Source organism: Euleptes europaea, chromosome 8 (assembly GCF_029931775.1).
Source record: "Euleptes europaea isolate rEulEur1 chromosome 8, rEulEur1.hap1, whole genome shotgun sequence".
NCBI lineage: Eukaryota > Metazoa > Chordata > Lepidosauria > Squamata > Sphaerodactylidae > Euleptes > Euleptes europaea.
The window spans coordinates 24,786,094-25,029,886 of NC_079319.1; the positions used below are offsets into that span (position 1 = coordinate 24,786,094).

The 243,793-nt window shown below is 42.8% G+C and overlaps 6 protein-coding genes and 2 non-coding genes across 8 annotated transcripts; 5 read left to right on the forward strand and 3 right to left on the reverse strand.

Moving 5' to 3' along the window:
- Positions 1-26,537: 26,537 nt before the first annotated feature.
- Positions 26,538-57,168, forward strand: RNF19A (ring finger protein 19A, RBR E3 ubiquitin protein ligase). The gene is made up of 9 exons (XM_056854546.1): positions 26,538-27,178; positions 34,751-34,959; positions 41,961-42,105; positions 43,633-43,795; positions 48,614-48,728; positions 49,674-49,835; positions 50,640-50,853; positions 53,918-54,061; positions 56,403-57,168. The coding sequence occupies exons 1-9, from the start codon at positions 26,583-26,585 to the stop codon at positions 57,079-57,081; spliced, it is 2,427 nt and encodes an 808-aa protein (XP_056710524.1). The 5' UTR covers positions 26,538-26,582; the 3' UTR covers positions 57,082-57,168.
- Positions 57,169-64,453: 7,285 nt separating this feature from the next.
- SPAG1 (sperm associated antigen 1) lies at positions 64,454-97,159 on the reverse strand. The gene is made up of 18 exons (XM_056854113.1): positions 97,020-97,159; positions 96,250-96,409; positions 94,958-95,083; positions 94,162-94,226; positions 93,233-93,345; positions 92,074-92,179; positions 89,722-89,852; positions 87,435-87,541; positions 86,160-86,316; positions 83,118-83,537; positions 82,667-82,766; positions 79,782-79,934; positions 71,196-71,371; positions 70,162-70,303; positions 69,667-69,793; positions 67,034-67,198; positions 64,828-65,202; positions 64,454-64,682 (listed from the first exon to the last, which is right to left on the reverse strand). The coding sequence occupies exons 1-18, from the start codon at positions 97,157-97,159 to the stop codon at positions 64,551-64,553; spliced, it is 2,895 nt and encodes a 964-aa protein (XP_056710091.1). The 3' UTR covers positions 64,454-64,550.
- A 6,956-nt stretch (positions 97,160-104,115) lies between these two features.
- Positions 104,116-106,340, reverse strand: POLR2K (RNA polymerase II, I and III subunit K). Its single transcript, XM_056854749.1, has 3 exons — positions 106,245-106,340; positions 105,048-105,140; positions 104,116-104,179 (listed from the first exon to the last, which is right to left on the reverse strand). The coding sequence occupies exons 1-3, from the start codon at positions 106,303-106,305 to the stop codon at positions 104,157-104,159; spliced, it is 177 nt and encodes a 58-aa protein (XP_056710727.1). The 5' UTR covers positions 106,306-106,340; the 3' UTR covers positions 104,116-104,156.
- An 8,623-nt stretch (positions 106,341-114,963) lies between these two features.
- Positions 114,964-119,252, forward strand: FBXO43 (F-box protein 43). The gene is made up of 4 exons (XM_056854765.1): positions 114,964-116,486; positions 117,002-117,104; positions 117,989-118,174; positions 118,982-119,252. The coding sequence occupies exons 1-4, from the start codon at positions 114,976-114,978 to the stop codon at positions 119,228-119,230; spliced, it is 2,049 nt and encodes a 682-aa protein (XP_056710743.1). The 5' UTR covers positions 114,964-114,975; the 3' UTR covers positions 119,231-119,252.
- An 8,913-nt stretch (positions 119,253-128,165) lies between these two features.
- Positions 128,166-217,564, forward strand: RGS22 (regulator of G protein signaling 22). Its single transcript, XM_056854883.1, has 27 exons — positions 128,166-128,190; positions 132,705-132,733; positions 137,203-137,265; positions 143,767-143,988; positions 146,629-146,714; positions 148,259-148,424; positions 149,891-150,032; positions 151,540-151,623; positions 152,646-153,285; positions 155,661-155,822; positions 158,083-158,257; positions 164,434-164,588; positions 164,920-165,028; positions 167,569-167,694; positions 170,214-170,315; positions 185,151-185,345; positions 187,447-187,539; positions 188,693-188,859; positions 190,608-190,770; positions 193,897-194,055; positions 195,365-195,433; positions 202,628-202,789; positions 205,037-205,216; positions 209,118-209,270; positions 210,410-210,520; positions 213,241-213,352; positions 217,455-217,564. The coding sequence occupies exons 1-27, from the start codon at positions 128,166-128,168 to the stop codon at positions 217,562-217,564; spliced, it is 3,960 nt and encodes a 1,319-aa protein (XP_056710861.1).
- Positions 146,141-146,212, forward strand: TRNAS-UGA (transfer RNA serine (anticodon UGA)). The gene has a single exon. It is a non-coding gene; the product is annotated as a tRNA-Ser (tRNA).
- Positions 217,565-225,318: 7,754 nt separating the features above from the next.
- TRNAS-GGA (transfer RNA serine (anticodon GGA)) lies at positions 225,319-225,390 on the reverse strand. Its single transcript has one exon. It is a non-coding gene; the product is annotated as a tRNA-Ser (tRNA).
- A 10,752-nt stretch (positions 225,391-236,142) lies between these two features.
- Positions 236,143-238,913, forward strand: LOC130481981 (cytochrome c oxidase subunit 6C-2). The gene is made up of 3 exons (XM_056854773.1): positions 236,143-236,173; positions 238,363-238,491; positions 238,780-238,913. Exons 2-3 carry the CDS (start codon positions 238,378-238,380, stop codon positions 238,903-238,905), a joined length of 240 nt encoding a protein of 79 aa, XP_056710751.1. The 5' UTR covers positions 236,143-236,173; positions 238,363-238,377; the 3' UTR covers positions 238,906-238,913.
- The last annotated feature ends 4,880 nt before the right edge of the window (positions 238,914-243,793 follow it).

Consider the following 243,793-nt stretch of genomic DNA (forward strand, 5'->3'; position numbering starts at 1 on the left):
GACAATGGCAAACCACCTCTAAATGTCTTTTGACTTGAAAACCGTACAGGGTCGCCATAAGTTGGCTGTGACAGCACTTTTCCACCACCACACCAGGTCTGTCTAATGTTCCCCCTTCTCTCTTCCAAGGAAGACTAGAAAATATAAAGCAATCATGTTCAATTTATTCAGCATACTGAACTGGTAAGTAGAATAACCACTGATTGTACTGCGTGAACCCTCTCTTAGTATACAAAGGAACCAAAATGTCTGAGTTGTAGACACCTGGAAAGTATATTGATCTGTGAATACCAGGTAGTGGTTTGTATCCTACCACTGAGTTCCAAAGATGGAAGGGCACTTCTGTCTTTGGAAGGGAGAGTGACAATTTTCATCAGTTATGCTGTCCCATTGAAGACCCCATCATGCCCCTCTGTTTTTCCTGAAGGGTCTGCTGACCCCAGGATGAAAATGGGGGCTGGGGCTTGATTGGCTGCAATGAGGAGGTAAGTCCCACTCTGTAAGCAGATCTCAGTTACTGTGTGTTGTCTTGGGCAGTATCTGCTTTCTGGAGATTTTCCATTCTAAGTATTCAAATAACTGGTACTCTAGGTGTTAATTCAGACTTGAAACAACTCTTTCTGTTAAGACTTATATTGTTACATAGCTAGGGTGACTAACAGGTTGGCTATAATGGCTTCTGTTGAATGTATACAGATAAGGCACTTGGTGGTATTAGTGTAGCCAGCATTTTTAATGTTGTGGTAGTATTTGTACTGTGAGATATTCGGTGCGTGATGTAGTTTTGAGTTTGCATTTTTAAATATAATGCTTTCCTTTAATCATTATTTGTCTCCGTGTTTTCACATCTCGGACATGAGGTGTTATTGTGTTTGAAGGTATGCTGGAGGTTTGCTTGAGCTCACAGGTAAATAAAATTGAAATGATATAATGAGAATGCTCAGGAAGCATCCGTGAGTATCTTATGCATCATGGGAAAGGAAGGGGATAATAGGTGTTGAAGGAGGGATAAGACATTGGTTGACAAGTCAGGCAGCAATTGCAATGGCACAATTCCAGGGTTAGTCTTAGGTGTTGAGATAGAACTTCTATATGGCAGTGCTCAGATGAGAATAAGCTGAGAAGTTCCTGGCCTCGTGTATTCCCACCCCACCTCCCCATTAAGACCAACACCTTTCTGGTTTGAAACAAAGCGCAGTTTGTTATGGCATCAGAATTAAGGGACACAACAGACTAGTTTGTTCTGCCCGTTTCATAGGGAAGAGAACAAGCCATAGTTTGGTGCTTCATTCAGTTTGAGTGTCCTCGCAGTTTGCTTCAAACCAGGGAGTCTTCCAGGCATGAGGGGGATGGAGCATGTTAGCCCAAAGACTTCCTGGTTTGTTTTCCTCATGAGAAAACTGATGTTTGTTCATAGTGTCTCAATGGAGCTAAAATGCTGTAGACTAAATCAGTGGAATTTAATTGCATTTCAGATCTGGACAATTTTTTCAGAGGGTGGTTTTGAGTCCCAGGTGTGATTCGTGGAGATGCCAAAGGCAAAATGCATATTATGTTAACACTGCTGTGTAGCAAAGCAACTGTGTAGATACATTTGAATGGTACTGAAGTAAGCATTGGCTGCCCTAGTTCTTGTAGAGGCTTTCCTGCCCCTGCAAAAGTATTATGAATGTTGCCAAATTGCCAAGGACACTGAAAAACGGTTCTCTTGAGAGAAGGTTCTGCTTTCCTCTACTGGAACCCCCTTTTTTTGTTCACATTGCTGTGAGATTTGGTTTCTGAACGTACATGTGCAGCTATAATAATGGCATATTCCACAAGATGAGGCCTTGATTGATACATAACACTGAAGAAACATTTTGTGTACAGAGAAAGATATTGACTTTTAAATTTTATCTTGATAGTTTTACAGGGACAGTATAAGTGGGGAACCTGCAAGGACTTGTTGGAGCCATTTCATTTCCAACTCTCCCTCTCTTTCCCTTTCCTGAAAGCCCCATTGCCTCTCCCCTTTTCTTGCTTCCTTCTTTCCACCCACTAGCCCACCTACTGTTATCTCGTCCCTCCCACATTTTCAGCTTTCTCTCTTTCCCTCTCCTTGGCAGTCTTTTGATCCCCACACTATTTCTTTCCTCCTTCAGGCAACCCCCATATCTTCACCTTTCCCTGCCTCTTTCTCACCTGTCAGCCTACCTTTTATCTGCCCCCCATCTTTAGCTATATTTGTTATTTATTTCATTTATACCCCCTTTCTCTACAAAGGGAACCCAAAGCAATTTACATAATTCTCCTCCATTTTATCCTCCAACAACCCTGTGAGGTAGGTTATGCTGTGTGTGTGATTGACCAAGTGAGCTTCCATGGCAGGCAGGATTTGAATCTAGGTCTCCCAGATCCTAGTTTGAAACAATAACCGTGCCACATGCTGGCTTTTTTTTTTGCGGGGGAGGGGGGGAGGCTGTTCAATAGTAGTAAGAGGCAAGGTCTGGGAGAGTCAAGCAAGTCATGTGTAGCAAGTCACCTGCTTTTATTAACTTGGGGTGTTTTAAAAAAAACCAGTTAATACATTTCAGGTTTTTCTGCAAACCTGGGGCTTTTCTCAGGCTTGTGGAAAGATCTGCCTTGTCTATTCATGGCTCCAATCTCCAGATTTTAAATATCCACAGATTTGGCCAGGTTGAGAAATGGATTCACTGTTACTCATTGCTCTTTTACATAATAGGATAGTAGCACATCTGAGCTTCCTATTACAATCTGTATCTTTTTTTGTATGTAATTATATTCAGCTACCCATCCAGATACAGAACAGTATATTCCATTTTGAGGTAATTATTGGTGCCCGTAGGATTCTAGGTGAACTATATTGCTTAAAGAGAGCATGTTTGTCAACTGCCCTCCAACAGATGGCTATGTAACCTCTTTGTGAATGTTCCAAAGGTAGAAAATTGCACCATCTGTCAGAACTGCATTTTCATCACTGTAGGGCTGCTTGCTTATTTAGAAAATTTGTATTTACTTGACTCTGTAAAGTGTTTGCAGTCTTTACCTAGATCTGCATCATTAGCAAATTTTATATTTGTCCTTTCTGTTCCTTCATTCATTGGTGAAGTTGGTAAATAGTACCAGACCCAGTGTCATTTCCTGCAATATTACTCTATATTAACTATACAGTGGCTTGTCAAGAGGTGTGTTCATGGATTTCTTGAGATTATTTCTATACTGCTTGAGATAGATCAGTAGACTTGCTTTCTGCATTATTTTGGAGATGAGGCCTTTTCTTCATGTGTTCTTAGGGTCAGTTGTGATAGGATCAGGGACATCAGGGTTTAAATCTTTGCTATTTGAGTAACTTGCCTAGCGGGATGATTTGTGACCTAAAACAGGATAACTTTGTGTATGTGCCTCTGAACTCTTTGAATGAAGGGCAAGTTACAAATGTGATCATAAGCTGTGCTTCTGAGATTTAATTCCTTCAGCGCCCTTGAAAGACTATCATTGTACTAATTTGAATCAATTCATATTATACACGTATGTCATTATCTTTGGAGATTTCAATATATACATGCTGAGGCTACATTGTCAGGTCAAACTTAGGACTTCACGGCCCCCGTGACAACCATGGAACTGTCTCTAGTTCTAGGCCAAGCACAGGAAAAAAGGCATACTCTGGATAGCTGCTTGTCAATGATCTAATTAGGGCAAGAGATTCAGCCCTTGCTGAGAATGGATCATTATCTTCTGAAGACATGGTTGAGCTTACTGCCTCTTCCCTATGGGGATGGTGGGCCCCATTGGGATGACCCATCCTTGAAGACTAATGGATTAATTTCCAGGTGGCTCAGGTGGGAGTTTGAGCAGCATTACCAGTGATTCTGTGGAAGCCCTTGTAGCCACATAGAACAATAAACTGTCTGGGGGCATAGACATAGTTACTCCTTGATTTTCCCTCCCACTCTTTGGTAGACCACCCAGTCCATGGTTTGTGTGGGAATTGGGCAGTAGATTGAACTAGACTGGCACACAAAGCACTAGTGGCAGAAAACGTGGGATGAACTACACAGAACACACCAAAGAGCTCATTTGCAGGCCTATGAGGTAATGGTGAACAACAATGTTTTTTATCTGCTGAATCTTGTCCAGCTCAATTGTTTAAGAGGGTTTGTGACTTGGTAACACCTGAGTCCAACCAGGCTAATGGTTTTAATTTGGCTCCCGGGTGTGCTATTTTTGTGTGGTTCTTTGTTGTTAAAATCTTTCTGATTATTCCGACTTGTAGGCCACGCTAACTGTAAAAGTGAGTGTCACAAACACCTGCTTATCTTTTCTGTGTATATGTTCAGATTGATCTTGAGGTAGATGATGACAGGGTGCTTGGGGGTTTTAGAGCTACCACTTATGCTCATGATCCGTATTAATCCATGGAAGAGCCTCTGATTTCCATGCAGAAGCTCCCAGTTTCAATCCCCAGCATTTCCCTTAAAAGGATCAAATGGTAGGTGAAAGACCTCAGCCTGAGACCCCGGAGAGTGGCCCCCTGTCTGAGTAGACAATACTGACCTTTAAGGACTAATGGTATGATTCAGTATAAGGCAGCTTCATGTGTCATTATGATTTGTAACCAAGCACATTTGATTGTGCAGGGGAATGATCTTCATTTAAAGTTGGGCACAGGACAGTCATCTCTGATGATATTGTTTCATCTGTCAGTGGGCTTTGACACAGATGATCACTCCATTTTTATCTATTGGCAGGAAATCTGGAGTTGGTATTGGAGGAGTAGCCCTCTTTGGTTTCTTTGTGTAATCAGACAGAGTTTCTACTGTAGGAGCAGAATCAGTGGGCTGGGACCCATCTTATGGAGTACCCTAAGGTTCCATTTTGTCATCTGTGATCCTCACTATTTATATGAGGCTGCTGAATTAGATTGTCTGGAGCTTTGAGGTTGGATGCCATCATTATGCTTGTGATATCCAATTCTATAGTTTGTTATTTGAACTTCCAGATGTGCCTGCCCTGATTATGAACCATAGTTGAGGCTGTGGTCAATGCGGTAAGGTAGAACAAGCAGAATCTGAATCCAGACAAGACAGAGGTGATGTTGTTTGGGAAGTCTCCTATACCCATTTATTTGAAAAGTGCATACTGTTCATTTCTCTGAAATTTATTAGGATGAGAGTCTGGAGTAAAATAGATATTCTCTTTATCTTCTTGTCAGTGTCTCTCTTTTGGAATTAAATGATGGAGCCAGTATATCAGCAGTATTTTTGCTTCCCCCCCTAACTTCTCCCATTAAATTGTGAGTTATTTTTGCTTGCATATCAATAAACTACAGAGCATCAAAAATAACAAAGCATACCAAACATCTCTCAAAAGTTTAATCTGCACAAAGTGAAAAGATCTATTCTTTCCCTTTGTTTCTTCCAATGTCAGTAGTTTATTAATGCATGTTCCTGCCTGCTTCACGATGCTGGCATTAATGCTGGAATTAATGTGAAAATGTCTTATGATTGTGCATCTTGTTTAAAAGTACAGTGAGGTGCATGTCTAACAAGGCACAGAAACTTGGTAAGAGAAAAAGGAAGCATTTTTTTCTGATCATATAATTGGATGGTTTCTGATATAACAGTTGCACAGTCTAGGGAAGGCAAAGCAGAAAGTATGGCAGACTTAAATGAGACAAATGACAACAAAAGTCTAGTGGAACCTTTAATGGATAACAAAATGTCTTGCAGTGTGAGCTTTCGTGAATTACAGCTTACTTCAGAGTTCCTGTGTTAGTAATTAAAGGTAATACCTACATGGCATAATAGACTAACTTTCAGCTAGTTAAAATGGACAAAAAACAGGATGTACTTCAGAATCTTTTTTTACCTACAGATGGTAAAACTGCCTTCAGCAGTCTTTAAGTGGGGACATAAATAAAGGATAATAACTAAAAATGAATTCCATACCTTTTCCCCATGGCAATGACAACAGAACCAGTTTGGTGAAGAATCTATGATAAGGACAGCCTTTCTGATATCTACTGAAGTTAATAGGTTTCATTTTTAATCATGCAGATTGTGTGTCTGTCACTTGCAGAGCTTGTCTGTTTGGCTGCCGGGAAGCAATTCTTAATTTGACCATTTGAACGTTATTTGCTTTTTCTATGTTAAACGTATGACACAACATATTAAAGAGTGTTATTGTGTAGCATTGCTCCATATTCTTGAAGTATTCTTGTCTTTTAACAAAACCAGGAAGGCAGTAAATCCCAGTCTTCTAACTGGAAAATATTTCCTTGCAAAATGTTTGGCAATGCTACGCATGCAAGTAGCAAATTATGATAAGGACAATGTTTGTATGATTAAGGAATCAACTGAATTAGGCTGAAATGTCTTCTGTTGGCATAACATTAATGAATGTATTGGTGGTAAACCAGTAGAACATTTGGTCATTGAGTCATGCTTTTGTTTTAATGTCTTCGACCACCGGAGAAGTGCAATAGCAGGCATGAAATATGTGCTTTTGTGTTTTGTCTTTTGTGCTAAAGTACTCAACAGAATACAGAAAGAGCATCTACTTAGTACTTTATTTGTGAAGACATTAATACAGGAATAGTTAACCTGGGCTACTTTTACACCAAAGTAGGAATATTAAATACTTAAGTTAACTTTGATAGCTAATCAGAAACATTATGCTATAGACATCCCGAGCAACAAATTGCTGTCATATTGTGAAATGGTGGTTTCTGACTTGGCACTATTTAAACATGTTCAGCTTCTCTATTTCGCATATGCTTGCTCCTTATTCTTATTGTCTCGTCACTGTTCTTACATGAGATGCTTGAGTATGGATTTGTCATCTTTTTATACGGCATTCCTTCTCAGAATGCACCTTTTCTGTCAAGCCTGTCGTTTGCTTGTTTGTTAATCTTCATCCCACAATGAAGCCCAAGTACATTTGTTAAAATGTATTCCTTGATCACTGTTTTCCTCCCTGCTCTCTAAATTTAGAGTGTGAGGTCTTCAGGGCAGGGACCTGCCTATTTTGTTTATAACTAGGCCATTTTGTTATTTTTAAAAACAGTATTGTTAAAGGAAGGCAAAGGAGGGGGAGAGGCTTGGTTGGTCCCCACATTCTGTGGATGCAAGGATCACAGGTTTTTCATCCATTCCCCTCCCCTCTGGTAGTTCTTCCTGACCTTGTAGAAGTTTATTCCAGGGGTTGCTAGACTAGTACAGCCATGCAAGTTTGGAAGCTGCAGTGGGGAGGAGTAAAGGGGGAAATTGTGGTTTCCTCCTCCCTCTTCCATCAGCGCAGCTGCCATGACAGAAGAGGCAATTTCCTCCCCTCCCCTTTGCAGCCTCCCAACCTGAATGGCTATTAGTCCATGTGGGTCATGCAGTCTTGGGAATAAACTTTCCTGGGGTTGGAAAGGACTGCTGAGGAGAGGGAAACATGGGAAAGATCCCTGACTATCATTGCTTTCAGATGACAGATTACTGGCTGGAGCCCAGGGGCCTGGACCTGAAGAACCACAAGCTGAGCTCTGCCCACAGCATGTATTTTTCCTGCCTCCCCTGTCTTCTGCAGGTCTTCCCTTTCCTGAACGGAATAGCTGCCCCTGAGGAGTCCATGGGACCAGCATGGGATGTAGTGTATCTTGCATAAATGCAAGGGCTCCTTTAGATCCAGGGTAGGGGATTCAGCTCAACTGGGAAATGTATAAAAATTGTGAAATTTCCTCTGCTGTGTGAGAACAGAAGTAACTTGCGTAAATGCAAGGGCTCCTTTAGATCCAGCCCACAGCTGGTGCCTATTAATGCTTAAATTAAGTTCTGTGTTTGTGCAGACAGGTACTGGGGAAGTGCTGCTATGTTTCCTCTTATAAAGGGATGAATATTGGAAGCAGGGAGTGAGGCCTCTTAGCTTTCATAGCAAAGATGTCAGATTGGTGCTGAGAAGTGGGGGGTGGGTGCCCTGTGGTGTTTCAAGTCTCCTGCCCCTTACTGTCTTGTAAGTCACAGTGTATTCTATGAAAATGTTGGGGTCATATTTTATTCCACATTGAAATTAGCAGATAGGATGAAATGGCCCAAACTATGTGTGTGTTAAGTGCCGTCAAGTCACTTCCGACTCATGGCGACCCTATGAATCAGTATCCTCCAAAATGTCCTATCTTTGACAGCCTTGCTCAGATCTTGCAAATTGAGGGTTGTGGCTTCCCTTATTGAGTCAATCCATCTCTTGTTGGGTCTTCATCTTTTCCTGCTGCCCTCTAAACTATATCTTCTTAATTTTCTTAATTATATCTTCTTAATTTTCTCCCTTGTGTTCTGGAGAGATAATTGTGTTCTTCATTGCTAAATGGAAAGCACTGATTATGTTTTGGGGGAGGGAGGTGGCGACATGTTCAATGCAATCCCAGGGTGGTTTTTTTATTTATGTGACTGTCTTTTTTACCCCATAGTAGATCAGTAAAGTGCTTTTAAAAAAAAATATCAAGCAAAGAAAAAAAAATCACCAAAAGGGCTCTTCAGAGATGGGGATTGAAGGCATGCTTATGAGAGGGATGGGTTTTAGGTGTGTGAGAACTTTTTATTTATGTAGGTGTTTTACAAACAAATCACAATTAAATAGTTATAGATCTGTCTGATGCTTCAATAGAAAATTTACTTATGTTAAATGAATTTCCATTTGTCTCAGTCACTCAGGTAAGCTGATAAGTAGCGTAATCATTAAAGTTAGAATCTTAGTTACTGAGATAAGTGTTCACTGTTTGCGATATTTTGGCTGGACACAATAAATGTTATTATACAACTCTTTGTTTTTGGATATTTCTAAAGACTAGTACCTGTGTGTGTATTATATATGGTATATTATTAAAATATCTGCCATAGTATATGAATTATTACAAACATACATGTTTCTGCTGTGAGCAAAGTAAGCAGTTTCTTGGTTTTCCTGCAGGTTATTTAAGGTTTACAGGCCTTAGTCTAAGATGTTCTGGGCTTCAGCCTTCCACACAGCTTCCACACAGCCTCAGGGTTTCACTCTGAACTGTTTTCTCTTTATTTTGGGCCGCTTTGCACACCGCTGCTCCCTTCTGAAGCACTCTGACACCGTCCTCTTCCTGAATCTGTTGTGCATGTGGGACTAGCAGGAATGCAGCCTATATAGCTTCATTGGGAGCTTTTTGCTGGTGAAATAGAAGTCTCAGAAACAAATGTATGCTGGATATTGCATAATTTCAGTAAGATTGTGTGAAGCCATCCTTGGTCCTACTTACAGATCTGTAACCATCATTTCTGGATTCATGGAATTTCCACTGCCATCGACTGCCTCAGAAGCAATGACTCCTTCATAATGTTAATAACTCTCCTTTATCTTAATTATTATACATGAAAGGATTTAATTAGGTACTATAATAATAGTGTTCCAAGATCTGTCATCAAGCCTTCCCCAGTCATCTTCCCTTTACCCCCAGCAAGCTGGGTACTCATTTTACCGACCTCGGAAGGATGGAAGGCTGAGTCAACCTTGAGCTGGTTACCTGAAACCTTGATCCTGGCTACCTGAGTTTGTCGGGATCGAACTCAAGTCGTGAGCAGAGCTTGGACTGCAGTACTGCAGCTTACCACTCTGCGCCACGGGGGTCCTCATCAACCCATGACCCAATGTAAAAAAGGATTCCATATGAAGTCATGGTGAAGGATAGCTATCCCCTTCCTACTTCATAGGGTTTCATAGCATGACACCACTTTTATGCAGGTGAGGGAGGCAGTTTTAAATAAATTTCCTTTGCTAGTTGAAGAACATGTATCCCAATAACAGAATGCCAACAAAACCTTCCTTATTCTAGACAAATCCACAGGGACCTATCTCTTTGCCTTGTTAACGTTTTAGTGTTAATGGGGAGATATTTGTGTTTGCTTGTGCAGCATTTGCCTGTATAACTAACTGATTTTGATCCACTTCTGTTCACTTCCCATGGAGCACTTGCTTATATTTTTGTGTATAACAATCAGAGATGACCATTTATAGTGCTGCCATAATAAAATTACTCCTTTTTCATGGCTAAATCAGATGCTTTCCAATGCATGTGTTTTAACTTTAAAAGTTATTACTGTAGTCTGAGCCATTTCCTGTTTTTCAGCTATTGCACTGCCAAAAGCAGGAACCGGCTATTTTCCAGCCATTTTTAAGAACTTTGAAAGTTGTTATAAAGGACTACTAATTTCCAATATTTAAATACAGTATAAAAGGAGATGTGGGAAATTTGAGGCACCATGAAAATAGAATAAAAGAGATAACTGAAAGTCCTGCCTTTTGTTTTCAAGTATTTTTGTAATACCTGTGTGCTTTGTTTTGTCTTTTGAATTACTGTTCCTTGAATGTTATGGTATTTTAAAAACTAATGCTACCCACCCACCCTTCGCCCCAGTAATCTATTCCATAATGTGCAGAAATGGTGGCATGCAGGCCTTCACCTACTTGTGACAATGTATGGATTGGGATGATAATTGTTTACTAGCATTGGGAAAGAATATGAGATCCCTGACCTCCTCCTGAAGCCACCCATAGGAAAACGCAAGAACAGAACAGCATTTTAAAATACTGTGGGGAAATTATTAACTTGTCATATTGTGACCTTATTTCATATCTGTTCCAGTCCTACATTGCATAGGCATAGTATGATTTTTGGTGTTGCTGACCTTTGTTTGGCAAACAAAGCATTTGATTGTGGTGTTAATTTATGGGAGATTATTACTGTGTTCATTTTTTTGAAAAAACTTAGGTGGTATTGCCTGTAAATTGGTAGCTGTTGAGCAGTAGTGGCTAAAAGTTTGGTTTGATTGTAAAAAAAATCAAAACACAGGAGGTTAAGGCAGAAAAGCGCTGACTAAATGTCTTCCGCAAGAGCACTGCCGCATCTCCTAGAACTCACAGGTAAATGAAAGTAAGAATATACCTACATTAACCAAAAAATGCCTGTGATTTCCTCAGTTGGTTTAATCAGGTACCCTTTCATAGTGGTGTATATTAATTATTCAGTTGAATTGCTAAAAAGATTTTCCATTTATGCATTAAACAGACCTCAATGAATGATTTGCGAATGTTTTAAGGAAATCAACATGCATAAAGTCTTTTTTACTAGTCACACTTACTTGAGATTCTCATTGTTGAAAACAAGCAGTTTCAAAAGGCAGACTTTACGTGTTTTCACATAATTAAAGCAAGAAAGCATTAAAATCATGCCTAATTTTACATAGTTTCATGTCTTCCATAAGTTTTGGGTAATGGAGCACTGGCACTGTTTGTAACTCTGACATCACAGCACTCTCTAAAATTAGGATTACCAACCTCCAGGTACTAGCTGGAGATCTCCTGCTATTACAACTGATCTCCAGCTGATAGAGATCAGTTCACCTGGAGAATGTGGCTGCTTTGGCAATTGGACTCTGTGACATTGAAGCCCCTCCCCAAAAACCTCCTGGTTGCGAAGAGGGACCCGGGCAACCCTATCTTAAAATTGGGAAGCCAGGTCTTAGCAGCTTCACCTGGATGCTTTTCTTGTTTCTGTTCCTTTTTACTCTTTTCTAATAAGTCTCAGCTGAAGCTTTCTTAACACAAATAAAATGCAGCCTTCCAAAAAGGATACATTTTTCAATTTTTCTTTAAGAGCTTGCTTGTTAGCTGTTTTTCCACCTCTATTTAAAGCAGTTTTTATTTAATGCCAGTAGTTTTGAAGGCTGCTACTGTGGCATGCTTTTACCCCCTTACTGGAAGTGACTGCTAAATAACAAATGACTCTCTTCTTGTTGTAAGACAGGCTTGCAGTAACTTTTAAACACAAATAATTCAGGTCCTGCCAAGACCTTAAAAGCTATTAGGCCCTTGGAATCTTTTTGGAAATGTGAGGAGAGTTCAGATTAATAGAAAATGAAAGGATTGGCTTCTCCCTTGCTGACTCGATGCTTTTTTAAAAAAACTTTGAAATAAATACGAAGGTCTTAGCTGTAAATTCTGCAACAGGCATGAGCTTCAAGGACTCTTTGGGCACAGATGCATTCAGGAAAGCTCTGTTTAAGGGCAGGAAAGTAAAAGTGTGCTTGTCACACAGCAAGATTTCTCTTTATTAAAAGGAGCTGTAGTAATACCAGCATGGAAGATTTGTAAGTGTTAACAGTTACTTCAGTGGTATATGTGTTAAATACTCTTCGTCTAGGAAGAACTGTCAGTAAGGAGATTCCTGCATTTTATAGGCATAATAATGTAGCTGTTTTGACTCCAAAAGTGTGGTTATTATTTAAAGTTCCTTTCTAAGTACTCTGCACTGGTTTCCAACAAGCATTTTGCCTAAGGCCTTATGTTACCAAAATAAACTGGTTAATTATGAGTGCCTGAATATTAGGCAGTTCCACAGTATATATAAAGGTCATTAGCCAGAGAATCCAAAGCCTTGCTTGGTGTCTTCTGGAGGTAGTCTTCCAGCGGGTGTTTGTTTTTATTAAGGCAGAGCCTGATCCTCTGGCATTAAAAGGGACTTTTCAGGAATGCCAGAATGTTCTGCCTCTTCGCAGCTCTGATTCTCTGCAGGGTTGGTGTCAAAGCTGATTGGCTTTGTGGTGGTGTCTATATTAACTAAGTACCGTTGTTTTTCAAAGGAAAAAAATGGGACTGAAGCAGCAGCTGATTGAGGTTGTAAAACGCTAACTCGGAAATGCAGCTGCCTGAATGCCAGGTATTTGGGGGACATGTTATGGGTGAAAGTTATCACAATGTGTGATGGGATGTGCTCCAGCTTTACGGATTACTTCTCACCTTTTGGCACTATCTTGGAAAAGGCCCCCAAAAGAAGAATACTTCATGTGGAGAATGTTTGCAAAATTCTTCTTTCTAGTTCCCCCTCCATGTATGCATAGCTTTATTTTATTTCAAGTCGTTCTATGTGTGGGGAGGGAAGTACTTATAGTTTAAAGAACTAAGAGGTCTGCAGCTTGTCTAGGCGCCACTTCATAAACTGGATTATAGGAGGCATCATGTAGGAGCTCCACACTCCTTCAGCAGACTTGGGCATCTTCTGTCTTAGCATGTGGAGGGTGGGCTGTTTGTTTCAGCATGCCTCAGACTCACTTGGAGGAAGAAACAGAAGTCATCCAAATCACTGCAGAATAGGACTACCTGGAAATTCTGGGGTGGAGACTGAAAAGGGCAGGGTGACCTGGATGGCCCAGGCTAGCCTGATCTCGTCAGATCTCAGAAGCTAAGCAGGGTCAGCCCTGGTTAGTATTTGGATGGGAGACCACCAAGGAATACCAGGGTTGCTGTGCAGAGGAAGGTACTGGCAAACCACCTCTGTTAGTCTCTTGCCATGAAAACCCCCCAAAGGAGTCGCCCTAAGTTGGCTGCGACTTGACGGCACTTTACACACACATACCTATACTAATACCTTAATGGCCTTGTAGATCCTGATTTCTTAAACAGCAAAAAATGAAATTGCCTCTTAAACTGGAGGTATCCCTACGGTTTCTGCCACAGGCAGTCCTAATTTTTTGTTGTTGAATGATTGCATAGTTTGGTTAAAGATCTGTCTTTTTTTTAAAAAGCAAGATGGCCTTTTGAGATCTTAAACATAGAATTCTTGAATGACAAGTGCCTTAGTGAGGGTAGCCATTTTTGGTAGATACCATCCATAATAATTTGGTGCTGTTAATAATCTATGCAGACTGCAAACAAATCCATCTCTCCAAAGTTACTGGGCTGCAAAATTGTAAATAAAATTCAATGCAAGTAAGTAGAGGTGCATGAATACTGTGAAAGGGTCTAAACCTGGAAGGGACTAACTAGGACAGTGATGGCGAACCTTTTAGAGACCGAGTGCCCAAACTGCAACCAAAAACCCACTTATTTATTGCTGAGTGCCAATGCGGCAATTTAACCTGAATACCACCCCCAGAGGGGGCCCAGAGGGAGAGGCTAGGGTTGCCAAGTTCCTCTTCGCCATGAGTGGGAGGTTTTTGGGGTGGCGCCTGAGGAGGGCAGGGTTTGGGGAAGGACTTCAGTGCCATAGAGTCCAATTGCCTGATCTCTATTGGTTGGAGATCACCTGTAATAGCAGATCTCCAGCTAGTACCTGGAGATTGGCAACTAGTTCCTTAGTGTTTTCTCTCTACATATCAAGACAAATGGAAAGGTGTTTGGAGGATAGCTTGTGGGCACTTCAAAGGTGGAATAGGACTGCACGCCCCTCCGCCCGCACAGACCCAGAGGGTGCTGGAGAAGCCGCTGGAGGGAAAGAAGGAAGGAAGGAAAGAAGGGAAGGGAGGGGGAAAGGGAAGGAAGGGAGGGAGAGAAAGAAAGAAAGAAAAAGAGAGAGAAAGGGAGAAAGAAATGGAGCAAGGGAAAGAAAAGGACAGAGGGAGACAGAAAAAGAAAGAGGCATTTATGCATGGGAGGTTTTGCCTTGGATTTGCCACTCGGTGGGGCGCGGCGGCAGGCTTGTGAGAGGCGAGCAGGGTGGGGCAGAGGGTGCCTCCTTCGCACCCACCGACCAGCCATGCCCCTCCGCCCGCACAGGCCCAGAGGGCGCCGGAGAAGCCGCCAGCCATGCCGAGTGTGGGCGCTCGGCTTCTGTTCCCTGCTCTCCCACCCGCCTGGCTGGCCGCGCACGCTCCAGCGGCAGCAATGGCGGCAGCTTCTGTGGGAGAGTCCGGGGGCCACCGCCAATGATGTCGGAGGTTCCCCACCCCTGGGCTACAGCCTCCCCCATCCGGGGTGGGGCAGAGCCGGAAAGGCCAGCGGCTTGGAGGAACCGTGAGTGCCGGCAGAAAGGGCTACGCGTGCCGGAAGTGGCACCCGTGCCATAGGTTCGCCAACACGGAACTAGGAAATAGAATTTGCCATACGGTGGACAGCATGGATTACCAAGCAAGTAGTATCTCCCACTCCTCCAGGAGATAGCCAATCCTGATTCATAGATACAGGAAAAGAGCTGTACGCAACATTACACATTCCATGTATGCATCCACAACCTCATTGATCTAAAAGCATGCATATTTTTTACAGTATTGTACTTGACTTGAGAGTGTACACACACAGCTCATTCTTGAGCCTTGCGGCAGCTGGGGACAACATAGCTGAGGCGCCACTGCGGCGCCTCCAAAGAAGTTCACCAGCAGCCATAAGGCTTCAAAAAGCCTTTAAAGAAGTTTTAAAAAGAAAATGGGGCTTTCCCCCCCCATAGCAAACAGCGATGCTGCACCAGGTTTTACCTGGCGCAGCAATGCTGTTGCTGGAGGTGGCATTCCTGGGCTGGAGGGGTTTTGGAAGCTGACTACCATCAGCTCTGCCCCCGGGAATGCCCCCCTCAAGCCAGCGCTGCATATATATTCCAGGATTTAGGTCCTAGTGAGACTGCGGCATCGGAGGGGCAGCGTGCAGCTCTGTGGCACCCAGGCGCCGACGGAACTGCCCCCGCCACCAGCATAAGTGCCTTTTATTCCGTGATAAGAGGCCACTTACACTGGCGGCGGGGTCACGTTGCCTACAGAGAACTCCCCCCCCACCTCAGGAATGCACTGACAGTGTACTTGACTTCAGACTGAGGATTGGTGTTACTATTGAATATTTAAAACACTTCCATTCCACCTTTCCAGATTTGTTCAAGGCAAAAAAGGGGGGGCTACACCCACAAAGACTTTGTGAACCACAAATGGAACAGAGTTTGCAGAATGAATCTTTGCAATGCCTACTGCAGCCTTGTGTGTCCCTGGAAAAGTTCATCCTGAGGGTTTGGGGACCCACAGGTTAGTTACTCTTTGAGTGAGGAAGCAGTATTTTTTTCTGTTTATCCTGAATCTCCTGCCTATCACTGGGTACCAAGAGGGAGAAAAAGCTGTTTGTGTACTTTTACTACTCCATGCACAATTTTTATAAACCTGCTGCATATCTTCTTTTTAGGGCGCAAACCTGGGCAGGTCTGCTCAGAAGTAAAACAATATTATTCTGTTGGGCTTACCCCTAGGAAAGCAAAAAGCTCCACATGTCTTTAGTCTTTACTCATAGGGAAGGCACTCTAACCACACGATCATTTGTGGTAGCCTTTTCCTGAACTTTTTCCAGTGCCACAGTCTCCTTTTTTAGAATATGGCAAGCAGACCAGTACACAATATTTCACATGTAGCTGTTTACAGTATTTAAAGAACAGTTAAAACAACATAGAGTTGAAATATCTAGCATTATAAATATACTAAAATAGAAGCAGCAATTAAAATACTATAAAAGCAATAGCAGAAAAGAGTTGAAAAACACCAATAATAAAATAATTATTTAAACAATCCTACCTTGATCGTGCCGTGACCAGGATAGCCCAGGCTAGCCTGATCTCGGAAGGTAAGTAAAGTCAACCCTGGTATTTGGATGGGAGACCTCCACGGAATACCAGGGGTGTGACACAGAGGTAGGCAATGGCAAACCACCTCTGAACATCTCTTGCCTTAAAAACTCCACCAAGGGTTGCCATAAGTCAGATGTGACTTGATGGTTCCCCCCCCCCCAAATCCTACCACCCCAGGGCGCAAAGTTTATTTATTCAAATACTTATACACCAGCTTGCATTTTGGCAAGTTTGAAGCCTTCCTCCAAATTAAGTGGCTTTTCCTCCGTTAAGTTAGAGGAATACTCTTTAGCCTGGATGCTGTCTGGGTCCACCCCAATCACAGTACTATAATGATGGCCACATACACTAAATTGATAAAGAAAGGTCTAGTAGGGAAACAAACTGAATAAATTGCCTGAGCAAACAAAAAGGTTTAGCTGATACCAAAAAATATAATTGTCTCTGTATTAGAATAACTGTGGGAAGGGTATTCAACTGTCAAGGCAGGTGCCTCAGCAGAAAACCCCAACTAGAGTAGCTACTCACCTTCTTTTTTTCTTCTTTTTTAAAGGAAGGCACCTGTTTAACCAAAGCATTTTGCTCTTCAGTTCTTTAAAATGCTTACAACATTCTCAGTCCTACTTGGTCTTTGAAAGCTAGTCCTACAGCTTTATATTAGTCATTAGAAGCCTTGGCTCTCTTTAATGAGCCCACACACACACACACACATTCACTCACCCTCTCCTCCCTGGCCTTAAGCATGGTTCATTATTTTGGACAAAGAAAGGGGGGTTGGCTGTGTGGTTGGAACTGCAAGCATGCTACCAGTCAGACTTTTTTTTTGGTAGCTAATTTATTGCAAATTTAAACTGTAGTTCTTGAAGTTTAGAAGGAGAGCATGGAGGGAACAAAGTTAATTCATTTTAAGTTGTCGTTTTGAATGAAAATTGAGTGCATTCTCTACTCTGTTGCTAGTGTCAAGCATCACATCTGGTCTGATGGGTTCCTAAATTAATTTGTCCTCTCTATACAGTTTAATATGTGTACCACTACTTCTTGTTACCTTGGGCTTTAGACCTATTCTGTAAAAATCTTTTTATTCTGTCTATAGCCTAGAACATATACAGACTTGGAAGACCGCTTCATATGTCTGATGTGTACCCTGCCTTGTGAAAGCTGGTCAATTTATTAGTCTTTAAGGAGTCATATTGAAGGCTAATTTTCAATTTTTAAGAGTTTTTTTGATTTGGAGCTGCAACATATAATCCACCTTGAGTCTCAACAAGAAAGCCAGTTATAAATTCAGTAAGTAAATAAATATCTGGCAGTGCAGGGGGACGATGACATGTGACTACCTACAAATTAAACATCAGAGAAACATCTGGTGGGTCCGTACATAGAACAAAGAATTCTGCAGGGGACCCTATGAGTGTTTTGCAAGATAGTTAATAACAGTTCATGTGATCCCATGTTTTAAAATTTATGTAGGCGGTAAAACATTTATGCTGCATTTTGCTGAAGCATCAGCAGTTGAAAGAAGTGTTGTATCCGTAGTAGCACTGATGCCAACAGTAATTTGTGTGCATACATCTTTGCGCTCAATTGCTGTGTCATATGTGCTAGCCACATTTATTTCAGCCCTATTACTAAATACAGGAAGAAATGCCAGATGGTATAGACAGGAAAAAGGCTTTGAGATGGAAACATTTCACTTCTTCAGAAACACTGTTACTGATAGAAAATTAGCGGAAGAAGCGACTAATTTAAAAGCTTATATGATTTTGCTAACAATGTTTAATTTGACTGTAGCTGAAACATCACTGTTTTATTGGGACTCTTTTGAATTGGCTTAAATTTTTCACAAGTTTCTCCTGAGGAATACTTCCGGTAGTGAATGTATCCTTAATAATAAAAGGCATCTTAACTGTTTTTCAGTAAATGTATAGCTTGAGGTTAGATCTGTTTATATAAGGGGAGGGGAGAGAATATAAATCATGGCATATGTTTGTACATGTTTCTGAATATCAGAAGATTTTTGTAATGGCTATGGCTAAAATGAATAAGATTATTTAATTTGGTTATTTCATAATGGTTTCTTCTTAAAATTCATATATGCAAATGCCAGTGGTTGAAAGCTTTAGAGTGGATATGTGTGTGTGCATAAAGTGCCGTCAAGTCGCAGTTGACTTATGGCGATCCCTTTTGGGGGTTTTCATGGCAAGAGACTAACAGAGGTGGTTTGCCAGTGCCTTCCTCTGCACAGCAACCCTGGTATTCCTTGGTGGTCTCCCATCCAAATACTAACCAGGGCTGACCCTGCTCTGCTTCTGAGATCTGATGAGATCAGGCTAGCCTGGGCCATCCAGGTGGATATATCCTAGTAAAATGTTGGCCCGTACCAGTCAGTTAACCCTTGCCTTTGCAGGGGTTTATTTCCTATAACTTTTTGTGAATGTGAAGCACACTTAAAACTTTATAGGCTTTACTGTAATACAGAAATTAAATGATTGAGTTTGTACAGCATATTAACAAGCTGTCTGGAAGCTTTTGGTCTGCTTTATGTAATTTTTGTTCCTGCATGAGTTGTTATTAGAAAGCTACTGTATTCTTCATGATGGCTAATGAATGAGCTTGTCTACTTATTTATTTACATCATTTGTACCAGCATGGTATAGTGGTTAAGAGCTGCAGACTCTAACCTGGAAAACCGGGTTCTATTTCCCCACCCCTCCACATGAAGCTTACTGGGTGACCTTGGGCCAGTCACAGTTCTCTCAGAACTCTTTCAGCCCCACCTACCTCACAAGGTGCATGTTGTGAGGAGAAGAAGGGATTGTGATTGTAAGCTTCTTTGAGATTCCTTAAGGTAGAGAAAAGCAGGGTATAAAAACCAACCCTTCTTCTTCCCTGCCTTCCTCCCCTGTGTGGACCCAAAGCAGCTCACATCATTTTCCTCTCCTCCATTTTATCCTCACAACGACCCTGTGAGATAGGTTAGGCTCAGTGTGTGAGGTAAGGTAACCCAGCAAAGTTCCATTTGGAGATTTGAACTTGGGTCTCCCGAGATCCTAGTCCAACACTCTAACCACTGCACCACTCAGGGACAGACTGCTCCTCTTTCATTTCTTAGTGGTGTTTGCCCACAGAGAGGAACCTTGTCCTTTCTTGGTTGAAAGTTGAAATATACCATATGTTCAAGAAGCATGACACATCAGAAGGATTACATCCTAGTTTCGAGGTTTCAGAAAAGAGAGGTAATGGGGAATTCCTTTGTTTCTGACTCATTCTGCTCGTCAGGTCTTCCCTAAAGGAGCTCCAAGACTCTTTTTTCATCTGTGTTTGGAGAAGTCTTAACTCCAATCCAGGTTTTCCATTTTATGTCTTCATCCCATACAGTAAACGTTCCTCTTGATGCTTTATAGAAAGTTATTTGCACAGGCTTTTATTTATAGTTTGCCTTTCTCTCTGAGACTCAAGGCTTACAGGGGTACAGAAAGGGAGAAAAAAAAGTAATCATACAATATAAGACATGGAAGTTACCGGTTGAATCCCTACATTTTCCTGCCTGTCTTCAGGATCATGGTATTTGAATATTCAATGTTACACACTAGCACCTGGCCAATTAAGCATTTTATGTCCTGTGTGACAAGATCACCAGAGGTTGTATGGCATCCTGACATCTGCGAGCATATATTTTTTTGTCACATGTATCTGTTTAAAACATTTATAAAACTGCCTTTCTCACAGAAAGTGAGGACTCAGGGTAATAACAATAAAAACAATAGTTCATAAAAAATTATATTCAGCAATAAAGTTTTTAATAAGTCTAAGCAGTTAACCTTCAAAGCTAGAGTATTATGAGCACTCCTTCAGATCAGCCACAAAAAGCTTTATATCGCCTTGGGAACTGCAGAAGAATTTGGATAATCTAGTGTGTAGCTACTGAAAAAGCATAAGAATGGAATCACTATTTGTTTGTTTATGATATTTTTACCCCACCCTTTCTCAGCACAGGCTGGGCTCAGGGCAACTTACAACAAATACAATAAATTAATCACTGATTTAAAACAGACCATTATCTATGTCTATATCTCTCTATATATACAGATCTTTTAAAACTAAAATGGTGCCCTAATCGTGATTCCCTCATTGTACCAGATTAAGAATGGGAAGGGGAAATCATCCTGTAATAGGGTGAAATAAAAAGGAAGGGGAGGACCAGGACAGGAAGTGAAGCCAGCTGCTGTTACTGTTGTATGGGTGACCAAGGCCAAATCAGCAGTCTCCAAGAAGGGGGAAAGTTTACCAAATGTAGTTGGTAAAAAGCACACAGCTACAATAGGTACCAGTTTCTCTAATAATAGAGTGGAGTCCAGGAGGACCCCAGAGCTCTTCAGTGTCTGTCAGAGAAAGTTGAATCCAACATGGGGAGTAAAATGCAGATGCCTTATCAACCAGCCTCACCTCCGTCTTGTCAGGATTCAGCAAAGCTTTTGACTGTGTGGGTCACGAAAAGCTATGGTTGGTTTTTAAGAAAATGGGTGTGCCACTACATCTGATCGTTTTGATGCGCAACCTGTACTCTGGACAAGAGGCCACAATTAGAACAGAATATGGAGAAACAGAATGGTTTCCAATTGGCAAAGGTGTTAGACAAGAATGTATTTTATCTCCTTATCGCTTCAATCTATATGCAGAACATATAGTTAGGAAAACTGGATTAGATTTAGATGGTGAAAATTGGAGGGAGGAACATTAACAGTTTGAGATATGCCGGTGATACTACATTAATGGCAGAAAATAGCGAAGACTTGAAACAACTACTGCTGAAAGTTAAAAGAGAAAGTGCCAAAGCAGGACTACAGTTGAACATCAAGAAGACAAAAGTAATGACTACAGGAAAATTACGCAACTTTAAGGCTGACAATGAGGAATTTGAAATTGTTGAAGACTTTCTATTCCTTGGCTCCACCATCAACCAAAAGGGAGACTGCAGCCAAGAAATCAGAAGGAGATTGAGATTGGGAAGGGCAGCCATGAAGGAGCTAGAAAAGATTCTGAAGTGTAAGGATGTGTCACTGGCCACCAAGATTAAGTTAATTCATGCCATCGTATTCCTTATTATTATGTATGGGTGTGAAAGCTGGACAGTGAAGAAAGCTGATAGGAAGAAAGTAGATTCCTTTGAAATGTGGTGTTGGAGGAGAGTGTTACGGATACTGTGGACTGCCAAAAAAACAAATATAGGGTTATAGATCAAATCAAGCCTGAACTGACCCTAGAAGCTAAAATGACTAAACTGAGGCTATTGTATTTTAGTCACATTATGAAAAGACAAGAGTCACTGGAAAAGACAGTCATGCTAGGAAAAGTTGAGGGCAGCAGGAAAAGAGGAAGGCCCAACAAGACATTGATTGACTCAAGAAAGGAAGGCACAGCCCTCAGTTTGCAAGATCTGAGCAGGGCTGTCGAAGAAAGGACATTGATTCATAGGGTCGCTGTGAGTAGGAAGTGACTTGACGGCACTTTATACACACACACACACACACACACACACACACACATCTTAGCCACTCGACCAAGCATGTTCTGTTTTTCTGGAAGTGCTTTAATCTACTTTCTGATCTCCATTTATATGACTAAGCGGTACATTTTATTCTTGGAGGCCAGAAATAGTAGGTGGAAAATGACACGTTTTGGAAAATGTCCATATTTTTAGAACTTTCTTTACTGGAAAAGGGTATTTTAGTTCAGTGGTTCCCAGCCTGTTTGGTAGGGTGCCCCACAAGTCCAAACTTACTTGGTATGATAACCTACTTAAAACAGCATGTGCAAATCAGTAAAACTGCAAAAGCCTGAGACCCACTCTCCCAGGCTTTGCAAGCCACCTTTGGGGTTGGGACCAGGACCTGGACCCACAGGCTGGGCAATACTGTGCTAGTTGTACCTATTAGTTTAACTTTCCCAGTAGCCTATGTCTTGTTTCTGTATACATGGTGGTTTCTTGTATGACCCTATTAGGACTACAAATATTGATCAATAGATTCATCACCTTTAAGCTTACACATCCTTCAGAATCTCAAAGACACTGACATTATAGTAGGCAAGTTATTTTAAATTTTACTGTGACAGACCAATAAGCTAGTTCTGGATATATGTTTTAGTTGTACAGCTGTAGTCTTTTTCTTGTCTTTCACCTTCTTCTTGGTGATTCAGTGTTTCTGAAATAAGAGAACATCTTTCACCGTACAGCAGATCGTGCTTTCCCCGCTCTTTTTTGCTTTGATGGGAATGCAGAGATCTTTTGATTGCATCCTACTTAACGGAGCTGCACATATCTACCAGTCACCCTGGCTGTGATCCCAGAGGCCCCAGAAGCAGCATTGCAATGAAGTGCAGAGAGGTCTGGCTTTGCTGAAAAAAGGGAAAATAGCCCAGCGCTTCCTTTGTATGCATATAAATGGGTTCCCTGGATCACAGCCACTGTGTTGTGTTTTTGTGCTGACCTCACTCATATTATTGCTTCAATATGGCGATCTTTTTGTTCCTTTGTTTAAGATAAGCTTTCTATAGTGTTGTTCTAGGAGTGGGCTCTGAATACTGAGCCAGACCAGAGCAGGGTAGTTGTTTTCAGCGGTTGCCTTGAAAATATGATGGTTTTTGTTCCAAAACCAATGGCAGGGTTGCAGTTAGGAGTAGGGTCTTGGTCAGCAAATTTCATTTCTCAGCCCCTGTAGCCACACTAGGTGCTCTGAGCACCTTCTGAAGGATTGACTCCTCTGACTTTTCTTTTAAGAACCCCCAAAAAACATTTGAATCAATCTTTTGCAATACATGCATTTCATTTAAATCTCAGTGCCTAAAAGCCAGGTGATAAGCTGATTTAAAAGTATTTTGGCAATATGTTTTACTTTCTGGTGAAGGGTTGTGTTCCAACTTAGTAAGTAAGCTTAATCATAAATGAGAGAGTCATGGAAAAGGTATTCGAAAACAATATACTGAAATTTCATAAAAACCAGTAAAAGAACAAATTACATTATTTTCCTGTTCTTTTGTTTAAAGACAGGCCAAGAATAATCCTATTAGGGTAACATTCACTGTGGTATTTACAACGCACTGATTTTACTTCTCGCCATTCCCAAATTATAATTGCCTGGTGGTGGTTAAATTAAATTAAAACATTGCATATGGCTTGATTATGACAGCCTTTGGGGTGTTGTAAAACACAGTTTTATTTTTAAAACAATTGCATAAACAGAAATTGTCTCATATTGCTTGTAACTTGTGGACATGCGCTTTCTCACACTCTTGTATATCTAGGGATAGATAGAACATATGTATAAGAAACAAACCAGACTTTATATTATTTCTATTGCAAGGAGCAGCCAAATCACCCCAGGCTACAGTTCACTTGACAGAAGATGCCGGCTAAAATGTAGGTCAGTAGGTTTTTAAAAATTCTATTAGATGACATTTCTCTGTTTGGATTGGTAGAATGTGAAAACTCAGCGGAGTTCTAGGTAAAACTGTAGATTTTTTAAAATTGGAAGACAGTTTTCAGAAATTGATATCTTAATTACTAAATTTAGATGTCACATTGTCCGACAATCATCTGTAGTTCAGAGAATGGAACTGTGCTGTGAGCTGTCTCTTCCCTCACCACCATTCATCCCTTACTCATGGATTCCCACCTCCATTTTCTTGTTTTGCTCTCATTATTGCTTGCTGTGGTTTTCAAGGATGGCGAGCTATTATGACTAGCCGTGGCTTGCAAACCAACTTCATGCTGTTGTGATAGGTGAGCTCCAACAGGTCCAGTTTGAATAGGGCTCCAGTGCTTCATCTACAGCCTGAGGTCTCTGCTGGTTCTTGTATTCCCTGCTGCCACCATTCCCCCATCTGAACCCTCTGGAGGAGCAGTGGCAGGGAAGACTGGTGCCAATGGGATCATCACCCTTAGTACTCCCCAGGAGAGTCCATTGCTGCTGGAAAGCATGGGAAACATTGTAATGTCAGTGTTTTCTGATTCAGTGGAACGACTGGGGACTCCATTTTCTGTGCTTCCCACCAGCAGTAGACATCCCTTGTTCTAATTTCTTTTTTAAAAATTCCTGGAACACCAGGGTCAGTCTGCACAGAGAAAAATACTCAGTGAATTATCCATGTTTAAGGAAACTGTATATAATGCAAATTAAAACAAATTAATTCAACATCAAACCTGTCTGATTAAATTAGATACTTTAATTGTAATAAAACTAATGGTTCAAAATACCTGATTACTATTGGACAATATTTGGCCAGTTGACTGACCAATATTTTGTGGGGACAGGTAAAATATCCAGCTTATCCAAAATATTCAAAGAAATTCCCTGTGCATAGAAAACTACCTTACAGGGGACAAGGCTCATCTAGAACCGTTTTGTTGACTAACAGCTCATCCCTGAGCCTTTCAGCAGCCAGGGATGGCATGGCCGAGGCGTAACGGCGGCACCTCCAAAGAGGTTTCCTGGCCACTGCAAGGCTGAAAAACCTCTTTAAAAAACCAAAAAGTAAAAAAAAAATTTTGGGGGGAAGCCCCATTGAAAACAGGGAAAACAGCAACACTGTTGCTGGAGGGGGCACTCCCAGGCTGGAGAGGCTTTGGAAGCTGACTCAGCTCCACCCAGGGAACACCCCCCCAACTTAAAGCATTGTAGAAGGCTTTCTATTTTCATTTTTTATCATAGCCATAGCCTCTAGCTCTTGTATCATAGCCTCTAGCTCTTGTATCTTTTTTAAAAGTCTCAGCTTTGTTAAAGCACTGCATAATTTTCTTCTGTGAGTGATGGGGTGGGGTTGCATACATTTTTAGTTATTGATTTCTTTCCAGTGATGGGCATATTCAAAGGGGGATAGAAGTGTGTTGCTTTTAAGGTCTGGGTTTTTTTTAAAATCATACCTCGAATAAAAGTTTCCTTATCTAGGATTTCTGCTATTGGGGTAGTGATTATTCCTGGGGATCTGTGCTTTGTCATGTTCCATGTGATAGAACCTTCAGGAAAAGAGCCTGTCATGGGTTTAATAACAAGTCTTGGCATTTATTTCTGGAATATTTAACATGCATTATCTTTAGCAGTCTTTACAACAGCCCTATAATGTAGGTTGCTGTTAACTTCATGTTGCACACAGGAATGCTGAGGCTGAAAGACTTGATAAATACCATCTAAAGTTTTGGTGCCGGAAAGATTTGAACTGTGGGATTCCTGGTACGTAGTTTGTACTTTGGCTCCTACAACGCACCAGTTAAATATGACTGGAATTGCACATAATGACTTGCTTGTTGACCATAGATGGAAGATGTTAGTCTGTTTGTGCCTCATTTTCAGTATGAATGCTGAACAGACTATTCACCTCTCTCTATTCTCTAAAAGTACCAGTTTCAAAAACAGGCCCATTCATATTGGCTGATGGATTTTGGAAATAGATTGTTTTGCTTACTTGGAGTACTCTTGACAACTTTTGTGGGATTTCTCAAATAACTTAAAACCGTGCTTTCACTTGTTTCCCCCCCCCAAAAAAAATCTATTTGCAACATGTGTATTTTGATGGGGATCTTGCTCCCATTATGTAGCAAAATACAGTCTTGTGCTCTGATGATACTAGCTTGCTAATTGTGTGGTGAAAACTGCTGTCAAGTCACAGCCAACTTATAGTTACCCTGTAGAGGTTTCAAGGCAAGAGAGGAACAGAAGTGGTTTGTCATTGCCTGCCTCTGTGTAGCAACCCTGGACTTCCTCGGTGGTCTCCCATCCAAGTACTAACCAAGGCTGACCCTGCTCAGCTTCCAAGATAGGATGAGATTGGGCTAGCCTGAGCCCTTCAGGTCAGGGCTGATTGACAGCTATGCAAAATGAGTTTGAGGCAAAGAAGATAGGGTTGAGGTGATGAGGAAGTGGTAATGTAAATAAAAGTAATACAAGTCCTTTGAAAATTGCAAGCAATTCTGGACCCTTGTCATGCTAACCTGTTGCTTATTCTCCTCCCACCCCCTTTTCCTAATTTAGAGTCTCTGTGAAGAATTTCCAGGAGTTACATGTTGGGAAGAATATTCTACATGAACAAGACCGACCTTGCACAACACGACTTAAGCCTTCCAGAATGACTTAAGAGTGCTGCTACTTAATACTTACTCCATCCTTAAAATGGTTAGAGTTCTGTGTATTCTTTGATCCCTTTTCTGATGAATTTTTTAGCCATGAGTTTACATCGGCAAATGGGATCCGATAGAGACCTGCAATCTTCTGCCTCCTCTGTCAGCTTGCCTTCAATCAAAAAGGCACCAAAGAAGAGAAGAATTTCACTGGGATCTCTCTTTCGAAGAAAAAGGGATACAAAACGCAAATCCAGGGATATAAATGGAGGTGTTGACGGGATTGCAAGTATTGAAAGTATACACTCGGAAATGTGTACAGATAAAAACTCTGTGTTCTCCACGTATGCGTCTTCTGACAATGGAACAACTGTTAGCAGCAAACAAAGTGGAGACTTCATGGAGTGTCCCCTGTGCCTTCTGCGGCACTCGAAGGAGAGGTTCCCAGAAATAATGACTTGTCATCATAGGTCTTGTGTGGATTGTTTACGTCAATACCTTCGGATAGAAATCTCTGAGAGCAGAGTTAATATCAGCTGTCCGGAGTGCTCTGAACGATTTAATCCCCATGACATTCGATTAATATTAAATGATGACATCTTGATGGAAAAATATGAAGAATTTATGCTTAGACGTTGGCTTGTTGCAGACCCTGATTGTAGGTGGTGTCCTGCTCCTGATTGTGGGTAAGTGTGTGTGTGTGTGGGTTTCCTCCCCCTCTCCTGAATGGAGTGGCACCTGGTTGGCCACTGTGTGAACAGACTGCTGGACTTGATGGGCCTTGGTCTGATCCAGCAGGGCTTTTCTTATGTTCTCCTCAGTTTGAATAATTCTGCAAAGCATACAACACTTTTACTTCCCCTAAACTTGCTAGCTAGAATTTACCCTGATTCTGTGTCTCTTAAGTAGTAAATATTGTTGTACTTTATTTCCAGTCACTGTAATTATTTTAATTAATCATTTTAACATTGGCATTTGAAGAGTTTTTTTTTCATGATATCCCTTAGAAAGTAGCAACTAGGTTTTCTGGTTGATGAATAACAGGTACAACAAATAGAGAGAACAAAGGAAGCACATTAAAAGGTTTGCAGCACTATGTAATGCTGTTACTTCATGTACCACAGTGTTTCAAGGAAAGGCTTTACTTTCTCTAAAATCAAATACAGGTTGAGTATTCCTTATCCGGATATCCGATATCTGGACTGATCTGAAAACTGAACCTTTTGAGCCGGCATTCAGGCATTACTCACAGGCCCTCAGCAGTGCCATTGATGGTTCAATCTACACAAAATTATTAAAAATATTGTTTAAAATTACATTTAGGGTATGTGTATAAAGTATATATAAAACATAAATGAATTTCGTGTTTAGACTTGGGTCCCATCTCCAAGATATTATGTATATGCAAAAATTCCAAAATAAAGAAAGATCCGAAAAACGGACCACTTCTGGTCCCAAGCAGTCCAGATAAGTGATACTCAAGCTGTATACACTTTTGCAGTGTTTTTGAAGGTAGTAAAAATAAAACTTATGAAAGTTGGTATTTTAAAAATATCTTTAATTACACTTCCTGCCATCAGTAGTTCTAATGCTGAAAACACCAGCTGTTGGGTGCCATCAGGAGCTCTGTGTGTGAGATCTGAAAACAACTTGCTATTACTTAATGCTGGGATAATTTTGCCTCAAGTTTAAATGCTTTTGTTTAAATATTGAACATCTTCTGAATGTTGTTATTAAACCAAAACAGATTTATGGTTTCCAACCTTGACTGTGCAGTTTACTTTAATCTTCAGCAAGAGTAGCTTCATGTTACAAGATTACCACTTGTGTGTGTTACCCTGTGACAGTGTCTGTAGATCACACCTATATCACAGGACCCACTAAACTAAATACTTCCAGTTTTTAAGCACATAGTGAGGTGGTGGCTCAAAGAACCACATTTCACATTGACAAATTGTGTGTGGATAGAGATGGTGCTTGGTGAGGGAAAACACGTGGTTGCTTTGGGAACAGTATGTGAATGAGGTGGATGCAAGTGAAATGATTAAATAAAGACCAGTTTGGCACAGAAGAAAAGGAGAAGAAGCTTAATGTAGATACATTTGTGACTGGCCAAAGTATTTGTCTTGTACATAAACAAGAAGCTTTATTCCCATTTTCTTGCTTTTTTCAAATAAAATGCTTGTGCTTTGCATTCATCCCTATGCCTGCTGAATTTCATGCAGTATTTTAGTTTCTGCAGTAGTTATATGTCAGAAGTCATGAGAGTTCTGTTTCCTTATGTTACAGAGCAGGTGTTTTTTTTAAATAACTTTTTTATGGCTTCCTAACACATGATTCCAGAACATCCTGTAGCTGTTTGACTTGCTGATTCAGTGAATTGAATCCAAGCCATTCTTGGCAGTCCTCAAACAAAGAAACTTCAAGGGGAAATTACAATGTAAGATCGCTGAACCTTGAGTTCATTCACAAGTTCAAAACAATGGACCCCCAGGGCTGATTTGGGACATAGAATTCTTATTTCACTATAGATGCTAATTTTCTGCCCCCAAACATTTCCCCTCTGCTGTAAACAACCTGATTACAATATGCATAGTACCTTTACAATATGCATAGTACCTTTGCATCCTTTACAAGTCTCAAATTCCTACTCTTGTCTGACAAAGGGAGATTTGATTCTTGAAAGCTTATACCCTGAAAATCTTGTTGGTCTCTAAAGTGCTACTGGACTCGAATCTCATGGTTCTACTGCAGACCAACATGGCTACCCTCTCAAACACCCGGAAGAGTGTTTTAAAGGCTAGCACATTTATTACATCATTCGCTTTTCTAGGCAGGATCCTACTTCATCTGATAAAATTAAAAAAAAATTGTGTGTGGTTTATTAGTTTGATGGTGCAGCAGTTAACCTCAAACAATAAGAATATGTAATGAAGAATATGTAATGAAGAAGCATGTGTGTGAGTTGATATTACATAGGTAGTTTCTACCAATAACAACTGGTAAAAACAGTAGTTTCAGGGTGCTTAAGAGCTTTGGAAAGCTGAGTGTGGTAGGGATGAAGGTCATGTGGGATTATGAGAGCAGGGTAGGCAAAGTTTGAGCAGAATTGTAAGAGGGTACAAGAGACAGGTGTTAAGAATTTAAGGGAGGGTCAGAATAACAAAACAAGTGAATGATTTTGACCCTGGGTGCTAATTAAAGGTGAGGCGACTGAGTTGCATCCTTCAGAGAAGAAGGTTGCAGTGATCAAGGGTGAGAGATGACAAGAGCACTAACCTTGGGTGGGGATGTCAAGGAGGGATGCAGTGTTTGCCCTTCTGTAAAGTGAAAAGTGACATATACCTTAGCAGCAAAGATATAAAGAAACTTGTAGGTCAGAATGCATACTACTTAGGGGGCACGTTATCAGTGAAGCATATGTAATAGAATTATTTCCTGTAAAGTCTGATTGTCTCACTCCAGTGGAAGTCCCTCAAGACGGTCCTTCTCTAGGTCAGGCATATCTCAATTGAGAGACATAAACAATTGCAGTAAGATCAGAAAACTCCCTTCTATCCATTCCCAATCTGTGCAGCACTAGATATGTATTTTTCCTTGTCCTATTAATGTACCATGCTATGATTCTTTTGTTTATAGGTTTTCTCCCTATCTGTGGATTTGATGTGGCTCTGATCTCTTTATGATCTTGTTATGTACACCCACTCTTAACTTTGTTTCCAATCCATCTCACATTTTTTGTGAAACATATTTATACTTTTTAACATCTTTCAGATTCTAAATATACTATGGGGGCAGTCCTCCGTATTCTTGTTTTTGTTGGAATAGCAGAATTTGATTGTTTAAATTTATTTTATTTACACCCCACCTTTCTCGAACTGGACTGAAAGCCACATACATCATTCTCCTCACCCCCATTTTATCCTCACAGCAACTCTGTGGAGTAGGTTAGGCTGAGAATGTATGACTGGCCCAAGGTCACCCAGCAAGCTTCCATGGCAGAGTGGGGATTTGAACCTGTTCAGTTCCGTACCTACTTCACCACACTGGCTTGAAGAAAATGTTCCAGTCTAACTTCATGGGCTGGGCAATATTTGCTTTAGATTATGAGACCAAGGACTGCTTGTTAACCCCACGTTTCTGTATGCATGAGCTTGGTTAAGTGATCTTTCACATCCCATTCAAATTGCAGGAACATCAAGACTACAAGAACAAACATGGGAAGTGGGCCAGGCAGCCTTTAAGGAACTGGGTGCTAATTGGTACTGAGTACTACTGCAGAATACCAACAGCCTAGAGGGAAGGCCTGTCTTCTGAAGCTGGCTGCTTAGGATGGGTGTCCAGTGCACAAGGAAAGTACTGGCAATAGTTTCTGTTGTATGCAGATTAGCTGTAAATCCTTTTAAATGTAATCAAGTCTAAACGGATTCCAGCAATCAGTAAAGCTCTCACCACTACCTCCCATCATGCACATCTTTAAAACAGGTGTTTTTAAGTACTTTCATGTGTGCTTGAAATATTTTTGGAACAACTGCATCATAGACGATGGACATCAACAGCAAAATATTTTAAATAAAAATGTTTGTGGGAAATTGTTGGAAGATCACAGCACTCTTTAACTCTCTTCTTATATGCTCTGTTTTGTTCTTGATGGTTGGAAAAGTATAACAACCTTCTTGACTCTTTTTAGAAGCTTGTGGTTATGACTTTCTCAGTTTGTTTTTGACAATGGAGTCCACTGCAAAGTTCCGCACATACATTAACTGTGCACAGAATCTTAGTCTAATTAATGGTCCATCACAAATCAGACTCTGATAACCACAATATGTGCAAGCTGTGTACTGTTGTGCCACACTGGTGCCTACCCTTTCAGCTGGCCCATGGGGTCCTGTCACATTCTCCAGTTGTAGTCTTGCTGTGCATAATCCTAATAGTTGAAAGGCTGTTAAAACAGAAAGAAAACTGTTGGTGTAATCCTGCAAGGAGAATTTGGATTTTGTGCCATTTTATTAACCCCAGTAAAAAGTATTACATGGATAGGGTTGCTAGCTCTGAGTTGGGAAATACATGGAGATTTTGGGGGTGGAGTCTTAAGAGGGCGGAGTTTGGAGAGGGGAGGGACTTCAGTGCCATAAAGTCCAATTGCCAAAGCAGCCATTTTCTCCGGGGAAACTGATTTCTGTCGCTTGGAGATCATTTGTAATAGCAGGAGATCTCCAGCCACCACCTGGAGGTTGGCAGCCCTATACATGGATTTTATTTCTTAAGGGTCAACTGCTGCCTGTCTAGTTTTTGGTAGAGCCAGTCAACTTATGCTGCTAAAGCTAGAGATGTAACATTTCTGGAATTTTGAAGCTAGTAAAAAACATGCTTTGTGGGGGAGGGTGTTGGGGAAAATGGAAATGTGAAGTACTTTTCCTATCAAACCTAAACTTATTTTACTGTTTCAACATAAAATGCATAATTTATAGCTTAGCATATAAAGTTATATTGTTGGCATTTTTAAGAATACAAATGTGTTAGTTTTCTATAAGTAAACTTGAAATGCTTGAAACCCAATGCTTGAGAGTTGCTAACTGTCACACACACACACACACACACACACACACACCCACACACACACACACAAAGAAAGGGGGAAAAACAGTTCTTTTTAAAGTCCTTCTCCCATGAGTGTAAAAAGGTCTTGGCCAATCCAGGTCTTGGGTTTTGACAGCCTGGGCCCTCCAGAACTCATGCAGCTAATAGTCAAGTACAAGCACTGGGCAATCTCCAATGTCAACCCTTTCCTATGATGAAATGGTTCCCCTTCTGCTCTCATCCATGACAAGCGTAACTCAAGATTAGTCTGCCTGATAGTTTCAGCTCCGAAGCTCACCCATAAGCATGTAAGTGGTCTGAAATTCAGGTTCCACACATTGATGATGTTATGGAAGGAATCCCTGTGTTTTAGAAAGAAACGCCTGTTTTGAGTTTTCAGTTGAGTCAAAAGACCCATTTCACACAGATGAGCACAACATTATTAGAACATTATTAGAACAAATAAGCCTCCCAGATTGGATGGGTGGACAGGACACAAGCAACGTACAAATGGCGGGGTATAAATGGAATTTATAAAAATGTCATACTTGTCACAATATCCTTGTCAGCTCTTCAACTAAGAAGAGTTAATGGAGAATTTCCTGTCTCTGACATGTATTTTTTCTTCTCTGCACCCCATACTCTTGCACACTGCATCGCTTTAGAGCTATGTGCAAAACTTCCTAGGATCCTCAAGTAATAGTTTAGTGGTCACAGCCTCCTTTGGCTGAATGGATACGTCGTTTTCTGATTGGTCCAGCAAAGGAACTCCCAACTCCTGAGATACAACTTAAATTATGGATCGAAAAAAACCCCAGCTGTTTATTTTGCAAAGCCCAAATGCCTACTGAGGGAGGAGGGTAAAGAGGATCCATTTCTGAGATGAGATGTCAAAAAACCATGAGAGTTTTAGGTAGCAAGGAACTGTATTTTCCTTTCGTTTTCTGTATTCTGTAGTTCACCTTGTAGAATTCCCTGGCAGCTGTTTGTATGTCCATACAATAAACCTTTTATAGCTTTATGCTTCGGCTTTGAGGGTCAATGTCTCCATGAGCCTGTTGCTCTAAGCTCACACTATCAACCAGAGTTGAGAAAGGGATGGTGTGTGGAACCTGACCTTTTCTCACACGTGTATGCAGTCCTATACCTAAAGGGTAAAGAGTGACTGGCCTGGAACAGTATCTGATAAACCTAGGTCTCCAGGTGATGGCAGGGACTATTGATCTGGGATCCACAAATCTGGGGTATGTAAAGATGCATATGTGTGTGCGCAGGGAAACATTTGGCAGTTTATATGCACTTGTTCCCTCATTCTGTAAGAAGAGGGAAATTCTTGTTTGTGGCTTAACAATGCCTTCTTTTTTAAAAATGGCACTGTTTTACAGAACATTTGAGGAGAAAACCCGGGGTCAACAGCTTAAATTCTCAGTCAAACTTCTGTCTTTTATAAGAGAACAAATGTTGTGTATCCATTCTCCTGGCTGATTTCCAGTCATATCTGTACTATGTCAGTTGGATATGGTATTTCCTCTCGATGTCAAGCTGGGGTGTGCAATTAAGACTGTCATCACACTCCACTTTTGTGTTCTTTACAGTGACACACTGTATCTGAGCCTGGGTCTTAATTGCTGCCTAGCCTAAGAATGGGCCACTGGCTTGTGCTCCTGGGCCATGGGAGGAAGTAATGAATGCACCAAGAGATCCTAAATTTGTATGAATGCATAATTTCCTGGGGGAGGGGCGTGTGTGTGCCTACAGGCAGGTATAGTGAAATTTCCTGGTTTCGTTATCAGCGTCTGCCCACAACATGGGGATAGCTTCAGGAAGCTCTGATTAGTTAAGTCATTGGCTGTTACCGCACTAGGTATTCCCACCGTTGCATTAAGAGTTTGAAACTGTTACAAAAAATACTGTTCGCACTTTGTTTAGCCCCTTTAGCTTTGAAGACGTCTTCCAACCATTTTTTAGCCGTGGTATCCAAAACCCCTTTTAAAGTGATGTTTTTTATAACATTTCCAAACTCTTGATACATCTCTGGGAATACCTAGTGCGGTAACAGCCATTGTTAGAACACTATTAGAGACTTGTGCGTGTTTTTGTTTTTGATATGTGTTCTCTCCTCTCCTTTTGAGCAACTAAGTTTAAGCTTAACTCCTTAAGGTTTGCATGATAGACATTTTAGCCTTGCATGCCTTTCCAGAAAGCATCCATGTATGGGCAGCTCCTCTCTGAGCTTTCTCACTTTGGGTATGCTCAGTCATTTCTGTATCATCTGAGATATGGGTTTTCTGGGTCAGTTTTTGTGGCTTGTTACAGCTATTGGCCTTGTGTATACAATATACAATTTATATGATTGGAAACAGTCACTGCAAAGGTGAGGTTAGGGTGTGGTACCCATGCTGTTTGAAACTGAATGTACTTCAGTGTTGTAGTTGTTAAATGGTACGTGAGACTCAAAGGAGAATTAATAAAAATAAAATCTTATGCATTTATGCCACTATGTAGCATCACTAGTAACTTGCTAGTTACTGCTTTTTCCTTCAGATCTCAATAAATACAGCTGAGTTTCCAGATACATAATGGGCAGTGTTTGAAATTTCCCCACAAAATGAACCATTGGCATTGTGTGGTACTAACGAGTTTTCTTCTTATTCCTTGCCTATTCTTAAACTTTCAAGGTATGCTGTGATTGCTTTTGGCTGTGCAAGCTGTCCTAAAATTACATGTGGGCGTGAAGGCTGTGGTACGGAGTTCTGCTACCACTGTAAACAGATTTGGCATCCAAACCAGACCTGTGATGCTGCTCGCCAGGAGAGAGCTCAGAGCCTACGTCTGCGAACAATTCGTTCTTCGTCCATTAGCTACAGTCAAGAGTCTGGAGCAGCAGGTACTTATAATCTAAATACTTTTCTCCGCTTTGGTTTGCTATCAAGTCATAACCAACGTATGGAGACTCTGTAAGGTTTTCAAGGCAAGAGACAAACAGTGGTGGTTTGCCATTCTCTGCTTCTGTATAGCAACCCTAGTATTCCTTGGTGGTCTCCCATCCAAATACTAACAGGGCTGACCCTGTTTAGCTTCCAAGATCTGATAAGATCGGACTATCCTGGGCTATCCTTGTCAGGGCAATCTAAATACTAAATAATGTAAATACTAGGCATCTTCAAAATGTGGTTACGTGGTCTCTTGGGTATCTGTCCCACTCAGATTACTGGTGCTATAAGCAAAGGAAAAAAATATGTTAATCAGTGTTTGTATAATGTTGATAAGAGTTTTTTGTTTTATTTTTAAGAATAAAGAGATGTTCTGATTCAGAATGATAATCACTGACACTAAGGGGAATATAGAAGGCAACACAGTGTGAAAACTATACAACTTAGTGTTCTGTCTGTTGCTAGAACTCTAAGTTTAAAGCTTCCAGAATAGACCATAATGTTTCTGATAGAGCTTCAGGTGCTAAGTACCTTTTTATGTAGAGGGCAGAGACTCTGTATACTTTTACCCCTTAAAAATGCACCTTTGTGGTGGTAACATTTCTGCAGCTGGTAGCAATGACTGACCACCTCTGTTCATTCATGATAATAAAGCATTGTTACCTGTGCAAGCGATGTACACGCATGAAATTTCTTTTTTTGGCCAGTGAACCACTTTCTCACTGGACAGCAGAAAATCTCTTTGGAGCATTACTGGGGTAATACTTGGCTATCACTATAGTGTAGAATGAACTGTTTGATATGTGGGAAAGAATTGCTGTATTCTTCTTTCCTGCGAATGTTTACTTAGATGTGGGTAGTTTAAACTTTTGGACTGCATTACAGCTGTTGGATTATGGCAATATGGGACAAACCCAACCCCTATTGGTTTTCTGAGTAGAAAACACTTCTGCGTGGGGGGAGGGGGTAGTAATTTTTAGTTCTGTCTGCTTCATACACACACACACCAGCTATTTAACTCACACCCTTGCTTTCTGAGACTGCTTTTGCTGGGAAAAAGCTTGGGCCCTCAGTTGTAATTGGGGAGAGGACAGAGTTTTCACTGCAAGACACTTCTTTCCTAAATATAAACAGTCTGATTTTTAAATATGTATACCTCTGTTTCATTCACCAAACGATAAATGAGTATCTCAAGTTTTAGATCACACATGGTTCGTTTTCTTTTGTGGCCTGTAAGTCAAAATCCACGTGGTTGTAAGCTGCTAATAGGGATGTTTAAACCAGACAATATCTAGGCCTTGGTTCTACAGAACCTGCTTTGAGGTTAGTAGGAACTTCATGTGGGGACATATTAAGGGCTTTTATACCATATTGTGATCATTTGGAAACAGCTCTGCAGTTAATGCTCAGAAATGTTCTCGCTCAGAGGGCCAGAAGGGCATCTTCAGAGTGGGTGTTTCCTTTTCCTCTTAACTCGGGAGGCAGGAATCAATTATTCAAATTTTTTCCCTTCCCAGCCTACTGTGGTAAACGCTTCCTATAGCCGTTCTATTTCCTGCCTTTTATCGGGAGAGCAGCTTTCTCGCAGCTCTTAGCTCTATAGGGATAGATAACCAGCCTTACTGTTCTTATTCCTTTTTCTCCTGGATCTACTTCTGTTTTCTTCAATCACTGTCCTTCTCTATTTTTCTATTTTCTAGTTTTCTTCTTTCTGGGAAAGTGAAAGGAGGGAGAAGTTAGCCTTTTGCGCTGCTCCACAAGATGGCGGCCAGGCATGACGACGCGTTTATTGCGCAGAGTGATTTAGACCCCAGCCTCCTCACGGCAGCTCCAAGGAGCTCGCCTCAGGATCCTAACCTTCCCTCATGCAGCTATGCAGGGGTAACAAAAGCGAAAGCAAAAAATAAAGGAGGTGCGAGCGGCACCAGCAAGAGAAAGAGAGCCGGCTCGGCCAACAGTAACAAGCGCACCAAGCGCATTCTCGCCGCCGCGTTCTCTGCAGCCGTGCCGACCAAGAGCGGGGTCCACTCCGCGCCGGCTTGCAGCAGGGAGTCCACAGCAGCAGCAGCTGCTTCTCCTGCACAGCCTGAAATGGCACAGGGCACTGAGGCCAGCGGCTCGCCATTGCCTCCTGATCTTCCATCCGCAGGCGGCTCGCCTCCAGGTCAGGGACGGGACGGGACTCTGGATCCTCCATCAGCTGGTAGGATTGTTCTTCCCCCTCCGCAAGACACTGGGTTTGCCTTTTTAAAGGCAGAGCTTTCCAACCTGATTAAGAAAGCCTTCTCCGAAGGACTAAGGGCGGCCCTACCCCCCTACCCCCTCCTCCCAGTCCAGCTCCTCCCAAGTTGAGCATATCACGGGCCCCAGAGTTGCCCACGGGGCTGGGGCAGATACCTACTCTGAAGGTAGATGGTTCACTAAGGCGGCCTTGAAAGATCTTTCTGGGACACAAGCATTTCAGTTTCAGGGAGGTAACTCCCCAGCCTCCTCAGGAGACGAAGCTGAGGAAAAAGAGGAGGGCGAATTCAGTTCTGATGGAGAGGATCTCATTGAGCAACCTAAGCAATCTAGGGTTTTCAGCGCAGAGGAATTCCCTCTATTGTTATCTAAGACCCTCGCAGCTCTTGACTTAGCTGAGGATTCAGAGCCCACTCATTCTCAAAGAATAAAAGGCTCTAGAGAATTTTTTCATAGCATGACACACCGGAAAGAGTTATCCCAGTGCCCGACTACTTTTTGTCACTTATGAGGTCAGAATGGGAGAAACCCATGGCCTCCAAACAATTCCCAATTGCTGCCAAGAAGTTTTATAACTTAGACCAAAATACCTCAGAACTTCTTAAGGTTCCCCCGGTGGAAGCCCCGGTAACTGCACTGCACACCTCTGATATTGTCACTGAAGAGGGCCAGACTATGATTAAGGATCCGGCTGATAGAAAAGCAGAGCTAGCATGTAAAAAGGCGCACGAGGCTTCTGCCTTAGCAGTCAGCGCTTCAATCACCTCTGCTCTAGTTTCCTGAGCGGCTATTATTTGGGCCAGAAAACTTGCTCAAATTATCCCACAGGAAGAGAAACAGGCTTGTGAAGGGGTATCAAGGATATTGAGAGCTGTATCATTCCTAGCGGATTCTACTCTAGATACTATGTCCTTTGCATCCAGAGCTCTAGCTACTGCTTCTGTGGCCAGAAGAGCTCTCTGGCTGCGCCCATGGCAGATAGAACACCGCTCAAAATCGGTACTCATGGGATTCCCTTACCAAGGGAAGAGGTTATTTGGGGGTAAATTGGACCCAATACTCATTGAAACTAAGGATAAGAAAAAAGCCTTACCCAAGAGCCTCCCTAAGGAGTCTAGGGTTTTTTCACAATCTACTACCTTTAGATCACATCACACCCTCCAAAGGTTCAGACCAGAGCAGCACAGAGCTCAGTGGAGCCAAAACCATAGCTCCTTTCATAGAGGAGGCAGATTCAACAGGTCTCCCAAGTTTCCTTCCTTTCAAGGCAGCAAAGGGGATAAACCCAATCGCCAATCTAAACAATGACACCAGGTCTCAGCCTGTGGGGGAAGACTCAAGTCTTTTCATACCTCAGTGGTTAGCCTCCCATCCAGACCAGTGGGTAGAAAACGTCATCACACAGGGATACAGTCTAGAATTCTCTCACATTCCGCCCGACAGGTTGGTTGTCTCCCCAGGTTCAAAAAACAAATTCAAAGGTCCAAGAACATCTCAGGCCATCCAACACTTACTAGACATCAAAGCCATAGAGTCCGTCTCTCTATTGGAACGCTCATCCGGAATTTATTCACATTTCTTTACAGTTCCCAAAAGGGATGGAGGTTGCCGACTAATACTAGACCTCAACTTTCTCAACAAATGTATACCACTAAAACGCTTCCGCATGGAAACTCTGAGGTCAGTCTCAGAGGCTCTAAGGCCTATGGACTTCATGACGTCCATAGACCTCACAGAAGCCTATCTTCACATACTAATTTCTCCTGCTCACAGATGCTTCCTGAGATTCCTCTACCTAGGAAGGCATCAGTTCAGGGCCCTCAAGTTCGGGCTTACCTCAGCTCTGAGAGTATTTTCCAAAGTTTTAATCACTCTAGTGGCGCACCTACGCAGGGAGGGAATCAGAATTCTGCCATATCTAGACGACATTCTCATATGCGCAGACTCAGAACTTCAAAGCGCAGAACACACTCAGAAGGTTATAGAGGTCCTATCAAACCACAGCTTCTTAATCAACCACAAAAAGAGCCAGCTCTTGCCCTCCAGGGGCTAAAACCCCTCGGAGTAGACATAGACACACAAAGAAACTCCCTCTTTCTTCCACAGGACAAGGTAGATCTGATAGCTTCCTTAGTCAGAAAGACTCACACCGCCCAGGGGGCAAAACTCATGTCATTAGCCAAACTTCAAGGGCACATGGTGTCTTGCATTCTGACCATACAATGGGCGCGTCTCCATGCGAGACCCTTGCAGTGGCTCCTCAGACCCTTCCAAGGAGACATACAAAGGAAAAGAGACAAGGACATTTTCATTCCCGCCAAAATCAGAATAAGCTTAAAATGGTGGTCCTCCAGAAACAACCTTGCCAAAGGGCGTCGGTACATCCTTCCCATCCCCACTCAGGTTTTCACAGATGCATGCAACACCGGGTGGGGAGCCACAGTTCAGGGACAACTAGCTCAGGGTCACTGGTCCTCCCGGGAACAACACCTACATATAAACATTCTAGAACTGAGGGCTATATTCAGAGCCCTTCAGAGCTTCCAACATCTTCTGCAGGGCAAGGATGTGTTAGTCAGAACCGATGAAGTCGCCACAAAGGCGCATTTGAACAAACAGGGGGGATCGAGATTGTCAGCCCTGCACAAAGAAGCTCTAACAATTCTGATGTGAGCCGAGTGCAACTTGTCATCGATTGCAGCAGAGCATATTCAGGGGTCTGTAAATGTTCAGGTGGATTGGCTCAGCAGGGAGACAATCAGAGAGGCGGAATGGCCCCTTCACCCAGAGGTGTTCCGCTCGATAACTCAGAAATTCGGCACCCCTCTGGTGGACCTGTTTGCCTCCAGCAGCAACCACCAAATAAAGAGGTTCTTCTCCAGGTATTCCCAGACCGGAGCAGAACAGGTAGATGCTCTAGTCGCCCAGTGGCCCAGGGGCCTTCTCTATGTATTCCCTCCGCTCCCTCTCATCCCGCGAAAACTGAGAAGGATTCGACAACTGAAAGCACATGTTCTATTCATAGCCCCATTTTGGCCCAGGCGCCCTTGGTTTGCCACCCTAGTTCAGATGGCAAACAACCATCTCTGGAGACTCCCCGTCAGGAAAGACCTTATGGTACAGGGGCCAGTCTGCAATGCCAATCCAGGATGGTTCAAAATGACCATATGGGAATTGAACGGAGCAGACTCTCAGCCTTAGGTTATACGGCTGACATAATTCACACCATTCAGGCAGCTCGTAGGCCTTCTATTCAGAGGATATATAATTCATCCTGGAAAGCGTTTACTAGATGGTGCAGGCATAAAGCAATCAACCCACTTAAACCTAGAACAGCAGGAGTGTTATCCTTGCTTCACAAATGGCAAAAACTAGGCCTGTCTCCTTCCACACTTTGCAGGCAACTGGCTTCAATAGCCACAATAGTTCCTAGAGTAGCGGGATATAGAATAACTAAACATCCCCACATTAAGGCCTTCCTTAAAGGCTTAAGCATTATCTCCCCTCCGGTCAGACACCGATTTCCCACATGGAGTCTTCACACAGTTCTCACTGCTCTCACTAGGCCACCCTTCGAGCCTATTTCGCAAATAAGTCTCAATGGCTCAGAATGAAAACCCTGTTTTTAACGGCAGTCACTTCGGCTTGCAGGGTTTCTGAATTAGGTGCTCTTTCAATTAGACCAGGACTTCTTACCTTTCACAAGGACAAAGTTGTTCTAAGACACGACCATTCCTTTATTCCAAAATGCAACACAAGATTCCACAAGCAGCAGAACATAGTGTTACCTTCCTTCTGCCCCAATCCAAAAACTCCCAAAGAAAGGTTATGGCACACGCTTGACCTATGTAGAGCTCTGCATATTTTCATCACTCGCACGCAATCTATCAGAAGATCAGATTCTCTATTCATTAACATTCGGCCCCCAGACAAAGGACCTCTATCAGTCGCAATATCGCCTCCTGCATAAAATCGGCATATCAGGAAAGCAAGCTTCCTGTCCCAGGTGGCGTCACTGCGCACTCAGTCCGAAGCGCAGCCACGTCCACAGCATTTGACAGGCAGGCTCCTATAGAGGAAATCTGTAAGGCGGCAACCTGGTCCTCAGTTTCCACCTTCGTTAGACACTATAAGCTAGATCTTTATTCCTCGGCAGATGCAGCCTTCGGCCGAAGGGTACTGCAGAGTGTAGTCCAAGATGTCTAACCTCCCTGTCACGGGACTGCTCTTATATGTCCCACTCTGAAGATGCCCTTCTGGCCCTCTTGAGCAAGAATGAGCCTTGGTTACTCACCGTGAAGGCTTCTTCTGCTCAGAGGGACAAAGGGCATCTTGCCCTCCCAGATGTCTGTTAGTTCAGGTAGATCTAGTTTGGGTACCAATTGCAGGTTTGGGTACCAATTGCAAGTACAGTTGACTTCTTTTTTCAATGTCCTTTCTAACGATATAAGGCTTGGAAAGTTTTGAAATGGCTATAGGGGGCGTTTACCACAGTAGGCTGGGAAGGGAAATTTTTTTAATAATTGATTCCTGCCTCCTGAGTTAAGAGGAAACGGAAACACCCACTCTGAAGATGCCCTTCATCCCTCTGAGCAGAAGAAGCCTTCACGGTGAGTAACCAAGGCTCATTCCCTGACCATATTTAACTTCATGTTTGAACTCAGAAGCAATATGGCTATTACGATTCTCTCTTGTTTCATTTTTTTAAACACAGCTGATGACATAAAGCCCTGCCCACGCTGTGCAGCTTATATAATAAAGATGAATGATGGAAGTTGCAATCACATGACATGTGCTGTCTGTGGCTGTGAATTCTGTTGGCTCTGCATGAAGGAGATTTCAGACTTGCATTATTTAAGGTATGTGTGAGAAATGTTAAAAATTATAGAAAGTGTATTTGATATGTTCTTTATCCTAGTCTGACATGGAATTCTCACTGTACCCAGTTAAACCTGTTTAAAAATGACTTGATAAAAGAAAGAACTTTCTGAGATTAGGCAAGGAAGGGATCTTTCTTTCAAGGAAAACGTGTACTTAAAGGAGCACCCTGCTCTTAAGCCTGCTTTTTGTACAGGCATTTACTATAGGAAGTTTCTTTTGGGTGAAGGGTTGTGCACGTGTCCATGCTAGTTTATCACACTCCGGGGAAAACATTAAAGTAATTCAGGAAGCCATTTTTTTTTTATTGTAGAACATAGACAAATGCACTTCCTATAGTAAGCTGCAAGGAAATCCATCCCAGCAGTCCCCTTCTTTAGTGTGGATCATGGCCACTGGGAGGGATCTCTTACTGTCATTGAATAGAATTGAGTTGTTTGGAAACGGCTCACTTGGCTTCTTGTGGTGCCCGGCAGTGTTAAGAAACAGTGGAACATCTTCCCTTCTCTCTCCCGGCTTCACTTTATTATGGATCATGGAACTTTCGATGAAGCATTATTAAAGCATGTGGTGGATATATGTAGTTGCTTTCCTAATTTTTTTATTTTGTTCTGTATGTTTTCATCCTCTAGAGCACTGGTTCCCAACCATGGGTCCATGGACCCCCAGGGGTCCGCGAGAACTAAATTAAGGTCCGCGAAACAAAGTTATAAACCCATAATAAATTAATATTTTCAATTAAAAGTTCTCTATTATAAAATATATATATTTAAATATAATTCTAAGTTTAATGTTTAACTAACAGTTATGATTAAAGTTTATTTTCAAATTCCTGGAATTTTTATTTTGAACCTTGGGGTCCCTGCACCGAACAAAAAAGTCCTAGTGGTCCCTGGTCAAAAAAAGGTTGGGAACCACTGCTCTAGAGGAACACAAAACATTTCTTTTACAATGCTTATCTTGATTATGTTTCAGAAGAGTCCATCTTTCCTCACCATAGAGGTTCATTTACCTGTATAGGTTGGAACCCTCATTATATACCTGAGTGGTTAAGAAAAAAACAACTCCTATTCATTTTAGTTTTTACCATTGAAAAGCAGGACACAGTCTGATACAACCAAAATGAACTATGCATCTTGACCACTCATTCAGATATTTGTGTGAAATAAGCAAAGGGTTTTTTCCCCCTTGCCATTGCCCCCCATTCTATTTTAAAACGAATAGTTATTTATTTATTAGATTTTTATGCCACCCTTTCCTGACCAGGTCAGGCTGAGAGCAGCTGGCACACAAATATAATACAATTAAAACCAACCACGATTTACAATTAAAACTTTAGTATAACTAAAAAAATCCAATTTAGATGTAAGTTAAAGCTTCCGGTGTCTTAGGAAAGGATTTATTTACGATCACGTATTTTATCTGTTGGAGTGTTTAATTAACACTGCTAATTACTTGGGATTGTGACTCATCGGTTTGTCTTACTTACGGAAAGTTTCTTCTCCTAGCCCATCAGGCTGTACGTTCTGGGGGAAAAAGCCATGGAGTCGGAAGAAGAAAATACTGTGGCAGCTGGGGACGCTTGTGGGTGCACCTGTAGGAATTGCCTTAATAGCTGGCATTGCTATTCCAGCGATGATAATTGGGATCCCTGTGTATGTGGGACGCAAGGTAAGGTGGCCATTGGTTGCAGAACCAAGATTAATTTGTGTGCACATTAAAGGTATATTTGCGCAATTATTTTGCATTTTAATAGTTGGTAAGCCTCTCCCCACCCCAGTTCCACTTTCAGTTTGGCCTGTTTTTCCTAACTTCATGCAGCCGTGGTAAATTACTAGTGTTCTGTCACTGCTACATTTTAGAATGCAACAATCAGGTTGTTGAGAAGAACTACCAGAGGAAGCTCACTGCATCAGCTCTGAAGGAGCTGCTCAGTTTATCAGTTTCCAAGTATAATTCAAAGGGCAGGATTTGACTTTTCAAGCTACAAGTGACATGTTTTGATTATCTAAAGCAGGGGTCCGCAAACTCATTATTCAGAAGAGCCAAATATCAACAGTACAACGATTGAGATTTCTTTTGAGAGGCAAATTTCTTAAACTTAAACTATATAGGTAGGTACACTGTTTATTAACTTAATAAACTTTAATTAAAGTTTTAAGTCTTAATTAAACTATAGGTACACTGAATAAAACTTGATATCATACTTAATAGTGATCCTATTTATTGATAAAAATTAAATTCTAAGTCCCTGCCATTTCCCCCTCCCCGTCCAGAGTCCTCATCTGGAGGCCTGGCCTACCGCCATAAAAGCCTATTGGTTGACCTGGCCTATGGCGGAGTCCCATTGGGAGGCCAGGTCTACCCATTGGCTTTCTTGGCAGTAGACCTGGCCTCCGGAGGCCCATAGAAGCCAATTGGTAGACCTGGCTTCTGAAGGGGGGCTTTTTCCCCTCCTCGGAGTCCGAGTCTACCGCCAAGAAAGCCAGTGGGTAGACATGGCCTCCCAATGGGACTCAGCCAGAGGCAAGGTCTACCAAAGGAAGCCCACCCCGCCCAACAGCTGATAGGCGGGCGGGGCGGGCCAGGAACTGCCGAGCCACCCGCCCAGCAATCGCGCAGCTAGAGGGGAGGGGAGGCTTTAGCCTCCCAACCATTGAGGGCAAGGGAAAGGGGGACCCAGCCATTCTCCACGGTGGGGGGGGGTGGAGAGACAGCGCGCCCGCTCTCCTGCTCTCTCTCTCTCTCTCTCTCTCTCTCTCTCTCTCTCTCTCTCTCTCTCTCTCTCTCTCTCTCTCTCTCTCTCTCTCAGGCGCGCCGGCCCCCTAGCCCGGCTGCCGGCCCAAGCGGGCGCAAGAGCAGGGGCTCCGAACCAAGTTTGGAGAGCCGCGCTCAACGGGCCAAAGAGCTGCATGCGGCTCGGGAGCCGCGGTTTGCCGAGCCCTGATCTAAAGGAATGCCGTTACACATCTCTTGCCCTTTTCCTTCCTCCTGTAATCTAAGATCATATGAGGAAGCTCTCTTGGGGTACCAGCATTTATGAGAGATTGTGGAAGCATCCAGGATCCTTCTTGGGAGAGGTTCCAGAGTTTTAGATTTCCCTAGACCAAGGAGACTCATCTCACCAGTTCATTGCTGTTGTTTTGAATCCTGTTCAGAGGGGCCTTCTGATCTGAGATTATCCAAAAATGAGTTTTAAAAAATAATTATGGATAGTTGGTTTTATAATTCTCACTGTATTTGTTGTTTGATATTACTGTCTTTTTAGATTAGTTTTCTTGCGTCGTGGTGGTTTTATTTCGTGTAAGCCCTTTTGGCAGCATTGCTGTGAAATGGGGGGGGGGCAAAAAACCAAGCCTCAAAATGTTCAACAATTCATGCCATGCTATAATCTGTTTCTCTTGCTGAACCATCATTTGTTTTCTGTCACGTTCTGTCTTCTGTTTGTGGGCTACTCTGTTTATGTAATGCAACCTCTAAAGCAGAGGAGATGGCTTGGTACTCTTGGCAGTGCTGGTGTAATCATCAAGAGCAGTTTCAAGTGTTTCACGCTCCAAAATGATTGCTATATTTTCAGGTCTTTGTCTGGTGCAGGAAGTTAAGTCACCCATGGTCCTTTTGCTGAAGCTTTTTTGTTAATGTAGTGGCTACAGCTTTACTACTTGCCTACAATGTGACCTGTGCCTGGTAGGCCTATGGTCTAAGCAGAACAATGATAGTTTGGAAAACAGTAATGACACTGGGAGGGTGGCGTAGGGTTAACATGCAACTGACTGCACCAGAAACGAGTTATGTGGTATGCAAAAGAATATTGGAGTTTTTAGGTCAGCAGTTGTACAGTATAAATCCTTTACTTTAATGATATCGTTCACATGGCCAATTTGTCCCTGAACAATGTCACACTGAAAATAAGTAAAAAGAAAAAGTAACTATCTAACTAGCCCATACATAAATTAATATTTTTAATCTTAATTGTCTGGGAAAGAAATTTGGCAACTGCCAATGTAATATTAAAATCCACCCCTGCTAAAATAACCCTCAAATTATCCAATTTGGAGACAGATTTCTGGATAAAAGGCTTTATCCATCTGCCTCAGCCTCGCTGAGCACGTCACAGCTAAACAAAGCGTGCTGAACAGTGTCTATTTGGCCAGAACCACATTGACATACTCTCTCACAATACAGTACCCTATTTAAACGACTTATTAATTCCCTTGATGGATGGCATTCAGTCTAGCCAACATAAATAGTTGTCTGTATCGCAGGATTATCAGAAAATCAAAATACATTGGGAGCGATTGCGGCAAGTTTAGACCTAGGTATAGAGGTGAGCACACTCTACGTGCTCTAATTTTAGTACTTCCAGAGTCCAGTTTTTGCAAGCAGCTCAAGATGGAGGAAAGATTGTCGAAGGCTTTCACGGTCAGAGTTCATTGGTTCTTGTAGGTTATCCGGGCTGTGTAACCGTGGTCTTGGAATTTTCTTTCCTGACGTTTCGCCAGCAACTGTGGCAGGCATCTTCAGAGTAGTAACACTGAAGGACAGTGTCTCTCAGTGTCAAGGGTGTAGGAAGAGTAATATATAGTCAGAAAGGGGTTGGGTTTGAGCTGAGTATTGTCCTGCAAAAGTAATGTGCTAATCATTGTCCTGTAAGTATCAGGATAATGTGCTAATGCGGATATGGTATGTTAATATGGAACCATTGTATCCTGAAGTGATCTGTTAATGGGTGTAATCCAAAGCTAATCTGCATGGCTATTGTTGAATGTTGTCTTTGTTAGTCTGGAGGTTTTCAGAACAGGAAGCCAAGCCTTATTCATTCTTAAACTCTCCTCTTTTCTGTTAAAGTTGTGCTGATGTTTATGAAAATTCAGATCACTTCAGGATACAATGGTTCCATATTAACATACCATATCCGCATTAGCACATTATCCTGATACTTACAGGACAATGATTAGCACATTACTTTTGCAGGACAATACTCAGCTCAAACCCAACCCCTTTCTGACTATATATTACTCTTCCTACACCCTTGACACTGAGAGACACTGTCCTTCAGTGTTACTACTCTGAAGATGCCTGCCACAGTTGCTGGCGAAACGTCAGGAAAGAAAATTCCAAGACCACGGTTACACAGCCCGGATAACCTACAAGAACCAATGGAGGAAAGAGTTTCCGATGACCTGTGCTCTTTTAGGTCAGAAAGAGAGATTCCTATAGACTGGATACGACGTTCGACCAGTTTACTCCATGGGGTTTGATAAGAGGGTTTGGAGTAGATGTAAATATCCATTCAACTCCGTGGAGAAATAAATCTTAACCCAGAATCTAAAGGTTGCAGCCCAAATCTGAGTTTCAAGGGAGCTAAGGCCCAGTTCAGCACGCAATGATACCCCAGTAACACAGTTAGGAACACCAGTAATTTTACAAGGAAATGATTCAGAAGGGAATTGATTGATTCTCCACAGGCTTCAACCCAGATAGGCGCACCGTTTAGAAACTGTGATCCTACTTTACTGTTAAAAACAGTAATGGCAGCAGGAATGTACTGACCAGTAAAAAGGTAAAGGTCCCCTGTGCAAGCACCGGGTCATTCCTGACCCATGGGGTGACGTCACATCCCGACGTTTCCAAGGCAGACTTTGTTTGCGGGGTGGTTTGCCAGTGCCTTCCCCAGTCATCTTTCCTTTACCCCCAGCAAGCTGGGTACTCATTTCACCGACCTCGGAAGGATGGAAGGCTGAGTCAACCTTGAGCCGACTACCTGAAACCGACTTCCATTAGGATCGAACTCAGGTTGTGAGCAGAGCTTTTGACTGCAGTACTGCAGCTTAACACTCTGCGCCACGGGGCAAGTACAGGATAAGTAATAAGCAACTGGGGAGAGCGACATGACAGTTGCAGGTAGTTATTAAAAATTTTCATGTTAAAATAGAGGGGATCCCCAACCTTCCTGAGCCAGTGGGCACTTCTGGAATTTTGACAGACAAAATGGCTGCCGTGGGGGGGAGGGCACTCACAATACGACTGCTGTTAGGGAGGCTGTCACAAAATGCAGGGAAGGTTCTGGCCAGGCATCCTCCTGTGATACAGAGAGCTGTTTCTGAATGGGTGCTCTCTGCAGATCCAAAGGTGATGCCTTTTGCTTCCAGTGAGTTTGAGGAAGGCCTGTTTGCTTTAGGGAGGAAGTGCTTTTGGAAAGAAGCAAGTGGGTGCCTGGAAAGGGGCAGGCGCCATTGTGTCTATGGGTGCCATGTTTTTTCCTAGATCATGGAAAAATCCATGCACAGAATTGATGAAGTAACTGGACCCTTTATATGAGACCTTTTCTAAAGCCTAGGGTGTAACCAAAGATATTTTAAGCACATTGGTTTGAAAATGTTACAGCTGCATAAGATAAACACGTTACTTTTCACTTCCTAGTTTTGCAGCATGCTAAGTGTGATGGGTTACATGTCCTGAAAAAGCTTCCTTTTTGTTATCCTTCAGATTCACAATCGCTATGAAGGCAAGGACATTTCAAAGCATAAGAGGAACTTGGCCATTGCAGGTGGTGTAACCTTGTCTGTAATAGTTTCGCCAGTTGTAGCTGCAGTAACTGTAGGTAAGTAAGCTTATAAGGAAAGTACTGGAAAAACTCTTGTAATGAATTAAAACCATTTGCAGCACTTCTACTGTAAAACTGGGGCACCAAGAATGGCTATTACTGATGTTGTTAGTAGACGAGGTCCTGGAAATAAAAGGTAAAGGTAGTCCCCTGTGCAAGCACTGGGTCATTACTAACCCATGGGGTGACCTCACATTCCAACGTTTACTAGGCAGACTATGCATAAAGGGGTGGTTTGCCATTGCCTTCCCCAGTCATCTATACTTTACCTACAGCAAGCTGGGTACTCATTTGACCGACCTTGGAAGGATGGAAGGCTGAGTCAACCTTGAGCTGGCTACCTGAAACCAACTTCCGTTGGGATCGAACTCAGGTCATGAGCAGAGCTTTTGACTGCAGTGCTGCACCTTACCACTCTGCTCCACGGGGCAATAAACCCAGTATAAAGATGTATGAAATGTTTTAACAAAAGAACTGCAGCATAATTCCTTCTCCAGTGTTCCTCAGTTTTTTTTGTCTAAAAGCTCTTGTAGATTCCTCTTGGAAAACCAGAACCTTATTTTAAGGGATTCACATATATGGTTAGAGATATACACCAGCCTTTTGTGTTCCACTGGCCCAATAATCCCAGTGGAAGAATCAGATCATAGATGGAAGGAGTTATATGCAAACCTGCTTCTTCCATTGAAATGAATGGTGAAACCATTAGAAGTGGAGGATCTTCCTGAGCATAGAGATACTATTGTGCCTAGAAGGTACTGGCAGGTTTGGGGCAAATACCATTTGTATTTGTGGTATGAATTCTGTATTTCTTTTTCGGTGTCTTCCACCATACCCCCCTTACACAGTGATTACAAGAAATATGCAGTGGTTTACTTGAAAGAAATATGGAATGCGTGCTGTAGCCTTATTGACTATAGTATCCTATATTTTCCCTTTCAGGTATTGGTGTCCCTATTATGTTGGCCTATGTGTATGGAGTAGTTCCTATCTCCCTCTGTCGAAGTGGAGGCTGTGGCGTATCTGCCGGCAATGGAAAGGGTGTCAGAATAGAATTTGACGATGAAAATGATATAACTGTTGGTGGAACACATGCAGCAGTAGGTAAGTAAGATTTATTTTGGCTGGGGTGGTGGTCGGTAGCATTCAGTGGATTACTCAGTTCTAGACTAATCCATGCAGGTAGCTGAACTGCAGGACACTTTGCACACATGCGTGCTTGCATATCTATGAACTGTGGCTGTTCGGAATACAGGTAACATCTTCACCTCTTGCACTGTGTGAGCCAGCATGGTGTAGTGGTTAAGAGCGGTGGGTTGGCGTGGTGGAGTCTGATCTGGAGAACCGGCCTTGATTCCCCACTCCTCCCCATGAGTGGCGGAGGCTAATCTGGGGAACTGGATTAGTTTCCCCACTCCTACACATACGAAGTCAACTGAGTGACCTTGGGCTAGTCACAGCTCTTAGAGCTCTCTCAGCCTCACCTACCTCACAGGGTGTCTGTTGTGGGGAGGGGAAGAGAAGGTGATTGTAAGCCAGTTTGATTCTTCCTTAAGTGGTAGAGAAAGTCGGCATATAAAAACCAACTCTTCTTCTGTGCCTGGGAGTGATTCCCTTCTGTCCCAAGATGGTGGCTGCACCTATTTGAGTTTTTGAAAGTTATCAGCAGTTTTGACTGAAGGGCATATTTTTCAAAGGTACCTAAAATCTGTCAGTACTGAATTTTTTGGTACCTTGAGTGTAAAGTAGGACGGATGGAAAATCTTAGCTAGCACAGCCATGACTGCTATGGTTTTTTCCAAGAGCAAAGTTTTCCTCTATGCTAAACGAAATTGAATGGAATATTTTTCCCCCTGTGAGCTTGAAACACCACCCTTTTAATTTTTTCCGTTGTTGTTGAAAATGCAGATACTACGTCAGTAGCAGAGGCACGTCACAACCCTAGCATAGGGGAAGAAAGCGTGGCCGGGTTGACCGGAAGTCTGAGTGCAAGCGGCAGCCACATGGACAGGATAGGAGCCATCCGAGACAACCTCAGTGAGACAGCCAGCACGATGGCTCTTGCTGGAGCTAGCATAACAGGGAGTCTATCGGGAAGTGCAATGGTCAACTGCTTTAACAGGTAAGAAAACCCACTCCCGGCCTTGAAACAAAAGCTTCTAGCTTTATATGTGGCTGCAGTTAGCATTTGGTATTTGCAGCTGCTGGTACATTCTGAGTATGGTCAAAATGCCTCCTGGGAAAGGGAGTGGCGGCCTCTGTTTTGAAATGGGCTGTGATGTGTCCATGACTTAAGAAACCTACCCTGGACCCCAGGAGATTTGAGTAAATTATCGACAAGTCTCAGATGTTCCATTCTCGAGCAAGGGGGTTGAATGGGTGGTGGCTGGATTACTGCATGGGGTGGGTAGTTTGCATCCTTTCCAGTCTGGTTTCAGGCCTGGTTTGGGGTCTTGGTTTCCCTTGTGGGTGACCTGTGCTGGAAGGTGGATGGAGGGAGCACCATGAACCTCTCAGCAGATTTCAGTACCATCAATCATAGAGTCATAGGGCTGGAAGGGACCACCAGGGTCATCTAGTCCAGCCTCCTGCACAATGCAGGAAATTCACTACTACCACCTCCCACAGCCCCACTGACCCCTACTCCACAACTACCTCCCCCCACACCCCCAGTGACCCCCACTCCACACCCAGAAGATGGCCCCAAAAATCCTCCAGAATCTGCCCTAGAGGAAAATTGCTTCCTGATCCCAAAGAGGCGATCGGCATTTCTTTGGGCATGTAAGAAAGGGCCATGAGAGCCAAACTCTGACACAACTCTTCCTGCCCTCCCTCTCACGATCTGCCTAAGGTCATAGAATCAGCATTGCTGACAGATGGCCATCTATCCTCTGCTTAAAAACCTCCAAAGAAGGAGAGCCCACCACTTCCCAAGGAAGCCTATTGCACTGAGGAACCGCTCTGTCAGGAAATTCTTCCTAATATTTAGTCAGAAACTCTTTTGATTTAATTTCAACCCATTGGTTCTGGTCCGACCTTCTGGGCCAACAGAAAACAATTGTGGGATCGACTGCCTATCAGGGTTGGGACTGAGAGGTACCATTTTGTGATGGTTCCATGCTACGTGGAAGGGTGCTTCTGGGGAACTGATATTTGTTCCCTTGAGCTCTGCTCTGTGGGGTCCCATAAAGATTCATCTTGTCCCCCATGCTCTCTAAATCTCTAGATGAGGTCATCTGAAGATTTGGGCTGGGTTGTCATTAATGTGCGGATGACACTCAGCTCTATCATGCGCTTTGGGTGGATCCAAGGGAGGCTGTAGAAACCCTGAAGCGGTTCCTGGAAGCAATTTTGGGGTGGGTGCAAACTAAGAAATTGAAGCTTAATCCTGACAAGACAGAAGCACTATTGTTGGGTGGAAAGTCTGACCCAGGATTTAAGGTGGCACTGGCTCTGGATGGGGTTGTTCTCCCATTCAAGAAACAGGTCCATAGCTTGTGGGTGCACCTGAACCCAGGCCTACTGCTGGATAAGTGGCTGGCAGCTGTGGCCAGCAGTGCTTTTCACTAGCTTCAACTGGTTAGCCATCTGTAGTCTTTCTTGGGCAGAAAAGATCTGGCCACTGTGGTGTAAGCCCTGGTAACACCTAGATCAGATTATTGCAATGTGCTTTATATGGGGCTGCCTTTAGAAGGTGTTCAGAAACTGCAGTTGGTGCAGAATGCTTCAGCCAGGATGTTGACGGGAGTGGTTCATAGGGACCATACCACTCCAGTCCTGGCCCATTTATACCGGCTCCCAATTTGTTTCCGGGGCTAGTTCAAGGCCCTGTATGGCTTGGGACCAGCATACCTGAAGGACCACCTACTCCCATACCTGATGGCCAAGATAATCTTCCGAGACCCTGCTTCTGAGATTAAGTGGGTGGAAACCCAAGAGAAGGCCTTCTTGACCAAGCCACCAAAACTCCAGAACTCTTCTCAGGGATATTCATCTGCCCTTTTTGTCACTGTCTTCTGCCAGCAGGTGAAGGCTTTTCCGTTTCATCTGGCATTCCCTCAGTGGTCCTTCCTTCCTGCCCTATCGCTCAGTTATTGTCATATGTGTTTTAGTTTTGGTTTTAATTGTTATTAAGATGGATTTTTATTATGCCTTGTTTTTTTTAGCAATTTTAGTGGCCCTAATTGGGCAGAAAGGCAGCATACAGATTTTGTAAATCAATAAATAAAATATTATGGGTCTCATGAAAATAAGTGGTATGTATGTTTTTTAAAAAGAATAGTCTATACTTTAAATAAGAGCTCTGATCACTTATTTCTGCACTTCTCCCTACATTGAATAATGTGCAGGGTAGCATAAAGAGCCATTGTGGTATAGTAATTAGAGTGTCAGATCAAGGTTCAGGAGACCCAGGTTCAAATCCCCATGTTTCCATTGAAGCTTGTAGGGTGACCTAGGATCGGTCACACACACTCAGCCAGACCTACCTCATGGGGTTGCTGTGAGGAGAAAATGGAGGAGAGAAGAACAATGTAAACTGGAGAAAAGCAGAATATAAATAAAGGAAATAAATCCCAGCCTGCTTTTGATGGGCTTCATTCTTGATTAACTTAGGGAGAAACACAGGAAACATTTGTCTCATGGATCATTTTAAAATTCATGGATCTTAACGGGTTGGAAAGCTTTTTGATTGCTTCCTCAGTGCAGATTCATCTTCCCTACATAACTGAGCCTGGGGAAGAATCTGTAACTGTGGCAACTTCTTACCATATTCCAGTTTGTGTGCTCTGGACATTTGACACTTTATTGTAGAGTACCTTTGAATGCCAGTTGCTTAGGGGCACCAGCAAGGCGCCATACTTGTGGGCCTTGCAGGGCATCTTGTTGACCACTGCGGGAGGCAGGATAGTAGACTAGATGGAGCACTAGTCTAATCCAGCAGGGTTCATACATTCTGAACTAATAGAGAAGCATTTGCTTTAATTTACTACGTATTAGGATTAATTTTTGTGGCTAACAAAACAGGAGTAACAAGAGAGAGTGTTTCACCTCAGAAAGAAACCATGTGTTGTTAGAAATTCACAAAAATCTGTCAGTTGTAGGAAATTTGATTGTCAGTGAAGTAATCCAAGAGTGGTATCCAAATCGGCAGATAATTACTGAAATTATTAAATTTTCTCCCCAAGGTTGGAAGTCCAAGCAGATGTTCAGAAGGAGAGATGTAGTCTGAGTGGAGAATCGGGCACGGTTAGTTTAGGAACAGTTAGTGACAATGCGAGCACCAAAGCAATGGCTGGATCCATTCTTAATTCCTACATCCCACTGGACAGGTAAGACTGCAGCAGGGAAAGGGTGTGGAGGGTAATCTATTGTAACTCTAGTAATTTGGGGGCCAATGGTAATCACTGGGGGGTGATGGAGAAATGCTGATCTCCCCCCCCCCAATAAAAAAACAAAACCCTCTAGATTAGGCTCTTGAGGGCCACCTCAACAAAACTTGCAACTGCTTCATAAGCAACAAGTATATTCAGCTGTTGGGGGAAGTGGCTCTTTTTAATTTACAAACCGTATTCCCCTCTTTTGCTGCCTTTGCCAACTTGACTGCACTATCATTCTCTCTGGTAGCCAGCTTTACTCTTGTTACTTTCACTTCTACTGTGTTGATAGATCTCTTGTATGATTATGGTCACGTTTGTAAATAGCCACTTGCTAGGTTGCTTATGGCAAGTAACAGTGGTTCACAGCTGAGCAAGATTGGGAAGTCCATGCCCAAGGTCAGCACCTGCAAGAGTGGTCATTTTCTAGGACACAGAGACTAGGCACCACCCACTAGTATACACAAGTTTCTGTTTATGGACTGACCAGAAACTCCCTTCCATTCCTCGGCCATTCCTACAGTGCATCCAGGGAGTGGTGGGGAGCAGGGAAGGGGGTCCTAGCAAGACAGCCGCATCTGTGGAGGTGGCAGAAAAAGAGGGGTTCTGAGGTCAGGCCGAGCACGGCGGTGCTCCGTCGCTCTGCCTTGTCTCACCTTCCACTCACTGCCTGCCAAGACGTAAAGCCAGCTAGCACTCATTGCCTGCAGCAATGGCCAAGCAGCAGCAGAACTTGGCCATTGCATCCCTGTGTGAAGAGGCCCTTGCCTTCCCATGCTGATGGTGTGAAGTGGGTGGGGGGTGGGGAAATGTGTATACTGTCTAGTGGGCTTGGCCCAGCAGTCCCTTCCAGTTTAAAAGGTAAAGGTAGTCCCCTGTGCAAGCACCGCGTCATTACTGACCCATGGGGTGACATCACATCCCGATGTTTACTAGGCAGACTATGTTTCAGGGGTGGTTTGCCATTGCCTTCCCCAGTCATTTGCACTTTTACCCCCAGCAAGCCAAGTACTCATTTTACCGACCTCGGAAGGATGGAAAGCTGAGTCAACTTTGAGCTGGCTACCTGAAACCGACTTCTGTTGGGATTGAACTCAGGTTGTGAGCAGAGCTTTTGACTGCAATACTGCAGCTTACCACTCTGCACTACGGGGCTCCCCTTCCAGTTTACACATACACAAACAGGAACCTACAAAACTCGGGGCGGGGCGGGGGCAGGGAATTCCACTGGCCGGCCAGCCTGCCTTGCTCACACAGTGGTGGGGGCAGTGGCAGCAGCTCCCGCTCCTCCTCACCTGCCTGTAGCGGTGGCAGCTCTTTCTTCTCCTCACCCACCTGGCATGGTAGTGGCAGCCATTCCCACTCCTGCCCACAACATCCTCTCCTCTGCCTGACAACTACCTGGTGGCAGTGGATGGGGTCAGACCAGTAATGGTCAGTGGAAGATGTGTTCCAGGCAAGAGTGAAATAGACAAGAACCATACACAAAATACTACAATGTAGAGCAACCTTTATAGTGTCTAAGCATACATGTAGACAAATATTACAGTCCAACCTCACATGGGGGTAAATAAGACAGAGAAATCCAATAAGACGTGAAGAATACTGATGGTCAAGTAAGTGTGGATGCTGAACAATGATCCAACATGGATCAAAAGGGTCCAAAAGAGATCAAAGAAGGAGATGGCCATTCCGGATACAAAGAAGGAGACGGCCATTCCGTTTCTGCCATAGGCTTCATCAGTCATTCGATCTCAGAGGAGTCTGTGCATAGTATTCAATTCTTTCATAGGGCATTTAAGCCTCTTGCCATATTAGATTCAGATCATTGCATTTGATCTAAGGGAGGCGCCTTTTGATCCATTTTGGATCATTGTTCAGCATCCACACTTACCTGTCGGTCAGTATTCTTCACGTCTTGTTGGATTTCTCTGTCTAATTTACCCCCATGTGAGGTTGGACTGTAATGTTTGTCTACATGTATGCTTAGACACTATATAGATTGCTATACATTGTAGTATTTTGTGTATGGTTCTTGTCTATTTCATTATATATATTGTTCCAATCTTTAGCTTGTTGTTGTTGTTTTCGTTCATAAGTTGTTTTTTACAACACTGTTTTTCATTTTTGACTTGTTTGTTCCAGGCAAGAGTGGCATGAAAAGTTTGCTTATGCTAAACCTTCTACTAGTTTTGTTCTAAACTGCTTTGATCGTCTTTGCGTTTAGCCGAGACACGTTCATAACTTGCATTCTGCTACATTCTTAAAGATGGCATTTCCCCCCTTTCTTTTATAGAGAGGGCAGCAGTATGGAGGTGCAAGTAGACATTGAATCGAAGCCCACGAAATTCAGACACCACAGCGGAAGCAGCAGTGTTGAGGATGGCAGTGCGGCGTGCCAGAGTCATGCTGGTTGTTCGTCGGAAAACAAATCTGGCACCACCAAGTGGTGCAAAGATGCAACAGCAGGGAAAAAATGTAAAGGTAAACTAAGGAAAAAAGGTAGCATGAAGATAAACGAGACCCGAGAGGACATGGATGCTCAGTTATTGGAACAGCAAAGCACAAACTCCAGTGAATTTGACTCTCCTTCTCTCAGTGACAGTATCCCATCTGTAGCCGATTCCCACTCCAGTCACTTTTCGGAGTTTAGTTGCTCTGACATGGAGAGTATGAAAACCTCATGTAGCCACGGCTCCAGTGATTACCATACTCGCTTTACTACCGTTAGCATTCTCCCAGAGGTAGAAAACGACCGCTTAGAAAACTCTCCACACCAAAGTGGCAATTCTTTGCTCCTTCCAGTTACTCCAAACTCAGAAGTTCCTCAACTGAGTTACATTGCTAAAGAATGTGTTTATAATGGGACCTCCGGCAGTGCAGACGTGGGTACTAGTGAAACACTGAAAGAAACAAACAACAACCATTCACAGAATGCTGTGGAGTTAAACACTGCAATTCAGACTGAGATTTAAGCCTGTTAAATGCTGCAGAAGTTTATGTACCACTAACGAACCCTTGTCTGACAGCTGGCCGGGTAATTTTTTTCGAGTGGCCAGCCGAAGCAAGGCTTCAATGCAATTTACATTTTGTACGTCTCTATAAAGATAGAATGTTTTGTGTGGGACTATGTGAAGTAACATGAAGGTTTTAACAAGTGCATTACAATGAAACAATGTGGATCTTTTGTATTCTTGCCATAATTTTGCTTGAAGATCTGTGCTAAGGTACTTGGAGGGGAATGAAGGCTAACTAGCATTTATCAAAGAAGTGAGAATGTTCATGTGAAACTTCTACTAGTGGACTTTCAGGTGCACAGTTGTGATTTAACATCATGAATAGTACACACCAAATAGTACATACCTGGAGTTGCAGTAACCATGCCAAATAAGTTTTAGTAATACTAATTTTCTACCTGGGGAAAGATGTAATTATTATTATTTGCATTGGAATGAACCGGCTGTCTCTGGAGTGGAATGTAATCTGTGAATGCTGAGACACACAGTCTTTGAGCGAGGTTATGGCATTTATCATAACTTTAAATACAAAAAAACGGTACTTGATATATGGTAGGTAGCAAGGTGACGTCTCCTTATCAAGAGAGCAGGGGGGAATGAATTATATTTGCAACTGACAGCAGCAGATAAGGTAATGATATGCTGTATAAAGTTTTGTATTTAAATCATTTAATTTGTAATCATTGTAGAAAAGCTGATACAGTCACCTTTTACCAGGGGACGTCAGTTATGCTGTTTAATTCTTGGTGCCTTTGGAGAAGACTGGGGTCTAAGTGCCTGGTCTGTTGATGATTTCTCTGCGTAGTTTTCCAGAATGTCCTCCTCTTTGTCACTTCTTTGGAATCCGAAGGAAAACTACAGGAAATCAACCGACTATGGTAGATTAATGGGTATCATAATACTGAAATATTAGCCTACCAAAGACTCTCTCAGGCTTTTAGCGGATAACCTTTCTCACATCCCTTTGCCAGTCACATGCACAGAAATAAAGCACAGTGCAGAGCTTGCACAAACACAGCAGATGGGCTTCAAAAAAATCACTGGTTTTGGGGTGAGGGGGCGTCTTCCTCTTGCTTATGGAGGATGTTCAGCTGAATGAAGCTAGCTCAGGCGCCTGCACTGTTAGATGCCTGCTATACAATTCATGATGAAGCGTGCCACCTCCCTCTTTCCGAGAGAAAAAGAGAGGTGGGATCTTCACATAACAGTCTCCAATATTGTTTGTGTTACTTGTATGTATAGCCATTATGGTGCTGCTGAACAGTTTTTTGGTTTTGTGAGAAGAATGCCGCTGTGAGCTGCAGTCCTCTTTTTCCTTCACCAGTTTCTTTAATCTGCTTATAACACTAGTGCCAGAGATGTTATTCAGTAACACTTGTTATGATATTTGTATATTTGCTGTTTCATTTTGCTCAATGATGTGTGTAAACTGCATACCTGAAATAAATGTCTGAGTACTGTTTTGAGCTGTCCTTCGTCTACTGAAGAGGAGAGCCCTTTACTGATTGTACAAGTCATTCTCAGAGGCTTTAAATTATCCTGTAGTGAGCTGTCCATTTTCCCAAAGGATGAACCTGAAAGCAGCATGTGTTAACTATTATTAAGCTCTTTCCTATTGTTCCTTCCTTCTTTTTCGGCTAGACTAGTCTTCCATGAGGTTGGTTTCATTAAGTAAAAATATCCTAATTTCAGTGCGGAGTATGATGTTAAAACACATGCAAACATTATCAAGGTAATTTAGGTGGACTACTGCTCCTGTGTACGATCCAGAATAAATTATCCCTCTCCTTTTCCTCTAATGGGACAATTTAGTCTGATCCCAGCTGCCTAAGTCAAGCTTGTTCTTCCTGCTGGTGTTTTGTGTAAGTGGTTGGTTGTTTCATGGTGAATACAGACACATTTTGTAACCAGTCTCTAAGAAGCAGATGCATCAAGCCTGCATTTTAGTCTTTTCAGTAAGTAGTATGACACTAAATAGATTTATGGCAAATTGTGAGCAATGTCTGCAGGGTCTGTTATCTGGTACTAAATTATAGCTGCCTTTATTGACAATTTGATTAACAAAATCTGGGTCATAGCGTTCCCTGGATTCTCCAATTTCAAATCAAATAACATCTACATATATCTGCTCTGAGGCTTCCATGACACGTCTGTTGTTTATGGAATGTATGGAATGATGTATGGAATGATGATATCCTTAAGCGTTTATCAGTAGAATTGCTCTTATGGAGTGTGAGGATGAAGTGGGAGTGTGAAATACTGAGTATACAAGGTGTGACCCAGTCTATACAGACGCTTCCTGTTCTTTGAAGGGAAGAAAACAGCAAAATGCACATGTGCATCACAGCACCTGGATTATAGTCCAAGAGTAGTATGGAAAAATAAATTTTGAAAATGGAAATCTATTAAGGAATGGAAATTTTGGCCTTTTGGGAAAGTTGCTAACTGTAGTAAGAAGATTACTGCACTGTTTGCAGAGGGCTGTTTTGTTTATTCATGAAAACATACCCTGCCTTTACTCATGGTTCAAGGCAGCTTGTGAATCTACAACATATGTAGGCTAACTCTGAAATGAAAATGTTGTACCGTATTTTTCATGTTTTTAATTTACTTTTTTTTTATGTTTTCTACAAAACTTGCATTTTGGAATTGGTACAAATACCACCCACAAATGCTTTAGGTTCTGCCAGATATATTGATAATAAAATTATCAGAAAAAGTATCAGTAAGAAATATTACACTTGCTGGCAGCCGAAAGCAAATAGGCCTGCTTCTGATATAATTCAGAAGTTCCTACGTTTTTCTTTTCTGTGTATTGCTAATATATTATTTCTCTGTCAATTACTTCAGAAAGTATTCAGAATAGCTAGGATATCCTCAAATTTGAATCAAGTGAATATTTTTAGGTGGTTTTGCTTGTGCAAGTATAAATTCTAGAGTGGGGATGATCTTGACTAATGGGATGGGAAGGTATCTAGTAGATTCAGGGCAGACTTCACACAGTGAACAATAAATTTGCTGCTAGTGAGGACTACTGGCCTGCACCCCTTTTGAAAGGACATTATACAAGTTCACTAAGGTTATGCCTATCAATGGCTATTAGCCATGCTATCTAACTTCCAGAGAGAAACTGCCACTTACTGAGGTGCAGCTGGTGAGGGCTGTTCCCTTTCTGCCATTATAGACACCCAGGGACAGCTGTTGGCCCCTGTTGCCAATAAGATGCTTGACCAGATGATCTGGTCTGATTAAGCAGGGCTTTTCCTGTAAATCGCCTATTATAAACTTGGTTCCATGAATCATGATAGTGGATGAAAGGGCCTCTCCACAAGTTTCATAAAGTATAAATGTCAACTTTATTTTGAAAAGTTCATGATATTGTTTGCTCACTCATACCTTTATGTGACTACAGGTCTACAGCTTGGAAAGAAGCCGCTGTCACAGCAGAAAACTGATAAGCAGTCTTCGTACTCCACATCCAACTAAATGGAAGTAGTTGTGGATTTGCCTTCGAAGCACCCCCATGCTTGAGTCTCTTTCTGGCAATAATGAAAGCTCAGCATTTCCCTCGCTTGGTTTCCAGAATTACACCATTAAAATTGCAATTACAGAAATATCCTTCAGAAATGGTAGAAAAGTGTAATCTGGGGCTTATTTGCACTACCCTTTATAACCTCACAGCTTCCTTTGAATCCCTGAGTGGCTCATTTCAACACTCTCTGTCTCTAGAATCATTGACTGAATTAAAAAAAAAAGCTTGTATTACACCTTCATGGAAAGCACAGCTGCATCTCTGGGGTATTCAGACAAGGGGGTCTGGGTGTCCTCTTGAGAAAGCAGCATTATTGCAAAAGTCAAACCTACAGTCAGAACCAAATGGGATGCTGTGTACCCTCTGGAAATTCAAGTTGGTTGGCAGAGCTGAAATGTTGTACAAGTTATATCTTTTTGCTTTATTTTTATCTGGGCAAATCTTGCAGGGAAGGGTATAGCAATAGGTACGAAACAAACCAATGAGCGGGGGGTGGGGTAGAAAACTGTCTGAAGTGTATATAAAGCAAGGTGCAGTCTAGGACATTTGAATTCTCTTGTACCTCACATGTAACTAATATTTAGACATTTGTACTTTGCTGTTCTCCCCACTGGCAACATTGTTCTGCCCCCCATGCTATCCTCTCAACAAAACTGTGAGGAAAGTTAGGCTGTGAAAGAATGACTAACACCAACGTCACTCAATGAGATTTCATGGAAGAGCTAAGTATCAAGCAGCTGTTACCAAGTTTTTCTTTAGTGTTACAAGGCCAAGATGCTTAATTTTTGATGAAACAAGCAACTACTTACTCATAAAATTATTTTTTTATCTTTGAAGATCTCAGGCTGGGCAAGTGGAATTCACGCTACCGTCACTATTCCCTAGCACATGTGCTAAGCAACTCAAGTTGAGTCTCTGATGCGGCAGCCTCATGCATAGAGTCTCCTGGTGGCTCTGTTAAAACATTTCATATTCGATCTCTCTATTACGTTATCTCAACTCTGTGTTCCATACATTTGGTACATGTGTCTGTATAGCATTAATTCTTGCACATAATGCAGCCATTTTGCAACATAAAACACTCCTCTGTCTCTTCAGCAGATTACAAAAATATCTCAGGGCCCCAGCCTCTAGATGTTACTTGCAGGTAGCTTTTCTCACAGTAGGTGTTGCACCTTATTATCTGACCTGCTGCTGATCATTGTAACAAGCTGTAGCAGAACTGACGCTTTATTGAGCAACAGGGTATCTGCTGGTGGTCTCCTGGTGATTAATATTTCCTGCTTATTTTTACATCAGCCATTTTGACAAACCATATTAATAAAGTGGCTTTTTCACAGTTGTGTACACTTACATTCTCCATCATACTAACTTTGTGGGTAGGTTTTATAGCCTGTTACTAAATTTTGTTCTATACTATAAATAGGAAAACACAAATTCATGCAAAAACTGCTCAACTATTGTGGAAAGTTTGTCTAAATGAGAAATATACTATACCTTATCCTTTGTGTACATGGAAATATAGCCCTATAAGTGATCCCCTTGATGTTTTTATTTAAAGTTTTAAATGAACACCATGTCACAGATGCCGCTTCTGCATGAGCTGCTTCATATGCTACAGAGCCACAGGGAAAAAGTCAAGAGTGTCTCATCATGACTCATAACGAGAGTCACACAGTTGCAGGGGAACAGTATGTCTTCTTTCTCAAAACTACTCTTCCCATGAAGCAGTGCGATAATGCAGTTTGTAAATATTTCCTGATCTGAACAGTTTGCTTACTTTCCATATTAACAAAGCTCATGTAGGCTTAATAGTAAAGGTCCCCTGTGCAAGCACCGGGTCATTCCTGACCCATGGGGTGACGTCACATCCCGACGTTTACTAGGCACTTTGTTTACGAGGTGGTTTGCCAGTGCCTTCCCCAGTCATCTTCCCTTTACCTCCAGCAAGCTGGGTACTCATTTTACCGAACTTGGAAGGCTGAGTCAACCTTGAGCCGGCTACCTGAAACCAACTTCTGTTGGGATTGAAAGCACCACAGCTCAGAAACATCTCTTTTGTTAGCCAAATAAGGTTTAACAAGTCTTTAGCTAATATATAGGGGTAAAAAAACTACAATTCCTATGAGGCTGTGGGAGAATGCACATATACAATCAGATCCCAATCCAGACAGTTCACTTGCCTTTTACCGTTAACTATCACTGACTCCGGAAAGTAATGAGAGAGACAGGCTGACCCCTCACAACTGTAAGTCATTAACTGCAGTGTATAAATATTTTGTGTACAGGGCAACAAATAGCAGACAGGGAAGTAATGGTAGTGTTGGATCAGAAGAAGTTATAGGAAAGCAGTGTGTTCTGCAAAAAGACAATTCCACATGATCAATTGTGAACAGCTGAAGCACAGGCAAACATCGGTGATCACAACTGGGGAAGACTGAGCTGAACTGGCATGTGTCAGAGCATTGCAAAGTGAGTTAATTTAATACAGTGAGAAATAAATATGTTATGACTAAACAAATGAAACCAAAAGGACTTTCCCCGAACTACTGAATAACACACATAATATGCCAAATATCTTTATTTTTAAATAGGAAAAGAACTACAAGTAGGTAAGCTCGTAACCTAAACAGAACATAACATTTTTTATTCTTTGTTAAAGGAAAAATAGCCACTGATAAATTATACCACCTTCAAAATTGTGCAAATACCTGAGCAACCCCTGCCATAATAAAATGTGATATGCACACTAATAATAAATTATTATTTTCCAGTTTGTTTTAAAATGTTCTATTACTTCAAAACATTTAATGACTTAGTGTGTTCTGCTTCTCAACTCTGCCGTTCGCCAGAATTGCACAGGCAGCAAGGAAAGGGTCTTCGTACATCCGGACAAGTAAAACAGTCCTTGCACGTAGCTTGGCTGTAACATGGGTCAAACTATCCCGTGCTACAACTCCTCCCCCAAAAGGCTGATGTAGCTGTACATGTCCAGACCTCTCAAACACATTACTGCATTTATATCAGATAGCAGCACTGATACAGGACGAGAATAAACAAGTCAGTTTTGTCCTCTAAAGATGACGTAGCAGCACACTCAACAGGAGCTGGGTGGGAGTGCCCGCGCAAACGCACTAGTGGCGGGCAGAAGAAAAGGGTGGTTCCATCTGCACTGCAGCTAGATGCACACAGACAGGTTAGCTTCAAGAAACAAAAAAAGCGAAGCCTATGCGCACAGCGCTTTGGGAATGGGGTTTCCACAGAAGTACCAGTAAAATGGAAGCAACACAGAATGCCCATTCATGCCAATGGGGCTTGTCCAGGATACTTTTTTCTCACTGAACTGCATATTAAAAGTGGTTTCTGAGAAGCAAGTTCTTTCGAAGGTTCTTCTGTATCACGAGAACAAAGCAATATGACCAAAAACGTATTAACAAATGGGCGGCCATATACAGCCTTCCTCAATACATTTTAATGTAGTTGAGAATATTCCGATTATTAGATCAATGTATGCATAGGAGCTACATTGTTAGGGGCTGTTCACTTCACTGAATGGTATCATCTCCTGCCCCATCCTGGTTCACATGCTTCTTCCCCTCAAATATACTCAGGGTCTTATCTATTGAACCATTAATTTTTCCTGACTGAATGAACAGCCCATAAGTATAAAAACATGCACATGTAAGATATTTATTTTATCAGTAAGATAAAAATAAATACTATCATAAGATGGAAGAACAGATTTTCAATGTGCATGAACTGTAAAAAAAAATATTCCAGCATACTCGTTTTAAGTGAAATTTATTTTACCCCATGCAGATCTGCATAGTTTATATGCCCATCCTACAGGCATCAAAGGAATGCATGCAAGAGGCAGTTCCAAAATGAAGTTGCTTTAAAGTTCAAAGTTTCTTTTAAGGCTTTCCAGATCGTGTAAAGAAAATTGTTCATTTTGCTCTTTGGAAAGAGATTCAAACAGCTGCTGAACCTGCTCCACTGCATTCTTACTAAGAAGTTTCAGCACCAGCTGAAAAGGAAAAAAAAAACATTTTTGAGACATCAGCACTTATAAATAGCATTTTCTAGTGACTGCTAGCATTCGCAGGCATTTCATTAACTTTTTACTGGTACATTTTCAGAAAAAACATTAAACTGAAGAAATAGTTGCTCACCTTAAACCTTTCAGCTTTGCTCAGGTAAAGGAGGTGCTGATAAATCAGCCCAGGGTCTTGGCAAAATGCATCAGATTGCAGAGCTTGGATAAATAATAGGAAATTGTCTCCTTCGAGTTTGTTGCTCAGCAGCATTGGCAAATCTTTTGGTTCAATAGCTGTCAAGAGCTCTGCACAGGCAGTGATGTCCTTATTAGCATTCGCAGCATTTATCATCTGGCCAAACTCATAGGCATTTGACGGCGTAGAAATTATCAGCTTTTCTGGGGTTTTCGGTGGCATTGTCATTTCAAGCTCTCCCTTTGACCTGTGGTTGTTAACTGCAGTGTTCTCTGAAGCACAGGTCTGGGTTTCCTCTTCTTCACACTCATTCACCTTTACAAGGAACAACCACAAACTCATTGTTAGCCATATGTAAGTAACACGTAACATTTCATAACTGTGAACACCGTCCATGAGAATTGCTCCACCATAAGCCCTAATGAAATGGATGCCAGCTGAGCAAGAAGACACAATAGGAAATTGTGCCCTGGTTTAATACCTCATCACAACCAAGCCAATATTTAGGGGATTTCCACACTAATTATTTGTAACATTTAATGAAATGTCTTATCTTTTTGTGTCCACACCATTTCCTCCGTTTGGTCTCAGAAATGTTTTCCAAGTGTTTAATCATCGTGTTTTTGACAAACATATATTTCTTTACTCCATTTCAAAAAACGTGTTTCTTTACTCCAATCATTTTTGGGTGCAGACAAGCTGAAGGCGCTTCCTTTGTCCACCACTCCATTGGCAACCCCCACTGCGTTGCCTGTCTCCTCCCGTCCTCCCTCCCCTCTCCTTCCGCCAATCATTTTATTTGCTTTGTGTGTTTTTTCTAAGCTGAATTTGAAGTACCAAATGTACATTCGAACTTTGAAGTGACCCCGTTGATTTGCGCAGGGTCCCGATTTAACTTTTTCCTAACATCTCATTTCCCTTAAATGCGCTGTGTAACTAGACTGACTATCCACAAGGGGGATCGCAGGGGAAAGAGAGGTCCCTGCTTGTGTAAACTGAAAGCAAACACGCGCACTTGGCTTCCCGCTCTGCTCCCCCACCCCAAATGTCTCTGCTTCTCTACCCTTTAGAAATCAGAGAAGTTATGGCAAAAACGAAGTCAACTTCAAGATTACTTCTGTTGGCATGTGCAAACAGGCTGGAGCAGAAGCACAAAAAGATGTTACAGGGGACAGGAAAAAATCCTCACATTAAGCAACATCTTAAGAACCTGGAACAGGGATGCAGTATTTGTAGTGTCAACAGTAGCTTAGCATAGTGAGGGAATTCCCTCAGAAGCTGACCATTGCACTAATGTGCTATGAGGGGAGCCACAGAGGGTGAAACACTACTCATCCCATAGGGCCTTGTTCCCAGCTCCCATCCTGCTCAACAGCTGATCAGGGACTCTGCTCTCGACTTCCATCACATACCAATAACCTGCTGCCCAATAACAGGCACAAAAGCCTTCTGCTGAACTCTTTTATCTGGACCAAGTCCAGGCTCTCTATTTTCACATTCCATCAATAGTTTCTATACTTAGATGTACGTGGACCTAGCCTATACAATTGTGTGTGTGTGTGTAAATATCCAACCACAGAAATGTCTCAAGTTACGTCATAGTTTTCTTTCCTTTGGGCTGACTCACATTGCTTCTCAGTCATGATATAATGAGACATTTCCATGGTTTGGGGTACATATGTGGAGATTTTGGCAAATTTCCTCTTCTTATACAGCATACTGTTGCAGAGTGTATCCAACAGATCTAGAGAAGACTGACTTCTATAAGTTTATTTGCTCCATATACAGGAGCTTGGATACAATATATATATAGCATGGGATAATAAATAGGCTGATACTACAGTATTGTAGCAATACAAAAAAAATTTCTCTTAATGGAACACTAAAATCAGAAGTTCTAAAATATGATCCACCAAAATGCAGACTGTTGAGAATCACAGCTCCACACTGATTTGTCCAAAAGGGATCCCCAAAGTATCAGATCAACAACTCCCAGATCTAGCAACTTAAAAGCTGAGTAAGTCATCAAATAGCATTTGGGACCTATTATCCCAGTTCAGAGTACTTTTTAAAACTTTCATGTAGTGCTCTGAATCTCAAACTGTTCACACCCATGTAGGTTTAAAACAACAAAAACAAGGAATACCTCTTGGATTTCGATTTTTTTCCTTTGCTTTTGCTGATTGTTGTCTGTACCTTCACCTTTCAATTTAAGCAACTGGGTTGTTTCCTGTAGCTCCTTCTTTGCTTCATCAATATTTTGATCTTTTAGAAGAACTTTATTCAGATCATCAATACTAGCTTTGTAGTTCTGAAAGTAGGAAAATTATTGGTCATCAAAACTGAATGAGTTTGAAATCTCACTATCTCCACAAATACACAGAGAACTGTGTGACAGCAGGACTTTGGTAGTAAGAACTGGGATTGTATCTTTCCTGATAATAAGTTGTGATGTGATCCTGCAGGGAAATTCTTACATTCTTAGAAATCCACTAGGGTGGTGAGAGATGGAACTCCTATCCAGGCTTCCGGCAGTCAGGAACGAGTGAGCAAAACAATGCCTATTGGTCTCCTCTGCAAGGCCCCTGAAATCCTATAAATACACAGTTCTCAGCTCAGGTCACTGGGAAACATGGAGGGTGGTTTACCGAGCATCCTGCCAGTACCTCCTCAGGAATGCAGCAGTATGGAAACTGAAGCACAATAAAGGCTGGAGCAACTGTTTACACAGAGACAAGAAGATTCAGCAGGGATACAGTGTGGAACACAGAGCAACCATATGATTTTTATTCCTCCAGTTCTTCTCATGACTGACATTAAGAACATGGTACAAACAGCATCATTCGACGTGTTATTTTATGTTTGACTAAAGGGGGAAGCATATCCTATATCTAATGCTGAACTTGACCTCATGCAGACTGACAGAGAATGGGGCCAGGTTCAGATAGGGGCATTCTTCTGCAAACCTGGGGGACCCCCTCACTGCCCAAATCTGCAGGAAAATTCAACCCTCTCCCAAAGAGAAGAACGTTATCTTTGCTTACACACAACATAACAGAGCATTCCCTTACAGGGTGGTCTGGGGAGGATTGTGAAGCAGGAACTGCTGCTGCGACATAAGCCAGAGGGAGAGGGGGGGGGGGGAGGAGAGGGAGAGGGAGAGAGAGAGAGCCAGAGCCACAGCCACTGTTGCATGTGTCAGCATTGGAGCTGCTGCTGCTTATACCAGACAGGAGGGCAGACAGGAGGAGGGGAGAGCAGGCAAAGCACATGGCGGAAGGTGGATGGGGAAGGGGGGAGCTGGAATTGCCCCCCTCATCGCCACCACTGCCAAGTGAGACTGGCAAGCATTGATGGTCGCTCTACAGGTGAGTGGGATGTCTGGTGAGCAGGTGGCCCAGTGAGGGAAGAGAGATTAAAAAAATGGGATCCACCCCCCGCCCTGCTTGTTCTTATATATACTTCACGGTATTTATCCCAAGGTCAGCTACAGATGCCTTACATTGCCCAGGTAATGTGAGGATGCATTCTTTAACTTCCATTGCACTATTGAGGGAAGGCATGGAATCTGGCACAGCTCAGCAAGACAAAAATTGCCTGATCTACCCAGGTCGCAGGAAGGCCCAATTTCTCCCTCCCTCCCACAAGGCTGTGGCTTTATTCACCTTCTTCGCCAACACAACAGGCAAATCTGACTGGCTAAACTGCACTGTCATATCTCACTCGTTACAAGACCTTTAACTCGCTACAATCATGTAATCAGTAAAAAGTTAAAACAGCACCATAGAAGCAGAAGGAAGGGGGAATACCATTACTGTGAACGGGTACAAAATAAATGGGGCAAATGTATGTGTTGTTGTTTTGTAGGGGGTACTCATTTTTCAGGCAATAACTCAGATCGGCTCTAAGTGAAATCTCAGAAATCATGTTCACACAAAAATGCTGAAGACGTTGTCCAAAGTAGCCTACTTCCAGTCTTCTGCTGCCAGACAAACTCTTCAAAGGCAGCCAGTCCAGTTTAACCTCCCCGCTAAGGTCTCCTCCTGCCATTGCCCTGCCCCCCTTTTCTCCCAGCCTCTGAGGGAGCATTTGCAGGTGTCACAGGGCCTGTTAACCACTTCTGAACTTGCTAGTTAGTGACACCTTTTTTTATCTACCAAGTTTGGAGTGATCATCTGCTGTCAGACCTCCTTGCCATATGGAGAAAAAGAAGAGTAGGTTTTTATACCCCGATTTTCTCTACCTTCAAGGAGTCTCAAACTGGCTCACAATTGCCTGCCCTTTCTCTCCCCACAACAGGCACCTTGTGAGAGAGGTGGGGCTGAGAGTTCTGAGAGAACTGTGACTAGCCCTAGGTCACCTAGCTGGCTTCATATGGAGGAGCGGGGAAACTAATCTGGTTCACCAGATTAGAGTCTGCCACTCATGTGAAGGAGTGGGAAATCAAACCCGTTCTCCAGATTAGAGTTCACCGCCTGTAACCACTACACTATGCTGGAGTATGAGGTGTGGTAGTAACATACTGCTGTCAACCTTGATACTCCCGAACTGACCCATTTGGTTGGTATCCAAGTCCCATGTTGGGTGCTCCCAAACCAGCATTAACTTTCATGCCCCATCTATTTCTTCAAGCAACAGGAACATACACTTATCACTAAATTGTAGTTAATGCTTGTGATTAAGGTTTTTCATATTGCTCTTACCCCCCACACCCTGTATTATTGCTATTAAATTGAATACCTGCAAATTAATGATAGCCAGGCTGCGGTCTTTCCTTACCTGTAGTCCTTTGTATGCCAGAGCTCTCCTATACAAAGCTTTTATGTTGGAGTCATCCATGCGGAGAACATAATCACAGTCCTTTCTGGCCTCTTCATATCGAGACAGCTTCAAGTAACAGAGGGCTCTAAGACAGAATAGTCAAAAACAGAGCTGCATAAGAACACAATGAAACACTCGCAGAATCCCTGAGCGGATTCTAACATTGTGCTTTTGTGCGTATGAGGGCCATGCTAGTTGGAGCCCCACATTAGATCCTAAATAGGATCAATCAGCTCCAACTTTCACCAGAATGGAAAAACAACACTAGCATAGACCTTTGCTGCAGAAGAAATTGTTCATCTTTTCATGCCCCATTAAGAAGCAGCTCTCGCTCACAACCATCAATAGTCTTAAATATAATCTAGTTTCTACTAAAAATCAAAGGCATGCTCTTATTTTTTTCATGAAATTGGATAGCTTGCAAAGCAGGCATAGTTGTAGATCCCCTCTTACCTGTTAGTGTAGACGGTACATTCCTTAGAATTTAATTCCATACACTCATTGTACTTTGTCAATGCTTCTTCGTATCTACCCTTCTTCACAAATTCATTCCCTTTATTCTTAAGAGTTTTGAACATCTCTTCTACCTTTTCACCTGTTTCCCAAAAAAAGGATAGAAAGGATTCACTATCAGCAACCTGGCGCAGAGAATAAATTCTTGCACTATTTCTGTAGCATTAAGAAAGCAAGAACGGATTTCATGGAGTAGATGTATCTTAATTCCTTGGGAATCTCTCTTCCAACGGTCACATTTTTCAATAGGACAATCCATACAATGAATTGCATTAACATGGCCATGCAAATAGTTTTCTACTGTCAGCCAAGATGAAAACTGGAGCTCTTACTGAATGGAATATGGAAAATATTTTATCACTTGACTATTTCATTCCAAATAATAGATATGATCCATGAATACTGTATGCATATTCAAGGACTTCTGTGTACATAATGATGTTTTCCCAATTACTGCTTCTGAATGAAGCTCCTTGGATTCTGCTAGAGGCCTCCAGGTCTCCTGACTTTTGGAATGGCTTTTAGGGGAGGGGGGGGGGTTACAAGCAGCTGCAGAGGATGGAAAACTTAAACATCTGGTACATGCACACATACTCCAGAGGTCACATGGAAACAGCTCTTCGGATAATGTCCAATATTCTAAAATGTATTTGTTTTACTTAATTTATATCCCACCTTTCTCCACAACGGGGACCCAAAGTGGTATACATTGCTTTCCTCTCCATTTTATCCTCACAACAACCCTGTGAGATAGATTAGGTTGAGAGTGTGCAACTGGCCCACGGTCACCCAATGAGTTTCCATGGAAGAGTGGGGATTCAAACCTGGGTCTCCTGGATCCTGATTTAGGACTCTAACCACTATGCCACATGGCTCTCTTAATATTATTTATAATGATAATAAGCCTAATTCTTTTTTAAAAAAATAGTGCGTCTGCTATACTACTGATATACACTAAGATTCATTACACATACTAGAAATCTGTGGTTTTTGATCTTCATGCCTGGGTGCCATTTTGTTTTGTTTTGTCTGTGAAACAAAGTTTCCTCCATCCCACTGGTGTAACTGAGCAGAAACAGGAACAACTGGTATCGGGGATAGCTTCTCTCTCCAACTTGGACCATCTTGGTCTATTAACGTTCTTGTTATCCTAGAGAGAAAAACAAGTATTTCCAAAGATATGAATCACATCTTTTAAAAAGTCCTCAGTAAATTAAGTACATAATTATTCCCAAGGAAAGCAAATTAAAATAACAAGATTTAATTTAAAATAGCAGTTCCAAGTTTTCAAAGGGCCTGTTATGGTCTTTATTAAATGTATATCCCATTCTTCAAAAAAATCCCTCACATTTCCACTCTTTGGGCTGATGACACACAAGGTGGGTTTTCTGTGGTGGTCAATTTGCGGGTGTGATTGTTACTCAATTCGTGTTTGCAACAGAGATTCCACATGGCACAAGGTAATTGGTTTTTTCAACTTTGTTAGCTGTGTTTTCCCTTTCATATCAGATGTGGATTGCATCACGCATGCACACCCTTATGTTGTTGTCATGATACCGTGATGGTACTCTGCCCACCTTTTTATTTTGGGGGGCACAAGAGTATCGCTTAAGAATCGTGTGATATTACACTTAATAAAACAGTACTGCTTCAAAATAACGTAATGCTTCGATCCTTTGGTACTGCCAATTTCTAGAAGGGACTGGGTGTCCCCATGGAGGTCATCTACGCTGAAATGGACTAATTGCCCTCCTATTGTTTGGGAGAAGCAGGGCAGAGAGAGCATGCCAGGAAATTTCCAAATGCTAATTAAGAAAGGAAAGAAAAACATGTGCTGCTCGTATTCTTGTAATGTAATAACAGCACTACAATGTTGATCTGACCCCTCCAAAATAGAAATATTTCAATTTTCTTGGCATCAAGAATGACATCAATGCAGTGAAATGGGATGAAAGGGACATTTCTTTTAATTAAAACACAAGGCATCCTTCATTTCCAGGCATGTGAAAAAGATCATTTCAATAATACCATGACAGAAAATATCTTGCCTCTGTGAGATAGTTTCAGGAGGGTGGCCATGTTGGTCTGAAGCAGAAGAGCTAGATTTGAGTCTTATATCTGACGAAGGGAGCTTTGACTCTCAAAAGCTTATACCCTGAAAATCTCTAAAGTGCTACTGGACTCAAATGTAGCTCTTGACCATCCAAACCCCTTAAAGGTCTCCTGCCTCAGGCAAACCATTACCACTTGGGCTACTTCTCCCTTCTCAGGTCAACATTTTCCTCTCCCTTCCAAGTCTGGAAGAAAGTGGTAACTAAAGTTTGTGCTACATCTGCATTGACTTTTTAAAAATGAAATATAAGTCAGCACTAAAACAGAGTTTGAAGTTCTGGTCAGAAGGAAGTTTGCAAGTGTGGCCTGGGCTATAATTGCAAAAGGCAAAGGTAGTCCCCAGTGCAAGCATCGGGCCATTACTGACCCATGGGGTGACGTCACATCCCGACGTTTACTAGGCAGACTTTGTTTACGGGATGGTTTGCCATTGCCTTCCACAGTCATCTACACTTTACCCCCAGCAAGCTGGGTACTCATTTTACCAACCTCGGAAGGATGGAAAGCTGAGTCAACCTTGAGCTGGCTACCTGAAACCGACTTTTGTCGTGATCGAACTCAGGTCGCGAGCAGAGCTTTTGACTGCAGTACTGCAGCTTAACACTCTGCACCATGGGGCTCCTATAATTAGCCAAAATTAAATTGTGCTTTGTCAGACTGAAGCACATTTCTGCTTGGTGAGCCACCACTGGAAAAAGGAAAGAACATAGAAGGCAGAAGTAAGGAGGGAGTACCCTGAGAAAGCTGGAGCTGTTGGTTTGTTCTTTTCCCTTTGCATGAAGGAGACTAAGTGGGGTGCAGCTGCTGAACAAACTGGGATTTCTGCACTCAGGTTTCATAACAAACCACAGTTAGTACAAACTGCACGTAATGAGCCAGGCATGTGGTTGAGAATCCCAGTTCAGCACCAAGCAGCAAACCGGTTTATTTTATAGCTTGCATTCATACATCATGTTAAACTGGAACTTAATCAAAGCATGATAATATTATTGCTACCCCAACTTTCTCCCCAGTGGTGACCCTAAAGCAGCTTACAGTACTCTGCTTCTCCATTTTATCTTAACAACCAACTTGTGTGGTAGGCTATGCCAAGAACACATACATATTGAACTAGGGAGGAACTAGAGTCTCACAATATCTGTGGTTCATCATGATATTGGAATGTAGCCATGTCACAACAACATGTCTATTTACTGGTTACCCAGTAGAGGGAAAAACAACTATTATATTCTGAAGAATCTCTTACACAGCATTCCACCTTAATGTCATGCTTCCAATGTACAGTCATGCTTGTGCTTTGGCAAACCACTTAGGGAAGAAGCAGCCATGCTTGCTATCTGTTACAAGTCAGCTCAGAGTTCATCTTAATACTCATAAGGCATGGGGTTCTTGTTTTAGTACATAGGATCCAAGTTTAGGATTTAACTAGTCACATTTAATTGTACCCGGCAGACTATGGAAAACATTTGAAGCACTGAGTTGACACATTCCCGGAGACGGGCCACAGTTCTTTTGTTCCAGATTCAGCTTTCCAGTCACCTAAGATGAAACCCCTTAGCCAGGTATTATTATTCCCTTCATGTTACAGGGCCCAAAGAACATTATTACTTCAGTTTAGTCTACTTCAGATTTCAGTAGCACAACTGCATTCACCCCCTAACCCTTATGAGTACATTTCTTTATAGCCATGAAGGATCATAGAGATTCCAGATTCAAGTAAATGTGAGATATCCCAGTTTAAAACTGATTTATCCACACAGTGAAGGGAATGTGCAATTCCAAGTCCAATCTCACCTGAGGTACAGGCATAATGTGGATTCTCAGTTGGTCACAAAGGGTTGTATACAACCAGCTCTTCCACTGGTGGAAACAAATGGAGGGGGTCCCCTTTGACCACTTTGGAAGGTGGACTCCATGGCATTATACTCCACTGAAGTCCCTCCCTTCCCAAACCCCACCCTCCTCAGCCTCCACCCCCCAAAATCTCCAGGAAACTCCCAACCTGGAGCTGGTAACCCTAATCACCAACCAAGGCCACAAACTCAGTACTACAACTCTGCTAAATCTCAAACACGCAATTGTCCTGGAGGGGACAATTTTGAACACCAATTCAGTAATCTTTCTAAGAAGACAAGAGCTGGACAGAGAGATGTCACAGGCTAGATAATCAACCTAAAAGCTTTCTTTTTGGGTAGTGCACATTACTACAACAACAGCCAAGACATCCTTTACCCCACCCTTCAAGTATTAACCAAGCAATGTCATCCCTTCCGGGGCTAGTGTTAGTAAGGAAGGAACCACAACAGTCACCCCAACTCACATGATTCCTTTAAACATACATCACTGGAGTAACACTCAGGTGTTGCATGAATCAACACAAAGATATTCAAACTCCCTTTTCATTTTGCATTGCTGGGATGATTTCACCGGAGTCATTTAAAGGAACTCAGTGGTATTAAAGGAAACCAATTCAGCCCCTAAAAGGAGATTTTCTCCAAGCCCCAGGATTCATATATTTCAGTTCTATTCCACATACTCCAGAAACAAATACTTTGCAAGTGGAAAATGAATTACCAGCAGGTGGAGGAGGAAGAAGCTGCTGAAATAAGGAGATGGATTGTCAGGAAGGAAGCAGGAATAAGCAGTGAAGCAAAAAGCATAAATAAGGCCTAGAGAGGGGGAAAAGGTCATAGTGTTTAGAATTTAACACAACAGAAGCAGCCTTAAAGAACTGAGCAAGCAAGCAGAAGACAAATTTGAAAGTGTCTATATGCAAGGGAAAAAGCACAGGAAGTTTGCGTGCCGTGCTAGTTTCAGGCTATTTCATGTGACAAAATTCACCTGGTTCCATACGATGTGGCATAACACAGATAAAAGGTATCCCTTCTCATAATGAATGTTACATTAAAATGTTCACCATTTACCTTGATATCTTAAGGCAAGAGTAAAAAAAAACACTATGCACTTTCCAAAAATCAATGGGCATCAATATTGCATGTCTCTCTAATTATCAAACCAACCAGACCAACACTTCATAATGCTTTTAAAACACAAAAGATACTCTTACAGTGCATTCCTGACCTGCGCTGGCGTCCAGGACAAAAGTCCTTTAGGAGGCTGGGAAGGGCCTGCGCCCGTGTCCGGGGCTCCACGCCGGCATATGGGCAGCTTACGCCAGCATTTGTGGCCCCAACGCTGGTGGGAAGGCCCGGATGCCGGTTGCTGTCCCCTGCCATGGCACTGCCACCCCAGGACGCCAACGGGGCCTTCTGGCAGCGTCCGAATCTGGCAAAAGCCGTGTTGGCGTTCTGGGAGGAATTCCCGGGGTGTAACGGCATCCCAGGAGGCATTCCCGGGCCGATCCAGTGCCGGCCTGGGGGCGGGGCCGCCTTTAGGCAGCCTCCAAAGCTTTTTTGAGCAGGGAACACCCCTTTTTATTTTTGTAGAGATACGCCACCTATGAGGGTTGCATGGATTTTTTGTGCCGGGAGGAGGCTTTGGCGGGGCCAAAATCTCCTTTGGAGGCAGCGCAGCCACGTTGCCTCCTCAGCCCGGCACAGGTATTCCGTTCAGGAATGCACTGTTAATCTTTGATGCTAAAGGAGGAACAAATTGCTTAAACCAGAAGTTTGGTAGGAAGTTTCCCATCAGTGAACCTACAGTAGGTCAGTTTCTTGGGGAGCATCTGTTGTCTCACACTCCTGATAGGAATTGTTGGTCTAGATAAACCTTGATAGGGCCCACAGAATCATAGAATTGGAAAGGGCCATACAGGCCATCTAATCCAACACCCTGCTCAATGCAGGATTAGCCTAGAGTATCCCTGACAAGCCGCTGCTTGCCAGTGAGGGGGAGCTCACCACCTCCCTAGGTAGTTTCCACTGTTGAACTACTCACTGTAAAAAACAACACTGTCCAGTAAACACACTCTTAGGGTTTAGTCATTAGTTCATACAAACTAGTTATGCCTCAACTGCTCAGAGACTGAACAGGCATTATCACTTGGTATATTTAACATACATTGGGTTAACACAAAATCGTGGGGCTGGATCCCAAACATACTCTTCTGTTCCAAGTGCTTTTGGATCTAACATACCAGTAAAACTCTAGAATTTCTAAAGCCAGCCCAGGCCTGTCCTAATACACTAACTACAGTTCTGTGTGGCTTACTATAATTCTACAAGTTAAAAAGTCAGTGTACGGCAGCAAAATGCATAAATTATTGAATATTAAAATACTGTCGAAGGCTTTCACGGTCAGAGTTCATTGGTTCTTGTGGGTTATCCGGGCTGTGTAACCGTGGTCTTGGTATTTTCTTTCCTGATCTTCAGTGTTGCTCCTCTGAAGATGCCTGCCACAGCTGCTGGCGAAACGTCAGGAAAGAAAATACCCAGACCACGGTTACACAGCCCGGATAACCCACAAGAACTATTGAATATTAGATTATGCATGTTGCAATATAATAAATATAAGGTAAAATTGAAGTGTAGCACACATGATTTATTTCCAAAGTTTAAAACACAAACCTCAAGTGTTTCTCATAAAAACCCTTAGGTGTTTTAAAACTATGGCTATCTTGACAGCAATATATTTTACAAAACTTAAAGCATGCATTAAAAAAGATGGCTAATTATAGATGGAAGATCAAGAAGGAACACGCCACTTATGGGATTCATATGTAATATGAACATGTGATAGAAAAGAAACACTATAGCAGCATGGAGCGAGTTCCCTCTTATGAGAACCAATTGCATAGTTTGAAAACTGCACTGATATTTTAAATGAACATTTCCCCCCAGATTTTCTGTAGCCACAAAACTGGCATAACCAGTTTAAACTGAGTATTCCGCCTCGAGTCCCAGCAAGAAAAGCAGACTAGAAATAATGTAAATAAATAAGAGAAGCAGGAGGATAAATCACATCAAGTTTTCAATGGACAGCACACATTTACTGGTGGAGGAAGGGCATTAATTTAATCCAGTTGCAGAGGGGAACTATTTCAATGTGACGGTTCACTGAAATATTGGCTGGGGTCACCAGTATGTTGTAGTTGATAGCACGTCAGACGAAGATCTGGGAGGCCCAGGTTCAAATCCCCACTTGGCCATGGAAGCTCGGCTCAATGCCTAAACTACCTCACAGGGTACTTGTTGTGAGAATAAAATGGAGGTGGGGAGAATGATGCTGTAAGCCGCTTTGGGACCCCATTGGGGAGGAAAGTGGGATAAAAATATCTAAACAAACACAGGGCCCGACAGTAATATCAGGCTTTCACTGCGGGCAAAGAAGCATATTATGCACATTTAGTCTTCAGGACAACCAGCACTTAAAATGGCACGGTCAGTAACTGATAGCCTGTCTTGAACACTCGTCTCACAAGACATCAAGAGATCATCTTATTTGGAGTATAAAGCTATATTGAATTACTGTCAAATGTACATTTCACAGCACTGATGTTCAGCCCCCTCAATAGGCCCAAAGGCTCCGGCCCCCTCATAAACTTACACCAGAGGTGCAGGGGTTACTTCCACACTAGGGAAACATACGGATGTTGTGCGGCAGCTGTGCTTTTTGCTTATGACCAAAGCATTCATTGTTGGCAGAAACAAAAAGCATGAAGTAAGCTTAAATTTAAGACAAATGGGTTGGATCCTAACTATCACCAGAGAAAGGAAAGTAGGTCTGGTGTAGTGGTTAGGAGTGGCCGGCTCTAATCTGGAGAACCGGGTTTGATTCCCCACTCTTCCATGTGAAGCCAGCTGGGTGACCTTGGGCCAGCCACAGTTCTCTTTGAACTCTCTCAGCCTCATCTACCTCACAAGGTGCCTGTTGTGGGGAGAGGAAGGGAAGGAGATTGTAGACTGCGTTTGATTCTCCTTAAAAAGGTAGAGAAAAGCAGGGTATAAAAACAAACTCTTCTTTTTCTTCATGTTCCCTTCTACTCTTGTTGTCTTTTCCAACTCCTGGAAAGTATGTTCCTGGGGATGAGGGATCTGTGTAGATTAACAGTAGAGCTCTACTGCCAGAATAGGAAGGAAGGGCAATTTTGCCATCTTCCTCCTCTCCACTGCAGCCCCCACTCCTCAACCTTATTAATTCATGCAGGTCTCACAGCCCTGGGGATCTATTTTGTGGGGGTCAGAAGGAACCACTTGGGGCAGAGAATACAACAAAGATCCATGCTTTTGCTGGTGGTAGGCAGGATCCAACCTAGCATCTGGAAATAGTTCAGGAAAGAGGTCTTTCCTGATATATGTAACTCAGCTTTCTCTCTTGGGTTACTGGAAGCGATTTGCTCTACAAAAGGACGCACTTCTCATTTGCTCCGTTTATGGTGCATCGCTGTCTGGTTTATGTGGGCTGATTTTGGAGGAAGTTAGCGAGCCTTTGGTACTACCATTAACCAGAAGTTTTGCTCATATGATCTGTGGTCTCTTCTAACTTTCTGGATTAGGAGCATTTAAAGCCTTGTAACAAACAATATCTTAATATGTGGTGGTGGAAAGTGCTGTCAAGTCACAGCTGATTTATGGTGGCCCTGTAGGGTTTTCAAGGTAAGAGATGTTCAGAGGTGGTTTGCCACTGCCTGCCTCTGCGTGGGCTAAGAGAGTTTTGAGAGAACTGTGACTGGCCTTACGTCATCCAGCAGGCTTCATGTGGAGGACAGGGGAATAAAACCTGGTTCTCCAGATTAGAGTCCGCTGCTCTTAACCGCTACACCACGCTGGCTCTCATTGATATCAGGATTAGCAATTCAAAAAGGAAGCAACTCCCACAGAATATGGCTACCGAATTCCAACCCATTAGAAATTATTTTTATTCTTATGCAAATAGCAATGATCAAGTACAAACTTGGGTAAGGAAATTTTCCTAGCACAGCCTGCCAGTTCTGACATGGAATAGTGAAGTGAAATCAAACTTATTGTTCCTGGTACAACTAATCCTATACAGGTTTGATCCACAACTAGTCTTATTCTTGAACAAAGTACTCCAAAGAAATAGGGAAAGGCTCAAGAGCAGTCCTAGCACCTTGAAAAACAATATATATTCATTCATCAAAGGAATGCAAGGAAGTCTTGCAATAACAAACAGAATGACTGTATAAGCAATCACATCTACTGAGTCAACTAAGTACAGCAGTGGTTATTATATTTGTTTAGTATATATTTGTTTACTGTCAACCAAATGCTAGAAATTGTACAGATACAGATACAACATGGCCTCTGCTCCAAGTATCTTTACAATAATTACAAATAAGTTTGGGGAAAAGGAAAATGAGTGAAGATGAACAAAGAAAGCAAAGAGTCAAATTATTTTATGAATAATTTACAAATTATTTGCACAAGTAATAAATGTTTAGATGTAGATCAGTGTAGCAGTCACTGCAAAGGCATATCACAAATCATAATGTTACATTACTGTCTTATATTAATTTTAGAAATACTTACCTGTTAACACTGTCATTTGCTGCCTGGATCCCACTATCTATTTGCAATAATGTCTTGTAATCCACATATGCCTGCCTGTATCGTTCCAGGGACTCGTAGGCCATTGCTCGACGCAGAAGGGGTTTGAGAGAATACGGATGAAGGTCCAGTGCTCTAAAGAAAAACGGCCAGAATCCATTAGTAGAACAAGGCTAAAGAAGACAGCAGCACCAAAAAATATGTTGCCCCTATTGGCATACTTATAAACATGTCTATGGCACGTCTCAGATTTTTATCATGGATCTATTTTAAAATAAAACTGAAGGGGGGGAACAGGATTGGTTTGTTTATGTGGACTATTATTATTACATGCTTCTTGTATCCAGGCAGTGTTCTGAAAAGCCTATTAATCAGATGGCCAAGGAACAGATTTAAGCCAGTGATACTTAGTAACCGAGGAGCACCACAGAGGATTAATGCTTATTCTGCTTAAGTACTACCTGTGTATGTACCTTCTAGTATAGTTGTGTCTGCAGAACATTCAGTACATATGAAAACATACCTAGCTGATTAAGGCTATCAGTTGTCTCCTTGCAATCTACCTCAACTGCAAATGTTTAAAGGCAGTAGGGCTTCCAAAATGCATTGTCGTATTTCAAGGTGTATAGGAATCCCACAGAGGACTTCTAAATGTCCACAGTTAAGTATCCAAATATATGATGAACTCTGTTGCTACTAATAAAGGCATTTGTCACTTTTAATAATCATAACTTGATGTTCATTTCTAGCATTTTGAGAATCCTAAACACTTAAGGATATAAGCAAGGCAACCCAATTTCCGTATAAAATATGCAAATTAAGAATATTTGAAAATATTTGCTCACTTTGCATAATTTATACTATGTTAGTCATAAGGAGCAAAGAGATATTGAAGGTAATCAAACCTCAGTCCTGAATGCTCCCTGTACAGGCCACATTCTTCTAAGATGTCACCAAACACTGTCCATACCTTTCAATCCCATCTTCACTACTTAAAAAGTCCATTTATCTTACATAAGAATGGAGATTCTCAGAACGCTGAATTCTTTTCAAAGAACTGCAGAATTTCACACAGCCCTTGCTCTGCTCTTTCAGGCTCTCCGTGACAGGTGGATCCCAGGAATAGAGAGCTTTCCTCCACTGTCTCTCTCATAACAGCAATTAGCCAAACAATGCAAATCATGTGTACAAACACAGTTCAGATTTGGTGCATTGTAGTGGCTAGACAGAGCATCGAACTAGGACTTGGGGTGACCGGGTCTGAATCCCTCACTGGACAATGGAAGCCTGCCAGGTGACCCTGGGCCCGTCACAATCTCATAGCCGAACCTACCCTCGCAGTGTTGTTGGTGTTGGAATCAGATGAAGGCTGGGGAATGATGATGCAAAAGGCCACTTTTGAGAGCCAGTGTAGTATAGTGGTTATGGGTGTCAGACTAGTATCCGGGAGACCTGGGTTTGAATCCCCACTTGTGCTATGGAAGCTCGCTGGGTGACCTTGGGCCAGGCACATTCTACCAGCCTACCCTACCTTGCAGGGTTGTTGTGAGGATAAAATGGTGGGCAGGAGGACGATCTAAGCCACTTTGGGTCCCCATTGGGAAGAAAGGTGGGGTACACATTAATTAAATTAAAATACATTTTTACTGACAGAGTTTTTATGTATTAAAGTAGAAAGAAAAGGAAAACCAGAATGTTCCAATGTGCAAAAAAGATTTATGAACAGATCACTCTCTGAAGGGACTGAACACATTTTCAACTAAATTTGCAACCTTATTTAGGTTTACAGTCTGCCCCATCCTGAAAGCTTGGGACAGGTAATGATAGCAAAAATCTGACAAACAGAACACTATCATTATTCCATACAATCGTTCCCCCCCACACACACCCTTTCCTGATTTAGTCCTGAGTCCCAAAGGCCAATCCAAACACTTGGATCTTATTTCCAAAGAAGATTAAACTATCGGTCCATTCATCTTGATGAAGATTTCTTTGTAATTAAAAAACCAGGTAGCTTTCTAAACCAAAACAGAAGTTGCCCCCCTCCCCAAAAAACACAAACCCAGTCATGGCTATTCTGAATATTTAGTTCTCTGGGACCAAACTAACAACAGTTATCTAAAACAACTAGGACACTTGAAAGCTCATAAGGAGTCACCATCTAATTATGAAGAATGCTTCACACAGAGAATTTGAGAACTAAGAAATCTTGATCTGAAAAACATTTCTTAATTCAGATGAAACTTCCGTATCTTACATGCTAATCTAAGGCCCTTAGAATCTACCATCCAGTCATTTTTAAAATGAGGAAAACAACATCTGCAAAGCTGTGGCTTTCCCATATATCTCAAACTCCTGCAGTTCAACTCAGATACCAGTTAAAAATAATTAACAGAAGACACTTTTGAAGTGCCAGTAACACTGAAAACAGCACATTCTAGAGAGAATGGAGGGAAGGCATTGCTATGCCCCATATTGCATCACAGTCAGAAACTAATGTTTGGCTCAGTTTCGGGGAAGGACTGCAATGTAACTTTGAAATCATGTCGCAATTATGATGCAACTACTTGTAATATTCTGGATTTCACACAATTCTAAGTTCCGCTATCAAAGGAAAGTTTATGCAGAAATACTGATAAGAAATGGTCACTGGTTGTGTAAAGAACCTATTTAAATTTTATATTCACTGAAGAAATATGAACTGTCCTCCTCCTCTCCTTACCCAGGAAGTGATTTGCAACATCTTCTTACAAAACACATAAAGTAGGTTACACCTTCCAAGCTATTTAAATAATAAAACACAGTGAAAATACTACTATAATTATGGGGGGGGGGTGATGCCTCCCTGCAAGAAGGGTGCTATTTACCTGTTACAGTCCTGAATGCAGTCAACACAGTTGCCTTCTTTTAGGTAACATGCTGCTCTATTTGAATACAAAATACTTATATCCTCTGGACTCTGGATTCCTAAAATTATACAAAATTAAAATTGATTACCGAAGTCAAATTTTATTAATATTTTTAAAAAGCGTTATTTGGGTTACAAGTTACACTGCAGTAATGCAGTTCTGCTGATGAAGCAAAGCTTCAAGGACCTTTTGTTTCAACCAACAATCTATAAATACATTGTGTTATTTTAAAGTGCAACCATGTTGATTGGAAATCTACACGAAACAGCTGTTTTACTTCACCAATGTATAAGAAATAATTTTTCACAACTGCTTGTTCATTCCAGGAAAAAATCTGGAGATAATATATATGTCCACATATTACCCTTTAAAGTTACCATAAAATTGCTCTTAAGGATTTTGGACTCACCTGAATCGCTGACATTTTCAATTGCCTCTGAATACTTGAGAATAGCCTCTCCAAACTGCCCATTCTTAAACAACGCATTTCCTTCAGCTTTCAATGCAGCTGCAGTAGGAGGTAGCAGAGAGGAGCTCCTTTCTCCTGCTGAGGAAGATTCTACATCCTTTGGTACAGCATTACTGTTTTCGCTATTATTTTTACCACTGCTTAGATAGCCATTTACTTCACCCCCACGATCACGCAAAACTTTAGGCGTCCTTTGTTCCGGTGTGCCCTTTCTAGTGCTCGTTTCAGAAGGATCTCTGTTTTTCTGTGCTTCCTTGAATTCCGATTTACAGCCATCTCCTTTGCTGGGGAACTTCTTTTGCGCATTCCCCATTTCAGTCTTCTCACTTGTGACCTGTCCTCCCAATGGCACAGCAATTTCTATAAGGAAGTTAATCGGCTAGGTTAGAGTCTGCATCATCGGAAGGAACTATTGTAAAAACAAAAGAGGGGAGGACTAAAACAATCTATCAGCAGATTCTTAAGACACCCTAGCTTACTGAAACAAATTTACCCCCAAACAAATGTGCATTCTCAGTAGCCAAGCATAAAATATTAAGTATAAACAATATGCTACAGCGTGAATGCAATGCTGTCAAATCAGATTCCCCTTTTAATAATTCACTGTGCCCTGTTCTAAATGGTATACTAATCTCCTTGAAATTAACCTTTTAAATGCTGTGTTCAATTTAAAGGGCTGGTTCATGACTTGCTGTAAGGCAGCAAATCACAACTACATGCCAAGCCAGATTAAATGATTATTACCAGTATGAAAATATTGAAAAATATTTTGAAAATGGTACACATGCACACACACATTTTTAGTCTATTGTTTCAAGTCCACCAAAGAACTAGTTTTTTTTAAGCTTATCATTTAGATCAGGAGGAGGAGGAGAAGAGTTGGTTTTTATATGCTGACTTTCTCTACCACTTAAGGAAGAATCAAACTGACTTACAATCACCTTCCCTTCTCCTCCCCACAACAGACACCCTGGGAAGTAGTTGGGGCTGAGAGAACTCTAAGAGAGCTGTGACTAGCCCAAGGTCACCCACCTGGCTTCATGTGGAGGAGTGGGGAATCAAACCCGGTTCTCCAGATCAGAGTCCACCACTCCAAACCACTGCTCTTAACCACGACAGTTTCTAGCATTTATTTATTTTATTTACTTCTCTTACACTCCACCTTTCTTCCCTTTGTCATTCTCCTGTCCTCTGTTTTATCCTCACAACAACCTGGTGGGGTGGGTTAGGCTGAAAGCGTGTGACTGGCACAAGGTCCCACTGAGCTTCCATGGCAGAGAGGGAATTCGAACCTGGGTCTCCCAGATACTAGTCCAGCGTGCAACTTTCAAGCACATAAAATTGATATCCTTCAGCTATAAAGATACCTACTGAAAAAGTTAACAGGACTACTTCAAAGTAAGCAATCTGAAAGTCAGAGTTTTAAGTGCTAGATTAATAAACGCCAAATGTATAGCAAATAAACAGTACATGGTTTGTCTCAGAAAAGAACAGCAAATAAAAATTCTAAAGAGCAGAAAAAGAAATCTTGAAAAAAAAACAGTAAAAGGATAAATACAGGGCCACCTTCACAAATAACAAATTCTGCAGAATATTCTGAGCTTAGCAAGGCAAAGTAATTCCAGGATATTTTACTGCTATTCTATTTTTTAATTTAAACCATTACTTTTTATTATTTTTCAACAAAAATATAAGATCATGATCAAAAGGGGTATTTTCCCACCATACATCCCGTTAGAAGCTGTCCCACAGTAACCCCAAACTGTTATTTAAATTTATCTTCAAGAAGCTGCTTGGGATTTTGTTTGGAAAACCTTTTAAGGGAAAAATTGAGGGTGTGAGGAGAGAGTATGCACACACAAATAGCAAACTGTTTATTATGGATAAAAATTATGGATTAGATCCTACAAGCACCAAGGCAGGTATTCCACTCTTTCACTTTCCCCTAGCCCCTGTGATTACCCCTTGTCCCCCAAATAGCTGATGCTGAGAGTAAGGGGACCCTTGAGGACGTAGGAAGGTTATAGTGAAAAATGGGAATCAGATGCAATCACCCCTCCCTCTCAAAAAGCGGAATGCTTACTCCGCTAAATTTCCTCTGCTAACGGAAGTGGGGGATGACTTCACCCCATCAGTTCTCTTTACTGCAGCCCCCCCATCTGTCCACAAAGGTGTCCCCTGATTCTCAGCACCAGCTTTTCAGTGATCACAGAGTACTGCTTGGAGAAAGAAAAGAACAGCTCTCTTGTTCTTGTAGGATGTATGTTTACTAATATAAGTAAGTATCTTAAACAGTAAGTGGAAGAAAGCTTGATGAACTGTAGAAGACTTAAAGTTTTGTTCTCAAAGTTCAGGCCAATGAGAATAACATAAGAGCATCCCTGCTGGATCAGACTAGTGGTCCATCTAGTCCAGCAACCTGTCTCACACAGTGACCAAACAGTTACTTTTGAGGGCCAACAACAATAGGGCATAGAGGCCGAGGCCTTCCCCTGACGTTGCCTCCTGGCACTGGTATTCAGAGGTTTACTATCTCTGAATGTGGAAGTTCCCTTTAGTCACTGTGGCAAGTACCTGCTGATAAACCTATCATCCATTAATCTGCCTCATCCCATTTTAAAGCCACCTATGCCTTGTGCCATCACAATATTGTTTGGCAGCAAATTCCAAATTTTAGTCCCTTGTTGAGTAAAACAGTATTACCTTTTGTCCATCCTGATTCTACTGCCCAACAACTTTAGCAGATGCCATTGAGTTCTAGTATTTTGGGAGAGGGAGAAAAATGTTCTCTCTGTTCACCCTCTTTATCCCATGAATAATTTTACAAACCCCTATCATGTCCCCCACTTAGTCATCTATTTCTAAACTGAAAAGTCCCAGACTCTTCAGCCTTTCCTCATATGACAGATGCTCCAACCCCTTAACCATACTGGGTGATGCCAACTTCATGATCCAAAGAAAGCAATTAAAAGTTAATATTACTTCGATCTCCACTTCCATTTTCATGGTCTACAGCATTTTCTCCTTGTTCATCAACACCTTCTGATTCTTCTATGTCTTGTATAAGTATTCTTTTTCCTTTGATCTGTTTCTGAGATATGGGTTCTTTCAGAGTCTTCTCAATATCTGAGAGATTTTTCTGCGGCACGAGAAAATATTTTCTGTAAAAATGAAATGTACAAAGGATTGGACTGAAAAATTTCAGTCCGCTAACTGCAGAGTCTCACTGAGGCAAAGAGCCTATTGCCAGTACAAGGCATCTTGCTCTGGCGCATGAAGTAAGTTACACCAGTAGAAGACTCTACCATTAGCAGAAGGTTTTAATTACATGGCTTTGATTTTTAAATACAGGGTGGTAAATGTTTTACTAGAATGGTAAAGAATTCTACAGCGATCACCTCTTTACCCAGACCAGGTAGGCCAGATGCCAGAATGGTATATGAGCTTCAAATGTAAGCATAAAGTGATACCCATTGGGGGGAAAATCCTATCTTTCTTGTACTCTGATAGGCTCTGTATTAGCTCTAAGAACCGAGACAAAAATCTTAGTTCATGATATCATTGTTTAAATCTATTATGCACTCAGAATATTGCATGCATTGTTTCCTGCCCCATCTTATTGTCAAGAACTAGAAAGGGCACAGGAGAAAAACAAAATGCTATGAACGTCCTCTCTTCTGAAGGAAGGCTTAAGTTTACATTAAAGGTACTGTAATAAAGATTTTAATAAAGTTAAATAAATTTAAATAATGTTAAATAAAGTTAAATTATTTTGAATAAAGTTACATTATAAATAATTTTTAGACTCTGACTGATCAACAGATCAAAACCTGATAAATCTGGAAACATAACTGTATAGTCACTTTCCCTGAGCTGTTTACTTCTGTCAGTCCTACAAAGATCTTTGAGACATAGTTACAAGTAGAAACATATGTTCCATTTGCTTTAACAGTCAATGGAAACCATTTGTTTTCCAATAAGAGGGTTTATTTTAAGGTTGAAATTCAAAATCTACTAACTCTATGACAGTTCTACCAAAATAAATGGAATTACTTTGGGATTTGTTGGTTGGTGTGCACAACATACTTAAGGGAGAATTTAGTACACTCAAAGTGAAAGTGAGACCCTTATGGCTGTAATTGTATCCTATGCCTGAACAATATATACAAATACAGTACTTCCAGATACAAGTAACATAACATTTTACAAACATTCATATTTTATGCTACAACCATGAAATGAACTACTGAGACTTACCTTTGCTGTAGCATTTTCGGGCTCAGTATGTAATACTTTTTGCAAATCTTCTGCAGCTGCACTGTAATTCTGTAGATTCTTGTATACTGTGGCACGGCGCATAAGAGCTGCGGATAAAGAAAGGGTGCAGTAATGTAATTATCATTGTTTTAAGTTATATAGAACATAAATCCTTCATAGCAACCTATACAATAGAAATGTAAAAAAAAATATTATCATTAATTAGAATTAGCTACTGCAACAAGGCACAGAGGTAGCAATTTTCTTTGGCCCAAGGGTCCCCCAACCTGTGAAGATATTGGTGTGTTGAAGTATAACCCACTAAAATATATGTAATTACAGCTGCAAAAATGTGCACAGTGTTATTATTTTTGAGGAATGAATGAATGGTACACATGAAGACTTGAAAAGATGTTTTTGTTAAATGACTTATGACATCATCTGTCCTGGGAGAGGGGGGAAAAAGGGGAGGGGAGAGCGTGCAAAAGTGCGTGGGAAAAGAAGAGGAAAGAGATCAAACCTTTTTTAGATAACAAGCATAATTTACTTTCTCTTTCTCTTCCTGGTGAAAAGGCCATGTGGGAACTTCTCAGAACTGTTCACACTTGCCTAGCCCTAGACTGTAGGAACCTGCACAAACACTAGGTGTTTTTCCATAACTGGAAGGGGAACACTTTTGCTCTCTACATAGAGTTTTCCTCCACCTTTTCATGGCTTGCTTGTATCTCAGATCTTACATGACGTTCAGAGGAATGAGTTCTTGTGGTGAATGTAGGTGAGTAGTGGAGAAAGGTTCAAGTGTCTCTTGGTACACCACAAGCACTAGGCTGCCACAGGCTTCTTTCAACAACAAAAACGTACGTAAAGCCCTCAGCAAGAGTATTTAATCAGTATCTCATAAACAAGTTCCCCACTGTAGTGGAGGGAGAACAAATACATTTGGGACTGGCTGTTCCCACAGTACTTTTGATCCTTTTTTACTCTGAAGACCGAGATGTTACATGGCCTTAACCAATGGCTGCGAAAATAGGGTGCACTCCATAAAGCACTTACCGTATATACTCGGGTATAAGCCGACCCGAGTATAAGCCGACCCCCCCAAACTTGAGGCCAGAAAAGGGAATTTCTTATTGACCCGCGTATAAGCCGAGGGTCAATAAGAAATTCCCTTTTCTGGTAAAGCTGTGCTCTAAAATGGCGGCCGCCATTTTAGAGTGCAGGGATGATGTCGCCCCTGCCCCAGGTCGCCCTCCCGCCGGCCTCCCGGGCCCGCCCAACCCACCCCAACCCCAGTGCCATCCAAGGGGGGGAGGGGGAAGATCCCCTGAACCCCCTACTCACCAGGAGACGCGGCGAATCGGCGGCGGCGGCGGAGCGGCCTTCCTGTGCCTGCAGGAGGCCCCCCCAGGCTGCTGCCGGCTGTAGGGAGCGGCGGCAGCGCTGCCTGGAGGGGCCTGGAGGGGCCTGGAGGGGCCTCTCTCTGGCCCTGGAAGGCTGCTGCTGGCTGCTGGGAGTGGACCGGGCGCGGCAGCGGCGCGGCCTGGAGGGGCCTGGAGGGGCCTCTCTCCGGCCCTAGAAGGCTGCTGCTGGCCGCTGGGAGCGGCCCGGGCGCGGCAGCGGCGGAGGCGCGGCCTGGAGGGGCCTGGAGGGGCCTCTCTCCGGCCCAGGAAGGCTGCTGCCGGCCGCTGGGAGCGGCCCGGGCGCGGCAGCGGCGGAGGCTCGGCCTGGAGGGGCCTGGAGGGGCCTCTCTCCGGCCCAGGAAGGCTGCTGCCGGCCGCTGGGAGCGGCCCGGGCGCGGCAGCGGCGGAGGTGCGGCCTGGAGGGGCCTCTCTCCGGCCCAGGAAGGCTGCTGCCGGCCACTGGGAGCGGCCCGGGCGTGGCAGAGGCGGAGGCGCAGCCTGGAGGGGCCTGGAGGGGCCTCTCTCCGGCCCAGGAAGGCTGCTGCCGGCCGCTGGGAGTGGCCCGGGCGTGGCAGCGGCGGAGGCGCGGCCTGGAGGGGCCTGGAGGGGCCTCTCTCCGGCCCTGGAAGGCTGCTGCCGGCCGGGGAAAGGTGCGCGGACCTGGCGGCGATGGCGGCGGTGACGGCGGTAAGTTCCCCCCTCCCCCCTCTACCGTATTGACCCGCGTATAAGCCGAGGCCGGCGTTTTCAGCCCTTTTTTTGGGCTGAAAAACTCGGCTTATACGCGAGTATATACGGTACACTGGAGCACTTCGTCAGTTACATCCCATTCATTTTAAATGGATGGTGCCAGCACTATGTTTTCAGAAATAATTATTTCATTTTACCTTTTATATTACCAGGGTCCATTTTTAGTACGGTCTCACAGTCCTGAAGGGCAGCTTGCCAATTCTGAAGTTTTATTTCTGCCTGAGCTTTGTTATTGTAGGCAGCCACACTGGGGCAGGCGGATATGCTCCTACAGAACACAAAATGTATTAGGTCAGCCTGAAATTAACACATAAACTTCAATTAAGCTCACATTTCAAAGATCACTGAGGGGCTACTTGTACATAATATGGAACAATGTATAAACGAGCCCTAGATTTTTATTATTAAAGAAAAGCAGCTTTGGAACTGGGGAGTTTGGAACACCAAATGAACAGAGGAGTGGTTCATCCTTTCACTAACAGTAATTTCTCCTCTCCCAATGATCCCTCCAACTTGCAAACTGCTTTCTCTTCCTGCAAAGTTACAGAATGGTTGTTTTTCATTGCTAACACACATTTTGAATCAGCTAGGATGGGGAGCAATTTGGAAAGGAGGAGCTAGGGTGTGTGTTAAACACTGCCCCCGCTTTTTCTGTGCTCCAAATTCCTACATCCTCCCCTTCCAGCTGCTTGTTTTTAAACACATGCACACACAAAAAAGCACGTGGGGCTATCCCCATTTCTGTATAGCGTGGAGTTAGCCCCCAATAAGTAACAAAAAGAAGAGCTGTTAGGGTTAGGCAATTTCAAACACAAGCCTGAAGAATGTTAAGAAAAGATCTCTTCATTTAAAAAATTCTGGCTCTGTGCTAAAACAAACAAACAAACAAAAATACACAGAAGTTTAGAGGATCATAATCCACACTATGGTTTTTGAAGAAGAGGGGCGGGGATCTCTGGCAATATCTCAGTATGCTTGCTGCTGTATTTGATTTCATTTCATTTTTGTCCTCAATATTCTGAAACTCATCTCTGCACATTTTACAGTAATTATACCCTTCTCCTGGAATTGCTGCCTTACATTATCATTTTTATCTTGCTGTGTGTGGGTACAGAAACACCCATATACTCCCCGGTACATAATATTCAGTCTACCAAACAGGGAGGGCAGAACCTTGGGAGAGAATCGTGAAATAAATGCATACTGGCAGGGAGTTGCTTCTGCCAAAAGAAAAAAAAATGCAGATAAAATTAACAAGAGCTCCAGTCCTAAGAACTCTTTCCTGGGAGTAAGCCCCAATGAATAAATGAGGACTTACTTCCAAGTAAATCAGCTTAGGCTTGTTCTCAAGGTGTCTCAAGTGCCATTGTGGTGACAGGGCTAAAGAGCTGGTGTTGGATTTGGCAAATCCAGATTCCAATCTTTGCTCACCTAATGATGAATACTATATAGCCTTGAGCATCACTCTTTGAAGTCCTGCAAGACCTGTCAGACTAGATACCCTAGCAGAAAGGGGGAGGGAAGAGGGTTTTCCCCTTTTTTACCACAGATCTGATTTTTACCACAAGACTTTACAAGAAGTAGACATATATACACTTAATCTTCTACTAGCTGTCTTGTCTTCAGGCTAGATCCATCCATCCATCCATCCATCCATCCATCCATCCATCCATCCATCCATCCATCCATCTGCCGTCAAGTCACAGCTGTCTTACAGTGACCTCATACGGTTTTCAAGGCTTCCAAGGAAAGAGACATTTAGATGTGGTTTGCCATTGCCTGCCTCCACATCACGACCCTGGTATTCCTTGGAGGCTCCAATTCAAATACTCGCCAGGGTTGACCCTGTTCGCTTCTGAGATCTGACTAGATCAGGCTATATAAATCAGAATAAATCATATTAATCCAAGCTTCTGAGAGAATGTTATCTATAAAACCTTAATCTAGCCTACCTCACAAGGCTGTTGTGAAACTAAAACACTGCACAATTTTTTAAAATGATGATTGAATAAATGGTTTCATACCTATAACAGCACAAATCCATTAAGATTTTAAAAAGAAAAAATCTTCATTAGTTTCCTAGATGCACGTTACTTCTTCTAAATGGAAATGATAATTTTCAAGCTGGATGTCAATGTTCCCGCCTCAGACAGATTGCTGCTCTCACTATGCCAAAGTATTACTTACTATGGCTGTAACCCTGCACACAATTAGACTGGTTAAATTCCACTGCAGTAAACAGCTTGCATGCAGGATTGCAACCTACACTCACAGCCTTGAAACTACTAAGCGGCTTGTAAATTAAGGGATTGAGAAGCTCAGAGGTTGTTTCAGAACACTGAGCTACACTGATGCAAAAAGAGCTCCCAACTCTGAAATCGAATACCATTTTGAAAATCAACTTCTTCCATTCATTCAACAACACTTCATGAAAAATAAATAAATACAATCATAGAAGGAAAACAAAGGCTCGTGTAGCATCCGCTCACCGGATGTAGTAGGCAACTGCTTCTTTATAGTCTCCTGTGACAAATGCTTCATTGCCTTTCTCTTTTTCACGATTAGCAATAAAATTCTTTTCTTTTCTGGTCATACCTAGAAACAGCCAGTAAATATTACGAGAACAAAATGTACTGGCAGGACCAAAATATTTAGACATAAGACATTCCTGGTGCAGTTCTGTTTGGAGGTTGCTATAGAGGGCAAGCTGAAATAGGTCTTTCCCACCCTGGCATGAGCTTCCTTCCTTCTTTGCTCTACTGCAAGCAGCAAGCCCGGCATTAAGCAAGAGGCCAGATCTCGGTCACAGAAAACATGCTTTGCATACACAGAAAGACACCAGTTCTATCTCTGGCATCACTAGCTTGAAGCATTTCCGGCTGCATGGCTGGTAAATACCCCTGGCCTGATGCCTTGGAAAGCTACCACCAGTCAGTATAGTCCAAGCAGGGGAAGACAGACTCATTACAATGAGCCTGACTCATTACAATGTGGCTTCATATGTTCATCTCACTTAACAATAAGCTGGCTGCTTTATATACACTTTTACTTTCTTTTAAAGAATATGCTGTCTTTACACAGGGGTTTTAAAAAAATTCTCCTTGCAAAATGTTGTTTGCTAGCGGTATCACAGATTTCTTCAGCTTCTCTAGCAGGTAAAAAAAAACCAATAAAAGACACATTTTTATTCTTCCCTCTTAGGCATTCAGACACTCTGTTCATTGTGCGGTGGCAAAATATGGTAAAACATGTGTTTTATGTTCTTATGTGAATATTAGGCTCAGAAAGCAACTGAGCAATGGCCCCACCCTTCCTACTGCAGCTCCCTGCACTTCCTGAAAAGGTGCTCCTCATGATCCCCCTGGAAGAGGTGAGGGACTCCAACAAGAAGGGGAGGGGAAAACAGCAGAACCTCAAGTCCCCCTGGCACAAGTGGAACTGATTTTTTGCAGTGTAGTGGACCCAAGCCACTGGATTTATATAGGGGACACTGACAATGCCACTCAAGAAATACAGATAGCCAACTTTGGACAAAAGTCTTATTAATTTACAGGGTCACCAATCCAACCTATTTCTTCAAACAGATTCCTTCTCATTTTTAATGCAACAAACAGCCACTAGAGTGCTAAGTGATCGTTCACAAGGTACCTGTTGTGTCTATGTCAATTTTTGGTAAGCATCTGTTAACACCACAGCTGGCTTCAGACTTCTGTTCTTCACGGCATGCATCAATTTTGGAGCACTCCTCCTCCACATCAAACCTTAAAATGGGAAACAATATATTCCAGGTGTCATTTGGGGGAGCCCAGATTTCTTCATGAGATCTGAATCCTTCACTAAAAGTATAATCCTATACAGAGCTACCCGAGTCTAAGCCCATTGAAATCAACAGGCTAGAGTACTTCTTCATAGGACCGTAATATAGGTTTACCTTTACAAGTGCAGCAAACCTTATGTGCACAAGAAAACATGCATCTGTTGCAATCCTGTTGAAAACATCAGCACAGAGGTGGTTTGAGAAAAAAAGAAAACTTGAACAAACCACTGGAGAGCAACAGTTGGCAAACAGTACTGTGCAGAAGCCTGGGAAAAACCCAGTACAGCTGTGAGTTCAAGCTGCAGCTAAACTGCCCCATAGAAACAGTTAGTCAGCTACGAAAATATCATCAGTGTATAAGGGAGTTTGTAGTTAATTCAAGAGAGCCAGGATTATACTCATATTTTTTTCACAAAAGATACATAACCCTGGATCCTGCAAACACTATACCTATTCAGGATTCATATATGTTAGTATCAGCAGGGTGATCAATGTTCAACAGCTGAAAGTGTGATTTCTTATCCTAAGACCATAGATTTGATGTGCTCTGTAAGTCTGGTTCTACAATGGTAACTAGAACAGATTCAATAGTAAACTGGACTTTAAATATAAACAAAAAATGCAAATCTTACGATGCCTATTTTTTCCGCTATATGAAATAAATATTATAATAAAAACAATACTCCTTTTCAAAACTATCGACATAATAAAATAGGTATATAACTGAATTTCAAAAATTAGTTAATTGTATCCGACGTACTTGTCCCACTCGCTGTAGTCCCTTGGTATATTCTTCTTCATTTTTCTCCTTTCTGAAGCTTTGCCCTGTAATAAAGAGACAGTCAGCGGTTTCTACAGATATTTCAAACATTAAAAATCCTCATCCAAAAAAGGAAGCTGTTACAATTTGATCCACAACTTAAATTCCAAAAGGAGAGGGAGGAATAAGGTGCTACAGAGTGGGATCCTACGGTCAACAAGAACACTTGGATCAAAATTGGCTTCAGCTGTGTACAGACATGAAGGATTTCAGCAATACGCCCATGGGGGAACAGCACTCACTGGGTTTCTTCTAAAGACTGGGCTCAGGGGGAGAATGTTTTTTTTAGTTTACAGGAGAAACCAGATTTGCATGTACTGATCGGAAGATCTCTATTTTATTTATTTTATTAAATTTATATCCCACCCTCCCCTGCGATGCCGGGCTCAAGGCGGCACACAACATATCTAAAACATCATTTTATGGTTAAGACATTCTTATATAAAAATTTGCCCCATAAAAACTAACTTTGGCACACTTTATTCCAATAAAGTAAATAAATAAAAGTGTTCAACTCAACACAGGCTTACTTCCAAGTATATATGCAAAACTTGGGACTTCATATCTTAAAGCCCCTTCTGAATTCATTTGTAGGTGGTCATCATATCATTTAAAAATATTAAAATAGGAAAAATCATAGCAAAGACAAACACTGTGAACATCAAGTGTCTATTTATTAGGCAGAATAAAATTCACATATATGGACTGAACAGGAAGCATAGAAAGAGAGGCACACCTGGCTAATAGGCCCACAGCTATCTGAAAGACGAACTGGTGGCATGTTTTCCAGGTTCTCTCTGAATACTTCAGTTGTAGTATATCGCATTTTATATTCCTCTTCTTTCATTTCTGTAATCCAGTTCTGAAACACACAGACAATATTACTGCATTTCAAAATCTGATACACATACTTTCCCAGTAACCTTTAGTTTTAATATGGGTCTATGGGTTCGAAAACTTTTAATTGCAGAATAAATGCTGGACACAAAAGGGGGAAAATATCAATATTGGTCAGTATCCAAACTACTTTAGACATGCTCAAGAATTTACATTAAGCAGTGATTTTTAATTTAATTGTATTTTTTTTGCTTTGAATAACATTTCTCCATCCCATCTTACAAGTTACAACTGCTTTTGAAATTCCCTTCAATTTCAAAAGTCATTTGACATCCACAATATGTGGAGGCTGTTGCTATTCAAGAAGCACATCCTAAGTTGTCTTAGGTACACTGAACTAATTGTGCAGTTTGGATAGGACCACATTGATATGTGATCATACTCATACACACACTCACACACACACACACACACACACACACCACATAAAATTTAACAATTGCATTTATACTTTTTTCTTAGTTCTTATACATTAAACACGTACATCAAACTTAAGAACATAAGTTTCTTGCTCCAGCTAAGTTATTTGATCTATATAGTAGCATTTTTTAAAATTTATTGGCCAAAGTGATAATTTAACACAGGCTTATGATCCGAGATAAAATGTGACAATAAAGATGTAGTTAGATGAAAATATGATTCTAACAACACACTGCTAAAAATAATACAGCTTATTGATCTGCCCCATCATGACACTTAAGAGTCAAACTGATGTCATAATGAGATGAAATGTCTATGCAAACTACATTTGCTTCATTTTCCTGGGTCTATTATAAAGTCTTGTTACTCATGAAGAGTGCAATCCTAAAAAGAATTCCACCATTCTAAACCAGGTGACTTTAATGGATTCAGAACGATGCAACTCTGTTTAGGATTGCACTGTAAGGGATTGATCCAGTCTGGGCTTTACCTGAGAAGGTGTTACATTTATAAACACTATACTGTTGTTATAATACACTTTAAATATGTTGTAAAATGCCTTGAGAGCTTTGTGCTATGAAGCAATATAAAAATACAGTAAATAAAGGATTTTGCACAGAGACAGGGAGAGTTAGGAAAGGATTCATTGAGGCACCTAAGTAGGTACTAAACAATCATTTTAACACAGTACAGAATGCGGCTATAAAATACCCTCATTTCATCATTTATTTGTTCCCATTCCTCAGTTGTAAAATCAGAAGCTGTAGCTGCTGGTTTCGCTTTCCGTAGAGCTCTGCTGTTTGGAGCCAAAGATTCAATGCGTTTTTCACAAAATAATGTCAGATCAGGATAATAGCCTTCCTCACCAGACCTTGAAATAAAGACATGTCACATCACTGCATGATCTAAGCCTATGCATATCAGTGTTTCATTTTTTAAAGTATAAACAGCCATACCCACTTGCACTCCTCTCTTACATTTTAGAAATATAATCTATTAAAAATATTAACTAGGAGATTTTCCTACCATACCACCCCCATAATCTCTATTTCACTTTCAACTATTGTTGTTTGATTACTAAAAGGGGTGTAATTTGACTATAGCTGGTATGGCTATAGCTTTGGAATTGCTTTTAATCATTCTTGGTTCTAAGCTCAGTTTCTTTATTCCCAATGAACAAAATCTCTTACCAACCTAAACCAGTTTACAAAAGTTATCAATTTATCTATTCTTTATGTATTTTAGAACCAGAAGAGATGCAAGTATTCATTTTAACCTGAGCATATTACTGCTACACCCTGGTCACAAGACTGAATAATTGTGCTTGCTGGCAACTGGAAACTGTCATCTTAACAAGAGTTGTATTGCAACAGCTATGAAATGAATGATTATCTGTTGGCTTCTAAAGTCCAAAAAATGAATTATATCAACATGCAGATCCATGTTAATAAAAATAATTTAAATTTTTAGAAAATATTTACCGTAATATCCTGAGAATCTTTTCCAAATATTTTACATTGGTGCATTTTTCAATGTATTTGTAGTCTAGATGATCAATGGGAATTTGATATGTTTTCGTTGTTCCTTGGTCCAGTAAATATGAAACTTCCTCAGCACTCATTACTAGAAATATGAAATATAATTTATACCAGATTTTTCCAATGTTATTGAAATGCTATTTATTTAATACATTTATATGCCTGCTTTTCTCTCAGGCAACTCAGGACCCAAAGCAGGTACTAATAACAATATAAAAAGCATTAAATATTAAAATAAACATAAAATACATTAAAATCACATTAAATACCAGTCTAAAAAAACACCTTGCACCCCACTAGCAGGATGTGGCTCAGTGGTAGGGCTGTGTTAGCAGAGGGGCTGTGTGGCTCAGTGGTAGGGATGTGGTAGCAGAGGGGCTGTGCAGCTCAGTGGTAGAGCATCTGCTTGGCACGCAGGAGGTCCCAGGTTCAATCCCCAGAATTTCCAGTTAAAGAGACTAGGCAAGTAGGTTATGTGAAAGACCTCTGCCTGTGACCCTGGAGAGCCGCTGCCAGTCTGAGTAGACAATACTGACTTTGATGGACCAAGGGTCTGATTCAGTATAAGGCAACTTCATGTGTTCAGGATGTTCCTTCTTTGCCCAGCTATCCCAAAACTCCTGAGAATATTTTTGTTTTACAGCCAGGAAAGCCAGGAGCTCCCCATTTCTTTTTCTTCATGGAGGCTGTTTCACAAGCATTGAGCAACTACTGGGCCCAAGCTGCTGCTGAACACAACCTAGGCAAAGGGAACACTAACAATAGGCTTTGCTGGGAAGCTACTATATGGCAACATGCAGAGAAAGATTGTCTTTCAGCCAACGGACCTGGTGAGAAATGTTGTGTCCTTTTAACAGAGTTTTCATGTATGGAAACGGGCAGCAGAAACTTTTCATGGCAGGGACTTAAATAGCCTCACTGGTAAATAACATCCCAGGACATTTTTCTCCAGGTCTGCTAGCAACCCTAAGGAGAAACAGGAAGGATGCATTCCCCACATCAACTGACCAGTGTAAGTCTTCAGTCAGGACAGCCAAGAGGCTTCCATCACACACTCAGGCTGGAGGCAAGATTGATTAGATTATTTCAGTCTCATTCAAACATGCCTAGAGTTGAGAAACCATCACTCTTTCAACCACTTTGCCAAAAAAGGTAGATCTGAGACTGCTTGAATCTTTTACATCTTTAGGATGAAGTGCTGGTTAAATAAATAACCAAAAGAATTTCTGTTGGAAAACAGCATTAAACAGAGAACCATAGTGTGGAATCTTATTTGTTTGTTTAGATATTTATACCCTACCTCTGTCCCCAACTAAGACCCAGAGTGGCTTATAAAATCATTCTCCCTTCCTCTGTTTTATCCTCACAACAATAACCCTGTGAGGTAGGTTAAGCCAAGGGAGAATCACTATCCTCAGGTCACCCAGCAAGCTTCTATGTCAAAGTGAAGATCAAAAGCTGGGTTTCCCTGACACTTTAACCATGACACAATGCTGGCTTTTAGAACAAGTGTGCCAAAAACTGAAAATATACATTTAAACTGAATGCCAGTTGCTCAAAGTCTGCAACGCTACAGGCACAAATTAGCCAGTCTTTGCCACCACTGCACAAAATTCATTGATACTTCAGCCTTCTAAACAGCAGATTTTAATATTTAAATTTCTATTATTTCTCAATATAAGGATTTATTCCATTTTGCCATAACAATGAACTGTAAGACAAATAACGATTTAAGTGTGCCATGTAGCACTGAACAACATTTTTGTTAATAGTAGTATCAGGATAAACGCCCTCTTCAGGTTAAAAAAAAAAGTTACAGCAGCAAAATTTTCAACTGTTAGCAACTATTGCTAAGTACTCTGATCAGCATGGTTCCTGGAGATCTCAGAAGGCATTCGAGAACAAGCCCAGACTCACAAAGCTCCACAAAACTGTGGCTACGGGCTCACTTTCCTTTTCACTACACACAACAAGCTCCAAGAGAACATTTGAAAATCTTCCATCTTTGTCCCACTCTAGAATCTCAAAGCCATTTCTACGCTCTGCCCCCAAGATTAAGATGGAATCCAACTAAAGGAAAGGACTGGGATTTACTGCAGACACGTCCAAAAGACCACCATTCTTTTCCATCAGCCCTCCCTCTCTTCAGCAACCTTTAGCAGCAGGTTTCGTTGCACCTCCTCTCTTGAGGGGGATACATCCATTCTCCTTTCATGCAGTCTCCTTTCACTCTAAAGACAAATGTGAGGGACAAGAAAGGTAGTACAGTTGTATGAGGAAACAGAGGCATAAACATACTGTACTGCATTTAATGTATCAGCTTCACCATCATCTGGAAACCTCAAACAAACCAAACTTCCATTACCCATTCTACCTCACTGCCACTGGTACAACACAGTTGCCAAGGGGCTGGTCCCTATTTCAAATCTTCATTCTGTTGTGTGCTCACTACTCTCTCACCCCCACTCCCTATGTGCAATATCAGGAGTAATATCGCTGACTTCTTTTACTTGGTTGTTGTAAGGATTACAAAATAACATGCACCAGGAATTGTGGGAAAGGGAAACGATTTAGTACACCCACCGATCTTCTGGATTATTTAAACTCTCAATGAACAGGTTAGTTGTTGTCCCCCCGCCCCTCGACTCTCAACACTCCACTTCCCTGCAACATTATTCAGGCCTTTTAAAGATATTTTTGGTATGTAGCAGGTTCCTTTTCTGTAATTATAAAATCCTATTTTTTATACATAACTGGAGGGTCCCGCAACTATGAAAAAACCCCATCTATAAATGTCTTGGTATTGCAGCTTTCAAGACTGGCATGAGCCACTCCAGTTTACTACTACAGTACTGATGGTGAACATACAATGTAAAAATCATTAGGAAAATGTCAGACTGCCACTTCATCATGTATCTTCTGGACTGTACAGCATGTCTTGTGGAGGTTTGACAACAGTTCTCTCGCACTGGAGGAGCCGCATGAATGGTTTGGGGTTTTTTTGACCCAACAATTCTATGAACTGTAATCTTCCCTAATTTGATTTCCGATAATTCACAGTGGGTAGCCGTGTTAGTCTGTTTGCAGTAGTCAAAAAGGGCAAGAGTCCAGTAGCACCTTAAAGGCTAACAAAAATATTTTCTGGTAGGGTATGAGCTTTCGTGAGCCACAGCTCACTTCTTCAGATACAGCTAGAATGTATCTGATTCTAGCTGTATCTGAAGAAGTGAGCTGTGGCTCACGAAAGCTCATACCCTACCAGAAAATATTTTTGTTAGTCTTTAAGGTGCTACTGGACTCTTGCCCTTTTTGATTTCCAATAGTGTCAATGTTTCTATGAAGTATATGGCAGTGATCACTTGCTGTTTGACGTGTACACTGTGCTTCCATGGACCTACCGAAGACCTGTCAAATAGTGCAGAATTCATCTTTTCAAGAAACGTAACTTACTTTCTCCCACACATAAAATAAAGTTTCCGTTTTTGAATGTTAGGATCGATTCGGGTTTTATGATCAACCCCTGGCGAAGTGTCGGAATATCACTTACCGTTTTAAGAGGGGGTGATGAAGGGTGAAAGTCATTAATATATTAGCGGGGTGTGGGTGTGGCGGGGGGAAAGCAGATGGGAACTTCCACTTCCGGTGTTTTCTGCACTAGCCTCAGTCTGTTGGCTTATTTCGGGGGGGGGGGGCTTGAAATAAATTGGAACAACCAGATTTTTGGAAAAAAAGAAAGCGGTTAGGAGGAAGTTGGGGACGAAACTGTTTCGAGAGAGTTGGAAACGGTGCCGCCACCGGGCCTCACCTCCGTTGGCTCCGTCCGCTTTATGGCAGCAGCAGCAGCAGCGTCGGCTGAGGCGCTTTTCTCCTGCACTGAGTCGGAGGGTGGAGCAGGCGCCACAGCTACCTGCCTGCACCTGGAGGCCGACCTGGGATCTGCGGTGGGCCCGCTCTGGCCAGGCCCCGCTCCGAGGCGCTTCCAGGGAGCCCCTCAACGTCAGCAACGGCCGGCTGGGAGAAGCGCCTGGAGTAACGCGGCCCGGTTTCTATGGCAACGCACGGCGCGCGCGCATGCGCACTCCGATGAAACTCTGGGCGCGTCCTTTCCCCCACCTTCCGCTACGAGGGCCTGTAGGGGCGATTTCTTTCTGTATACTTGCAGTCCCCCCCCCCCAACAAGTATGCACTGACCCCTCCCTCCCCTTCATGCCTGGCTTCGTTCATTATCAGCTCAGTATACGAAAAGTTTGGAGCTTTCAAAGCGATACAGTGACGTCAACTAGTGCTAGTAGAAAAGGGCAAGAGTCCAGTAGCACCTTAAAGACTAACAAAAATATTTTCTGGCAGGGTGTGAGCTTTCGGGAGCCACAGCTCACTTCGAAGAACTCTAGCTCATACCCTACCAGAAAGGGGCAAGAGTCCAGTAGCACCTTAAAGACTAACACAAATATTTTCTGGCAGGGTGTGAGCTTTCGGGAGCCACAGCTCACTTCGAAGAACTCTAGCTCATACCCTGCCAGAAAAGGGCAAGAGTCCAGCAGCACCTTAAAGACTAACAAAAATATTTTCTGGCAGGGTGTGAGCTTTCGGGAGCCACAGCTCACTTCGAAGAACTCTAGCTCATACCCTGCCAGAAAGGGCAAGAGTCCAGCAGCACCTTAAAGACTAACAAAAATATTTTCTGGCAGGGTATGAGCTTTCGTGAGCCACAGCTCACTTCTTCAGATACGAAGTATCTGAAGAAGTGAGCTGTGGCTCACGAAATCTCATACCCTGCCAGAAAATATTTTTGTTAGTCTTTAAGGTGCTACTGGACTCTTGCTCTTTTCTACTACTGCAGACAGACTAACACGGCTACCCACTGTGAATTGTCAACGCCTCTGCTTGCACCGTTGTGAAGTATTGCCCTTGTGCTCCGCTTCCTCCCTCGTTCCCCCCATCCTAAAGCTTTCTTGCATGCCCTGCACAGCCACCGTATCCCTGCAAGAGGCTCTGCCTCGCCCCCTTTTCATTTCCCAACAATTTGTGACGCGATACAAGACACTTTGGGGTCCACGTCGTCTGAAGCGCACTTAAAAGGGATGGAGGAGCAAATTGTTGAGGAGGGACCGTGGCTTTGTGGTAGAGCATCTGCTTGGCATGCAGAAGGTCCCAGGTTCAGTCCCCGGCATCTCCACTTAAAGGCAGGCAGGTAGGTGATGTGAAGGACCTCTGCCTGAGACCTTGGAGAGCCACTGCCGGTCTGAGTAGACAATACTGACTTTGATGGACCAAGGCTCTGATTCAGTTTAAGGCAGCTTCATATGTTCATGTGTATGTAGAAAGGAGACAAAGCATCTTGACACACCACTAAGTCCTTGGCTGAGGCAGAAAACAAACACACAAACCTTCAAGGGTTTCGATTCACCTCCAAAGGAGTCACATCAAATTGCACACTTTTTTGGGGGGGTGCCTCCACACAGGGTTGATCTTGACACACACACACACACACACCCTGACCAGCCTCCAGAGGCATGTGCAGAAAGCAAGAAACTCACAGCCGTCCATCTAAATAGGGTGACCCTTGAACAAAATGGAAACAATGGAGAGCCTGTTGCTGCGGCACTTGGGAAGAAGAATCCCCTCTTCTGCTTTAAAGAGCTACAAAGACCATCTTACACTGGATAAGTTGATTTCATATTTATTCACTTTAAAACCCACTTTCCCAGTATCACGAAACAAGTACAGCTGGCACTTTAAAGATTATCATTTATTTCAGTATGAATGCTGATGAATCACAGCTCACTTCCTCAGATACACTGAAATAAATATATTGCTAGTTCTTAAGGTGCCACCAGACTTTTGTTTTATTTTGCTATAATAGAGTGACAGGGCTACTTCTTTGGAAACATCACATAAGTAAAGGAATTAAACAAAATGATGCAAAACCGAGAACTGAATTATCCTCACCCCGATTTGCTGCTGAAAATGGATTGAGTGGCTGCCACAGGCAGGGCATATAGAGGCAATTCTTGGATTTAACGGAAATAGCATTTCTTTGTAGGAACATTCAAAGACCCTGCTCCTATTTTGCAGCACGGACATTGAGCATATTGAAGGCTCCCCTGTCCTATGCACACTTTTGTGAACATTAATACACACTGCCAAGTGAAAGATGGAGACTAGTTCAGGGGTAGGCACCTAGGGTTCCCACTGGGGAGTAAGGCAGGTTATGAATGAAGTAAATTAATGATTTAAATCAATCCATACCAACTGAAGTATGAATACAGCTGAAGACATGTGTAAGATAAAAAAAGGATCTTGGTGCACTTTATTAATAGCAAACCCAGGGACTTTACCAATTTATAAACTATGCATTAAGCGAAGTCTGACAAACAGGCTATGTTGTATGTATGTAAAGGGCCATCAAGTCACAGGTGACTTATGGAGATCCAGCAGGTTTTTCAAGGCAAAAGTCTAACAGAGGTAGTTTGCCATTGCCTTCTTCTGTTATAGCAACCTTGGTATTCCTTGGTGGTCTCCCATCGAAGTACTAACCAGGGCCAACCCTGCTTAGCTTCTCAGATCTGATGAGATCAGGCTAGCTGGGGCATCCAGATCAGGGCAACAGGCTGTAGACCTGGATAAATATTACACGATGCTTACTTCTAGGCATTCAAACATAAAATGTAGACAGGCCACACTAATGGGTTTACAATTGCAAAGAATTTTTAAAAATCTACATTTCACATTGTGAGTAGGCTTAAGGCAGGATTAAATAGAGAAAATACCTTTGAACTTAATATAAGAAAAAATTAAAACCATTTGCAAGACCTGTGTAAGGCTGTTAACAATCGCTTTGGAGGTCATTAATACATAGGGTCACCATAAGTTGGAAGTGACTTGACAGCACTTAACATACACAATCAGATTTCACTACTGAAGAAAACAGAAAACTAATTATTTCAATAAAACTTTATTATGACTGTACAATTTACACTATCAGGATGAAAACATGCTTTCCTATAACAAATATGAAATCAATTTCAGCAAACGAAGAATCAAAATACAGAGAGAAATCAGAAGCATCTTCAGTTTTCTTCATCGGGCATCAAACACAACCACTATAGCAGAGTTAAAGAAAAAAGTTGGAAAGCATGTAAAAAATTCTAACCCATTCTAACATACTTGGTGGACAATACGCACCACAGATACACAGATGTAGCTATGCACATGGAAAATGAAGAGCACAGGTCTTAATTAAGCCCATTTCCTTACCTGTCTGGCCCTTGGCCAACGCAGTACACCAGCCACTGTTTGCAACTGGAGACCTATGCATACCTCCCATACACTTACTTAACTATTACTCTCCTCTTCATGTTATGGTCAACTGTACCTACAGTGAACAACTGGCATATTTCAGGAATGCACACACATGAGATCTAGCTAGGGAGTGAGAAGACTTCTTTGAGCCATAAGCAGATTTCCTTTTCTGGGTACTACATAGCTGGCTAATCCATATTTTGTACTTATACCAAGAAATTCAAAAGTGTCCTGAACACGAGATGTCTTACAAACCAAAGATAAACAAGTGTGAAAATTCAATTTCTTGACCAAAAAAAAAAGCCTCCTTAGTATATAAATTTTATTGATTTCAAGGGTGATTAAGTATGTTTAACACACACCACTTTCTTATGATAAATCATTTTATTGCTAACCCTGCGATCCAGTCATGCTTTACACTTTATATAACCAATTTGCCCTATGTATTTAGGGAGAGAGGGCCACATTCACACCAGACGTTTCCATACAAGAATCTTTCCAAAAACTAGAATCTCTTTAAATAGTAAAGTATGAAATGGACTAGAGGCTTCTAGCATTAGTGCATGAGTAAGGCTGCTACAGCAATACAATCACATTACAGAACAGATATTAAAAACTCAGATGGTCAAATCAGCACGTTAGAATGAAGATGGCCATTTTAAAGGATACATCTTTTTGTTCTTTTCTTGTACATTATTCTGTAACCACACTCTCTGCATCGGATAGGATCTCTGGCTTTTATTTCATTTTCTGTGTGACATTCTGAAAGTAAGAAACATAAGTACTTTGCTAGATCAACATTAAAAGATATATAGGGAAGGCCAGTTTAATCAAGATAAAACCATGGCAAAATAAGAAATGAAGTCCTTTATGCTATGACATTCTCCCATTTGTAAGATTGTAGAAAGTATTAAGGATAATCCAAAATTATCACAAAGAAAAATTATCACTCAGCTCCTCGCAATATTTACTTGTAAATTCTAACAGTATTTCATCAGTTGAAACTTCTCAAATTCCGACTGTAAGCCCCAGAATGCTTTTTTAATTAGTTTACTTAAACAGTTATACCCTGCCTTTCCTCAAAGTGGCTTACAACAATAATTTTTTAAAAAGTTAAAAAACAAAATAAAATAACCCCCAAATCTCTCCTCCCCTTAAAAGATTCCTGCCATTCTAACTTCCTCAAAAGCCCTGGCAAACAAGCAGCCTTGCAGTGTCTCCTAAAGATCTTCAGGGATGGAGCCCACTCCACAAAGCTGGCCAATGCCAGGTGGGCCACCCTAAGTGGAGGTCAATGCCAGATGGGCCACCTTAAGTGGTGAGATAGCCAACAGAAGGCTGCCTGACAACTATTGTTGGCACACAGGGACACATGGAATGAGACATCCCTTCAAATATGTGGATCCCAGGTCATGAAGAGCTTTAAAGGGCACAACCAGCACCTTGAATTGAACTCAGAAACAGACTGGCAGCCAGTGTAGTTTTTTTTTTTTAAATGGGCAACACATGTTCCCAGCGGCTAGACCCTGAAAATCATTGGCTGCTACATTTCAGACCAGTTGTAGTTTCCGGGTTGTCTTGAAGGGTAGCCTCATGTAGAGTGCATTGCAGTAATCTGACCATGAGGTTACAGAATCATGGCTTAGCAAGTAAGTCCTATTGAATAAATTAGTAGACGTGCTTATCCAAACTCAACATTTAGACAGGTCAATCACTGAGGTATGCTTTCAAAACTGACAAAATTCACAAATATAAAAGAAAAATCACATTTATCTGACACCATAGAGTACAATCAACACAATTAGCAAGTATATGTTGCATATCCCAGCTACAAGTAATTTTACGAAAATCATACAGAGGGCTTACCTCCACAGATATATATCATGGGCTGCTGCTTGGGAGGTGGCACATCTTTCTGGGTGTCCATATTCTGTTAGTAAAGTAAAAGGCAGAACACTCACACATTGATTACAGTTTTAAAACAACGAAACTTTCCTCATAAATCTTACTGCTGATAAAAATGGGTGGGGGTGGAGAATAGGAAGAAACAACCCAGAAAAGGCTGCGCAGGTTCTTTTCAATCTGTATTCGGGTGGGGGGAGTAGATAACGCAAGAAGAATTTCAAAAACAGATTATGCCGACAGAAAGAGATCGCAGACGACAGAAGTAAGCAGCAGCATTCCTTCCTCCAATACCCTATGCCTCGTGGAGAGATCTAAAAAAATCTCACCCCGAAAAAAGACGAGACAAATTAGAAATGACACACAGAATCGAGAAAAGAAACAGAATACAAACTATTGCTGCTTCACACAAACAGTTTTGCTACAACAGATTAATTAACTAGAGCCTGTAAAACCCCATTACCAGATCGCATCACCCACCAGTCTCTGTGGCGCAGTCTGATGATGTAAGCATAGAATGCCCAAAACAGCCTATCAGGCTCCACCTTCAGTGAAGGACGCAGTTTAAGCGTGTCACGATGCATAGATTTAATAGTTGTACCGCTTCCGTTCGTTAGCGACTGCAGTGCCTTACCTACTTTTAACTGTTGCGCACAACAATAATCGGAATATTTGTTTTACTTTCAAGAAAGAACTCGGAGTAAAGTGTCGAAGCCAATGGTGCAAAGACTTGTTCTAATACTGAATCACGATATTGATTTATTTTTATTAGCGTTTAGATATTATACGTGTCTACGTATAGCAGATAGGCTTTCGAAATATTAGGATGTTCAGAATTCTGAAAACCAGAATATACTGTGCAAGATTTAAAGTGAGATTTACAGTGCAATCCTAAATGTATCTGTAGGTTCACAACATTTTCCAAATAAGATGCTATTACAGAATACAGACTCCTTTTAGGAAAATTGGTTTGATGTGCGGTGCGCACACCCCCCCCCTCCCAATACACAGTCCGTTCCAGCCAATCTAGGATAATAATGTATATAGCTAGGAGACACCACATTCAGTTATGCTTGTTCTTTGTATTCTGGAACACCCGAAACATCTTGTGGTTAACGCGTGGTACTAGAGACTCGGATTCAAACCCCTCACGTACTAACCTTGGGCCAATTACACTCTCAGCCTAATTGACCTCACAGGATTGTTGTGAACATAAAATGGAGGAGGACCACCTGAGCTTTGTTATACTTCAGCTTCTTGTGGGAAGGGTGGCATAATGATGTACTAAGTAAGCGGAAACGCACACTTGTGTGTGTATAAAGTGCCGTCAAGTCGCAGCCGACTTATGGCGACCCCTTTTTTGGGGTTTTTCATGGCAAGAGACGAACACAGGTGGTTTGCCAGTACCTTCCTCTGCACAGCAACTCTGGTATTCCTTGGTGGTCTCCCATCCAAATACTAACCAGGGCTGACGCTGCTTAGCTTCTGAGATCTGACGAGATCCGGCTAGCCTGGGCCATCTGAGAATAAGTCCCAATCAACAAAGTAGGACTTATATGCGAATGGACGTGCATAGACTTGGGCGTCAAGAAGTCTTCTATCATACCATACAGTTAGAGTAACAAGACTGCGGCTACTAATTAGCCAACAGTGCAGTCCCAATGCAGGCTGACTCCAGTCTTAAATCCATTCAAGTCATTCAAACGCTGCCTGGGACTGGATCGTTAGCGTTCCAAGTTCTTTCTTTGCCCGCATCATTATTTTACAACAGGGTCAGTCTTCAAATTACCGATGGAGAGAAGGTACTGAACAAACTAATTCATAATTCACAGTGGGTAGCCGTGTTAGTCTGTCTGCAGTAGTAGAAAAGAGCAAGAGTCCAGTAGAAGTATCTGAAGAAGTGAGCTGTGACTCGCGAAAGCTCCTACCCTGCCAGAAAATATTTTTGTTAGTCTTTAAGAAACTAATTCATAGTAGTAGTAGAAAAGAGCAAGAGTCCAGTAGCACCTTAAAGACTAACAAAAATATTTTCTGGCAGGGTAGGAGCTTTCGTGAGTCACAGCTCACTTCTTCAGATATTTCGTATCTGAAGAAGTGAGCTGTGACTCGCGAAAGCTCGTATCCTGCCAGAAAATATTTTTGTTAGTCTTTAAGAGACTAATTCATGGTAGTAGTAGAAAAGAGCAAGAGTCCAGTAGCACCTTAAAGACTAACAAAAATATTTTCTGGCAGGGTATGAGCTTTCGTGAGTCACAGCTCACTTCTTCAGATACGAAGTATCTGAAGAAATGAGCTGTGGCTCACGAAATCTCATACCCTGCCAGAAAATATTTTTGTTAGTCTTTAAGAAACTAATTCATAGACAAGGTCAAATTTTGAAGCAAGGACTTTCTACCTCTGTCTCTCCCTGTCCTGGTAGAAGGTGTACTCCCCCCCCCTCCCCAAGCCGGGTGGAGTGGGAATTCTAGTCCACTGCAATAAATGGGCGAGCTGTGGAACGAGGGCGGGAATCACTCTTTCGGATTAACTACTAGATACTGTAAGGCGCGCTCTTCTGTGGGGGGGGGGCAGAAAGGGGGGAATAGTAATTCTGTCAGGCATCTTGGAAGCGGCCTGCAGAGATGACCAGAAGGGCCCCCCCCCCCAAAAAAAAACCCACAGCAGGCTAAGGTGGGGCGGGGCACAGAGTGACGATAGGAAGCGTGTGTTTGGGAACAACCAGAAAAAAAGCTTTTATTAACTTTTTTTAAAGCCCCCAAGCAGTCCCCCAGAATGCCCCGCAGCCGAGAGCCCCCGAGTCAGTTCCTCGTCTGGCCCTCCGAAACCTTTTCGTCAGTTCTCAGCCCCACCCCCCTGACTGCGGCCCCTCCCCCTCCCCGGCTCTGCGCTCTCCGAGGCAGCCGTGCGGGAGGGGGAGGAGGCGAAGCGGCAGCGGTTGGGAAAGGCGGGTAGTTCAAAACCGAGCGAGGGAAACCTCTCGGCGAGCGCACGCGGGTAGCCGCTGCGAGGTCAGGGGGAGGTGGCGCCGCCTCCTCCTCCTCCTCCTCCTCCTCCTCCTCCTCCTCCTCCTCCTCCTCCTCCTCCTCGCTAGGGCAACCCTTGGGGGCTGAGGCGAGGAGATCCTGGAGCTGCTGCTGCTGCCTCCTTTCCCCTCCTCTTTTGCTAGAGAGCGAGTGGCACCCCTCCTCCTCTCCTCTCTCAGAGCTTGCCTTCCGCCCTCCTCAGCTTTTTGGAATTGGGCTGGAATGCACCCCACCTGGCTTTATTTGCTTTTCTGAGGCAAAAGTTCTCCCTGGCCCGCGTTTGGGGGCAGCCCCTTTTCATCCTCTCTCTTCCCCCCCCCCCCGAGTTTTTCAGGAGGATTTGGGGATGTCAAGCTGCTCCTATATTTCAAGCAAGGTGACCGAACCCCTCAAGGGCTGATTTCAGTTCGTCCTGCTAAGTATGGTTCACAGTGGGTAGCCGTGTTAGTCTGTTTGCAGTGGTAGAAAAGGGCAAGAGTCCAGTAGCACCTTAAAGACTAACAAAAATATTTTCTGGTAGGGTAGGAGCTTTCGTGAGTCACAGCTCACTTCGTATCTGAAGAAGTGAGCTGTGGCTCACGAAAGCTCATACCCTACCAGAAAATATTTTTGTTAGTCTTTAAGGTGCTACTGGACTCTTGCCCTTTCTGGCAGGGTATGAGCTAGAGTTCTTCGAAGTGAGCTGTGGCTCCCGAAAGCTCACACCCTGCCAGAAAATATTTTTGTTAGTCTTTAAGGTGCTACTGGACTCTTGCCCTTTTCTACTACTGCTAAGTATTGGGGTTGACTTGATGAATTAAGAGACTACCTGGTTTATATAAGTATGCTTTTGACCGTATTCTCAAAAGTAGCTAAACAATGCGCTAATGTATGTTATGGTGTTTCTTAAATCTTGGGTGTCTCCCCACCCCACCCCTCATTTTACCCCCATCCTCTAGGTTAAAAGGGCATTTTGATTTTAGCTGTATGGAAAACTTCATGTGAAGCATCTCCTAGCCTTCAAATTAAACAGGTAAGTAGGATTATTCCTGTCTTCGAGAGAAGAAATTTGACTATAGCCAGTATTCTGTGTATCATTCGCTCAGGCTATGCTAATTGGAAGGGAGTAATTAAAGGTAGGTGTATCTGCCCTGAAAAGTTGAGGGAAAACTACATATTTGCTCTAGGAAAGACTGGTTTCCTCTTAGCTCAAAACAAATACAGGCAAAGGCACTTAGTTTAAAAGGGAGAGGATTAAAAATTCAGGTTTCAGAGTAAGCAGTTTTGGTAGGCTCGTGTGTGTTCTTAGAGAGTTATCTAAAGGAGACCATCTCCTTTAAAAACACATTCCCAACCTAATCTTATTGTTTCTTAAAACACACTCTATGGCCTATAATGTTTTCTTTTATTGAGGTAATTAAATTCTAATATACAAATCAATTTAAACAAAGAAAAACAGAGGATTGCATTCTTAAATTTTATTTTCTAAGGAATTATGGGAAAATAGGCAGTTATGTCTCTTCTTCTTGTTTGTTCCTGACAGTATCATATGTTTTCTACCATTCAATATGGGGGTTCCATTTTTAACGATTCCAACTAATAACTACGAATCTTCTTTTTTTTTTTAGTCAATAAAGTTTGTCAGGCTGCAACCCCAGGGATTCTCCCAGTATGTTTAATCCAATTGCTGAATAGAGGTAGCTGTGATTTTCCCCATTCACTCATATTTTTGTCCGTCCACTCTGCCATGCTGTCCGGCTCAATACAGCAGGGTAGAAGGAGTTAGGAAAAAAGAATCAATGAGGTGGTTTTCAAAGTACAGCAGAAATCTCCAGGCTGCAACCTGGCAACGTTAAGCCACTTGTGAGTGTGGCCACCACAACATAATTGTAGCAGTTAATTCTCTAGCTTAACGATGCATTGTGTACAGTTCTTCATTCCCCCCCAAGATTAGCTGCTGATCTTGAGAGCTACTGTTTTGTGAATAACTTTGCTTCTGGTGCTCTTTTTATATAATCAATGGTTATATAATACTCTTTCAGTCACATTCACTTTAAAGTTAAAAAAAGATGCTCTAGCCTCTGTTCCGGAGGAGGACTGGTAATTTCAGTTCTTTGCTGTACTTCAGGAAATTAGAACTTCAAACAGATATCTGAATAGGAACGTAACAAGTGTGTGTAAAGTGCCATCAACACGCAGTTGACTTATGGTGACCCTGTAGGGTTTTCAAGGCAAGAGATATTCAGAGATGGTTTTCCACTGCCTTCCTCTGCATAGTGACCCTGGAATTTCTTGGTGGTCTCCCATCCAAATACTAACCAGAGCTGACAGGAACATATCATAGATTTATATAAATATGGTAAAGGCAAGTATCATTTTCCTTCCCTTTTAGCTCCCCATCCCATGTTTATAGAATAGTCATATTCATATATTGATGGTAGTCTCTCTCTCTCTCTATGCCCTTGTTATTGGAAAATACAGTGTGCAGGTGGTTTAATAAACAGTGTGCAGGTGGTTTAATAACTCTTTCCTTACAGGATAGGGCAGAGGTAAAATGAACACCCTTACTTAGTCCAGCACACTGTAATGAAGTCTGCAGGGGCCTTGGTGTAATGAAGTTGAATCCAGATAAGATGGAGGTGATGCTGGCTGGGCCAGTGCTTTGAATGAGATTGTTCTTCCTACTTTTGATGGTGTGCAGCTTTCACCGACTCTAAGAGCTTGCGAGTCTTGCTGGATTATTGGAGAAACAGGTGTCCATGACAGCAAAAAATGCTTTTTCCCAGCTACATCTAGGTGGGAAACTGATTCCCTGTTACTAGATGGCTGATCTGGCCATGCTACTCCATACATTCAGGGCTAGAGTACTGTAACATATTCTACTTGCGGCTGCCCTTGAAGACAATCCAGAAGCTGCAGCTGGTGCAAAATGTGGCAGCTCATTTGTCATCTGGGGCTAGAGAATGAGACCATGCTACTTCTATTCTGAGGTCCCTTCACTGGCTGCCAATTATTTTGTAGGTCCAGTTCAAGGTGTTGGTATTCAGTTATAAAGCTCTTCATGACCTGGGGCCGGTATATTGGAAGGTCTGTCTCTCTCTTCATGTTCCCATGTGTCAGCTGTTTTTTACTCATCAAGGTGTATTATCAGTTCCTCCACTGTGGAAGGCACGTTTTCCCATGGTCCAGACTTGGGCTTTTTCAGTGGCTGCCCCATGTGTCTGGAACAGTCTCCTGAAAGAGGTCAGTGGGGCTCCTGCCATCCTGACTTGCCAGTAACAATGCAAAACAGAACGGTTCCAGAAAGCTTTGGGGGCAGCCTGAGCCTGTTGATTGGAGTAGTTGTTTTTAGTCTTGTTTTTAATGTTTGTTTTATTAAGCTGTTTTGTGTTGTCTTTACATTGATGTTATCCTTCTTGGATGCCTTGTAGAAAGATGGTATATAACTATTCAAAATAAACAAATTGATTACTTTTTGCTAACTAGTCCCCGTTCTGTGGTTGGCAGATTGCTTCCGCTTTATGCACATGCAGCCTGTCAGGAAGATCCCCATACAGTGCTCGTTGCTGACGTATAATCTCAAGGTTTCAAAGAAATGAATGCAGCTTTCCTTGCTTATCTTTTGTATGTTGTAATGTTAGCTGTTTCTGTCCCTCAGCGCCTTGGGCAATGCCCACACAGTTGTGGAATGCTTCTTATTTAACTGCAATCTCCTTGTAAATCAATCAGGGTAAGTATGCAATATTACTTTTTGATAAAACCCACTGCAAATGCTGGCTAGAATTCAAAGAACTGTTCACCTAATTCTGTAATATCATGTGACCATCCCCCCCACTGTGTTATTTCTACCACCACCGATCCACCAATGTTGAATAGCAAACTGCTTTTGAAATGAGTGGGAATTTCAAAAACAATGTGTGATTTGGCACTGTTCAGTTTTTTATGTAAAAACTTCCTTTGGCTAGCAAGCTTAAAGCAGGATGGATTGATTTAAATCACTGAGAAAATATATCAATTTGAAACACTGATTTAAAACAAGTTTTCTCTTTTGACATTCATATGGAGGGGGAAATGATTTTGTAAGCTGCTTTGGGGTCCTCATTGAAAAGAAAAGTGGGATATAAATATCTTAAATATATGCTCTGAACAAGTATGCTGTAGTTATTAAACAGAACCTTCAACCAATCTAGGGGCATAATTCAAAATCTTTAATCATGAATCACATGTGCCGTTTGTAGTGCAGAATTCTGTCTGCTTAGAGAGAATACATTGTTATGTATGGCTGCTAAGCAAGTTTGCTTAAAGGCTCAGTGTGAAATCATACACATGTTTATTTCAAAGCAAATCCTAAAATAGGGCATATTTCTGGCCAAACATGCATACATTTGGTCTGTAAATATCCCAAGGTTTTGGATGTTGGTAGTTACAGAACCCCCCACCCCATGAGATAGAAATTAAATGTCTGTTTGATACACTCACAATCTGAGAACTATATTATTGGACCTTGTCTAGTTGGGGGCATAAAACTGGAGCTTAATGGATATTACTAATAAGATCTATTGGATCCTTGTAGCATTTGTGACTTGTTGGTCATAAGCTTAAATCAAAGCCCACCGTAATAAACACATAACTTGACTGTATAATTTATATGAAACTTCAGAACATTGTATCAAGATTCCTTTTTGTACACAAAAAAGGACTTTTAATGTTTGAGGTCCAGCTTATCTTCCTGTCATGCAACCTGCAGCTTGGTAGGTCTGCTACTAGTATACATCTATAAAGAATAAGGATGCTATGCTTCCTGTCTCTTTGCATACATGTTAAGAAAAATGGCAGGATAATGAGGCAAAGTCACTTGGGGATAGAGAGTATTACCTTTTGGTACAGGCAGGTTCAGAGATACCCCTCCTCTTCCTGCAGAAGCTCTACTTTGCCTTTTCTCTATCTGTTCACTATAGCCTGGCTATCCCCACCAATTGTTTCTCCAGTTCTCTGAATTTGTAAGGTCAAGTTCTCTCTGGTAAGGTCCAACTTCTCTTCCTGTCATGCAACTTGCAGCTTGGTAGGTCTCATACCATTGGGAGGACAGTGAAAGCTGAATCTTTAGAAAGGTTTGGAAGACCCAACAAGAGATGGATTGACTCAATAAAGGAAGCCACAGCCCTCAATTTGCAAGATCTGAGCAAGGCTGTCAAAGATAGGACATTTTGGAGGACTTTGATTCATAGGGTCGCCATGAGTCGGAAGCGATTTGATGGCACTTCACACACACACACACACACACACACACACACACACACACACACACACACACAGACATTTTTGCAGGAAGGTAATTATGGTAGAACATAACCAGAGTGGCATCGTCAGGAACAATGTTAAGCATTTATCATGCAACTTCATGAAATAAGCGTAACAGTTTAAGAACTGACTAAACTGGTGAGTGGGGGAGTTATTGGGGACTTGATTTTGTATGCTTTAAGTTCTGATTTGTAACTACATTGAACCATGAAGAAAGGTAGGATATAAGTACCAAGTAAAATAATAATCTCTGAAAGAACCTTTCTATAAACATAAAGCAGTATTGGCTACTACAAGATACTCGGTTCCTAAAGTAAATAAAATATTATGATTAATTTTTAACATAAAACACTGTCTTTACTTTACAGAACATAACAAGCTCTACATACAAGATGTCAGAAAGTCACTCAGTTCTATCTAATATTCTTAAAAGAGGCAGACTGATCTCTTCTGGCAACAGTACAAGATATTGCAGCTTTAACGATTCTTGCTCTCCTTCCATATTTCATGACAGCGGATATAATGAATCATTAAAAGACCCCAGCTTTGATTATACCAGTGCAGAACATAAGGGAGAACGGAGTGAAAGCGGTCCATCTGAGCATTCTAAATATTCACATTCTAGTCTATGCACTTCAGTATTGTCTCCTACTGAAAATGAAAAGGTTATCTTTTTATCAGAAAGAAGAGATGCAGGTCCGCGTACAGACTTCTTTGAAACACCCAAGGTTGCTAAAAAAGACTTGTCACTCCGCAGAAGACTGCTCGTGTCTAAAGCAGCTTCTTTTAGTGTTGTGGGATGTTGTGAGAAGCAAGTTTGTTTGGGGAGCAGCAGGAAAAAAATATGTGTTCCTCACTTCCTTAGTTTTGATGAACGAGTTTCGAAACATGCTTTGGATTCTCCAAGGCAGGTGAACTATAAGCCTTTGGCAACCAGTACTTTAAAAATTGAAGATCCTTCTCCTAGTTGTCAGAAACTAAGGCATGTGTTTTCACAGCAGAGGACTTCCACAATAGATGAATCAAAATCTCAGGGCAGCCTGTTGTCAGAACCAGCCTGTTTATCTCCAATCCAGCCTAAATCTTCCACAAACTCGTTTGTTGCAAATACACCTAATAGCTTTGCTGATGGCACCCTTACTAGTTTTAACCATCAAAGCACTTATGCAGAATTAGTTAGGACTCCTCAGCGTACGTTGTCTGAGACCAGTGTGGATGGATTTGTCACACCCATCAATAGGCTTATAGAAGGCTTTCACTTTAATACATCTGAGATAAACACTTCACCAGCTAAAGCAGTAAGTGACTTGGACCTCTTAACTTCTGATAGTAGCAGCTGTAATTCACTTGGCTTAGATAAATCAGAAGATTCCTTGACTGATCAGGAGGGATCTTTCCAAGAGCTACTTCAAAAACATGACAAATCACCTGTTCTGAACTCTAGAAGAAAGGTAAGAATAAGAAAGCTGCAGCGTTCAAGAAGACTATCCACTCTTTCAGAATGTGGGTCACAATCAGAAAAAGAGGAGGACTGTGCGATTACTCTTGCTAATTCAAAATGCAAGCAGGAAACATTTGACGACTCTATCAGTGAAGACAGTAAATTGATTTTTAATGAGGACAAACACATGATTTTGAATCCTGGAGATCTAACAAGAACCCCTGCTTTGCAAATGATTCACGAGGTCTTTATGCAAAGTAGAAGTAAAAGTACGGAGCGAAATGACCTGTCTAGAAACATAGATGGAACTGGCATGTCTATTCTGAAGTGTATTGTTGCGAGGCTCATTGGCAAGAAAATGGGCCTTGAAAAACTAGACATATTAACAGAATTAAGAGAGAGAGACTTAAAACATGTTCTTGGTATGATTTTAGGTGCCATGACTGTGGAAGGCCTGTGCAGGTAAGAGAAAAAAAACGGTAGGTTATAAGTAGTCACTAGATTCTGCACTCTCCCTCATCCACCCCATGTTGATGTAAACAAACTGAAAGCCGCTTCATATATTGTTTGTCTTAACGTAACTGTTTACTAACTGGCATGCTTGTAAATAAGGTTTGGGAATTTGGCAAATAACTATGACAACAATATTGTTTTGTTTATCATAAATCAAAAGGTGAAGTATGTCAAAGTTTTTATGAGAAACTGCCGGCACTGGCTCTTAAAACATTTGAATATTGGTATCTGTCCTGGCAGATGGTAGGCATCATTCAGAAGTGATTATATTAACAGATTCCCATTCCTTAGAAGCTCCAAAGCATGGGGGCCTGGTATTGCAAAAGTATTTTCCCCATCTGGCTCAGTGTTGCAGCCATCATTGGGGTGGCTGACGCAGGCTTGCAAGCGGGGCCAAAGCAGCCCTGTACCTTGAACTGTGACATGATGTTTAAGTAGCAGCTGACGGTAGTTCTTTATTTCAGTATGTGGGAAGTAAGCAAAAACTGGCGTGAAATTGTTGTACAAGATAAGCATGCGAATCAGCGAAGGAAGCTATACATAAAACAGTTGAGAACAGAAGCTAAGGTAACAAACCCTTGCATCAGAAATTATTGAATGGTCTTCTGAGGAGATGGAATAAAGCTCCAGATTTTGAGTGGAAAGCTTCAATCTGATAATGAATGTGTCTTGCTGCATATATATGCTTACTGACTGAAACATACCAGAGTCCAGCCATATTCAAATTTGTGTTAAAATTGCTGATATTTTTGGTGCAATGTAACCATATAGATATAACCTTGTTCCTTCAGTTTCTTTTACTCACTGTGTGCCACACACGTGTCTTCCTGAGGGTCCTCATTGAGGACTCCCTCCCTAATATGCTGAAGATCAGTAATGGCAAGCAGGCTTCCTTGAAATGACCAGTACTGAACTTCTGTAAAATGCAGTCTTACAGGAGTATTTGGTCTAAACACAGTTGACACAGCATTGTGAAGCCCCCAAAGGCCCAGGCAGTGCTCTGCATCAGATTTAGGTCAGGACAACAGGAAATCCAGCCACAGATCTGCTACTCTTAACATTTCCATTAATAGCAACTATGGTGGGGAGTGGAGAATTGAATTAGGGATAATGTTTTTGTGTTAAAAAAATTATCCCACACACCTCTTTCCTGAAGACTATTGCTCTCCTTCCTTGTGTTGCTGTTTGCCCCAACATGAAAAACATGTGTATCCCCCAAGTGCAAGACAGAATCCCAACCCCTTCAAAAATCTTCTGCATTGTGCTATGGTTCCATGGCAGATGTACACGTTCTCTTTGTTATTCCTCACATGATCTGAACTATAAAGTTTCTGGATGAGAGGAAGATTTATATAGAAAGTATAAAGAACATGGCTGACATAAAATAGCACACTGAACCTTAAGCAGATTTTTTTGAAATAAAGAAACTTGTGATGTTGACAACTTAACAGATATGCGTGCCAGATGCTGAAGATGCTGCCACAAGGCTAATGATGGCCAGATTTGCACTAAGACCAGTCCAGGCTCAAGCAAAATCCACAGTATTACAGATGCAGTCTTCTTGGATTGAGCTTTTGACACCTGAGGGATGCAGTCCTCTTCATCAATCAGCTAGTAAGCAGGAAGCATATGTAAAGGTAGGAATCTGCAACCAGCAGCTTAAGCAAAAAAATAGAGTTGTAGACCACTGTGGAGAAATGCTGGGTAATTTTTAGTGGGATATAAATGAGGACAGTAGCATTCTATGTGTTAGGAGAAAGTGATGGACCTTCATCTCTGACCAACAGTTGCTTGCTTTTATTTCTTCTGCAAATAAAAATTTCTTGATTATTCCTTCTGAGTTGGGCCCAGACTAAACTTTTCTATAGTGGAATGGAACTTTCCTGCCTCTCCTCTCTCATAAAATGCTGCTCCTGAGTAATGGGGGACCTTGAGGAATGATGTGAAGGGGAGTCTGCAGCAGAAAGAGACTTGGTGGCAATTGCCTATTTAGTCAGGGTCCAACCCATTGATTTTTATTGTAAAAGGGAGCCAGCGTGGTGTAGTGGTCAAGAGCGGTGGTTTGCAGGAGTGGATTCTGATCTGGAGAACCTGGTTTGATTCCCCACTACTCCACATGAGTGAAGGATGCTAATCTGGTGAACCGGGTTGGTTTCCCCACTCCACATGAAGCCAGCTGGGTGACCTTGGGCTAGTCACAGTTCTCTCAGCCTCACCTACCTCACAGGGTGTCTGTTGTGGGGAGGGGAAGGGAAAGTGATTGGAAGCCGGTTTGGTTCTGCCTTAAGAGGTAGAGAAAATTGACATATAAAACTCTTCTTCTAAAAGTCTGTTATGTTAATTCCATTGCAACTTTCTGGAAAGTATAATATGGGGTTGAGGAAAGCAACCTGTAAAATGCATGTGTGACCAGGTCCTAAATATTATCTGTTCTTCTGCTACAGGTTGCCAAAACTCTCTTGAGTGATGAAGCTTTAAAACCCTGTCCTAGGTGTCAGTGCCCAGCTAAGTACCAGCCCTTAAAGAAACGTGGACTCTGTAGCCGAGAAGACTGTGCATTTGACTTTTGTATTTCATGTCTGTGTGCTTTCCATGGATCAAAAGATTGTTACAGTTCATCTGCTAAATGGCAAACCAGAAAAGATGCTCTTCCGGGAAGTGCCAAAAGCAAAAGAAATTTAAAACGTCTCTAAACACATTGGAATCAATGGAACGTATTCCCCTAACCCCTACTCCTAAATTTGTATGATAGCATTTTAACAATTATGCATTTTGAAAGTATTAAGTTATTGTGACCATAAATCAAGCAGATAATTTCCCATATAAAATATCGTATATAACTTTTGATACCTTTTTGAAAAAAGTGAAAAAATTTTAAACGTTGCCTTGTGTTTGTCACTTTGCTAGATGCACTCAGTGATATTTCAATAAAGTACTTTCAATATAGTTTTCTTTACGTCTTACAATCCTGTTTGGGGATTTTAATTACACTTGTCTCACTGGCAAAGATGCTATGGTACTTCTTAATACTTTTAAAAATACTTCAAAACTTATTTTAACAGTAATGCATATTCCATGATTCAAGTCATCACTACCTCAGTAGGTCAAACAGGAATCTGGAAGCTACCTTAAGATAAGCAGCACAGAATAAACATGATATAATTCTTAATTGCTTATTGTCTAACAAATGATCCCCATAACAAAAAACTGAATTTGATTATGCATCTGAAACTGCCTTGTGACAAATCAGATCACTAGATCAGGTTTTTTTCCCCTCTAACTGGATCTCTGGGATTTTGGGCAGGGAAGGGTCTCTTCCATTATCTACTACTAGTGATCCTTTAACTGTAAATGCCAGGGACTGAGCCTGGGATGGCCTGCAGGCAAGACATGTGTCTTACTACTGAATCATGATGCCAACGCTAACACACAAAAGTAACAGTTTATTATTAGACATGTTTGTCTCTGTGCAAAGCATAACAAACTTTTTTCCTGGGATGTTCATACATAGGCAATATAGCAAATATTGTATATCATCAACAGTACCCTGTCCCATTAAAGTGTATTATATGTTTACCATCTAGGAGCACTGATTGAAAATGAAGAGATATTGTCTTTCCTCAATGGGCAGAAAGTTAAGTTTTGAAAGGTATACAGGTGGTACCATTTTATCATCTTGTTATCTAGCTGACTAACCTTTAAAATATATTTTCTCTTTAATCAGTTTTTACACTATAGGCAGCTGATGGAATAACTGAGATTACAATGAGACCTGGATATGATTCACTCACACTGTCTTACCCAAGCAGAGTGCTGTTGCAGCAGACGTTTTATGGTAGGTTGTCATGTGCAGTACAATATTTTATCTAGTGCAAAAATGGGGCTTCAGGCAACTGGCCTTTTAACAGACTGATCATGCAATCCTGAAGGGGGGCAGAGCAGCATAGGAGCTGGCGTGACCCCAGCACCAGCGTCTGTGCTACACTGGACTACCCAGAGTGGCACAAACGCTGGTGCAGGCCGACTTATGCTGGCGCCGGGGAGCAGCACAGCAGCATGAAACCCATGTGCCGGCGCTGCCTCGCCGGCAGTTTTTCATTGCAATAGCATTCTGTCTACTGGGTCCCTTGCTTCCTTTAAACTTTGCATTAAAACTTACCAAAAATTATTTTTTCAGGCTTTAAATTCCTCCAATGTCTCTAAGATTGTTCAGAGGAACCCAACTTGGCAACGCTGTTTTTCTACAGCTGTAGATGTATTGATATTTCACATAAAAACTCTGTGTAGGATGCTACTGCACTAGGGAACTCTAGTGTGCATTATAAGAACCTAAACTGTTTTGTTTTCCTTTTGTTTCCAAAATAAGACTAGTTAGAATTTGCACAATGTATGACTAGTCAAGAAAAGGTAGCAAGTAAAGTAAATCAACACATCTTAAAAACTGTTTATTTATGCTCCTTCTTGAGAAAGGCAGCATACACAAGACTGTGTATGCCATATACAAGGCAGCATACACAAGACTCCCAAAAAGAGACTTCCAATCCAGGGATTGTCCACACACCAAACTGCTTAGGTTGCTGTAGCATGTGCCTTCCAGGAGTAGCCGCAGCTTCTCATTGAAAGGAAAAACCCTTAAAATGCAGGTTTTACCCCCCCCCTCCGGTTTTGCTAGAGCTTTTTTGTTTTCTGTTAAGCTAAGAATTCTCCATTGAACTTTATTCTTGTAAACCAGCTGTGTGGAAACATCCAGAATACTTCATACTTTTTTGTTTTATTGAATTTCCCTAGTAGAGCAGCTGTCATCATCCTTGATCTGTTTAAGGTGCAGGAAGCTGAAAGGGCTCAAGTCTTTCTAATCCCTTTAGCCAACAGGAACAGAAGAACTCACAGAAGACTGTCCAAGTAATAAATTATATCTGCTTCTAGTATGGAACTCCTCGGGGATGCTCGTAACTCTAAATGACAGAACATGGCAAAGTTACTGAAAAACATTTTGTCAGGTTGGCTTTATTTCAACAGTATGCTAGTTAGTCTTCTGGGTGCAGGATGGTTCAATGAATTTATTCAAGGCATTTGTGTGTGAGATAGAAGGAATGAGGAAATCAAATTTGAGAGCAATCAATAGTTTCTTTTTTATTTATCTGATTTACAGCCCCCCTTGCTTGTTCAGACTCAGATTTGTAGATTACAGAATAAACGGAGCCCTCCAATTAACACTGCAGTAGGAGTATGATTACAGAACTGGACACAATGAAAACAACTGAACAAGCAAACTGTTTAAGGCATGGCATACCATAATATAGAAAGTTGGTAACAAAGGTAGATGGTGCAGTAAAAGGTTACATACAAAAACATGGCAGTAGACTACAAACGTATCCCTTATATGATCTGTGCTGTTCCACTATTTTACAGTTCTAATCCCATTATACACATGCCTTCCTGAACACTTCTGCTTTTCACATTCTGTGAAATTAGAAGCCTGGGGGCCTTCCTGATGTCCTGTGTGGGCTGTTGCCATCATAGCCATATGCAGAGTGGTACTTTCAGAAGGTCTTTCTCACGGGTGACATAGCAGGAAAGGTGGTCCTGCAGGTATGTGGGTCCAAGGCCATTAAGGGTTTTACAGGTGATCGCCCTAACCTTGAACTGGGTCTGGTAACTGACTGGTGACCAGTAAAATGTCTGCAGAATGGGGGTGATGCGCACATTCTGCCTTGTGCTCGACAGCTGTGGTACCCACTGGAGACTGAGTCGCTTTTAAGGGCAAACCCAGTGCATTGCAGTAGACTAGCCTTGTAACCCTAGCATAGATCCATGTGGCCAGATCAACTGAATCAAGGTAAAGGACCATCTTCTAGACTAAATGAAGCTGGAAGAATGCTTTTTTGGGCAGGCACTTTAATTTGCTTCTCCAGCAATAATGGTGCATCCAGGGTATCTCCTGGGTCTTTAACTGAGTCAGCAAGTGTCAGCTGGACCCCTTCAAAAGTGGGAAGCACAATGTTTTTCAAGGCCTTGGCCTTCCCAGCCCTACTTTACTTCTCTTGTGTCAGGGTTCAGTTTCAACTTGTTCACGCTTAAGCCATTTAACTGCAGTAGAAAGTCACTAGTCGAGGACATCTATGGCATCACCAGGTCAGAGATATAGAGCCAGTTAAGAATTGTGAACATGTGTGTATACACACTAAACATTCTGTTTGCTCAGTTTATTAGTAAAACTGCCCATGATGAATTCTAGAAAATAGCACATCTCACTTTTCTTTCCTGCAGGAGGTGTGCTAGTTCCTTGGGTTTGTATGCACTTTGACCCCTCCCTCTGAATAAGTCATGTACTATTGAGTTAGGACTGATCTGTCTGACTGCATGAGACAGGATATGTTTTCAAGGATGTGTTCTGTAGAGTATACGTGTCACATCCCTGTTGGTGTTGGGAAACCCCACAGCTCCCTGTGGATCATGTACCTGGAGGCAAACCTGGGTTTTGCTGCCATTTAATATGTGCAATGATCTTCAAATAACTTAACAAAACTAGAAGTCCAGTAGTACCTTAAAGACCTAACATTCCAGTATCTGCTTTCATGAGTCAAAGCTCAAGCCCTCAGATAAGATACAATCGTGGCATGCCATTTGAATATTGAGGTTATTTTCCACCACTTCTTTTACACGTGATATTTCCCCCACATCAAGACTAGAGCTTCTGCACAGGCAAAAACAAAACCCCGTGAGCATTCAGTAGTGTAGTGGTTAGAGTTGTCCAACTAGGATGTGGGAGACCCAGGTTCAAATCCTCACTCTGCCATGGAAGTTTGCTAGGTGACCGTAGGCCTGTCATACACACACAGCCTAACCAACCTCACAGGGTTGTTGTGAGGGTAAAATGGAAGAATGCTGTAAGCAGCTTTGAGTCCCCATTGAGAAAAAGATGTGTAAATAAGTCTGAAAGTAGCTTAAGTGGCAGGAGCCTTGAAGAACTCTATGCTTGTTGAACTCTAATTCTGTCAAGGAAGGAGTTCTGCACTTGCTTCTTCTGAAGCTGCCAAGATATCAAAACAGACAGACTTTGGAAGGCTTCAGCCTACTCTGCTTCAAATAAGGACTTTAGAAAGGCTGATCTTCTCACTGCTGAATGAGGATAGGCAAAGGAAGTTTTAGGCTGTGCACAGTCTCTTTGCTAGGAATTGCACATGTTCAGAAACTAAGCAGTGGATCCTGTTTTCCCCAAGTAGGTAAGATAGTCTTACTGCTTTCCCACCCCCCACTGTGCAGACCTCTGCTGTTGCTCAGTCTATGGAAATTTTCCCACAAGCCAGTTGTGGGGGGAAGAAATTGGTGGGGGGGAGCTGGATTGTTTTACAGATCCTATTTTGCCTGCTTCTGATTTACAGTGAAAGTTGACACGGGAGTTGGCCTTACCCGTGTCTCATGCAAACAGAAAATCTGGAATGACATAGATGTTTATTCCGGATGGCAGTATGTATTATGCATGAAGTCGACTTCAGTGCTTACAAGATGCATACAAAAGCTGTTACCTTAATTCTAGGTATGTTACAATAGACGATAATAAAATTAATAGTGGATGTCAGAATTTGGGATGCACGAGGAACATGCCAGAGAGAAAAATCCTCTCCAAAAATCCTCCATCACAGCATGGAAATGTCTTGGTTCCAACTGCTTGTGCTTTTCCATGAAGAGAATGAAATTAACTACAGGAGAGTCTATGGCATACAGACCAACGTGATATAAACCAGACAACTCAACGCCCACTCTCTCCCTCTGAGTACTTTAAGCTGCTGCCAGATGATCTGGTGAGAAATTGAGGGCATTCTTTCATTGCTGTTTTTGGATCTTCAGGGAAGCTCTGTGCTGAGAAGCATGTAGAAGGGTTTGGAGCAGAGGTACACCCGGGGTGTTTTGATGTTTGCAGCTTTACTTTTTTGCTTTGTTCATTGATGTATACTGTGTTTCACCACTAGGGGACACTAAGGATTCATCTTCAGAAAGGACTGACTCTATTTTGGAAAACTGATTCTGTTATCTTTATGTTCTGCTTGAAGGCTATGCAGTACATATGTAAACGAGCATAAAGGGTTCATTCTCCAGTCTTGCCTGCCAGCTACAGCCAATGCATATTTAATACTGAAAACGTGTTTCATTTGACTAGCAATAGCAACCGATGGCCCTGAGAAATCGGTTTATTTCAGAGATAACATTCAAATCTTAGTTTTGTTATTTTTAAAACTCTAACCTTCCTTTCACCTCTCCAGGAAGGGGTGCAAGGCATTAGGTGATCAACTTTTTGGGCATAAAGATTCTGTTTCAGAGGAACATCTGTCTTGAAGACAGAAATACCTTAAATATTCTGAAGGATCCCAACTAACTAGCCTACTGCAGATTGTAAGGTATATGTTGAGACTGAATATTCAACACTAATTAGAAACAATTTCTCCTGTTGTCGAAGGCTTTCACGGTCAGAGTTCATTGGTTCTTGTAGGTTATCCGGGCTGTGTAACCGTGGTCTTGGTATTTTCTTTCCTGACATTTCGCCAGCAGCTTTATCCTATGGGATAAAGAATTTTATGAACAGATTGATGGAGTAGCTATGGGAAGTCCTCTCAGTCCAGTAATAGCAAACTTTTACATGGAATATTTTGAAAAGACAGCATTAGAATCGGCACCTTACAAACCTACAGTCTGGTTCAGGTTCGTAGATGATACATTTACTATTTGGAGCCATGGTGAAGAAAAATTAATGGACTTTCTAAACCATCTTAATAATATCCATCCAAACATTCAGTTTACCATGGAAAAGGAAATTGAGGGTAAACTCCCATTTGATACCCTTGTCATCCGTAAAACAAACTTTCAGTTAGGTCACAAGGTCTACCGGAAACCAACTCACACAGATCGCTACTTACACAAAAACTCCAACCCCCACCCCCGACAGAAAAGAGGAATAATCAAAACATTAATGGACCGTGCAAGACGGATCTGTGAACCACAGTTTCTCAAGGAAGAAACTAATCATGTAAATCATGCACTGCTAGCAAATGGCTATTCCAAGAATGAAATCAGAAGGGCCATTAAACCAACCAAAAATCAGAAAACTCGGGAAAAACAGTCTCCCATAGGAAAGGTATTGCCATTTATTAAAGAAGTCACTGATAGCATGGAGAAACTTTTGAAAAAACATAACCTACAAACAGTGTTTAAACCCACCAAGAAAATACAACAAATGCTACGATCAGCAAAAGACAAAAGAGACCCCCTCACCTCTGCAGGAGTATACCGTATACCTTGCAGTTGTGGACAAGTTTACATCGGGACAACAATATGCAACATACAAACAAGGATAAAAGAACTTGAAAGATACTGCAGACTTGGCCAACCTGAGAAATCAGCAGTGGCTGATCATGGACACGGTCTTATTCCAAGACACTGGACAATTCTACCAACTATTTTGTCGGATTGCACAGAGAAGCCATTGAAATTCATAAACATTAGCACAACTTTAACAGAAAAGAAGAGAGTTTAAAATGAATAAGGCTTGGCTTCCTGTCCTGAAAACCTCCAGACAAAGACTACAGTCCACAATAGCCATGCAGATTAGCTTTGGATTTCACACATTAACAGATCACTTCAGGATACAGTGGTTCCATATTAACATACCACACCCTCATTAGCACATTACCTTGATACTTACTGGACAATGATTAGCACATTACCTTTGATACTTTTTGCAGGACAATGATTCAGCTCAAACCCAACCCCTTTCTGACTATATATTACTCTTCCTACACACTTGACACTGAGAGACACTGTCCTTCAGTGTTACTCCTCTGAAGATGCCTGCCACAGCTGCTGGCGAAACGTCAGGAAAGAAAATACCAAGACCACGTTTACACAGCCCGGATAACCTACAAGAACCAATTTCTCCTGTGTTTGGGGGGTGTCAATACATTTGTTTGAAGGGGAAAATAGGTAGCTTCGAGTCTAGTAGCTCCTTAGAGATCAACGAGATTTTTAAGGTATAAGCCTTTGAGAGTCAGAGCTCCTTTTGTCAGATACAAGTAAGAATGGAGATCCCTGGGACTCCGTTGCTACTTGTATCTGAGCAAGGGAGCTCTGACTCTTCCTCAAAAATCTTGTTGGTCTCTATGGTGCTACTGGACTTGAATCCATCTCTTTTACCGCAGAACAACACAACTACTGGACTCAAAGCTAGCTTTTACTGAAGACACAGGCCTTTTGTATAGGGACGTTTCCCCGCGGTCACCCCCGCCAACTGCTTTGGGGCTTCTTTTTGATTATACATGGCTTTCCCCTTCAGAGGTTGCCTCACTCTTCCTGGTCATTTTGCCCGCATTTTCCAGGTTCTGGCTAAAACAGCATCCAGAAAACATGGCCAAAACGCACAGGGAGAGCGAGGCAACCTCTGACAGTCAGGAAAGGCATGCATAATTAAAAGGATGCCCCAAAGCAGTTGGCGGGGGTGACCGCACAGAAACGTCCCTGCATAAAAGACGGGTTATTTGAAAATCCTTGTACAGTTGTAAAACTCCAGGGACACAGCAACACACTCCCATTTATTCTGGACCAGTAGATCTTGAGTAATAACCCCTTGGTAGTTTTGTCCTTAGAACAGAGAGAAGAAAACGTTTACTGGTTAACCCTAATCCTGTTTACAAACTAGCTGGCAACTCCACCACATGGACACTTCCCTGTCAAGATCGACGGTCTTTTGAAACGAGATCAACTCTGCCAAAAGGCTGTTCAATCCAAACGGGTGGGGGCTATGTTTCTGCCGGATAAGCCTTCCCCCCCCCCAATATAGTCGTCACCACGGCAGCATTATGTGTTATTGCTACTTGAGGCGCATCACAATAGGCCCTGCCCGTGCAGAAGAAATAAAAAACCGTGTCGCCCCCTGCGCAAACACCAAGGCAGCCTGCTTGCGCGTGGGGAGAACTACACGAAGCGTGAACAAAGTCCGGGCTGTGAAGCTTGCAGAAGCTATTTCACACGATCCACGCAGCTTCCAGCCTTTCCGCGGCAGAGACCCGGGGCTGCAGAGGGCGCTGCCGCTTTTGCCGGCGAGGAGAACGCTCTCGCGCCCCCTGGAGGCGGAAAGGTCACCCGGACTTGCCAATTAACCAAGATCAGCGGCCGCGATCACGTTTTTCAAGGGGGAGTCTTCCCCCATTAACTCACTGTTGCTTTTTTGGGGTTTTTTTTTTTTTTTTTTGCGCGCCCGGAGGTTTTCAGCCAAGCCGAGAGGGACCCTCTCAGTAGCCAAGAAGAAGACAAATGGTCGTTCATGGAGCCAGGGAAGCTTGTTCTCGTGCATCGCCTGCAGCAGCTCCCTAGCAACCCCGCTTTGCTGTGAGACCACACAAAACTGACCCGTGCCAAGTTCGCAGCAAATTCGGGTGCGCCCAAGGCCGCTGTGGTTTTTTGTGTGTGTCGCTTTTTGTTTTGTTTTTACTTGCAGCCTCTCTGCCCGGGTCCGACCGGAGGAAGCTGCTTTGGGCTGCGCAGAGGAAAATGCTCCTTTAACTCCGCGTTTGCGGGGGCGGGGGGCGGTGAAGCGTGTCATTTCCAACGCCGGGCAATCGCGGACTCCTCCGAGCCATGCGAGAGAAGAGGCTGACCACCGGTACGTAGCGAGACGGCGGAGGACGGAAGAGGCTGGGGAGGTGGCCTTGCTGGCAAATCGCCCCAGCAAGAAGGGGCGCGTTGGCGCCGCTCAGTGATCGGGCATGTGCTCTGCACACGCAAGCAAGCCCCCATTTGTTCTCACGCTTTACCCAAGGCGGCCTATGTAGGAAGGTTTTCCCATCCGGTCGTGGACCACACCTCCATAGCTTCATAGAATCATAGAGTTGGAAGGGACCACCAGGGTCATCTAGTCCAACCCCCTGCACAATGCAGGAAATTCCAAACTACCTCCCCGCCACACACCCCCAGTGACCCCCTACTCCATGCCCAGAAGATGGTCAAGATGCCCTCCCTCTCATGATCTGCCTAAGGTCATAGAACCAGAGGCCATCTAACCTCTTCCTAACAACCTCCAGGGAAGATGAGCTTACCACCTCCCGAGGAAGCCTGTTCCACTGAGGAACCGCTCTGTTAGAAAATTCTTCCTAATGTCTAGATGGAAACTTTTTTGATTTAATGTCAACCCGTTGGTTCTGGTCCGACCTTCTGGGGCAACAGAAAATAACTCTGCACCCTCCGCTATATGACAGCCCTTCAAGATGGTTATCATATCATCTTTCAGCAAGCCCAAGTCCCATCTGTTCTCACGCTTTCTTGCATTTTGGAACCCAAGGTGGCGTATGTTGGAAGGTTTCCCATCTGGTCATGGACCACCGGACCTCCATAGCTTCTTACCCAAGGTGGCTGGCTCATAGGCCCTCCTCCACCTACAGTCACCCCTGACCTCTCTAGCTGTCAGAATCCTAGCTAGCCACTCAAGCCTGGTTCACACATGCTAGAGAACTAAGGAGGTGTAATTGTAGCATGCTACTTCAGACTGTGGGGGGAGAGATCACTTGTTTGAGACACCTGTGTTTCAAAGCCCCTTATGCTACACAGCCCCTGCAAGCAGAGTAAGTAGAATCATAGAGTTGGAAGGGACCACCAGGGTCATCTAGTCCAACCCCCTGCACAATGTAGGAAATTCACAACTGTCTCCCCTCGGTGACCCCTACTCCATGCCCAGAAGATGGCCAGGTAGACAAATCATTTATCCTAGTTAGTGCTACTTATTTAGTATGCTTTTATCCCACTCTCCCTCCATGTTTTCTTCCTCCATTTTATTCTCACGACAACCTTATTTAGAAGAAGAGTTGGTTTTTAAATGCCGACTTTCTCTACCACTTAAGGAAGAATGAAACTGGCTTACAATCACCTTCCCTTCCCCTCCCCACAAAAGACACCCTGTGAGGTAGGTGGGGCTGAGAGAGTGTGACTAGCCCAAGGTCACTCAGCTGGCTTCATGTGTAGGAGTGGGGAAGCCAACTCGGTTCACCAGATAGGAATCCACCGCTCCAAACCACTGCTCTTAACCACTACGCCACACTGGCTAGGCTGAGAGATGGTGACTGAAGGCCGCTTAGACATTTGACGGAATGGGGATTTAAACCCAGGTCTTCCAGAACTAGTCCAGCACTCGAATCATTTTCTGTGTTAAAGGACTGTTCAGAACTGCACAGTTCAACATGTGAAGCCTGATTTGGTACAGCTCATTCTACTACCTCAGTTCTCTACCTCTGCCATCTTATTCTCTTGCATGTGTGAACCAGGCCTCATTCGTTAGCAGCAACATGCCACTGGTTGGACTAGCTAAAAGGCCATTTCATATGTTCATAAACTATGCAGAGAAGTGCTTTCTGAGCTGGAATGATTTGTTCATGAAATTGCTTGATGATAGTGCAAGATTAAAAAAAAGCAGGTGAAAGAAGCCTTTCATTGTTAAGACATTTCCACCAGGAATGCTTATAGTGGTGTTTGCATTTTCCTCACCTGTAATTTGAATATAAAACACACATTGGTGTGTGCTTTGTACTCATTTGTACAGTTGAGTTTAGATTGGTTCTGTTGTCCTTTCTGTGCCTCATTAACAAAGTTTGCACAAGTGCACAAATAGTGTGAGAGACTGTACGTATTGATCGTAAAAGCAGCATTTGTTGCATACAGCATTTAAGCCGTGTTTCCAAGTGTGTGTCACCTTTGGCAATATGTATTTCGTATGTGTAGTGGTATAGTCCAGGGGTCCCCAGTGTGGTGCCTGTAGGCATCATGGTGCCTGCCAAGTGTTTTAGGAAGTGGGTGGGGCCAGGTAGGGCGTTTGCCCAGCAAGGCTTCTGATTGACTATTGGAAATTTGATTGGCTGTGTAGATTTTTTAAAACATTGCTGTGGCGCTGCACAAGGATCTGCACTGTGTTACTGAAGTTAAACTGTGGCAATCATTTTGCAGCTGGCTCTGCCTCTTGTGGCAGCCATAGGGTTGCCATCCTCCAGGTACTAGCTGGAGATCTCCTACTATTACAACTCATCTTCAGCCGATAGAGATCAGTTCACCTGGAGAAAATGGCCGCTTTGGCAATTGGACTCTATGGCATTGAAGTTCCTCCCCTCCCCAAACCCCGCCCTCCTCAGGCTCCGCCCCAAAAATCTCCCACCGGTGGCGAAGAGGAACCTGGCAACCCTAGGCAGCCGTTTTGTGGCACTGATTTTGCTGCTGTGGCCACCATGCCATGTCGGAATTCCATATGTGCCCACAGGCTCAAAAAGGTTGGGGGATCCTGGTTTAGTCAGTAGAACAGATTTAGCTTGCCTGATTTACACACTAAGCCCAGTTGGAACTGAGAACCAGCCTTGGAACAATTAAAATAATAATGAAAGTTTGGGCAGAATGCTCAGTTCATCGAGCAGCTCCTACATTTATTTGATTAAGGGTATGATTTTTGGGTGAGGGCCTGAATTCTAGGTAAGCTTCAGGCCAACCGTCTCTCGTTTCAGTAATTAAGCACTATCTATAGAGTCAGTGCAGAATACCCAGAAGTTGCTTTAAAAATTAATCATGTACATCCATGTATTGGATGCTGGAGGAGAGCAGCCTATTTCCTTCTTGGAAATGGCAACAGAAGGGGGATTTGATTGCACATATTATCATTAAGAGGATAACTCGTAAATGGGTGTGAAGTTCCACTGGAGAAATAGCATGCTTTAAATGCACAAAGGTTTGCCCTATACTGAGTCACAGCATTGTCTGTTTTGAGGGACAGGGTCTCAGGTGAAGGCCTTTCACTTCACCTACTACCTGATCCTGTTGATTGAAGATCCTGGGGTCTTAAACCTGGGACCCTCTGCATGCAAAGCAGATGCTCAGCCGCTCCATCTTTATAGCTTATTGAAATTAGTGGAGTTGTATGTCATGCATCTAACCCACACTTCAGCATCCTTTGTTTTGTATCGGATCATGATACACGTTTGCTACTGTTTATCACTGCGCAAAATGATGTACAGGATTTATTTTGTTCTGCTTTGCAACAGACTTTGGGTATGTAGCTTCTGACTTTACAAACAAAACTGTCTGAGAGATAGTGGCTTGTGCCATATGAAACCATGGTTTAATTCAGCTACGTTTAATATAATTGTCTGAATGCAGGCTCCCACCTTAGCGACAGTAAATTAGGGTACTCCAAACTAGGATCTGAAACCATGATTTGAAGTTTATTTACTTATTGTGGTGTTGTGTTATGTACAAATATGAGCATCTTGGTTTAATCTTGGCTTTTTGCAATTCCCAGTGCTGCCTTCATTTTAATGCAGGCCAGGATGCCAGTTGAATCTCTTGAGGAGAAGGACAAAGGTGATCAAACCAGCCTTTGTCAAAGTAAACAAAGATTTGAATGATAGTCCGTGAACTGAATCTTGGTTTCCTAAACTAACAGTAGTTAATATGAATAATTATTCCCTGTTATGCCTGAACTAAACCATGAACATTATGCAAAGACAAAAAAATGTGGTGGATAGGGTTGCCAACTATGGGTTGAGAAAATCCAGGAGACTTGGAGAGGTGGAGCCTGTGGAGGTTGGGGTTTGGGGAGGGAAGAGAAGAGGAGGGACCTTAGTATGGGGTACAATTCCATAGACTCCACCCTCCAAAGCTGTCATTTTCTCCAGGGAACTGATCTCTGTAGTCTGGAGATCACTTGTACTTTGGGAGAGAAAGGTCTTGCTCCAAGCATCCTTTGTTCCTAGCCCAATTTTCTATCCACTTGATTACATTGACTTTTAAGAGCCAGTTAGGAGCGGCAGACTCTAATCTGGAGAACCGGGTTTGATTTCCCACTCCTCCACATGAGCAGCAGACTCTAATCTGGAGAACTGGGTAGGTTTCCCCACTCCTGCACATAAGGCTAGTTGGGTGACCTTGGGCCAGTCTTACGGTTTACGGTTCTGTGGACAGGCTCTTGTTTTTAGAATTCTCATTATTCTCAATGACGATACAGCGGTTGATCTTTGTGATCAACATTTTAATATTTTTATTGTGATACATTACTTTGAAATATATAATGTTGCTGATAAAATAAATAATAAATGGGAAATGTTTAAGCCGTATAATTTTTCATGGTTTTATTTTTTATGTCTGTTTCAGTGCCTCCCGATATCAGAGAAAATGAGTTTGTAAGTAACCTGTTTTTTTTCCTGTCTTCAGAAGGGGGCCATAATTGAAAACTTACTTCAGTAAACAGTATGATTGGCACCCGTGTGTCTGCCATTTAATTTGTTTTTAATTTTTTTAATCCACTGTTTTTCATTTCCCCCCTTTTTTAAAATAAAAGGATCCTTTCACAAAGAGGATATGAATTAGACAGGCACAGAAATCGAAAGGGACTGTTTGTACCTCTGCATTGTTTAAATTAATATGAACACAGTTCTGTATCTTTGCAAGGCATAGGTCGTCTCACAAGGGACCAAGCGGGGACAAATGCCACACAGAAATGTCTTTGTCTGCCATTTGCCCCACTAGCAGAAAGCAACAGCACAAATCGCTTTCCAGAAACATTGCTTTTCTCAGATGCAGTTCAGGGCTCAGAAATAATATATTGAATGATTTATGAACCTGTGATTCACCCGCTTTGTTGATAAACTACCTCAGCTGGAGAGTTGAGATGAGCTCCCTTTAGGCCAGGAGTGGGGGACCTTTTTTCTGCCAAGGGCCATTTGAATATTTACAATATCATTTGCAGGCCATACAAAATTATCAACTTAAAAATTAGCCTGCTATATTCTTGGGCGGTCCTAGCAGCTCCATAGCTAACAACTCTTCTGCAAGGGGGGAAAAGGTTCCTTTTCTCGGCAAAACAAACTCACATCCGCCTTGAATAGAGGCTATTCCTGTCCGCGGGAGGGGGCGGATCACCAGTCTTAGATCCTTCTGAGCTAGAGATCTGCCAGGACCCATGAAGGGCCAGACCAAATGAGTTCGCGGGCCTTAAACGGCCCCCGGGCCTGACGTTCCCCACCCCTGCTTTAGGCAATGCCAGGGCTGATCTGGAATATACTATATGGTGTATCAACAAAAGGGCCAGATCAGTTAATCATAAAGCTTTGGGGGCATTCTCCCCAAGGAGAAGAAAGAAAGAAACAGAGATAGGTTTGAGGCCTCATAGGGAAGAGAAGTGGAGGGCAAGATCTCAGCTGCTGCCAAGGTAACATATGCCATAAACTAAGATTCCAAGAACCGTCTCCTTCCCTGCAGTTCAAGATTTCCTCCTCTGGCTTCAGTTTTCTGCCCCAGTAGCTTACCTTCTAGCCTGGGATGTCCTGGATCCTTTAAATCTCCAAAGCAATCCAGGATCTTCAGGTGTTTAAACACAAAAGATCTGAAAGCTAAATTGTCCTCTCTTAATTGGGCAATTTAGTTATTCCAGATTGATTACTGATTAAAAGGATGTTGCCTTTGTAGGGGTGGATTTTTCTCCTCCCTTTCACTTCATGTTTAACTCTACTGTTTTTTTTCCCTTTTTACCGCTACATAGCTTTCAGATTGTTTTGTTGAGCCAGATGCAAATACTTAATCTCTGTGACTGTCACCTTTTCCTCTGCCAGGGCTCCTCCCACACCTTTAGCAGCTGTAAAACAGACAAAAATTCAACATGTGTTCAACTGTCAATGCACCTAACAAATGATGGAAAGGTGTCTGTTGTTCTTTCAATTTAGGTCTGTTAAAGCCAACCTTTCTACCTGCACAGCACCATTTTCTATAAGATACTTCAGGAAGCCCCCACCCCACATTGTTCTCCATTCAGAAAAAAATAAGTTCATTTCTAGCAATAGTGACCCAAGCTAAATATTCTTTAAAGTACAGTTTTGAGTAAGGCTTCAGTACTAAACATATAATTACTTGAATATAAATTTTAGTGAATTCTGTATAACTTCTGAGTAAATATGTTTAGAATTAAGGGAAATACAGAGATGACATTTCTGGGAATTGGTATCATGGAGTAGCTAAGATAATGATCTGTGATCCATGACCACAGTTTAAACGTTTCCTCTGCCACAGACTTGATAGATGACCATAGGCAAGCCATTCTTAGCACCTTGTCTGCAATATGAAGGATAATAATATTGGCCTACCTCACAAGATTGTTGTACAAATTATAGAATTATATATGTGAAGTGCTGTAAACATTTGAAAATGCTGTAGAAATACCAAATATATTAGATTCTGCTTGGGAAAGTTTAAGATCCTGGAGAGAGCCCCCACAGAATCTGTTTTACCTTCTCGTTGCCCTTCCCCATTTCCTTTTCTGATTCTGCGGCCACTGTTGCAAAAGTAATAAAAGTGGATTCAGAAATGACAGTCCTGCAGGGAATTTTCATCATATTAAAAATTAAAAGATAAATGCTATAAGAGACCATGTATATATGCAAATAATGCAGTATAATATATAGATAAAAGATGCTGTTTTTAAACGTATAATCTTTCTTACTGCTATTTTAGTTCGTAAATAACATCATTAGGGACATATAAAATCAAGCCTACCTGTATATTTTCACAGGACTTCTAATTCCTCCAGTAAAAAGTGATTTGTGTTACAGCATTTCCGATGGCCAGAAAAGCGTTAATGTTCCTTGTTAATTTTTTGTACCGAATCACCTACAAAACAACAGCTTCAAAGTGATTTGCATGTTATGAGTGAATAAGTGTGAAATAGGTTGCTTTTAAGCACCAGTTTATATCTAAGTGACGTTTATAATACAAACAAATACTTCCAAACATTTTAAACTCAGCTTGTTACTTGTGGCGCTGGGAAACCTTCGGTTCATTTCAGCAGTGGTGTTGTGCAACCCCACTGTTTTCGAACGTTTGCACAGAGACCATGAACTTTTGAGATCATCATTATCTTACAATCTTATGCAGGCACTTGTAATTTTCTGCATGGGGGCATCAGGGGCAGCAGTACCAAGATTCCATCCCCGCATAAATGTAATAAGAATAATATTTGCTTCCATATCTTTGCAAGGCATAAGTGGTATCACCAAGGACAACCTAAAGCAGGGGTCTGTAATCTAGGGCTCCAGAGCCACATGTGGCTCCCTACACAGAACCAAATGTGGTTCTTTAAAAAAGAAAAGCAAATCTTTAAATTAAGGTATGTTGGAGGGAGGGGATGCGGAGTGGTATAGTATACCCTGATCTTGTCAGATCTTGGAAGCTAAGCAGGATCAGTAATTGGATGGGAGACCACCAGGGAAGACTTTGTAGAGGAAGGCATGTTTAATCACTTGCCTTGAAAACCCTATGGGGGTCCCCATGAGTCAGCTGTGACTGGGAACAGTCTGGTTGACTTGCGCAGTGCTGGCTGCTGGGCCAGGCCCAATAGTGTGGTGGGGAATCCACAAGGACTTGTGAGGGGCACCTCAATTTCCCCTGTATCTCTCTGGCAGCCTCCATATCATCTTTCCCTGCTTCCTTGTTTCCTTCCCACCCACTGACCAGCCTACCTTTTATCTGCCCCCTATCTTCAACTATATTTATTGACTATTCACTACATATATGCCTCGCCTTTCTCCACAATGTTGACCCAAAGCAGAGTACATCATTCTCTTCCATTTTGTTGTCAAAACAACCCTGTGAGGTAGGTTATGCCAAGAATATGTGACTGGCCCAAGGCCACCCAGCATACTTCCATGGCATAGTATGGATTGGATCCTGCTTCTCCCAGATCCTAACCTAAAACTCTAATCACTATACCACACTGGCCTTTGTGGAGTGGCTTCTCTTGAACAGTAGCAAGCAGTCAGTCATGGGTGAATTATGCTCCTTACACAGTATCAAGTCACTGGTTGCTGTCAGGCCTGGCTCTGATGAGTCCTCCTTCAAAGGCCAAAATATCCTTGGAAAGGGCCTCCCACTCCTCTTGCCTTTTTCTGACTGAAACCAAGGTTTGAAGCTGGTAGTACTGTTGTGGTTACCCAGCAACAGCCCCTGAGGGCATTCATTACTTAAAGCTACAGGCACTGCTTCTATCATTTTGGAGGGTTTTAAGCCCCCAGTGTGTGTATATGTGTGTGTGTTTCAGATTTTTGTGCAAACCACGGTCTTTTCTTGGGTTTGTAGAATCATGGCCTTGGTCTCCAGATTTAAGTATCCACAGATTTACCCAGGTTGTGAATTAGATATATTGATGTTAAGCTGTATATTTTTAGTTATACAAATTGGCTTGCTTATACTGCCTCTTATTTGATCTCTTGCTCTGAATTTTGATGTAGTTAGGCTCCTTGATTACAAAAGGTTGCTGACCCCTGCTCTAAATAGTATTCTTTATTTGAAGATTTGAGTTTTACCATTTCTCTGAATAGGCTGAGCAGAGATGTCTGCCCTGTCCATTTTTAGCAGCAAACATATTGCACAGAATGGTGGCATCTAGTTGCCAGATCAGGGAGAGCTGCAAATGTGCTATTTTTGGAGCCATGTTTTTTGGGCCATGTTTTGGAGCTCTGTTCTATTGGGTAGGGGGAAGTTCAGGGTACAGTTGAAGGTTTACAAAAGAGGAATTCTGCAAATTGGCCACCCTTATTATGAAAAAGCAGTATTCTTATTCAACCATGTGACAGTGCTCTGGGTTGTTGTTTTTTACCTCCAGGAGGAGTATCTAGCAACTGATGACATCCTTGTAGACTTCTTTAATGAATTCTTGAGCCTTCCAGTAAGTATTTTCATCCAATCTCTTCTCCAAATGCTTATTCTGAATTTTAAGAAAATAAAATTTGCAAGATTGTACAGGTTAAGACGGTAACAACTGCGTCCCTAAAAAGTAGAATGGGTTATTTTGTGCACCCGCTCCGGCTTGCCTCCATGTCACGGTGGATATGAAGCCGCACATCTGAGGCATTTGCCCTTGGAACTCACAGAAAACAAAATCCAGTGCTGCTGACTATGTGAGAAGAATTATCTCATACAGAAGACCCCAGAGGGTTTTTTAGGCTGAGAGAATAATGCAGCACTCCATGCCAAAGCACCAAAATGAAGTGTCTGTTGAGAAATCCTGATCTCATCATAATTTGATTTTCCCAGGAGAATTTTCTGTCCTCAGCAACTACTACAGCAATGTGAACTTTTTCTGTTTCCCGTTTGACTCTGCCGCCGCGCGTACAAGTTATTCAGGAAGAATGTGACACCCCTGTTAAAAACACTATTACAATTTTGGCCTTTTATTTTTTGTTTGTGCTTGTGCTGCTGTCGCCTAGAAACAGGACCCAGGTGTACGCATCAGTATGTAGGCAAGAGGTTAAATTAAAGAGTAGCATGTGACTCAACGTTACCAACTGCAGGAAACATGGATGAAGGAATTGTTTCTCTTTTGATTTATGGAACATAATTCAGCTAGTGTACTCTGAGGCTGGAACACGACGTTATGGAAGCCTCAGAGATGTCGCCAAAAACAGCGGCCCCGCGTCTCCCCCTTTTCTCCTCCTCTGTGATGTTTAGTAATACCAAACGTTTGACATTATGTTACTGTCCTGCATATCTACTTGCCCTACAAAACAAGGGTTTTAATTGGAGCCGCTCTTTGGCTTTGGAACTCATCTTTGTTGCATTTTTATTCCACCCCTTCTCCAAGACACTCATACTGATACACATGTTTCCCATCCCTCCTTTTCTCCCTCAGAACAATGGTGTGAGGTAGATTAAGCAGAAGGATAGTAACTGGCCTGAGGTCTTCCAGTGCGCTTCATGGCTAAGGTGGGGTTTGAACCCATGTTTCACCAGTCCTTTAGTCCAACAATATGCTAACAATAATACCTTACCACATGTCTTATGATATGGAAGGATTCTATGAGGTAGTCAAAGGTGTGTGAGCATATACATCATTACTTTTAAATCACCACTAAATGCAAGCAACCCCTACACATCTTGGGTTAGGCTCAGCAGAGCTTCCAAAAAAGTGTGATTCCCAAACAGATTTGATCAATTGCATAATTCTTGTTTCAAAATGAACTACCGACCATCTCAGAAGGGGTGTTCTGGGTGAAGGCCTTAGCAATGCTAATTACCCTTTGTGTGTCAGGGGTCAGAGGTAGGAGGCTGGATGAATCCTCCCCCTACCACAAACACACTGCACGTATTAGTTTTTTGCACCCTGTGACTGAGATTCTGCTTGCAGAAGTAGACTATTTTCTACCAAACTTGGGTTATCTTTAAGGTGCTATAAGATACATTTTTGATCCCTGCTAGATGAATCAAAGATGTTAAGTGTTCTTACTGTAGTTTTAATGAATTGAAATTAGTGCCTCCTTCAAAAGATTCTCATGTGCAGCCATGGATTTTTCCATTGCTGCCAGTAGAGATTTCTCTCATTTTCCCTCATGAGTGATGCTTTTGTCTTTGGCTGCACAGAGAGGAAAGAGACATGAACAGTAATCCTAAAAATACTTTCTTGGGATTATTTCAAGTGGATAGCCATGTTCATCTGCAGTAGAAGAGCAAGATTCAACTGCAGTATCACCTTAAAGACCAACATGATATGCAGGGCATAAGCTTTTGAAAGTCTGAGCTCCCTTTGTAAGATGTATCTTATTGGTCCCTAAGGTGCTACTGAATTTGAATCTTGTATTTCTTGGGATTAAGTCCCACTGAGTAAGATCCTGAGTAGTCTTGCTTAGGATTGCTCTTTTGGATTCATTCCCCTGCCCCTCAAATCAACGATCAGCGCTGTTACCCAATCATTAGTTCAGCAATCCATGTGCAGTGTTCTGGGATGGTAGATGTGACCTTTCCCCTACTGCCCCACTATGCCCTATTTGTATGTGTGGGGCCCAGTTTAGAAGGGTGACCTACACACAGAAGCCGGTTGGACTGCGGCATATGCCTTTCATTAACGTGACTAATCACACTGGAGTAGTCATTGGTTTCCATTCCATTCCTGTATATACTTGTAAATGACTGGTGGTCAAGCATTCAGAATGACAATACAATTTATATTTAAAACATTGTTATTGGCATCTGTTTTGCTGCATTAAAGGAGCCAGATGTTTTCAATTTAGCTAATTGGAATGCCTATTGGAAAACGGGTCCTAGAGCTCCATTACTAGAGGCTGAATTAAAAATAGATACAAGTGATTAATTAATGTTATCCTTGGTTAGTTTTCTATGTAAATATTATAGAGCTGAAATTTTCTGGTGTCTGTTCAAATAGTTCCAGATTTTGGAATGTACGTGCTTCATTTGCATGTTCGTATAAGCTAGCAAGGGTTCAGTGATTTGGAATTAGAAGCTCATTCTGTACACATTTAAATCTGTACATGCTGCTAAAGACATGGTTATTTTTTTTTAAGTCAAGAAAAACATCAGTATTAAATGTATGTGAACCATGCATGCATTAAGTTAAAAGGATTACTCTGTCAGCATGTTAGACTCGAGTATCTCATCTTAGTGGAGCATGATATGTTAGGAATGAATCAGAAACAATTTTGCAAGTCTTATTGGCAGAAACTGTACCAATAGTCAACATTCAGAGTTTCAAGAATTATGGAAAGGGAGGAATAAGGAACTTATAGCCCATTCCTGAGAATTGGGCCGAAAGTTCTTTGGAGGCGACATGACCTCGCCGCCAGTGTAAGTGCGTGTAATCGCACTATTACACGCCCTTACGTTGGCGGTGAGGCCAGTCCTGCCGGTGGCCGAGCGCCACGAGACCGTGCCTCGCCCCTATGCCGGTGCGGCCTCTCCGTGGCACAGGCCACGGCTTAGAGAGGCCGCTCTGGCGTAGGGAGGCGTTCCTGGGGCGGGGCGGGGGGAGGAGCTGCTGGTTAGGTGGCTTCCTATCCTGGTTCGCCACGGTACGCTGGCACCGGGAACGGCGGTGCTGCGCCTGCTTTTTAGCAGGCACAGCCTCGCTGTTTTCAACCGGGCTTTTAGCTGCGAAATGGCTTTTTTCATTCCCCCAGCGTGCGCGAATCGGCTTAAGAAGAGGCGCTGCTGCTCCTCTTCCCCGCCAACTCCATACGCCGTTGTTTCAGGAATGGGCTGTTAGTCTTTCATTTTTGTGAGACTCTACATGGAACTCATAGGGTGAGTAGTCACTCCCTTTCTGCCTAGCCTACTTCACAAGGCTGTTGTGAGGATAAAATGGGAGTACCATTTCATGGATCCTTCGGTGGACAGGTGGATCCTTTGGTGGACAGATGGATCTTTCGGCCTGCAGGGTGTGACTTTTTTTGCCTGTCTGTTCCCACTGCTTCCCAAAATGCCCCCTGAAGTGCTGCTTCTAGGCATTCTGGGGGCATTTTGGCAGTTGTGGGAGGCAAGGAAGTTGCCCTCTGTGGGTGGAAATCCATCTGCCCAGAGGAAAAAGTGTGATGACCCAAGCTGGCGTTGTGCCAGGCCCTGACATAATCATGTGAACATGTGCAGAATTAATTCCATATAGAGCTTAAACACATCATACACATACAGGGGTTTGTGTAATGTATAATGAAAGTCTGTGTCATGCTGACAGGCTAGCTCTGTGTCAGGCTGACAGACTACTCTCAAGGTTAGCTCTATCAAAGCTAACTACTAAAGTTACTCTGGCTTTGTCCTTGAAGGGGCAGAGCTGAGCACCTTCCCTTGAAGGGGCAGCGTAAAGCACTTTCTCTTATCTGTCCATAAAGTGTGCAAAAGTCACCTTTCTGACTCAGCTGCCAGATGTCAGAATCTCAAAGGCCTTTTCAAGATCTCAATAGCTGAAACTGTGCTATTGAGGCATTAAAGTTCTCTCAAAGATATGAGTAACAAGCTTTCTTGCCTTTTGTAATCTGCCCAAGGCTGTCAGTTACTAAAAGATGTTACAAAGTGACAAATGTAAACAATAATTGTGTTTCATGAGTTATATAGTTAAACGTTGTGCTGCAGATTTCTAAGTAGTCTCATTTAATGCGTATAGTCCTAACGAAGAGGATGGTATAGAAATTAAATATGTAACATGATCATGTAACTCAGAAATGAGTATTTATACTCTAAGCTAAGAGGACTGAAAGACAAGGAAGTCCATATTAGGACATAAGACATCAGAAGACATGAGCAACTGCTTACTAAGCTATTGCTGCACTGCTCCTGGTATTTGATAAAAGAGAATAAAGGTACCCCTCTGAAGGATAAGAAGGAGGGGATAAAGGATCTTTCTTCACTCTTAATGGGTCTAGAAATAGTATAAATAACAGCCACAGTACAGCTAGCACTTTAGAGTGTTATAGCTGGCAGACTGCAGCTGTCTGAAGTAACACTTCTCCATCTCAAAAGGCTTGAGATGTAAAACATTGAAACTCTGTCCTTGCGTGGACAGCAGTTCTCAGAGATATCTTGAAGTATCAAGATCTGGATATTTCAACATATCTTACTTATCTTCTTGTGAGACTGCTCTATTCCTAGAAGAGGATAGAGACCCTTAGAATTCCTATTCTTTGAATAGGAATCTAAGTGCAGTGATCTTTCCATGTATTGGAACATTGAGAGTCCATCAGATTTATGGATTCTTACAAACTAAGCCTATTTGGCTTACCAATGCTAAGAAGCATCCTGAATACAGGGCTAATAGCTAGACCTCTGGGATTGTGTCAGAACGTCCTCTACTTAACAGTAGAGGACTGAACCTCCTCAGAGCAAGAGACCAGAGATGTTCCTGAAGGGAAAGGAGACTCTGTACTCTGTGAGATATGCACAATGCACATACACAGATTGGCACAGTCAAAGAGACTGTAAACAGCTTTAAGCTAACATATAGTATTTATATATTCAGAATTGCTGTCTAAGACTAGAAAGAGCATGCATAGCATGTACATAGACAATGCCTGATCTTAATGATGATCAATAAAAGTCTTTAAAGGATTCAAGACTTAGCAAATACAGATGCTCTGGGATAACTTCATATGTTCTCATAGAGCTTAGACTCTTAGAGGACTCCAGATGATACAGATGACACAGCAAGGTATAGTGTGTCTTCTGTACAGAAATGTTATGATGTTTTGAATGGTTTAAGTTAGGATGCTTCTAACCAAATCTTTCTCCAAAGAATTAACCATATTTTGACAGGATTTCTGTAACCTTATATTCTGAATGAAGGTGCATTGCACTAAGGATACTTTATGAGTATATTCTGACTAAGATACTCCTTTATGGAGGCATAGAGAATGTGAATGATTACTTGCTACATAAACATGTTTAAGACTAATGATGTCTATCCTTATATGATATTTTATGGCTTTGCAACTAAAAAGCATATATTATATAATGTAAATAAATGTGTTTTTAATATACTTCTACTCTTGTCCATTATTATAAATTTATTGGCGTGTTCAAGAGATGTCCTAGGAGCAATAACAAGTTTCTTAGGAACCGTTGATTCCGGTCTAGTGGTGTCTCGCTGAATAAGATAACATATCCCTTCTCAGGAAGGGGTCCTTTCTAAGAGTGTAGGCACTTAACGGCCCAAACCGCGACAGCGTAAGTCTCCCTGAGCTCCTTGGTGGATAGTTACAAGACAGATGTGATGGAAATTAATTTGCAAGAGACAAAGAGGCATGAAATAAACATTGTGTGCATGTATAAATCTGCACAAGCGGTGTAGGAGCTTAGAGGGCAAGTTAAATGAATGAAGCTTCCTTTTACTGAATCAGACCATCAGTCCCTCAAAGTCAGTATTGTCTACTCAGACTGGCAGCTGATCTCCAGGGTCTCAGGTAGAGATCTTTCACATCCCCTCTTCTTTGATCCTTTTAACTGAAGATGCCAGGGATCGTAACTGGGACTTTTTACCTTCCAAGCAGATACTCTACCACTGAGCCATGGCATCTCACCAAGTTTCTACACAGGGATATGTACTGAAGATCTAGCAAGTTTAAAAATAAAGCATTCAATTTTGGAAAATTATTGGGGGAAGTAGCCTTTTTATGCTTCTTATTTAGTGGTGTCCCTAATTATGTCTTTTAAATTGATAGCATAATTAGGGACACCCCTTCTTGATGATGGGAGCTTTGACTCTTGAACGTTTATACCCCCAAAATCTCATTGGTCTCTAAGGTGTTTCTGGACTCGAACCTGTTAAATCAGATCGGCTGGAGAGTGAAAGTGAAATTCAGAATGATGATCCAGTCCTTAAAAGAGATGAACATGCTACAACAAAGCAGTGCTATAATAGTTGTTGACCTTACTCTTTTAAACTTTTTAACAGACTTTTTCAGAGCCAATTAGATTTAATCCTGATTATGGAATTTTTGAAGTTCTTAATGATGATCCTCAGCATTTGGAAGATCAGCTGAAAAAGATGCTAAGAGAACAGAAGCCTCGGAATCCCATTTATGATGTTACAAGGCCAAAGTCAGAAACTCCAATTTTGAAAGATACCAGCCCTCTCCCTGCAAACTTAGGTTTTGACCCAAGTTATGTAGCAAAGGTATGTTTTGCAAGTGTGTTGTTGTAGTTATTCCATACTTAAGTACCAATACCCAGAACTGGATCTAATATTAAGAACAGTTGCAATGTTTAATTGATTAATTGGTTACAAACTTTCAATGAAGGATAAAGATGGCTCCAATTAATGGCAGCAGATTTAAATGTATGTGTGTGTGTGTGTGTGTATGCACGCATACATTAAAGCAGGATGTGGATGGTAGTCATCGTCTTAGAGGAAACATGGGTCCTTCAGTCTCACACTAAAAGAACATTTTTAAAATCAGAATGGTCATTTTATTCATATGCTTATGGAAGCAGATTTAATTGGTTAGAACTAATTAATTGGCCAATATTTCTTTAACAGAACAACCCTAAAAAGGTTAACCAAAGATTGAGCTGGATCCTATGAAGCACAAGTGCAACAGTGGTTACAGATGTGGATTTTTTCCTGCCTTTCACCCAGCAACCTCCTAACTCTTCCAAAAAGCAGATGCTGGAGGCTGTGGGTCCTGTAAGGACAGAGAGTCATGCAGCCTAGGAGGGCTGCAGAGAGGGGGAGGAGCTAGGTGATGTCACCCCCATCTTCATCTACCATCAGTGCTATTTTGGGCAAAAGAGACATTGTGGGTACAAGAGCAAGGTGGGGGTGGTTTCCTTTGGTTTCCCCTCTTGTCACAGCATGCCCCCAGCACATGGCCTCTTTGCACACATGCGTCCTGCAATCTGAAATTTTATTCAGCTGGATTTACAAGTATTGCAAATGTTTGTTCACTTCTCCCCCGACATTTGACAAACTAAGGAAGCATTCTTCAGTCTTTCCCGTTGTCATGATGCGAAAGCGGTAAGAAGGCTATTGCAACAGAACTGTTTTTCATCTCTGTAGTATGCCATCCACGGCCAGTGTAATTTTTCTTTATTTTGATGCACAGAATGAAGCTTGCCTCGCCCCCCTCTACTCTGCAAAGAGTTAATGGGCACTTTGAAAAATGCTTCCCATACAATTCCGTAGAAAAGAATGAAGCTTGCTGACTAATGGTGCTTTTTGGATTGCACCTAAACTTGTGGGAACAATTTCTTGCCGCTTGTGGTGGATTCAGACAAACTCTGGCTGTCTCTGCAGCTGTCTCCATTGCCACTGCTTCTTCTTGGGAGCCAAAGCAAGTCCAAAGCAAGTTTGCCTCTGCAAGCAATTAGTAATGGCAAAGAAGCTTTCTTGAGGGACAGCTTCCCTACTCCTTCCAGTCCTCTCTCACAGCGTGTAGCCTCTGGAGAGTATTGGCTATGCTTTAGCTGGAGCAGCTTACACACTTTACCTTCTTTCTTCACCAGGCCTCTTTAAAACCAGTGCAGCAAGGTGTGCATGCCCCTATAGGGCTTTCCAAAGCTTCACAAGATTTCCAGGGCAGGCAAAAGAGTAGCTGAACTCTTTGAAGAGGAAGAAATTGTACAAGCGTTTAGCAAGTTCTATAGGGCATGAGAGGATTGCTGCGCTGGTTTTAAACAAATTTAGGACAACAAAGAGGTGAGGCTGCACCAGCTCTCAGGGAGGGGTGGTGAGGTGGAGCAGAGGCAGGGATGGGGGAGTGCCTTAGATTTTGGATTTAGGAGGCCAAATGTCTTGAGCTGCCAATCTTCTCAGCCAATCTGATTAGGACAACATTCATTTTCTTATTGTTCCAGGAAAGAGGAAGTGATTTTGTCCCTAGGCTAAAACCAGTGATTTTCAAACCTATTTTCAAAGAGCTGTTTTCACAATGGCTCATTTGAAAAACAACAACAACAACCCTACCTGTCTGCCTTGGAACCCCAGAGTAGTACAGTGGATTCTCCCCTTTTTTGGCGTTTTGTACATATGTAAGGATATTTTGTAACGGCCTATGGCTAAACAAATAAATGAATTCTCTCTACAGTGGATTCTGGGGCGTGTTCTAGGGGATACCTTTGTTTCATGCAGGATAAAGGTAGGGACCACTGGTCCTCACTGTTACCCATGTAAATTTATTGCATTGTAAAACTTTTAGACTGTTTTGTTCCAAAAAGTATTCAGAGTAGTATATGGTGCTAAGAACAGCATGTGAGAATTTTTTTTTAAGGAAGAAGCATAAAACACCACTATTGTTGAAACAGCAGAATGAATACTTTTAAAGCGGAGAGGGGCTATGGCTCAGTTGTAGAGCATCTGCCTTGAATGCAGAAGGTCCCAGGTTCAATCCCTGGCATCTCCTGTTAACAAGATCAAACAGTAGGGTGTGTGAAAAACCTTAGCCTGAGACCCTGGAGAGCTGCTGGTAGTCTGTGTAGATAATACCGACCTTGGTCTGGTTCAGTATAAGGCAGCTTCATGTGTATAAGGCAATACAAACAGATGACAAAAGACAAAAATGGCACAGTAAGTGTGACCTAGAATATCCCCAATGCTTCTTTTTGCTACATAGGAGATGGGAACAGGGCTGGGATGGGAAGCTGTGATGGATTCTTCTTCATTACTGATTCCCTGAAAAACTTCCAAGGAGCCCCATGGTTCTTGGAAACACAAATTTAAAATTTAAAACCTCTGGCTCATACTTCAAGCAAATTTATTTGTTAACTTATGTGGTAAATGGAAATCAAAGACAATTAATTTTAGATTTTCTTTTCACAGTGTTTGGCTCGAGAACAGGCCATTAACTGGATTAAAAGGGAAAGATTTCCAGCGTTTCTAGAAAGTGATTGCTACTTTGAATACAGGTAACTGCAGAACGTGGGTCTTAAAATTGTGAATGCTAAAAATAAATTAATTTCAGACTTCTTTTTGCCTTCCTCACATAATTTAAATGACTTCTGCAAATAATCACCATGAAACTGATGTTATTTTTATAGCCTCTCACGCTGTAATTTTTAAGGCAATAATAATTTATTGCCTGTACATGATGTTCTATGTTTAATCATTACTAAACTTTACTGGTATGTATGTGTTTAATCAATTCCCACAGCATTCCCTTGATAATTTTACTAAAGTTAATCTGTATGCCTATAATGTCTTTCTTAAAACCAGGGTTGCAATGTTTAGTTGATTGTTTACCATATTTTGATTTATTGAAAAGGTGCTCCCAATTTAATGTGCTTTGTTTTTTGAAAAATATAAATTATTTTTAATATTAGTTGTTACAGATCCCTGGATGGCATATGCCGTTTTAAAAGAGGCATGCCCCGTTCTAAGGAATGCCTCTTGGATGGGGGTGCATCTAAAAACGAAGAAATTGTTTTCTTTCCAAACTTTTGTTTTAGAGTATGTAGATTTAATCAATGGGTTATATCTAGCCAGCTTTTTAGCTTCTGAGAAAGGAACAAAGGGTCCTCTTTCACTACCAAACAATGGTATGCTGGGGATCATGGGACCTGCATAGACAAAAGTCATATGGGATGGGGAATGTGGTAAGGAAGGGAATTGGGCAAGATTGAGGGGAGAGTCTGACTGGTAAAAGGTAAAGGTAGTAAAGGTAGTAAAGGTAGTAAACCCTATGCAAGCACCCAGTCATTACTGACCCATGGGGTGACGTCTCATCACGACATTTGCTAGGCAGACTATGTTTACGGGGTGGTTTGCCATTGCTTTCCCAACTCATTTACACTTTACTCCCAGCAAGCTGGGTACTCATTTTACCAAGGATGGAAGGCTGAGTCAGACTTGAGCCGGCTACCTGAAACCAACTTCTGTTGGGATCGAACTCAGGTTGTGAGCAAAGGTTTGACTGCAGTCCTGCAGCTTACCACTCTGTGCTGTGGGGCTCAATTCTGTCTGGGTCCAACCCAAATAATCTATTCAAATCTGGCTTTCAAATCTTGGTTAAGAGTAACCCTGTGGGACAAGGGTGGGGGACTTTGTACAAGAGAAGGAAAGGGGAGCTCATGGTTGCTCATCTAAGGGCATTTTCACACATGCTGAATAATGCACTTTCAATCCACTTCCAATGCACTTTGCAGCTGGATTTTACTGTGTGTAACAGCAGACAATCATTATTCAGCATGTGTGAAAGTGCTCTAAAAGAACATGGTTTTCCTTTCTCAGACCTTAGTTAAGAGATATCGGCATGTTACTTCTGCACCAGTTTTTTTTAGCACATGAGGCTTGAATTGGCTTTGGTTTAAATCAAGTGGTTAACACTATGGTAAAACCTACATTGGCTGCAATGCAGATTTGAGTTCTGTTCTTCATTGTGCCCTACATTAATAACATTAACATGGAATAAAAAAAATTAAGGTCACTTAATTTTTTTGTCACCCAACTGTAGGTTAGCTAAACTTATATCACAAGTGGAGTGGAGCAAAACTGGCACCAATTTTATTATAGATACAACATATTATCCTTGGTACAGAAAAAGCCAACCACCACCCGAGGGCTCTGAAGAAGAGGAAGAGGACTTAATTATGAAACAATTCTACGTCTCTCTTGGAGAGGTAAAATAAGCATGGATGTTTGAGAAAGTAAAAGTATATTCATGTGGAATGGGGTCCTCCTATTCTTGTGCTTTGAAACAGTTGCAGAACTGTCTGAAATGTTGGGAATAGCTTTACCCCTTGTCAGGATGCAGTTATGGGGGCAAGTGGCATCTGTAGAGCTTTTTCTTGACAAGCAGCTCTCAAAAGAAGGAGAGGCCCCACCAAAAATGGTGTCATCCACCTGGATTCTAGGCATGGGGTTGGAAATGTTTATCACTGGTGCCACGCAGGTAAGAAGATGGATCTTCATGACATCCACAAGATATGGAATTATGGGATTACGCACAGAATATTGAAGGGCCTTTTCAGAGAATATTCATTCAATTGAACTTTTAATTACTGTGGGAGGTGGATCAAGTTACACGGTTGCACTTTTTTTCTTCTACCCCCTTATCATGCATACAGTGACACCTGAATTCGAGGATGTTTCAGTGTAGGATCTCCCTAACTTCATGGTGTGGACCTTATGTGAAAGCAGGGTTTGGACTACAGGGTCAAGTACATCCTGCTTTCAAATCAGCTCATTGGGTTGGATCCCACCAGCTTTTCCACTGGTAGATAATGGAGGAAAGATCTCCTTGGACCCCTCACATAAGTTATGCTGAGGATCATGGGACCAACGTGGACAAAAGCTGTGTGGGACAGGGGCTGTGTGGACAGCATTGAGTGAAAAAACTGACTGGATCCAACCCAGTATTTCCCAGTTCATGCATTACACTTTATGTATGGTGACTGAGTATGAGATGAAGCAGATAAACCGAAGAACTTATGGGTTGTTCACAGAGGCTCTAGAAGTGAGCATCATTGATTTTTTCTATAGCTCAGGAGGAATGTACTGAATTTACACAACTTCATATATTTATACATTTTCATTGTGCAGTTGGATTCTACATTGTGGCCCCTCCATTCTACAGATTCTCCATTAGGATGTTCCACAAATTTCCAAACCAGGGGTCCCCAACATGGTTTTCAGTGGCGCCATGGTACCAGCCAACACCTTTTCTGATGCCCACCAATTCTTTTGAAGAAGTGGGTGGAGCCAAGTAGGGCTTTTCCCCACAAGGCTTCTGACTGACTATTGGAGATTCGCCTGGCTGTGCAGATTTTATTAAATGATGCTTTGGCAGCAGTTGCCACCACAGCACAAGGATCTGCACTGTGTTACTGAAGCTAAGCTGTGACAATCATTTTGTGGCTGGCTCCACCTCCTGTGGCAGCCATTTTATGGCAGCCATTTTGTTGCTGCGCTCACCATGCTGTTTCAGAATTCCAAATGTGCCCACAAGCTCAAAAAGGTTGGGGACCCCTGTTCCAACTGAATGAAATGAGAAGTCCTCTCCTCTTCAAATTCAGAGCCCCAACAAGAAAATGAGCAAAAGTTTAAACTTTATAAAAGTTAAATGGCTGAATGTTTCTTTTAATAGGCCACCGTCACCCAGACAAAGGATTGGTTTACACTAGCCAAGCAAAGTCAGAACATGATTACTACGGATTCCATTACTCGGCCTGTGTCATCTTCCCGTGTTCAGTTTTCTCCAGGGCCTCCAAAGTCTTTTTCATCTCTAGGTAATCTCAACAACACAGTTTCAGTGTCCAGCAACATATACTGCTATGCTATTGCTGTCTCTCCCTCCCTCTCCCATGTCCCAGGAAGCAGCAGTGGTTACATACAACGGCAGTGCTGTAGTGGCAGCTGCTGCCAAAGCATCATTTAATAAAATCTGCACAGCCAATTAGGGGATGGGCTGTGGCTCAGTGGTAGAGCCTCTGCTTTGCATGCAGAAGGTCCCAGGTTCAATTCCCGGCATCTCCAGTTAAAGGGACTAGGCAAGTAGGTGATGTGAATAGACCCCTGCCTGAGACCCTGGAGAGCTGCTGCCAGTCTGAGTAGACAATACTGACTTTGATGGACCAAGGGTCTGATTCAGTGTAAGACAGCTTCATGTGTTCAAGTGTGATTTGGGGAGGGGCCATGGCTCAGTGGTAGAGAATCTTCTTGGCATGCAGAAGGGCCCAGATTCAATCCCTGGCATCTCCAGTTAAAGGGACTAGGCAAGTAGGTGATGTGAAAGACCTCCGCCTGAGACTCTGGAGAGCTGCTGACGGTCTGAGTAGATGATACTGAATTTGATGGGCCAACGGTCTGATTCCGTATAAGGCAGCTTCATGTGTTCACCATTGTATCCTTGTATGTCCAAGGTGAGAACCAGATGTGCCTGGCATGGGCCGTTAGAAGGGCCACCGGTTCAGTTCAGTACTCGAAATGCATTGCAATGGAAGTTACATGTGGTTGGGAGCTTTGTATGGAACAAATTTAGCAAGACCCAAAATGTCTGCAAATCAGTGTTAAATTACTCTCTGTAAGAGAGATTATATGATTCTTGTTATGTGCTCTCTGAGCCTTTGGATATAGATGGGCTGTCAATAGGAAAACACATAATGCCTATCATTTAATACTTGGCCATGGCAACAGGTGGATAACCAGCGTGGGCTGTTTGGATCTTTTTGATGGTTTGATGTATATGATGTTGTTTGAAGGGTGATGCTCCAGTTAAAAGACCGAACACCAAACTACACATGACATTGTGGGTTCATGATGGGATCCCAAGAGGTGTGACTTGAAAAAGGAACTGTGGGGCCCTCCCAGTAGGGATTGGGGCCATGGCACAGGGGAAAGGAGTTAACTCTTTGTCCCTATGCTATTCCCCTGATTGGAATGGCCCTCTGGGCTATTTTTGGCTCTGGTATGGGGGAAAAAAGATAGCAGTGGTATGGATGCTTGTCTTTTATCACCTCCCCTCAACATATCAAGGCTAAATGTAGCATTGGAAAACCATTTCCAGTCATAGAGATGGCATGCAGGAAAGCATTAACACCATTTCCCCCAGTGCTATAGCCTGAGATCCTGATTTTCCCCCGCAGGCTCTTGTGGCTCAGTTTTGCAGTTAAATTAGGCCATCTGATGTGGCTAATATGTGTACTTTGGCACAGAGTGGGGGAAACCAAGATGGATGCTAATACTTTTTAAGCCTTCATTTCCCAAATCTTTAACATTACGTTTGATTTAATCTAGATTTCAGGCCTCTTCAAGGACTACATAGCCATTCTAGTACAATTCTTAGGGGACATCTGCATGCCATTTATGGCGGTCATTTAGGTAAGTGGTATTTATAGTAGAGAGGGTTTTTTACATTTGGTATATGGGTGTGTGTAAAAAGGTTTCATACGCTCTACTTCTCAAGTGGCTGGGAATTCCAGGGGCAGCCAATTACCGTATCAGTTTCCTCTTTCTTTGTAAATATACTTGATGCGTTTATAGGGAAGAGGTAGGCAAACAGAGAAGCATTACTAGTGTTCTAAAGAAAATTATGTCTAGCATTATTTTGCTAAGCTGTTTCAGACCACCAGAAACTTTTTACAGCGCATTCCTGAGGCTTGCCGGCGTCCAGAGCGAAAGCACTTTAGGAGGCCGGGAAGGGCTGGGTCCGGGACACCCGCACCAGTGTCCGGGCAGCTAATGCCAGTGTTAGTGGCCCCAACGCTGGTGGGAAGACCCGGCCACTGCTGCACCAGCGCTGGCCCTGGATGCCAACGGGGCCTTCCAGCGGTGTCTGAACGCAGGTAAAGGCTCTGCTGGGGTCCTGGGAGGCGTTCCCAGGGTGTTCTGGCGCTGGGCTGGGGGCATGGAGGCCTTTAGGTGGCCTCCAAAGCCCTTTCGGGCTGGGAACACCCCTTTTTATTTTTGGCGAGATATGCCACCTTTTAGGTAGGATTGTTTGCGCCTTAGGAGGCAACGCGGCTGTGCTGCCTCCAGCGGGGCCGAAACCTCCTTGGGAGGCAGCACAGCCGCGTTGCCTCCTAAGCCCAGTGCAGGCATTCCACTCAGGAATGCACTGTTAGTGCATTTTTTTTTTACGAACAAGCTGCAAATGGATTCTGTTCTTTTTCTCTCTCTCGTTCCACACATATACTGCAAAAGCTGTTTGTTTCAGCACTGACCTGGACAGGTGGTGCCCGTATTCCAGTGCCTTGGAGTAAGCATCAGCCATTAAAAGCCGTTAAGAAGCAGTCTGTAACAATCACATGCTCACTTGTAAACGTTTTGTATAACTAGGGAGCCCATTCATACCTGTATCTTGCAGGACTTCGGATCACTGATCTTGGTTTGTTTTCATGCAGAACTATATTCCAAGCTTAAACAACACTATTCTTCTATGGCACTTCTTGCGAGGCCAGAAGCCAGGAGCCTCATAGATGAAGGCAATTCGTTGTCGCTTCCAGAGACTCCATCACGCACCATGCTAAGAGCATACCTGGGGCAGGACTGGAACACTGTCATTCAGGAGGGAGATAATGCAGACTTGCAAAAGGGTGAAGAAATGGTTGCCTTTCAGACTGTGGATGACTTCTCATTAGCCTACGTTCAGTATGTACTGAGAAACTCTGTTGTGGTGCTCGGTAAGGAGCTGCCCGATGCTAGGCCGTCGGATATAGATTTCCAGAAAGTGACTAGAGTGTTTATACAGGAGATAGCAGACAGTCAGCCTTACATGGAGCCACCCCTGGAGAATACGGTGCTCCTCGGGGATAATTTAGAAGATAAGAAAAGCGATATGAGCATCAGTTTAAAATCTGAAAAAGATAACTCAGATGCCAGGGCTTTCTGGTGCCTTAGCCACAATACCTATGACATTGGCAGCAGAAATGAATTTGAAAGGTTCAAGAAGTTCATCAAAGGAACTGTGGGAGAAAGATATCGGTCGCTCTGGATAGACATTGAAAGACTGAAAGTTATGAAGGATCCCATGAGGCAGAAAAGGTATTTCTTGTTTCTGTTACTTATAAACAAGCAAGTATGTTACCAAATGAGGCTGTAGGATCAGTTAAGCCATAATTTTAAAGCAGCATTTATCAAGGATTTACCCTTAGTTTCATGGCAGTTTACAATGTTTGAAGAATAATAATCAGTGCTGATTTGTAAAATAATATTTTAACAGATTATTTCAGTGAATGAAGGCAATTTTGATACACAGCAGGGGCAAATATTTTTACCATTACATTCTGAAAATCTGTGTAAAACTGTATTACGAAGTGATACAGGTACGGCCAGGAAGGCTCCCTCTCTTCCGGCATTGTGCAAACCATGCAAAACTGAACTATTCAGGAGTGCATTTTTACAAAGCTAATAGGGTTTATTATAATAGAGTTGCTTCAGGAAGAATGCTTTCAAAAAGAGAAAGAGTCTGTGGACTATACTACTGTGTGTGGTACATCCTATCTGTTGCTGTATGCGTTATCTTTTTAAGTAATTGTTCAACATACCATGATAATACTTAGGCATTTTTTCAGCTTTGTTCCCGGTTTTTTACTTGGTTTTAAATGCCACATCCTAACTTTATTACATCCTGACCTGGATGCCCCAGGCTAGCCTGATCTAAGCTGGGTTGGGCCTGGTTAGTATTTGGATGGGAGACACCCAAGAGGTTGCTGTGCAGAGGCAGCAATGGCAAACCACCTCTGAACATCTCTTGCCTTGAAGACCCTACTGGGTTGCCTTAAGTCAGCTGCGACTTGACAGCACTTTCCAGCACCAGTCCTATGACATTGCTTATTAGATGTCCCATCCTGTTGACTACATTGACGTAGGCCGTTAATGCATGGCTGTTGACCCTGCTAAACTCCCTGGCTTGTGGTGAATCTAATAAGCCTACACACATGGCTTGCGAGATCTATCCACTCAATACCAGAGCTTCCCTGGGTCTGCAAAGTGCTGGTTTTCTGCGACTCAAATTTAAAGCCTGCTGCAACTGCGAGAGCTTTCAGGAACGTTTCAGCATCCGGGTTGACTCCCTTGCCGGAAGAAGCCTGGCAGGCCTGACAGCGGCACCCCCCCCCCAACCCTGTGGCCCTCTCTCTCCCCCTCTCCACCCGACACCAGCTTCCTCTCACTTCCACCTGGCTGCAGCAGCCTCCACTCCTGCCGGCTTCCCCTCGCCTCTGCCCAGAGACATCGGGGTGGAGGAGAGCAGAGCAGTTTTAGGGGGAAATTGTGCTATATCAGAGGGACAAATTAATGCGCACACGCCCATGCGTTAACGGTCTTACACTGTGTAATCTATCAGTAGTGAGAAAGGCAACCTATAAATAATGTAAATAAATAATGAATGCTAGCTAAAAGGCCCAGTGGGTCTGGCAGATAGGGCAAAGGGTGGGGTGTATGTGTGGAGATCTCCAGTAATTTATCCAGCTCCCCCCTTCACCAACACCCTTGCACCATTAACCCCTCGGTGAGCTTATTGCCTCTTGCAGAGTGAATCCAGCCCCGCCCTTTCCATGACTCCAATCCAACATGGTCTCCATATTTTGAGGAAAGCTGCATTCAGTGTAGGGGTGAGGAAAGGGGCAGCAACAAGCCAAGGGACCAACCTTTTTTGCCCCAAAGAAATTCAAAAGTGAGTCTAGCAAGACAGAATCATTAACAACCCTCCTCGTAATTAAGGTTAAGTTTATTTACAGTGCCATCCTAAGCAGAGTTTCACTCTTCTAAGTCCACTGAAGTCAGTGGGCTTAGAAATTAGTTACTCTGTTTAGGGTGGCTCTGTAGAGGACTTTACAGAATTAACGAATATATCAACAAGAATTGCACCACTGTCAAAACTAGACTTTTTTTTTTAAGGGCAGGCTTTTGCCAAAGTACTGACTCTTCTTCTTCCGCTACTCTTCGTTGGTGGACAGTTTAGCACCCACAGAGCAGCAGAAGTATCGCTGGTGATCAACCACCTCATCTATATAGGGCGAAAACGCATGGTTGCTTTAGCCTCCTTTAATCCCTGTTTCAGCCAGGATTCAGCCAGGATCGAACGCATGCGTTTCGCCAAATGTGCATTCGATTCTGGCTGAATCCTGGCTGAAACAGGGATTAAAGGAGGCTAAAGCGACCATGCGTTTTTGTCCTATAAGTGAATGGTGAGATGTGGTTTTCTCAGAGATACATCTCATCTCCTAACCCGTGTTCTGTGGTTTAACATTAAAAAAGGCTTGACTTCTATTCTGAGAAGAGAACTATTGGAATTGAATTTGAAAATTGTTGTTTGCCGATTACCATTTCTTGATTTGTTGGGATGAATCCTTCTGAATTATTAACCTATGTGTGTGTATGTGCATGTTCTGTGTGTATGTTTTCCTTCATTCAAGACAGCTTGATAGAATGAAAAAGATCTACTTTGTGAGCAATGGAGATCATTACCTTACCTCTGAGGTTTTGTTTAAACTAAATCTGCTAGATGGAGATCAGTGGCACGTACATAACTTAAGATGTATCCAGTCTGAAGTCGTGAAACCCTTGCTTCTCTACTGGTAAGAGGATGAAATATAGTAATTTGTTTGATTAAGTCTGTTTTTCTCCCTCTCGTAATAGAAACTGCAGTAGGGGGGAGGGAGAAAAAAGAGATTAATGGTACTTTCTTAAGAATTTTTTGATTACTAAATATTTAAGATGAAGTTTCACAACTTACATGCTAATACACCATTGCCAAGTATGATATTTTTTTTGCTTTATTTCTCTATCTGCTTTTTTATTTACTTACTCCCCCCCCCCAGATGTGTCATCAAGAAAAAGTGGAGGTTGTCTTACATTTACATACAGGTTAAAAGTATGCACAGTAATAAACACCTTTTTGTGTGTAACGTTTTTAGGGCGTTGTCTTCCTTTTGAATAAATATGGTAAATCAATGACTGTCTGTTACTAAATTTAAGTGTAGTAGCACCTTAAAGACTAACAAGATTTTTGGAGTATAAGCTTTTAATCTCAAAAGCTTATACCCCCCAAAATCTTGTTGGTATGTAATGCGCTACTATGCTCAAATCTAGCTCTTCTACCACAGACCAACATGGCTACCCTCTAGGGTTGCCAAGTCCCCCCTATCCATTGTTGGGGGATGGGGGTAGAATTGCCAGATCCAGACTGGGAAACTCCTGAACATTTGGGGATGGAGCCTGAGGAGGACAGGGACCTCAGTGAGGTAATATTCTATACAGTCCACCCTCCAAAGCATCCATTTCTTCCTGGGGAATTGCTCTTCGTAGTCCAGAGATGAGCTGTAATTCCAGGGGATCCCCAGGTCCCACCTGGAGGCTGGCATCGCTACTACCCTCCCCAAACTGTCTTTTGCTAAGTTTCCATCCGTTGGAGAAAGACTCTGTGGAATAGCATCACTGGATCCAATCCTTTGTCCTAACTGCAATCGAGGAAAAAGAACTTCACTGACGGAAGGAAAAATTCCAACAGGCAAAGCTGATAGAGAGCAATTATCTTTGTGTTTTAATGTTAAGTCACTTGGTGGACTGGTAAGCCAAAAGGAAGAACACCAATTTTTATAATCAATAACAAATACAATTACAATTAGTGAATAATCCCAGTTGTCCTCTGTAAATGTAATTTGGGCTCTGAAAGTCTGGTTTACACAGGGGTTACATTCAATGAACATTATGGCTGTGGACTTGAACCTCGGTGCCTTCCCCACCCAAGCCTACCACTCTTCTCCCATCACTTCCCCCACTCTGAAATCAGATAATGCCTTTCTCTAAATCAGATAATGCCTTTCTAAATCAGTAAATGCCACTACACAGGGCTGACCTTGTCACAAGACCATGTGACATTCCTCTTCAGGTTGCACCTTCCAATAGAGATTCCATTCTCCTGTCTCTAACCTCCCTCTTATCTGCCAACCAGAAAAACAAAAAAGGTCCGACTTTTGTTAGTTTTTTTGCTAGTAGCCAGAAGATCAGAGGTAAGGTTAGGTGTGTCCCCCGCCCCTGTCACAGAGACTCAGTGTGGGGTAGTGGTTAAGAGTGGTGGTTTGTGGACTCTAATCTGGAGAACTGGGTTTGATTCTCCACTCCTCCATATGAAACCAGCTGGGTGACCTTGGGCTAGTCACAGCTCTCTTAGAGCTCTCTAAGCCTCACCTACCTCACAAGGTGTCTGTTGTGGGGAGGGGAAGGGAAGGTGATTGTAAGCCAGCTTGAGTCTTCCTTAAGTGGTAGGGAAAGTCGGCATATAAAACCCAACTCTTCTTTTTTAATGCTGCATATCTTAATTCTGCATCTCGCTCTGCTGAAAACTTCTGTGACCCACCACTAGACCGGTCCGAACCTGCTGGGCTCCCTCCCTCAACTCACCAAAATCTGCCTCTGGCTCCATTACTGGGCCTGCTCTGGACTCTGCCCCAAGTCCTGCCTGGGTAGCAGAATTTTTCCCCCCAAGAATTGACAACCTTCTGCAAATAAATTGGTCTCATTTAACACGTCTTCTTTCAAAATGAAAATACCAATCACCTGAAAAGTCCAAAACATTTGGGCAGATCTATTTTCCGATTATTGCTAGCCTGAAGCATTGCTGTTATCTTTAAACCCGTGCAGCAGGCAGAATCTCTTTCCGAGATTGTTTCCTGTTGCACTCCATTTTCCCTGGCCCCTTTGCCAGTTGGAGCAATTACTAGAAGTGGCTAAAAGTGCCCCAAGGCTAGCCCGCTCAGAGAGGCACAAAATACTGTATTTTTATGTTATTAAATTGCAAAATCCATCCTCTTTTTATTGCATGTCTGCTCTCACCAGGGGTCCCAGATTTTGCGTCACTCATACAGCTGCCGTAGAGGCTGCCAGTGCTAAGCTGAAGATCTGGCATTCTCGGCAGCAGAAACCACGGCTGGATGTTGACCCTTTCCCGCAGATGGTTTCTCTGTTGCCCCTGCGAGCAAAATCGTGCATGCCAAGACTTTTCCATCAACAGGTATTGCTATTGCCACTGTTGTTATGGTTTATTGACATGTCATCAACGCAGGTGGTGATTTACAGAGTAAGAGGCAACACTCGGCTGTGTAAACTGAGCTCTAAGAAACCTCGACAGAGGAAAGGCAGGTCGAGTGAGCACAAGGGGGAGTATAAGATTTAAAAGGTGGGAAGGGAACTAACCAAGAACAGAGCTAAATATTTAGTTAAGAATAGCAAATGCACCTTAAAAATGTACCTTTTGAATGTACTAAAGGGGTCACCAAGAGACTAGTCCAGCAGGCCAGTGTGGGACAGATCACAGTGGTAAGGTACTAACAGTGCATTCCTAAGGAGAGTTTTTCCAGTCTAGGCCCATTCATTTCAATGGGCTTAGACTGAAGTAACTCTCCTTAGGAATGACTGTAAGACCCCTTTCCCTCTTCGTAGGCCATTGTCAATGCACTCATAGCTGGCACCAGAGTCCATCCAGGCCGACATCCTGTTTCCAGCAACAGCCAGCCAGATTCTTCTGGGAAGCAAACAAAACAGAGTGGGGAGACCATACTATGCCCACGCTTGCCCTTCGTCCCTCAGCAGTGGTGTAGTGGTTAAGAGCAGTGGTTTGGAGCGGTGGACTCTGATCTGGAGAACCAGGTTCGATTCCGTACTCCTCCACATAAGCGGCAGATGCTAATCTGGTGAACCAGGTTGGTTCCCCACTCCTCCATATGAAGCCAGCTGGGTGACCTTGGGCTAGTCACAGTTCTATTAAGAGCTCTCTCAGCCTTGCCTCCCTCACAGGGTGTCTGTTGTGGGGAGGGGAAGGGAAGGTGACTGTGAGCTGGTTTGATTCTGGCTTAAGTGGTAGAGAAAGTCGGCATATAAAAACCAACTATTCTTCTTCAGTGGGTCTTCAGATGCAAAATGTTTCTGAAATGGAGATGTCATTACTCTACCACGGCTAATAGCTCCCAGCAGTTTTCCAGAGTTATCAGGCACACTGATTTGTATCGGGATAGAGGCACAAGGGAATGGATCTTTTAACCCTCACCTGCACTGTTATGTTGACCTAAAATAGCTCTGGGAAGCCATTATTTGCCTACTAGGGAAGCCTTTTTTTAAAAAAAAATATTTTTGTTGGGTTTTTGGGGTACAGAATTAAAAGGATATAGGAAAGGGAGAAAAAAAGGGGGTAAACAGATAAATTTCTGTGCCCGAGTTATTGTAATTACTGGGGAAACCTTTTGATACTGATGGGCGTACACATACGTTTCCCCAACAGGGCAAATATCCTCTGATTTTAATTGAGAGCTAGGATTCCTACTATGGACTTTTGCATGTTACTGTGATAATATTTATGCTTTGCTTCAGCTCTGTTTTTAGATTTCTGGCTGGTTTTACAACCCTAACCCTATTGCATTGTTTATTGAATGTCCCATCCGTCAGTTGTGTTGATTCACACTATGTAATCTGCCTTGAGTCCAAGTGAAAAAGGGGAACTGTAGATAAATAAATAAATAAACCCCATTAATGAATTAAAGTTAGATTTTGTTGATATGAAGTTGACTTAGCTCAGCATCTTTGTTTATATTAATGTCTAACAGAACTAATTTACAGTTATTTGGCTTTGTTCCACCTTTATGGTTAGATATTATGAGCTTATTCAAACATGTAAAAATAGTAGGCGAAAAAATGCCTGTTTTGAATGGTGTGCTGACACGAGTAGGCTATTTATTTGTTACCAACTCTCTATACTGTTTTTCAGCAAGCGTTCCTAAAGTGGTGTGCACACAGTTAAAACAATTAACTGTTAATTTCAATGGTTAATTGATGATGACTTCCTGCCTGCAGGGAAGGGGGCAAGCCCCCCCTTCCAGGAAGTGCATTGCATAAGAGCACTGGAGAGAACACCAGAGCATGGTGTAGTGCTTGTAGTGTTGGACAAGGATTTGGAAGACCCAGATTCAAATTCCCTTCTCTGCCATGGAACCTTGCTGCGTGACCTTGAGCCAGTCACTCTCTCTCAGCCTTAACCCATCTTACAGGGTTGTTGTGAGGATAAAATTGGAGGACAGCAATGTAAGCCACTTTGGGTCCCCACTGGGGAGAAAGACAAGATACAAATAAAATAAATAAAATAAATTTCTCAAGGATGGGGCTTCACCTCACTTGGGCCAAGTGAAACACAGCTCTCAATTTGCTTCTTGGCTGCAGGGCAGGTATGGTGTTCTTTGGTGTTATTGCTGTTGCTGTCCTTACGGGACCCTGATCCCCTCTCCTCAGAAATGTCCTGCCAAGCAACAATGTATGTATGTAACTGTGAGTAGGGGCTCCTCCTTGGACGAGTGCATTGCACATTCAAATATTTCCCTGCACCAGGGAGAAAGTGCTTAGCCTTGTTTTGCCCTGTTTTGCTACCTTTCAGTATGGTGTAGTGGTTAAGAGTGGTGGTTTGGAGTGTTGGACTCTAATCTGGAGAACTGGGTTTGATTCTCCACTCCTCCACATGAAGCCAGCTGGGTGACCTGGGCTAGTCACAGCTCTCTCAGTGCCACCTCCCTCACAGGTTGTCTGTTGTGGGGAGGGGAAGGGAAGCTGATTGTAAGCCGGTTGATTCTTCCTTAAGTGGTAGAGAAAGTCGGCATATAAAAACCAACTCTCCTTCTCCTTCTTCTTTCCATGTACCTAGATATTTAAAGAGAACCCTGGAGGCAGGGAAGCATTCAAACATGCAACCTGCATTGGCAGTTTGAAATCATACAACCTAGAGAGGACTGTAACATGTGTGTTTTCTCTGTATTTGAATCAGTCATTAGATGGAGCTCCTGTTCTTGCAAGTAATCACTTTGGCAGAGCTGCATATTTTGGCAGGTGCCCCCTTCATAGCGTTGCTCAAAACTGTTGCATGACACAAAGTTAGGCAGATGTTATGGCAGCACTAGGGGATGACTCATTTATGCACCACCTACTAGTTTGTGGTCTCCCACAAAGTTTGCTGCGTTGGCAGAAACCTTCGGTTCTAATAATTGGTAAATTGCCTGTTTATAAATGGATTGCTTTATAAAGCAATGCCAGATCAACGTGCTCTGCAACAAACTACCCATCCATTGATGCACATACTCTAGCAAAGTCTGTTTTAAAGTATGAGTTCACTTGTTTGTGCTCATCAAGGTATGCTTTCACATATGCAAAACAGCCATTGCTAGTCAGATACTTTATAGATGCTTTATACAGTTTTCATATCAGTAGAGATAAGAAATACAATCCTATTCTATTGAGACAGTTCCAGATGGTCAATGAATAGAATAGAATAGAATAGAATTTTACTCCGCAGAGCCAGCATGGTGTAGTTGTTAAGAGTAGGGCTGTTGATTCGGTTCGGCCCGAACTGAAAATCAGCCGAATTTCCCCTGATTCGGTGGTTTTTAGTTCGGGAGGAACCGAACTCAAAACTGGCGGGCAACCGGGAGCCGAATTCAGCGAGTTCGGGAGTTCGCGAATAAATCCGGCAAATTCGGGGCCGTCAGTAAGCAGCATAACCGTCAGTAAGCAGCATTCTCCTCCCCCGGCCAATTGGTGGCCAAGCTGGGTCTTCTTCTGGCCAATCAGTCAGGATTGAGTACTGGAGGAATCAGCTGATGTGCGGCCCGGCCAGGGAGAGAGAGAGAGAGAGAGAGAGAGAGCGAAATCCTCGTGTGTGTATGTGTGTGTGTGGGTGCTTGTGCACATTTGCTCCTTTCTGTGGCTGCAGGGGGCGTATTTTTTGGGGTACAGACACAAAACTTTCAGTGGAGCTTCAGATGAAGCTTCTTAAGATACCCCCCAAGTTTTGTAAACATTGGATCAGGGGGTCCTGAGATATGGGCTCCCCCCTTTTTCTTTCCATGGCTGCAGGGGGCGCATTTTTGGGGGTACATACCCCAAACGTTCAGTGGAGCTTCAGATGAAGCTTCTTAAGATACCCCCCAAGTTTTGTAAACATTGGGTCAGGGGGTCTCGAGATATGGGCTCTCCCCCTTTTCCCTCCCCCCTTTTTCCATTTATGTGGCTGCAGGGGGCGCTTTTTTGGGGATATAGCCCCCAAACTTTCAGCCTAGCTTCAGACAATCATTCTTAAGATACCACCCAAGTTTTGTAAAGATGGGTTCAGTGGGGGCAGAAATATCGCCTCCCCCCTTTTCTCTTTCCGTGGCTGCAGGGGGCGCATTTTTGGGGGTGCAGATCCCAAACTTTGAGCGGCGTTTCAGACAAGTGTTCTTAAGAGACCACCCATGTTTTGTGAACATTGGGTCAGGGGGTCTCGAGATATGGGCTTTCCCCTTTCCCCTTTCCCCTTTCCCCTATTGGGATGAATGGATCAGCCGATCCTGTGTGCATCTCCAGAGCAAAACGTCCCGTGCCTAATTGGAATCATCTTAGATTACAAGTCCTCCCCAGCCCCTCCTGATGGAACAGAAGACAGCCACGGTAAGACCCCTTTGGGGGCTTTAATCTATACTTTTTCTCCTGTGTGTGTGTGGGGGGGAAAGCAGAGTCTGTGTGTGTGTGGGGAGGGAGCAGTTTCTGTGGGTGGGGGGGAAGCCAAAGGGGGCTTTCGTCGGTTCTGCCTGGGGTGTGTGTTCCCCCTCGAGTCTCTCGCTCCCTGGTTTGAGGGGGGAGGTTTCAGTTGTGTGTCTTCTGGTTTTCCCTGTTGCAAATGTGTTGTTTTACAAGGTTGTGTTGCTTTGCAGTTGCTTTGCAAACTTCTCAGTTGTTGTTGGGGCTCGGAGCTTTGTGCGTGGGTGGCAAGCTCTGCTGAGAGATGCACATTAAGGGTGGGGGGACCCCTTTCAGGGCCCATATCTCACACACCCCCGACCCAATCTTTATAAAACTTGGGGAGTCTTTCAATAAACGTCCTTTGAAGCTCTGCTGAAAGTTTGGGACCTCTAACCCCAAAAATGCCCCCCCCAGAGCCACGGAAAGGTGCGATTGTGTTTTTAATGGCCGAATTTTTTCTCGAACTTTGAATTCCTGCTGAATTGAACGGACCCGAAGTGGGGGAGTTCGGACTTCGGCATATCCCGAATCTAAACGGGCCGAATTCGGCCGAATCCGAACTATACCGATTTTTTTAAAATTCAACAGCCCTAGTTAAGAGCGGTGGTTTGGAGTGGTGGACTCTAATCTGGAGAACCGGGTTTGATTCTCCACTCCTCCTCATGAGTGTTGGAAGCTAATCTGGTGAACTGGATTTGTTTCCCCACTCCTACACATGAAGCCAGATGGGTGACCATGGGCTAGTCACAGCTCTCAGAACTCTCTCAGCCCCACCTACCTCACAGGGTGTCTGTTGTGGGGAGGGGAAGGGAAGGTGATTGTAAGCCGGTTTGAGCGTTCCTTAAGTGGTAGAGAAAGTTGGCATATAAAAACCAACTCTTCTTTTTCTTCTGATGGTTGATATCATGCCACAGGGGGGAGGTGAACAGGGAAAGGTAACAACACAGGGGAAAAGAAGGAATGGTCAGAAGGATAGGGAGAGGAGGAATAGATAGAAAGGAGGAATAGATAGAAAGTGCAGGGGAAAGGGAGAGGAAAAACAGAAAAAGGGAAGGGGGAGGGAAGCCAGTTTCAAGATGAATACCATTGCTGTCCTCAACCATAAGCCTGGTGGAACATCTGTGTTGAATGGGTTCAAGTCCCACAGGGCACGGATCTCATTGAACAGAGAGTTCTACCAGGCAGGGGTAGCCTTTCAGTGATGAATCTCTGGGCGATAAGTTACTACCAGTAATGTACATTCTTATGTAAATCAGCTTGTAGTGTTGCCTGCTGTCCCAATGAAGAATAACAACAGTCATAGGCAATGACCAGAGAACACCATGTGCTGAAATGTTTCAAAGAGGTCTGAAGAGCTGTCCATACAGAACTCCCAAACAGCTCCTTAAGTTGTCCTGAATTGGAAACATTTTTTGAGTTAGGCGCAATGGCAAACCACCTCTGAGCGTCTCTTGCCTTGAAAACCCTATGGGGTTGCCATAAGTCGGCTGTAACTTGACAGCAGTTTCCATCACCACTGCAATGCTGAAGTGGTTTTTAATTTTGGATAGATAACGAAGCAAAAGTATTGACTATTGTTATGTTGATGATATATATTGGGCATGGAAGAACAAAAATTATTTCTGAGATGTTCTCTGCTCTCAATATTTTTATTAGAGAGGCGAAACCAGGCCACCGTCACCTTTATCAAAAGCAGTTATGCCTGACCAAAGGCCTACCAGGATATCATCAGCAGTCTTGCCACGGAGTCAAAGTGCCGTCAGAGAGGATTTTGATGCCTGGAGCCGGTTAGTAGATACTAGCACAAAGAGGTAAGCACTAAAATATTTACATAGAAAATAGCATCTACCTATTAAGGGAGATGGGCAATCATTCCAGCCCTCTGCTTTCTTGTCATAGATACCATTGAGACAGAAGAGTGTGGGGGTGTACAAAGCTAGATATGGTTCTTTTGTTTTAAAATTTTGAGTTGGATTCTTTAATATGGCAATCAAAGCTTGTTCTTATGTTAGTTCCTAGTCTTATGCCCATTTGTTTTGGTTAGGGTAATAATGTTGTCACTGGTGCACCTCTGTAGTATTTTGCATAGTCTCCAGCTATTCTCCGGCATCTTTTGAATACATTTCTTCTTTGTGGGTGCAGGCCGGCAACAGTGTGCGTCGACGTTACTCGTTTGACCCCAGTTCCTGACAAAACTGACTATCTGAAGCCACAGTTGGATAGAAAATACACTTATGCAGAAGTGATCCCTGTGAGTACTATCTGAACTTCTTGGATCTGCTGAAAATGGTTTAATGGCCCGACTGTTTGTGGCTCTGTGCTAAACCCCTGTGCAGAGGTGGGCTTGTCTCTTTCACAGTCTTGCCTTGGACGGCCATATTTTAGCCCATCCTGTTTATGACATTAAATCTGTCACCATGTTTCTTCGGCCTCACCTACACAGAGAAGGCCATGGCCAGGTATTTTTCAAATTTCGTTCTCCCCCAGCAGCGTAGAGCCTTCATGTTGGCTAGGCTGAATATATTTCCTTCAGCTATGGTTAGTGGCAGATATAAGAAAGTGCCACACGAGAAAAGGTTTTGCAGTTGTCATCTAAAAGAACCAGACTCAGTCCACCATATCCTCTTGCGCTGTCCATTTTTTACCCAACAGCGTTCACAACTAATTAATCCTCACCTACAAGTTCAAAAAAACTCAGTAGACAAGAGTATTAAATTCTTACTGATGGATAAACCCCAGAAGTCACTGAGCACATCGCTGAATTTCTTGCAATTGTTATAAAGATAGAGAATGGTGATATAGGATAAGAACTGTGACCATAAATATACATCAGTGTATTTGACATTAAAGGGTCTAGATGGTACTATCAGCTTGTCATGAAAAGGAGAGGGTTTTTTAATGTTAGTTGTATACCGATTTTAACAGATGGTCATTTTACGATGGAACATGATTTCTTTCTTTAAGGTGTCTGTATAAATGCATGTTGTAATGCGGTTATTATGCTAATAAAGGTCTATGTATGTGTGTGACATTAAATCTGGCCATGCTAGGGGACAGAGGGCCAACTGTACTGTTCTTGGTGGCTACTCTATTCTCCAGACAGTAGTTTTGGGGTTGGACATATAATGTGCTCTCCACTTTCCCCAGGTTGCAAGGAGTGCAAGGAGCAGCATTTCCTAGATTTTGCTTCTTTTGGTTGAGGGAGGCTTATGGTGTTTTTGTAGTATTTGCTTTCTTTACAAATAGGGAGGTAGATCACAGATGAAAGCAATGGAGCAGTCCTACAGGGCTACCTCACAGTAGATCATTAGAGGAAGGGGGGAATCTTGTACCCTAAGGTGCTTCTCCCAACTCATAGTTGTTTGTCTGCTTCTCTTTCTTTGTTTCAATCTCACACTTTTTCGTTGCATGTACACACACACCCTGCCCCTCCATCCTGGACCCAAGGATTTTTGGCACCCTAGGCAAACTATGGCTTTGTACCTCCCCTCCCCCCATTCAGGAGTCTAGTATAAGCATTTACCTTCATTTATTTGGCATTCAAACTGAACAGTTATAAGAATTGCCAGACCCTGCCCCCCCATGCACGAACTCAGACGTAGCCCTTTCGAGCTATTCTGTGAGACATGTTAACTGTATTTATGTACATAGCCATGCTCAATCTCCAAGCTTTTACAACTACTTTAACATCAGAGGACCATTTCATAAAAATGACTACCCATTCAGGAACGTTCTTCTGTCATAGGTCGTGGCTCCCACCAAACATGTCACCTTTGGCCAAGGTCATGCACAGTAATCATATAGATGGGCCCAATCTGGCCTATGACATGTGAGTTGGCCCAAGGACTTCCATCTCTGGAGAATGGCTATCCCATCTGCTGCAGCACCCCAAAATGCCCTGGGCATTTCAGTCTGCCATTGGAGGGTGAAGGCAGGAAGGCCATTCTTCACTAACAGAAGTCCTTGTGCCTGTAGAAATGTTAATCCAACCCAGTGGTCCCCGAATTGGGTAGTACCACTCCCTGGGGGGGATTACCTAGGGGGGGCACTAAGAGGCAGGGGGCAGCAGGGGGGCGCTAGAGGTGGACCCCTTCAACTGTGTTGTTCACTAATTTATGGCACCATATTGGCAAATTTGGTGGAAACCATCAGAATTTTTTTCCAGACTTTGAAGAGCTGATCAAGTTCATCAATTTTGTTGAGTAAATTTCAACTAAAAAGTTTTAATTTGCTTTTGAATAGATGTGCAATTAATTGTTACTATTTTGAAGTTTCATTGTTCTTATCTTCTTTAGTGTGTCGTGCAAACCCCTATTTTGAATAATGCTTTTTATAGGATAGGGTAGGGGTCACTGGGGTTTAGTTTGTGGAACCAAGGGGGCAGTGGCTCAAAATGTTTGGGAACCACTGGTCTAACCCCTCATCTAACAATCTCGCAAAAAGATATAAGATGACAGTCAGTGTGGAGTAATGGTTGGAATGGCAGATGATGACCTAAGAGCCCCCAGGTTCAACCACTTGACCACTCTGAGTGATCATGGGCCAGTCATTCTCTCTCAGCCAAGCCTGACTTAAAGGTTTGCTGCAAGGATAATACTAGGAAGAGCCACGTATGTTGCCCTGAGCTGTTTGGAGGAAGGGTGGGATAAAAATGTGCTAGATTGATTTGTTGTATTCGACCTCAGAGCTATTTCTTTTTATGTGAGAGAAGAAGCAACAGTTCTAAAGTAGTTTAAATCTAAGATCCAACATAATGGAATGTTTTGCAGAACTGTGCTTTTCATTATCCAGGGCAAAATGTCCCCAGATATTTGTGAACTGGGGAGTTCTAAAATGGAAAGAATGCTGCAATCTCTTAACACAGAAAATCGAGCTGGCTATGTCTTCACTGAGTTCTGTGAGAAATCTGGAAATAAGGTATGAGGGTTTTCTTACCAAGTGATGTATTGTTTACATTGGTACCTCCCTTTCCTTTTGTCATAGGAATTTGGCACCGTTCTTAATCTTGCTGTTTTAGCCCTGTTATAAAGGTGAGATAGATAAGGTAGAGTAGAGCTCCCAAACTTGGTGCCAATGGGAAACATGGCACATGATCACATGAAGCTGCCGTATACTGAATCAGACCCTTAGTCCATCAAAGTCAGTATTGTCTACTCAGACCGGCAGTGGCTCTCCAGGGTCTCAGGCAGGGGTCTATTCACATCACCTTCTTGCCTGGTCCCTTTAACTGGAGATGTCGGCATTTGGGCGACTGAACCTGCCACTGCTTCCCCTGGTGCCCCCTAAGCTTTTCAGAAAGGGGGTGTCCATTGTTATCGGCTGCCCTCATTCAAATGAAAAGGTTTGCCACAGCTGCAGTAGCAGCCGTTTTAGGTTTTGGCTCCGGCTCCTGTGGCAGCCTCTCCTCCCACGGGCAATTCAATTTAGAAGCACTGTAGGGGCCTGATTCTGATCAGGACCACATTTGGGCTGCAAAAATTGTTGGCAGGGGAAAGGCAGGAGCCCCTTCTCTCCCTCCACACCACAGTCCCAACTAGAATTGGGCCTCTGTGGTGGTGCTACACTTAGTTGCCATGGGGAACTCACAGCTGGCATTCTGCAGTTGGGTCATGTGTTAAACATAATATGTTGTCCTTGTCAGATTAAAAATATGAAGAAACCATCAGCATTTAAATAAGGTTCATTTCCCCCAAAATAATCTCTTTGCGTTTTTGGGAAACAGAACCAAATTCCTTCTCTGAAATCAACCAGGATGAGTTTCACAGTGGGATGCATATGGCAAAAACAGGAAGAAATGATTAATCACTTGGAGTCTTTGTTCAGAACTGTTGCAGAAGATTCTGCTTTTGGGATGGGCCAAATGTGAAAAGAGATGACTTGCCTTCCTGGCATTTCAGTTACTAAGTTGAAAATATGTCTCATTGATTTCAATGGATCTTGCTTCCAAGTAAGAGAGGGTAGAGCTGGTTCACCAACTAAGCTGCCACTTTGAGTGCCATATAGGCAAAGGGCAGCAGGTGGGAAAAGGTGACCGCCATGGCTTGCTTAAATCATCTCCTCCCAAACCCATGGTGCTGCCACCAGGTACATGATGGGTTGCAGGGTGCCTCTGCAGCCCACCTGGGAACCAGTGGGGGCACCACAAGGAGAAGGCATTTGGGCAGCAATATGTGGTGAGCTGGCCCTGCAGAAAGGTCATGCTAATCATGACTTGGAAAATCCATGACTAGGATTTACCTCTTCTGATTTAACTTCAAAGCATCCATGTGAGTCTAATGGTGGAATCAGGTAATTGTGGAATTAGCTAATTTGATTGTAGAAGCATCACTGGGGCATTTAACCCTTCATTCCCTTACTGTTTTCTGGTATAAATCATATCCACCTATCCAGAATGGGTACTAGTCATGATGCATACCTATTCTCTCCAGGATCAGAGGAGCATGCCTATTAGGTGCTGTGGAAAACAGGCAGGATAATGCTGCTGCAGTCGTCTTCTTTGTGGGCTTCCTAGAGGCACCTGGTTAGCCACTGTGTGAACAGACTGCCAGACTTGATTGGCCTTGGTCTGATCCAACATGACCTTTCTTATATTCTGATGTTCTTAAGACACTATTAGCTCAACTGGGAACAAAGGACCGATACTCTATTCTTTTTTTGTTTCCTATGAAGCTCAAAGCAGCTCCAGGAGGCAATTCAGATCACCTTAGCTAGATGTAATCCAAGGAAATAAATTTATCTATGTTAAGATTGAAAAGTAAGAATTCCTCCAGCTAACATGCAGAATTGCTAAAGAATCTCCCTAGAATTCCACACGATGTACGGTCTTAATGGTAAAAATGGACATTTGCCTCGCCTTTGAGTGACTGAAATGTTCTGCCTTGAGTGCCTAAACCTCAGAACCTGGCAGTTGTTTAAAATTTCAAAATAAAATCTCTTGATTTTTGTAGGAGAGTTTCTGAACTGATGGGGTTCAGGAAATGCTGTATCCCTCTGGAAGTATTTAGTTCTGTGCAATTGCACCAAGCTGTAGTGAGGGATGGTTGAGAGATGTGTAATAAAAAAAAGTAATGATAGGTCAAGATGAAAACATTTACTGTTCTTAGCGATTGCTGAAAAAAATGCTGACCCAACACAGTGTAAATTTTAGTTGTGCCTTATGAACCACTGGCTTAATTCCATCCAAATGTGGTTAATCTTCATATGTTAACAATTTTAATAGCCAATTATGTGTAAAAGGGATACCATAAAAGATACAGAATGCATTACAGTGGCAGTATCTTTACACATGCTGTCTTTCTGCCAGCGTAGAACACGAGTCAAACTATTTTATATGAAGTGTGATTTACAGTGACCCCCAAGGAGCTGGGCAGTCACACTGGAAATACAAACTTTAAAAAATATATCTGAAAACTTTTCTTCTCCCTCTTCCTCTGTAGTTGTGGAAGAACAGCACGTACTTTTGGTTTGACCTGCAGGATTATCATCATCTTTTCTACCAAGAAACCCTCCATCCTTACAAATTATGCAAGCAGGCTCAAGTAAGTCATAAATAAGTCCTATTATTTACTTTAACCTCAAGGAAAATGACTTTGGGAAATGTGTGATCAACAAAAGAAACTTTAAATGGTTTCCATGGAGTAAGAGAGATGATTTAAGCATTCACCAGGCATGTCTTTCCTCGGGATCTCTTTTCCAATTTCAGTCATTTCATCTCTTCCCCCCCCCATTTTACATTGTGCATACACGATTGCTTTGTTTCCTGTGCTCTTTGTTATTTGGAACGAGCATCCTCTTATTTTTCATATCAATAACCTTTTCATTTAAATGGAATGGTGGAATTATTACTACTGCTTTCTTATAGTTATATTTTTCCATCCTGTAACAAAAATCCTGTGCAGTCAGTAAACAGTACGTAGCGCTGTATGCATCTTGTCCCACTCCAGAGGGCTATTCAGATCAGAAACAGGAACCAAATAGATTGACACTTCTAAGATGGAATTTGACCTTGCTTATGTTACCTAATGGGGCTGGGAAAATGGCAACAGCCCAAGTAAAATACTGGCCTGTAGACTGAAAGGCAGAAAGAGAATTGAATTGTATGTTAATAACTATACACAGACCATATGAGACCTTCGTAGCACTGATTTACCCATTGCAAAGGTGTCATATCCCCCACAAGTCTGCTCCGATCCTTTCAATTAGACATTTGCTGGGAATTCTATACTCTGAACTTAATTCCCTGTGGTGCACAGGCCTGATTCATAGTGGGACCACGGTGTGCTATGAGAGGGGATTAAACTTTTTCCTTCCACAATGTTTTCCTGACCTGCAATGGCCTCAAGGGTCTTCTTTTTTCCCCACTGGAGAAATTTATGTGTAGCCAATCAGTACATCTAACTTTCCCTAACAGAGCAAATAGTGGCTCTCTAGGGCCATTTCAAGTTGGGAAAACAGTGTGTATGTGTGTCTGTGGGGAGGGGGGGAAGACTATATGTGGCATAGTTCCAATCCAAACTGGGCTCACACACACCGGGAATTTAGTTATGAGCATAGAACTCCCAGCACATGTCTGACTGACAGGAATGGGGTGGACATGCAGGGAATGCAAGGACTTTGCAATGTGGAAATCAGCCCTTATGCAGGCGATGGATACAGTTCCTTCGGAGCTTGTTTTTCCCATTCTGGAAAAATGGCATGAACACATGAAGCCATCTTATACTGAACCAGACCCTTGGTCCATCAAAGTCAGGGGGTTACCGCACTTGTATTCCCAGCGATGTATTAAGAGTTTGAAAATGTTATAAAAAATACTGTTCGCACTTTCTATGTATTCCCACCGGTGTATTAAGAGTTTGAAAACGTTATAAAAAAAACTGTTCTCACTTTGTTTGGCCCCTTTAGCTGTGAATACGTTTTCCAACCATTTATAAGCAGTGGTATCCAAAAACCCTTTTAAAGCGATGTTTTTTATAACATTTTCAAACTCTTAATACATCGGTGGGAATACAAAATGCGGTAACCCCCTCAGTATTGTCTACTCAGACCGGCAGCAGCTCTCCAGGGTCTCAGGCAGAGGTCTTTCACATCACCTACTCGCCTAGTCCCTTTAACTGGAGATGCTGGGGATTGAACCTGGGATCTTCTGCATGCCAAGCAGATGCTCAACCACTGAGCCACAGCCCCTCCCCAATACCATAGAACCAGATGCCTCTGCAAGAAAGGCAAATAGAAAATATTATTAAAAACATGAGACAAGGAAAAACACCATGGCCAAGGCACTTTCCTGAGGCCAGGTGCAAAGAATACACGTTGATTCAGTTCTGAGGGCCAGATTTGAGATGTTGTTTCCTTGTCAGAGAATCAACACTTCTGCAGGGAATAGTCTATGGAGCATCCCTGTTACGATTCTCCTAGATCCTGAGGTTATTGTGATTCCTTACCTAGATACAGGTGCTGCACTTCCTGCAGCTCTAGGGACTGCCAGGACTTGTACTTCTAGAGGCATCACTGTTTAGCTTAGTACTGGTTGAGGTCCCCCCACCCCCATTCTTAGACTTCTTGAAATGAGCACTACTTGCCATCTCAAGAATATAGTTCCTGTTGGGATTGGCTGTCCACTTGCTTGGTGTAACCTCCATCCTTGTTATTCTGAGGCACAGCGGCAGAACTCAAAGTAGCAGCAACACTTAAAAACCCCAGTATTGGTTGCAATAAACTGTAAAAAATAAATTAGAAAACACCTGGAGGGCGTCGATCCCAAAGGGGGGGGTTCTACAAAGGGTAAGCAGCGCAGCCCTGGGATGCTTGTGCGGCCTCTTGCCAGTGTCCTGATGGAGCATCTGCATCATCCCAGGTGCTCTGGCATCCCAGGGGGCATTCCTGGGGCATTCCAGGGGTGGAGCTGCCTTTAGGCAGCGTCCCAACCCCCCTTCAGGCCAGGAATGCCCCCTTTGCCCTTACCTGCAGTTACGCCACCTTTTTAGGTGGCATAACCCCATGGAACACTGTGGAGCAGTTCCACAGGGCTTGCAGGTAAGGGCAAGGTTTTGGCCGGGGGGGGGGGAATCCTCCTTTGGAGGTGGTGGGGCTGCCCTGCCTCCATTCAGCCGCTCAACCCTCCCCCTCAGGGAATGGGCTGTTAGGCTTGCTTCCTACTTCTTCTCGCTGTTCCCTTCCTGGCAGCCATGTAATTCCATAATCCTATTCCTGTTGCTTTGCTTATTGGATATTTTAAGCTGTCTGATTGAATTGTTTTCTATATTAATTGTTTTCTATATTTTGTAATCCACTTCAAGTCACCATGAGAAAGGTGGTCTATAAATGAACCGAATAAATAAATAGCTAGGAGCAGAACTACTCTCTCATGCGTGTGTTCTCTCTCTCTCTCTCTCTCTCTCTTTCTCGTAATGTTACTTTTAAATAAACACTTTGGTTTCTTTAACTGGCCATGCCTCCCAGCACATTGTTTTATGAACAAAAACACATTGTGCTGAAGCAGCCTTATTGCAAAGAATGCTGGGCTGGGTGAATTTTTAAATGCACTTTTTAAATTCTTAGTCAAGACTGCATACTCAGAAATACTTAATATCAAACTATTTATGCCTTAATTGTAAAGAGATCTTGACTATGGATTTTTTGCATTGTATATTTAAAACATATCAGTATACCACAGAGGTCCTAGTTGTTTTTTTTTTAATATACTGTGTCAGTGCTTTCCTTCCTTTGAATAAGGAATGCCTAGTAACCCATAACTGGGGAACTCTTAGCTCTTAAATTCAGTTTTCCAGGTGTGACTTTTTCATATATGAAAAGGTTCATTAAAAACAGTCCAATCCCACATACAGGAAATCTTGTCAGAACAGAGGTAAATGTGCATGTTGATTTACATAGATATATTTGATTCAGAGCAAAATGTTCTAATGTTATGTCATCTTGTGATTAAAAATTCCCAAGAAGAAGTAGAGGCAAAAATGGTTGAAGGTCTGGAATTTCCTTTCTTACTGAAAATTTACTTCCAACCCCTTCATCTTTAATGCAGACCTTGGGAACCTTGGTCTGTTCCACTGAAGAAGCAAACGTTCAGTTAATTGTTTAGAGTATGTCGAACCCAGTCCCATTACTCAGAGGTAACACAGTATATGCTTGGGATAGTTTGCTGAATGCTCCAGGCTTCAGGAAAGCAAATCGAGATTGTACTATCAAATTAAATTGATTTAATACCAGTTTAACTGCTATGAGTTCCCTAAAATAGGAACTGTACCTTGATAAAGAAGCTGAGAATTCTTTGTTAGCAATTTCTAGCCCCCCCTTAGAGCCACAGCTCCTAGAATTCAATGGAGCAAGAAAATGGTTGTTAATATGTCTGCCATGTCACTATTCCCTGAGTTACTAATTAAAATCCTTATTTTAATACCAACTACATTGATATATGGAGTTGGATCCCACAGAAGCTATCCTGCATTCCCATGGACTGAAGGGATTTTTCGCTCATAGGTCACAACTTTCTCTCTTTAAGATCCATTAAGTCTAACATGGTGTTTCCAACAGATGGCAGTTACTTGCCTGTGGGCAATTAAGGAGATGCCTTTTTCCTAGTGTTCCCCCCCCCCCGCCCAACTCTTGGTATTCAGAGATATGCTGCCTCTGTACACGGAGGTTCCATTTAGCTATCATTGCTGTTGAGAGACCTGCCCTTCATTTGTTTGTGCAGACCTTTTAAAATGTTATATAAATTAGATATGTCATCCTTAGTACAGAAAGTATTAGTACAGTTTCAGTACTAATTAAAATTTACCCAATTGAGGCCTGTTCTCGAAAAACAAAACTGCTTGGCCATGGCTTGTGTTATGACATTCTGAATTCAGAGGGGACCATGGGGGGGGGGGTTTATTGGCCTCCGTTACAGTGGAGTAGTCCTACTAAGATCAATGCAACCCCCTAAGTAGGCTGACTTTTTTCTGGTCTTTTCTCCCTTTTTAATCTTATTTCCAGGCTGAGCCTGGTGGTGACAGCAGAGCGTTGCCCAAGGAGTATAAGTAGGAAATTGCAAAAAAAATAATACTGATATCTTCACAATCATTAAAACCAAATACATCAAAATGCAATATGTGAAACCGTTCCATTAGCATAACTAACAACCAAAAATGTAACGTAACAAATCAACACATGTGCAGTAAATTTTAAAATCATTCTTGAGTGTTTTTTTTAAAAAGCCCCATAGATTTTTTTTTAATTCATTGGAACGTGGCTGAGGCTCAAGCTGCATCTGATAAAAGGGGGGTTGTTGTGTCCATTCTGCTTTTCCGAATTCTACATTCACCTTTGGCACAAAAAGTAGCAGGCATATTCTGATTACAGAGCAGGCAAGGAGATTCTTGCGGCATATTGTTGCTTCTCCATTAACTTGTTCACTATTTATATGGAACACTGTGTGATTGTTGCAGCTTTCTGATTCCACCACAGAACAAAGGATGTTGGACACAGAATTCAGTAATCTGGGATGTTCTAGCTTCATTTCTTGAAAAACCAAATTTCTAGTCTCCGACTGTTTGTGAAGGTGCAGTTGAAAGAGTATGGACCCAGTTCTGAGTCAACTCAGAAGCCAGAGGAATGGACAAGTACAATTTTCAGTAGTCTAGAGATGCAGCCTTATACTGTGCATAACCTCATAGTGTACTATCATTTTCCGTAACTATAAGAAGCTGAATAAATTATGCAAAATAATCACACCAATTGTTTCAGGTAGCCGGCTCGAGGTTGTCTCAGCCTTCCATCCTTCCGAGGATGGTAAAATGAGTACCCAGCTTGCTGGGGGTAAAGGGAAGATGACTGGGGAAGGCACTGGCAAACCAACCCCGTAAACAAAAGTCTGCCTAGAAAACATTGGGATGTGACGTCACCCCATGGGTCAGGAACGACCCAGTGCTTGCACAGGGGACCTTTACCTTACCTTTATGTAAATTTGCTGAAAGAATCTAAATTATGCAAGTTATAGAATCCAGCTAACCTTGATACAGACTATTGGCTACTTCAGGGCGCTTTTTTTAAAAAAAAGGAGAGTATTGGCAACCTTAAGGAGCCCCGTGGAGCAGAGTGGTAAGGTGCAGTACTGCAGTCCAAGCTCTGCTCACGACCTGAGTTCGATCCCGACGGAAGTTGGTTTCAGGTAGCCGGCTCAAGGTTGACTCTGCCTTCCATCCTTCTGAGGTCCGTCAAATGAGTACCTGGCTTGCTGGGGGTAAAGGAAAGATGACTGGGGAAGGCACTGGCAAACCGCCCCGCAAACAAAGTCTGCCTAGTAAACGTCAGGATGTGACGTCACCCCACGGGTCAGGGATGACCTGGTACTTGCACAGGGGACCTTTACCTTTATTGGCAACCTTAATGTTAGTTACTGTCCTGTTTTCGAAGTGAGGAATTTCAGGGGCAGCACTTCTGGGTTTCGTTCCCTTTCAGAGTGTGAGAATGTACTGGAGTCGTATATTGTCTTTGTAATCGTGCTTTATTTACAAATATACAAGCAAGAGCGTAAGTGGAAGCAAACTCAAGGCAGTAGATCCCCTACAACCTGGGCAGATCGCTAACCTGGAAACCTGCTCTCTGACTGACAAAAGAATGGTTGGGTAATTGTAACGATATGCTACTGTTTATGCTGGGACCTTTAAACTACAAACCTTGAGTTTTGGGTATCGTCCACCGGCCCCTCGCCTTTTCTATTTGAAGCGGTTACTGCTTCATCAGAGCCCTGTACAATCATGGTGATTGTTGTGAGTGAACTGCACATTTGAGGAGATTGTGCTCTGCACGATGGCTTTGATATGCATGGTTGCCATTTTATGTAAATAGGGTTTGCACATATTTTTCAGCTTTCCAGGGGTGATTCACCACCCAATGGCTGCTGGCTGCAAACCATGGGTTAAGGTCCAAGAGCCCTTGGGCTCATGCCAAAGGGCACATGCCTCTAGCTCTGCCCAGGTTTTTATACCCACAGATAGGAAGGAGACAAAAGCTCACCTAGATGTCATGGAGCTGGCAAGATGTTTCCCAAACCTCTCTCCCTCTTGTTACCTGGCACAAGTTCCATAGATGTGAAGAAGTCCTATGTAAGCTCCCATGGGGGCTTACTCAAGATAACATCATGGTGGATTGTATCCAACATCTTTCCTTCACCCCGCCTTTGCTCATTGTGCCACTGAAAAAGAAGAATTCGGTGTGATTTCTCTTAAACATTTCTAATTTCTTAGGTATTTCTATTACAGCTTGATGATATGCTAAAGAAGCAACAACGCATTCCAGTGGGGGTGTCACTGTAATTGTGAAAGGAATGCATGTGGTTATTCTGCTCTAAGTACATACGCTGAAGTGTAAAATGAATTGAAAAAGGAAAACAACAAACACATGTAGCAACTAGCTATGGAAATGGAAAAAACGTTATAAGAAAAATGCTGCTGTTATAGCAAGACAGTTTAGATAGGAAGAGCTGCCTTGTTTCTGCGTGCACAAATTAAATTGCTTGAGAACAATACCAACAACCTAAGTAGCATGTATAGCATATATTATTTAACTTTTTAATGACTGCACATGTGTTTTTACTCTGTCCTACTGAATTCAGTAATACTTAATGCTCAACAATACTTTCTGATATTTTGGAGTTAGAAAGCGCAGACTTGAGGACCGTTTCTGGCTTTACTGAGCAAGACGTCAGTTTATCCAACTAGAATCAGGATTTAATGCCTACATACTAAACTGGTTTTTGGATGGGGGGGAGGAGTTGGATTTACTGTCTCCAGATTTGCCTTTATAAATTATATAAAGATGCAAACCCTGAGCAGAGTCCACATCTGGAGTTTGCTTTAGGCCCATCTCTAACTAATACATTTTATATTATAGCAAAATATATAGAGGTAATATAGGGAAATGCATTCTTCTTTTACTGAAGGAAAGAAATTTCTGAATAAATGAAAGTCTGATACACTTGAGCTATAACATGGATTGTGACTTTTGTTTGACCTTTCCAGCAATTTATAGACACTCAGTTGAAAGTTTCTTTTTCATGTAATGGGCAGTATTATACTTTAATTCTTTGGAGCACTGTCGTATAAAATCATTTAGGATTTTTAGTATTCCATCAGACATCATAGGGTCAGGAAGCAACCTTTCATACAGAAAATGGGTAACTTTCTTTCCCATGAAAAACTGCACTGGGAATTTTTGTCGTTGTGTGTTTTAAAGTCATCTTTGTAACAGTTAAGATAGCAGGGTTGTTGTTTTTTAGAGACTTGAAAGTGGTATGATTGTTGTTCCTTGTGTGTATGTTCATTCCACTTCCATCTCTATTGACGGGTTTTGCTACCTTTTGTAGAGTCGCAAACCACCGCCAGAGTGACAGTGGGATAAAAGAAATACGGGGGGAAATCATGCTTGTAGCATTCCACTCCAACTCTCTTAAAGGCTCTTGTCAGTTACCACAGACGGTCTTATGATAATTCAATATGCGTTGACACAGTCTGTTTTCAAAGATGGCAAGCCTGGAAAGAAGTCAGTCTCGGCAAACACAACTCCAGCAGCTGATATGGTTGGTTATGCGTAATAGAGCGCTCTGACTTCTTTCCAGGCTTGCCATCTTTGGGAACAGATTGTGTCAACGCATATTGAGTTATCATAAGACCGTCTTTGGGAATGTGTTCCCTTAAATGTCATTTTTCAAGCTATTGATGCAGCCGTGTTAATTTATTGTTTTCTTGGTGTGTTTTTTGCACATATGCTTTTGAACAAAGTATTGTAATTCTTTATATAGAGCTTGTGCTGTTTTTCTTTGGTTTAAGTATCAACTTATACAGCGCTATTTCCTACTTGTAGTTGCTTTCTGGTCAGTTACCTGCAATTTGTTAAAACAGAACAGCTGACAGTACTTGCCAGAGTTCTGATGAGATCCTACAGACTTTAAAGAAATAACTTGTATGTCCCTCTGCTAAAAGAGTAAGCAAGATGATTTCATGTGTCACGTTTACCCCATGTCAGGGGCCCTCAATGTATGGCTGGGGGTGGGGGGCTGCATTCAGATCTTGGACACCATGGTGTAGTGGTTAAAAGTGGTGGTTTCGAGCGGTGGACTCTGATCTGGAGAACCGGGTTTGATTCCCCACTCCTCCACGTGAGCGGCGGAGGCTGATCAAGTGAACCGAGTTGGTTTCCCCACTCCTACATATGAAGCCAGCTGGGTGCCCTTGGGCTAGTCACAGCTCTCTTAGAGCTCTCTCAGCCCTGCCTATCTCACAGGGTGTCTGTTGTGGGGAGGGGGAGGGAAGGTGATTGTAAGCCGGTTTGATTCTGCCTTAAGTGGTAGAGAAAGTCGGCATATAAAAAACCAGCTCTTCTTCTTCTTCACTTCTGTTTGTGCTTAAGAGCAGGCGATGGACCCAATGCTAAATGAATATGAGTGAGTGCTGTCAAGGCACAACTGACTTACGGTGAGCCCACATGGGGAAGGCAAGTGACGAGCCAAGGTGGTTTGCCGTTGCCTTCTTCTGCATAGCAACTCTGGTCTTCCTTGGTGGTCTCCTATCAATGAACTGACCATGGCCAAACTTCCAAACTCTGACAAGCTTCCAAACTCTGATAAGCTTGGGCTAGTCTTGAATATTCCGCCTGCATACCCAACCGATTACTTTTTTGTGCTGTAATGATAAAAGTATTTATTTATTTAGGTTATTGATGCCTTGTGTTTCCCCCCAGTGGGGACCCAAAGTAACTTACAACATTCTCTTCCATTTTATCCTTACAACAACCCTGTGAGGTTGGTTAGGCTGACAGTGTGTGACTGGCGCAAAGTCACCCAGAAAGCTTCCATGGCAAAGTGGGGATTTTAACCTGGGTCTACCAGATCCTAGTCCTATACTCTGACCACTACACCATACTGGATCTCTAGGTTTCTTCTTTGCTATGCTTTATTGGTGTTTTTATATTTTATCATGATGCATTTCTTTATTTCATAAATTAAATTGGCTGATATAGCCTCCTCCAAGTGTGAGGCCTGGTTGAAAGATCCCTCTCCCTTCCCTGCACAACCTTAAGGCAAATTGAGACTGCAGGCAGCATCCATTTTATGGATGGAATGAAACACACGATTTTTGTCTTGTCCACTCAAACCCTGAGTATTGCTAATTTCCTAGCATTCTAAACCGTGAAACTCATGGGGCCCACCCTGGTGATATGGCGTAGAGCTTGGTGGTGGCATATATTTTCACAGTATTTCCCATTCAAGGTTGATTCGGGCCTATGTAACTGAGTTATGTAGCCCTGCCCCATGGCTCAGTGGTTTTAAACCTTTTTCGCTGCTTTGCCACTATTACATAACATAGTGTTGTACGTTACGTGATGTGGGCAAAGTCAAGCCTATTCTTAACATATGTTGTTGACTCTTGCATTGAAATAATTGAAACTTTAAAGTACCTATGTTTGGTTTGATGGTGCCTTTGTTTGCTTTTACTCTAGTATAACTGTGTTTGTAAAGTGCTGTTAAGTCACAGCCAATTTATGGCAACTCCATAGGTTTTCAGGGCAAGTTATTAAGCAGAGGTGATTTGCCATTGCCTTCCTCTGCTAAGTCCTCCTTGGTTGTCTCCCATCCAGGTACCAATCCTGCTTAGCTTCCGAGATCTAATGAGATTGGGCTATACTATACCATTTCACATTCCCCCTACTGTAACTAGGCACAGATATCTGAACAGGGCTTTACCACACTTCAGCTTCTGAACTAACAAGCCTATGTACCCTGGAACAAATCCAGAATAGCTATTCCTCTGCCAATGGCTATTGTGCGAAAGGGAGAACAACCTCATATGAGTGAGAACAACCTCAAAGTGAGAACAACCTCAAAGTGAGGACAACTTCATATGGACCATCTGACCTTATTATATAGTGATGACTGATGACACAGAGCCTTGCCTCTTCCATGGCATTCTGCCATTCCAGTATGCTAAACTGGCAGAGGATAGCTGGGAGCTGTAGGCATATTGCTTGGCCCCATCTTTCTGTAAGGGGAAGAGAAAGTGGCCAGTTGTTAATTTCTACAGCAAAATGGTCCTGGGATTCAAGCCTGCCTTAGAATCCAAGATCCCTCTGCTAAAAGTCCAGCTTCCTGTTACCAGCTGTATATAGTTGCTAGCTATAGTTGCTTGATAACAAGAGAGAAGCTCATTATTCATATTCCCCTTACCACTACTATGAGGGTGCAGGCTAGCCTGATCTCATCAGATCTACAAAGCTAAGAGGGTTGGCCCTGGTTAGTATTTGGTTGGGAGACCACCAAGGAAGGCCAGGGTTGCTATGCAGAGGTGGGCACCTCTGTTCTTCTCTTACCTTTAAAACCCTATGGGGGTTGCCATAAGCTGGCTGTGACTTATTTATTAATTATTTTATTTAGTTTATTTGATTTCTACCCTGCCCTTTTCTAGCAAAGTTTAGGGCAACTAACAGCTCTATAGTTTACATTAGTTAAAATGTCAACATAAAACCTGTATAGATATAATTAGTTAATAGGGACAATATTAGCCTTAAAACTTAATTGTTAAAAATGGCGCCCTAGTTGTGATCCCTCACTTTAGTTTAAACAGGTTAAATGAAGGACTTGACGTCGCTTTCCACTACCAAGTCCTGGCTCTAACTGAAAATATTCACTGTAGCAATCTCAGAAAGCAGCCTCTTGGTGAGATTGTGCCATCAGTCATCCTTGTCAACCTGGATGCCCCAGAAGATCCCCCTTATAAATCAAGAGTACATTCCAGAAGCCGTGGCAATATAGAAGTGATCCATCCAATCATATTATTGTTATATCCCCAGCTGCTCTTTAGTTGTGGTCTTAAAAGGCCACTAGTGATTTATGGTGTACTCTCAGATGGTTCCCAAGTCCATGTTAAAGGAAAGTTATAAAGGCCTTTTTCTGGATCAAATGATCGATTTAAACTCAACTCGATCAGTACTGTGATCCACTGGTGCTGAATGCTTGGGATAGTGGGTAGCTGAGGCTATGCATGTGCACCCTTTGTGCTACTGGGGCATGTGTGTTAAGTGTCGTCAAGTCGCTTCAGACTCATGTTGACCCTATGAATCAATGTCCTCCAAAACGTCCTGTTGTCGCAAAGGATATATGTATAATAACAAAGTTATTGTACTGCTCTGTTATTTTATGCTGGCCAATGGCCGTAAAAATAAATGTAACAAAGTTATTGCTAGCTCTCTAGTTACCTTTTATACTCTTTTATATACCTTTTGTGTGTGTGTGTGTGTGTGTGTGTGTGTGTATAAAAAATGTTTTCTTGGTTTTTCTGTTGTTTTTGTCAAATGTATTCTTTTTTTTTTAATGTATGTCCTGGGGGGTTACCGCACTTTGTATTCCCAGCGATGTATTAAGAGTTTGAAAATGTTATAAAAAACATCGCTTTAAAAGGGTTTTTGGATACCACGGCTTATAAATGGTTGGAAGACGTCTTCACAGCTAAAGGGGCCAAACAAAGTGCGAACAGTTTTTTTTATAACGTTTTCAAACTCTTAATACATCGCTGGGAATACATAGAAAGTGCGAACAGTATTTTTTATAACATTTTCAAACTCTTAATACATCACTGGGAATACAAGTGCGGTAACCCTCTATGATTATGTGTTGAAATAACATTCTAATTCAAAACATCATATCAACAGCCTTGCTCAGGTCTTGCAAACTGAGGGCTGTGGCTTCCTCTAAAGCAGTGGTTCCCAACCTTTTTTTGACCAGGGACCACAAGGACTTTTTTGTTCAGTGCAGGGACCCCAAGGTTCAAAATAAAAATTCCAACAATTTGAAAATAAACTTTAATCATAACTGTTAGTTAAACATTAAGCTTAGAATAATATTTGAATATATATTTTTATAATAGAGAACTTTTAATTGAAAATATTAATTTATTATGGGTTTATAACTTTGTTTCACGGATCTTAATTTATTTCTCACGGACCCCTGGGGGTCCACGGACCCCTGGTTGGGAACCAGTGCTCTAAAGAGACAACCCATCTCATGTTGGGTCTTCCTTTTTTCCTGCTGCCTTCAACTATTCCTAGCATGATTGTCTTTTCCAGTGACAGTTGTCTTCTCATAACGTGACCAAAGTACGATAGCCTCAGTTTAGTCATTTTAGCTTGTAGGGACAGTTCAGGCTTGATCTATAACCTGTCATTTTGGCAGCACTGCTGCATAGAAATGGAGAAGGGTCTGAATTCAGTAGCGTTTCAAGCAGCTTCCATTTGACTATTGTAGTATAAGAGAATGTAGCCACCTGCAAAGCGCCATCAAGCCAGAAACTGTTCTATAGGAGAGGCCTAAGCTCAGCGGGCCAGCAAGCGCCTGCTGCTTTCCCAGTGTGTAAAACAAGAAGATGGTATCTGAGCCACTAAAAACACAATTTGGTGAGAGAACATTTCCAGCAAGGAAAACTTTTTTTTCTTCCTTTCATCGTTCGCTATTCTCAGCGCTTATGTGTCGGTTTATGCGTCATTGGAGGGCAATCAGTTTAGCTTTGAAGCTGCCTTTCTCAGCCTGAATAAAATGGCTAATCCTTTTCATTAAAAAGCAGTTTTTTAGAGATGTTGTATTGATTAATATCTGGCCTGTTCTTTTGTAGCCTAACTGCTTGCATGTAAAAAAGCTTGGATTGCATTAAAATGTGACGTAACCATAGCCTTATTGGTATTTAGGATCCTTCCATATAAATTCTGGTACCATTCTGTGCCTAATTACAGCTGTATCTGCTCAGTTTCAATTTACTTTACAATCTGTGAAGGCAGCTAGGACATGTCATACATTTGATCCAGTATGGTTCCTTTTAGCTCTGTCTCGATTCAATTCACTGTCATGTCTGTACAGAGTTTACGTGCCTGCAAGCTATGTGCCCGTAGGCTTTGTCAAAAGATCAGATGGATGTGTAGAGGCCAGGACAGCGAGCATGACCTCACTGACTCTTCCATTAAAGAGCTGTTTTGATCATTGTTTGAAATCAACCTGGTTCCAATGCACTTAACAACTATAGTGAATTAGGGTTGCCAGCCTCTAGGTGGGGCCTGGCTGGAGATCTCCCGGAATTACAACTGATCTCTACATCACAGAGCTCAGTTCCCCTGGAGTAATTGGCAGCTCTGGAGGGTGGGCTCTATGGAATTATACTCTGCGGAGGTCCTCCCCCAAACTCCACCCTTCCCAGGCTCCACCCCCAAATCTCCAGGAATTTCTCAACCCACAGTTGGCAATCTTATGTGAGTATATGTAGCAGAATGATCTGACAAACCGAGGTTATAGGGTAGTTTGTATTGTGTAGCTTGATATAGGCAAGGAGACAACACAAGTCATGATTCTTAACATTAGGTTTTATTCTTGTCTCTCATAGCCTGCCTCTTTCTTTCTTTCTTTCTTTCTTTCTTTCTTTCTTTCTTTCTTTCTTTCTTTCTTTCTTTCTTTCTTTCTTTCTTTCTTTCTTTCTTTCTTTCTTTCTTTCTTTCTTTCTTTCTTTCTTTCTTTCTTTCTTTCTCAACAACTAACACAACAGGCGCAGAGTGGTAAGCTGCAGTACTGCAGTCCAAGCTCTGCTCACGACCTGAGCTCGATCCCGACAGAAGTTGGTTTCAGGTAGCTGGCTCAAGGTTGACTCAGCCTTCCCTCCTTCCGAGGTCGGTAAAATGAGTACCCAGCTTGCTGGGGGTAAAGGGAAGATGACTGGGGAAGGCTCTGGCAAACCACCCCGTGAACAAAGTCTGCCTAGTAAATGTCGGGATGTGACGTCACCCCATGGGTCAGGAATGACCCAGTGTTTGCACAGGGGACCTTTACCTTTTTAACACAACAGGCAGATTCCAGCTGGGCCTGGTCGTACTAGTGTTTCCCCTCTTGCAGCCTAAAGTGGTACAGTCTACTCTGCAACCTTCATGCTTTGCCACCTCATTCCAACTTCATTCTGCTGCCTGTGTTGTTCACCAGACTTAGATGGACTGATGGTCTCCATTAAAAAGCATTGTGTTTGCACGATGAGAAGTGTTGTGAAAATTCTGTCTGTGGCATGGCTCATTCATGCACATCAGCACTTGTTGCTGCAGTCCTCAAACTATGATCATTCATGTGTGAAGCAGCCCTAAGGATCATTTGAAGAGGAAAGCAGACATTTTAATAAGCGGTGTGGGGGTGGGGGGCATGAGGAAAAGCATCTACAGCAGTTCCTGTACTTTGGAATAATCAAGAATAAAAATTAGAGCTGATATGACACAAAATGCATTCTTCCCCCCCTTCTTTGTTGTATATATTCACTATGCGACAGATAATTAAGCAACCGTTTGCTTCTCTTCCACTTATCCAGTTCCTTTACGCCTCTTACATTGCTCCTTCTGCCAGTATGGATATTGGACTACATCAGATTAAGAAAGATGAGATTTATCGGAAAATCGAGCCACCATTTGAGGATCTTTTTGATCCAGCAGAAGAATATATCCTCAGCCTTCTTTTGGTTCCATGGATGAAGATGCTAGAAGAAGACAGAGTTACATATGAAACGGTAATTAAAGAGTAGATGGTGCCAAGCAAATAGGGTGCAGGAGTACTGTTAAGTTCAGATCTGGACCTTCCTGGATCTCTACATTTCCCAAAAAAAACTTACTTGGAAGAGCATCTTGTGTCAGGGGAGGGTTCCTTCTGCAGGAGGAAAGCGCCTCCGTTAGTGGAACAAATCTGAAGAATCCATCCCTTTCCTTAACTGGCTAGTATAACATGAAACGTAGAAAGGGGCTGTATGTGTGTATGTTTTGGCAAAGGCTAAAGGAGCAGAGGACAGGATAAGGATGTTTGGTTGCCTTTATAAAGTGAATAGGGCTTAGGTCAAGAAGAGAGGAAAGGAGAAAGAGGAAGGGAAAGGTGTGAAGACTCTTGCCAGGAGTCCATATGTGAATATTTTATCTCTGCTATGCCGAGGAAGGCAATGGCAAACCACCTCTGTTCATCTCTTGCCTTGAAAACCCCATGGTCCTGGGGTTGCCTTGGCTCAGTTTTGACTTGTCGGCACATAATCGTTGTTGTTGTTATTACTGTTACTTCTTTTTAACTCCAAACAGCTGTGGGAGGTTACAGTCTCGATAGGAAGTTAATGCAAGGTTGGGAAGAGGAGCTTATTTCTTTTCCCGCAGGTTGTTTTTTTCTCGACGAAATCATTGCAGAAGGATACAGGTACTAGTTCCCATAAGGGACAGAGAGCGGCTGGAAGGGGCGGTTTCAGTAAGAAAAGTCCTGGGTGGTAAAAATATAACCTCTCCCTACCCATTGCTTGAAGTTTTAATACAGATTGCTACTGAAAAGCTGCTTTGGTTGAAAAATGCCTTGGGGAAAACAGTCACACCACTGAGCATCACCTGTAGGATTGCAAACAATTGTGAGAGGCTGAACCCCGCATCATGTCTGGGGTGCTGCTTCTGTCTGTAGCCACTCTCAACCATTTGGCTTTTAATTCCTGGCTGCTGTGCATGAAGTTTCATCCACCGTTCCCATTAGGGTGAGGTGAATCTTCTCAGCACAGTGTAGAGGAGCAGTTTTTTGATCTGTTGTCACAGTCTGTTCCTAGTTGAGTGTTGACTTCAAGTTCACTCCAGTATTTCCAGGCATGCTAGGTATTCATGGGGCATTTACAGATAATTTTAAAGAAGGGTTTTATCCTTAATACTATGTTTGTGCTACCTTGCTGAAATTGTGGAGGTTGGATCTTGTCCATACCTGGATTGGAGGCTTCTTTGGACCCTTACGTATGTCACCTTGAGCTCCATGGAAGAAAGGCATGATATGAATGTAATTAAAATAAATGTCTTCCCCCACTGCAATTGATGCATATGGATGGACGGACTGATGGATAGGTAGACAGATGGATGAATAGACAGATAGAATGATAGTCCTGCTTCAGAGAGGGAGAACCACAATGCTGTTCCCGATTTTTGTTTATAGACAATGCTAAAAGAATAATTCAGCGCTACCTCTGGGTGCTAGGGTGGCACGCAGGCTCAAGAAAGCGAAGTAAAAAAAAAAAAAAACGTCCTGCCTGTTCTGAGGGTCTCGCAAGATATTATATGGAAACTAGGATGGATTACTTAGGAGATGCAGGACAGTTTGACAGAGAGTGCAAAATTAAAAGTCACTTTTTAATTACTTCGTGATAGCCACATTCTTTTCACTGGTGTTAGAATCATGAGGACTCTCCCTCTACTTTCTTTTCTTTAGCCTCAAATTTAAAACATTTATTTGAGTAAGTTTATATTAAATTACTAGAGGTTCCTTCTGAACACAAATATTTTATCTATCATTTACTTTCCTCTAAGCCTTAGTATCTTTGCAGTATTTCCTTTTCCTATTGTACATGACCCCCACCCTCCCCTTGAAATGAAGAATCTGTTCCACCCTGAGAGGAAATTTTGGTTCAGCCACTTCAGCAAATCTCCTTGAATCATCTGCTCCAAGGATGCAACGTCCAGAGATATGCCTTCTAAACATCTGTCTTGTTATTGGCAAACGTCTTTCTTTTCTACCCACTGTCACTGGCGATCTGCCGCTCCTACCCCCTTCGTCTTTCTTTCTATAATGTGTACTGTGTGGATGACATAAGATATTATTTTTATTAGGTGGAGCTGGTGGAAGAAACTCGACAGCTGGACTCAGTGTACTTTAGAAAGCTGCAGGCTTTGCATGAGGAGACCATTTCCAAGAAGGATGAGGTAAGACAAGCACCTATTAACAAAAACAAACTCTTTTCTTTCTCTCCCTCTTGCCCAGCACACCAGGAAGTTAACACTTCTGCGTTTTAACGGTGACCAAATGTTGAGGAATTTGTAGAACTGTACAGACCACTGCTCAGTGTGGCTGGTTTTTAAGTGACCTTCACGAAGACCCAGTTCAAACAAACTGTGGCATAACAGCTGCTTGAAGGCTGTGGTGAGCCTTTAATGCAAAGGCTGGTATAGAGAGGGGGGAATATAATCTGGCCATTTATTACAGATATTCACCTGGTACCATTTCATTGTGAGGCATAAGAAGCTAAGAAGAAACCTGCTGGATCCCAATGCTCTACGTATAGTCCGGTGTCCTGTTTCCTCCGGTGTCCAACCAGATTCCCCTGGAAAGCTGGACAAGATAGGGCACAGGGGCCTCTCTTTCAGGCAGTTGTCTGTTAATATGGCTTACAGTTATACCTTTTATTAGGAATTTGTTTGACTTGTATTTATGTGAATGTAGGGTTAGCAGCTGATGGCTGCTTTAGAAACTGGTGGGAAATGGGAGGGCGGGAACATGGAGGGCGCTGGCATTGCACATGACACGATGTCACTTCCAGGGAAAACCAGAAGTGATGCTGTGCTGTGTGCAACACCAGCAATTTTTAAAATATATATATAGCTGGAGACCCGGCAATCCTACACGAACGGTAGGATATCTGTGGCCTTCAGAAGGGCATGTACACACACTTGAAGAAATTCAGTTGATTTGTATGGTGTTGAGTCAAAGTGATGAGGCTATAAATAAGTACCTGATTTGGTTGACTCTCCCCCACCCCCCAAAAAAGATGGAGACTAGACCTAAAGACTTCTTTGTAGTCATGTTATGACCCATCTCGGGGACCCAAGTGCTTTGATTTCAACACATTTTCTCTCCCATTCAGTAGTCGATTGACTCCCACACAAGCCATCAACTGTAGCTCTTGGCAGAGCGTTCCCTGTCCCAGATCTTTGCCCTTGTGACCTCCTTTAAGTGTGGCCCTGAAAGACAGTTCTGTAAAAGATTAGACTGTGTCAGCAAAATGTAGGAAGGCATCAACGGGGTTATGAAAAGGTTTACTCGTTTTATCTAGATTGCCTCGCACAATTCTTTCATTAGGGATTGGCGGTTGAAAAGAAGATCCCAGGGCCTCTTGATACTACTAAAGGCACAGAGCTTCCAAGTGAAGCCCCTGACGAAGTTGGGTCGTACAGGCTTGCCGACTTGATACGCAACAGACTGGATATGGAGCAGTTCCGATGCTTCCTCAGACAGCACTCTGCAAGGTATGTCCTCTGCGCTAGCACGGGCCTCGCCACGTTTTCCCAAAAGGAGTTTGTGTTGCTGATATTTCTATCTCGCCATATATTTCTTATTGCAGAATGAGACGGGTGTAGTGAAGCAGGGCTTTCTTTCTTTTACCAGCAAGGGTCTCCCTGCTGTTTCTTGAAGCTCTGTGTTCTTGGCTAATGGGTCTCAGCAGTAACACAGATGTGTGCTCCTCTCCAGGGTCCCACTTATCCAGAGCTCCAGGGCACACATGGAGCATCTCCCTCTCCCTTCTGGCCTGTCCACTAAGCCTATCCCATTCCCGTCAATAGAAGAGGCATGAGATATTCCACTTTTCAGGCTGAAAATATAAAAGGGCTTCTGGCCCAAGACATTCTGCTGTCCCAAACATCTGCGTCACTGAATCCAAAAAGCCCTTCCTTCCCACCCTACTTTCCACAGGAGGTCCTGGGATGCATCTCTTGTATTCTACAGCTGCCGCCCAGTCCACAGCATTTGGTGTGGCAATATTTGGCAGCTTGGGGAGCATCTCTTGGGTCATGTGCTGCCTCTGTTTCCCTTGAGCCACCTTGTACCGAAGGGTGAATGTCACCCTCCACAGACTGCTTGTGCAATTGGGTGAGCACTGACAGAGCTTTATATAGCTTTATTTTTATGTAGCTTTTTATATAGCTTTATTAGAACAAGAAGAAGAAGAGTTGGTTTTTATTTGCCAACTTTCCCTACCATTTAAGGAAGAATCAAACCGGCTTACAATCACCTTCCCTTCCCCTCCCCACAACAGACACCCTGTGAGGTAGGTGGGGCTGAGAGAGTTCTGAGAGCTGTGACTAGCCCAAAGTCACCCAGCTGGCTTGAACACATGAACACATGAAGCTGCCTTATACTAAACCAGACCCTTGGTCCATCAAAGTCAATATTGTCTACTCAGACTGGCAGCGGCTCTCCAGGGCCTCAGGTAGAGGTGTTTCACATCACCTATTTGTATAGTCCTTTAACTGGAGATGCCGGGGATTGAACCAGGGGACTTCTGCATGCCAAGCAGAGGCTCTACCACTGAGCCACAGCCCCTCCTTCTTGTGTAGGAGTGGGGACATAAATCCAGTTCACCTGGATTAGCCTCCGCCACTCAGTTGGAGGAGTGGGGAATCAAACCCAGTTCTCCAGATCAGAGTCCACCGCTCCAAACCACCACTCTTAACCACTACACCACGCTGGCTCTCATTTGTGTAAATGATGGAAAGTAATGTGATCCTTGCCCCACTGATGATGGGAAGTAATGACAGCTCCTTGTCCCATTCAGATGGGGGGGGGGAGTGGATTGAGATGATAGCTGTGAGATTGGACCAAAGGGTTTATGGAACTGGAGTAGCTACTGCTGCTTTGGAAGGGCCTCTTTCTCAGCCTCAGCATTCATTCCGGAAATATAATGGGACGTGAGTGTCTCCTTATGGGCAATTAAAGGCCAGTGGACATATTATAGCTGCAGAGGCCTCTTTAGTTCATTCCAGGTGATATCTGTTTCCGTCTGTCAGTGCATCTGCTTTCCGCACAGGTCAGGTTACTTTCACCACACAATTGCATGCTGTCCTCAGGACTGCTGCAAGGGTGTGGTAAAAACCACCCAGCCGATGTGGCGAATTGCTTTCTGCACATGGACAGCTCCCCAGGTGATCGTGGCTGTTTGCCTTGGTTAAAACCTTAAAAATGGCAACATAGAAGTTTCTCCTTGGTTTCTCTGCAGCACCGACCTCTTGTGCTGGATGGACATTGAGCAGTTCAGGAGGATGCTCCACAAGGACAAAAGACAAAGAGAAGAAAAATCGAAGGAGATTAAAAATAAATACCTAAACAAAATGTATTTTTTTGGACCCAACAGCCCAGCTACGAAAAAGGAGCAAGAGCAGGTCAGTGGTTGCTTTCAGAGTCTTCACAAATGGTGATGGCGGGCATGTTCATTCTCACATTACTTTAAAGCTCACTGAAATATTTATGTTAGCCAGATGATAGTTGGTGCATCATATGTACTGTGGTTCTCAATTGGAGCTGCTATATGCTGAATCACATTATTGGTCCATCTAGCTCAGTACTGCTCACTTCGACTTGACGGGCTGTCCAGGGTCCCAGGCAGAGAAAAGCCTTTCCCAACATCTGTTCTGATCTGGCAAGTCATATGTTGCAAAGACATGTTCTGGAGCTCTGTGGCACACACAGGCCCAATTCAGAACATGACAGTGGCCATGCTTAAGCCTTCCTAACCCAAAAAGCCCTGGAGAGTTGCTGTTTGCCCCGTTGGGGATACGTATACACACATGGTAGATACACACATGTTTTCCCAACAGGACAAGTAGCAGCTCCCTGGAATCATTTCAGGTCAAGGAAATGGTGTGATTTAAGCACCCCCTCATATCCCTCATACTGTGGTTCTAATCATTATCAGGCCCATGTCCACCAGGGAGGCACAGAACCCACCTGTCTCTGTAAGATGTGAATTAACCCTGAGACCCTTCAGATGGAGATACCAGGGACCGAGGCCTTCTGCACGCAAGGCCTGTACTCTGCCACTGCGTCATATCTCCTTCCTCTTTAAAAAGGTAAAGGTCCCCTGTGCAAGCACCGGGTCATTCCTGACCCATGGAGTGACGTCACATCCCGACGTTTCTAGGCAGACTATGTTTGTGGGGTGGTTTGCCAGTGCCTTCCCCAGTCATCTTCCCTTTACCCCCAGCAAGCTGGGTCCTCATTTTACCGACCTCGAAAGGCTGGAAGGCTGAGTCAACCTTGAGCCAGCTACCTGAAACCTACTTCCGTCGGGATCGAACTCAGGTTGTGAGCAGAGCTTGGACTGCAGTACCAACATCTGTTCTGATTACCACTCTGCGCCATGGGGCTCTTTACACGACCTATTTTTACCTGTGACATAGCCACCATGGAAAAGCTTTTCCATGATGTAATGCCAGGGCCCCCACCAGCATACCCGAAGTTGGGGCATTTGCCAGGGCCCAGGGCTTCTGTTGGGCCCACTACCATTGACCCCACCCACCCATACACTTCCCTGCCACCTGCCTGCATGCCTTCCCCATCTGTTTGCTTGAAGTGGGCCCAGCTGCTCAGTGTAATTGCGGAAGGGCCTGCCGGTGGCGCATAGTGGTGGCACTCCTGGTGGCCACGGCAGCAGCACTCTCAGCCGCATACGCCAGCCAGTGCTGTCGGGGAAAGGGAGTGTAGGTGCTGTAGGCAGCTGAGCATAGGTGGTAGGTGGGCTTGCACATGGGAAAAGGAGGCACAGGCTGCTGGGGGCCCCTGCAAGTGGGAGACGAAAAGGCAGGCACGGATAGGCTGGTGTTGGGCAGACAGGGTCTCCTGGGCACTTTCTGCATGGGGCCCCCCAAAACCTGGAACCAGACCTGTGTGACACTACAGAGTTGTGGCTGTATGTGAATATTGCAGTCGTGTTCCAGAGAAGCTTGGAATTCCTCAGAAGCTTGCCTATGCATTAGAAAATCTCTAGTTCTGGATGATCTTTGTTAAAAGACTGCTTGCCCATCATAACATTCCGCTGTAATGCACAGTTGTCACAGGCCATTTATGCAGCGTCAGTTTTGATGCTCGCTCAAACCTCCTTTTTTAAATGCGACCTTTAAAATGCCTATTCACAGTCCTAACGCAAAAGGAGAAATTCCACCACCCCCAACTCGCCTGCTCCTTCGTTCCTTCCATTAGCCAACTGCTGTTTGCATAGCTAACGGGCGGCTGTCATTTTGCATGCTTCCTTGACGAGATTCTTTGAGGCGGGGGCGGAGCAAACACAAAAGGTCGCATTAAAGGGACTCTTAAGAATGCGAAGCAGGTATGTGCCGGCTTCGTAGTCACTTCCTGAATGACAGTTCAGCGTGAAAAGAAAAAAAAAGGGCAATTCAGCCTGTAACTCGCTGCTAATTACCAAGCATAAATGGCCACAAAGTGTTGGGTTGCATTTTAGGGTGCAGGTCACTTATCATGCATTGGAACAGTGAGGCCCAAAAGGTCCCATGTGTGAACTGAAAATGAACACTGGCATGTGCCTCAGAGCCTTCTGGAGCGCACAGGGATTCAGTGGCAAACAGGCAGAGGTTCCTTAGCTGATATGTCGGTTAAGAAAATGTTCTCTCTTGGCAGGAAGTTTTGAAAATCACTGCCTGAAACTTTTGTTTAGCCAGTCATCTGAAGTCTTAGTTTAGTGTTGTTTCTCCGAAGCTGGTTAGCCTGATCTTTTAGTTGGAGAGGTCCGTTCTTCTGCAAGCCAAAGCAACATTTCACACTTGGTTAACGGGGAGGATTGGCTGTGTCTCCTGTCCCTGGAGTTCTGTAAAATTCCTTAACATATAACTGGCTCATCTGGTGACTTATGACATTTAAAATGCCACTGGCAGGCTTAATTCTCAAGCATTATCACTGATGTGGTTAAAATCACCTGCCGCTATGTGGGGAGACCTTGGTAAGAAATATCCACAAGGTGAAATTGCCGTGGTGAAATAATCATGTAATGACTTTAACCACATCCAAAATAAATGAGGAAATTGGGCTTCATGTTTATGACCTTGAGTCAGGGGACCCTAAGAAAATCCCTGCCAAAATAGTGTGAGAAAATTGCCAAGACATTCCCTTTTGCCTGATGAGTTACATCTCTCAGCCAAGACGTACAATCAATGTAATTACTTTTTAAAAAAGAAAACCATATAAAGTACAGCCCATAAAGAACCCAAGGCTTCTTTTGAGCTCTTCCTATTTCTTTCAGAAGTAAAAAAAAATGACGAACAAAAGAGTTCCTCTATTATATTTCTTCACTACTGTGACATAGCCTATAACCAGTGTGAGCTATTATTTGGAGTTACTTTCAAGGAAGTGTACTATTGCAGGGTAAGGTGAATCCAGCTTCATTTTTCACAGAGGGTACACATGGGGTCAGTAGCTGAAGAGCATCGAGGCTATTCATAACCTTCTTTTTTGGCCACAGAGTTTCTCTAGTCCACTGGTGTGTTTGCATTCTTTAGGTAATGAAATTAGGTGGAGGCTGGGGAAGCGTACTTCATGAGCAAGTTCCTCCCTTGATCCTGGTGGAGATTCAAAAGTATGTCCGGATGAGACTAGAGAAAAAGTGGTTGCCGCTGTTTATGAGAAGTGAAGAATTTGGGCCACAGAAAAAAATGAAGGTAACGTTGTCACATACCTACCCTGCAGCATAGGGTGTTTTTTGCGGTGGATTGTTTTGGCGACCGGAAACTCTGTGACAAAATGGTCAAGTAGCTCATTTGTGAAAAGTGTCATAGAGAAGTAATGACTTTGGCATTTGGGGGTCTAATTCACTGCCACCCACCTTCCGTCTTTCTGGTATTCCTGTTAGCCACCGAAGACTTAAGAGGCAGTAGAAGTCTGATTTCACATCTGGCACATTTCCTGGAGTGGGAGGCTGGGGGTGCAGAGAGCTTGATCTTAGCTGCAGAATTCCTCCTACATACACAACCGCTCCCTCTACAAGCGCACACAAATGAAATCCAGCCCCACATAGAAGCTGGAAGTTGCTGAGTAGCCGAGTCGAAAATGAGCCCAAAGAAAATGAGCTGGGTTCCCCGACACTCCGCCTCGTCTGTTTCTCACACTGCCCGCTCCACAATTTCTCCCATCTGGGCCTGCCTATTCTGTAAGGAACGGTTCTCAGTTCTTCTTCATCCACACAATAGCTAAGCAGGCAAAGTCAGTGACTGGCTATCAGCCAGGCCCTTGTCTGACTATATGAAAGAATTATTATTTGCTATGCTGCACAATGAGTCTTCTGGGTGGGAAGAGCTTTTGAGCCTGGTGCCACATCAGAGAGGAAAAACTGGTGAGTTTGCAGAGTCTTCAGTTCATTGATTTTTATGGCAGTGGAGCTGGGAGAAAATGGCCTGTTCACAGCCTGCCAAAGGAAGGAACAATAAAATCCTGTTTTTGTTTGTTTAAAGATTTCTTTCAGATTTTACGTGTGCCTTTTTTGGGGAGGGATCCCTATAAGCACCTGTATGTTTTCCAAACTTGAAAGGGCATTTAAATCAAGAATCAGCACTAGAGGAAGGTTAGCCCTTCTGCTCTCAGCAACACCACCTTGGCTGCTTTCAGTATTTTTTGTTAACCGAAATCCTGACCATGGATTTCCTGTGTATTCTTTAGTTTGACTGTGAAAATGACCCGTTTCAGATATTTCAGGAAGCAAGCCAATGTATTTTTGCCAGACTCCTTCTTGTTTTAAGGTCACCGGTGCTGGCGATCTGGCCACCCAGACCCTGTGCTTGTTGAACCTTGGTGGAAATAGTAATATCCTTTCCTAGGGAGAAAGCAATAAATCCAAACGTTGTCAAGTACATCTGGCTAAAGAGCAGAATAGCCCACTGCTGTATGTAACAATGCTTAGCATTCAAACACAGAGGTCTGAGTTTTGCTTTGAGCATATTAAAAATAACCGTACTACTTTCCCCCCCCATTCAGCCGCACCTGCAAGATGCTGCAGAAGATATCTTAATTCAGAAACATGAGAAGAAAGCAGATGCATGGAAGGCAAGCTGTATTTGTTATCATTTTCTCTTGATCCTGTTCTAATCTTGTACTTCTCTAGATGATTCAGCTCTTTTGCAAACATTTGGGTCCTAAGAGTGCTCTTCATCCATGCCAGGAAAGCAAGGGCAAACATTGGTCTTTTATGCATGGCTGCTTCACCCCCCATCACCCCTCCAGCGACTTCGGGTCTTTGGGTTGATTCTGCATTCCATTTCCGACTGTCAGCGGTCGCCTCGCTCTTCCCGTGCGTTTCCCTGCATTTTGCCCGCGTTTTCAAATTCGAGATATAACAGGTCTCTAAAAACGCAGGGAAACGCAGAGGGAGAGCGAGGCGACCTCTGATGGTCAGAAACAGCATGCATAATCAACGCAAAGACCCGAAGTCGTTGGAGGGGTGCCGGCGAGTGAAACAGCCATGCATAAAAGACCATTGTTATGTACATGATCCTATAAATCAGAGAATCAGATTGTTACAGGTAATAAAACTGGTTTGATGCGCCCACTATGGGTTCTTCCAGACAGATCCATTCTTTTGGGTCCTTTTTAGGCACAGATGCTAGAGCTTTGTGTATTTTGCATAAGTGCAGAAATTAATCTCTAAGAATCTTTGCTTTCATTTTTAAGAACAAAAGTTTTTAGTCCTTGCAGACACAATAGTGGATGTGAAGTAGATGAGCAATATCTTATGAAAACTTCAGAACCAGAGAGTACTTTAGTAGATTTCCAGTGGGCCTAGCTTCCTCCATATCGCCACGACTATCAGAAACAAAAAAACTAAGTAAATATAGGCAAATATGCTTGTTTTGCATACTTTTACTGAGCTCATCCTTTGGCTGTTATTGCTTGTTGTGTTCTAAATTAGTCAACCTTTAGTTTAAACTCAGGCTACCATGGAACTGCCAAGCACAGGGTAGGATGTAGGGTGTAAGAACCGTTCCATGCTGACACTGGTTAGTGCAACTGGCAGCCTGGAGAGGGTCAGCACGAGCGGCATAGATCAGACAAGGATCGTTACAAAAAACTCCCGTGCAACTTGCTGTTTCTTGTTTTGCACTTTCGGTTGGCTCAGAAATAGCAGAGCAGGGGACACATGAAGGTGCCCTTATACTAAAATAGACCACTGTCCAGGTCAGTCATCCAGGTCAGTCATGTTTACTCTGACTGGCAGCAGCTCTCCAGTTTCTCATGGAGAGAGGTCTATATGGCCTGCTACCTGGTCCTTTTAATGGGAGATGCCTGGGGTTGAACCTGGGACCTTCTGCATGCCAAGCAGACGCTCTACCACAGAACCATGGCCCTTCCCTTAAGAGAGGTTACATTTAAAAGTTCTATAATCATTGCACAGACCAGTGTTCACTAAGGAGGCTTGCAACATAATAATGTTTTTTAAAAAATCCACTCATATTTGTTGCCAGAAAACATTCCAAAAAACGTTTTCTGTCTATCATCTCAGTCTTTCTACCTACCTATCTAATGATTTGTCTGAGGACAGGTGTTTGGAAGCAACAGGTAGTGTAAGTAACATGAAAGAAATAGGAGGTGAGCAGGAGATGATGAATAGCACTGTCAGTTGTTGAGTAATAGTCTCCAGAAGCTGGGCTGTCCTGATTTCAGACTGCAAATATTCTTAAGGCCTTTAAGAACATAGAGGGGCCATACTGGTTTCATTCTTCAGAGTAATCATAGTTAGTAAATTAATTGTCCTTTACTTGCTTTGGTTCATTACTCCTAATCGCCATTTTCCCTGCACCGCTGTCATGTGTTTCAGCAGCGTGATGAGTTGCAAGATGCGGTTTGTGAGCAAATAAGTACCCAAATATTCAAGATCACGTACTTTTGCTCCAGAATAACCACCTACCTTTGCTTCTATACATCACAAACACCATACAGAATCTCTACTTTATAAAAAAGTGTATCAAAGATGTTGATTAAGTTAGCACATCTTTTCGTGCTCGTTGCATTTGCTCATCTCAGTTTTTCGGAATACCACCACCACATGGTTTGCCTGCCTATACCTATTTCTTGACAATTCCTCGTATCTCCAGAGCCTTCTTTCTAGCTAGATTAAATGCTAACTCCTCTATGGTTGTGCAAGGTCGATTTTTGAACCTACCAAACTCTGAAAGGACTTGTTTATGCTCTTCCGACTCCATTGACTCACTAGCTCGTGTGCTCTTGGAATGTCGTTTCTGTGAGGATCTTAGAGCATGGTATATCGCTCCCTTTTAACAGACAAATCTTATTCCTCTGTATCTGATATAATGCCTTTTTTATTAAGTGATAGGGATCCCAAGGCTACACTGGCGGTGGCAACATTTATTTCAGTCCTTATATCCCTCAAATAATAGATTTAAAACTATGCTGCTCAAGATCAATGGATCAAATAGCTTCTATGGGATAAAGGAAAGGAAAGGAGTCTCTACTTTATATACACACACACACTTCACACTTTACATTTGGCTTCCATGCTGCTGCTGGTAAACTCGGCACAAGGGAGTCAAGCGAAGAGGAAGAGGCATTGCAGCTAGTACTCCGACTCTCTCTCTCTTTGCTTGGCTCTCTGATTATTCCAGTGTCTGCCACAAACATGCAGTGGCAATCTCTTGCTAAGGTTTGCAAGTAACTGGCTTCACTTCAGTACCTTTTAAAGTACGGGTGGACAGGTAGCAGGCCAGGTTTGGACCCAGGTTGCCCACTGTTTATGTTCTGTGCTGCCAGCCAAGCTGGAGAGTATGTATCTGAGAGAGCTTCCATGGGCAAGAAGACAGCAGAGCTCGGGCCCACAGCCGAAGCTGTCATGGCTTCAGCTTTTCATGACAATTAATTGTTCGCTGCTGCTGTAAGGGTGGGGATGAATGTGATCTCCGTATTGCACTTTTAGCTGTACTTTGCATGCAGCAGAATCATTGGGACAAGCTGTTCAGTCCAGCATCTGGAAGATAATTTATTACGGAGCGCGGATTAAACTCGGTCACCAACAAAGAATCTGTACTATGCAGCAAAATGGGCAAGCTTCATCACATCTCACAGTATCTGTTTCATTTACAGCTGCATTCTAATGTGAAGATCGTATCAATTGCTAAACATCTTTAAAGCTCTGTAGCATGGCTCTGCAGGAGGGTTGTTGTTGGTTGTTTTTTCCCCCTTTTGGTCTGTCTTGTTCCATTCTCAAAGAACAGAACACCCTTTATAAGCCCCATTGTATACATTTATGCCAGAGATGGGGGATATTAGGAGGGAAAGGGTGTCTGGGCTCCATATTGCTGTTCTCAGTTGCCAGGAACTAGCTGAGATGAGAGTTATTTATCAGATGAGGGCTGGAGAGAGATTGGCAAGGGCAGGCAAAGATAGAACTTCGGTAGAAGCAGCAAAAGGAAAGGCTGACACGAAGCAGGGCTGGAAGAGTGGACAGACAAGTCTTGGTTGTGTGGGGGGACAAGATGCTGGGAGTTCCATGATTGGAGCCACCGTTTTCTTTTTGAATGTAGTTGCTGAGCATGTGGGTCCCAGTTCTTGAACACTGGAACACATGAAGCTGCCTTCTACTGAATCAGACCCTTGGTCCATCAAAGTCAGTATTGTCTACTCAGACCGGCAGCTGCTCTCCAGGGTCTCAGGCAGGGGTCTTTCACATCACCTACTTGCCTAGTCCCTTTGACTGGAGATGCCGGGGATTGAACCTGGGAGATGCCGGGGACTGAACCTGCATACAAAGCAGAGGCTCTACCACTGAGCCACAGCCCCTCCCACAGCTCTGCCTGTGTCTTGTGGGATGCTTGTGGATTATGGACTCCCATCTAATACCATAGAATTCAGTCCAATGACTCGGCCCTTTTCAGAGGAAGTTGTAGAAAAACCCTCTCCAGCCCAGATGTGAAAGGGAAAACAGAAAGCTTTTTTGCTCATTACTAGAAATGCCAAAACAAGAAGCATCAATCAGTTGCAGGTATTTATTTTGGGGTGCGCTCCAGACGCATATGTCACACATTTGCACATTAAAAAAGGGGGAAAGGCAAGTTCCATAAAGATCTTCACTAGAGTAAAGATGTAACTCTAGCATATTCTGTAATACTGATAAAATGTTTTATTAAAGTGTGGGAGCAGAAGGCAGTTCAATAAAGTGTGGGAGAAACCAGAACCTCAAGTTGTTCCCAACCCACCATGTCCTTGCAAGGTTGATTTGATTCCCCTGTCCCCTAACCTAGGATCTTGCAGTGAAACTCCTTCTGACCAAGACTGGATTTGGACTCTTACAACATGCAGTATAACACACCAATAAAAACAATAGGCTTTATTTATATGATTAAAGAATAGGTTCAGGCTTAAGCATAAGGCAAGAATAAGAGGGCGCAAAACTAACTCCCTAACAAAACTCGCTTCCTAACATACACTTACGGATGCGAGGGCAGGCAGGTTACACATCTTCAATTCAGCATAAGTAACAAATGGAGATGCAGCAAGGTGGTCCCTAGCCCATCGCTAGTCTTGGTGGTATTAGTGGGCCATGTGTGGAAAACTTGTGCCTGATGGTTATAGGCTAACTTTATAGAAAACTGAACCACTGACCCCGTGACCAGTGTAAGCCAATGAAGAACGTGTTCCAAAACATGATTTTCAAAGAGGAGCAAAATTCCCCCCTGCCGTCTGACATTACTCAGAGTAGTTATGATCACTTTGAAATTCAAAGGTGCAATCTCAAGCTTTTCATCTTAGCTTGGGAACAGCAGAAGAATGGTAAGTGTTTGTTACAGAACCCTCCCTGTGTTATTCTTTAACACTTGGATGACATATCAGAAAACAGGCTGTTGCTTTAAATTTATGACATGGCCAAATGCTCATGTTTAAATGGTCAGGTTGATTGATGACAGAGGTGACTATTTCTCTTGACCCAAGTCTATGAACCAAATGACATCCCTGCTCCATCTGTATTTGTTTCTTTGCAACTCTTCCATGATCTTTGCTTATTTGGCTTTATCCTGCCATTTTATTTGGTACTGTCCAATGGCCAGTTCCATACGTTGTACCAGCAGGTGTGGTGTTTGTAAAAAAAAAAAGAACTATTGGAAAGTTTTGCCTCAAGAGATTTCCTATGGAAGATGAGAGCAGTTGTGAAAACAATTGCTTTTGCTCCCAGTAGCAACTTGCTATCTTAAAGATGTTCTACAAGTAGCTGAGGCTGAAGGGCAAAAGCAGTTGTGTGTGGTATTGATATTATTAGTATTATTATGTTCATTTATACCTTTCTCACTGAGACTCAAGGTGGCTTACAAAATAGGTGTTCAGGTATGTGTTCAAAGGTTAAGATGCAGCTCTGAGTTTTACTGTGCAAAGAACTGCTGATGGTGTGAGTGTTAAGTGCCGTCAAGTACAACCTACGGTTACCCTGTGAATTAATAGAAAAGGGCAAGAGTCCAGTAGCACCTTAAAGACTAACAAAAATATTTTCTGGTAGGGTATTCAAACTAAAGTAAATGCATTTACCTGGGCTGAATAAAGACCTTGCATTCATGGCTCATTACCAATGCTGATTTCTCCACACCCATCTCTCCCCTGGACATCACAGACTCTTCTGCATACCACACCTAATCCCATCACGCCCGCTATTCACATTTACATACTGTTAACATTTACATACTAATGCTTGTCGGAATTCACTCTCCTCTACTTAAAGACAGATGGATTCACATTCTAGCTGTATCTGAAGAAGTGAGCTGTGGCTCACGAAAGCTCATACCCTACCAGAAAATATTTTTGTTAGTCTTTAAGGTGCTACTGGACTCTTGCCCTTTTCTACTACTGCAGACAGACTAACACGGCTACCCACTGTGAATTACCTGTGAATTAATGTCCTTCAAAATGTCCTGTCGTCAACAACCTTGCTCAGTTCTTGCAAACTGAAGGTCATGGCTTCCTTTATAGAGTCAATCTATCTCATGTTGGGTCTTCTTTTCCTACTGCCTTCAACTTTTCCTAGCATTATTGTCTTTTGCAGTGATCTTTGTTTTCTCATAATGTGACCAAAGTGTGATAGCCTCAGTTAAGTCACCTTAGCATCTAGAAGAGTTCATGATTGGATCTAGAACCTACTTATTTGGCTTTTTGGCAGTCCATAGTATCCATAAAAGTCTCCTCCAACAACACATTTCAAATGAAACAACTTTCTTCCTGTCAGCTTCCTTCTTGTTTCCTTTCACACCATACATAGCCATGGGGAATACTGTAGTATGAATTCTCTCTGAGTTTCCCAGTGCAAAGAACAACTGATGGACTGGTCCTTAAACAGGCCTTGGGCTCTTAGGATCTGGGTCCCACATAGTCAGACACTTGACCAGGAATAAGAAACACTTAGGGGCTACATTGATAGGAATTAAATGATTTATTAAAGGACAATGCTGGAAGAACACAGAGTTGGGGGAATGAAATCTAGCTTGTTCAAGAGAGCATGCCAAACTCATTGCAGGATACCTTAGGGCTGCATTAACATAATGCACACTCTTTTTTCTTTTCTTTTTCATCCATTTCCTTTCATTCCTTCTACTCATTCACACCTGCCTTCCACACACCAGTTTTCTCAGCATGAAGATTTTCTACATGTCTTGATGACATTGTTAGTATATTATTATTATTGTTATTATTATTATTATTGGCAAAACTTTGTTCCAGGAACTTTTCGGCTTCTGTTGATGATCATGGCAATGGATTTCAAAGTGGCTTTTGTTAGCAAGATTGCTGTCAAAAAGTTTTAGCCTTCTAAGCTTGCCTGTCCCTTCCTTTCTGTTGTTTGTTTCTACAAAAGCTCAAGCAGCTCTTCTTCCCCTACTGTTCCGATCACCCCCCCCACACACACACACCCAAGAACTCTCCTGCCATAATCAACAGTAATGGCTGTTTCCATACTTATTCTAAGGAGTCATATGTTCTAAATCATTGTTAGTCATTTCCTTTTCCCTTTTGTCCCTTCCAAAGGAATGTTGCCCAAATCAAACAAGAGAGTGGGAGAGAGAAAAGGGTTGCCAAGTTCTATTGTGTCCATGTAATAAACTACTGAAAGTTGAGGTCAAGGCAAAGATAAGCATCAGACAGTCCAGCCTAACAAATGCTTTTGTTATTGCTTTTGGTAATGGAGTTTACTCAGTGTGCTTTACTTCTTGCTCCTCTCTTCTTCTTCTTCTTCTTTTTTTTTTTTTTTGACAGCATGTGGACAATAAGTGGGTTTCTTCATCTAGGGAAGTAATTATTTTCCGCAAAGCCTTGTTGAATCCAATCACAGCCTTTCAGTTCCGACGCTATGTGTCTCTCAAAGGAGATTTACTGGAGAACGGAGTGCTCTTCTGGCAAGAGGTGCAGAAATATAAGGTACAGCAACTATCCAAGACCAGAGATTATGTGGCCTCTCACAGACTGTGACTTTTTTATGTATAATGACTGCAGAGCCTTGGAGTCCCTGAGGAAGGAGGAATGATGGGGTGACCCCCCCTCATCTTTGGGGCTTATTGGAGTAGGTAGATTCCCACATTAGGGTGAAGGGCCTCTACTCAGGTTCAGCTGCTAAGCTGTTTGAATTTGAGAAGTTTGAAAAGGCCCACTGAAGCCTGAGTGTGTGAGTAGTGACCGATCAACCAATGGCTGCATTTAAAGCTGAGGTTAATGTAAATGCAGCCTGCTAGGAAGCTTCATTCCTTTTTCTCAGTAAAGATTGTTCCTCAAGTAGCACTGAGGAAATACGTCTGTGCAAGCCAGAGGCGTGCCACTAATGTTCACAACTCACACACTGAAATCTCCATACATCCACAACACTCACACAACTGTGCCAAAGATCTTGTATTCTTCTGTGATGACAAATTGTGTGGTTCTTAATGAGGGCCAGCCAGCTGTATTGAACATGGAGCCCATGTTTGGCTGACCACAAATATTTGTTGTTAAGAGATCACTGTGCAGCATCAGTTCGCAAGCAAGTCATGGGGCGAAAACGCATGGTCGCTTTTTCCTCCTTTAATCCCTGTTTTAGCCAGGATCAAACGCACATTAGGCGAAATGCATGCATTCGATCCAGGCTGAATCCTGGCTGAAACAGGGATTAAAGGAGGATAAAGTGACCATGCGTTTTCGCCCATGGAATTCTGAGGCTCTAAAAGACAGTCAGTATGAGGGCTTTGAAGGTATTTCAGGAATCTGAAATGTGTGGCCACTAAGTAACAGTGGCCACACATACAGTTGGACTTGTGGCCACGATCCAAAACTCTGCAAGCTTCTGGTGAGCACTTATGATGCCATGTTTCCTTTAATACTGGAGAGTACTTCATGCATGGGATTGTGTGTGTAGAATATTTATCAGTACTGAAATGAATGTTGTCTGAAAGCCCACGTGCGCACTGGTGCTCCTTGCTTGTGCTCCAGTGCCACTTCATTAGATTGGGTAGCAGTCCATGTGCTTTGCAGAAATGAGAGAACATAGAAAGGGGAGACAATATTACATCCTTCAATACTGCTATGAGTTCCTTGCATCATAAATACAGTATTCAGTCATCTGAATAGTCATGGATGTGCACAGTGAGAGAGGAAATTTCGGCTGCGACTACACAGTGGCTTGAATCCACTGGAGATTTCTGTGGATAGAAACAATTCTGGTCCCCATTCCTGTTGCAGCCCCAAATCCCCCCCAATGTTATTATTGGAGGGGAAAGGGGACCCCACCAGGAATGGCTGAGCGGGCAGTCAGAGGTTGGTGATGGGATGGGAGAATTAGCAAAAATTGCCCACAGAAGTCCTCTACAGGATCCAATTCAATGGATTATCTGCATACTACCTAAAGGTAAAGGTCCCCTGTGCAAAGCACCGGGTCATTCCTGACCCATGGGGTGACGTCACATCTTGACATTTACTAGGCAGACTTTGTTTACAGGGTGGTTTGCCAGTGCCTTCCCCAGTCATCTTCCCTTTACCTCCAGCAAGCTGGGTACTCATTTTATCGACCTCGGAAGGATGGAAGGCTGAGTCAACCTTGAGCTGGCTACCTGAAACCAACTTCCGTCAGGATCGAACTCAGGTTGTGAGCAGAACTTGGACTGCAGTACTGCTGCTTACCACTCTGCACCACAGGGCTCCTTAATAGGCATTATAGGCATACTACCTACCCTTATTTATTTGCTCCATTTATATCCTGCTTTTCGTCCATCATGAAACTCAAGGTGGTTTACATGGATTTACAAGAAGTCTCCCTTCCAGGCATTATAGATATGTAAACATGCTTAGCTTCAGCAGGTTGCTTTATCAGGTGACTTCCAACCACATCTGGGACACTTTATTAGCTTCTGGTGGATATGTGATGCTTGAGATAGTCAGTACTAAGGTACAAAATATGGAGTGGTACAGTATGGCTAAGCTGTATATCTGGACAAGTCCTAAAGGTTGAAGGGTGAACAGAGACTCTAATAAAGTATAATTCTGAGGGGTCTTTGGACATCTTAAAACCTAGTGATATTCTTGAGTGTCAGAGCTTACTCTTTTAAATGCCTCATTTCTTTGCTATAGAAGGAAAAGAAAATCTTCTCTGTATGTTGACTTTGCACAAATTTCCTTTGAATCGCACTTTCCCCTTTTCAGGACATGTGCCATTCCCATTGCGATGATGCCACTCTCCAAAATAAGATCACAACCATCATCAACTGCTTCATTACTTCTTCCATTTCACCGGCTGTGCAGATTGACATACCCGAAGAACAGGCCCAGAAGATTGTTGAGCAGAGGAAAGAGTTGGGTCCTTATGTGTTCAGAGAAGCACAGGTACAAGAATGCACACTCTGGGTTTGGTTGGGAGGTGTTGAACCCGTGTATTAGAACAGACCACTGGAGTTATTACTATGTATGGGTGTGAGAGCTGGACAATGAAGAAAGCTGACAGGAAGAAAGTCGATTCCTTTGAAATGTGGTGTTGGAGGAGAGTGTTACGGATTCCCTGGACCGCCCCCAAAAAAACAAATCAGTGGGTTATAGATCAAATCAAGCCTGAACTGACCCTAGAAGCTAAAATGACTAAACTGAAGCTGTCGTACTTTGGACATATTATGAGAAGACAAGAGTCACTGGAAAAGACAATTACGCTAGGAAAAGTTGAAGGCAGCAGGAAAAGAGGAAGACCCAGCAAGAGATGGATTGACTCTATAAAGGAAGCCACGGCCCTCAGTTTGCAAGATCTGAGCAAGGCTGTTAAGGATAGGACACTTTGGAGGACATTGATTCATAGGGTCGTCATGAGTCGGAGACGACTTGACGGCACATAACACACACACACACACACACACACACACACACACACACACACACACACACACTGGAGTTATGGGCTTAGATTTGAACCTATGAATTTGTGTGGATACAAAGTCACATGCATAAATTAAGTCTTGGATTTACCAAAGCCAGATTTCTAAATTGTAAAAAATGACTAATTTAAACATGAAGAATGGAGTCTAAAGAGCCATGTGCAGATTTTCTACCTGTGCATCAGATCTTCTTCCTATGCGCTGGGATTTCAGACTCTCGCTTTTGCACCCCTTTGACCTTGAGAAGCTGTTCCAGAGAGTCAGGAGACCCTCTAGAGAGTTCTCCAATGGAGACAAAAAGCTGCACTTGCAATGGGAAATAAAGATATACTGAAGCCATACTGTGGTACTGCAGAACCTAACATCAGCTGTATGATTTTGGGTTTGTCCACTTGCCACTCCTCCAACATGATAAATGCCATCAAAAGTTAGCAATACCATTCTTCTCTCTACATAGGACAAACTGGTCAGTCCCTATGCAAAAGGATAAATGGACACAAATCTGGCATTAAAATTTGCAGTATTCAAAAACTACTGGGAGAAAAATTCAATCTTCCAGGACATTCTGTAGCTAATCTAAGCCACATTTCTCCTGTAAAGAAACTTCAGAGGGAGAAACTAGCATGGAACTGCTGAATTAGAAATCGTTACGAAGTTTTTTACTCTTTCCCCACCACCCAATGATCATAATAGGTGTCAATTTCTTTAACAAAATCTCGAACTCCTCATCAGTAACTAACTTAGCATCACTCTGTATTTTTATTAATTAGACTTGAAGTTTAGATTTTACCCTGTCGTTCTTGCATTACATAGCTCCCTGGCTCTAATGTTAATTTTTTTTTTTCATGTAAAAGGTCTACTTTAATGAGGAGCCATTCCAGCTTTTTAGGTAATGACTGTAAAACAAGTCTCTTAGGCTTGGTTATAAACCAATAGCCACCCATACCTGCCTTTGCTTTTAAAAAGTCCCCGCTTTTGAAGTATGAGGGTTTCTCCCCTCTCCATTTACTTTTCCTTTATAAAAGATCACTTATTCCTTATAACAGAGAACAGAGCTGATATCGAACAGGATACTTCTCCCCTAGCTCCCGTAGAGGCCGTCATGGGTTGTGTGGGTTTATGAGAAGACTGGAGTTAAGGCTAACAAAAGCACTTAAGTTTATTTAGTTTGTAAGCATGACGCTTAATTCCCTCCCACTTTAGTATGATGGATGACACAAATTACCAGAGTTGGGAGATGCTCTATGCTTGATTGTTACAAAGTAGGGTATCTAAGAGGCTCAAAACTTGAAAACAATAACCAGGCAGGTATTAATTGTTTTTTATAGGAACAGCACCCAAACTCTGCCTGTCTAAACAATACTCAACAATTCCTATTGGTGTCTCTGCCTATTCAGGATACTTCCTTTCCCTTCACCGTCCAGAACCCAACAACCCCCAACACATCTACTCTTTTTTTTTCTTTTCAAGTTGGTTGTGGGATGCTAAAACACTTCTAGTTGTTGTTTTGTTCCCCTTCAGAATTCCTTTCAGCGTTTTAAATCTGATTGGTCTGAGCTGAACGGGGAAGAAAAGAGGGCAGATTCTGCTCCTGTCTGTCACAGCAGAGAAAAGAATTCTGCATATAATGCATTATTTCTAATAGGGCCAGCAGAGATAGTGGAGAGATTGTGGCCTTGAGTCCAGGGGGTTCGGATTAAAATGTCTCCTCACACATACCTCTGAGCATGTTCACAAGCATTTCCCCCTCAGTGCTCCATCTTTAAAATGACCGTAGATCATTATGGTGAAGATAAACTACAGACCAGTGGCTTCTCCACCAGGCCCCAAAACATCTTTTCAGTCTCCCTCCCTGTACTTGCCAATTTTTACTGAACATTCAGCCTGTGTGAAGGATTCTGGGGAAACTGCACTGACTGCTGCTTTGTGACATTAGCAGGACATTGGTCCTGCTAAAAAGGCGTTATGCTGCTGTTACTTGAGCGATTTTTCTAGTGGATCAATACAGCTGCCTGTAGTCTTTTAAGGGCACTTTCACATATGCTGAATAATGCAGTTTCAATGTACTTTAACAATCATTTGCAAGTAGATTTTGCCACTTCACACAAAATCCAGCTGCAAAATGCATTGAAAATGGATTGAAAGTACATTATTCGGCATGTATGAAAGCACCCTAATATAAACAAGGACGCTGCCTATGAGATGTTGTTGCTTTGCTGGAAAAGTCTAATGGACTTGTGGACTGACAGTTGCTGGAGAAGTTCAGGGAAACATGGCACTAAATCATATGGTCACTCTGGTTGATATGAATTGATTATGCAATCTGAGACGTATCCATCCGATTCAGTGCACCAGAACTCATCTCTTTCTGATACCTGACTTGAAAGACACATGGAGCTCCCGTATACTGAATCAGACCATTGGTTCATCAAGGTCAGTGTTATCTGCTTAAACTATGGCTGTGCATGTGGATATACCTGAGCTGAAATTAAACCCAAAATTAGTTGCTTCGAGTTGGCTCATGGGTACCCAAAACAACCCAAAACATTCCTGAAATTGCAGGAGTAACAATGATTTATCTCCCAGAATTTCTAAAATGTTTTGGGTTTCTGGAGGCACAGGAGTGGGGAGGGAGAGAAAAAAGGGTGCCCCGGCAAACTGGGTAGCCCCAGAAATTATTGTCTGGCCCTATAAACACAAGTTAATGTGAATACTGATCTGGCTATATTTGCCTTATAATAATTGTCAGAACTGTAGAGTGGAAATGGACTCTTAACACTTCTTTAGAAATTTGCATCATGTGAGATTCCTGGCCTAACTGGAGATCCATCATGAGCATCTTTTGAATCGCTGCCATTGCTTTAGAAATGGTTCATCTTCTAGTTCAAAGCATACTCTGCAAGAGATTGTATCGCTTAAAATTTACCCTCACCCAAGTGTAATATTGAACCTGGGACCTTCTGCATGCCAAGCAGATGCTTTACTACTCAGCCACAGACCTTTCCCAAAATCCTGGTGCATGTTTTACTGAAAGGGGGGGAGTTTCCAAAAAAGACCAAATCTATGTTTTTATTAATGCAATCAATTACTTAGGAAAATGATGTGGGCTTTGTTATTATTATTATTTTTAGGGATTTTAAAGTGTGGTTTGGGCAGATTTTTCATCAGCAATAAACACGTGCTGATGAGAAGCATGTGCAGGACTGGACTAAACTGTTAGAAGACATTGCAGGGGGTGGCTAGTGCTGTGCATGAGAAAGGAAACATTTGTTTCATGACAGCAAAATTCCCTGATCGTCGCCAGTCCTGTTTTGTTTCCATGCAGCATTACAATGTGAGACTTCTTCTTCTTCCGTCTGCTCCAGATGACTATTTTCGCTCTTCTGTTTAAATTTTGGCCACAATTTTGCGAGTTCCGAAGCAATTTGGCGGATGAAGACATTTTGGCTCTTCTGGAAAGCCAAAGAGGAAAGAAACTAGAGAAGCAGAGAAGAGCAAGTACAGAAGAGAAAGAGAAGGTGAGCAAAGGAAAGCAGCCCCACAAACCCCTTCAGGCAAACTGGACAAGAATCTCTGATACGGCTCTGATCCGCTTGCCCACTGAAAACAGCCGTTATAAATAGCTTGTTTTCATCAGCCCTGTTCTGTTTCGTTTATTGTGCTTGGTTCCAGCCCCCTTAGGAGCTTGCAGCAGATAAAAATGCTTTAATATAAAACATACATGGAAATGTTGCTGAAAGCTAACGTGCGGGCTAAAGCCTATACAAGCAACCCAAAGGAGAACATCTTCCAGTGATGCCAGAAATGCTTAAGCTTTGATGGATCTCCAGAGAAAAAGGAGTTCTGTTACTTGCAGAAAGTTGCTTCCATATGTGTATGGGCCCAGTAATTCATCTATCTGTTAATAAAGAGGGTGCCCCTGTAGGTTGAGAGTTGAACTGGGGAAATGGGGGGAAGCAGAATAGGGCCAGCATGGCGTAATGATTGGAGGGCCAAATTAGGACCAGGGCGACCCAGGCTCTAATTCCCACAAAGCTTCCTGAATGGCCATGGCCCGCTCTCTCTTTCCCTGCCTAGCCCCCTTCGCTTTGAGGCTAAATTAGGCAGGAGTGATCCCTGTATGCCACCCTGAATTCCTTGGAGGAAGGAAGGATAAAAAGGTGATAAATAAAAATGACAGGTAACTTTCTGAAGCAGGGCAGAGTGGGACAGGCTGATCCTCTCGGCTGATCCTGCATTAAGCAGGGGGTTGGACTAGTTGTATGCCCCCTTCCCAACTTTATGATACTAGGCTCTGAAGGCACAGCTTCTGCTGTCTATGAGGCCTGGACCTTGCCTGTATGTAATTTTCACTTTCCCCAAAAATGGGCACAATAATTTCCAATGCTGTTTTGTCACTTTTTAGAAAAACAGCACAAATTTCACTCTAAGATTTTGGTGGTTTTCAGGGCCAGGAGTTTTGTGCCTGAGGGGCAGCTGCCTCTGTATCCGCCCGAGCAGCCCCCAAATGCCTCAGACGGTATTAATTGCCCTTGACTGATCTTTGATGAAAGAAGGACGTGTAAAGTTGACACAGTAATGTATGGCACCCCATTTTCTCTCCTTTATCTTCAAGCCACAGCATTTAATCAAAATTTTATATATTTTTTACTTTTAGGTGCAATGGAAAAAATCTGTCACATCTTTGAAGACACCTTCTACTCTTGAGGGTAAAGCAAGTAAAAGTGAACTTTCATCTACACCAAGCTTTACAGGATACGGTCGACAGGTGAATGATCAAGCACTGACCATATAAATATGATTGTTTCGATAGCAAGGAAGAGATCCTCTTCCTTGATGCTGCTGTGTCACTGTTCATAGGCTATTCAGAGAGCCAGCATGGTGTAGTGGTTAAGAGCGGTGGAGTCTGATCTGGAGAACCGGGTTTGATTCCCCACTCCTCCACATGAGCGGCCGAGGCTAATCTGGTGAACTGGATTTGTTTCCCCACTCCTACACATGAAGCCAGCTGGGTGATCTTGGGTTAGTCACACTCTCTCAGCCCCACCTACCTCACAGGGAGTCTGTTGTAGAGAGGGGAAGGGAAGGTGATTGTAAGACGGTTTGATTCTTCCTTAAGTGGTAGAGAAAGTCAGCATATAAAAAACAACTCTTCTTACTCTTCTTCCTCTTGTCCTTCTTCTCCCCCCCCAAAACAGCACTGATACATACTGGGTCTCTGTGTATAGCATGCATGCGCAGCTAATTCCTCTCTTCATTCTTCATTTCCCCACAGCCCTACATAAATTAGTGAAGTAATACTATTGCCTAGACCAGATTATGGACCATTTCTGATACAGTCAATCTCAATCCTGCAATGCAGATAATTGAAATGAAATCTAACAGTGCAGTCCTGAACAGTTGTGTGTGTGTGTTAAGGGTCTGTCAAGTCACTTCTGACTTATGGTGAGCCTATGAATTAATAACCTATAAAACATCCTATCGTTAATAGCCTTGCTCGGGTCTCGCAAACTGAGGGCTGCATGTCCGAGCTTGGTGCTTCCACCAGCTTCGTAGAAGGAACTACAGTCCTCCTCCTGTGCTCCCTTCAGGCTCGCCCTTAAAAGGCCATCCTGGGGTTGGGATAGCCCCAGCTTCTCCAATCCCATTGGCCACTGGGTCAGGGTTTCTGATTTACCCTGGGCCAATGGAGGAGTTCAATGTGGGACCCTCCCCCTTTGCTCCTCCCCCCTGGGAACCTTCAAATACCTGTGTGGTCAGCCTGGCCATGCCCAAGAAGGCTGCAGTTTGCCATCCCTGCCCTTGCTCCAACCTCCATTGTGTTCTGGATGGGATGCTGGGACCTCAGCCTGCCTTCCCTGCCTCTTCCTTCCCAACCAATGCCGGATCCTCCCTAGTCTCTGCAGAGCTCACCTCCGCATGGGGTTGCCTCCAAAGCCAATCCATTCTTCCTGCCACCACCAGCTGTTGTGCCATGTTCCGTGGCTGCCCCCAGATCCTTGCTCATTGTCCAACTTTCACACCCTTATATAGTAATGGGGAATAGTACAGTATGAATTATCCTGATATTGGTTGCCAGCAACACATCCTTACACTTCAGAATCTTTTCTAGCTCTTTCATGGCTGCCCTTCTCATTCTCAGTTGCTTTCTGATTTCTTGGTTGCAGTCTCCCTTCTGGTTGACGGTGGAGCCAAGGAACAGAAAGTTTTGAACAATTTCAAGACTTCAAATCCACTGAAGTCAGGGTAATTGCACTGGTGCTTTTCCTGCTTCCCCATAACATCCTGGTGCATTTTTGCACCTCCAGGGGTTTCCTCAGCTTCTTCTGCGATCTTTCTCAAACCTACTTTACTGCAAAGTTCTGTCAAAGATGGAGTAAAGCCTGGATGGCTGCTGTGTGAGTGGAAAAGTTTAGATTTCATTGTCCCTGACCTTGTCCCCACCTTGTCCTCTCCCCAACATGGGGGGGGGGATTTTCTGTTTGTTTTATAATTGGCAATCAAGTATCATTATATCATTGCACCATTATAAAAGAGCCAGCATGGTTTAGTGGTTAAGAAGAAGAGTTGGTTTTTATATGCCGACTTTCTCTACCACTTAAGGCAGAATCAAGCCAGCTTACAATTCCCTTCCCTTCCCCTCCCCACAACAGACACCCTGTGAGATAGGTGGAGCTGAGAGACTGTGACTAGCCCAAGGTCACCCAGCTGGCTTCATGTGTAGGAGTGGGGAAATCAACCCGGTCCACCAGATTAGTGTGGAGAAGCGGGGAATCAAACTCGGTTCTCCAGATCAGAATCCACCTCCCCCAAACCACTGCTCTTAACCACTACACCAGAGCAGAGGACTCTAATCCAGATAACCGGGTTCAGTTCCACACCCCCCCACATGAAGCCAGCTAGGTGACCTTGGGCCAGTCACACTTCTTTCAGAACTCTCTCAGCCCATGCAGAGGCAGGCAGTGGCAAGACACCTCCGAACGTCTCTTGCCTTGAAAACCCTACGGGGTCGTCATGAGTCAGATGTGACTTAATGGCTCTCTCACACATGCCATTATTAAAATATGTGTACTAAGTGTTTGACTTAGAATCATAGAATCATAGAGTTGGAAGGGACCACCAGGGCCATCAAGTCCAACCCCCTGCACAATGCAGGAAATTCACAACTACCTCCCCCCTCCACACCCCTAATGACCAGAAGATGGCCAAGATACCCGGCTGACTGGAGTAGGGAAACAGCGGAGAAACTGTGAAAGCCCCATTGCTGCTGGGTTGTATTGGTGCCATCATCAGGGAAACCACAGAAGCCTCCCCCTCTGTGCAAGCCATCATAATAATCTTCTTTTGCAGCTTCAGTTCTTTTTAACAACTGCTTCCATTGTGAAAATGTTGAGATTGCTTATTAGCGAAGCCTCCTGCGGACCCTCCCCCAGCAACCCCCCCCAAAAAGCAGAACACAGTGACTAACTCTTGCTGTTTTATTTTTAGCAACTTTCCTGGTCATATTCAAAGTACATTGAAGCTCTCCAGCAGGAAAGAGTACTTCTGAAGATTCAAGAGGATCTAGAGAAAAAATCATTAGCACCATCAATTTATACAGGCAAGATTTCATCAGATTCTGTGGCTGGAGAGAGATGGTTATGGATCCAGTTACAGCTCATTTTCTTGCAAATGCACAAAGCACCATTTAGATATTCCATTCCCCCTCCCCCACTTTTATCCAGTCTCAGTTACTTAGGATATATACAGTCATACATAATTTCACCAGCAAGTTCACTGTGAAAGAATCATTCACCATATATCAGACACATGTTCTTCCACCTTAAAAGGCAGGATGGATAACAATAGACATCCTGTATTTTGTCTGCCCCTTCCCTTTCCAGGCCTAATAAGAAGTTTGGAGTAGTATGATTGACAACTCTACATGTGGGACTACAGGGTTAAAGAACAAGAATGGGGATCTATATTAACTTCACAAAAATCAGAGTGTTCAAAGGATTCCTCACAATTTTTAGTTTATTTTTAATTTAAACCTTGGCCTCTGGGCTCTGACAGTTGGCCCTCTAGGGCAACTGGTTGGCCACTGTGTGAAACTGTATGCTAGGCTATAGGAACCATCTGGTCTGATCCAGCAGGGCTCTTTTTATGAGGAGACCTATGAAAAGCAGTTAAAATGCTTAGGGCTATTTAGATTGGAAAGAAGGCGGTTAAGGGGAGACATGATAGAGGTTTATAAAATTATGCTTGGTATGGAGAGAGTGGACAGGAGAAGCTTTTCTCCCTCTCTCATAATACTAGAATGTGAGGTCATCTGCTGAAGCTAGAGTGTGAGAGATTCAAAACAGATAAAAGGAAGTATTTCTTCACACAACACATAGTTAAATTGTGGAACTCTCTACCCCAGGATGTGGTGATAGCTGCCATCTTAAAAGGTTTTAAGAGGGGAGTGGACATGTTCATGCAGGAGAGGGGGTATTCATGGCTGCTAGTCAAAATGGGTACTACTCATGATGTGTACCTATTCTCTCCAGGATCAGAGGAGCATGCCTATTATATTAGGTGCTTTGGAACACAGGCAGGAGGGTGCTGCTGCAGTTGTCTTGTTTGTGGGCTTCTTAGGGGCACCTGGTTGGCCACTGTGTGAACAGACTGCTGGACTTGATAGACCTTGGTCTGATCCAGCAGGGCTTTTCTTATGTTCTCATGTTCATAGTTCCTCCTGAGCATTCCCCAGCTCTACTGTTGAACCTGTCACAAAAGGATGGCAGTTTTCTCCTCCTCAGAGCTTTGAATTGTCTCTCCTTGTCTCTTTATAGTAAAAGATTGATTGGACCTTTCTCACTGCTCTTCATAACTTAGTTACAAGTCAGCTTATTCAGTTGCTTAGGTTACTGGCTGCCTAGGTTACTGCTTTCCCTTACTGTATGCATTCCACATTACAGTTTTTGCATCCTTTGTATTTATTTATTACATTTTTATTCCACCCTCTTTCCAAGGAGTTTAGGGTACATATACATGTTCTCTCCCCTTCTTATCCTCACAACAGGCAGATTAGGCTGTGTGTTCCTTAGGCACATGTCAATGTAGATACATCCTGCTTTCCAGTTTGAGCAGGGCTTCTGAGAGCCACCATTGGCCATGGACAAAGATTCCACCCCCCCATATGACCCTGATCCAAACCATATGTCTAAGTTTGTAATTTTATAGTTGTACACACATACATGTGTGTACCAATACAGGATACACTTCTTACATTTGATGAAGTGGAGTGTATTTCACAAAAAGTCATATCACAATTAATATTTAGTAAATAACAGTAAGAAATGTATTTACATTTACCCTTGTACCTTTACCTACCACAAAAGCAGGGGCTAGTTGATTATGTAGTGGTGCTGGATAAGAAGTACTGGGATCACTGGGATTGATATTGCTGACATATTTTCTAAAAAGATTATGTCATTTGTCATATAACATGAAGCTTAGTATTTACAGTAGCAAAGTAGCATTTGCAAAAGGATACTAGGGGGATTAACGCATGGACAGAATGTTCTTGGTTCGCTCCTCCCTTATCTCACAATATTTTAATCCGAGACTGGATAGTCAAACGCATGACGCTAGTCCATCCCACTATAAATCCGAAGCAAGTAGCTGCTGGAGGCTCCCCGTGCGTTTGAGCCACCCATATAATGTGGGATAGTAGTGGAGTGACCGCCGTGTCATTTCCCAAGTATTGGCTGAGGGGTTATCCAATCAAAGGCCGATTCTCCCCTTTTTTTTCTTGGGACACCAGTGTTCCGGTATACTATCGTGATGATGTTAAGTACCCCCCCTACAGGGCTGGTCGGGGGGGGGGGTCTGTCTGGCCTGGAGAGGGTCGGGGCTTGAGGCGCCTCTTCAGCCTCAGACCAGTCCGAGGGAGAGTCTGAGCTTTCCTCTCCCTCAGAGGCTACCCGGGTGGCTCTATGCTCAGCCAGCCTGGTCACAGCCTGCTTCCTCCCTGGCTACAGCTCTCCTCTGGCCTTTTATACTCTTCAGGCCAGAGAAGCTCTGCCCCTTCCACCCTCTGCCCTCCCCCTGGAAGTCCATAAAAGGAGCTCTCCTTCCCCCTCACGTCACTTCCCTTCCTAGCCAGCAGCACGGCTCGCACCTGCCCCGCCCTTGCTCACCCGCAGCTCAGCTGTTTGTCGGGGCTGGGAGCTTGAACGCAAGGAGGTTAGTAGCGGGCTAGTCATGTGATTACACGCACGCCGGCGTTCCAGCAATGTAGCGAAATAAAAAAAAGTAGCGGTTTAGCACTGGAAAGATCGCTAGAAAACAGGGATTGTTTAACCCGTGGGTTTTTTTGTGCTTAATTAGCGCCTAAGGTGGGTCCGATGCGCAGCCCTTGGATGGTCATGCGTTTAGACCACGGGAATTCGCTACTTTTAAGGCACAAAGGCGAGACAAATTGGCCATGCGTTAAACCCCTAGATTTCTTACCAATACAACCACCACCACCTACTGCCTGAATAGCACTTAAAATATAATAAAAAATCTAATTGGGGGTGGTGGTGTTCTAACTTCTGTTCCATATATGTAACCACTAAGACAGTTTAACATTCCATTACCATGCATGTAAAGCGGGGGAATGCACCCTTTTACTGCTTTGATAGATTATGGGAAAATATTAACTCCTCCCCACCCCCTGGCTTCTGTTCATAATATTAACAAGGGTTTGCTGCTACACTACTATTGAGTACGTTCTAAGTTGCCAACCAAAGATGAGAAGGAGTTATGACCAAGACTGACAAATAAAGGAGGGGAGAAATGGAAGCGGGGAGAGAGAAATGAAGGCATATCATGAAAGAAAGAGAGCAAAAAGAAGGAAGGTGTGGAAAAGAGGAAGAGAAGTTGAGAAAAGGGGAAAGCTTGTTTTATTTTCTACAATACACTAAGAGGAAAGATCTGGATGAGCAGAAAACTATGGAACTGGGTGGAAGGAAAGGAAAAGAGAAACATTACTGGAAACAACAACCTTGTTAGGAGGCTGCAGCCTGCCAATGACTCTAGCAGCTATGAGCTGTGCTGGCTGGGTCATGCCTTGCTCCAGTGCTGGCTTGGTTGATGGGTTAAGCAGGATATGCAAGTGTTTGACTCCTAGTAGTAAACTTTGCAGGAAGCAGCACTATTGCTGTTTACTGTGCTTTACCTTCCCTGTGCCCCTAGTGGCTTCAGTGTAGAACTGCATTAGAAGTAAAATAAATTGAGATGCATTCTGAATGCAGCATGACGCTGGCTTTACGGACTCTCCAGCTGACTTGGGCCCCAGGAGTTTTGTTCCCTCCAGTTTCCCCCTCTTGGCAGTCCTGAGTTTGAGCCCAAATCTATGCCAAAGTAGCTTGGTGTCCAGATTTACTGGCCTGATATGTATGTGAGAGAGAAGCTGGTCCTTACACCAAGATGAGGAATGGGGTGAGATGGAAGCAAAACAAAAGCAGCTTTGTAACAAGGGCTCCCCAGTCTGAGTCTAACCACTGTACAACACTGCTTCTTGTTTATCATTGTGGTACTACTTCACAGATCTTACTATCAGTTATAGTCCATATATTTGTTGGGCTGACCATGCGAGTTTGAAGCATCTCCTAAAGCTTCACCCTGCAAAGCTGTAGTCTTTTCTGTAGTTCTTGTTTTCTGTAGATTTGTCTGTTTGTTTTGCAATCCAGGTATGTCATCCATTTTCACTCTGAAGAATCATCAGCCATGGGGACCAGAAAAACCTACTGCCTCAACCACCTTTGCCTCCGCTTTCGTGAAACAACGTAGTTTTCATTGAGAACCTGCAAGTATGTCATAAGGAGATTTAACGTGTTTCAGTTTGGTGGTTTTGCATTATGTCACCAGTTTCTTAGTAATCTGTGTTTTCCTATTGCAAACAAATTCCCTTGGGGTATTGCTGATATTGTTACTCAGTATTCAATCCAGAACTGGAACTCAACTAGGACTGTTTCTGCATTTGCTTTGCTCTGCCTTGGCTTACTTACTGCAGCATTGTTTCGTGGTGCATCTACAAGACATCATCCTCTGTTCATCTTTCCCCCTGTATTTCCCCCTACTTTGCAGCAGTCTTTCTTAAAACTGGTTTGGTACAATTGTTTTGGAAAGATCACAGTCAAAGGGCCTTTGGATGCCATGTGGATGGGAAAGTGTGCATTTTTGTAGGTCCCGCCCACATTGGTGCCATTTTCATTGCCTTAGCCTCTGTGGCACCCATCCCCCCATTGGAGGGATTGGCTAGAGCTTTTTAAAAATCAGTAATTGACAGATTGCTATAGCATTATAACATTACATCGATCTACTATTTCCCAGCTTTCATTTTTAAAAAGAATAAGTCTCTAGCCCTTTTTAGTTGTGGAGTTGTAAGATGAAATGTGCAGGCTGTGCATTTCCTCTTACAGCTTTGCAATAAAAGGTGCTAGAGAGGTACTTAAAAAAATGAAAGTTGGAAATAGTAGATCATCCAGTAGATCATTTTAATGCTATAGCTATCTAGCAAGTCCAATTTTTTTTTAATCAAAGCTGTTGGAAGGGGGTGGTAAGGGAAGTGTCAGGGAAACTATCATGTGGATGCTGGATTGCTCTTGCGAGAGCTACATGTAGAAGCAGCCGGGGTACAAAATATATACCTGATACCTTAATTATACGTTTTCTACTAGTTTGATGGACTGGTAAGTTTTGATGTCGTGGTCACAGTATCCTCTTCTCATGTGTATACATCTGTCCAGGTGTGTTTGCTGGCTGGCAGTGGCAGAGGCCATCTTTGCTCCAGCCTGTCCACTACATGCTCTGTGTTCCCTTCTGTGCATCTCTGACTTCATTCTTTTGAGATTCTGCTTGCAGTGTGGAAATGCTTCTTCTGCTGGGCTGGGTTCCTTTCTCTCTCTAGTTTTGCCAACGTCCACTTTTACAAGAGTAACTTACGTTGGCCTTGTGTTTTTTTAATCTCATCTCCCCATCTGCACAATGATGTCACACCAACATCACCAGCTTCTTGGTCAAATATTAATATTGTTCATTCTCTCATCCAAAGTGAAGCGCTTCTAAGCCCCGTGGGATTCGTTAAGCTTGTACCTAACATTCCTAATGTTTTTAAATTTTGGCTTTTACACTTGCATTTACAAATGTGTGTAAAGTGCTGTCAAGTGGCAGCCAACTTATGGCGATCCTATAGGGTTTTCAAGGCAAGAGAAGTTCAGAGATGGTTTGCCACTGCCTGCCTCTTCCTAGCAACCCTGGACTTCCTTGGTGGTCTCCCATCCAAATACTGACCAGGGGCTGACCTTTCTTAGCATCAGAAGATCTGATGAGATCAGGCTAGCTTGGGGCTATCCAGGTCAGGGCATGTGCACATTTACTTGGCAGTAATTCAGTTGTGGAACATATTCATGAGTAAACATATATAGGATCCCATAATTTTCACTGTTACAAAGCGTTCACTTTTTTAAGATCCCCAAACCACCTTGTCTCAATGAAGGCTGAAATCATATGCCTGTTTACTCATAAGTCCCACTGAATAATGTGTAATTTCTTCTGGGTAACCGTACATAGGTAAAGGTAGTCCCCTGTGCAAGCACCAGGTCATTCCTGACCCATGGGGTGACGTCACATCCCGACGTTTCCTAAGCAGACTTTGTTTACGGGATGGTTTGCCAGTGCCTTCCCCAGTCATCTTCCCTTTACCCCCAGCAAGCTGGGTCCTCATTTCACCGACCTCGGAAGGATGGAAGGCTGAGTCAACCTTGAGCCGGCTACCTGAAACCGACTTCCGTCGGAATCGAACTCAGGTCGTGAGCAGAGCTTTGGACTGCAGTACTGCAGCTTAACACTCTGCGCCACGGGGATCCGTACATAGACTTAAGCTATTCTGCCACACAATCCTTAGGGCCGGGTCATGCTATTCTTTTTCTATAATAAACAGCAATCGGCACCACTGATCACCATTTGTCTGTTCGCAAGAAAAATAAAATGTGCATCCCCCGGCTCTTTCCAACTTGAATGAAATGTTTGTGAGAATTATAATTCAAATTAAATACCAGTTCCATTATTTGTGGTAGTGTGCTCTATGTAGTATCGTGAAACATTCATGCATTGACATTTCAACCCTAATACATAGTATAATGGCAGGACGATGCATTTGAAAACCAAGGCCAGCAGCCAAACAAGTACATACCCATAGCTAGGGCTGTTGAATTAAAAAAAATTCGGTATAGTTCGGATTCGGCTGAATTCAGCCCGTTTAGATTCGGGATATGCCGAAGTCCGAACTCCCCCACTTCGGGTCCGTGCAATTCGGCAGGAATTCAAAGTTCGGGGAAAAAATTTGGCCGAATAAAGCCATTAAAAACACAACCGCGCCTTTCCGCGGCTCTGGGGGGCATTTTTGGGGGTAGAGGTCCCAAACTTTCAGCGGAGCTTCAAAGGACCCTTCTTGCCAGACCCCCCAAGTTTTGTAAAGATTGGGTCAGGGGGGACTGAGATATGGGCCCCGAAAGGGGTCCCCCCACCCTTAATGTGCATGTCTGAGCAGAGCTTGCCGCCCACACACAAAGCTCCCAGCCCCGACAAACAGCTGATGAGAGCAAGGGCGGGCAGGTGCAAAGAAGTTTGCAAAGCAACACAACTGCAAAGCAACACAACTGCAAAGCAACACCTTTGCAAACATGCAAAGGGCGGGGCAGGTGCTAAGAAGTTTGCAAAGCAACACAACTGCAAAGCAACACTGCAAAGCAACACCTTTGCAAACATGCAAAGCAACACCTGACACCTGGGAGTTTGCAAACCATGCAAAGGGACAGAGGCAGCTAGCTATGCATAATGAGCAGGAGGGGTGGAATTTCCCCTTTTGCATGGGACTTGGGACCAGGAAAATGCATTCTTTAAGTCACCATTTGAAAATCAGTTTTAGCAAGCGTCAAAATAGACCTAACCGTCGTATGAATGAGGGAAAAACTGAGGACATACAACTGAAGCCCCCCCTCAAACCAGGGAGAGAGAGACTCAAGGGGGCACACACCCCCAGGCAGAACGGGCAAAAGCCCCCTTTGGCTTCCCCCCCCCACCCACAGAAACTGCTCCCTCCCCACACAAACACAGACTCTGCTTCTCCCCCCCACACACACACAGGAGAAAAAGTATAGATTAAAGCCCCCAAAGGGGTCTTACTGTGGCTGTCTTCTGTTCCATCAAGAGGGACTGGGAGGAGGACTGGGTAATCCAAGACGATTCCATTTAAGCACGGGACATTTTGCTCTGGAGATGCATACAGGATCGGGTGATCCATTCATCCCAATAGGGAAAAGGGAAAAGGGGAAAGCCCATATCTCGGGGTCCCCTGACCCAATGTTTACAAAACTTGGGGGGTCTCTTAAGAAAGCTTGTCTGAAGCTCCGCTGAAAGTTTGGGGTCTGTACCCCCAAAAATGCGCCCCCTGCAGCCATGGAAAGAGAAAAGGGGGGAGCCGATATTTCTGCCCCCACTGAACCCATCTTTACAAAACTTGGGGGGTCTCTTAAGAAGGCTCGTATGAAGATATCCAGAAGGTTTGGGGGCTGCACCCCCCAAAAAGCGCCCCCTGCAGCCACGGAAGTGGAAAAGGGGGGAGGGAAAAGGGGTGGAGCCCATATCTCGGGACCCCCTGACCCAAAGTCTACAAAACCTGGGAGGGGGGTCTCTTAACAAGGCTCGTCTAAAGCTCCGCTGAAAGTTTGGGGTCTGTACCCCCAAAAATGTGCCCCCTGCAGCCACGGAAAGAGAAAAGGGAGCCCATATCTCGGGACCCCCTGACCCAATGTTTACAAAACTTCGGGGGTCTCTTAAGAAGGCTTGTCTGAAGCTCCACTGAAAGTTTGGGGTCTGTACCCCAAAAAATGCGCCCCCTGCAGCCACGGAAAGGACGAATGTGCACAAGCACACCCCCCCACGAGGATTTCTCTCACTCTCTCTGTCTCTCCCCGGCCCGGCCGCACAGCAGCTGATTCCTCCAGTACTCAATCCTGACTGATTGGCCAGAAGAAGACCCAGCTTGGCCACCGATTGGCTGGGGGAGGAGAATGCTGCTTACTAACGGCCCCGAATTTGCCGGATTTATTTGTGAACTCATGAACTTGCTGAATTCGGCTCCCCCGGTTTCCCGCCATTTTTGAGTTCGGTTTGTCCCGAACTAAAAACCACCGAATCAGGGGAAATTCAGCTGTTTTTCGGTTCAGGCCGAATCGACAGCCCTACCCATAGCTGAAGATCAGCCTTTTCCCATTCTGTCCAGCCTGCCAGTTAAGTACTTCTTCCCAAGCCCTGCTCTCTGTGCCACTTATGCCTGCAGAAGTGAGGAGGGTGGCAAGCAAAGACAGGGCTTTTTCAGTGGTGACACCTCGCCTTTTCAGTGGTGGCACCTGGTTGGCCACTTTGTGAACAGACTGCTGGACTTGATGGGCCTTGGTCTGATCCAGCAGGGTCTTTCTTATGTTTTTAGATTCTTTGGGATGCCTTTTCCCTTGAGGCTGACCTGGCACCTACCTTCCTGTCATTCAGGTGCTGGCCAAAATGTTTCTTTTCACCCAGGCTTTTAACTAAGGAGTTCCTTCCTGTTTTAGCTATTTTTATTCTCTGCCTCTAGCCTAACAGTGAATTCTTGAGCCTGGGGGCCGAATGGGCTTCGGAGGCACCCAGACCCCAACGCTGGTGTCCATGCCACTTGCGCCATGCAAACTGTCACGGATGCTGGCGTAGTGCCGCTTGAACCGGCTCCCTTGGACTGCCGTGGCAGCGTGGCCCTCAGACGTTGGCTCGGCTTCCCGGCAACATCCTGTCAGCACAAGTCCTTGCACTGAAGTATCGGGAAGCGCTCCCGGGGCACTCTAGGGGGTGGAGCTGCCAGTAGGCAGACTCATAATCCCTTTCAGGCTGGGAACGCCTCCTTACACTTCAGTGGTGCTGCACCAGGTTTTTGCTAGTGCAGCATAACTTTTCTCTATGGGGCTCCCCCCAGGGCTGTTTTAATAGCATTATGGGCCCCTGGGCAAACCAGTGTGCTGGGGCCCCTACGACAACCACTCACAGGAATAAAAAGTTTAGTATAGTCTAGACTACTGTGTAGTACTATTTATTTATGGCAAGTCACTTAAAATACACAGATTAGCATAGGGCCCCTATGCTCATGGGCCCCCCGGGCAAGTGACCATCGGGCCCATGTGTTAAGATGGCCCTGGCTCCCCCCCTTTTTAATTTTTAAGTTAAAAAATGTCCCTTTTCCTCCCTGCAGCGGCCGCAAAGCCTCCTTGGAGGCATTTCTGCCATGCTGTCCCCAGCTACTGCAGGCTTCAGGAATGAGCTATAAGGGCTGTTTCATGGACAGTTTTAGGCTTTATGCTGGTTTTATGTCAGTAGCTTGTTTTTATAGCTTGGTTTATTATTGATAATTCTTATTTTTAAAAATGATTTATTTATTTTTTTTTCTCCTTTGTGAGCCATCTTGAGCAGGGCTCTAGCGAGGTGGTTTATAAATTTTCTAAATAAATCAAATAAATGTTGACATTTGTGTTTCCCAAACAGCAGCCTTCGCCCTTGGTATGGGCCAAACCACGGTGACTTTCACAGTACAGGCCTTCCCAAGATCTTTTCATTCTCTCTTTCAAGCTTGGCCTAAACATTCATATTTACTTAATTTAACTGCTTTTATAACTTTTAAAATGATATTTCTGACATTGCACGCCTCATAAGCTAGTGGTTGGGAAACATATAAGATGTTTAAAAAGGCATTCTGCATGAAAGGAACATTTTTTTTAAATCACAGCAGCAGAAAGCTTGAAATTCTTTTCGTTCTTTCCTGTTTGTCACGCTGAATTATGTTAAAATGTATTATTTTGTCTTACTAGGAATCTTTGCTGTTAGATTCAAATATTGTGATCATATCTTGTAATCTTATTATTGATTGACTGATGTTATCATATCGTATTTTGAAACCCACTTACTGACACTGAAACCCACTTAGTAACAACAACAACAAAACGTTCTTTTTCAGGTCTTAAATAAGGAATGTGATGAAGAAACGATAAATTTGCAGCTACTCGTGGGCGTAGTCTACAGTAGAAATAAACGAATGTAGGCAACAGACTGCTCTGTTTTCCACAGTACATCAAGAGATATCTTCCAGCAGAACCAGCAACAGAGAAGCACCTACTCCAGTTCATTCAGGGCTGGCTGGAGTGGTCTTATTTGAATTTAGCAAACTCAGATGGGTACCTTTCCTCTGGGATTGAGGAGTTGTGCATCAACAGTATTCCAATGTGTAAACACACACACATCCTCTGTGAAGTACAGATCTTGTTGTAATATGGAGTGAAGGGGGGAATGTGGTCCAGATGGAGGGGGTTGCTAGTGTGATTTTTGCTGCCGGTATCTCCCACTGGTTGGAAACGGTGTTGCCAAAGGATGCCTGGGTGTCCGTTCTTGCTTTCCAAATTACAAAACACTCCTCTTGCTTTCTGGCACATTGAAGTGGCAGCAGGAGGAGTGCTGAACCATCGCGAAGGTAGCTCAGTGGTAGAGGATCCAGTCATTCATTCCTAGTTTTTAGAGCAGGGGTGGGGAACCTTTTTTCTGCCAAGGGCCATTTGGATATTTATAACATCATCCGCGGGCCATACAAAATTTTCAACTTAAAAATTAGCCTGCTATATTTGGTCAAAAATTTAACCAAGAGGCACGACAGGAGACGGCTCCGAGTGTCTGCCACGTAGAGCGACTTACTTCTGAGCTCCGCCGTCCCCAGCTGGGCCCAAGATATTCAGGCAGGGTGGCATCCTTCTGAGCTAGAGATCTGCCAGGACCCATGAAGGGCCAGACCAAATGATTTTGCGGGCCTTATATGGCCCCCGGGCCTGAGGTTCCCCACCCCTGTTTTAGAGGATCTTGGGTATAAGGCTGGGAAAGATTTTTGCTTGACACCTTGGATCATCCCTCAAACTATACTAAGACACATGAACCATCAGTCTGAGTCTGCTGATTGTGGACTTCATGTATGGTTCTAAACGGTCATTTGTTTTTCATTCATTACACCAAGTCTTTGCATTTTCCCTCTATACATGTGGGTGGGGATGTTGCATTTCTTTTTCCGACCATAGGAAAACTTTATATTTCTTGCTGAGGAACAGTTCACTGCTGTTATCACTGCTGTGTGGAGTGTGGTTGCATGAGTGTTGTGGGCTCAGATTCCACTGAATACGTCTTATGGCCATTGATGTGTTTTTTTCCCTGCTCCACTGCGTTCCCGGCTTCTAAAGAGAAAAGATCATCAAATGATTTTTAAAAGGGGGGTAAAGCACAGCCCTGTCACTTTGTGAGCCTTTGGGGTTTCTTACTGATCCATTTACCAGCAGAAGGCTTGTCGTTCACATGAACACATGAAGCTGCCTTATACTGAATGGACCCGTGGTCCATCAAAGTCAGTCAGTACTGTCTACTCAGACGGGCAGCAGCTCTCAAGGGTCTCAGGCAGAGGTCTTTCACATCACCTACTTGCCTAGTCCCTTTAACTGGAGATGCCAGGGATTGAACCTGGAACCTTCAGCACTCCAAGCAGATGCTCTACCGCTGAGCCACAGCCCCTCCTCTTACAATGATAGGTTGTGAGTAAGGCTTATGTGCTGTAAGGACTCTGGGGAGGATCTAGCCAATACCTGATCCAAATCAGTGTGGGGCTGAGACACCCTCTGTCAGGTATGGAAGGGAAAGTTTTATCTTCACATAGTAATGTAGCACTTCCCCCCACCCCCCCACAATCAAATGGTAACTCTATACTCTTATATGGGCAGATGTGGAAAGGGTGCACCAATAATGCTGGAGATTAATCTTGCATTCTTTCCTCTTGACTGAAGCCACTTCAGAATCAAGCCTTCTTCTATCTGTATAGTTTGATTCTGGGCTTGGGAGTGGGGTTGATCACAGTTGTATGTGACAACATGTTAGGGAACTGAACTCATGAATCTGCCTTATGCTGAATCAGACCATTGGTCCATCAAGGTCAGTATTGTCTACTCAGACTGGCAGCAGTTCTCCCCAGGACTCAGGCAGGGGTCTTTCACATCAACTGGTACCTGGTCCTTTTAACTGGAGATGCTGAGGATTGAACCTGGGACCTTCTACATGCCAAACAGATGCTCTACCATTGAGCCATAGCCCCTCCCAACTGGCTTTTACATAGAGAGATAATTTTATATATTTGGGTCTGTATGCTTATATTCTGCTGCACTGGAGCATGCTTCTATCCAGTTTTTTTTTTAAAAGGGAAGAATACAAACAGCAACAAAACTATTGTTGCCTCTTTGCTGAATGCCAAGGAAGTATTGTACTTTTGTTCACTGAAAAGGGATTGCAGGAATACTAGGCATCCTTTCTTTTATTGCATAGAAAGGTCCTTAGTGTCTATCCAGGATCAGGCCACGGCCAAATGTGGCTTCTGCCGTAAAGAGCTTTGGAATTAAGAGGCCAGCTTGCTTTTTGTTACGGACTGTTGGCCTGATGCGGATGGGGAATGCTGCAGGATTCGAAGACCTTAGATCTTCCTTCCCTTTCTCACCATCCCAATAAAGTGATGAAGAACTTGAGTACTGGTAAGTGGTTCCAAATTTATCTGTTGGCACATTCTTTTCTTTGCCTTATGACAAACACTTGCAGTCTGAACGGTTCCCTGCTATTTTATAAGCAGAAGTTAGCATAACGGTGGAGCAGCAACATCCATTTTTTCCTGCCAGATTTAACAAGGAAGTGCAATGTCAAGTCAACATATACCCATGTTTTTACATTTGGGTTGCCCCCCATTGCTGTCATACATGTCAGCATGTTCTTTCTTAGTCCCCTACTATATTCTCAAGCAGCTAATAACTAACGTCTCTGTTTATCTTGTTTGGTGGCTCTGCTCTGTGTCATCCTCGTTGTACTTGTTCTAGGAAGGATATTGTCCAGATATCTGTCAGAGAGGATAAAACTTTACATGAATGCTGTCCAGCCTTTCAGAGTTATATCTGCCCGTGCAGTAAAACTACTGTTTCCCTCGTGGCTCTGATGGAGGTGGTGTAAGTGAATGTCTTATTTGCCTGTCATAAATTTTGCTTTGGTATGTTTGCTTCGGCGCAAGGGTCAATTTTTGCATGACTAGCCAACATTCATTCATTGTCTTTTTTTTTAAATCAGGGATGAGACTTCTAGAGTTCAAATGAATGTTGATGTTCCTAAGGATGTCCAGTTAGCAGGCTAAGTGGTCTAAACTGAGTTCAATATGGCTTACTCCTGAGTAAGTGTGCATAGGATTATGGCCTGAGACCGCAGTACTAAACACACTTACAAGGGCTTAAATCCCATTGAACTCCGTGGGAGTTACTTCTGAATAAGTGTTCTTAGGCTTGTGCTACAGATTTAGCTGAAAAGTTCATATACTACCATGTAGCCATTTAGAAATAGAGTTTTAATACTATTTTTCATCTCATAGCTACTTAATGTACATTGACAAATCCATATATTTAATATAATTAATATGTCCATTTATTTCAATTGGAGTGTTCATGTACTTAATCATTAAGGCTAGGCAATATTGCCCTTGTGTTTCTACCACCTAAGTGTCTATTTAAAGCTCTTTTATGATGTTAATATCATTGGGTTAGGGTTTAGATGTGTTTTGGCACATTGGTTTTAAGCAAGAATACACAAAAGAGAGAAACAAAATGAAAGGTGGATGATTAGATTCAAATAACATTCAGTCTTCTGGTCACTAGTTCTTTCTTATTCAGTAGTGATAGAAAGTTCCTGACAGAGGGCATGGCTCTTTGCTGATTTTGCTATCTCAATTCTTCTAGTGATACTTGATTCCAGGCCAATCTGCTAATTAAAGTGCTGTGATTACATAAGACATTTCCACAGGTGGTTCTCAAATTGCTTTTATTACTTTCATTTTTTGCACTTGTGATTTAAATTCAAAATTTAAATAGGCTAGAATATGTGATCGATTTAAAAGTGATGCTCTTTTGTTTTAAATGTAGTATTAATTGCTTTTACTTTCCCAATTACAGGTTTTCTTAAAAGTAACTTATCAAAGTGCCTTCACATGTTCCTGACCTGGGGTTAGGGTTACAGAATACACAGTATATTTTGATAACTATCAGAGCAATCCTCAGCAGATCTACTTGGATTCCTACACAGTGGGGCTTCTTCCCTAGGGTTGCCAACCTCCAGGTAGCAGCTGGAGAACTCCTCCTATTACAAGTGATCTCAAGCCAATAAAATTCAGTTCACCTGGAGAAAATGGCCACTTTGGCAATTGAACTCTATAGCATTGAAGTCCCTCCCCTCCCCAAACCCCACCCTCATCAGGCTCCGCCCCAAAAACCTGCCGCCGGTGGCAAAGAGGGACCTGGCAACCCTATTCTTCCCAGGAAAGCTGTCTTGGGATTGCACTGAAAGCATTTTCATAATGACCTCCCCTTCCAATAGAGGTAACTCCAGCAGATATTGGTGAAGATGCTTGCAAGGCCTATTGTTTAATGTATTATATCTAGCGCCTCCTTCCCCGTTTAATCCTGGTACATATATTACCAGGTGTCCATTGAAAAATAGTTTTTTACATTTTTTTTTAATCTCCTGTGTGTGTGTGTAAAGTGCCTTCAAGTCACAGCCGACTTATGGCTACCCCTTTTGGGGTTTTCATGGCAAGAGATTAACAGAGGTGGTTTGCCAGTGCCTTCCTCTGCACAGCAACCCTGGTATTCCTTGGTGGTCTCCCATCCAAATACTAACCAGGGATGACCCTGCTCAGCTTCCGAGATCTGACGAGATCAGGCTAGCCTGGGCCATCCATGGTAAAAAATACCCTTTTTTAATCTCATAGCTAGAATCTTATAGCTTTTTAAAAAATACACCTTTACTTTAAAAAACTAGAATGTTTTTTTTAATTCTACATGCTCTGCAATTTTCATTCTAAATTTGTTTATATCCTGAATCAATTATATCCTGAATATTAAGCAAATATCTATTAGAAATAGAAAAACCCTTTCCCCATCCAAGTTTTTTTCCCAAGTTTATAGGATACATCTTGCTATGTCTGACGGAAGTACCGTAGTTTAAACTAGACAAGAGAGACAGCTTTGCAGTCACTCCGTGAAGAACTGGGTTGTGTTTTTCGTTTATTGAAATGACATTTAATGGTAATGAAAATAGATACATGGTGCTTTCTTAAAAACAATGTTGTTGATTTATAATAAAAATAGATATAAGATTTCACAATGTATTCTTTAAAAAACATTTTGTACTCATTGCAAAACACAGGAGCTTAACAAAACACACACGTCCACAGTCAGTTTCTGTAGAATTAGTCCCAGTTCTTAAAATAAAGATAACTCAGCTTCCTATGCAACAAACCTGCCGTAAGGATATGCAGCGCAGTAGTCACAATCCAACACCAAGTTAAGCGTGCTCAAGCTCACTCCCATTACATTCCATCCTGGTAAGACCTCTCTGCTGCGCTGGTAAAGCTGAGGAACAGAAGGCTCCTTCTCTCACATGTGTGGATTTGTGAGATAATTCTGCTATCAGACATACCAAGAAATCTACAAAGGGAGGGGGCCAAACCATTAGCCCATCTCTCCTGGGCATCTTCCCAGAGGAATTAAAAGTTCCCTCTCATCTGGGAACATTGCTCGGACTCACTGTATGTATGGAAAAATGCTAGGAAATGGGGAGGCAGGAGTCCTTTCACTTTACACGTGTGCTTGATCGGTAAACATGGAATCTTGCTTTAATAGTAAGATTTAATAGGAAATTTTTATTTATTCATTAGAAAAAAAGGTATATTTGCTTAACTGGAGGCGTGACCAAACTAGATTGCATATATGTGTGTCTGTGTATACACACACACACACACACACACACACACACACACTTTAATTAATTGCCCATTGACTAAGTCTTAAGCATTCATAGTATAAAAAAACAGAGACATAGAAATAAACAATTTTAGAATTAAAACAATGAAAGACTTTATCCATTTGTGTTACAGGGTAAACTTAGTGTTAACAGAGCTATTTGATAGCTTTAGGGCCATTACGTGTGCTAAGTATTTGCTACCTTGTGCACTTTCTCAGTATCTGAGTCTAAATCTGATAAAAGGATCGATATAATCCAGGGTTTTAAAGGGAGACCGTACTTTGGATAGCTTGTACGTAAAATGGCACCCCTTTATTCTTTTGTAAATGAAGAACCTTCTATTTGGCTGTCTTCTTTATAGCCAACATCCCTTTCAGCTGATCTTATTATTGTGCAGACAGACATTTCTTTTTGAAAATGCTGTTAAATAGTATGCCTACACCTGGTAATCTTTACGTATTCTAATCCCTAGCCACTTTTTTAGTTGCTGTCTTCTTTTTGTGTAATTTTGTTGAAATGAAACTTATTTTTTTTTTAATGTAATGGGGGAGTTGTGGGGGACTGGAGGGGGACAGTGCTTTCAAAGAAGAAAACTGAGTGAAAGCAAAACATTAGTTTGTGGCTGCCGTAGTGTGGGTGGAGAATGTGAAAGGAGCCATGCTAATGTTTGCTTTATTTTTTTAAAATATAGCTGAACACTCATGCCATGAAAGTTAGGTTTGGAGAAAGATGCTGGGGGGCAAGGAAATTCATGCCAATGCATGATGTCACTTCTGGTGTAAAACCAAAACTGGTGTCATTGAGTTGGGGCAATATTCTAGGATTTGCCCAAAACTCTATGGTTAACCTAGAGCAGGGGTCTGCAAACTGCGGCTCCCGAGCCGCATGTGGCTCTTTGGCCCGTTGAGTGCGGCTCTCCAAACTTGGTTCGGAGCCCCTGCTCTCGCGCCAGCTCGCGCCGGCAGCCGGACTGCGGAGCCAGCGCGCCTGAGAGAGAGTGAGTGAGCGAGAGAGAGCAGGCGAGCGGGCGCGCTGTCTCTCCCCCCCTGCCGTGGAGAATGGCCAGGTCCCCCTTTCCCTTGCCCTCAATGGTTGGGAGGCTAAAGGCTCCCCTCCCCTCTAGCCGCGCGATTGCTGGGTGGGCGGCTTGGTGGTTCCTGCCCCCCCCCCCGCCCGCCTATCAGCTGTTGGGCGGGGCGGGCTTCCTTTGGTAGACCTGGCCTCCGGCTGAGTCCCATTGGGAGGCCAGGTCTACCCACTGGCTTTCTTGGCGGTAGACCTGGACTCCGAGGAGGGGGAAAAGTCCCCCTTCAGAGGCCAGTTGGCTTCTATGGGCCTCCGAAGGCCAGGTCTACTGCCAAGTAAGCCAATGGGTAGACCTGGCCTCCCAATGGGACTCAGCCAGAGGCCAGGTCTACCAATAGGCTTTTATGGCGGTAGACCAGGCCTCCAGACGAGGACTCCGGACAGGGAGTCAATAAATAAATAAGATCACTATTAAGTATGATATCAAGTTTTACTCAGTGTACCTATAGTTTAATTAAGACTTAAAACTTTAATTAAAGTTTATTAAGTTAATAAACAGTGTACCTACCTATATAGTTTAAGAAATTTGGCTCTCAAAAGAAATCTCAATCGTTGTACTGTTGAAATTTGGCTCTTTTGACTAATGAGTTTGCCGACTGCTGACCTAGAGCATTGCTCCAACAGGATGATATCATTTTTGGTCCCTCCCCCATGTTTCCCCACTGCCCTGTGAAACAGAAGTAGAAAACAGTTGCTGGTGCTGGGAGGTGAAGGTGTGAAGGCCTGGAAAATTGTGGGGGGGTTCTAGGTTTTTCGCCAAGAACTCCCCCTCAATTTTCTTTCCCAATGGAAAAACTGGGAAATTTGGGGGAACAATGTAAAAAACCCTCCTGTGATTCCCCCCTTTTGTAATGAATGAAATGCTTTTTAAAACAAGGGTTTACTCGTCCAAAATGAGTTATATGAATATTTTTATGTAAGGCAATCACCAATATTTTGTAATGATAATTCCTATGTATACTGTAGATATATGCAATATATTTTCAAGGATATGTTCACTGTTTAAATGTAAATAATTTTGACAACAACATGTTATAATGTGTTTAATGAATATATTATTAAAAAGTGCAGTGTTTTCAAAGTTATACGGTTTAACTTGATATCCAAATATGCTGGGAGTCCTACATATTGTGAGTTGACTTTCTGTCCAAATAATATACTTTCTTTTGTTTCCTATGACTTTTATTTGTACCTCTCCAATTGTAAAAATCAAGCTAAATGTGCTAAGGTAGCATAGCGCTCAGCAGTTTGCAGCTCTAAAGTACTGGCTATATTTGCAGTTTGCTTGTAGAAAACGAATTGTTCAATGGGCTTTCAAGGGTGTAACTCTGTTTAGGATTGCACTGTTAAAAAATTAAGTAGGACCCAGTAACATATAATCTACCTTCCCGTCATAGGCAATATCCAGTAGGTATCTGTGACATTTTCACAACCATAGTTCACATGACCACAGTAACCATGAATGTGCAGTGTGGGATGAGAACTGCAGTTTGCCATGAACAGAATGAACAGAATGTTTTGATTTGCATAATAAAAAAACCCATTGTGATCAGCATAGACAAAAGGCATATGTGACAGGGCCTAGAGTAAAGAGGGGAATCTGGTGAGACCGAGTGAAAAAACTGCATCCAGCCTCTTATTTGTAAACACTGATCAGGTCAACAATCACTGATCAGGTCAACAATCACTATCAATCAAATCAGCAGGCCCTAAACCCTGATGCTGCTGTACCCATTACCAAACATCCTGGATTGGAATATATTAATGTGCAAACCCCCTAAATGAATGGCGTATAAGAATATACCTTGCCATTATGGAGTAGAGGTAGAAATCATGTCAAGGTCATTTGTGGAGCTTTTATCCTGGCTACAGGGTGATTGTTGCGGTCACCATTAATTTACTGTCATGGTAACAAAAACATTAAATTCTATACAACCCAAACTGGACCCATCAAGATGAAACCCCTACGTATATGAAGAAATTAAGGTTTATTATTGTTTTCCGAACTACTAAAACCATCTGGTTTATTTGGGATTCTACTAATCTTACTGCTTTTAAACCCCATAAAAAGTGCTGGCACTGGGAACTTGCATTCCCTCCACACTCACAAATCTTGTTCAAGCTGATGATTAAAAATCTAGCTTAATAACGACTAATGCATTCAATGGCTGTAGTAATCACTGGTAACCATCAACAAGTTGATTCATCTCTAGTTGGTCCAAAAATTACAAAAGCTGTTCCTGCATTTCTTGTTTCTATCTATCGTCATATGATTACCCCCAAATTAAAGCATGCAGTACTGGAAACGACTTCAAAGGCCAAGCTTGCACTTCTCTTCGTTCAGCCTTTTTATTGGTTCATGTTTTCCATTTGGCTTCGACATCTTGCTCTAGCTGATGACTTTCTAGAGTTTCATTTATATATATTACAGCTCTGGTTGGTGAGACAAGCTAATTAATACCGGGATGGAGGCTATGGATTGTAGCAATCTCATGCCTCATGCTTGGGGGTGGGGAGGGAGAGATGCTGCTATTTTTTCCATTCTGTATACGGCTCACACTATTCTGAGCGTGCCAAAGTGTGCCTTGCAAAAAAATGTACACCAAATTTAATCAAAATACATTTCACAGGAATTGTTTACACTGTTATCTAGTGCCAGTTCTGTTAATCACTAAGCTTAAACATGTCAACACAGAGGAAACATGAGATCCACTATTTCTTAATTAGATTCTTTTGCAACAAAACAATAAAGTAGAAACAGGCCATTTTACAATGAAAAAAGCGATGCCAAGTATAGTCTAAGCTTTTAAAGGCCTGATACCCTGGAGGTTTGTAAATGGTGTTGACTGGGACCCCTGGATTCTAGGCCCCAGAGGTCACCGTGGTCTGGATCCCATTAATTTCCAAAGTGCCTCCCCACCCAAACTCTCCCAAGAATCAGAAAGGATGACAGTATAAGCAGTTGACTACACTAAGGGGGGAAATGCACACCATTTAAATTATCTGAGCACAACTTATAACGAAATTCTAGGCAAAGACATTCAAGAAATCAACCTGATGAAACATTGAACCAAGAAATGACAATTAAGTTGAATGTACTGTAAACTCAGTAAACATTCGTTGCAACGGTTAAAGTTCTATCTCTTATTAATAGGAAAGCGAGAAACCTTTGCATGATGAGAATCTGACCTGTCTCCCTAAGATCTTTGATGCCTGTTTACCACAGAATAATAAACATAAAATTCTCAGAATGTGCTTGAAAGGACCATTAAGAATGTGAATTCCAGCCTCTTAAGTCCTTAGTTTCCCTACATGGTAACAAACTTGGTTAAAAGTTTATTTACTAAGGGTCAGGCCTATTGATGTTATGGCAAATGTTAGAAAGTTAGGCTTATACCTGTACCAAGGCTATGGGCATGGTGAAATTTAATGACTGTGACACAAATGTGGCTAAGGATACAATCCACACACATGTGCCTCGAAGTAAGTCCTGTTGGACAGAATGGAGGATTATTTCTGAGTGAACATTCATAGGATAAGGTTTTAATTGTGATAACACCCCCCCAAAACTAGCTTTGAACAAAATGACAATGAGTTTATTTAAAATAGCATTTCTCCATCTGGATTTCTCCCCCTAAAAATTAATGCAACATCTGAAGAAAAAAAAAAACTAAAACATAATGGAGAGAGAGTATAATAAAGTTGTATAATACAGTCAACAACCCTTTCAGTAATACAATCATTAAAACAAAATATAGGAATTTTAAATGTTTAACATTTTTCAGCATCCAGGATTTGGTCTCAATAGCTACACTGTAAATATCACCACTTTTGCAATGACATATTTAAAGATAATGGAGTTCCTTTATGCCTCAGATTCTCAAGGATGAGAAGAAGAGTTGTTTTTTATATGCCGACTTTCTCTGCCACTTAAGGAAGAATCAAACCCAGCTGGCTTCATGCGTAGGAGTGGGGAAACAAATCCAGTTCACCAGATTAGCCTCTGCCGCTCATGTAGAGGAGAGAGGAATCAAATCAGATCAGAGTCCACTACTCCAAACCACCACTCTTAACCACCACACTGGCTCTTGTGGTGTTCTTGCTAGAAGTCCGAGTCCCATCCACACTCTTCCCAAACAAGAATTTCAGCCTGCCTTCATTAGACCAAGCAAAGCACTTTCCCTGTTCCCAGACAGCTGAAGTCACTTCAAAAGGAGAAGGGTGTGTGCCTTCCAGGCCACCAGAAAACGTTGTGGGTGGCTTTGGAGTCCTCACTCCATTCCAGGGGAGGTGTGGGTGTGGATCTTGTCAATGGGAAACAGTAAAAGCTTGGCCCCTATCCAGGTCAAGTTAGTAATGACAAGACCCATTGCAATTAATGGAACGAGTTAGTCACAAGTCTAATTTCTTTCACTGGGACTGCAGTCATGACTCTCTTTCACTGGATCGAGGCCCTAAATACAAGTAACGTTTAAACCTATTAGCTCATTTTAATAAGATACGTCTTTTAAAAAAGAGCACACCAAAACACACAAGGTACCCAGCGCACAAATTTGAATTACTTTACCAGTTGTAGAAAAGGGCAAGAGTCCAGTAGCACCTTAAAGACTAACAAAAATATATCTGAAGAAGTGAGCTGTGGCTCACGAAAGCTCACACCCTGACAGAAAATATTTTTGTTAGTCTTTAAGGTGCTACTGGACTCTCGCCCTTTCCTAGTACTGCAGACAGACTAAGGCGGCTACCCACTGTGAATTTACTACAGCTGTGAATGAATGGTGCTGCAAAGGAGAGAAACTGTCTCTGCCTCCTAACTAATTTCGCGCAGCGCAGTATTTCTAATAAATCGCAGGGCTCCTTTCGTGCCGGCATAAATAAAAAGTGCCGCTGAGGAGGTGCAGAGGGCGTCCTTTTCCACGGCGGGACTCCTAGATGGGAAGACAGGGTTCCCAGAGTCTTGCTCCCCTGCCCCACTTTCTGTAAGCATTCGCACAGGGGGTCGTCTACACGACCCAGAGGCTCTTCGGAACGGTTATCAGCGTGTGCGTTCTATTTATTTAAAAAGCAGGCACCGGATCAAGAGGCCCTGGCGGTTGCTTTCCGTTGCTCTTCTCTGCACCGCGCCGGGCGCTGCCTGCGCAACCCTACAAGCAGCCGGGGAAAGGGCGGCGTCCGCTCCCCTGCGCGCGCCCGACTCTCCCAAGCGTCCCCACGCCGTCTCACGTCCGGCGCCGCGCTTGGTTCCGTTTGAGCCAAGCGCCGTGCCGTAGCCGAGTGGAACCGCTGAGGCGCGGTCGAGCATGCGCAAACCGCCGCTGCGGCCTGAAAGGTGAGGAAGGGCAGCGTCGTCTCCTCTCGGGGTGGTTTCTGTGAACAGCCGTTGCTGTGTGAGGTGAGGTGAGGTGGGTGGGGGCTCCCTCGCCCCGGCCGCGCTCCAAAAAGGCGGGCTGCTCGCGCGGCCTTGTGACCTGCGGGACGTTATTCGTGCCTGAGAGGGAGGGAGGGAGGTAACCAGGGGCGGGTACCGACCTGGGGCGGGGGGGGGTGCGTGGAGAGAGTGGCAGGGGCTGGTGCGGGGGCCAGGGCGAAGCCGGGGCCCAGGCATGATTAAAGGCCAAGGTCACCCCAGGCGGGAGGGGTGAATTTGTGCGCTGCGGACTGGGCGGGGGGAGGCTTATTCTCTATGGGCCCACAGAGTGGCTGTGGACGCTCTTTCCTTGGCAACTCTATGGTGAAAAAATATTGTCGAAGGCTTTCACGGTCACAGTTCATCGGTTCTTGTGGGTTATCCGGGCTGTGTGACCGTGGTCTTGGTATTTTCTTTCCTGACGTTTCGCCAGCAGCTGTGGCCGGCATCTTCAGAGGAGTAACACTGAAGGACAGTGTCTCTCAGTGTCCAGTGTGTAGGAAGAGTAATATATAGTCAGAAAGGGGTTGGGTTTGAGTTGAATCATTGTCCTGCAAAAAGTAGCAAAGGTAATGTGCTAATGTGATACTTACAGGACAATGATTAGCACATTATCTTTGATACTTTTTGCAGGGCAATGATTCAACTCAAACCCAACCCCTTTCTGACTATATATTACTCTTCCTACACACTTGGCACTGAGAGACGCTGTCCTTCAGTGTTACTCCTCTGAAGATGCCTGCCATAGCTGCTGGCGAAACGTCAGGAAAGAAAATACCAAGACCATGGTCACACAGCCCGGATAACCTACAAGAATCTATGGTGAAAGTCTTCCCAGCCTTGCCTTGTGAGTGGCTAATTGAATGCCAGAAGTGCAAAGCGGGCTGTGGCTGAGGTGGTTACCTGCTTGGCATGTAGTGAGAAGAAGTCCAGTAGTATCTTGAAAGAGGAGGGTTTGTAGCTCAGTGGCAGAGCATCTGCTTGGCATTCAGAAGGTCCCAGGTTCAATCCCCGGCATCCCCAGTTAAAGGGACTAGGCAGGCAGGTGATGTGAAAGACCTCTGCCCGACACCCTGGAGAGTTGCTGCCAGTCTGAGTAGACAATACAACATTTACTCCACTGTGAGCTTTCCTGGCTTATGATAGCTCATACTGGAATACATGTTTGCCTTGGTTCAGCCTGACAGGGTTTGTGTGCTGCTTCCTCACTGGTAGGCCTGCCCTTGACCAAGGAGCTGGCTTTTTGCAGAGGTGCTTGTGGGCTCTGTGGCACAAGTGAGCAGATTTTTTTTTTTTTGGTGGCATTTTCCTTGTGTTAGTGCTTGGGAAGAGGTACGCCTGACTGTTTTGAACAGTGCACAGAAGTTCTTCACTTGACTGGGGATGCCCTCCAAGTATCTGACTTTTAAAAAAGCAAGTGCACTTTGACAGTAGAAACTGCAGCCTTCCTTCAAACCTTACTGCATGTATGAAACTACCTTACACCATCTGTCTAGCTCAGCATTGTCTGCTGTGACTTGAAGTGACTCTCCAGGGTTTGAGCCAGAGTTCTTTCTCAATACTTACTACCTGCATCCTTTAACTAGCAATCTGTTTTGTGTGTGTTGTGGTGCTGCTTGGAAGAAGAAGAGCAAATATATTGATAAAAAATGATCACGTGTGTTGCAGAAATTATGTTTATTCCTAACATTGGGCAGTCAGATGTGGTTCTTGTGTAGAGTTAAAACTAAACATTCAAATAAATCAGATTGAAATCAGATTGATGTGCATATATTTGCATACAAATCTTGTGAACACATGAAGCTGCCTTATACTGAATCAGACCCTTGGTCCCTCAAACTCAGTATTGTCTACTCAGACTGGCAGCAGCTCTCCAGGGTCTCAGGTAGAGATCTTTCACATCACCTCCTACCTGGTCCTTGTAACTGGAGATGCCAGGGATTGAACCTGGGACCTTCTGCACACCAAGCAGATGTTCTACCACTGAGCCACAGCCCCTCCGCTTGTAAGGGCATTCCCGAAGAATTTATATAGCTATCTAAACATTTCTATGAAGTCAGAGCAACTGTAGGATTTTAGTTAATTGAATAATGTCCATCTTTGGTACTGTAGCTTTTTTCTCTCATAAGGCTGCTGTGATAGTAAGTCCTGTTTATTTATTTTTTATTTTTTAGAGGAATTCATCAACCATGTCATCTGCTTTGTTGGCCAAACCACAGATGAGAGGCCTCTTGGCCAGCCGTCTGAAGAAACACATTGTGATAGCATTCATGTTTTCCTTTGGATGTGCAGCATTGTACAAGGTCAGATTTTGATGGTGGTGGAAAGTCCATTTCTTGTAGATTCTTGTCCATTTCTTGTCTACCAGGCTTGTTTCCAATAATGTGGTATTCTGTAAATCAGTAAATAAATTCTGTAAGCAAAAAATGCTAAGACCGTTCTGTAGCCATTAGCTATTTTAGGTGGCACACACTTGTATAATGTTTCTTTAGAGAAAGTATCCTAAAGAACCTTCAAAAGCAACAACCTTTATTTTGCCAGTTTGAACTTTTGGATAGTTTGGGGGCCTTCAGTCTTCTCTTTCATTTCAGTTTGGTGTGGCTGAACCCAGGAAGCGAGCATATGCAGAGTTCTATAAGAACTATGATCCCATGAAGACGTTTGAAGCCATGAGAGAAGCAGGTATATTTCAAAGTGCACCTCCCAAAGGATCATAAGCCAGATTCTCCAGGTAACTTTTGAAATCCTTGCATTGCCTAACTTGCCGGGGGGGATCTGATTTTTTGGGGCCACCTGGTTAGCTGCATAGTGTTCTATACCTTAAAGACACTGAATGGATAAAAGCTGTTTTAAAAATATTGTCTCTTGTCTAGTAGAATTCTAAATACCTGGTAATATCTGAGGGTGCAAGACTATAAATATTGTGGTTCCAAAGCCATATTTAATGTGCTGCTGTTCCATAAAATACTGCAGTTGCCTGGGAGAACTGTGTAAAGAGATTGCCTAACAAAGGGAATTGGTGTGTTCCACTGAAATAAAGGGAGTAGCAAGTGCTATGGCTCAGAAGTTACAACAACATAATGAAATGTGGAAAGTGTCGTTCTGGAAATCCTGCTTAAATCATCCCTCAATTATTATATGGAAGTTTGTCTGGATTCTAGAAATCAAGGAGAATATTGATCTCCCATTGTGTCAATTTCTGCGGCGGATTACAGGAGTGCTGAGATATGTAGCTGGAGTTAGTCTAAGGTTAGAGCTAGGCCAAGGCTCCATCGAAGCCAAGGCATGTCTGCAAGCCTTTAAACATAATCCTAAAAATCATATTCACGACTGTGAAAGATGGCCTCATCTATGAATTAAAACAAAATAACTTCAGCTCCTGTTGGATGCAAGAAATCGACAAAAAATTACAACTTTTTGGTTTGTCTAAGGATACCCTTCTAAATATGGGGGAAAGGAAATCTATACTAACTATTAAGAGATGCATAAAAAAATTAGACCACTGTAGCTCTACAATGTGTGCCCAGAAAGTATGGTCAACTCAGTTCTTTGGCATTTCTCTCCCTTTACTACACCATACTTTTACACCCTGACAGTTCCTTCTTTCCTAAGAGCCTTTATGCTCGCCCATTTAAATGCTGTACCCTCAGCAGTTTTAAATGGAAGATATAGAAATCTTCCATACTCTGACAGATTTTGTCCATGTAACACAAAGAAAATTGACACATTATCTCATAAGATGATAGAATGCTCCCTCTTCCAATGCCACCGAGATAAATGGATTACTCCCATATTAGCGAGAATTCCTGCCACCATAACGAGATAAAATAGTCCCCTTTTTGCTGTTGGATAGAGATCCAAGTATAACATTAGCTGTGGCCAAATATCTCACCATCATATTTTCCTCTAAGAAATAACTGCTCAGGACCTATGGGTCATAGGAACAAAGAAGGAATGAAAGATATCCTGCTTCTAAGCTGTCTAACATGGCTTATCTCTTTGGCTATGCATACATCTGAAAACCTCGCTGTCAAATTGTCTTGTGGTTTTCAACCACCCTACCTTTAGCTTTTATTTTTTATTACATCCTGCCCAAGGCTTTCACTTGTGCAGGCATTGTACTCTCTGGCCCTCTCTCTTCTCTTCCTGATCATTTCATTTTACTTATCTTGTCTTATTTGCTTTGGCTGCTTTAATAGGACACCTGTGCTTTGCTTGCCTTTTCCATATCCTTTTCAGAGGTCCAAAGGATGCCTTGAGTTGTCCTTTCTTTAGTCCCTAATGATACAGCATTAATTGTGCATGCAGTGGCATTCATGTGCATCACTAGTTCATCTCTTCTATTGTCCAGCTATAGTCTGTAGGTTCCTAGGAGGTCTTCCGTGCATTGTGTAAATTACTTGCTTATCTTGGAGAAAGCATCCTGTTGCTTGACTTAAATGCAGACATTTTTTGTATTCTGAGTATGCACGAACAGATTTCTGTTTTTATAACTCCTATTTCTCTTTTCAGATCCTCCTCCTTAGCAACCTGAAACTGAACGTTGCTGTTTCTGTGAACTAAACCTTTGGGCCACTTCAGTGCTGGTCATATTACAGTCTTGCTCATTAAATGAAGTACTTGTGTCAAATGATGCTTTGACTCTTTCTGTTGGCAGCAAAGCAGGGTTTCAAGACTGCAGGGGGGGAAGAAGTAGAATTTATGCGACGATGCTGTTGTGCCGGACCTTGTACCAGAGATGGAGACACCTCAGCTGCCCATCCTTTCCAAGCTTTAACAAAAAAGTATTAGTAGGAAGGAGTGATTGGAACTTGGGCAAGACAGAGAAGGAATCCTCTGAGTACCACCTCCTTAAGACATCTGTGTTTTCTTCCATTAAAGCTGGGCAGGCAGGCTGAGAATGGAATTCTACTCTTGAGTCAGCCTGGTATGTTTTGTCTCACTTCTGGCCTCTAAGAAACCCCTGCAGAAAGTGATCAAAGCTGTGCTGTTGGTGAGGCCTAATTTTAAAAGCGCTAGGAGCTGGACAAATGGCCTTTTCATATGGCGGAGCTTCTAAAAGTCTATTAACTGCGTTGTTAGACTCCTGTTAGTGGGGTCTGCAACAAAGAGCAAGTTGAAGTTTGGCTCTGGATTGGGAGAAGGATCTTATTGTAGTTCTATATCTCAAGATTTCCTTCAATACTCCATGAAGTCCATATGCATGTGAAAGATAGCCATGCTAAAGTCCCATTGCAATTGAGGCTGATAGTAGTGACTAGGGGCGTGTAAAACCTCTCCCATTCTTTTTTCTGTAGTTTTTCTGTTTCCATCTCCATAGTCTAGTCTTTGACATGAAAAGTTCTTAATCCCTGTTGTATGAAATGTCACGCATGTACCTGTTCACTGCTATACTGCATGCTGGTAATTTATAATGTTCAGATGCATACCCAGGGTTGCCAGTTATGTCACCACCAAGGCTGTATGCTGCCTTGGCTTCACGATTAAGAAAATGTGCAATTGTGGAAGGGTAGAAGAGCAAATTTGGATCTACAAGCACATGGGCCATCGCAGAAAGTGTCCACTGAACGTCAGACATTGCTTGCACATGTTCCATATATATCCAGCTGTACTCGCACGTAGGTTTGCATGAATAGTTATGGATGGGAATGTGCATCCAGTTGTAACAGCTGCAGTTCTGACAGACATCTGTGTTTTGATTAACATTCAGCTTCTGTTCTCCCCCATCATCCAGCGTGTGAAAGATCCTGTGGATGTAGCTGCTGCTTTCTCCCCCACCCAACTGAAAGTGAATAATGTCAACATATGGAAGGCTTGGGATAATGATCTGCATTAGTAGTACAACATATTCAAACCTGGCAGATTTTGTGGCGTCCTCAGGATTTTTACTATAAACTGCTCTTTTTTGGGGGGGGGGATTAGACTAATAGCTGAGGTTATAACACAGCATCAGCCTCTTCTTTTTTTAGAGATCTCACAAGAAGAGGCAGGTCCTAAAGCCCCCCTCCCCCCTGGTTCTTTCTGTGATATTTCTGAGAACCCACATTTAACCTTGTGGTCTCTTTTCTTGAAAAATTCAACTTGGTTGCTTGTTTCCTATCTTTTGGATAGTTCTTTAGTTTGTGATATGAATATTAATGAGCAGCATACTAAAGGAAAGGTAAACGCACTATATGATCTAAATGCCCAGTCTTCTGGATGGTAAAATTGTGCTGAATTGGGACCAAAGGCAGGCTTCTGCTTCATGGAAAGGTTAAAGCTGGTCAGCTTTATCAGTCACTGCTCTTTCCATTCAGCTTGTGAGGTGGCTTTGTACACCACTTTGGGTGATGCCTCAAGTCTATAAATTCTAAAATGTTGATCCCCCCAATTAGTTCTTAGAGATGCAGCAGCACACACACACACAAGGAAGGCGGTAATCCTGTTGGATATTACTGTCTCTTTCCAGAGGGGGGAAAACAGAATTCTTTGTACATGCAGTGAATTCATCATTTTATAACAGGGGATATTTCAAAACAATTAGTTCTGCCATCGGAATATGGTTTTCCTTGCTGGTATGCCACTAGCATATCTGACTATTACGGAGGTCCTTCCTAAGAGGAGTAACAGTAGAACAGTGCTAGAAATTAAGATTAGGCTTTATTGATATTGTGTATATTTTTGTGTGATTTTCTTAAGCATAAAGCATACCAGCAGTAGGCAGGAGCCAAGAAGTTCCTAGGTAGTTGAACACACTAGGTGGATACTGCATCTCAGCCTTAGTTCCCAGTCAGAAAACTGGGAATAGTATAGGACTATGGTACAGGGCTGCTGGAGGAAAGAATGCAAGAAATGATGCATATATATGTTTGCACAATTTCTTTCTATTCCAGAATGCTGCTTTTCTGGCTGTAGAATTTAATTTTTCTAAGCATTGAGTAGATACCGGTACGTCTGTGCCTTTGGCTCTGTAACAAATGATCAGTTTATTCCAAGTCACATCGGAAGTGACATTTCAAATGAAGCAAAACTATGTTAAGTGATAGTGCTTTTCACCAACTACTATCACTAGAAAGTTCTTCGTATAACCTATATTTCTGAATACATAATTAACATAACATTTATAACCCTGAGCTATGAGACCAAAAGTTTTAAAACATTCCGATACTCAAAACCTCTTCCTTTCCTTGGTGCCTTACAATGGCCAGTTCTTCAGTCATGGTATGTCGCTGAACCCAGCCTTTGAATTCCACCACCAACCTCACCGTGTTCCTGTTGCCTCCAGCTGCACACCGGACTCCAGCTGGTGTCTAACAGAGCAGCGTATGAGTGAGTTTGGCTATTAGAAGGCTTTTCCACTATTGATGCGAAAAAGGCCAATAAAAATGTATTTCCTAACTAAAGGGAAGATCCTTGTGCCTGGAAAGTCTGAAGATCCCTTGTTACTGTATCTTAATGTTTTGAATCAACTAACAGGTTACTAAGTAGCTTCACAACAGTGAATGTTTTTGGATGGTGTGTATATGGATACCAAGTGGTGAGCTGTTAATGGTGCATTTGAAGATGTTTGGCTATCAGGATTTGAGCTTACAAACTTGAAAATACAATGCAGATGGCTTACTTTGG

Excerpts from the sequence above, each read along its gene's own strand:
- RNF19A (XM_056854546.1), top strand. The coding sequence starts at position 26,583 with ATGAATTTTTTAGCCATGAGTTTACATCGGCAAATGGGATCCGATAGA. Across the intron at positions 27,179-34,750 it reads TGTCCTGCTCCTGATTGTGG|GTATGCTGTGATTGCTTTTG; the intron begins GTAAGTGTGTGT and ends TAAACTTTCAAG. Across the intron at positions 50,854-53,917 it reads ATGGTCAACTGCTTTAACAG|GTTGGAAGTCCAAGCAGATG; the intron begins GTAAGAAAACCC and ends TTTCTCCCCAAG.
- SPAG1 (XM_056854113.1), bottom strand. The coding sequence starts at position 97,159 with ATGAGTGCTGAGGAAGTTTCATATTTACTGGACCAAGGAACAACGAAA. Across the intron at positions 87,542-89,721 it reads GGACCCTGGTAATATAAAAG|CTCTTATGCGCCGTGCCACA; the intron begins GTAAAATGAAAT and ends CTTTATCCGCAG. Across the intron at positions 71,372-79,781 it reads GCAAATGACAGTGTTAACAG|GATAACAAGAACGTTAATAG; the intron begins GTAAGTATTTCT and ends TTTTCTCTCTAG.
- POLR2K (XM_056854749.1), bottom strand. The coding sequence starts at position 106,305 with ATGGACACCCAGAAAGATGTGCCACCTCCCAAGCAGCAGCCCATGATA. Across the intron at positions 105,141-106,244 it reads CATGATATATATCTGTGGAG|AATGTCACACAGAAAATGAA; the intron begins GTAAGCCCTCTG and ends TCTTACTTTCAG. Across the intron at positions 104,180-105,047 it reads CAAGAAAAGAACAAAAAGAT|TGGTTGTGTTTGATGCCCGA; the intron begins GTATCCTTTAAA and ends ACTCTGCTATAG.
- FBXO43 (XM_056854765.1), top strand. The coding sequence starts at position 114,976 with ATGTCAGAAAGTCACTCAGTTCTATCTAATATTCTTAAAAGAGGCAGA. Across the intron at positions 117,105-117,988 it reads AGTTGAGAACAGAAGCTAAG|ATATGCGTGCCAGATGCTGA; the intron begins GTAACAAACCCT and ends ACAACTTAACAG. Across the intron at positions 118,175-118,981 it reads AGCAGGAAGCATATGTAAAG|GTTGCCAAAACTCTCTTGAG; the intron begins GTAGGAATCTGC and ends CTTCTGCTACAG.
- RGS22 (XM_056854883.1), top strand. The coding sequence starts at position 128,166 with ATGCGAGAGAAGAGGCTGACCACCG. Across the intron at positions 153,286-155,660 it reads GATCCCATGAGGCAGAAAAG|ACAGCTTGATAGAATGAAAA; the intron begins GTATTTCTTGTT and ends CCTTCATTCAAG. Across the intron at positions 165,029-167,568 it reads CTTATGCAGAAGTGATCCCT|GGCAAAATGTCCCCAGATAT; the intron begins GTGAGTACTATC and ends TTCATTATCCAG.
- LOC130481981 (XM_056854773.1), top strand. The coding sequence starts at position 238,378 with ATGTCATCTGCTTTGTTGGCCAAACCACAGATGAGAGGCCTCTTGGCC. Across the intron at positions 238,492-238,779 it reads GATGTGCAGCATTGTACAAG|TTTGGTGTGGCTGAACCCAG; the intron begins GTCAGATTTTGA and ends CTTTCATTTCAG.